At 39.2% G+C, this 288,358-nt stretch overlaps 7 protein-coding genes across 28 annotated transcripts; 5 read left to right on the forward strand and 2 right to left on the reverse strand.

The window, feature by feature from the left end:
- Nucleotides 1-52,038: 52,038 nt before the first annotated feature.
- KIF20B (kinesin family member 20B) lies at nucleotides 52,039-92,465 on the reverse strand. Of its 3 annotated transcripts, none has more exons than XM_065843588.2 (34): nucleotides 92,349-92,465; nucleotides 89,849-90,005; nucleotides 89,238-89,324; nucleotides 88,996-89,112; nucleotides 88,653-88,791; nucleotides 87,032-87,216; nucleotides 84,919-84,967; nucleotides 84,058-84,252; nucleotides 82,495-82,606; nucleotides 81,964-82,035; nucleotides 81,329-81,475; nucleotides 79,374-79,536; nucleotides 78,087-78,335; nucleotides 77,172-77,311; nucleotides 76,430-76,580; nucleotides 75,241-75,508; nucleotides 74,899-74,960; nucleotides 74,603-74,722; nucleotides 72,908-73,070; nucleotides 69,309-70,521; nucleotides 67,833-67,971; nucleotides 66,541-66,663; nucleotides 66,003-66,063; nucleotides 65,275-65,400; nucleotides 64,875-65,011; nucleotides 63,665-63,820; nucleotides 62,455-62,619; nucleotides 61,694-61,858; nucleotides 59,683-59,805; nucleotides 58,053-58,256; nucleotides 56,163-56,240; nucleotides 55,275-55,422; nucleotides 53,576-53,718; nucleotides 52,039-52,290 (listed from the first exon to the last, which is right to left on the reverse strand). In XM_065843588.2, the coding sequence occupies exons 2-34, from the start codon at nucleotides 90,002-90,004 to the stop codon at nucleotides 52,213-52,215; spliced, it is 5,634 nt and encodes a 1,877-aa protein (XP_065699660.1). In that variant the 5' UTR covers nucleotide 90,005; nucleotides 92,349-92,465; the 3' UTR covers nucleotides 52,039-52,212. The 3 variants fall into 3 exon arrangements, with proteins under 3 accessions (XP_065699660.1, XP_071668028.1, XP_071668029.1); XM_071811927.1 differs by lacking the exon at nucleotides 92,349-92,465 and adding an exon at nucleotides 91,730-91,968; XM_071811928.1 differs by lacking the exons at nucleotides 88,996-89,112; nucleotides 92,349-92,465 and adding an exon at nucleotides 91,730-91,968.
- A 119-nt stretch (nucleotides 92,466-92,584) lies between these two features.
- PANK1 (pantothenate kinase 1) lies at nucleotides 92,585-141,062 on the forward strand. Of its 5 annotated transcripts, none has more exons than XM_065843843.2 (10): nucleotides 92,585-92,836; nucleotides 97,574-101,119; nucleotides 101,590-101,684; nucleotides 101,940-102,059; nucleotides 121,286-121,638; nucleotides 130,111-130,364; nucleotides 132,610-132,786; nucleotides 133,192-133,315; nucleotides 138,795-138,920; nucleotides 139,542-141,062. In XM_065843843.2, exons 5-10 carry the CDS (start codon nucleotides 121,303-121,305, stop codon nucleotides 139,599-139,601), a joined length of 1,077 nt encoding a protein of 358 aa, XP_065699915.1. In that variant the 5' UTR covers nucleotides 92,585-92,836; nucleotides 97,574-101,119; nucleotides 101,590-101,684; nucleotides 101,940-102,059; nucleotides 121,286-121,302; the 3' UTR covers nucleotides 139,602-141,062. The 5 variants fall into 5 exon arrangements, with proteins under 5 accessions (XP_065699915.1, XP_065699917.1, XP_065699912.1 ...); XM_065843845.2 differs by having other exon boundaries at nucleotides 97,574-97,751; XM_065843840.2 differs by lacking the exons at nucleotides 92,585-92,836; nucleotides 97,574-101,119; nucleotides 101,590-101,684; nucleotides 101,940-102,059 and adding an exon at nucleotides 112,256-112,641.
- Nucleotides 141,063-149,480: 8,418 nt separating this feature from the next.
- SLC16A12 (solute carrier family 16 member 12) lies at nucleotides 149,481-187,264 on the forward strand. Of its 15 annotated transcripts, XM_071811933.1 has the most exons (10): nucleotides 153,910-153,999; nucleotides 174,426-174,631; nucleotides 174,713-175,131; nucleotides 175,287-175,387; nucleotides 175,759-175,844; nucleotides 176,705-176,808; nucleotides 178,066-178,209; nucleotides 180,591-181,182; nucleotides 182,287-182,546; nucleotides 183,723-187,128. In XM_071811933.1, exons 5-10 carry the CDS (start codon nucleotides 175,810-175,812, stop codon nucleotides 183,983-183,985), a joined length of 1,398 nt encoding a protein of 465 aa, XP_071668034.1. In that variant the 5' UTR covers nucleotides 153,910-153,999; nucleotides 174,426-174,631; nucleotides 174,713-175,131; nucleotides 175,287-175,387; nucleotides 175,759-175,809; the 3' UTR covers nucleotides 183,986-187,128. The 15 variants fall into 15 exon arrangements, with proteins under 15 accessions (XP_065700011.1, XP_071668030.1, XP_071668034.1 ...); XM_071811932.1 differs by having other exon boundaries at nucleotides 175,033-175,387; XM_065843939.2 differs by lacking the exons at nucleotides 153,910-153,999; nucleotides 174,713-175,131; nucleotides 175,287-175,387; nucleotides 175,759-175,844 and adding exons at nucleotides 149,481-149,578; nucleotides 150,842-150,990.
- A 1,899-nt stretch (nucleotides 187,265-189,163) lies between these two features.
- On the reverse strand, nucleotides 189,164-193,669 carry LOC136104592 (interferon-induced protein with tetratricopeptide repeats 5-like). Its single transcript, XM_065843687.2, has 2 exons — nucleotides 193,625-193,669; nucleotides 189,164-191,151 (listed from the first exon to the last, which is right to left on the reverse strand). Exons 1-2 carry the CDS (start codon nucleotides 193,627-193,629, stop codon nucleotides 189,714-189,716), a joined length of 1,443 nt encoding a protein of 480 aa, XP_065699759.1. The 5' UTR covers nucleotides 193,630-193,669; the 3' UTR covers nucleotides 189,164-189,713.
- Nucleotides 193,670-198,348: 4,679 nt separating this feature from the next.
- Nucleotides 198,349-211,678, forward strand: LOC136104290 (putative lysosomal acid lipase/cholesteryl ester hydrolase). Its single transcript, XM_065843108.2, has 9 exons — nucleotides 198,349-198,838; nucleotides 199,998-200,118; nucleotides 203,626-203,824; nucleotides 204,199-204,308; nucleotides 204,907-205,043; nucleotides 206,417-206,563; nucleotides 207,731-207,802; nucleotides 208,878-208,949; nucleotides 209,537-211,678. The coding sequence occupies exons 1-9, from the start codon at nucleotides 198,734-198,736 to the stop codon at nucleotides 209,768-209,770; spliced, it is 1,197 nt and encodes a 398-aa protein (XP_065699180.1). The 5' UTR covers nucleotides 198,349-198,733; the 3' UTR covers nucleotides 209,771-211,678.
- A 3,582-nt stretch (nucleotides 211,679-215,260) lies between these two features.
- LOC136104467 (putative lysosomal acid lipase/cholesteryl ester hydrolase) lies at nucleotides 215,261-227,890 on the forward strand. Of its 2 annotated transcripts, XM_065843459.2 has the most exons (9): nucleotides 215,262-215,503; nucleotides 216,660-216,780; nucleotides 219,866-220,064; nucleotides 220,439-220,548; nucleotides 221,151-221,287; nucleotides 222,296-222,442; nucleotides 223,696-223,767; nucleotides 224,513-224,584; nucleotides 225,345-227,890. In XM_065843459.2, the coding sequence occupies exons 1-9, from the start codon at nucleotides 215,399-215,401 to the stop codon at nucleotides 225,576-225,578; spliced, it is 1,197 nt and encodes a 398-aa protein (XP_065699531.1). In that variant the 5' UTR covers nucleotides 215,262-215,398; the 3' UTR covers nucleotides 225,579-227,890. The 2 variants fall into 2 exon arrangements, with proteins under 2 accessions (XP_071668039.1, XP_065699531.1); XM_071811938.1 differs by lacking the exons at nucleotides 223,696-223,767; nucleotides 224,513-224,584 and having other exon boundaries at nucleotides 215,261-215,503.
- Nucleotides 227,891-229,852: 1,962 nt separating this feature from the next.
- Nucleotides 229,853-234,373, forward strand: CH25H (cholesterol 25-hydroxylase). The gene is made up of 2 exons (XM_065843887.2): nucleotides 229,853-229,935; nucleotides 232,783-234,373. Exon 2 carries the CDS (start codon nucleotides 232,989-232,991, stop codon nucleotides 233,811-233,813), a length of 825 nt encoding a protein of 274 aa, XP_065699959.1. The 5' UTR covers nucleotides 229,853-229,935; nucleotides 232,783-232,988; the 3' UTR covers nucleotides 233,814-234,373.
- Nucleotides 234,374-288,358: the final 53,985 nt, after the last annotated feature.

Raw genomic sequence — 288,358 nt, forward strand, 5'->3', positions numbered from 1 at the left:
TTTGGTATCCAATGTTCAGCCCCCAGGGTATGTTTCCAGTGGAATATTTTGCCTCAAGTAGCAATTTTTATTAAACCAATAATTTCTAGCAAAATATGACTAATAGCTAGCTCCTCTACAGTTATTAAGGATGAAGTTCATTATATGCTTTTAAATATTCCTTAAATTCAATGACGACAGCTAGAATCAACCAGAAATTTAAAATTCCACTTCAATTTGAGGTTAAAATTTTTCTCTAGAATCTGGGCACATCACCTTTCATTTGAAAAGTAAAAACCCTAACAACTTCATTTTGAAGGATCTGGATGAAACTGTCTTATGCAAATACTAAGGTTAATACTGATGTAAAATATGAGAATGTCATTTCAGGTGTGTCAGACCGCAAAAAAGTTTTCTATGCATTTAACAGCATGTATCAAAGTGGGAAAAAAAAAATAATCTTATCTTCGCCATTCATTGTACAGGAAAAGACAGAGATAGGGAACAGATTTCACCAAAATTGATCAGTACAGTTTGACAAAACTAAAGCAAATAAAATGAAACGGGAATGTTTCTATCATATTTGTAGAAAAAGTATGAAAAAATTAAGTTGATGATTTCTACTTTCTTATAATTTACACAAAAATAAAGTTTTAGTTCAAAAAGTTTAAGTAAAAATTATTTTACTATCTTAGATTCACTTATAGGTTTTACAGCATTGTTCCAAGTCACAAACATGACCTGATCTGTGTGTGATGAAGCTCCAAGGTGGATACTACCACCTAACATCTCCCAACACGGTCATGTTTGCTGTCTTGAAACTACAAACCTCCCCACTAGGAATGAAGGGCCATTACAAACCTCCCCATGTTTCAGTAGATGTGTGGAGCACATTGTCTTGACTTCAGTTACTAAATGCAGAGCAGGATGTCTATTCAACACAGCACTGCATCAAAAGTAAACAAGGCTCTGCTCTGTCTCTCCATTTACAGCATGACTGAACCCAACCCTGGTAGCAAATAATCTATTGAGAAAATAATAAGTAACTGAATATATTAGTAATTGTCATATCCTTAAATTCTCAGTAACATTTCATTACTGTTTCACCATTCCATCTGGAAGGCTACTGAGCAAGGAACAGTGGATTGCTGTTATGGTGGGTACCTTCCACGCTAGGTAGACGGGCACTGCATTCTTGGAAAAGAAGGAGGAGGAAAATCTTGCTGGCAAACATTTCGACTATCTATTATACAGTTTATTTACAGTTTGTAAACATGGCTAGCAATGCTGCTAGCAACTTTGATTATGACTTAAAAATACATATAAACAGACTCATTAATGTGCCCAGATGAAAATATATAAACCATGACCAATATAACAGATAATAATTTCATTAAAAGTATCCAAACACCCACACGAGCACAGCCAACTTGTACACTGAGATAAAAGGGAAAGTGGGTGATGACATAAAATGAAAAGAATTGGTGCAGCTGTGAATTATGTCAATGGATTATCGAGTATGGAAGGTTTTTGTTTTGGGTTGGGTTTTTGTTGTTGGTTGGTTGGTTTTTTGTTTGTTTATTTTTAAGTAAAGTTGTGCATCAAGTCTTTCAAAAGCCAGCACATGGTTGTTTTCTCAACACGCATATTTTTTTTTCCCAGTTAAATTTTTGTCCCTGGTATCAAAACATGAATAGCTAGAGCAATATGCTGAAAACTATTATTACAGAAGAACTCAAATGGAAAGCTAGGCTTTGTATAATGTGTTACACCCCTATGAAAGCCTACCGGGAAAATATCAGAAAATATCAAACAATCTAAAATACAGCTACTAAAAAGCAACTAAAGACCGGGATAAACTTCAGCCAATATTTTCATGATTTTGCTATGCTACAACTTCAATTATTTACTTAAATTAAACTGCTTACTCAGAATATTGAATTTGTACTTCCATTTACTGAATCTTGGAAGCATTTGAAGTAGATATTAACTTTGCATTAAGCCAATGCATTCAGTAGAAATATCACTGGCACAGCAGAGATAATTTTTCTCTTTAGCTTTGCCAAGACTTCTTTTATCTGTACAGAAAGGAAAAGATATATTCATGTCAATGAATATCTGCCTGAGATTTACATCTTAGTTTTGTGGCTCTAACCAAAGCAAACAAGCAAAACCCAAAGTTAAATCAGCCACACTTTTATGTACTCTATAGAAGTATTAATGTGCAGATGTATATATACGCATATATAGATATATATAAATTTTTTTTGGTCATCCAAAAAGTGCAAGTAGTTCCTTACATTCATTATCAGATAATTAATTCTATGCATAGCTGCAAGTCCAAGTAGTGTCCAGTTAGCCTACCATGTTCCACCTGTTAATTGAGCTTAATCAATTTGTTAATATATATTCAATTACCTTCACTTTCAAGATGTAGTTCTGTCATTCTTGCTTGTATGGAACATTAGACAGCTTTTTGAAACTACTCTCATACATTCACACCTGCTTTCTAAAGTGAAGATATAAAAAAACCAAAACCAACCAGTATTAATTGGGATGCTCTGTTCTAGATCAGTACTCATTTAATCATTAATTTAATAGGTTTATATCATTGTAAATTTACTGGTGGGCTATCTGCATCTTTTAAAAGCCACACAACTGGCACACGATCCAACAGAGCTCCTGTCAACAAATAAGGGAGTGCAAATCCCCCACATCAATATTTCACTTTACTAGATCTTGGTAAATTCTCCTATGCAAAGACCTTAACAGATAGGGACAACAGTTTTTCAGGTACCAGTTTTGCTGCCCCCCATGAAACAAGGCAAGCACAGGTCGATAGGCACAGAGAACACAACACGTTACACTGGCAACCTGCACATGCAGTCTCTTGGCAGAAGAGCAAACAAGACTCTCTTGTTAGTGTTTTTCCAGTTGCTTTCTAAAACATGACTTTCTAGTCATTCCTCCCAGAATGCTAAGAAAACACCACACCACCACAAACACACACACAACACAAACCCAGACACACCAAATATCAAAAAGCAAAATGCACAAAACACCTAAAGCACACGAAATCAACAAGAGAGAAAAAAGAAAAACCCACCCCATTCTGAGCTTTCCTCTCCTTCCCCCTACAGGTAGGCAGAGAAGTTCTGTACTTTGTCCTTAAGCTTCTGTGTTCTTTGATTTTGTGCCACTGCTAACAGTGTATGAACATATGAGCTGGATAACACATCAGACACAGGTACTTGATCTAGCTGAAAATAATATTACCAGTGGACACACTTTTCTTTTATAGAGAAACTGATGTTGGAGAGATAATATACTGAACATCTGTGGGATATTTAATCCACTCATCCTGTTATTCTAAAGGGAGTTTTATCCATGATTTATGATTTCTTTTTCAAACAAGCCTTATAAATATGCATAATAAAGCAAAGAATTCAAAGTCTTTCTAGCAGCAAAAGTACAATTAGAAATAGATTTATCATTCAGAGATTCCAAAAGACTTTCATAAGTAGTTTTTTTTTTTCAAATTTCAGAGCTTTCATAGCTGTGCAGAGAAAAGTCTAGCCTCAAAACAAATTCCCAAGACTTCAGAAGTTCTCAATAGATGGATAAATTAGATGCTGAAAAAAATTTTTGAAATATTTTCGATAAGACATGATTCTTTCAGCATTTATTGAGATTAAAAAAAAAAAAAAATCAAACAAAAAACCTAAAAACAACAAAGAAAACAACAACCCCACACCTGAGAATTTAGAGATGCGGAGGACTGTGGACTATTGTAGGTCTAAGCTGCATCAAACTTTATCTCCAGAAAAAACTAAATTATTTAACTGATACAGAGGACACCAAAATCTCCCATCAGAGCATGTCAGTAATGAAATCAGATCAACAAACTATCTGAAGCAGGTATTAGCACTTAGTATATTATAGCTTGTTTAAATAGAGATATAATGAAAAGTAAAATTTGCTGATGTAATAAAATGTCTTTAATATTGGTCAGCCTAAAGTCTTTGAACGCATAGAGCACCTCATTGCATCAAGTTGTATCTACATAATCTTTAAGGACATCTGTCGAAGGAAAAAAAAAAAAAAAAAAGTGAGGTAGGAAAAAAGAAAATCACCAACCAAATCACCACAACAAGAAACCAAATACACACACATAGAAAAACAAAGAAGCCGAAACCAAACCAAACTACCCAACCTTCACAAAACACAACTGCCTCTCCTGCCCATCCCAACTGGATTTGAAAATCTGTTATAATGAGTACAGAAGTGAACGTGAAAACATCATTAAAATGTTTAAGAAAAATAAAGCAAATCATTATATTGTTCCACTACACATGAACACAAATGAGATCATTTATCTGCAAATATATGAGCAAATGCTTGTGAATTGTTTGCCCTCTATTTGTATGAGACAGGAAAGAGAGGGGAAAACCCATGGTATGATTTAGGTAACCATCTTATGGCTGGCAAATTATGAATAACAAACACTTCAAGCAATAAACAGTGACTTGTTGCTGAGCAATTTGGAACACAAACCGAATATGAAATAAGAGAAAGCAAATAACAGACTTGGGTACAGGAACAGATTAGCCCCATGCAAGTCTGCAAAGTCAATCTTCTTTCTACCTTTCCTTGGCAAAGCTTTAATAGAAGTATCTTGTTTGAATTCAAGATCTGGATCGGCGATGGAAGAGCAGTAAGTGATCAGAGGTGCTAACCCCATGATCCATGAGAAAAAATTGCACAAACAATGCCTATGAAATCAGGGAAAGACAAAACTAGATGCAAGGATAAGTTTTCTCCTCTACAAAATATTGCTACAATGAAAGGGGAAATAAAATGTTGTACAATTGCAGATAACTTCTATTACAAACATAAAAGAAACAGTTGTATACGGCAGCAAGAAAAGCTTATGTTACGTATAAGCAGAAGTTTTTAGCTCTAGTTAAATATACAGAAAGAAGTTACCTAGGAGTTTTGTCTAGCTGGAACAAGTGATTTAGACCTAGCTGATCATGCGCTGGGGTGAAGCAAACTAGCCAGTTTTGGCATCTATTTTACGATTTGCATGCAAAACCTGTAAGAATATTTAAAATACATAAAAGTAATTATTCAAGTCAATCTATTCACTGGAATTCACAAACACAATTTTATTTACATCAGATAAACAAATAACTACAACTGCACAGCTCCACTGACTTGGTATTGAGCATTATTAGTGTATGTGATTGTTCTCTGGTTATTAGTATTGGACTGCTCTAACCATCTCCAACTGTTGGTGACTGCATGTCAAGACAGAGGAGTATACGAACTCTAATTGAACACTCCCTCAAAAATCAGTTTTACAGACATTGCAGGTGTGACAGCAGGATGACAGGGAATCAATGGAGGTTTGAGTGCAGCCAGATCTTGTATTTAATTCTGCATCAAGAGCATTGCTTTGTGCAATTAAAATACTACATGCTGCTTGGGGGAATTTAAAATAAATAAATAAATAAATAAAACCTGAGCCAACAAATAGTCATTTTAAGGCAACCACAGAATTATACTCTTATTCAAACAGATACTTTAAAACATTTCTGCAGGAACATTTTTGAATCTGGATACTGTGGTTTCCGAGTACAATTGTTACAGCTGCTCAGGCAGACATTAGTTAAGTATAGTATTAATGTTTCTTGTATTTGGGTGAACCTGTGGGACATCTGTTTGCTGCTCCTGCTACAAGTGCTAGATGTAAGGGGTTACTGGCATAAATTCATCACTATATGTGAATATTTTAAATTCTGTTAAAATAGGACAACATCATCAAGAACTGTTGGCTTTCTACTCAAAAATGTGGTCTCAACTGTTCTCCTCCAGAAATATATGGAGTTTTAAGGATTAGCTCACCATAAAATAGATTTAAGCTTTTATTTTTAAATTATCATGATTATCGCTTTTCTATTCCACAGCCCAACATTTATAAAAAAAATATTTGAAGCACTGATACAGGGAAAACAGCATTCCAGCTTATTTGTAGAACTGAGTCCAAGGCTCAGACTGTTTCGATTCTGGTCTAATGTGACTGATTAGATTGCTTATTCACACCAACTAATAAAATCAGAGAAAGGTAACATCAGAATAATCAGATAAGCAGAAATATAAGGTAATCAAGCCCCAGAAACTTCAGTTCAAAGTGCTAAAACCTTTCCTAAGCAGATTGTCTGTTAATGTGATATTTTATGCAAACTTTAAACTAGCATACCTGTTGATAATTAACACCTACTTCTAAGATGTGTGTTCTATTGCCTGAAGCGTTGTTTGCTTCCATCTATTACAAGTTTAATACTTCTTACCTATCACTTATCTGAAAACTGTAGTGCCACAGTCCTAATTGACTTTTGGTCTCTGGACAAGTTCAACATCAATTCCTGCAACCTTTCCTCATTTTCTAGAAGTGCTGGTTCTTAACATCAGTCTGTTCTGGTCCCCTCTGTTTGATTTTTATATTATCTACCCCTGTGGGACACAGACAACACCTAAAGCCCTAAGAGAAAGATAAATAACTCGGATGTCTTCTAAACAGTACTTTATCTTCTCTACAGCCTTTCGCTTTTCAACAGCACAACACCGTAGATTCCTATTCCACTCATTATACACTGTAAACCTCAGTTCCCCTGAACAAATACACCATCAACCAGCCAGTTATTTCTGTCTCCATAGGTGTTCAGCCCGTTACTCCTGCTTACAGTTTCGGGGAGGGGAAGCAGAATAGGCTGAGCAGAAGAGTTGGTGCAATATACCAAATTTTAACTGCACATATAGAGATTGTTTGTCAAAATAAATCATTCTGAAAGTTTATCCAACAGAAATTCAAGATTTGCTCACTGTCTGAACCTACTGAATAGTTTTTGCCTTATCATACCAGAAATTACATCTGAGTGAACAGAAATGAAATTTTCATCCCCAAACATTTCTGGAACTATGATCACATAAAAAGGTTGTACATCAGTAAGTCATTTTACACTTGCAAGCTACTAATCAAAGCAGATTTTAAGGTATTAGTCTTTTTGAAAAATGATTATTTGGTGAGTCAGTCAAAACAAGAATTTCACAGTGGTTGCATAGCAAGTTATAAAGCTCTCTTGCCAGCTGCAGTTAGACATTACTAAACAACGGATAGCAATGCAGCAATTTCTCAAGTCTCAATCCCTATTATTCCTTTTCCTTTCCTACAGTACCAGCAGTTCAGTGGTGCTGATATATCCTTTTGCACAACTACAGCTTGAACTGTCAAGAAACTCATATAGGTACAAATATATATACATTTTTGAAGCCAGTTTGATTTCACAGTACAGATGCTAGACACAGCAGTACAAAACACAATAGCACAACAGAAGAGGTGATGTGAAGACCTAGGAAGGAGAGAGAGGCAGTAACAAAGGGCATAATTCCTGCCAAACCCTGTGTAACATCATACCACATCAACAGAGAGACATTGGCATCAGAGGTGTTTCCACCAATGCCTTACAGCTCAGCATCTCACCAGCAGTGGTAGCAGCACTGCTTGTCAGGCTGGACTATGAACTATGAATGCAAACCTGAAACAACCTGTGTTAGAAATATCCTTCTCCATAGTGTTAGAAATATTCATCAATTCCGTAGAAGGGAGAAGGAGGGATATATAGGGATTCATGTTTAAACCAAAGATCATTCCAGTTACATCATTTTCATTGCAGCTCTGTGGCTATAATGGCACAACTGAAGGTTGGTAGCCTGTGGCTCCAGAACAGAAAGCAGCTGTCAAGAGAAGGAACATCTGGAAGGCCTGCATCTGCCCCAGGCACTCTGTGGGGCTGCACCCCAGTGCTGGCATGCACCATCTTCAGAACTGCAGAGCTCAGCAGTGTGTCCACATGAGCTGGCATGACAACCTTACAGTGTCAGTTTGAATGACTTTTAAAGCCAAATTATAGAAGATAGCTTTTAGGTCTCATTTCATGCAATACCAGAAGTCTCAACTTCAATTGAAAAGTACAAGACATAATAAAAACCAGACATTAGCCTAACTTGAAAACAATACACCTTTGCCCTGGACACCATCACCACATCAGTCATGCCTTAATGTCAGCTCAGCCTGAATATTCCTTCACAAGTTACAGTTGTAAATGATAACTTCTGATGTTCCTTTCTAATATCTTGACTGAACTCAAGCTCGCTGTAGTGTACTTGGCTTAGTGTCCCCATGTCATTACATTTAGAGACATATTTACACTACTGTCTTACTGCTTTCCACTGACACATTCCTAGCATTATCATCTCTTAAACTTTAGCTTTCAATCATTAATCCAGGATAAGCAGTAATTTCACCTAAGACAATAATCTATGGTTTAAATTTGGCCTTTTTAGGCTGATTGTAGAGGGACAAGTGAGGAAGGAGATCAGTTATACAGTCAAGTATCGGACAGAGAATATTCTGAGTGCATTTTCAGCAACACTGATTCACTGATTAGGTGGAAAAATTGACTAGAAGGAACTAAAGCCTAAAGGAAAAAAAAAAAGAAATAACCACAACAATCAATTGCAAATAAGCACTTATTATATCTGCAATTGTTTCCTAAACATCAACCTCTGTTAGTCTTCAAAATACCATAGAACAGTTATCGTTTATAGTTTGGCAATACTCAGTCCTAATGAGGATTAAGAAGTCATTATTCAAGACATTATACAAGCACAAACAAAATTACTCTGACCTGTGGCAGAGTGCAAAAAAAGGATCCAAGACACAAAGACAGGAGCCTGGAAAACTTTTCACAGTGATCTGAAAAGGTCCAGATTGTTCACTGCCTCTCCTAACCTCTCAGTAAGAACAGTGTAGAAAAGGAAGAATAGAGTGTGATAAAGCCCAAGGAAATTAAAAACAAGCACAAGAAAAGCAAAATGCATGGATTCTATAGGTTACAACGTATTAGATGCAGTCCCTGGATTGTTTCTCTTAGCACAGTTCTGCTTAGACAGTTTGTAAATATAGTTTTCCAGGAACCACAGCTTCATTTTAAAGGATCTATAGTATGAGACACTCAAAGTACGCTTCTATAGACTGAAAAAACAGGTGCGTTTTTTGAGAAATATACAATACACTTCAGACACACAAACTGCAAGAACATTAAAGTTAAGAAAAAAGAGGAAGCAGGTATGTTGCCTTATAACTGAATGTGTAGTTATAAACATAAATGTACATTTTTCTTGCAAAAGTCTGTTGTCAATATGATTTCAGAAACAGACTAAGGTGTAATACAGTTATTTATATTAATCCTTCAGGAAGAGAACTCTGAAATCTAGGGAGTCCCTGACTACAGAAGGATTTTACCTGTGAAAGAAAATACAATTGCATGTGCTCTGCCAAGAGGCTGGGCAACTGTCATGAGTATTTAGACTTTTCTGAATGAAACCTATATTGTTTCCTTCTCCAGAACTGACAGACTTGGAAGAAACCACTTATCAAAGAACACACAGGGAAGCTTACAGGTCGATTCAGAAGTGAACAAGATCTCCAAAAATTCAGAGGACCAGCTTCTCTCTAAAGTGCTTCTTAGAAAGCAGCATGCCCTCTCAGCTCTGATGGCATATAGCACTTACAGACTTACAGCATTTGGTACAGTCAAACTCCAGGTAAGTTTTGTCAACCAGTGTTCTTAAAAGATATGCCCTGGAAAGAAAGATGTTCTTTATTTCTTATCTGACAGCACATAGCATCCTACTTTCCTGTAAGTCTGATGAAAAATAGAGAGCCTGTAAGAACATATCTGTGCTTCATACGATTTCTTGACACTTTTAAATGAACATGCAGTTTAATGGAAAATCACTGGTTGAAGGGGAGAAAAAACACACAAACAAACAACAAACAAGCAAAAAAACACAAACAAAAAACAAAAACAAAAAAAAAAACCAAACCGAAAACACACAAAAAAAACCCCACCACACCAAAAACACACACACACAAAAAAAAAACCACACAACAAACCACCACAGAAAAACAAAACAAAGCAAAACCTCCCCACACCTCTAGCTGCTTCAAGAGAAAAAAGTTTCACTCCCCACATGCCCTGGAAGAAGTTTTCTTGAGCTTTAAGTATGCCCTTTTATAGTTGTTGCAACTTTTAGCATTTGAAATAGGGAGTGCAGGTAGCATTCGCTGGCACTCCACAGTTTTTATAACCATCTGATGGAAGTCACAACTCACTAAGCTTGCCATCTACTTGCTTTCTACTATGATTAAACTCCTGAGCATTTGAGGTGGAACTGGATGTTTTCCAAGGAGAAAATGTAAAATATGATCGTATCTGTGCTGTTTGTATGGTGCTGTTCTGGTCAGCATGGGATCCAGTAGAAAACAAAGTTGGAGATTGACTGGATCTCTGAACTAGACCTCAACATATGTTCTTTAGTAGTGCATATTATTAGATTTAAGAGGATATTCTGTTTCCTGTATACTGTGCCTACCAGGGCTGTATCTGTTTGTCAGCTACAAGGGCAATTATTGGGGTCAATGCTATTTGCAGAACATCATTTTCCCCTGTCTCCTGGAGTGTCTATATATGTTTATTTCAATAAGAGTCATCTAAGATGAAAGTAAACAGCATTTTCTGTTTTATGTAGTGAAAACAGAGCAATTATAAGAATGAAACTGTCATAAATCAAAGGGTTCAGTAGCAAAGCAGCAGCTAGGGAAATATGCATATGCACACACACAAATATTCAATTCCAAATACAAAAAGGTGATTCTTTAGTAAGTGAGGAAAATGCTGAGCTATATACTGAACTGGCTAGCAGGAGTTGATCTGAAGTGGGGTTTTTCTCAAATTGGAGAGGCTGAAAATATTGAAATAAAAGTGTTGGGGTGAAATTACGTTTTGCTTAATTATACTGACACACTATTGCACAAAAAAAAAAAAAAAATACTTGCAGATAAGTCTTAAAGCGTGGATTGTAAGGACATAAGAGAGAAACATTCTAAAGAGATCCTTTTTCTAACCAAAGGAAACAATTACCTTTATTTCTTCCTATGTTATGAGCATCTATCAGGACAGATCTCAACAAGCAAGCATCCCAAACAAATTCAATCAAGCTTACTAGAGCAAAGAAACACTGCATAGTACAAATGTATTGCATTGACCAGCATAGGGATCTTCTTTTTTCTTGTTTGTCAATCAACTGCAGAAACTACATTAACCAAAAATGCTACCCAAGCCTGACAGATGTCACCCATAGAAAAAAAGGACATATCAAGAGATGCCTTTAGCCTTTGTTTAGTCAAACAATCCTTCCGAGATAAGGATCAGTGAGACAGGCTTTGGCAATTTATCCCTTGCATACTCATATTGCGCTAGAAGCTGTGCTGAAAATTAGGTAAAAGCTGCAGAACCCCTCTGCGCATAGTTTTAGCTTTGCACTGATAATAGTTATTGACTCCTCAGGCTACGCAGCATCTGACAGAGAAATGCTTACCATTGCCTCGCTGCCTTATGTATTCAATACATGCTTCATAAGGCAACATCTGTTCTGCCCCATAGATACGCCATACATGCATTTATATTCAGGTTTTACGATATGTAGCCTAGTTTGAAAATGCAATTAATTTACCACTTAATGCACAAGTATGTCTTAACATTTCAATTCTCCCTTTAATGCAACCCTAAATACCTTTTCTTTAGGGAGAAGGACAGGGAGGGGAAAACAAAAAAATACATGAATCAATGCAAATTTATCTGTTTCTTGAGCCAAAAAGTATTATAAAGTCATTTTAAGCAAATAGTCTATCAAATATTTCAGTAATTGTTGACTTTTATTTCTGCAATATAAACTAGTCAGGAAATCCTCTACTTTCACACCAAAGCCTGCATATTTCTAGATACTTGCCCAGATACTTCTATAGAAAAATCCCTATTTTTTCCTATACAGTTTTTCCTGGATATATCTAAGGTTATAGTCTGACTGAAAGACCACTAGAAGGAAGAGGAGAGTAATGACAAAAGGAAGAAATATTTTCACATACCGAACACGTTCGAAGTCTAAACTAATCAGTGTTTCCCCAGTAGTGGGAGACTTTGGCTTGCCTTTATTAGGTTACCCTGAACACGCCAAGTTCACACTCCACCCTTTGTGTCAAAATAATAATTGATAAGAAGTATCCTCTTCACGCACACCACATCATTATTGATTCTTGAACATCCACTGAGTTGCTTTACAGCTTGCCATTTTTTATGCTTCTGCAGGCAGTGGCAAGTTCAGATAATGGAGAATATGCTGAGGTATACACCTCCTGGCACTGAGCAGCTACTGTTTAAAAATAGGCCATAAACCAAAAATAAGCGTAATGTTCAGAATAAACATTGTTTCATGCTATGCTTATTCTGCCATTTCAACCTGAAAACAGTTTCCAAAATAATTTCTAAAACCAATATGAGCAACTAAAATGATGTGAAACTGTCCAATAAGTTGAAGGTCAATTGTGTTCATCACCTATCCCCCAACACCTTACCATCCACCTACTCAGTTTATATTGCACACTGAATAGCAACTATTTTGGAAGGTACTGCAGTGAGGAAAAATGCTGACAGCAAATACAAACTAAGGAAGTTGAAGAGCTCTAGGAGGAAGAGAATCTTATTACTTCAGAGAGCAGGCAGCTTTCTGCTCTCCATTTTGTTGCAAGTGCACACAGACACACATGCAAAGAAATGAGGAAGAGAGACATGCTTGGCCAACAAGTTCTAGTTAAGCCAGAGACGGAGTTATCATCCAAAGGACTGGACACCCAAGCAACATCTGAAGAACATTTTCAACTGTCATAGTAAAACATTATTTTGATATGGACTTCACAAACATCGTTCCATCACTATACTCTGGCATACAGCTCAATTCACTACAGGGTTTACATGTTATACTGGGGCTAGACAAATTCTTCAAAATGGGCAGAAGAAAGGAAATCAGTAGAATATTTGATGATTGGAACGGCTCGTGCTGAATTTTGCTTTCATAATTTGAGTTTTTAAAAAAGATATTCTTCTGAACTAACTCATTCCTTCACCTTTTGTAGCTTTCCTCAACTGCCAAGCATCTTGCCTTAGAATTTGTGTACTGAGAAGTCTGTGTTAAGTGTGTTAAGTGAATCAGTGTTAAGAACAACAGTGTTTTCAACAGTTGACCAAAATATATTGAAAAGATAACTTTTATAATCAGTCTTCCTGATCTTCTAGATATTTCTTAAGCTAGATAAAAAATAGCAATAAATTTAAAAGTCGATAGGTTCTATAGAGGTATGTAAATTATCCTTAGGGAAATTTTCTTTCAATGAACAACAAAATATATACTTTTTTTCTGCCCATCAGCAATATTACCAAACTATAGAAATATAAGAACATAAAATGCCCCTTTCTTCTACACAATTCTAGCATATCAAAATGTTGTTTCCAGTGCATTATATAGCTATTTCATTTTCTTCTTTCTTCCATGCAGGGAGAAAGGAGCACTGGAGGAATCTTCCTGCATGTCTTGGCCAGGAGACCTGACAGCCCCAGGAGCACTAGTCACATTGAGTTCCCTCTATATTTCTCCAGTTGCCAAATCACACATGGAACAAGACTAACCACACAGAGAACTCTCTTCATCCAGTCAAAACAAATGAGATTTATCCTAGGGCTCAGAAAAAAAGTCACTTTACACTGTTGATTTCACCAACAATTATTTGATCTTTAATGCTTCCAGCTCAGGACTGTCAGCATTGTTGGCAGTGCTTCAGTCAGCTTCTCCCAAGACATACATGGTCTTCACACAAAACAACTGTTTGTGGGAACAAGACCTTTTCTTGGATTAGGAACCCAAAAGATAAACAGCTTTTTAAAACATACACATAATGATGTGGGATAAAAGTGGAAAACAGTCTCAGCCAGACCTGGGGCTCCCTCAAGAGCACTAAAAGCTTAGATCAGAAGGATTTTAGTGCCTGGATCCCGAGAAAAATAGTTCTTTGGGCTCCAGTTTTCACAACTCCCAGTCAGCTTGCCAGACAGGCTGTTAAGGAATCAGCCAGCCCAGGTTTTCCCTCCTGGTGCTAAAAGACTACTGAGCAGAGGGGAAAATGAGCTGACAGCAAACCAGACCTACCAACACAATTTCCACAGAATGTGTACATTTTAAATAATAATCACTAACATTTTTGTGAATAAGAGAACATTGGTAAAAAGCATTTCACCTCACCAAACTGAATAACAAAGCTCAACATAATATTTTTTAAATATCAAGGTCAGTTGCAATAACGTTATGAAATGCAAGATCAGCTTCACATTTGTTTAAGCTCCTGCAGGCTCGACTCCTCCCACTTTCCCCACTAGCTCAGCCAGTAGTCAAATCCCATGAAGAAACCTTTCACCGTTGCTTCCATCATTAACAAACAAAAAACCAAGGAACATCCCAAACCTCACACCAGAGCCCTCCTTTATCGTGAGAGTATTATAGTATAATAACTGATGCAATGCATGACTCTATCCACCTTGTAGATCAAAATTGGAGAACCTGAATTTTTCAGGATACTGATGTCTACCTAGTTTTCTAAACAACTAGAAAAACAGTGTGATCTACAAGTCATTAGCTATTAGCATTTTTGTCCAGATTAAAAGTTTAGTTTGTTTTTAATCTTGATTTTATAATGGGATTGTTTGACAAAGAATTTATTCTGATGTTGTAAATAGTTTTATCCACTAAGATCCATAGGATTCATTTAATACCTTGAAATTCTGATTAATAGAAGACCCTGCTGCCTTTTTTTTTTTCCCTGTGTAACAGTCACCACAGATGCATGTTCCCTGCACACTAACTTTGTTCCTTTTAAGAAGTTTGGAAGATATGAAACATAGCAAAATTCTACCATATTTTTAATATTCTTAAAAACAATGTCTTCAACTAAAAATAAAATAATATAGGATGCCTACTGGAACCTGCTCTTGGAATTCTTAAATGCCAGGGTATGACATTTAAAATTGCACTTCTTAAATAATTTTCTTTTTATAATTGTTAACATAAACCTAGAATTCTGCATCATTAAATAGTGTGCCTCAAGCATAGCTTTATTTTAGAAGAACCATTCATATTTACATTTCTGATTATGTTTGTGCAGCCATCATAATTCTTTATAAGCAGAGAGGTTACATTTATTAGAAAATCAACATTGCAGGTGGTTCCTAATTTGTCCAATGTCACACTATCATAAGTCTTTAAATATTGTAGGAATACAGGAATGGACTACTGAGGTCATAAAATTGAGATGGTGTCAGTATTTGTTCAAGGGAGACTAATACTTATTTCAAAAGAACAGAAGATCTGTTCCGTGTGGTCATATGCTGTTCCTTAAATTCTTTCATCAGCTGCAAATATTGACCCAATTGGGAAACCAAGCCACAAATACTTTGACAGTTTTTGAGGTATCTATCATAAAGATGGACACCAATGCAAATTTTTCTAGTATGGAGACAGTGCAAGCAAACAGGCTAAAATAAGACATCTGAATTAAATTGTTGCCTACAGTCTTTCTTCATTTTCCCATTAAAGGACTGGTTCCAACAAGTCAGTGTGAGGAATTCACGCACTTCAAAACTGAACAGCGGCAAAGATGTATTCCTTAAAAGTTACATGAAATAAAATTTTAGGAATAAAACAAGGCACTTAATATCAGCTACCTGAAAGCAAAACAAGAAAAGTATCACTTTTCCCTAGTTGTTTATATGATTCATTACAAGAGTCACTTCCAAAATCTTATTATGTATTCTGGACTCCAAGGACAACTCATCCATGCCTTGGAAGAACAAGCCTGCAAAGTTAGTAACTACACAATACTTGGAAGATAAAATACCCCTTATCAATATACTAGTTGGGGGTTTTTGTTCATTTTGTTGTTGTTGGTTCTCCCCCCTCCCAAACTGGAACAATTTCATTGCCAAGTCCTGTCTTCTTATAGTCATTTTCATACATGACTTTTAGACTACAGTCCTGTATATACCTGTAGGCACACAACTGGTCCTGTTACTATCTATCCAGCCATGTCTCATTTCCACATACAGAAAAACAAGCAAGTACAGATGTGAGCAAGGCTTATACTTGACTATTGGGACCCATCTCCATGATCACATTCACCACTGTTCGTCACATTCATCATTAAAGTAGCAAGTATGCTACATTAACTTAGCATACATCAGCATTAGTTCAGAGCTTTCATTGCCTTGATGGAAATTGAAGTTATTGCCTGTCTTCTTTCTACTTCAGTAAATATGAAGGCATCTCCTGGCCTTTCCCTGGTGAGAAGGAAGATATAAATGCATTCCGCTTTTCAAGTACTACACACTATATGGTAGGAAGAATGTACCTTAAAATTCATCCAAAAGAACCAGGAGTAGTTTGGCTTAGACACTTCCATTTACACTGAAGAGATGTTGCCATCTGAGGTTTTGGCCAATATTCTCTTTACTGATCTCCATTAGTCACTGTTGTCTTTGACAGATAATTATTATTCTCAACACTTATTTCATTTAAGCATAAAATATCAAAACAGGTACAAGTTATGTCATCAACCAAGATATTTTCCCCAGTACCTCTTAATTTCTTTTTGCGTACACACAATAGTCACTGTAACAAAAAAACTTAAAATGCACGCCATTTTAAGGTAGACCCTACCTGCAGTAACCTCACTAAACTTTACCCAGTGGTGACAAGCTATTAATACCTAATAACTTGTAAACTGCCTCAGAGAAATGTGGGGTTTGTGTGTGCTTGGTTTCATTGTTGCTGTTGTTTTGTATTTTTTGTGGGTTTTTTGTAGTTGTTGTGGTGGTGGTTTTTTTGCTTGTTTGTCTTGCAAGCAGCTCAACAGGAGAGTCAGAAATCTATAGATATTCATATAGATGTGTGTGTTATATGCATAGCAGTACAGTATTTTATAGCTATCTTCTTAGTAATGCATCAGTTCATAATATGTCAAGAATTTCAAAAGAGCTAAAGAGATTGAAAAAGTATTAAGAAGTTCCTTGGATAACCTAAGCTAGTCATAGAGTTACAGGTCATGTTTGCAGTCTTGAGTCACTCTATCAGTGCCTCAGAACTAATAGGTTAAAGGGGTTGTACAGGTGTCTCAGATGCAATTGTGCTTCACATTCACCTAACATTTTCGTTATTTCAGTGGACATTCAGATGGCTGCGTTTAAAAATAACACTTAAACAAGTCATGAAATAGTTGGAGAATGAGTGACAGTCTTTGCATCTGTTCATAGTGCATTATTTCTTACATTGATGGGTAGGAAATAAAAAGAAAAAACTTTTGAAACACACATTTTTAAGGATTCCAGTGAAGCCATTCTTTGTGGATTAAAGCATTTGTCTTTTCCTGAGAGAGATTTTAGTGATGTATTATTCAACTTCTATAGATCTAGTAGCAACAGTAAATCCAACATTATGCATTGTTAGCACAGTAATTACACTTTCCACTTCATAAACCAGCATGTCGTCATCTCAAGATCTGTGCCATCTGGAGGGCCAGCTGACAGCAGAGTCACCTGGGACCCAGCAGGAAGCTGAGCTCCAATTGCATGTCTCACTCACATTGCATTATACAAGCAAATAACAAATTTTGTCAAGCCATTCATAGTCCCTTGTATTGAAAACAAATTTTGTCAGTTAAAATGTAACTATAAATGCTCATTCATTTGAAACAAGAAATGAATTATTCATACTTTGAACATTCCTTTTTCTGGACTCTCTTTGTCTCTTCTCATCTAAAATGATTAGAAGTAGTCTCAACTCCCAAGCAAAGGAAGGCCTTGTATGCTGTTATTTTTTTGGTAATCATGTTGGAAAATAAGATTTTTGAAAGGTACCTGCATAACTTAGGAACAGAAGCCACTTCTGAAGATGAAACAGGGGCACATAGACTAGATTATATATTCTGGATTACTATACTCCTTGTTAAAAACAAATCTGGGAAACTATATTACAACAAAAATGTTACACCCTGCCCTGAATCCCTCCCCATCTTTGTAATCTTCATCTCAATAACCAAAAATTAACAAACCCTTCAGACAAGTTTTGAACCCTGCTGTAAGACAGTTTGTCATTTCTGTATTTTTAATAACTATATGAAAAGTTATCATAACTACTTCCTAGTAGGATAAATTAGTAGCTAAAAATACAAAATAAGATTCAGAATTTTTCAACTGATACCTCTGTGGAACACATGTCCTCTGCAGCACCAGCTGTTATGCATGTTCTGGTAAAACAACTAGATTTCTCTGTGTATTCTTCTTGTTTTTGTCCTCCTGTCAAGTTCTGCATAAGCCTATAAGAAAGATTTCATTGCAAATATCTGGACTGAATAAGTATTGTCTGTACTTATATTTGTGCACAATGAATCTTTACCGATATCAATCGGTTAGAAAAGTCTGGGGCAGAACTACTCTTACCTTTTCAAGCTTTACTGAAGACCGACTAATTATCTCCAGCATCCCAATAAATTCTGACCTCCTCCAAAAGCTTGGAGAACATCTCAGCTCAGACTGTGCAGCTTAATTAAATATCAGGAACTATCACTACAAGTTAAATACTTGTGAAAGCAAGATTTCTGAACCAGGCAGATCAGAACTGCATTACAGAGGGAGCTCTTTGCTGGGACAGGAATAGAGCAATGTTAAACAGTAATGAGGCATACCACCCAGAAGAAACCAAGCTATGGTAATAACAGTTTTGTCTGTATACCTGCAGTTTCATTAGGAGTTTTGTGAGCACAGCAATACTGACCACGATTTACTGTTTCCTCCAGGGGGGCAAACTTGAAGAGGAGGATGTCATTGATTACCCAGTGTCATTCACATCAGACACAAACAATTCTCTTAGCCAAAGAGACAACTTCTTCTGTAGAACTCACTGCAGAAGTTTCAGGTAAGGCAGTCTGCTGACATCTTGCCCTCACCTCTGATTGTCAGTGAGATGTCTTCAGCACGGTCTCTTTTCCAGCTCTTGAGCAGCCCAAGCTCCAAGACTGAAGACTAATTACCTATTTTCCCATACACAACTATTCTGCACCACAGAGCTTGCACTGTTTTCAAGGAAATTTTTTTCAACCTTTACAAAACTGTGTGAATAAGGTTCCTGCATAATGACTTTATTTCTTAGCATATGGATTTTGCTCCATGGCATGCTACTGCAATTCAAATTCCTTTGAAAAAAAAAGAATGAACAAAAAAAAAACACCACAACTGTGGTGAAAAACAAGTGCTCCTTCTCATGAGCAGTCCCATAGTCCCATTTTAGGGTCTGCCTTCTGTCATATACATGTATCATGACTTCCACATTGCTGAAACCAAGTTGATGACTGCAGTACACTCTGTCCAACATGTGCATTACAGACAGCCCTCAGAGACTGCCATAGGGAACTACATGGTCCTCTGCTCTGAGCCCACAGTGTTATGCCAAGAGCTTATTTTAACATTAAGATGTTTTCAGTTAGGCAGCTATCATCCCAGAAATCATTCTACTCAATAACTCTCTTGAATACCAGATGCACCTCCTGGATGCACCTGCTGAATCTTTTTAACTTGAAGTTTTTCCACGATGGAAAAAAAAAATGTTCAGTCTATTACGTTTTATTGAATTTAGGAAGAAAAAAAAAAGGACCACTGTAAGAAACAGATAGGATAAATGGATAAATGGTGGGGGTTTTTGCTTTTATGATTAAGGATTCTACAGAAGTATAAAATGAATTTTCCAAGAAGAGAGGGTGGGGCAGGGGAAAGACAATCATGCTACCACGTACACATCATCTTATTGCAGAGTAACACTCAGTGAATTAACATGTCACAAAAAGACTCAACTATAAGCTGAGTGCTCAGAAAACGTTAAGTTCTAGGTATGATAGAAAATAAACATGGGAAAAAAATTTAGAGACCTCAGCCTTCCAATAGATCCACTAATATTGACATTTCCTGTAACATTTACTCTACCAGCTCAGGGCTTACGTTCGCAATAAATAGCTTTCATATTCCTGATCTTTCTTTGGCATCATATTTTAGACAAGCAAGATTACTCAGTTATTAAAAACAGAGAAGACTGCAGTCTTGGGAAGAAGACAATAATTATATTAAACATTTGGTCAATAACGAAGTCAAGAATAAGGCATATAGCAAGGCCAGTGCCAAAGAAACATGAAATACCATTGCAGTTCTTTAAAAATGCCTTAGAAGATATTGATGCCCAATCTCAATCTGTATGACTGCAAAATTCAAATTGATTATAGACCCTAGATTGTCTGGGTACAGACGTAGCAAGCATATAAATGTTAGATTTGGTGACAGTGACAACTGTGGTGGATAAAGTTTACTGAGGAGATTTAGCAGGAAGAGGTGCTCTGGCTAAACCAGGAAGCAGTTAGATTTTTTTTTCATAGGTTACCTTTTACATTGCAAATAAAGTCTTTTTAATGAAGTGTACCACAGGAAAAAACACATTACAGCCAGCTCCACAAATTCCGTTAATTAAGGTAGTCAGTGCTTTACATTAATAGTTTCTTTTCAGACAAAAAAAACCTGTTTGGATAATGGATGAAAACAGCCTTAAATTACACTGAAGATTTTTTATAGAGCTGTGATTTGCCATGGTAATTAAATTTTACAAGGAAAACCCGCTACGTTTTACAACAACTAGATGGCACTGTCAAAATAAATGGTTATGTTCATGCTCATTTGTATCTGCTCATTAGACCAATTTTTCTATTTAAGCAATTAGTTATATTTAGAATAATAATTGCCAATCTTCATGAGTAGAATTTAAAATAGGGATTTTTGTAAAAGGGGATCCTTTGCTAAAACAAAGACTAAAGCAAATTTATTGTAATTTCAAGTATTGACATAGAAATTCTGGCCTGACAGAACTCAATGGCAAAATTCCCAGGGCACTTGGGCAGAGCCAGAGTTTGACTCACAATGCCAGCATTCATTAGTGGGCTTATACAAGTTTCCCCAAACTTTGGCTTCTTTTAGTCCCTCTCCCCACCACACTAACACACAGCAATTATTTGAACATTCAAAGCAAGAAAACCATTGACATTTTCCAGAACATAGTGGAGTTTGGTCATGTTCTCTCTCCAGTATAATTAGGCAAGAATTCCGGGTACTTTACTGGCAGTGCTGTTCAGTATTTTGGAAATTGCCTGTTAGTAAGAAAGGAGACAACATAATGAATGAGCCACCAGAGAGTCAATTTTCAAAAGCCTTCAAGTAGTAATCTGTACAATGGAATGGAATAAAGAAAAGCTGACACTTCTGAAAGGGTTGAAATTAGCTAATGCTAGAGGTATATCTGAAGAACAAATGCATTGACTCTATTTTTCACGTTTTGCTTCCATTTTATACACATATGCAGTTATGTATAGTTTAAATTATAGCCTAGTGAGTAATACAGCAGATATAAAGAACAGCATTTGATGCCTATATGCAGGACTTCGGAGAGCATTAGCAGTAGCTACTGCCCCTTGAAGACAGGCTGACGGGGTTAACCGTGCATCATCTTAAGCAGGGAAGTTTTATTCTTAATTAACTTTCAACTTCTGTGCTCCAAAGTGCAAAATACACAGGAGGTAACTAGTTTCATGCATTACAGTCACAAACACACTGCCCACTAAAAAAGTTAAACCCTAGAAAGTTAAATAACAGCCTAATGGTCTTGATCCAGTCCTTGTTGCTTGATAAACCCAAGCTCTTGCTACCAGCCTGCTGCTGAGATGCACAAGCCAGGTCCCCAGACCAAAACATAAATTCATGGGCTTTGCTGACAGCCCTGACTTCCAGGTACAGGGAAAAAAGCCCTCATAGAGTCACAGAGAGATGCTCATCTCACACAGTCACAAACCTCGTAAGGAAAACTTTGGGATAAACTGCACCTAATTCAATGAGATAAAGCAAAGAGGAAAAAAATATATAAGGGATTATACTGATATTGCTACATTTATATGATAAACTTATTTGCTCCACAGACAAATAAGTAGTGATCAATTTTGAGGGGACAATCCTTGCTCACCACACTTTTGCACTGATCACTGCCAGCATCAAGTTTCCCAGAAACATGGAGTTGCTCTTTCTAAGGAGGTCACTAGTAGCAGTGCTATCGCCAGAGACCTGAAAGTCCCTGGATTGAGGCACTCATGCATATTGACAGAAGGAAGAGTTCAGTTCCTTCCTCTGCTTGACTAGATTTAGTCCCACACCATCCGTATCCTGGAAATGCCCTGACCTCAGTGACGCAGCAAGGTGTCCTGGCAAGTCTCCTTTCAGTAATAATGCTTTGCCTCTGTGCTTGCTTGCCTTCCCCAAACATACACAGTGTAGTCTAATGAGAAATTTTTTCTTTATGCAAGCCAAGGTCTGCATAGAATATAAACAAATAAATAATAAAATCACTGGAGCAGAGAGTAAAACCCTGTCTCCTATCTCAAGAGTGCATCCTTGCCAGCAGGCTGAAAAGCTATTCTTCTCTTGTTCTATCTCATCAGCTATCTAATTATTTTATACGAGATAGGACAGCTCTAACAGGAGGTTAAGGCATCCTCCTGGGTGGCAGAAGAACATAATTTCGAGTCTCCCACTTGCCACGTAGGTGCCTTCACTACTGGATTATTACACAAAAGAGCAGCCTGTTCCTCCAGCACTATGAATATAGATCTTAGTTGTCTTTTCCTGCAAATACAGACATAAGTTGTTCCACATGTCTTAAAACCTGTGGTTTTTTTTATTTTTAATATTTTTTTTTCTTCTTAAACACCTGCTCAGGACACAAAACCAGATTAATTTGATTCAAATCTGGCTGAGTCTCTGCCTTTCTTTTTCTTCAACTCTACAACAGATACAGGGGTGGTGAGGATGAAGAAGATGAAGTAATTTCCATAGCCCCCCTCACAGGACCTAAACAGATTTCTCTAATGAAAAAAAAACCCAGTTGGGTCTGCTGAGGTCTCACAAGAGAGTTGTGAGCCAAGGACTCTGAGTACAGTGAATACAATTTTATGGGAAAGAACAGGCACAGGCCTGTGAGCTAAAATTTGTATCCACATAGAGGCTACACAAAGGCTCAAAGAAAAGGCTTGCCCTCTACCAGACAGATCACGTCACACCGCTTTGGTTCACTAATCCTTTTACAAACCACACACACTTTCCAATGCAAACACAGTGAATGTTTTAGGGGAACTCTACTAAAAGTATCCAAAAACCAAATACTTCAAGATATTATGCAGATTGCAAATTATTTGCATTTTGATTGACTAATCAGCTTCCTGAACAGAGCTCTCTATATACTATGATTACTGTCTTGATTGGAATTCAGCTTTTCTAACCTCCTCTATTTTAGTAAATCTACTCATTTATCTTGAATAACAAAGATTCTGGAGCTTTTTCTGTTGTCGTGATTGCCAAGTTGTTTTTTCCTTTAGACTAAGTAAAACAAAAAAAAAAAGAAAGAAAGAAAAGAAGAAAAAAAAAAAAAATATGTGTCCAAGATCAGTAAAAGCTTTTATTTGATCGTGCTTAAAATGAAACATGGCCATATTTAGGCTGGCAACTCCTGTGACACATTCACAGTTTGGAAAGCATCTGAAAGGTTTTATTTAAGAAGATAATTTTCACTTCATGCTTGCTTCAGCTCACAACCCAATTCTGAAGTCCTCAGACTCAGCTCTTGCAATAAGGTAGAGAGTAGTAACCTAGCACTGTTGTTTTCAAGTGACCTTGTGTCCTAGATAAGCAATGGCTTTGAAGGAGCAACAGGCAGAGTGACAAGTGTTTAAAGTAAAATGGAAATAAAGTGAGAGCTCCTACTAGCATCAGGAGATCCAGAAACAGTCTGCACTAAAGAGCTTCACAGCTCTGGTAAATGTGCTCTTGTTGATTTATCGCAATGTTTCCTGCTTTTTATGACGATATTGTTCGTCTCCCTAAGAAAACTGCCGATGATGCCAGAGTGAATGCTAGCTAAGCAGAGCACACCACCAAGCATACACTGGATCTGCTGGAGTACCACTGGGGAAGCAGTGGGGAGAATGGTACCAGCCACAACAGGTAAGAACTCATTTTCCTGGTGGGAGAGAGACAACATTTATGGTTTAACTTGCATTTATGCAAAGCATTAAGTTGACATGTAAACACCCTTTCACCCAAATTACGAATAAATAAGTAAATAAATAAATTCACAGTTTGACTGGGCCACTGTCATCAACTCCCATGGATCTTCAAACTTCCATTGTGCTAACGGGGCCATTACCCGCACCCACTGAACAGAACTTCATACCAGTAGTTGCATCCTCTTCCACAGCCTATATTTTGCTATTAAAAAAAAAAGAGAAGTTCTTTTAGTGAGTCATGGAAGTAGCACCTGCAGCACCACTTTTCTAAACAGTGGAGATACTGAGCACCTCTGAAAGATGTTTTGTATTACGTAAATTTAGTTGCCAGTTTTTATTGGAAGCAAAGCTTTTGCCTACATATTCTAAATGAAGTCACAGGGAAGGACTGGTGTAGGAAAAGACCTAACTACTATCAAATTGGTCCTTTTGGGAGTATCTCACAAAAAAAAAAAACAAACAAACAAACAAACAAAAAACCACCACACACACACACACGAAACCACCCCAAAACAAACACACACAACACAACACAAAAAAAAAAACCACACCACAAGCAAGTAAGCTCAAGAAGCGTGGAAAAGCCAGAAAAACCAAAGACAACAGCTACAACACACTTCTACATCACAGCAGTGCCAAATACCTCAGTGATGACAAGTAGGAGAAAAAAGGGAAGAAAAAAAAACACAGAAAAAAAATCTAAAAGCAAAATATTTAAATGAAAATGAGAGTTTTCTCTCCTTTTCTCTTTTAATACTGAGAAACACATCTGGCTTTCCTCCCACAGCATCACTGTCAGGATAGAAAGACAGCAGTTGAAAAACACCATGTTCTAGGAGACAATTCAGCAGGGGAAAATATATGCTGCATGCAAGGAAAAGCCAATTATGTAAAAACTGAGAAAAATAACAAAAGGTTCCATTCTCAGCAATTTGAAATAATGCACGTGACACTGAACAAATTAGTCCCAAAAGTAAAATATGAGCATTTTTGGTTGTAAGAGAGATTTTAAAAACCCTCTAAACCATCTGCTGTCATTACATGATCTCTAAAGTTGGAGAAAATCCTCCCTTCCAGAATAACTTTCCTACATGGTAGTTAAAACACAGATGTTTTCTTTAATTTTTTACAGCATACCTGGATTCTGACAGGGATGAAGTTGTCACTGAACTGTTTGTGGGTTGTTTGTTTTTAGTTCCACTATTAAGATTTAAGGTTTTTTTCAGCCAAAAGGTTATGAAACTTTCATCAATTTTACCTGGCAGGTTTCCTCAAGAACACGGAAAATTAAGTACAAAAAGCCTTTTTGGATGACACCAATAACAAAGCAGCTGAGAAGACAAACAGAACACTAATTGTCAAAGTGTAACTTCAGTGAACAAAATGACAGACTTGTGTTTATTAACACCTGTCTACACTTGTAATTTTATCAGAATAGTTATCCTAAAATAACTGTTTTGGTTGAAACAAAAGTAACTATTCCAGAATAATTACTGAGAAAGTTTCTTTGGTATATTTCCAAGTACAAGCAAGATCTCAACCCTTGAAACCAGTTTTGTATGACAGAAGATGTACAATATTTATTGATTTTCTTTCTAATTCAATGAACGTGTTTGCACATCACCCAATACAAGATCACCATTCAATCCTAACCTTTACTCATCTACCGATATAGTAAGAAGTGCGACTTTCTTTAAAGGCTTACTAAGATGTACAAGTTGAAAATATGAAATGGTAATTTTAACAGTAGAAAAAAGGTTGAAGAAAGTTTAGTAAGAGTTCAAAAATATTTATTTCACAATTGAGCTACCAAGAGAACATAGGCATTTGATATATCTAGTCTGCCATCAGATAAGCTACAACTAAAATAGTCTGATAAAACAGTTACAGATACTTATGGAAAAAAAAAATGCTCCAATGGCAGTAGGTGCTTCTCCCACATGGAGCGCTGTAGCATCATTGAAACAAAAAAAAAAAAAAGGAAGGATATTTTTTATTTTTCTTAGAATTTTTCAGTGTTCTACCAAGCATCAACAAGGTCTGCCTTAAAGGTGCTTTTGTGTCTTTGTAAAACAACTGTAATAAAATGGGTGCAGAATAATGCTTCGGTTTATGTCTTGGTGAAAAAAAGTAAAAAAAAGTGCCACAGTAATCCCTTTCAAAAGCAATAGTTTCAGACAGGCCCCCAGCAGAAGCACTAACACCTCAGTCACATTTGAAGTTATGTTTTCCTACCAGCTTTGAATATTCCCTAAATATGAAGTATTAAACAAAAGAAGTTGTGCCAATGTAGTCACCTCTGAAAAGAGAGACTTATCAATAATGACTCAGTATGCAAACAATACCACAGTGCCAACATTACACTAAATGATCCCAAAACAAGAAAGTGAAACACCCGTTGACAACCCCTTTGGGTGTATTTTACAGTCCAAAAAATGATGCCCACTTTCTATAGAAAAAAATTAGTAGGACTGCCAATAAAACAAGATGCCTTGGAAGACACCAAAATTAGAAATTCTGCCACACTAAAAATGAAATATAGTCAGTGGTATGTACTCTACTTAGTACAGGGTCAAAATATTGCTGGCAGTGAGACAGAAACAACACACCTTCTGTGCTATAACCTCTGTATCATAACAATTTATGGTATCACCTCCAAACAGAAAACAAGACATGGACCAAGTACCTAGAGGTTCCACAGTGAAATAATCTAACCCCTGAAAAGACAAGGAAGGAGTCAAAATTAGAACAAACCTGGGTTTCAATTGTCTAGTCTGAAAAACTTAACTGGTATCACATTAAAGAGTCAAGCCTAAAAGCAGGTTGAATTGGCCCTGGGGGAAAGTCACCTGCATGAGGAGACTTTATCTCCATCAAAACTTGACTGAAACTTGTATGCCTGTTCCCATGGAGATGTCTGCATGATGATCTGGCATTCAGTGATTCATGGCAGAAACAATAAAAGGAGTAAGGCAAAAATTCATCAACAAATCTCAGAATATCAATACATGATTAAGACTTTCAAAATTATTTGAGTAGAAATACAAGCATGTTCAATAGACTTACAGAACCAGCAGATCTGCTGTCTTTTGTCTTCACTGTGGTCTTGACCTACTTTTAATATAAATACGCACATTTGAGTTTCAGTTTAATGGCAGTAGGCAGGCAGGTTATTTCAGGCTTCAAGGCCAGGCTGAATTTGTCTGGGGTGCTGGTGAAGGCCAGCTGGCTGCCTTCCTTGTATATCGTTGTGCTTCCCTTCACAGCTCCCCCTTTACAGAGGGGAATAAAAAAAAAAAAAAAAACCACAACACAAAAGCATATTAATTGTCTAATCAACTAGTCAACTATGCCCCTCTGCAGTGAATTATACAAAAAAAAAAAAAAAAAAAAAAAATCAAGATCAGTGCTTCTAGGACAGAACAACACTATCACTCAGCAAATGGTGTCCTGAATAACCGAGGCCACTACTGTTAAAAATAGAAAGTAACACAGGTAAAGTGTATGCACACTCTTGAGCATCACTTCTCTTATTTTGCTTGCCCATTTGTTTTATTCATGCTTAAGGTTGCCCTTGCTCTTAGCAGATTTTCTTCATGTTGAAAGTACATGGAAGATGTGTGAAGCACAGTGCAGTTGGTGTAGAAGAACAGGAAAAAAAACAAAACAAAAACACAACAAAAACTTCCACCACTGAAAGCACAAATAATCTGCAGTTATGCCAGGCCAAAAGTCAAAACTAAAAAGCAGTTATCCATTGGGAGATCTTATTTTTGTAGTTTTGATTAAAACTTTTGTATACCACTACACAAACTTAAGCAAAAAAATATATTCTCAGAAAAAAAGTGTTATTAGAATACTAGAAAGCTTATAAGAAGGCATTTCTCTGATAAAGTATAACTAAATAATTTTATAATTAAGAGGCAAGTGAAATTATTTTGGAAGAGTTCAGGATATTCTTTTTAAAAGGAAAGGGTGTGACTGAAGCCAGCAGAGTAAAAATAAAGATCGTAAACATATTTTTCCTGTCTCACATCACCTTAACTACATTATCTCTGCAGTTTTCTTTAAAGTATTCTTCTATTCAAGTGAAACTACATTTTTTGCTACCTCTTCACTCTTAGTTTTCTATTCTAAATGTGGCTAGGCATCAGCCACAACTGGGAATATATTGTGCCTGCGCATCACAGACAGAACAGCAGATAATTTAAGTGCCCCCATTGCAAGCATAGGAGAGAAACAGGATATGAAGAAAAAAACAGTAACAAATGCAATGAAAAATGAAACATGGAAAAACAGAGTTTGCTGTAGGCAAGATGTGGCTAAGAAGATATGATAGTCGTGGGAAGTGAATGCAACTGGGTGGAAATGGAAAGAAAGAGAAACATGAAGTGAAGCCAAGGTGAAATGTTCAATTCTTGACAATTATTCAGCTCCCAAACACATTGGCTATAAAACTGCAAATAGTGAGTATAAAGCCTGTTTGCATATAGAAGCTGAATCTCATTTGATCCAGAGTTCCTACTAACCTCATGACATTACACATCTGTGGGACACTACCTCTGTTCAACTGTCACTGAGAGAATCTACTAACAAGTCATATTCACAGTATCTTGATTGCTTTATAAGTTTCATTTTCAAAGATTCCTAGTTTGAACAAATTAAAAACCAATCCAGCAATTATTTTTGCTAGAGATTTCACAAATTTTTCCCACATAAAGGCTGTTTCCTTATTAGAAATGAACTGCCAGTTTTTCACTATTACAGCTATAGAACTATTCTAAACAGGTTATAGCTTATAGTCCTCAAAAAAGAAGAAGAATGTTTTGCACCTAAATTCTGAAATGAGAATATTGTTTTACTGTCTTTGATGGGGGAGAAAAAAAATAAATAAATGTTATTAGAAAACAAACATGCACGTAAGAGCTACAGAATGGAAACTGTGATTCTAGTCTTATCCATGCAAATTTTAAAGCTTGAATGAGAATGGCACAAAATTATTCTTGCAATCAACCTGCTATTCTACAGTTCCCTGTGAAAGAACTGGAATAATCCAACTAGTTTCACGTCTGTGAGCAAGACCTGCTTGACTGCATTAGCCTTTCCTCAGAAGTAACACACTTATCAGACAAGTCAGGAGAAAGTCATTTTTGATGATATAAAACCTGTTCTGCCTATTTGGTACTGAAATTATTCTTTATATTTGATGCTTCCTATTTTAATGGGATACTACCTACACGAAGTTGCTATCCGCCTTTTCAAAAAAAGGAAGTTTTATAACTTAATTGGAGTTAATTGCTCTTCACATGAATTCACAGAACTGAGCAAGCAGCAAAGGCAAGATCATTCTCATGCAGAACACACTGAAGCTGAAATACAATTCAAGTAAGCAGAATAGAAAAAAACATCATGTAACAAACTATTTTTTGAACCAAAGAAACAATTTGAAAGATAAGATTCAAAAAAGCCAACTCCAAATTCTGTCTCTCTTGCTTTTAAATAAACTACACACTCTGAGGATTACCTTACTATCATGCACAAACTCTACTCAAGCCTTTCGAGTTTATTATGTTATTATTCGGTTCGGTATCGGGTTGTGTCATTTGATTGATTTGGGTTTTGTTGCTGTTGTTGTTTTTAATATACGCCATTACGTATGCTTAAGATGCCAAAGGTATACATCCATGTCGAAATTCTCTAAGACTACAGTTAAAGTCAATTTCTTCACAATCAAAAGTGTAAGGAATAAATGGTGTTCCAAACATCTCAGCTGTATCTGACTTAATTGAAAAAGCCACTCGGTAATAGCCCTACATAACAGAGTTGGTGGTTATCAATTAATTTCACAGTGAGACACAGTGAAAAAAGTGCATTTGAACCAGAAAAAGAAGAATAATTTTCCAGCAAACTACTTGGAAGAGTGCATATCTGGACCAAACATCCAGGCATAAGAGCAAGTTATATTTGCTGATATTATAGTCGTATCTCTTTAGAGAAAATCCCAACAGAGCAGAAAACAATTTAGAATAAATTCATCTTATTTAGGCAACATAGGTTAACTTTAATTAGTAATTAATCCCTCAAGATCCTTCCTTCTTCTGCTCCATGAATAGATAATCCATCATCATTTATAATTCTTCACTTGAATAAATTAGAACCTTATTACAAACCAGAGTGAAACATTATGTTAGATTTTTTTCAGGTACTTCATAACTGAAAACGTTGATTCTGAAGTTAAAACCATTCATTCTCTTTTTAATTTCTGAAATATTTTTCAAGTTACTCCTAATAATCTTACATAAGTTTAACGACAGCCATTTTACACTTTGTCATACTCTTGCCTTGCCACAGACCAATTACTCGGAAATTGTTTAAAACTTGAAAAACATCTAAAAATTATAAGTTAAACTATGTAATATTATGGTTGATTACATATGAACCCTATGTTTATTGTTTTTAAACAGCATTACTACTGAATACATTTATTTTAAATGCTATGGTGTTTGAGCCAAAGCTGTTCCTTAAAATCATTTTGCCTTGATGGTAGCCTGTTCTAACTTTTCCATATTTTCACTTTGTGAACTACAAGGCATAATAGACATGCCAGCCCTTTTCCTCAAACAGGGAAAGAGCAAAGGCCACATCCAACCCCATTTAAGTCAGTCTTTTCCTTAAAATCAGTATGTACTATTATAGAGGTGGGGGTTTTTTGGAGGGGGGAAGAAATGCACACACAAAAAGCAACTAACAAAAGAAACAAACAAAAACACCAAAAAAGGTACTGTGGTCTTCACGTACAAAGGCGGAAGATGTACCACTGCACAGAACTAAGCTTTCTGGGCATCAGTGAGTCAAGCTTGAGAAAATAGCCTGTAGGCTATAATCCACTTTTTTTTTTTTTCAATTCTTTATATAGATTTGACTCATTTTCCCAATATGTTTCCAAAGCAGTTTTTTCTGCATGGTTGGAAGGGATACAATTGCTGAACCATTTGTTCAGCTCAGCTGTGCAAATCTATTGTATTTCACTGGTTATTTTCAGCAACAGAAGTATTCTGTGTTTGTCTTCAAAACTCTAGATAGGAAACAGAGAAATGTTCAGCAAGGATATTTGTCAAGACAATGACAAGCATAACATGATCTTTTTCTACCTCCCAGCACTTGAGCATTAAACTCTCACCTGATGTCACAGATAGTGAAAATTCTAAGTGCATTTGCCATTCCCTTCCAAAATAACAACTTCATTTGCTAAAACATTCTGAGCCATCAAGTTTAACTAATCAGAGGGTACATCCTGATGCTTTCCAAACAATCGTAGTAATCTGACACTTTAAGATATGAGGTGTCAAAGGTGTCATTATATTTCAGCATCAGTTGTTAAAAAAAAAAAAAAAAAACCAAACACAACAAATCAACAGTAAAAGGCAAAAGAGTCAGAAACTTTTCTGTGTCAATATAGCTATTAAGAGCAAGCTGAAATTGTAACTATTTTGGAAACTGTTTCAGGAGAGAATTGGTTACAGCTTTGTATAAAGCTGCAAGTTTTTCTCTCAGTCTTGGGATCCCCCGCTTTCCAATAGCCATAGGTTCAGTTGCAAAATACAATAAGAAGCAGCTCAGAGAGATGCCTTTACTGCTGCCGTCAACAGCAGCACATACTTGCGTTTACTGACTCAGCAGGACTCAAATCAGCTGAAGCCCAACTTATAGAAGATTCGCTATAGATGTTACCCTCTACTGAGAGCAGGCCCTGTTTTCTATATCCCATGGAACTGAGATGGCATTACCCTCTCTTTCTTGAAGGATTGAGGGAAAACAAATCAAACAAATTAAAAATTCAACAAAACCCCACAAACAGGTAGAAAGATGGCTTTTAAGAACACAGAGGAAAGTAGAAGTCCATTGTAGGAAACCTACAACAGCAGCCACAAGCCCCCATTAATAGTTTCTTCAGATTCAAAGACCTTTGGTCTCTTTTTATATCAATCACAGAGAGTGAATGCAGAAAGATTTTTAAGGCAAGCCTTAAAGTTTCAGGTTTTGATACTCTTACTAGGTTCTTCAGGAAACTCTCTAGTTATTGGGCTACTAAATAACACAGTCAACCAAAACCAGGAGAAAATACAGAGAAAGATTAGAGCAGAAATAATTTTAATTTCACTGCCTCCTGAAAAGATGCATTTCCTGGTCTACTTTAAACAAAAAAACTGAGAAGGTTAAATTATGAAGTTTGTCACATTCTTCTGAGTTTTCAACTATTGTTTCCAAGGAAACATAACTTACCTAGATGGTTAGTTCTATCTCTAGCTCAGAGCTACCAGAGCACAGCAAGAGAGAGCCAGTAATGGCAAAAATAATAGCAGCTTGTTTTGTCTCATGTAGTGCAAGAGCTTCACCAAGAGCCAGATGAAAGAGAGCAGGAGAATGTAGGTGAAAGAGCAGGTGGCTGAACCAAACAACAGAGAAGGCAAAGGAAATTATTTAATCTGAAAAGTGTGGTTGGCACAGAGATGAAACAATTAAGACAGATCATTGCAATTCAGATAGAGAATAAAGCAGACAGGTAAAAACCAGAGGAGGTATGAAAAGCTGGCTGTGGGACAGATGAGAAGTGACCACAATCAGAGTACGTTTTTGATTATTTATAAATCATTATAGTAACACAGTCACTAGACTGCACAACAACTTGACCATTCCAATGAGACAGAGATGTTGAGGGTTAAATAAATAAATAAAGGCAACAACTAGACACTAGACCAGCAGTGTCAAAATCATGTTCAGTGGGGGCCACATCAGTCTCGCAGTTGCCTTCAAAGGGCTGATGTGAGAACCAGCTTGCTCTGGACTTGTCTACATCAGAAAAGTTTCCATAATAAATTCCTTTTATCTCAAAGTGACTACTTAAGCAAGTTTTACCACTAGTACTTTACTCATCTTTGAAAGCATTCTTCTGCCAAGTCATTTTCCAGTGGGCTATGGTCTATTTTTTCTTGAAGTAACAGAATCATATAGAAGAGTTAACTCTGAGCACAAGGATTTAAGATTTAAAATAATGAGATGTGTAGGAGGGAGCTGAAAAAAAGGTAGTCTGGATCAGCAATATGACAAATGTCTTAGAAGATCTTGCTGCAATTGATGCTTTATAACTTATTTTTAATAAGTACCAGACAACAACTTATTTTAATGCTCCCTTTTATAGGCATGTACTAAAATGGAAGTTTTTGTGTTGTGGTGTTTTAATGACTTATTTGTTGAGTCACAGGGCCGCTTTTAAAAAGTACTTTATAATAAGCTAAAAGAAACTAAAATAATATTCACATATTATGGTAATCATTATGCAAGTTGGCCCTTTGTGCTATTATCTGTTAAATATAAAATTAAGCAGAGCTGGTGAAAATTTTGGGTAAGATTAGGAATGGAAAACATCGACAAAGTGGCAAAATGCTGACATTTCTGCATGCTCAGTATCATTCTGGTGTCAACAGCGTCATATCGCCTTAATCTCTTGAAAGTACATTAGCAGCATGAGAGAACGTTCAAGTGGGTCACTGTGGCAGACAGAATTACTCTGAGGTAAGGGAGATTTGATGAGAATATTTTTGGTTTTTTGGTTTTTTTTTTTTTTTTTTTTTTTTTTTGTTCCTTTCTTCCTCAGGAAAGTTGAAAACAAAATATCTGTGTTTCTTGCTGACTGACTTGGCTGAAGGAGATGCATTTATTCAACAGGACTAAAACCCAGAGTTGTGATACAAAGTCACTTAATTGGCACATGAGACAAGCTAATATGTTATACAATTATACAGAGCACTCGCCACAAGAAGAGAAGATGGATATCACTGCAGACTCTCTCTGATATGGGATGTCTAGAGACCAAAGGTTTGTGAGACTACACCTTGTGCTTGCTACTGGCAGGCAAAGCAGCATTGCATCATATAAAAAGGGGTCTCAGGTTTAAGAATGCCTGAAAATATCAGGGCATGATCCTGAGGAAAGGAACATATAAGAAAATGAGTTATGGACACCAATAGGTGCCATGAAGTCACTGTGTTACCTAGCTGTACAGTCCCAGTCCTTCAGCTCTTCCAACTCTTACCATCTCATTACTTTCTCCTGATGTGCAGGAGACTTTTAGCACAAGTCCCTAAGGATACAGGGGTGGATATACTTTTGGCATGAAAGAAAAAGGAAGCATCTTATTTCCTCATTCATTTTAATAAGACCAAAACTCCACTTAGTTTACAATTAAAAAAAACAAAAAAGCTCCATACTTCTCCAATAAGACCCAGTTGAAGTTCTGTAATAATTAAGTTCAACATTAGAGAAGTCATTTCATAAGCTACGCCTGTGCAAAACTACTATTATAACCATGTTCCCAGTTCTACTGGGACTTTGTTTTTTTTACTTTAACGGTTTTCATGAAACACCCCAAATTATGATTTTTTTTTTTCATAGTCAGTTAAATAGATATATACTGAATACTAGGTGGTAACCTTAATTTTGCTTGATAATGTTACATTATATTAATGTAAATGAGGTACAATTCAGCAGTGTTACTTACACAGAATTCTTCGGGCATTTTAACACTGTTTAGGATGAAGAATGCAGAAGGAAATACTGATATTTTTGCCTAACCCACACACCAGGAACACACAGAGCTAATAAAACTCTTCTCTGCCATTTTTGAGAGTTTAATTTTAGGGGATAGATGTTTAATGAGAAAATTTTCAGGGGCATTACAGAGCAAACACACCTCAAAACATAGCAGCCCTAGTCTCTTGGCAGAAAGACATGGTGCTGCTTCAGGGTGGGGAAGAACCACATTAGTGAATTTTTGACCATCTTGTAGCTATTGAAATCTCAACATATTTCCTAGAGATACATGACTGCAACTGATGATAAAATTCTTCCTCCTTCTTCCCCCCACCCCCACATATTATCTATAACATAAATGGATGTAATAGAGGTGATGGGAAGCTCTTTAGGCAGTGACAAAGCAGAGTTTTAAACAGGAAATTTACCTACAGGATATAATCAAAGGAATCACGCAGACAAGTTACTACACTTCAATCAGCAGTATCCAGGGAACATGCATTATAAAAACATACACTACCAACATTTCATGCATAAATATAAAAACTTCTGCCAAGTGATTTATATATTCAAATTATGAAACTTGAGCACTCGATGGGTGATAAAAATATGTATATATACACTCTATATTAGCAGGCTGTCCTACTCTTTGCATTTAACTGGTTACAGTGCTATAAAACACAGCAGCAATTTACTTTCACCTCAGTGAAACTCCTCCCTGAACATGCTCACTTTTAATGTGAGTTTTTGCTCATGAGATAAAGTTCAGTGGAAATACATCAGGTAAGCAAAACCTTAACAGAAGCAACAGAGCTTTTCCCCCTTGTCCCAGGTCCAGCAGCCAGTTGCACCCACACAGACTAAAGCACCAAGCCATTCCTAGGAGCATCAACTTCTCTTGCCTCACACTCTTACAAGTTCTTCAACAGGCTCATGCACATGTGCCAGCTTACCTCATGTGTCAGAGGACCAGGAAATACTGGCAATGCACAACCAACAGAAACAAGGTTATCATCTGTGTCCCCAGTGACTGCACATTAAAAGGTTTTCTTCATTCAGAAAGTTTCAGATGGCTGCATTTCAAATCTTTGCTGCCTGGCTATTACCAACTGCTCAGCCACCTTCTAGCTCCCTGTACCTCACACAGCTGATAAACTTCATAGCTTTTTCTGCAGCTATAGTGCAAATGGTGGTTGAGATAAAAAATGAGTGCTCTTATGTAGCACTGATTTGTAGACAGAAAGAGTCAAGAGGAGTTAGTGATATGGATCTGAGCAACTTAACTGCAAGAGCAAATGAAATCACTATAATTCCATTTCCTAAATTTAATTCTCTTATTAACAATCCCCAGCAAAACTATATGTATATAAAGTGCATACATTAGTATGTGGTAACCAGAAAATTAAAATGATGGTGTGTCTACTTCCACCCCACCAGCACATTCAAAGACATTTTTCTTTAGCCCATCAGTCACATTAGCGCTCATCATGCAAACTTGGATGCTTATCTGTACAGGCATCCAGGTGAAGAGGAGCAGACATAAGCAGAGAGTGATCAGGCTAACTATAACATAAAGAACCCAAAACACATAAATGTTAGTTTTAAGAGTCAATTAGAAGTATAAATAAATACATAGCAACAGTAAGGTCAAGTATAATTCAGAATCAGAGCTGTGAATACTGCAGTTACCTAGGCAACATCCGCTTCTTTTTCTATTTAGATTTTTGTCCATGTAAAGTGACAGCAAAAGTAACTGAGGATTTTCAGAAATTATTCAAGTCTCTTTAATGGAAGTCATTATATATGTGTGTGTGTGTGCACATAAAGTATTGTCTTAAGGGGCAAGTGTCTGATTTTTATACACAAAAATACCACAAAATATTGTTTCATAAAAAAAAAAAAATAACAAAACCTTTAAGGCACCTGAAGTTAACGCCTAGGTCAAAATAGTCACCAAAATTATTTCAATACAGTGAACAGCAGGTGAATTATTTATGTCTTCGATAACTAAAGCCAGTTCATGAGTTATTTTTATTCAACTCAGCATTTTAGATTTCTTTGAAAACGAAGAAAACTCAAACCAAGAAATAAGATTACTGAATCATGAAAATCTGTTAAGAACATCCAAGAGCATGTCAGATTGTCAAGACCTATTCAGCTTCAAAATCCAGTGGGACCCTCACTGAAATAGTTCAGAATTAATGGAACAGTCAAATCAACCATCTGTTGTAAGTTGGTTAATAGAGTACTGTAGGCAGAGAAATTATATGATTGAATTTGGTTTCCTTCAACAGTAATATTTACTACTGTTAAAATATTTTAGTTTAAAAAGAAAGTGCTCAAGGCAAATTTGTATCCAGGAAGGTGGATTACTGCATTAATTGAAATTCACTAATCTGCTCTTGCTGCAAAGTGAAAAGAACAGTTATCAGATTGGAGCAAAGAACAAAATGACATTTCTGAGACATTAATCTTTACAAGATGTTAAATTACTTGTAAAAATCTCAAGAAAACAGACAAGATTAGTCAGACTATCATTGTCTCGAGAAATGAGAGTGACTGAGCTAATTGGATTGTGTGACATACTGGGGATATAATTCTTCAGTAAGTTTGGTAAATTAGGCAGCAAGGTTCAGTAAGGACAGCTGCCTTGTCATAGATAAGCAATAAAAGTAAAAAACAGTAGGTTTTTTTCTGTCACCTGTTAATTTTGCCCATTTCATTTCCAACCTGGTCTTGAGCAATAGCTTGTGATCCTGAAGAGCATATGAACATGACAGTGTGTAAGTTTTTGGTTCAAGGTGAGAGAAAGGGTTTGACTGCATAAATTTATAGTAAAAGCAAGTCCCCAATGATGTGGAAATAGAAGTAGCTAATTCCATATATCTATATTGGCTCATAGCTATGCTGGTGATATCAACTCATTTATATAATCACTGTACATATCCTAAATCCAGGATAATTAATTTCATTGTTTGGCTATACGTCTAAACCTTAACTATTCATAATTTTCAAATTACAGACTTAAAACCTTCAATCAGTCACTATGAACTTGGGGGTTTTTTTGTTGTGTTTTGTTTGGTTGGTTCTTGTTTTTTTTTATCTCTCTGAAAAGATACTGTGTCTGTTGTTATTCGGGTGCAAATTATGGTTCTGAAATCAGCTTGTAATAATTTTCCAGTAGTCCTGTTCCATGGTTGTTGACCAATGACTTTTTTTTTAATAGTAAGAGTTTCAGAAGTCTTTCCTCACCAGGTCTACTAGTTTTCTTGAGAGGTTTCATTAAACATTTCCCTCTCATAACAGCATCAACTGTTAAAATATCACTAGCCACAAGAGTAACATTTCTGCCTGGGAAGAAACTAGTGGTTTTAACATCTGTTTTCATAGCATATGAGGGGGAAAGGAGATTTGAGGAGAGGCCAAGGTAGGGAGGCTCTATCCCTCCACATGTATTTCAGGAAAGAGGTGCTGCAGCTCTTGGCTATACTTCTTTCTATACCACTCAATATCTGACAGGTTTTGCTTTAGCCATCTGCTGAAAGTACCATCCAGAGGTGTCATGATGGAAACACAGCCAATGAAGTTCAAAGTTTGAATAGAAACACTGGATTATGTATTGGCATGGCTTACGCTTGTAGAAACTAGATCTGCCAAAAGCAATCACGGTTTATTGAACGTAGCTGACTTACAGGTATAGCTGTCCTTCCTTCCTTCCTCCGAGCTGCCTGAAGTTTTAATCCCAGCTCTTAGCTAATAGTACTTCTGCAATGAAGTTCTTATAACACTTTACAAGACGAGTGGCAGATGAATGGTACCCTTCATACAAACCTCACGTTTCAACTGAAAACTTGGTATTTCAGACTGTCACATTTCAATGAAAATTGTTCCTTCCCACTTTGGTTGCTTGCAGTAAGAGTCAAAGAAATTACAAAATTAAATAAGTTTAACACAAATCTTAACAGAAAACCACACTCCAAGCTGCCTGTGGATCCTCCAGTTCCCCAGATCATGAAACTGTCTCAAGCACATTTCTCCCAGAGCATTTGTTTCAAATGTGACCCTATATTTTGTTGTTCTAAGCCAGTATTTATACAAGCAAACACATGAAGTCATTTGTCTGCTCAGATTCACCACAAAAGGCTTCAGCTAACCTCAAGGTCACCTTTGATGTAGGCAGCCCATCACTCGACCTTCACCTGCGTGACCACAGGACAGCCTGCCAGCCCCTATCCTCTCCTTCTAGCTTCTGCATTTGAGCCCTTAGGAGCATGAGCAGACCAGCAGTATGAGAGATTAAAGTAGAAACCTACACAGCATGCCAAAAAACTAATAGGCACTACACCCACAACAAACTCACCGTCACACAAAGAAAATGACCTTGCAGCTCTGCACATCAATCTGGTTATGGGTGAGCCTCATAATTTTACAACAGAGCTTTATCATGTTAGATGACAGTTTTGATTGTTTGTGTTTCAAGAATGACATTTGAAACATTTGGTAATAGAAATTTTGAGCAATACAGAATTAATCCTTTAGGTTACATAGTGTTCTGAATAGAAACACCTGCAAAGTTATCTGTGAGGGAAAAGGAACAACTTGAGAGTGAGACTACAAAAACATAACATTTTTCACATTAAAACACAAATGCCTAAGTTTTATTTAGGGTAACCACATAAAAGTTTTTCATGTGCAATTATGTGAGAAAAACAAAGAGTTCTGTTGAATATGTGGTTAAATTCATATCCTTTTATGTCTTAACAACACTATAACATTTACCTGCACATTTATTTAAAAATCTGCTTACTGAAATACAGACAAAACCAACACATTGCAGCTGTGAAAGCCCAAAGATTAATACTAACTTAACCAAATTCTTAGTCAAGTATTCACTTCCTTAGCAATAAATATGCAACCCAACACACCAGGAAAAGCACTAGGTCTTTTCACCTGTTGCAGAAATAACTGTTCTTTAAAACCACTCACTTTAGTTCTTAAGTAAGCAGAGAGCTCTTCGAAATGAAACAAAGTTTTACAAAACACAGGCTAAATAAAGATCAGAGAACTTGAAAAACATCTGGTATTTTTATCTTTCTCTATCCTACAAGCTAAAGTCTACATCAGAACCCACTTCAATAACATCCCAGACAAACAGCAGAAACACTTCAGAGGTAAGTGAAGTTATTAACCTCTTGAGAAAAACAAGATTTAATAAAAGATGCAAAGAAAACAAGCAACTAATTCTTACCTAATAGAGAACTGGAGCTACAGTGGTTCATTCCATGACTTCAGCAGACAGAGCCCCAAACTTGTGCTCAGTAGTGCAGACCTACACCAGCACCCACTCTTTAAAGTTTTTCTCTTCCACCCATCATAACACAGAGCAGACACCACAACATATTATACCACAACACATCCTTTCTCTCCAGTCCCGGAAAAATCTATCTAGTTCATTGCTTCAGCTGCAATTAATATCTCTCAGATCAAACTTCATTACCAACACCTGAGCAACTTCTCAGGCATCACGTTATCTCTGCAGAGACACCTGTGAACTCTCACACTTTCAGTGAGTTTACCTCAGTAAATAATGCTGTTAAGAGTCCATTATTAGAAGCTGAGCCTAGCTCACTTCCTATGTGCTCAAACACCTTATACTTGACTCCAGAAATTTGTGAGGAAAGCTTTTGTCTAGAGGTGAGAGATGTGACTTTTTTCCTTTAATACAGTTTTTCATTTTCAAACATGTAAGCAGAAAGACTCTGAAGTCACATCTTAATCTCTAAATAAACTGCACTTTAAGGCAGTTGAGCTGTTTATTTTGCAAAAGCTAAAATGTTTTATTCCTGGTTTGATCCAGAATTTTATTGAATAGATCAAACAAAAATGATTTTTGAAACAGATTTAAAAATTAAAATTAAAAAAAATATTTTAAAAGTATTTATTCCCCAAAAGATCAGTTGAGCAAATCACCACAGTCAACAGTTTTCCAGCCCCCCGGCTGGGTCCATGTGTGCAGGTTTTGTCAGTTCCACTCAGTTCAGAAGGAAAGCCCGTGCAGGTCCCAGCACAACACAGCTCACATCGCTAAGTTTCTTTAAATATTTTGAGAAGATGTTTTCTCTCAAGAGCAAGAAGCCCATAGGTCTCAGCTTGTAATGTTACGTCCTTATCTCATCTTAATTGTTTCAGTGCATAACCCAAAGCTAACATGCTTGCATGTGGATTGCAAATGCATAGACTGCATGGCAGAGAAGATGCATTTAAAACAGGGAAATAAGATTTCTGGGGCAATTCATATCACCTAGTTTCTCTACTCGAACTTTGGCAAAGTTCAGCTTTAGAGCTGAGGTCTGGGATTACTTATGTTAATAATAACAGGTTTATTGCTACAGTTAACCCTTACTAATAAGTACTGTGTCACATCTTGCCACTAGTGAATTGCCAGAAGCAATGGTAAAAAATGTCAGTTCATGATGCTGATTCAAAACAGTGGTTCTACTGAAAAAAGCTAAAAGTAAAACTAAAACTAGAAAATCATTACATTTGTATTCCTCTGTGTCTTTCAAGCTGTGGGACATGTGAAGAAGAATCTATCTTCAGCAGAGATATGGTACTTGCTTTGTCTAGTGTTTCATGTAACACAAACCTCCTAAAAGTACAATTTCACACTTCCCTGTGAGCAAACAAACAATATTTATGTAATTCAAGCACCTCTAACCAATCACCTATTCTTACTAATTGTCAAAGTGCTGTACACCACTGTTTCATCTTAAAGATTTGGCAAAGTTACCAGCATCGCTGATGCCAGAAGTTGGTAAATCCTTTTTTTTTTTCTGACATGAGATTTAACAGTACTATCTTATTTGTGACTGCGGCTTGTCTGAAAATCTCTAAAGTAATCTGCATATCCCATACTCAGTTTAGTCATCAGCTATGAAACAATTTCTCCTGATAACAATTAATTTTGCACTTACCAAATCTCATAATCTACATTGCCCTGGAGATGTGGTCAAATAGACAAAGCTGATAACTCACATGTAGCTCTATCTGTCCCCCTTCCAAGTGCTGCCCCATACACTCATGGTACGATAACAAAGATTAGCCTTTCCAGCTCTACAACTTGTAGTATTCTGACAGGTTTAAAAGATACACCTCACATTTTCTTTTAAAGCATGAAGTTCCCAAACAAACCCTCAGAAGAATTTCAACTCCTACTTTACAGAAAATCCAGGCCTGAATTGACGGGCAGGGATTGTAACATGCACAGTTGTTTCATAAACTTTGTACATGCATAAGAAGAAACTTTCATTTTCTTGGGTCCTCTTTAACTGAAAACTCAGCAATGATTCACACCTATTAGACGTTCAGAACTTGGTCCTGAAGAGACTGGCTCACCGGATTTCTGTGGTGTGTGAATTAGTTTTTATTCCTTAGTGCAAAAGCAAGATTTATTTTAATACCTACATTTTTATTAAAAACAAACAATATCCTGTAAATTCTGAGTAATTGTTTCGAATTGAAGGTTTTCCACTCTCAGTCTTCAGCAGAAGGCTGATACTTAAAATCAAAAAGTGTTTCATCTGTGTCTAATTGCCATTAGATTACATCTTGTCCACATAAGCTACTCAATGAAAAAGACTGATAGGTAGCTACTCAGAAAAGTGAGCCCTAAACATGGCACATCAGTAGCTCTAAGAACGGAAAAAATTTAGCGTGGGACTAGAGAACAGAGTCTTACCTTCAGCTGTGGTAACATCACATCTTGCTTTTCCAAATTAAATAATCTTCAAATGTTCTCACGAACTTGCTCAAGCATTTAATTCATTATGGCAAGATGAGTAGATCAGACCTACCTTTTCTATTTTAGATGTGTTATTCACATTTTACCGTACCTTTCCTTGAATTAAAAGTCATTTCAATGTAAATGAATAACAAGAATCCACTTCCCAACCATAGATCTGATAGATTTATGAAGTGGCCACAACAGGGCATAAAAGCTCTGAATTTTCACGCAAGACAAGGATTACAAATAGACAAAATGTAACTTAGTAGACTGCAATCTGTAATCCTTTTCGTAACTTTTCATAGAGATAATCGACCGTTTTTTTTCCCTTAATTTTCTGTTGTTTAGTTTACTGAAACACTCAAAAGACAAAAACCCCATGAAAAGCATTTGAAGTCAGCAAGATCAAAACATATTTGAAGTGTTTATGACTAGATATTTTCTGAAGGTTTTGTTGTTTAAAAGGAGAAAACGAATTTCACAGAGATACGCAATGTAGGACATTTTCTGAAGATTGTGTCCTGCAAAGATTGACTGTAGCTACTGTTGAAGTTAAAAATTAGCTTTATCCTTGCTAGAGGCATGCTATTCTTTTGTGCTTTTGTTGTACCCCTCTAACAGAGATCACACCTGAATAGCCTGCAGACATTGCTGATCTCTATTACAGGAAAACTATCTCATTGACTGTAGAAAGTCTTTTTGCTGATGGGCAACAGATAATACCACCTCCTCAGATGGTTAGCCTCAAGCTTCTACCTTTCCTACTTTCATGGATAAATCCACAGCTGTCAGGTAATGGCTTTGACAGAATACAGATCAGACTGGGGAGAAGGAGGAGTTCAGCCTTCTACCACGCTGGTTTTTGTTCTCACTGGTCACTGATGGAGTTCCATGTTGTTTCTCTGCTCCTGTTACAGCTGACACCATAACTGTGAGAAAAAGGAAGTTCACTTTAAATTGCTGAGACAGACTTGTAGAACTTTTTTTTGGTCAAAAAGCATCTGGTGTTCACTAAAGGCAGGAGGCTAGAAATATGGCAATTGTGTTTAATTCATTTATTTTTCATCACTTCCTTGTTTGCAGTGCTACAAAGAAGCACTGCAGAGACTAAGTACCTGTTAGTGAAAAACTATTTCAGACACTTGAGGTAGTTTAACCTTTATGCTTCTGCTAATCTTGAGGCTATACTCTTAGTAGCAGCTGCTATCAGCTTCTGCAAACTTCTTGTTTAAACGAAATCAACTTGTCAGCATTTGCTTGTCAATGAATCTCTAGTAATGCCAGCAAGTAATTCAGTGCTTTAGGAGGTTTTGTTTGACCGGTGTGTCTGAAATTGTAGGTTTTTTTGCTCTTTTGGCAGACTCTAGGCTACAAATTTCTTACTTTTCATTCAGAACTTGGAGGTTATATCTCCTAAAGTATTTGCTTCTGAATACAGTTCCTCATGAAGCCACAAGGCTAAATTCTGCTTGCAGGAAAATTTCCATGGCAGCCAACACAATAACATCTGATTGCATTTAAGGACAGGTTTTGGCACACTATAGTTAACACAGCAGTCAGTCAGGGCAGGTTGGATAATATAACAGCTAATACATATTGTTTATCACACAGGCAATTTGTTCCAATGCAATTTACAAATTAAATCACTTTCCAAGCTGTGGTAGGACACTCTAACAAAAAAGTATGTAAGTTCCCAAATAATGATGTAGCTTCCTCTTTCTCCATTAGTCCTTAGTGTGAGTATCTTTGAATCACAGCATTGGAAAGCAAAGCCGCGAGGTATGAAAAAAATTAATCATCTAAAATTTAAAAATTGGTGGACTCTCATATCAGTATTCTCTGCAATATTATTTTATCCAAGTACCTAATGTTCTGCAGTGTCTCAGTTCTGAATGTATTTTGGGGGTTTTGTCCATCACCACATCTGTCATGAGCTCTTTGAAATCACCTGAAATTAGTCTTACTACTACATGGATTCATGTTTCAAGTGTCTCCAGCTAATGCAAGAAAAACTGATAACAATCAAGAGACAAATACACCGCCCACAGTTTTAATCCACTGTTGTCTATATAGTAATAATTGAATTCATTTTCAGTCATTTGAACGTTGACATTAAAAAACTGTTTAGTGACTCATTGCATCTCAAACCCAGTTTTTTATTTAAACAATAAGACTTTGTTAACTAATAGAATATTACAAATCCTGGAAAAACAACTTTTAAAAATATGTCACAAGTCCTATTGTGCTTTTCTCTAGCGATAAGATCTCTGTCAGCAAAGTTAAAAACAAAGCCAAAATTGATATTTTGATTCCCCATGTGGGCTGGAAGAAAAATAGTGAAGTCAATTAACATTACATATAAAGGGAACTGAGAGTCATCAGCTCATTCTAACTGTAGCAAACAGGACCCTCGAGCATTGTTTTACTGTAGGTGATATTCTGTTGAACTATAAAACCAAAATACTGATGAAGAGCATAAATCTTTGTAAGAGAATAGGATGAACTGTGGAATAAGCACTGCCTCTAGTTCGAAAGTTGTGGCATGTTAGGAGAAAAGCAAGGGAAGGGAGAGAAGGAAGGGTTGAGGAAACATCTACCAAGACATTTGTTTTATCTCAAGATAGTACGTCTTCTATACTTTATAGGCACCTTCTCCTCTTCTACAAGAGCAGAACAGCCTCAACACTGTGAAGTTAGTTAGCCTCTCTGTAGTAATTAAAGCTGCTAGCCAAAAAACCTTAGCCCTGGCTGGGAGTTGTGTGTGGTGAGACACCTACTCCTTCAGCCACAGAACAGATATAGAGAGGGGAGGCTCTGAGAACGTAGTTATTCAGACCAGCATAAGGGTACAGGGGCACCACTGCAGCTCTGAGCAGGCAGCAGATACCGCTTAGCAGCACAAGTTCATCTGTATAGCTATAGCTGATTCAAACATTGGCTGACCCCTCTGGTGGTCCAAAACCACTCCTGCCATCTCATGACCAAAATGTTCTGCTGGCAAAAATTCAGGTACTGACCATGCTGTAGCTATTTGAGTTTACGGAAACTGAAGTCCCATGCTCAGGAAAGAGTATAGGTAAAAAGCTGAGATTCAAGGCTAATTCTGGACGTTCTTCCCTATGGCTTAAAAGAGAAATGCCTGAATGTCTTTACCTGGGGTTTGCATACACCAAAATTATGTTCTCCAAGTCAATGTCACCACTGAGTAGCCCACAGAGTTTATAGTGTACTTACTTGAGGAGCTCATAGCATTCCTTTGCCTAAAGCTTTGTCTCTCCATCTCCACAAGTCATGCGGACTCCTCCACTTCCTTTTTTACTACCCTCCTCCCTGCTCCTCTAAGTTCCTTGTTTGATTTATGGATTCATGTTTGATTTGGTTCTGCCATGATAATGTTTTGGTCTCTTCACCATGGAGAGACAGGTCTGTTGCTTCCTCTGCCTTTGTTATGTAGTTTACAGAGGAAGGCAGAAAAGTAGGTCAGGCCGCCTTCAGCTTTGGATACTTGGGATCAACTTTCCCACCTTTGAAAGGAGGAATTCTTTGTCCATTCCCATAGAGGCACCCTCCCCACACTGTGAGCTGCAAACTGCTCCAGGGGAGCGGGATGTTCCTGTTCATTTTGCCTAAAAGGAATACGTTATACTTAAGTACCCACATGAAGCTCACAGTTAATAACATCAAATCAGTGCTAGCGAGATTTCTTTCTGTCAAAAGAAGAATAAGTGACTTCTTCAAATATGCATGAGCACAGAGATGTCTCTGTAAAACTACTTTCCTCAGGAATTTGGTCATTGCCTTAACTTGAACATCTACCTACACTCAAAGAATAACACTGCTGAAAGCCACTTTTCAAAGACATCCCTATAACAGCAGCAGTATTCTCCTTCTGGGTGGACAAAAGGCACAGGGTTTTTTCATCTTTTCTCCAAATGCCTCTTACTCATCAGCATCTTGAACTCTAAATACAAAAATACAGATAAATCATGTCCAAATTGGCATGGCTCTTAAAACCAGAGTTCCTCATGGGAGAAAGGGACAATGTCAGCCTCTGCAGCAGCGTTTTGGCTGTCACTAAAAACCAGCCATTACCACAGGTGATTGTTAAACTTTCTTCCCAAAAGGAAACACTTGGATCTGTGATGGCAACATCTACTTCAGAAGAGAAGGTTGTGAGCTCATCTGTGCGAAGCAGTGCTCCAAACAACTCTTGCATTTTGAAGTCAAATCCCAGTTCCACTGAAGTCATTAACACAGTATAAAAAATTCATTGAAAACATGAAAAGTAACACCATGTTTAACGCTGAGAGGCTGATGTAGCTGGTAGTAAACACAGGTAATTTCATACCCCTGGGCAATAGGAGCTTCAGAGACTTTGTGGAAGCGACAAAACTGTGAGTGTATCTGTTTGTTAGCTGACTGCTACATGGTGCTCATGGCCCAGCTTTGGATGACAGCACTGTAGCATCCTGGGGGGTTGCAGGGAGTCAGTACTGTCTACTTTTCTGGGAACATCTACTAGTAACAGAGTACTATTGAAAAGAAGCTGTGTAGTAATAACATCTCACTTGCCTTCATCACCTTACAAAGGCTCAGATGGAAGAAGCTGACAACATGCGGTCTTAAAAAATTGTCAATAGCTTGGTAAAACACCCTGTTAAGTCACAGTGATAAAAGTGCTATGTCACATGTTTCCATTGAAAAAAAAAATTGAAAAGTGAAGCAACTTATTTTCCCTGCCTGTTGTGCATTATGAAAATGCACACATATAAGCCTGAGACTCACCAAACAATGGAAACTAGCAATTAGTCTGTTAAGATAAAAATGCTATTTTTTTTTAAAAAATAGTGCTTCTGTGATGTAATTGTGTATTATGAAATGTTTGATATGGACAAAATCTCTGTTAACATCTCTTATTCCAAGTTGTTTGCTCTTAGCCCTACAATGTCATTGCCTCTAATATCACATAGACAATAACTTGCAGATTTCTGAAATGGAAATATTTGCTCAGGCAATTTACAGATTGCAGTTAATCAGAGTCAGCTTCAATGGCCTCACCAATCATTTCAAGCTATAGTCTTTAATTTTGCAACCCAGTCCTGAGGCATCCTGCTCTCTGCTGGAAGCCTTTGCCCAGGTCTTATTAATACTGGAAGGAGATAGCAGGTTTTATCCGAGTTAATTCCTTTTTTCTAGGTCCTTTTGTCTCACATGTCAATATTAGTGTGGGGTTGGTTGTGTGTTTGTTTTTTTTCTCCCAATCCTATCCAAAACACAAACCAAAACAAGTATTATGGGATAGATGTTATACAGGCATTTCCCTGTGGAGTAAGACATTGCATGCATCCCTTTAAAGTAAAATAAAACTTTTTAAACCAGTTTCTGCCAAAGTTCAAGCAGTGTTATCTTGTAACTGTTTTTCAGTTTAACTCTAAAAAACTTTGTTCCCAGATAAGAGTTTCACAACCCATCTTTCAGTAGCAATTTGAAAGCACATGGAGTTTTCAGTGCACAGCAGGAAGAGTACAACTGGCATTTTTATGTTATAAGCGAATGCTTACTTCTCAGATTTCTTATTCTCATAGATCAATCAAAAAAGAAAATGTTATAACATGAATATATAGTCCAACTTTATCCTTCAGTACAAAGATCAATAAATATTAAAACCAGCAACTTTGGAAACAAACTCTACCATAACAAATATGATCTCGTACTTTTTATTAAACCTTGAAGGACCTCTAGAGTTCTGCCTAATGAATTTTCAATGGAAGTGTCCTTATTTTCATTAAAAGATGTAAGTACATCAACTCCTGCAAAATGTTAGTGTGTAGCAATGGATGAACAGGTTACAGTAGACATCAGTGCATGTAAAACCAACAGTTCACCTCAAAATCCCAACCTGACAAGCAAAATCCCACATGAGAGGGCTCTATGCTGGTTTGCTTGTGTGCATGGTGTCATTTTAGCAGGAAAAACTTATCAGGAGGACCAGGACTTTGCCAGGAGAATACAGTTCAGCAACGGACCGTTCTGAATTTTTTAATGAAGCTTGACTAAATGGGATAAAAGTGGGTTAGCTGAAAACCAAGTAAACCTTTCTTGCTGCCCCGCATCTCCCAGCCACAGCTCTTGATGTGAAGACTCGCGATCTCAGCAGCGTCTCGGCGCCATCTCCTGGGCGTTGTGCTGTCCTATACCAGACACTCAGGAACAGGCTTTGCAGAGACCCGAGTAAGCATGTTCCAGTAAGGTTTTTATTTTTGTTCTCTCAGCGCTAATAAAGTTTCAAGAACGTTCGAGTACTTACATTATCTACAGAAAGCTGTCCTACCCCTGAAAAATCATCTCCAAAATATTCTTCTCACTTTTCTTGCTTTCTTTACTCCAGAAACATCCTCACTCGATAAACAGTCTGTCTAATCAAATGCTACCACTGTTCCTTTTCTTTTGTTGAAGAGGAAAGCTTGACTTAGATGAAGTAGTGTCCTCATATTTTCCTTCCAGAAGCCTTCATTATGTCTGTAATTGGGATGCCATGAGGATGGCAAGAGAAAAAAAAGCATTCACCACAAATGACCTGAAGTTGAGCAAAGTGAAGCTTAACCATTGGAAAAGTTGGGGCAGCTTTATAACAAGTATAGCATAGGGTCTTTTCTAAGAATTATCCCTCACAGCATGACATGTTCAAAAGGACCTATTCAAAGACAATGGTGTTGCTGTAAAAGGCACTTTATAGAATTCAGGTGTTAAATCAGAAATAGAACCATTTCATACTACAAAAGTTTCCTTCCATGTGTGGGAAAACAAAATGCCAAATAAGTGAGCCAAGTCTTAAAAGCCTTTTACAAAAATAATAAGGATCTAAGCTTATTCTCTCAGGAAAAGGAAATTTCATCTTAAATATCAGAAGTTTTCAATACATAGAGATTGATACTGAACTAGGTTGTCCTATTTCAGATAGTTTCAGAAAGTAGATTTACTCAAATGGGTGGTATGGGGAGAGGTGTGCAGGGCTGGCACAACAATAGAACTTACTATTGCTAGCCCAGGAGACGTTGCAGGACTTGAGTTCTCTTAAGGTATCAGCACTGTGCAACCCTATTTCATATATGGAAGCTCTTATTCCCTAGTGATACATGTACCACACAACATTGTTTGGGTACAATATTCCTACAGCCAAGAAGGTTCTGAAGACCAAAAGGAAAATTTAAGTATTATCAAATGTGCTTTCCATGTCAAAATACAGACCAAATTTCCCTTAAGTGCCTCTTACCTTAGTCTTTGCTAGGTAAATAATGAGCTCTTCTCCATTAACAGACAAAAACTATTCTTTGCTCTGCAAGCTGATGAACCTCACAATAAGGTAAGAATAAAATAAAGAGGCATATTCATGCTCATATTTTAATTAGCTACAATACTCATCAGAAAGGTCTGAAGACAAAAGGGAAATCATGTCCTAAACCAGCTTTTTGCTTTATTCTGCAGAAGAGCTGAAAGGAGGACAATACTGAGCTAGCCTTCAGTCTTGACCAGCAAAAAGTATTTCCCATTACTTCCAGAGAACCGAAAGTGAAGCATGATAGCATCAAAAAACCTGCTTTCTTGGATTATTTTTTTTCCCCCTGTCATATCACACCCATGTTCTTCCTGCTCAGGAAATAACTGATAATCCTGACATAGTCAAAGAGGGTACACAAAGTATGACCCATTTTCTAGGCTACAAACATATAGCTTCAAACTCTCAGACCTGCAGGAAGTACAGAAATCACAATCCCTTTACAAAGCAGAAGAAGCATGCTTCATTTCTGTATGTATTAAAAACCTGTAACCACGGAATTTGATAACCAAGCCTACACCTATGAATGTAGTTAATTTAGTATAATGCTTGCAATTGCAAAGGCTACCCCTACAGGGGAAGGATAGTGAAATAGTCAAAATTTTGTGCATATGTAAAGCCACTCTAATCCTCAGAGTGTAATAAAAATACCCATTCAAATGACATCCAGAAAAAACAGGTTTTCATATCGCCTCCAAATAGCTCAGCTCAAAATTTTAGTGAATACAAGAACTTAGAAAAATTGGCAATATGGATAGAAGTATGGTAGTATTCCTGAGTGTCATTAACGGCTTGACCAAGTTGAGAGATTCTACTTCCTAGTTAGTGTCACTTGTTAGTTACCCACAAACCCAGAAAGAAGCATAAATTATTTGAAATGATGAAATTTTCTATTCAATAGGGAGAAGAAGAAACAATCCGCAATTTCAGAGATGTCAAATGGCGAAGATATTTCTATTATTTTCCAAACATTTGAATAAATAAAGAAACCATACATAAAACAATCAATTAATTCAGCATCCTTCCAATCCTGCATTTACCTTGCGAATGTTTTTTAGTTGGATAAGAAGTATCAGGCCATTTGATGATTTAATGATAAGCAATCAAGGTGCCATTCAAGGCAACAGAATGGCATATCAATTTCACTGCAGGCAAGTGCAAGGTTATACACAACAGAAGGAAGGATCCAGCTAAACAGGCACATCCTATTAGCTTCTAAAATTAGTGGAAACTACTCAAAAACAAGTTAGGGTCAACATGAACAGCTGACTGAGAACATCTGCTAAAAATGTGAAAATACAGACAAGATGTCAAGAGAAAGACAAAGACATTTCAAGTGCTGTTCCATTGTTTCAGACTGTTAAATGACTTCAACTTGTATATTAACTGTCTCCAGCTATGAGACTTCTGTAAAAAGAGCAACTTGTACCTACATGAAGTAAGAATCTTCACTGCTCTTTTCTTCTCTAGCCCTGAAAGAGATCAATCTAGATACCTGGATCAGAGATAGCAGAAAACAGAAGATCTGGGGAATGGCAAAGGGGCTCAAAGTACAAAATCCTTCCTGTGAAGAGATATTAAGACATATCGCATTTGTTTTTATTTAGAATTATCTGACCATCACCTGAATTTTACATTTTGCTGTTAGAATGAAAAGAGGAAAGAAAGAATATGGCAATACCAACCATGAGCTTATGAAGAGGAAATCTAAGTTCTCATTTGCAGAGGCAGAAGATGAAGACAAAAAGCTGAAGCAATGGAAGAGCTGAGTGATTTGTGAATCAAGCTTACTGCCACTTCCAAGTTAGAAAGAACAAAACATCAATCTTTCTTCACTCAGGACAAGATACGGAAGACTATAGGCATACAACTCCACAGTCAGGAAACTAGAGAAAACAGTATAAGAATCTAATCTTAACAAATCAGGATCTACAGAACTGAATCCTGCATTATCCTTAGGAAGAGACATTTCATACTCAGACAATTTAATGGAGAACAGTAGAGAAAACCATATCAGAGTTTGTTGCCACTAAACCAACTCTAATCGTTGTCCACATCTAAGCTATAGTCACATAAAAAATTAAGGAAAACCTACTAAAAAAACCACAAACCACACTAAACAAACAAAACACAAAAAGATTCAGGCACAAGTTTTCTTGAACAGTATTTCAGCTTTAATGGAGTCAGAACTGGAAGCCATTAGAACAATTCTGTACATCTATATACAGACTTTAGAGCCTAAGTATTACTTCCTATATACAATGAACCAAAATAACACAATGGAAATATGCCCTAACTAGGAAATAGAACCATGCTTTTGCAAGGTTATTTAGCTGGTTTGGGTCGTAGCCGTCGCTTGATGATCAAATGATCACTTTCCTTCTCTTTTTGTTCTACAAGGACCTGTAAAAGACAATATTTAAAGAGTTACTCAGCATTTCTCCAGACACAAATGAGATGTACTTCTAGACCCACATAACAAACAACTTTTTTTTTTTTTTAACCCCTAGAAGCTGTCTTCAGAATAAAATTTGCTTATTATCTTTTATTCTGAGGTTTCCAGTATAGAGAGACCATTTTAGTATGTCATAAGCAGCAACAAATACTGGGAACATGCAACATCCTATTTTTGCTGAAACAAATATCGAAGTCCAAAGAAAAATGTGATCTGAAAGCATCTATCACTTCTAAACTCTAACACTTATTTGATGAAGCAGGAAATGTTCAGAAAACACATTCTTATCTTAAATTTCTTTAGCTTTCTCTGACTATCCTGGGATTCAGTCTTTCACTTTTCCTTTCACTTCCAAGCTTCTTAACTTTTTCCTGCATTTTCCTTCCTGCAGACAACATTTTGGTTTCTGACACATCCATTCATACAACATACAGAAAATCCAGCAGGATATTTCAGTATGGGCAAACATTCACCATAATGACAGGAAGAAAGGGCTGAATAGAAGAGATGTACATCTGATAAAGCCAAAGTACGCTCAACATTATAGTTCTTGTCAAAACCATAAAGTTGGATTTTGGAGACAATGCATCAAGCTGTGGCCTATAAGACTTTTTATAGGCTTAGACAGGGCAACACAATTTAAGCACATTCAGCAGACTATCTACACTGAGCTTTGAAAAGTATGGACGTATCCAGAGACTAAAGTAACCCAAATATTAGTTGGGCATAAATGGAATCAGAAATTACTTTAGGTGCAGACTTGCCCTGCAAAGTTAATTGTACATGTAGACCTTTAGTGTTTCAATCATGCTGTTCCAAATTTATGGATCCCGTAATGGTGTCTATTTCTATTCTCCCTACACTGAAGTGAACACCAACCACTGGAAAAAACAATTTAAGACTCAACTGCTATAGTATAGGAAAAAGTAATCATTCACATACCATAACTAAGATATCTACGAATCCAAACTTAGATACTTCCACAACTACTGTATCACCTATACAGTAATTCAGTAGTCAAACACATAGAAGAGGGGTGAGAAAAAGCAGAAAATTAAGTAAAACAGCAGGAAGAAGGAGGAATGGTTAGGTAGAATCAAGAAATAAGTCAGTACTTTAAACCTCTTTTGCAACGTGATTAGATCTTCAGGTTTATTCTGTCCCCTTAATAGTTTAAGTCAAGAGTACAGAAATACATTACAGTGGACAGAATGGTAACCTATAATCACTTACTGAAGCAGCAGGGATATCTAGAGGGTAAGAAATGTCATTTGAATACAGCTTTCTCTTAGCTCGTTTTGGCTTGAGCTCATTTTTTTTGATGCCTTCTGGTTCTGGAGATTTGGGAGAGGTTATTGTCTCAATCAGCTTCTTTGCTAGAAGAAAAAATTTATTGAAAGTCAATACCTTACTGGTCTCAAAATTAATGAATAAAGCAAGCTTTATTAAAAAGTTTAAAAATGAAAGAGATGTAGTCTGCAGATATAGTCTAAAGTTTAAATATAAAAATTCATAAGTGCTACTTGACTACCACAGTTTTTTATACCTGTAAAGTTTTCCATAGCTTCAGATGCAAAAGCTTACAGGACACATTTAAATAGCACATTAAAAATCAGTTAGGATTCAGATTTCACTGGAAGTTAAACACCTAAACAGGAGTTGAACAACAGACCTACATTCTTTGTGCTAACAGAAGCACAGGGTAGAGTAAGTTTTCTTTATATACTTGTAAACTTTTATGAAACTAGTACTAGCTTGATAAAGAGATTATGATCTAGAAGGACAGAAGAAATCCTGAACAATGCTATGCCACACAAAAGAGGAAAAAAAAAAATACAGGACATGATAATAAAGATTACAAACTAGAACTCATTTGCTCAAATTAAGTATGTTCAGGGTGAAATTTTGTGCAGTTTGACTTTGGCTTCTATTGATAATGATATGTTGTGTTTATGGAACCAACCTGACAAACCTGGAAAATTTTAAAAATCTCACTATCATCATCTAAACTGTCTTAACAGCAGTTAAGTAACATGTACTCTGTAGCAAGTCAAATTTTCAAGCCGGTAGGGACCTTCATTTTAACTGCCCACATTGAATAATAACTGGCCTGGTTTTAACCAAACACATAATTATGTCTGTTCAAATTTAACACTGGTGATTCCTTGTGCACTCTGCTAGTTTTAATCTTTCTTTTAAAAACACTAACTCAGAGATCATGTCTTACTGTAGGAAAGAATAAAAATATGTTTTCAGTAGACAGCCCTAGCAGTTATCCTTCCCAAGACTATGCTTAAACTTAATGAAATCCATTAATAGCTCCATAATCCATAAATATTGAAGTCATCCAAATATTTCACAAGACATGGTCTTTCAGATTCTGGAGAACTGATATTCCCCTCCCACATACATGAAAAAGGTCAATAGTGTTTCCACAGAAACAAAGTGGGGCAAGGGGAAAGAGGGATTGCTTATAGAACAAGGTAAAATTTGGAGCTTAGATTCAGCTTTGATTTTTTTTTTTTTTAAAGCAGCAGGGCAAGCTTCTGAAATTGTCTTTAACTATTTTACTGTAAGCAAGAACAAAGTGACTCAGACATTATGAGCTTAACAGTTATAATTGCTTTTATGATAAATTTATATGCCCATATTATATGCTGCGTCTTTTCATTCCGCCCAGTTTACCTTTTGCACTTATCCAAAACTTTAGAACCAAGCGGTCCTTGCAATCAAGACAGTCTTTTCTACTCTGCAAGATTCAATATAGCAGGCCCTGGTTCAGACTCCATTATTTCATAAACAAAAGAACAACTCAATGCAGCAGACATGTCCTTCAATGACATATACACTTATCAATTAAAGTGGAAAAAAAAAAAAGCCATTCCACAATAACCAGAGAACATGAAATAAGCCTTATTTATTCTGTACAAACCTTTAGAGTGAATAACAGTAGGAGAACTTTGAAAGAAATCTCCAATTTTTTGTAGTCTTCCATCTCTCTTTTTAGATGACTTTTTACCTGAAGAAGATTCTTGCTTTCTTAAGGGCCTTTCTTTTCCCAATGACTGTGTAGTAGACATCTGTGCAGAAATACAAGATCATTGTTTAAGTTCAAAATTGACTTCAGGTTTAATTCCATTTTATTTGATTTCAATATTATTTTCAAGCTGACATTTTGAGTTTTGTTACTGACAACTCTGTTCATTATACAAATGATACTACCACAATAAGCAATGTAGACAAACTCCTTTCATACCCTGAAGTAAAAAAGTTTCACAGAATACATGTAAGGGCATGAGTAATATAGGAAACAAAAAGTTTCTTTTAAAAAAAAAAAATAGATTCAAAATTATACAGTATTTCATTAGACAAATGGTTCTAGTTATAAGTAAAACAGAGGAAACTGATGGGGAAAATAAATCTACTACCCACCCTTTGAACCTGACCAGGTTACTACTAAGGCCTAAAATAATATTTTTATAATTGTCATGCATGCAGTTGACATGAACCTTAGTTTTACTTGGAAGGTATTGTCTCTAACATCACATATACTAACAGTATGTTCAAACTAGTCTTCATAACTATGCAACATGCAACATCCCTTTGAATCATTGTACACTGCAGCTAGTACACATTCTTGGCAAATACAAAATCACCCTCTTTGGTTAGCTCATAGTTTAATAGAAAGAAAACCTAAGTGTTTAAGAACCTTATTCAAATACATAGATAATATTTTGCTACATAAGAATGTTTGCTCCTTTCACAAGTCCACCTTTCTAGAAGAGGCCAAACTAACTTCAAAAATAGAACAAAATCAAACCATTTTCTTGTTGCTTGTAGAAGGCGAATCAGTCATAGCAGGTTTTGCATTTTTCTTGTTCTCAATCATCACAAAATCCTAAGAAAATAAATATGGCAAATTTTAACTAGGATTCTTCTGGAAAAAACAACAGTTATTTATATTACAAAACAAAACAAAAACAACAACAACAACAAATTTGTTTTCATGTTAAAAAATTGAGATGAATACTACAAGGTTACTTGAGCACCACAGGATTCCCCTCAGTCCTCAGTTTTAGTGCCATCAATGCACTTTTCAGCTTTAGGAAATTTTAAAAATAAATTGTATCTTCAGGAGACTTGTTACAATTGAAGATATCAAATCATTTTATAATCTATTTCTGTCTGGCATATGTAACATGAAAACAATATTTAAGAGTAACATACAGGTGAATAAAACTACAATAAGATACTCAAATTTAGTTTCATGTTATTGCAAAGTTACTTAGCTAGATGTTATCCTACAGGGTTATGAACGTGGACTGCTACATTATAAAAGGATTTACATGGATTGGTAAAAAAGTCTTTTCTAGAAACATGGATAACTACTTCAGATGAAATATATTCATCTGTAGACAAGGTTCAGTATTTTTTCAATGCTTTCAGAAGGGTGTTTACTTTTAGACCTATTTTTCCAGCAGCCTGAGAGAACACTACTCTAGAGGAAAACTGGTTCAAAACACGAGAAGTTTAAATCAACTCTGGACATAATTTCATTATGAAGTGTTGAATTCCAAACAAATAAACAGTTTTTAACAGTTACTTTTGCAATCTAACTTCAACAAAATGAGTTTACTGAAATACTGATTAACACTAATCACTGAAGTGATTATTTCCATTAACTATTTTACTAAGACATTAAAAAAATATATATCACTTGGGAATGCTTGAATAAGAAATGCTATAAAAAAAAAAAAAAACAAACGGATAGCTCACGCTCTGAGACAAGCTTGCTAGATCACTTACACCTAGCCAAATCACCTCCCTCATCTTCACCTGCCAGATTCTAAAGTTCTTCGAAGTATAAGGCTCCTAAACCCCACAAGGAGGATGTAAGGTATATAAGACCACATTGTGGTGGTGCCTTAAGGTACTACGACCTTTGTAAGTGTCTGAGAGACAACTGTGTTGGTGCTAATGCTGATACAAGGGAGAGGAACATGTAGTTCAGGTAGGAGCAGTGAAGATTTTTACCACCTTGGACTGCTGTGGCACCTTAGTCTCCCATGTAAACACCACAGCACATTAAAAAGGCTGGAGCATATAACCTAGCAGAGCATTTAACCTAGCAGAGCCAAAGGAATTAAAGTGGAATTAAGGTCTACAGAAAACAGGATGATCCGAGTACTGTGCGGTTAGTTCTGTACAGTCCCTCTAAGTAGAAAAAGTTCAAAGAAAACACAGGCTGGAGAAATAAAGTCAAAGGAAGTGGTCTTGAAACTCTGAAATGCACTAAACCCAGGGGTTTAACTCGTAATTGCCTGTCAGAAGAGATTATAATTTATACCAATGATTACCTATACAAAAAAAGACTCAGTTCTATAAAACTGGTCTGTAATCCCACAGATTGGAGCTGGAGACAAGAGCAAATGGTACCAGCACGGAGAGAAAAATATATAGAAGGTAAATAGAAAGTGCAAATCTGAGACAAGGGGCCAGAGTCTGAATAAATTGAAGTCAATGACCTCATTCACCACAGAAGAGAGATCCATCACTTCTGGAGGAGGGGACAAATTAGCTTATATACACCCTAGACATATCCTTAGGATCTTGGTGAGAATCAGAAGATAAATGTATTATTATAGCAAATTATCAGGATAATACATTGAAAAATTGCACAACGTATTTCTTCAGTTGGTCTAGGTCATACCTCATCCATCTCTTCACTCTTCCTTTTCTTTCTTGGCTTGAGCATTTTAACAGTAACTGGTAAGGTGCTGCCCTGGTGCTTCACCTCCATCTTATTGGGTTGCAGAGGTGTGAACTGGATTTCCATCTCTGGTTTTGGGAACCGACTAGTTTTCCCATTCTCTGTGGACACTTCAGAAGAGTCAAGGACAATTTCCAAATGGTCCTGCAAACATATGGAAATTTTAAGAAAATAAGTTTTAAAATAACTATGAATTAAAAAAAACCCACCTAGAATACATATCCCTCCCCAGTGGATTTCAAAGTAAGCATTCCATTTTCCAGCTGCTAGCTTTCACAACACTTAATAGAATTGAAGAATTCTACTTCAACTATAGTAGAGTTTAACTCTAAATTTTAACAAAAAAGGTTTAGAAAATAAAAGTTAACATTTCTATCTACGATCACAGAAGTTCTCCTTGCTGAATTCAGCCTCATACTTCACTTCCAAATCATTTCTCTCAAGGGCAGAGACAGCTAGTCACAATTTTCACAGCTAGAATCTGCACGATTTCCTTCATTTTATCTCTGCTGCTCCTCAGGAACTAGGAAGCAATAGGAGCTTTTGAAAGAAAAGGATAATCTTTATCTTTAGGGAGCTTTCCCTTCCTCTTCTACACTAGAGAAGTTAATTGTGTAGAGTAACAAGGTCCAACGGGCAATCAACAAGCCAAATTCAACCTATGAGAGACTTCTACATCACTATTTGTTCTCTGGAAGAAGAACAGACATTCAGGCACCACAACTGCCTGCAAGCTGAAGGCCTTCTCTTGTACCTGCTTACAGCCAAAATTCAAGAACTGCAGAGTGAGGGTGAGATTGAAAGGTCAGGTTACATAACTCTCCTTCCCGAGCAGCACTTACCTTCCACCATCCACTCAACTCAGCTATTCTTAAAAATAAAAAAAAAACAAAAACAAAAACAAACACACACACAAACACACACACACAAAAAAAGAAAAACAACAAACAAAAAAAAACAGCAAGAAAGACCTGTGGTCTCCCTGGCTCTTGCATCTCTGTGGCAGCAGTTCCACTGCTGGCTAGCACACAAAAATGAATTCAGCAGCTATTTGAACAAAACATTGGAGATGGGCTGCTGGGGTTGGTGATGGTGAGAAGTGACAGGTGGCTGCTACTCCTGCTGCTGGTACGGTCCCAAACACACCAGCTGCTTCTTATGCTGGTTCACCCTGAAGTATACCTTTCTCCTCTCTAAAAGGGAAGTGATCAACGCTCATGGAAAGGCAAAAGGTAGCCACCTTCTTCAACAGGCTCTGCTGGGATTTTTGGAAGGAATACCAGCACCACTGCCTTTCTAAGAACAGAGTTGGCTAATAAACACATTTATAACTGCTATTTCATGAAAGAGTTAGCAAGCTAAAAGTTACATAGGAATGGTTAGTATCATTAGCTAACAAAGCTACAGACAGGAATCATGCAGTAGAAGAAAGCAGCCTCAAAAATTGAGGGATTTGCAGAATAAAAGTTTAGAATTCTTTAGGCAACAGGACACATTTTCTTCTCTATTCTGTATTTAGCAAAATCAATACAATTGCATAGAATTTTCAAATTTAAAGTTTCATACCAACCTCACTTAAAGAAGAGACACCGCTAGAACATTGAAGTAATGAGCAATTCTCTTTAACTTCATCCTCTCTCACTGAAATTGTTTGTCCAACTATAGGATTAGTCTTGCTTCTTTTTTCCATAACCTGTAAATATTTAGAATGACTAGAGATTACGATGGACTGTAAACCTGAGAATTTTGAGTTTTCTAAATTTACAATATAAAAGCTGAAGCACAGACAGCTAATGAACACCTGGGCTGAAAGACAACACATGTTTAAGTCAGTAATATCTATTGACAGTGTAATCATAAGATGTGATCTATTGTTTCTCACATCCAACTATTATAGTTCAATGTTCTGTCTCCAAGTGTGGCAAAGGTAAATGCTATTTAGGGATAACACATGTGATCCTGACCACCTTGTCATCTGTTCCCTCCATACTCTCCCAGCACTCTTGGTTGTTGCATTGGAAGTATCAGAGAGTACACTTGTGCCTAATTCTCAAAGTATCCATTTACAAATACATTTCTGGATTTCTGCTACAGATTTTTCTAATCACCGATGACAGTGCCTGTTTTTACCACCTCCAGAAAATAACTAGCTGCTTCCTATTGGAGTATGTTATTTTAACTGTTTTAAAATTAACTCTCCTATTAGTTTCATCAAGTGCTGCCCAGTTCTTGCAGGATTTTAGGAAGGACAGTTCTGCCTTCTGTTTACCCACCACAAGCATGATTTTGTAAGACTCAGCCCATAGTCCTCTGGTGGCCTTAATATCTCCTAGTCAGAGTGCTGGCTTCTTCGCCTCTCCCTCGCATGGCAGGAGACACATATCAACCTTAATCACATTAGTTTTTCTTCTTTATCTTCAATATGTCTTTCCCGAGAACTAATTTGATTTCCCCCAAAACTTCACCCTATTCACTTCAACACTACCCTAACAGTTTCTCACATGATAATCCTATTAGCAGCCACTCCTTACTCATAAAAAGTATTTTGCTACTGGCTTGAAGTAAGTACTTCAGCACCAGCTTTTCACAATGATTCTCTATAACTGATTTTAGAGCAAAAATAACTAAATTTATGGTGCTCTCTCAGCTGCTATTACAAAGCTGTATAGAGCAGTAACCCTTCTGAGAGGTATTCTACTCTCCCTCACACATCCCAAGACTTATCTGTACAACATTACTTGAACCGATGAAGCAGCAAGAAAATAGCCTGTCTTATTTGGCAGCAGGCAGGAAAGAGATTAAGAGGTGCATTTTGTCAAACAGTCCAGTACTGCAACAAGAAAGGAGAATCGCATCTTCTAGCAGCCAAGGGAGGGACTGCTAGGCAATATATGTTCAGTTCTACTCATTAGTAATGAGCAATTAAGCCACATAGCATTAATTCAGTTTAGCGGGAGAACTCTCTCATTAAATACTGTACATGCAGCACACAAGGGTTCAGTCAGAATCAAGAGTCTCAGTACAGTTGCAAGTCTTAAGTTTTGTTGAGGAAATATGCGAAGTTGATCTTTTCTTTATGTAAACTGCAAAGATTGTTTTGCTTTTGTTAAAGTGGGATGCAAAACACCTTTTTTCCTGTGAACCTCCATATGAGCTGGCAGCTCTAATTACAGAATCATCTCTATTACCACACTATAGGTGATATAATGAAAGTTGTTTGAGCCAAAATCCCCTTAACACTGATAAAACCAAACTGAGACGACACTATAAATAGTATATCTTCAGATCTCTAGAACCTGGATTAGTTAACTAGTTTTTCCCTCAGGTATAAAAGTTCTATAATGTAGATGGAGGTGGTATTCTCTTAACTCAAGTACTTGTTTATTTCCCTGAGAACAAGCGTGTGAGAGGGAGAGGGAAAGAATGAACAAGAACTCAGAATGGAAGATAAAGTATGAAGAACCACAAAAAGTAACTTCTGAGAGATTCCCAATGTTGCTGAAATATATACTAAAACAACAAAACCAAGTTATTAACAACATATAATTAGTACATACTTTATAGAAACATAACAAACATACCTCTTTGTTTACAGACTGATCTATTTGATCTTGTCCTTTTTCAGGTAAAGGTACTTTTGCCAAAGATTGAAGACTTTCATGGCTAATGCATTGTTTCAATTCCTTTATAACATCATCTTTCTCGGACAGCTGTTTTTTTAGTTCTTCTATATCAGTTTCCTTATCCTAATAAACATAGCAAAAATAGCCACAAATTGCAGGATTGAGAGAAGAAATTAACAAATAACACAAACATCATTATGGTTACTTAGTAACATCAGTTTTGGAATTGCAGGTTAAAACAGTCAGCTATCTAACAAAGTCAATTTCACGTAAGAGTGGCCACTGTTTAAAAGTCAGGTCATATAATAGCTACATTTTTATTTTACTTATGTAGAGTTATAAGTTCATCTCCTATTTGTTCATTAAGTCCTTTGTGCTGTGGAAAAGGCAGCAAATGTGACAGTTGTTTCAGATTCCTAGTTCAAGTTTGCAAACAAAGGATCAAATAGATTTGAGTGTTTATTTGAACTACAAATATTTTGAAACCTTAGTTACTGTTACATATTCAGTTTCAAGACAATATAAAGCTTAAAAAAGCTGCAAATGGTTTCAATATGATTGAGTTTATGAACAAAAAATAAAGCTAAAATGCAGAGCAAGGGTAGTGTTTTGCAGAACTAGTGGATACACCCCTCTCAAAACAAAACAAACCAAACAACAACAAAAAACCCAACAACAAACCACACAGGAATGAGAGAGAGAATTCCTGAATCCTCTACCTTTAGTGCAGCCTGCTTCAGTTCTGCTATTTCTTTATCTTTTTCTGTAGTTTTAGAAGCCAAAGTCCTGAGCTGTACTTCCAAAGCTTCTACTAACTTATCTCTTTCGTCACGCCACTTTTGAAGATTGCTGTCCTTTTCTACCAGCTGTGCAGCAAGTCTTTCCTAAATGGGGAAAAACAGGTTAGAAACAAACCCCACTTCTACACACAACCTGAATTGTTCTGATAGTTTAGTTTAGTGTAGTTAGTATTTTACGGCGTAAATAAACTCAAGAGCATATGTGGATCTTAAAAAGCACACACAGAACTAGTTTCACTATAAATATGCAAAAGTAAACAGCAAATCATGCTTCACTTCACAAGTCCGTATCTATATTTATAATCTTTATGAAGAGAATTTTTTGTAAAAACTACCACTCCTGTTTGCTCACTTTGTGATTTTATTACTAACAAGTCTCAGGCAAATAAAGTCACAGACAAAGTGAAAGTAGTCCTAAGCTCCTAACACCTTCTGTACTGATTGCAGGTCCAGAAAGTCATTGCTAATTACTTCTAGCTGCAAATATAGTTTTAGATTGCACAGATTCGTACAATCACTTAATATGCTTAAGAAATTACAACCTTGACACAGTCCAGTGAACAGGCAAGGTATCCACCTTGTTATTAACTGTTGGTCACTCTACTTTCAAAGTGACACAGGAGCAAAACCACTAGAATTCAGACCAAGTATTTCTACTCTATATCTGCAAACTAATTTCTTTTTTGGTCAACTTCTGCTTGTTTTTTCTGTTCTTCTAAAGCAGCATAGTCTTCCTGCCCCACCTTCACCTCAGAAAAGCCAAGCAACAAATCTTGTTTTTCAAAGTATGTTTTCTTAGCTTCATTAAGTGGCAATTTCAGTGTTGGTTACTTATTGGTGTTTTACACACAAGATGAAGCTTGAAGAATTCATACTGAGGTGGTGGTGATTGGAAAGGAAAACACATGTCAGCTTCCATTACGTACTAAGCTTTTTCATTTTGTGACCTTCCTATTCTTCCTTTTTCATATTGAGAAGATCTCATCTAAGCTTTGCTAATGTGATAAGGTGAGGTGACTTTGACAAAGGCCAGCTACCCTCAAGTGCCTACACTTATCACTTGACATGAGATTTGCTCTGTACTGAAGACTTAAACTAGAGGCCTCTTCTGAGGCCTCTAGTCACTTACAATTTCTGCTTGTTGCTCTACATGACGTTCTCTGTCCTCTGCAAATTTTCTCATTTCTCTGTTGCGATGGCTCTCAGCTTCCCTTACTTGATTTATGAGTCCCATTTTTTCTTCCAGCCACTTCTTTCTATCAGTTAGATACTTTGCCTCATTTTCCTATTTTATTTAACCAGAAATAATAACATTAATAGAGATTAAACAAAAAAAGCCTTAAAATCCAAATTACTATTAAATTGATCCATTTCAGGTAACAGAAATACTAGCACAGTTTTACTCCAGCATATTCCCAAGTATTACATCCTCATTTGTTCTTCTCTATTAAAAAGAAAAAAAACAACAACACTGCCACCACCACAAAACAGACAAAAAAACACAACAAAAAAAACCCCACACAAACAAATTTCAGCACTTTCTATTCAGTCTGGCACATCTTCATGGAACAGATTTTTTTATCCTCTAAAAATGATCTGGGTAAGTCAAAACACTATACAAGTTACACCAAAAGTAATGGTAAAGAGACACTTTTAACTTACAAATTCCCAATATTTTGCGGTGCCTTACAAGACCTGTTAGAAAACTTACTTATACTTCAAGACTTAAAGACAAAGAATGCAGTACAAATTGAATGGTAGGCAGAGATACTGTGTACCTAAGAACATCACTTCAATCCACAGCAACTTTGCCTCCTTTTCTATCACAAACTTGTCAGACATTCTCCCACATAAAACAGGAGGCACCTGAAAAGTTGCTTGGAAGAAAAGCTGGCTTTCTAATCCAAGAGGTAGAGGTAAATCCTCAGCCTAAGAGGAAGGGTTTCTACATCATGCGGTCAGCACAGGATCCTCAAAGAGTTTGATTTAGTCACCCAAGCAACTGTCAGATAAGAGGTGCAGAATGAATATCAGGAGTTGGATTGGTTAAGACAACTGTAACAGGAGCTCAGCTACAGAAGCACCATCAGTGGTAACATAATGTCAGGAAGGGTGTGCTCTATTATGGGGCACCAGTGATGCTGCATATTACAAAGACACTGCATCCAGGCTTTGCTGCACTGATTTACTGGAGCTTTCACAGGAGCTTTCCTTTACCAGTGTAACAACTTGCCATATCATGCTCTACCTCTTGAAGATAGTGACACACACAAAATTTAGACTCCTAAATGAAAGCTATGGCTTTAAGACTAAGTATTAACTATGTCACCATATTTTACCTTCAGTTCTTTTTGCAGCTTTATTAATTCTTCATTTTCTTTTATGTTTTTCTCCTCATTTCTGCTCATCTTTTGCTGGCAGTCACTATCAGTTTGGTTATTCAGCTCTCTATATTTCTGCTTCCATGCTTCCAGTTCTAGTCAGTACACAAAATGAGGTTACATAATGTATAGTTTCAAATGCATGTTTGACCACATTCACATCCTTCTACTAAAGTTACTTGGAACTATCAGTTATGACCACAAAGAGACAACAGGAACTTTTAACTGTTTCAAGTTCATGATGTACTATGTAAAATTAATGCCTAAATAAGTCAACAAATAAAAACAAATTTAAAGCAGTTATGACAATACATTCAATACAATTTGCTTCCCTGATCCCTTTCCATGGAAAGATTACCTAAAACTAATCTGTTGGTCTCTTCTAATTTGGCTTCAAGCACTTGATCTTGTTGAATCTGAGTCTGCTCTTGCTCTTCTAATGTCATCCGCATGTCTTCAATGACTTTTTCCTTCGCACACAGATCTGAAGATTTCAAAACAAATTTACAGATGAGCCCCCTCCTAGATCCCACCATTTTCTCCCAAAGAGCCTTCATTACAAGCCATTTCCCCCATTCCCAGAGATCAAAAGCTCTGTTAGAAACTGAACATCTCTACTAGACTATCCAAGTCCAAATTCTTAAGTGATTGTTGTCACTTGATTTAGGTGAGCATTTCAGTGTTAACAGACAAACTATGGCTTCTATTATATGAGAAACTAACCACTGTTCAACCACTAAGTGTTTATCAAACTTGTCAAAACTGTTATTATGCTAGTTCATGTTTCAGTGCTTGATTTTGTTAAAATCGCCAACTACAATGGCAGATAAATACCAGGAACTGATAAGTTCGTACTGATACAGCAAATTCACACTTCCTCTGGGGCTTATGTTTCTGAGACTGTTACTTTACTTCAAAATATACCTGCCAATAATGATACAATAAAAATTAGTTCCTGACTGTAAGACTTTAATATCCAGTTTTTAAAATATCAATGTACAAGACTACAAATTCATTAACAACATGACAACTCATTATGTTGCTATTCCACATCAAACAAATGGAACGATAATGGCTTTTTCTGACCTTTACGTGTTTTCTCATACTGTTTGGAGATTTCTTCCAGCTTCTCATTATTCAATTGCTCCTAAATATCACATTGAAAAGAAATTAAAGAAAACGTGTTGAAAGAAACAAATATATGTGCAAGAAGTGCAAGAAGCTTTTCATTCTGAGCTTTAATAAGTAATGAATAAACTATTTGAGACAAACAGTACAGAATAAATAAGCTTTTCACATAGTATAAAGAAACATTCAAGTTGACTAAAAAAATGGTTAGAGGAAGACATTACTACTAACATATCTAAGTGTCACTGATCAGAATCAGGGTATCCTCAGGTGTTAATTATGTATTTATTAAGCAGATTATTTAAAACAATTTGATAGCGTCCTGCAGTGAGAAGTTCTTCAAATATCTTTCATTCATCCATTAAAACTAATTTCAGCTAGCTACTCTTATTTTTACCCCAATTTCTGGAAATTTGTCTCCTATTTGAAAAACTTGTCTTATTAATGGATTAATTAAACAAATTTAGAGTGAGTAAAATTTTAAATAATAGAATACCTGTTTAAGTTGCAGGATTGTGCGCTGTTTGATCTCTAATTCTTCACTAAATTTGTTTTTAATTTTCTGAAGTTCACTAACTTTATTCCTCAGGGATTTCTCCTCAGATCGCATTGTACATACCTGTAACAATGCACAAACACAGCAAGCAAAACTGACATTTAGCTATAAGCCTTCTACTATCTCCGTAAGTTATCTAAATAAACAGATACTTTGAGAGCCAAATTTTTGCAAGCATCTTAGCTAAATTTCAGGGGCTGCAAAAAGTGCACTATACTGTACATCCTTCCTAGGGAAGGATTTTCGCTATAGAATAGTCTTACATTTGGCAGAGGGGAAAAAAATGAAAAATGTAATAATTAAATTAATATATATATTTTTTAAAACCACACAAAAACACCCACAAACACCAAAACAAAACAACACAACAACAACTAACAGCAACAGCATGAAACATGCACACGCTATCAGGAAATAACCTAATCAAACTACAAGTTAGTTGTCCTTTAAGAAAAAAAAAATGTCTTCTGACATGTGATCCCATCCGCTCCTTGCTACTTCTCAAACAAGATTATACACTGAATATTGAGTAGGAAAAGATCCTCAAATGTTAGGCTGCGCGGGAAGACGAATACTTTTCTAAATCTTACACTTCAAGCCCAAACTCTTGCTTGGATTTTGGATTCAGTTCTCGCAACACCCCATGAAATTCTGAGAAATCTTACTGCTTGATAACTAAGCTACTAACAAATAACATTAGTAAAAGTTATTGCATCTTTTCATTTCTTCTCCCCAAACTTAACAGAAAACGTGGCTTAGATTTAGAAATTATTTTAAAAGCTAGATTTAGCCTCTAGAACTTTGTGCTTTCCTTTCCTGATTAATCCATCTCTTCCAACCAGAGATCAGCGTTATAAGTATGAAGTCTGAGGCTTTGGATTCAGCACAAATAAAAACATATAGCACTGTATTGTTATGAAGATTCCTAAGCCCTTCTCCATAACTAGATTAGTCCTAAGTTTCACAAGTCTTTTTCAAGTGTATTAATAAAATTTACTTCCCTCCTTCAATATCTGTACTAATCCATGTTTTGACATCCAGTCTTATTTTTAGTTTACATTTTCATTGGCAGTGTAACTTAAGATTCACCGTTACTCGAAATGTATCATTCAAAAGAGCTTTATTATTAATCGCTTTTAATATTCATAGCTTGAGATTGGTGAAAATAGGTTTTAACAAGAGAACCACAAGCATAAACTTGTAGAAGAAACATTTAGCCTATAGTTACCAACCTCTTTTTCTACTTGCTGAATTTGTTTCTTGGCATCAGAAAATTTCTCATTCAAATCTGTATATTCTTCCTCTTTCCTCTGCAAATCTTTTTTCAAACTCTGTACAAGGGCAGAGCTCTCAGAAAGATCTTTACGTAGCCTTGTGTTAGAAATTAAGAGACATAAATAACATTAGTATTACATATCTCAAAGCATCAGCTTTTACACATTAACTCAGGCTTGACTGCTGGTTTTACTCATGAATTGAACTTCAGATCTATCAGATCAATTACAAGCTTCAGAATTGTACTTTTGGATTTCAGCTTCATATTATATGATCCTGAAGTAACAAACTGCTTAGATTCACTTTGGAACACTGGAATATTTTTTTAAAGCACATTAGTGCAACTATTTGTATTATTAGATGTCCTTACAGGGTAACAAAAGGAACAAGGTTAATATCAAGCAAGTTTAAACTCAATATCTATATCCCAGACCCTGTAAAGATCAAAATAAATAAAAACCAAAATAAAATAGAAGAAAACAATAACATGGCACCAAGTACTGCTGTTACAAGTGCTACAAAGTAATTAAGAAGTTTGATAGGTTTACTTTTAAATGGTCATGTTTATTTTAAAAGTTTACAGTAAGACATCTTGGATTTTTACTTTAAAACAAAGAGAAGGTTTTTTAGAGTCTCTAATTGACAACACAAAACAAGGCCTCACAAAAGGTAAAGCTTTCAAAGCTTTACAAGCACAGGGTCAGCAATCCCCAGACCTTCATGCTAAATGGTACTTTATATGCTGCTACCCACTGACATGGCACTAAAGAAACTCTTATCAGAAGAAGGGCTACATAACAAATTAAAGCTATGTTTACATTATTGTAATTCCCTTACCATATAGCAAACATAATCTCTCAGACATATTTATTCTCTTACTTTTTAGAAGTTTAAAAAAAATAGACGGGGCTGGGGGAAGTTCTACCCTCCTAGACCCTTTATTCCTTCAAGTTCTTACAGTAGACTCTGTTCACCTAAAATAGCCATTACCAAAACTGGCTGTCTACTGTTTCCTCCCTGGGGCTCTTTTTTTCCTTTTTACCATTCAGTCCTTTTCAAAGAAAACATTGCCTATTTTTATGCAAGTTACAGGATAGAACATTAAACTATGCCATTTCCTTCAGAAAGGGTACACAATATAAAATTATTAGAAATCCCCAAATAATTCTTCATTTCCTTGCATGCTCCTGTTTCCACTTACAATAATTGCTAATGATATAGATCTATATTTTTGAAGGAAAATACAAACAAGTGAGAAAAACATAGCCAAGAGAATATTCAAATATGAAACTAGTGTATTAAAACTTAGATAAGCAGTTTTACTAATGAAATAGAAAAACATGCAAATATGTTATGTCAAAATAAACTTATGTGCCCAAAAAGTAATTTTGAGTCTGTTCTCAATGGGCTATAACAACTCATTATTTACTTACAGTTTTATGGATTGTATTTGCTCATCCTCCTTTTTCTCCTTTTCCTTAAGAGAGTGTTTCATGTTCTCCAAGCTGTTCATTAACTGCACAACTTCCTCCTTCAGATTTGCTTCTTGATCATTTAATTCTTTCAGCTTTTTGTCTGAATTAGCATTTTTCTCTTGCAGAGATACTATACTACCTTCTAGATTTAAAATAATAGATTCTTTTTCTTTAATTACTACTTCTAACTTTGTTATGTTGTCATCTGTAGCTCTGAAAGTCTCCAAGAGGCATTCAAGTTTTCTTATTTTTCCCTTATATCTGGTAACTTCCTCCTCAAACTCTGCAATTATTCTGTGATCTTCTGCAGCCTGTTTTTCAAAATCCTGGGTTTTCTTCTGGATTTGCTCTTGTAACTGATTCAGAAGTTCTTTTTCCTTTACAGACTGACGATCTTGATTTGCAATCTCATTTAATTTTATTTTTAGTTGGTTGTTATAGTTCTTAGTGTCACCAAGTTCCTTCTTTAAGTCTTCAACTTGTTGAAGTAGTTCTCGAATCTGCTGACCTTTTTGTAAAGAATCCTTAATAATATTTTTGCATTCTTCCCACATGCTTTCAACACTACAATGAAAGGAGCTTTCCCGTCTCAGATCTGCTGTAGAAGCCGTTTGAGATTGCACACATGCAGGACTCACTTGAGCTCTGTCTGGTTCATCTTTTTGAGAGTTTAAGGAATCCTTTAGATTAACTAAATCAATATCCATAGCATAAGACTCTAAGTGACATGTATACAACTCATCTACTTTGGACTGCATTGTTTTAATTTGTGACGCTTTATCAATTATATTTTGTTTAGCACCTTCTGCTTCATTATTTAGCTGAATAATCTTTTCTTCTTGCTCCCTGTTTATAGTTTTCTGTTCATCCAATTTAGAAACAATCTCCTGGTAGTCAGTTTGACACTGCTGAAGTTCTTGACTTAAGTCAGAGGCCCTTTCTTCAGAAGCAGAGAGCTTGAGATGCAGGTTTGATATTTGCTCACTGAACTCTTCATTTTTGTTTTTTTCTCTTCTGTATTGTTCTTCAAGTTCAGCTAGCTGACCTTCCAAGGTTTCAACTCTTTCCTTCAGTGTTAGTATTTCTGCATAGTTCTCAGAAGTATTTGTTTTCACATATTCAGTTCTCTTTTGGTCTAGAAAGTCATCTTCCCAACTCTCCTTCGTATCTCCTAAAAAAACCCACATCCATACAGCTCAGTTTTATCCAAACCAATAGTACAAGTCACTAGTAATACCAAATAGCAATTGCTATATGGAAAACGGTCACTATCTGAAAGCCACACCCTCATATCTTACAGCATTTTGAAATCTTGTAGTTAAAGCCCTCTGAGCAGTTTAACATGCAGTAAGTGCCTCTTGTGCTTCTAGGCATACTTTGTAGCAAGAGGCATTCAGGAGCATTAAAGAACACTTTACCATGGCTCTATCCCAGCCTTCTACTCTGTACCATTAGTAGAAAAATCTAGCTAGTTCTATTAATACGTAGAAATACCTATGAGCTAGATAACATCCACAGTTATATCTAGTTTCCACCTTCACTGGTTAAATACTATCTTTAATACAGCCAGCAATTTCCATTCTACATTTAGAAGAGTAACAGTATCATATACTTTTCCAAGAAGTTATGTTCATACTCAATATTCCCTTTGGTTAAAAATGAAGCTAAAAATCCAGCACAAGTTCTTCCCCCTAGTGTTTGGGACCTTCCTCTCTTCTTTTTTCAATTGCTTTCTAAACTAAAACATGAGCAAATAGCCTGTTCTTCACAACAGAAAAAAAAATCCTCAGTGCTGACATTAATTGCAACTGTAATTTCATCTTTGAGAAGAGCTATCACTTTTCTATTTTTGTTTTGTTTAAACAAGCTTCAGTCATGAGATTATAAACAAACCTACTACTATCTAGCATATCAAGGAGTCCACATCAACTTCATTTTCCATCCCCTTCCTGTAACTTTTATATAGGTGGCACCATCAAACAGTCATGCTAGGACTCAATATTCATCCCAACCAAAGATGGTAGAGACAAATGAGCAATGTGTCTGGTGCAGAGACAGAAGCTTCTCTTATGACAGGGTTCCAATAATATTTATTTGAACAAGTTGTACAAACATCAGAAATGCCCTACAGGATCACACACACCATTGCTAGACCCACCTAATATCTGACAACTTTTTGCTATTGTTGGTAGGCCCAGCCACTTCCTACAGATCTTTCCTGACATAAAACAATTGGGAATGTTAGAGGGATGCCAGAAAATACAACCCTGCTTAACTCTTCTAGTGTTTATGTATCAACTTGTTGGCTGTTAGCTTATCCAACCACTCCTGGAATATGAGAATTATCTGCCTCTCCCACCTTCCAGTGCAGCAAATATTAGAAGTTCACTATCTTCTCTATGAAGTGCTTTGTTCTATAAACTGAAACTCATCTTCTATTGGATTGAGTGTTCCTTAGTTCTTTCAGTGCATAATGTGATGACAGTACAGCATTCAGTTTATTCACCACCTGTGTCCTAGTTTTCTGTGATCATGTAAATTTGACAAGTCTCCTTTTAACATGGTTTATTCTTCTTCATGGAGATAAATAATTTCTGCTCCCGTTTTTTAAATCTTATTCCTTTTTTCTACCCCACCCTCATCCAAACAATGCCTGGAAGGTATTCTCATTTGCACCTGTTCTGGAGAAGGCAGGCAAGAAAGTAAGCGACACAAAGGGAAGACTTTCATTCTCCTTTCATATATGCTTTCCATAGTTCTATGAGAAACTGAAGCCTAGCTGTGTGATGAAGTAAAGTCAGTCCCATATAGCTCAATCTCAGTGATAAATGGACTCTAATGAAATGGATAACATAAGTAGTTGTGTCCTTTTAAGTTTCACCCTTATCCTTGAAGGTCTTCAAATGCAGTTTGTTTATTCACCTCATTCTAAGACTGGTAAGCTCACAGACAAAGCAAGGAAAACAAAGACTGGAAGTGCAAATGTGAGAGCCACACAAATATGTCATCTTTGGACTTCAAATAATTTTACTTCCATTTAAATGGAAAGCTTTTCTCCTATGCCAGCACTGTCCCCTTGACCAGAGCTGGTGTGTTCACAGCGTGCATACAGAAGGAAAGTCCAAGTTGTGCAGCACATACTGTATAATTGAACAATCAGCAAGTTATTAATGCTCTTGACACTTGCTTAGATAACTTTTTAAAACCGGACCAGGAGACACTGCTTTCCCAGAAGTCCAGCAACAGCAAGTTTAGTACAAAAAGAACAGTTAAGACATTGCTTAGGAACTACAGCTGAGTCTGCAAGTACATTAACAGGTGAGAAAAAGCAGCAGAAAGAGACTAAAAACTTTTATTTTAAGCATTTAGGAGTGAACAGTATAGGACCTTCTGCAAGACAGATGGTATTTACATAAGTTACTTCCGTTTACAGTTTAACATAGCGGATTTTCTCCCCATACCATAATGTTTACGCTTGACAGCTTTTTGCTTTTGTTCTGGTATAGTAATCAAGTTTTTTTTGAAGACCCCGTGTTGAGGGATGGTAGAAAATGTACCTTTCTTTGTAGGTGGTTCTTCCACGGTAGTCTTATTTTCAAAGCAACGTTTTCTTCCCACTTCCAGTACAGTTTCATCACAATCCTTGAACTGGCTCTTTTCAGTCACTTTGTTGTAGTTCTTCTCTGCCAATTGTCTTTTAATGGTAGTTACAGTGTTGTCCTGTGTTAAAATAAGATGAATTACTTTGAAGTTCTACAAAGCGAGCACTTAAAAAGCTTAGTAATCTCCTATATGCAAATACTTCTACAAAATTATCTGGGTAATACATATAGGGGTTGTCAGAGGAACAATTCGGTTACAGATCAGTTACTTAAACCAAAAGCAGGTGTATCTTCAGATACTAATAAGCACAATGCTTTGCACTGTACAGAAAACAGAACAAAAGTAGGAAACTAAAAAAAATGCAAGACTTCATGTAAGAGGAGTTTGTTTACCAGCTGAAGACAGTTTCCAGTGTCAAAAGAGTTTATCAAATTCCCAATTTGTTCAGAGGGCAAGTGGTCAGCACTGCAAGTTTGTCACTTTCTTATCATTGGTAGAGTTGGGAGTTTTAAGCACCTTCAGCAAAGCCACATATCATTTTTATTATGACAGGCCTAATGTAATTTGAAAGCCTAGTCAGTTCTGGCATACATACTTTAGGCTATATATTTCACTGAGAACAAAGTTTCTTTACTTGCAGAATGACACAACTGGCAAGCCATGCTGGTTGCCAAGGACCAATTTCTCATCTTTCAGTAAATCATTAGTAAAAAAATAATCTATAGAGCAGATTTGAGGCTTTTGGTCATGTTTTAAGCTTCATGACACACAATCTCACAGAAACACAGGACAGAGTTGGAGCCTTGCCCTTGGAAGAAGCAGTAATAGGAAGCAGTCATCACAACTTATCACTCTCAGAGCTTTTCAATAGTATGAACGCTAAGTTGCTCTGGGTGTCAAAACCTTACATTTACAGTGGAAGAGAGAAATGGATCAGAGTGCTGACTAAGTTTCTTTTAAAATGTTATCGGAACTACTTCATGTTACTGGACATCAGGCTCAACAAAACCCCCTACCTACTTTTTTTCTTTTTTTTAACCCACAGACATTTAGCCAGGCCAGTCTTCTGGCATTCAGCAGCTAGCAGCAGACTAGTAAGTTGCAAGCTTTGTTAATCACATCCTCACTTAGTTCAAACTCTACTTAAATATATTCATATTATTGCTTTTCCTTTTAAAGCGTTTGTGCATGGTGGTGGTGGGTGGAACACCCTTATTTTTGTTGCCAATTTATGCAATCACTGTCCTTCTCGTATTAACTTTTAACTTCAATTAAATCTGACTCTTTACTGCAGCAAAACCTCCTTTCCTCCTCTTACATTCAGGCAAAAATAAAGAGACAGTGACAATCCCTCTATTCCCACTGCTTAAACTCTCCCAATTTGAGGTTTGTTTGTTTTCTTTAGAATGGCTCTGCAGATTCATCTACAAACCACAACTAATAAATCAAGATCACTGGTTCCAAAAGTCTCATTTTTCACAACCCCCCCAATTTTACTGTAACTTTAGTTTCAGTGCCAACTTCATGTGCTACCATTTCAAGCACAGAGCAGTTACTTACAGAAACTTTCAACTTCCCAAATAGTTAAGTCTGTTATAAGCATATATTTAGAGTTTTGTATAAAGAAACTTGAGATTTTTAAGACTTACGTAGTCTTTTATTGTTTCTTCTAAATGGGATATCAAATCTTGTAATCTTGTAATAACATCCTCTTTTTGCTCCACAATGTTCATTAGTTCTTGAATCCTTTTATTTTGTGTATTCATTTTCTTAAAAAAAAAAAAGTTCAGTCAGTGTTAAGCCATATCATGCACTTAGAAGCAAGACCAGTTAAGCTGCACTTGATATAAAAATTGCTATAAGTATACTATAGTATCATTTTAAGTTACTCGATTTTTGTATTAAAGAGAGTAATTCTGCACAAGTTTTTCCTTGACAAAGTTACCTCAGTTGCTTCTTTGAGCTGCTCAGCAGACTCATCCAATTTAATCATCTGCATTTCAAAGTCTGTAATAGGTAAAGAAACTTGTGTCAAATAAACAGCTATTACATACTTCACTCACTAATCCATTTTTCCAGATCTACTGGTATCTCATAGAATCATTTCAGTTGGAAGAGACCCTCAAGATCATAGAGTCCAAACCTAACCTAACTCCAGCACTAAACAATGCCCCATAGCTTTTGAATAAAGAGATTTTTCTTCATGTTGACTTCTACTTATTTCTATTTTACAGCAGTCAGTCATTTCTTTTTTCTGCCTTTCACATCACGCTTACACCCAGCTTACCTTTGGTTTTCTGAGTCAGTTGTTCTTCAGTTTTGAATAGTTCATTGGTTTTCTTTGTCAGCTCTTCTTTGGTCTTAGTTAGTTCAGTGGTAGTTTTTCCCAGTTGTTTTTCAAGCCAACCTATAGCCTTCTGCGGTTCATCTAGAGACACTATGTATCTCTGTGCTTCCTCTGCCTGCTTTTTGATATCAGTGACATCATTGTGCAGAGAATCAATAATGCCTTCAAGATCAACGTAGGTGCCTGGCCCTATGCTATGTTCTTCATCCTGAAAGATAATTTATATCCATTTAGAAATAGCAAATTACACAATAGTCATTATTTCTACAGAAAAATTGGAAGACCATTATGAATTCAAACAAATAAGTACAGTTAATTCTGGCTTCAAAGTTATCTCGTGGGTTCATATGCAATTTGATCATCAATTTGTCTACCTTCACACACAAGTCTCCAGTATCAATAACTATTTTATTTTTATAGCACTTAATAACCCACCACATTCCCTTTTATATTACTTCAAAAGCATTACCACCAAGTTTAATATAAAAGTTAATATTTTTTTATCCAATTAGAACACAGAATGAACATGGCAAGTGAACAGTTTTAGGAAGAATACATCTGAAATTTTCCTGTATCTGTAAAAGTTTGAAGTGAAGTAAGTTTGTGGTCAAATTAAGTTGTAAACAAAACAATGACTTTATCTTTCATCTTTGTTTTCAAAAAAAAAAGTTTCTACACTTACAACAGCTGGCCTCAATTTAAAAGTCTAGATATGGCTTAAGTGTATACACAATCCTCATTGCTTCAATTGTAGCTTCAATAGCCTTAAGAAAGAAAGAGTCTCTGGGACCAGTACAGTCCATATACAAGGCCTAAGAAGTCAGCTTCAAATACTTTAAATAGACATTTAATGCAATAGTGTTTATACCATAACGGTAGCTTTTCCCTCAGTTTCTTTGAATATAGTAATTTTTACTTCGTGTTGTAGAAGCGCAGAAAACCCCAAAGATTACTAGATGTATACTGGAGGTTCAGCAACTACTCCTATTAAATGTGATAAACACATCTTGCTGTGGATACAGTTACACAGCTTGCAATTCCTTGAAGCCATCATTCTAATCCTTGAGACATATCATCACCCTAACAGGTAGTTAATAAAAGAAATGTTATCGGGGGCAGATAAAAATACCAGAGATCCAGCTTGTTCACTGCAAGGCTGATCCTTTAATTGATCATCTTCATCTGTATTTTCAGTATAACCATTTACAAGTTCCTTGAAGATTTCCAGACGCCTATCAGAATTTTCTTCAAGGAGTTCTCGCTCTTGAGAAAGGTACTCTCTATAGTAGGAAAAATAAGTCAGCAACAAGCTAGCCAGCATGAACTGCTAAGAAGTTATTAGTACACTTGCCTACAAACATACTTTTTTTAAAAAAATTATTTCGGCACAATAGAACAATACACAAAACAGTGTTGCTACACCAAAACAAAAGTATATTTCCCCCCCACTCACTCCTCTGAAGAATGAGGGGAACACAAGCATATATGCAGATTACGGACAGCATTTAACTACAAGCATTTTTTCCTAAGCTTCTGGAGCCAGAACACCTATTTGGAATATCACTGCATTAACTAAAGAATGTGCAAGTGTACTCTTTCTGTAGACATCCTACCAAAGCTCTTCTCTTAGGCAGAGCTCTACAGGAACAAACACTGTTTACAGGTTACACCCGTATCTACCCCCAAAAAACCAAGGCCTTTCCTATACAGTATTTTTCCCGAAATCATAGTCCAAACAAACTGATCTATTAAAAAAGGCAATAAGTCTAGCAGAAGAATGTGGCTTCTTACAGCCAAGAGACAGGTTTAAGAAATAATTTACTTTCATTTTTTTAAACCAGTAACTTTAAAACCACTTAAAGCTAACTTACTCAAAATCTTTTTCCCGCTTAGCAAAATAGCGGGTAAATTCTTCAGTCACTTCTTCACGAATTTTTAGTTCCAGCAGTATCTTATTCTTCTTTTCAGTAATAAGTTTGTTTTTCAGCTCTTCTAGGAGACTTAGCAGCGCCTAGAATTACCATTAGTATTAAGTTTTTCATAAAGAAATCATTTCCCAGAAGTGAGATTTTTTTCGCGTTCCTCAAACACTACAATTATATTTTATTCTTCCAGCTTGCAAAAGTTCTTCCAATTCTTTTATTAGCTTATTCAAAAACAGGAGGATTCATGAGTAGATTGAAATTTCTGTTTGGTACCAACACAGCAACTTATAAGTTTGCACAGAGCAGGCATTTGCAAAGAACATTAAGTTTATTACAAGAATTCTTGAAGTTGCCTTAAAAAAAAAAACAGGCTTAAGTTCCACAGGATTTGGCTGTTTTTTTCCCCAGATATTCATTTCTGGGACACTATCAATGAAACTTCCACAAAACAGTCTCTAGTCCTCTGTTACCTCTTCCTTGACTTTCCTAGAAGTAACTAAAATTGCTGTTCCTTGAACTGTTTTCAGAGTTTTCTTGTGCATGGAATACAAAGGAACAGCCTCCTGTATTGCTAAAAAACAAGTAATACTCACTGTGCATTGACCATAGGTCACCAAAAGGAGAGAAAGACGAATCTGCAATTATTACTGTTCTGTATGTATTTGGACACTTATTTCAGAGTTTTCCCATAATAGGCACTTAGTCATAAGTAATCCCACTTTCAGTTCTTAACACTGGATTTAGGTAGAATGAGGGTGATCAGAAGAAAAAGAAGATAGTTGAGAGGTGAGAGAAACTAGGAAAATACCTTGCTTCAAGACTCCATGCTACACTAATTCTTAAAGTAGTCCTGGCACATACCATATAGTCTTGTTTTCCAATAAGAACTTTCTCTTCATCTGTCTGCTCTGCTTCTTCTGTTGACATATTATGTTGTTCCTCCATCTCATCATCAGCTTCAATCACATCTTCTAGGCTTCTGTCCCACAAGACAGTAGCTGTTTTCCTTGGGACCTGCATTTTAGTGTCACTAAGTAATGATGATTCTCTTGCTGATTTCTGTCCAAATGACCGATCTTGAGGAAGAATAGACGTGTCCATAACTAAAACCTACTCAGAAAATAAAGAACATCAGTATTTTTTTATACCTCTACTGGTACTTCCAAGAGATACCTGTTGCACTTTCCTGTAGCCCTCCTGAGTGTAGTATTGCCACAGCCACCTATCCTCTCTGTTCAGAGTCACTATTTAGACAAATTTCCAGCTAGAGTACAAAAGATTCACTTTATAGTCTAGCCCTTCTTTTGATCCCAGGAACACCAGCTTCCACTAGCTTGACAACCTACAAGAGAGCCACCACATCATGTACCAACAAATTTCTGTATTTCTTATACTTGGAGTTTCCAGTTGGGTTACATGAGTGTCATCCTACAAATTCATTCTTGAACAGCTGAATCACCCTTATACTCTACTACTTCTGGTATTGTACTTAACCTGATGAGATGAGTCGACACTCTAAAGGGTCTCCTGTCATTTGAACATATCTAACTGTCAACAGAAGTTTCCCATGGCTTCCATTAAGGTTAGAGCACTGATCCTCAATACTTTCATCTTCCAGCCTCACCAGGGTTATATCACTGTACTCCTACTCATTCTGCTTCACCTCCACATTCCCAGTGAAGCCTCTATGGACACAGAGATGACCTTTCAAACTCTTTGGTGCCCAACCTATTTCTGTCAATATTTCAGGTGAGCAATATTCCAAATTAAAATAGCAGTAGTTTACAGACAGCTAGAATTGCTCCTGGGTGTCAGCATGTTACAAGCACAGAGGAAAAATCTGCCTAGATCTTGAGAAATTTCTTCCAAATACAGCAAGTGCCTTTTTAAGCTAGACATTTTATAGGAACCATGGATTTTCAGTAGGAGATGCTCCCACTCCCACAGCCCAAAGAAAAAAAGTCAGTCTACTAAAGCCTTTTTAAAAGCTTTACAACAAAATAAAGCCTGACTAGGAATAACTAGCAAATATTACTGCAATGAGACAGAAAAATTCAGTAACTAAATTCATATTCTTAGAAGTGAGAGAACCTGCTCCTCAAATGCAATTCAGAAGTACTAATCAACAACAAACTACAACACACTTACCTTCTGTGCAATTGCCGAGAACTTTAGCACATTGAGTGTTTCATCATATGCTGAAGCACATTGGCTTATGTTTACTATCATGTATACCTTCCCCTTTCCGGTGAAGAATCCTTGAAGAAAATGAGTTAACTTACTTTCCCGAAAGGATATGTGCTGCTGCAACCTTTAAAGACAAAAGAACAGATGACCAGAAGTTTGATAGTTTCTGGTTAGTGTAAAACCAATCCAGCCTGAAGAGTTAAAAATATTTAAAAAAGCAGTAGTCTTTAAATCAATTAAAATTGTTTTGGACTAGACACAGCTGTTTGTGAAGAGATTGCATGGCTGTAGTGACTGCTGCTGCTTTATCATTATGTCTGATGAGAGCATTTAGACCAAAAGCCCGTTCAAAATTTAGCCTAGGGTAGGTCACATAGCCTTATGCTACACCAAACTATATCCCATCTCTGTCTTCCTTTCCATAGTCATGAAAAGGATGTATCTAGTTCTAGGCATGCATTATCCAACCTTACCAGAGATCTCTCACTCAGTACATCCTGCCTCTGAGAATGGACAAAAGCAAGTGCCTAAGCAAGAAAATGAGTTTAAACCAAACACACAGAGATAACTTTCACAACTGTTTCCCTAATCTCCCAGCATTTTGGCATTTCCTGAATCAGAAGTTGTGCCCTTGAATTTAAAAGCTGGTGATTTAGGTTTTGATGCTCATAGGAAATTTTACGAGAATTCATAAAACATGACTAAACACGCACCTGCCACTGAATAGGTCACTTGCATTTCAGGCACATGATGGCTATTCAGTTATATGGAAATGCTACAGAACTCAGCAAGATTCCTACCAGAATACATACACAGCTCATAAGTAGCCTTGCTGCAAGACTGATAAACAAGAATAATTTTAAGAAAGTTACTGCTTCCTATTCAACTTGCAAGGGACATCTATTAATGCTTCAGGAGATCATGCCTCAGAACATTTCTTCTATATTGTTAAAATTCCAAGTTATTAGGATCAGAAAAAGACATTGTGAATACATTAACAGCCCTGTAAGCAGCTGTTAGTTTTAATGTGCTCTTTCTATCTGGAAAGAACAGGAAGATAAAAAGACAGTAATTAAAAAAAAAAAAAAATAGGATTAATCAGGAACACAAGCTAGCAAAGCTTCATCATCTTAAGTTGTGACAGACCTTGAATAGGCTGTCAGGATCAGTGTTACACAGTAAGTGAATTTGACAAAGCACATCTGGGCATATCAATCAGCAGACAGTTCATTTAAATTCTGGGACGGAAATAGATCTTCAAATGAGAACCTGTGGGGAAAGCAGTTCCTGGACAGCTACATCCAGCTGTGGCTATATATTGTACTGGTTTTAGACAGCTAGTTTTTCTTATTATTTCACTCTTGTTTAGGTACTTGAACTAGGGCAACAGCGGGAAGGTTTGATTTTCCATATGGTTAGCTAGATCAGGAGGAGAGTGTTAAAGTTGCAACAAGATTTAGAAAAAACAGGTAAATCTTATCAAAGAGCACACAGTTATGATAGCACAGCAATAGCCTGCTGATGAAAAATGTTACATTAGAATGAAAACTTAGTTAGTTCACAAAGGTGTAATAAAAGGCTGAAAACTTGACCCTTACTATGACACTAGTAAGATGGGGTTTTGAAGTTATTCCAAAGTTTGTTTGAAAAACTAAGTACAGAAGAAGAAAGTTCATTTGCTAGTATCTATGACAGTATATTTAAAGGGCACTAGAATTTGATCAATTTAAAGAGTAAAACAGAAAACTGAATATAACTTTGGTATAACAAGACTTTACAGTATAGAATTTACAAGTCTATACATCTTTTCTACCAAAAACTTAGTACTAGCATTGTGTATATTAAACAATAACTTTTAAACACTGTAGGCAATACCTAAAAACTACAACCAGTTTGCAGTTCATAAAAGAACTTACTTGGCCTGTTGACAGCTCTTGAGTGCATTAATACACTTGCGGAGAATCAGAAGAGAGGTGTTTATATTTCCACTCTCTTTCAATCTGTCACCTTCATTGCGGGTCTTGGTATATCTTTCCGAACCAGCAAGGTCACACATCGACAGTCTGAAAGCAGGTAAGGAAAACTCTATTTATTTACCTTAGAATATGCACAAGTTATTCACTCTTTAAAATGATCACTTTTCTTAGAGGAAGCATTTCTTGGTCTTCATCTGCATGAACCCTTTCACCCTTTTCAATGTTATCTCCCCTATCAAATTTCACACTACTTCCTGCCAAATCCTTCCCCACACGCTTCCTAATTTTCCTCCCCGTTCTCTTCCTTCTGAGGGCTTAAATGAGTTCACAATTATAGCAGGCTAGCAGAACTGTGTGCTAAGCAGAGGGGACAAGGTACAGAACAGTGTTGTAACCTGATGCCTCAAGTTAGATGGCCAAGTATTGTATGAGTGTAGAACATGGAGAAACCACCACATGCACGTGAGGCTCTACCAGGGAGCACCGGGTTACGTAGTGCAGTACTAGTACACCAACATGGAAGATAATTGACAACTTAATCACAAAAGAATAGAGTGATTCTGCTCTGAACTTACTCATTGACTCGGGTCACTCGTTGTACTCCTGAATCTTCAATTTTCAGTATCTTAACTGTGAATATGCTGTGACTAAAAGGAGAGATTTAAAATCAGCAAAGTAGTAAAGTAGACCAATATTTTCAAAATATGTTTGGCCTCCACAACATCTTCTCAAAACATTGTTGAACCTATCAACATATCTAAGCATACATTCTATCAGAAACAAGCTTTTAAAGGTATATTTATGTAGCACTACTTTTGCTTTTTTTCCTCAGACATTTAAATGGAATAAAGATAAGTGGATTTGCTTGAAGCAGAGTATTTGATAAAATGCTGTTAGTTTTTGTATATGTTCATTTTATTGAAAGATTTAATACTTACGGCTCAAAACATTGGGACACATTACTGCTACAAAATGCCAAAACTGAAACCTAGTTATCCAGACCTTGTTAAGGCCTTTTATCCCCCTAAAAGCCACAAGACAGATTTTAGTTCCTTATTCCTCACACACACCATTCTATGCCCAACGTTACTCAAATGGTTTCTCACCTTCTGCTGGAGGATGTATTCAGTTTTGTGCTTGCAGTACTCTGGTGTTTCAATCCCAGTTCTAGAAGTTTAAAAGCTTCTTTAGAATCACAAATCTGAACCCACTGCAGATCTTTAGGAAGAAAAAACATGATAATCTTTTAAATATCATTATCAAAAAAGAAAGGAATTATTAGGGGATAATGTATGCACATCAAAAATAATACATTCACTTGAGACACACGAATGTTTTACTAAGCCTACTTCAGACAGAAGTTAAGATCAAGATTCTTCCTTCCCTGGGAAAGGAAGGGCAAGTATACTGCATCATTTCATTCTATTAGCACACAAAAATACATTCCATCCAAATTAAGTGAGAAACCTTAGACTAAACACTGAAAAGCCAAAAGGTAGTGTCTATTTTAAGTACAAAAGCCCTACATTCATAGTCATCGAGGCAGAATTCTCCCTGGACAGCTTCTCTGTTTTAGGCTACAACCTTGAGGGAGGGGGAAACTATGGACATATTTCAGGGCCATTAGCTGAAAAAGATCAGTGAAGAAAGATTTTTGTCTGCAATATGACAACTATATGTCATCTTGGTATGTACTAGAGTAAATACCTACAATCCTGCTAATAGAACTTACAGGATAAACACTATGGTCTCTTGAACTAGAGGTCACCAAAATTGTACTAGCAAAAATACTAGCTGTGACCAGCTAAATCATTAACTGCTATGCCTCAATAACATCAGGCACAGCCTTACATTTCCAAGATTTATAAAAAAAAATTATGTTGAAGCACAGTTCAAAGCAGACTATTTCATACTTCACACATTTTCTAGTGTTTGAAGAAATTAAGGAGCTGGGTTTATCATCCAGTTCAGGTTTTTGAATCTATAGCCTGGCATATGGAAGATAAAAGCAGCAGGACAAACACCAGCAAAAAAAAAAAGCCTTTAATCTAGAATTAGTGTCTTGATTGTACAAAGAATCTGTAACAAAGCAAACAGGTTTCAAATCCTATTTTTTCTATGACCAGAAACAAACACTGAACCATTATTTTGAGCTCTGTTAACTCCCCACCCTTCCCAACCCAAAACAAACTACATCACAGGTTTGATCTAACAAGAGTACTGTAAAATATAATTTGTAGTCAGACTGAACTTCCTCACATATTCTCAAAAGTCTGTTTCTCTACTTAAAATACTTAAAAAAAACCCCACAACTGTTGAGCCAATTCTAACTATAGTCAAGAATTTCTGAAGTATCTTTTTTAAGAAAATGGAAAAAAATTACTAACAAATTTATCAATTGTTTTCAATATTTCTCCAATTCAAAGAAATATCAAGGCAGTGGAGTACATACAGGTTTTTAAGAGTTATAGTCAAGAATAAAGAGAAAACACTATTAAAAGTACAGATACTTCTATGTACATAGATTATTGCCTTTCGTACTTAATGCACACATTTCTAGTGCCACAGTGAATGCCAGTAGGAGTTTTCTAATCTAGGAAGAGCCATTATTAGAGAAAGACTGAATTTTCAAGTTAGATGTTTGGCAATCCGCAATGTATTCTAATCACCTTTTAAATAAGAACATCCCTTAACATCTTGAGCAAGGCGTAGTGTTTTTCTCTTCTTGTAATTTGATGTAGGAATCAGAAGATCATAAAAACATTCATTGTAAATCTCAAAAAATGAAATCCAAACAGAAAACTTAACATAGTTTTTCACAGATGTGCTAGGTTGTTCCAGGTCATTTAAGAGTTCTTCCACACCTGCCAAGTACAAAATATTAGAAGTTAATGTAGGCCTAGTAAAGTGAATTTAATTTAAAAAATTAACAACCAAAAACTGATATCAGAATAGCCTTCTGAAAAACACACTAAACAAAAAAAAAAAAAACCACTGACATTTCACCCCCCTTAAGTATCTGGGAGTCATGTGCTTAACCTACATATTCACAAGAGACACCTACTCTACCACTTCCTTTTCCACTTGCAAATTCTATCAAACATGTACAGCTTGGATTATTCAAGTCTCTTTTCAATATCTTCAGAAAACAGAATTAAACTGACAAGTACGTTTCATTCTAACTTTTTAAAGCAAACCTATTACTTAGGTAATTTTTAAATGGTAGAATTAGGTTTATCTGATTCCATAAAGGTACTCCAAAAGCCTGTCAGGATATCACTAGGACCCATAGCATAAGCAGTACTACTTTTCCTTGCTACAGTTCCATCTCATTTAATGCCTGTTCAGGGATTCTTCTAACCACTTTATCCTTGTGTTTTCTGCCCAGATAACTTGTTCAGCATCCAATTCACAAGCACATAAAAATGCCAAGTAGTCATTTTATTATTAACATAGGCCGGAAGTCAGTTATTGACCTTAAGAAAGCATCTTTGCCAGCTTTGATTGCTATTGTTTAATGTAAAACATACCCTTATAATCAACTGGTTCATTGTTGTCAAAGCTATTTTGATGGTCTACCTACAAAAGAGAAGAGAGAATAAGATATTTTGTTGACAGTACTCCACCAGTACAGCACCAGTTACTTTTCTAACAGTTCTGTTGTCCTACTAGATAGAAATACAACATAGTTGCAATATGCCAGTACAAAGATCCTGGCTACACATCATGACTAGTTCAATGCACCTGTACACTTCTGTTAGAAGGGCTGTTCTTACCTTGACATTCATTCCTGACACTTTTATTACATCAAGCCCTATCACAGTATATAGCATTTCAGCTTGCTGAACCAGAAAAAAAGCAAGCCACAGAGTGGTGGGAGCCCATACAGAAACAGGGTGATTTAACAGGATTATTTGCAGGAGTCCAGTAACCATTTACACATTACTCTTAACCTATTGAATCCAGAGAGACCAGATTTTTTTTTTTTTTTTTATTACTGGTATCTGGTAAACCAGGATTCAATATCTTACAGTTTACTAGGTGAAGCCTCAGAAACAGAGGTAAACATCGACTTAAAAAATGAAGTGAGTAATTAACTGCTTCATGATACAGGTGTGGAAACCTTTCATAGTCAAAATAAAGCCTCAGTTTTCAAAAGAGAAGGAAAAGTATCTCCTGCTGAGCTCTTAAAAAGTAAAAAAAAAAGGGGGGGGCAACATAAACCCCTACAGCTAAAGCTTATGAGATTTCATAGACATACACTCCGTTCTCAGTGTCAGGGCTTTTTAAAAATTTTATTTTAGGCACAGAACTGCAAAAAATGCAACTCATTACCAAAACCAGTATACTGAAGAGAAGAAACATGTATTACAAAAAAAAAAAAACACAACACAAAAGCCCCAAAAAAGATGTAGTTTGAGTTGGGCTTCATAAAAACCCCAAAAAAGATGCAGTTTGAGTTGGGCTTTTTTTTTTTTTTTTTTTGTTTTAAATATTTTGTCACAAGTATCTCTCACATAAAGCTGGGATTCCATGAAGTGATTCCTGAAATTTAAATATTCACGTAATCAAATCTTCTACATTTAAGCTTTACACATGTGAAACACCTACCCAAATCTGTCTCTGTTGAAGTAGATGCAAACTCTGCTACCAAATTTATGAGCTGAATTATTTTTGTTATAGCCAGAGTTTTTGAAACTAGAGAGGACATATATGTGTATTCAAACACAAATGTGACAGAGTTTTCTGAAGTCCATAAAGACTGCTAGAGCTAGATTTAACATATCCCTGTGCTTTTGAACTGAAGTCTTAAAGAATTTTGCTGCCACCTGCTTTCCATACTGGAAAAGTCCAGTTAACTATTAATAACTCATGGATTAAAAAATGAAGAAATAAATCAAGTTAACAAATATATTTCATCCCACAACAGCCAGAACACCATTATAACCTAGCATAGCACTAGGGAGATGCTTAATTCTTTTCGTTAAAGATAAAAAAAGCACAGTAATCTCTTTTTAGTTCCAATTCCTAGCCTATGTTTAGTTCTTTTTATATTATTCACTTCAGAATTTAAGGTACATTTACATGAAATATAATTTCCCTAAAACTGTAATTGGACTAAACAGCATTAGAATTCCAGGCAACTCATGAAATTTAAGTGTATTTCTAGACTACCCAACAGGAATCTGTTAAAAAAATAAAGACCATTCACCTCCTTTGAGCATATTTTCCAAACTGGAATAGGGGAACAACCTCAAAATCATTAATTTCTTCCAAGTATTCTGAGAGACAGTAAATCATTTAAAAGAACAGACCTACTAGCATCCCCACAGATGAAGAGGCTATTTGCATTCAGTCTTTATTAAGCACTAGTAACCAAAGATGAGAAAATGTCAGGTGCCCAAGCTAGAGAAAAAAGAAAAGCTTAGAGTTTACATCCTATCAAACACTCAGCCACAGGAGAAAAGGGTTCATCAGCTCTGTTCCTCACTTTACTGCTAATTTGAATAGCTGGCTGACAGCAAATAGACACGGTCACACTTAAATACAGACGGTATCTTCCCACTGAAAAAATACACAGGGTAATATTGAGCAATCTAAATATCCCTGTATCCATCAGTATAAAAAGAAGCGCTCCTATACCTCTTTTGTTAGGCGAAGTATTGAATTTTTAATAGCAGTTTCTTCTCTCACTTGGTCTTTAGTCAGCTTTATATAATCTCTACACCGATGGGGTTTGAGATCCATTGCTGTATATAGCTTTCCTTGAATACTTTTGAACAACATATCCATAGTCCTTGGCAGAATACCAACATCATCTTCTGTCCCTGAAAGCAACATACCAAAGAAAGACTAATTATTACTGTGAGCAAGTTATACAAATAGATAAGCAATTTAATCTCAGGGCATACACGAGAGATTTGGAGGCCTTTTTACAGCATGAAACAGTGGGTTTTTTTGTATTCTTACAGTCACAGGAGTGTTAAGAGTGTTTTGAGAGGTATTTGGCTTTCAGCAACAGCTCATGTTCTTAGAGAGTAAGGGGCATATAATAATTAAAAAAATAAACACCATCACAAAACACAAGAAAATCCTGCTGGGGTATTCTGCATAAGCTTAGCCTGAAGGAAAACAACCCAAACAAACCACAGTCAAGAGACATTTAATATAGATTTGCAGTTTTTCAGTCGCATTTCTTAGGCTGCCTTCACTCCTCCTCTCAATTAAGTAACCTTGAAACACAACTAACAACTGATCTCCCAGCCATAGTCCTGTAGTAGTTCCACAAACTACACAAAAAGTTCTAGGAGTCTTGTGAGAACTTGCTCCTTTCCCAGACCCTTCTCTCAGCACATACTATTTATGCACCTGAAAGGCAAAAGGAAGACAAAAGCCTCAGTGCACACTTGATCTTTCTGAATCCAAATGCAGTTTTAAAAAGGGTCCACTTCACTTTGATTTCTAATACGGAGAGAAGAAGGGGAGCAAGGAGAGGGATAGAAACTACTGTCCTGCCTCAGACTCTCACACCGTCATCTTCCAGCCTCTGATAATTTCTCGTACTCCTGAGAGAGATGGGCTTTTACCAGTTACAGCACCAGCTGTGTTGCCTAAGAACCTATGTAAAATCTAGCTGGCACTCACACCAAGCTAGTAACCAAGTAACACAGCAAATTCAAGTACTGCCACATTACATTTGTGTGTCCTTATCTCTTCTTGAACCATTTTTTGTTTATCATAATGCCACTTTAATTCAACTTAACTTGAACAAAGTAACAAGTGCCAGCAAAGAATGAGCCCTCCTAAAAAACTGCTTCATTCTTCACTTTTCAAATCCTGAAATACAGATTATATACTTTCCTAACTCCCTCTCCTCACTGACTTTCTAGATATTTGGAGGAAAAAACAATAGTCACAGACACCACATTGAAATTATTACAGCCCTACAAAGGAATATCACTATATATTTATGTGAATTCTGGCAGTGACTCTGACAGTTTAGTGACATTTGTTATGGAAGGAGACTTTCAAGGGCTATTCATTAATATCCAAGAGAAGCCAAGGTATATATAGGACCTACAGTTTAGATAAAGAGAAGTGTTACAATACAGAGTGTTTCAAAAAGATGGACCAAATTTGAAATCCAATTCAATTTGACATTAGGTCCGTCTCTTTGAAACACCCTGTATTTCTGCTAGAAGTAATCCTCACTTCAAAAAAAAAAAATGAAGCTAATTCAAGGAGAATGCACTTCTACTTATACCTTTGAATGTGTAGGTTTTCCCAGCATTTGTGACGCCATATGTAAAAATAAGACGATTACATCCATCTAAGAAATCTTGCACTGGTTGCTTCATGGTCCCTTCAAAGAATTCTTCTTGAGTTGTTTCAGGTCCAAACACCTAAGCATTACCAAGAAACACCTGTCACCTTTATTTTGTTTACACAATCATTAGAAACTTTAAAATCTTTTTTTAAACTCTACATTTACATAATCTTAAAGACTATTGACAGTTTAAAATATATTATTTAATACAAAGAAAAGTAGGAGTTAAACAACTTTTTTCCAGGAATAAACTAAAAACTTTTAAGGACAATTCATTTACATGTGAAAAAGTGAACTTCTGCATCATCTGTCCAGCAGTTTTTTCACTTAGTCGACTCAAAGAGTTTTTGGGAGGCTTCAGTATGATGCTCTTTGAGTCTTCAATTGAAACACAGTCCTATTAAAAGGAAGCACAAGCAATTTAGGCATTGAAAGAGTACAAAGATCTCAGCTTACAAGAAAAAACACACCACCACATCACCACCCCAATCCACTTAAGTTATTTTAAACTAAATGTCACACCTGAAATTCATTTTCTCTTTCCAATGGTGTAAATGGCCTAATACGCAGGCAAACTTGTATGTGTTCCTTAGACTCCAAAGTGCTCCCCTTAAATTAAAAAAAAAAAAAAAAAGAAAAAAAAAAGAAGCAAGTCAGAAATTTGGCTCAACTCCTTGTTTGCTAACTAGTGTGTTAAGGCAGTTTCATTTTCATCAGGCTAATTTGAACAGACTGATGACGTGGGTAGAAAAAAAAATTTACTACACCAGTTCTGACAAGTGCTTACACCATTTGCTGTGATAACTTAGAATTAATGATCTTGCAACACGTATGTGTATATATATTTATACACACACTCTACATTCACGCCAACTAGAGATCAAGAATAAAACCCACAAAAACATTCTATAACTAGCAATTAGCCCCATCCACAAAAGACTGATGCACCCAATAAGGTATCAAAGCAGTGCCACACAACTTAGTCTAATCCTTTGTATCTCCTCCAAATTAAAAACATATTAGAGGTGCTTTTCATTTTCTCTGTAAAATTCTGACTATTCTTATTGACGAAGGACTAAGCTTATTTAAAATATATATCTCCCCAAAGAATGCTAACAGTAAAGCTTTCATACCTGGGTCATGTCTGAGCTTGAAGAAGCCAAAGAAAATTCAGCAGAGAGATCTGCTTTAATATCTTCCACATTTGATGGTCCTGTTCTTTGAGGCAGCTCAGCACTAGTAATATAGGATGGTCTGAAAAGTTTCTCATTACCACAAGTCAGTTCCATCCTGTAAGATAAAGCAAAACTATTTTTTTGCTCTTCGACCACATAATGTAGAGCTTCTGAAGTCCCTTAGAAGACAAGTCAAATTGAGACTAATAGCTATAACTTCTTTAAGGAGCAAGCTTTCTTCAGCCTCTTCATAATTTATATAACAAGTGTCTGATAGTTCGGGAGAAGGTCTGCAGAGGGGTTTGCATCATGATTAAACAAAAACAGCTCTTCTTCTCTCAGTGAAAACCAACAGTTTACCAGGGAAAAGCCTTACACATACACTACAACCTTGCTAAAAATCATGTCTGACAAGGAAGATATGAACAAACAAACAAAAAAATCCACACAACACAATCATATTGTTCCACATCCACTTCTCCATCATCCCATTATAGTGTTGATTTAGAATAAAAGCTCATTGCAAGAGTAACCCAGGTTTTACAGTTATCTCTGCAGGACCTGATAAATAGTTGGTATTATAAACATTACACAATGTAGCTTAATAAAAGACAGTTGAGAAACATTCCATAGACTAATAGATACATTAGGCTATTAAGGGGACAGTAGAAAATTAGAAGACCTCATGCCAGAGCACAAATTAAAATGTTGCTTTTGAGTAATTTTTTCAGTCACTTTACAGATCAGCAATTCATTTATTAATTTCTAATTAAATGATTTTAATGAAAATAAGTTGATTCAGTGTTGATAGTAGGCAGGTAAACTTTAAAATAACCTTTAAAAATGCATTGCATTAAAAAACAACAACAACAACAAATCAGTATATTTTGTCTGCACTTGACCCTCCTATTGTTTTTCCTGTGATATCGCAGAAGCGATTTGACAGCTTTTGTTACAGATTAAAATAACTCATTGGGCAATTACTCAGACTACGGCAGCAACTGTTCTAGGAATAAGACACCTACCACATGACCTTCTACAGTTTTGAAGCTTTGGACACAGCAAATCAGTGGTCTTCTAATACTACATTCCCATGTCTATGCTACAGCAATGCCTATGCATTGGCTCTCTAAATACTAACGGCAAACACACAGTGTTCATTAAAACAATAGACAAACCAGGGTTGATTCAAAGCCCCTTTGCCCAAGGGGAGCATTGCCTGTTATGCTGGGGGAACAAAAATGTTTTGACTGCTTAAAACCGGAAATATGCCCGCATATGTCAAAACACTTAACAGCTCAGTCTTCCTGTCTAGCCTGTAAGAGCCAGATACAGTACTTCATGAAGCTAGACAAATCTCAGTGATACATAAGCTAAGCAGCAATGCTTACTTTGTTTCTTCTAATCTACAGGTTTTATTTTTGTAAGGCAACTGTATGAAAGCCAGGAAATACTTGGCCTGAAATACTCTCACAGTGAACAAACACTGACCTGTGAATAAGCTACTACTGGAAGGAAACATAATTGTGTTGTCACAATCTAGAAGTCTTATTCATCAGCTACACTCTTATAAGACCTTGACAAGAAACATATTTGTTAGATAACTGACATCTTAGTTGATCTAAATATAAGATTATTTCAAAGTGTGATTTGTGAAGATTATGCTCTCATTCTGTGTGTTTTTACATAAGAGGCAAAAGACAAACATTAAGTTATATATGCAAAGATAGAACAAAAATTTTTCATATGAACTCAGGTCTCAAACTGTAAAGCACAATCCCTGCCAGCACACAGAACCCAAGAAACACAGACTGCGGTATCATGAAACACCATAATTACCTTAGATATTCTGGTATAAACAGGTATATTGCCTGGCTGTAGCCACTGAAAGGTACTTGTATACTGCAATATGTTGTTGTAGTTCTGCTTATCGTGACAACAGAGGTTAGAGCTACAGACACCCCAAGAGAAGGGGATCCAGAGTGGCACAGGCAGCAAAGCATGGCCACAGCACACACAGGCGTAGCTGTGGCAGGCAGTACAAGGGCTCCAAACTACACAGTAAGCACGGCAGGTTAAACAAAACATTAAGCATCAGCCCTTACATTTAAAAAAGAGAAAGAAAAAAAAAAAAAAAAAGAACTTTTTTCCCTCTGAAAATATTAACCTTTCACTTCAAGGCTTTGCACGATTGTCGCGTTCTTACAGGACGCTGCCGCATTGCTTTATCAGCATCACGGCCCCGTACCGGGCTTTCCCCACGACTCTCACGCACCGAGGCTTCACAGACCTCCCATGACTTTTCACCCACCGTAACACCGGTACGCACGACCGCGGCTGGGGGAAGTGAGAGGAAGCGGCCTCAGCTCCGCCCTCCACAAAAGCCATCTAGGCTACTTCCCAGCTCCCACCGCCTCCTTCTCTCCTCAAGCGAAAGCTCCGCAATTCCCGGGTTTACCTGAGAGCCCACGCCGGGCAGGCACGACCGCCGAGCCCCGCCGACTACAGGCAGCTCCGCTCACCTCAGAGGGCAACGGCCACCGGTACAGCGCAACCGGCACGGCCGCGGCTTCTTTTCAAATCTGACCAATGGCAGTACGCGGCGCCGCGCGGCCTTCTGGGAGGGCGGACATTACGGCGGCGAAAGGTTCGATGGGAACTGTAGTCTTGCTGGGGCGGTGAGGGCGGGCGGGGCTGAGCGGCAGGGCTGGCGACTGCCGGGCGGCGGCTGGGCTTTGCCATGACGGTGGGTTGGGAGGGGCTGTTTACTGAGACTTCGCACCTGGAGTCATCAGGGCTTGTCCCCTCAGCGGCAGCAGGACTTGAACTGCCACAGGAAGGCGCCCTGGCCCCTCCGGGCCTGCCCCGCCACCAGCCCTCACCTGCCCACCTCGCCGTCTGCAGCGCCCGGGCTTGGCCTCCCTCTGGTCGGGCAGGAGGATACATGTAAGTTCAAGCTTGTCGCTACTTCGGGTGATTACAGTGGTGCTATTACCACAGGCGTTTTGCAGGCCGAGAGGCAAGCAGAGGCTTTGCAGCCTGTATATACACACGATGATCACTGTTTGCAGGCAGTGAAAGGCCAGGCAGCCGGCTCTAGGTGCAGATGTGCTGTATTGGAGCAGGCATCAGCAGAACTGGGAAACTCCGGTTTGAAGTTCAGGCTGTGCCTGTTCCTCACCCTGGGTTGCAGTACTGACAGAGTGACAGCTGTGGAAAACACTTAGTAAGATGTCTTTGTTTAAAACCTTCCCCCGTTGAAAATTATTGTTTGGTACCAGATTTAACTTCTTAAACAGCAATTAGAGAAATCCTTTGCTTTGTTTTCAAAACAGTTGACATAATGCTAAACAGACCATCCTTTTGTAGAATGTCAGGGTATGGAAATGTGCAGGTTTTGGTAACAAAAATCGTGGTAAGTTTCTCTTTAGACTCAGACAGGAATTCTTTGAACTTTAATAAGGAACATCTGCCTGTTTTAAATTGATTTTTTTTTAAAAGAAAGTGACTTGAAAGTAGTCAGTAACTACCAAAACCAAACGTTTGTCTTTCATTTGAAGAAAATAATGCCAGCTAGTGCAAGCAATTCTGTAAAAGAATTAATTCTACACAGTTCCTGTATCAGCTGCTTTGATGAGCTTGTCTTTAAGATTAAATCCCATCTTTCCTAAAACAGAGGCTATGTCATATCAGTAGATGTGTACTTGATTTCAGTTTGGATGCAGGCCATGTTGCACAAGTTGGTCTCTTTTAACAGTAGAAAATGGTGGAACATTGAATTTGAAATTGTTTGCCAAATAAAACTTGAAAAGCTCTTGTAGACATTCTTTAAGACTTAAAGTATCTTAGTTTCTATCCTGAACAGAACAGTGGATTCAAACTACTGAACTAACCTAATGCCAAACCACCTTTTTCATACCAGGAGGAGACTGAGAATGATTCTCAAAAAAAAGGGAAAAATCAGCACCTGAGAGCAAACCTGAAAGTTGTTCTCTTCCATTTATTGGAAAACTGAAGATCTCAGAATATTTTGCAAAGTATATTCCTAAAAAGGTTGGAGGCTCTTTCCTGTAGAAATTGTTTTTGCTAATTTGTGGCATAACAAAGCACATGGTACAGGCAATAATTTGGTTTTGTTTGAATATTAGAATGCTGAAACGGCTTTTATAATACTGCACATGCTGCAAAATTTAAACTAGTATCTCAAAAGACTGCCATCAGCATACTCAAAGAACAAACTAAACCACAACCTAACATGTGCTCCTAGCTTCACACAAACCATGATAAAGAAAACATTAGATCAGCATAACCAACCCCGCCTGTTTTGGAGTGTGAGATTATGAAACTCCATCTATGTAAATAACCTTTATGGCTTTCCATCAATATATTCTCCTTGAAGTGGTTTGTGCAAGGACAGCCAGTTGCAACAAAAATATCTGCTGCCCAAACTGTTCTCATTAGCCACTGAAATGTTTATTTTCAAATTCCCTATAACTTGCGGCACAAGGATGCCACTCCTCAAGAGGAAAAGATTTTTTAATAAATTATTTCTTATGCCTGTCCCCATCACCCTTAGAAACTTACACTCCTTTTATTTGGGACAGGATTCAAAAGCTGTGGATAGACTACTTGACTGTGTGATGAGATGATGCCCTATGAGACAGCACACCTTGGCTAACTTTTACATTGCTGTCAGAAGTAATTAGAAACACAGTCAACACTGTTGGGACTTGGCCCAGCATCATTCAGCACATCTGGGCAGCAGCCAAACCAGAACTGCCTTCAGCTTCTTTGTACTGGATTCACCTTCCCCGGGGAATTAACGAAGTGCTACAGTTTCCTCACAGCTTCCCTGGTTCTGCTGTTCTTCCCTGTGCTCTGACAGCGCTGCCTTCCCATTCTGGTTGGAGGCAGGGTCCTTCTGCAGGGTTCTCTTGGAGCTGACTGGCAGGAGAGCTCTGTTCCTTGTCACAGAGGTGTCTTGAAGGAAAGCAGTGTACAGTGTTACCTGCTTGGCAGTCTGCCACATCAGCCCCTTTTCACCCATATATTTCAGGATGGTGCTTGTCAGTTATCTTGTAATTTGCACAGAACCTGTGGATGCGTTTCACACTTCCTTTGTTTTGAACCTATTCGGTGGTACCCTCACTTTCCCACTCCCATCAGTTGCCTTCAGGTGACGTTATTTCTAACGCATATGCAGCTGATTTTATGAACTCATGAGTTGCAGGCCATTCATTTGCTTATTTTTCTTTAGTAATATAGGTATGTTTTCCTTTATCATGTCTTTTAAGCAATGACCTGCATCTTCAATCTCACATTTCCTGGTTTGTTTAATATCATTTTTCTGTGGCAGGCTTTTGGTTTTTTTAATCTCTGTGCTTGTTTCCTGCTCATCACTCTTAAAATATCTCCTTTTGTTGTCTGTCAAAGTTGGTGTTGTGTTCTCTGAAACAGCAAGACTAGCTTTAAGGTCACAAACTTAAGAGAAAAATGGCTTGAGTTTGTCACTCTAATTTTTGTGCTTTAGCGTGCGTACAGTCAAGCTTCCTCTTGGACCAAGCAGCATAGAGATGGTCACCTGAAAGCAAACAATTGTTCACGTTGCCATCCTGTGTACGTTGACTGGCACAGAGTTTCTCCCTCCAGACAGACCCAAACACACTCAAGTTACCGCAGACAAGGTGACACGGCCCAGAGCGTGAGGCTTGCGGTAATGGCCGGTCTTGGTGCCTCAGCCCCGTTACAAAGGCCCCCGGCCCCGCTCGCTCCGCAGTGCTGGCGGAAGCCGCCCCAGCAGGTGCAAGTAAAGCCTCAGCTCGCACTCCGCCGTGCGAGCACGGGGCGCTCCCTGCCTCGGGACGCTTCGCTCCGGGGGCAGGGGACAGCGTCGAGGACCGGGGGGATCTGGGCGGCACCAGCCCAGAGCGGGCGGGGCCCGGCCCGGCCGGATCGAGCCTTGCTGCGGTGCGGGACCGGGCGCCGAAGCCGACCCCGGCGGAGTTTGCAGCCACCGTCATGGAGGCAGGCGTGAAGGGCGGCTGGCAGAGCTGTCGGGGCCCTTTCCCCGGCGGGATCAGGGACCTTCTGCCAACCCCCGACCTGCAAAAGCTGCGGCTGTTTTGCGGCTAATTTGGTTAACTGAATCATTGCAAGATTTCGGGTGGGGTGGGAGGAGACCGTCACTGGAAGGAGCTGGTGGATGGTTGTGAGGCAGCTCCCTTGAGGTGCTCTGGGAGCATAAAATAGAGTCTGGGAAATGAATCAGAGACCCCCTGGCAAAGAGGAAGCTTGAGCAGCACATGCCAGTGTGGGACAGCCAGCCAGGAGCCTGGGGGTGCCTGATGGGCATCTGGAGGCAATTCATAGTGCCTGGTACTGTGTCTTGCTGTTCAGCCTCTGTCTGCTTGGCAGAGCCAGGGATGACTGCTTCAGCAAGTGAGGTGTTGGGGTTGCCCATGCTCTTTAGCCATTTACTGACGAGAAAAGAAACAGGACGCTCACAGCTGGAGACCTGGATTTTGTTAAGAAGGATTGTTTAGGTACTGCCCTGTGTGTGCTTCCAACAGATGCAGTGAGGCCACCTGGTCCCATGCCAGTGTTTTATGCAATTAAAATGTTCTACATGTGCTCAGCATATTGTTTTAAAATCTTTATAGCTTCATTTGAAAACCTGTGCATGGCAAACATAGTATTACTCCTTGAGCAGGAGATGTATTGTCTTACATAGGAGAAGATTTGAAGTATATTTACGGAGGTATGTTTTGTTCAGTTTGCATAACTCAAGACTTAGTCTTTGGAAAGAGTGCAACTGAAACAAAAAAGCTATTGCTGTTTCTTCCTGCTTCTCCCTCAACCCTCTGGTTATTCCATCTGTCCTTCTTTGAGTTATTGCGTAATTTTCTGATGAGTTAAAGAGATCACTTCAGCTGTAACCAACCCTTTAATCTTGTAATTAAACAAAAAGTTTCAAAATCTGTTATTCTCTGTACTATGGTAATACAAATAGTTTTGAAGGTCACATCTAGCATTTTGAAATCAGAACCTTCTGCCTCTCATCACCAGGCTTAGAACGTACCTGAAGACATAACTGTGTGTCTTGGACTGTTGTGCTTGCCAAATGTATGAGTGTACGTAGGTTCTCAGGTTATTTTAATTTGAACAGCTCTTTAATAAGAATGTGTGACAAAGTGCTTCACAGTGATAGTGTTCTATACTGGCTCTAGCGATTAAAGCAAATGAATGACTTGGATATTCTGCATTTAATTTTTTCAGTAGTAGTGTACTGTATATTTTCTCCACCCACCAACCCATATTTAGATCTTTTGTTATTATGAACAGGAAACTTTTCAAAGCAGGATCATTATAGCCATCTGTTAGGGCAGTTGTACTCATGTTTTCATAATATAGTGGGATTCTTAACCTCACAGGGCCTCTTTAACATCATCACAGAATAAATGATGATGAAATACGTTTCTTGAATGTTTCTATGGTATACCATACTCATTTGAACTGCCAGTTTGGAGTAAAATTTATCAGGCTGTCAAGATGAATAATAATTGAGAAATGTTTTTTGCGTGTATGTATATTTATATGTATTGTGCTACCAAAGGAAACTGAAGCTTTACTAACTGGAGGGGAAAAAAAATAAATCTACTTTTTTTTTTCTTCTGTGTTTTCCAGTGTATTTCTGTAACACCAGCAACAGATGCTACAAGACCACGAGTGATGGCTAAGTATTTTTCTTCTTTATTATCAAAAGGGGCTGAAGCATTTAGACATGAGTCAGCTGATCAGGCCAAACAACACAATATCATAGTAGTCAAAATAACAGCAAAAGCAGCCTCCATTGGAGAAAATGGTAAGAACTGTTTTCACATTGTGGCACAAGAATTTGTCCTTCAAATATATCAGCTGTTTTGCCTGACTGATGAACAGTGATGTAGCAAATAGTGTCGTTAGTTATCAGGTGTTTAAGATAGGTGTTGTGAATAGTGAAACTCTTGATTAAAAAGTACACAATCAAAGGTTTCTGGGTTTTTTTTGTGAAAACATATTTATGTGAGAAAAGATGACTTAAATTGTGTGCTGTCTTATAATTTTTAAGAACAAGTCTGCATAGATGACTTTTCCATCTAACTGGTTACAAATGTAGTTTCTGGGGCATTTGTGAGGTGCCACAGAGAAGTAACTCTATCCCAACCAGACCCAGTATGCTGTCTCACTTTGGGCTGTGATCATTCTGAATCATGTAAACTAGGCATTTTTGAGCTACTGGTAATCTCATAATTCAAAACTTAGCAGAGAATCCACAAGCAGGAAGACTGATTACTGAAATGGACTAGGTGTGTAATATTCTTCCTTCCTAGTCAACATTATACTGGTGTCTCGGGATGTACTGTTAGAAATGGCTCTACAACTGGAATAATTAATGGAATCCTGTACTCAGAGAAGTCAGTATGAATTTTGCCACAGTTTTCACATAGGCAGAATCTTGCATCTCCATTTTCCTAGGAATTTCAAGTCTGTATGTCCTTTGTTTAGAAAAATGGAATAGTGTTGTTGATACAGAAGGACAGATACAGTCCAGGAACACTGGCTACTTCAGAAAATGTTGTTTATACATGCTGCTTATATTTCATGAAGGGTATTTGAACTGTGTATCCAAACTTTATTTGGTTCTCTGAAATGCTCCTGCTTTTTTTGTTGCTTTTGGGGTTTTTTTGGTTTATTTTGTTTTTGTTTCTTTGTTTTTTTATTTTTAAACCTGTGCCTAAGTTCTGCCAATATTTGCATAACGCCTTTTTAGCTCCCAGTCCAGGACTAAGCCTGTTGCCACTTTTTGCCATATATTATGTTAATTATTTTCTTTGCAGAGAGTGTGTTAGCTTGTAATTTCCAGGTTAAGGGTTGGGGATTAATTCCAAATCTTATTAGTAAAACTTTATTTCTTTCTGTGTGTTGTTGATTCTTTTTCAATCATCCACAGAGATGTATAAATACCAACATGGGTAACCATAATTTAAAGGTAAAATCACAAGATTTACTTTTCTAAAATGAAACATATGTTTGAGTTTTATTTCAGTTGAGGTTTTGGGAATTCTATTTCATTTCAGGCTGCTTTAGAAAATTCTTTGTGGTGTAAGAAATTCAAGCTTTAATCCTTAGGCTTACCTTTTTGAGAATACTATTTCTTCTTTTTCAGCCTTACATAGAATACAGGCTGTAAATAGCTGTCTAATGGTCCCAGAGCCCTCAGAACAGCCCCAGGAAATTTTACCAAAACCATGCTGTTTATAGTTACATTGTCAACTGTTGCTCTGTTATCTTACTGGAAATGTAACAAGATAAATAAATTGGAACATGAAGCCAATACATATCTAGAGCAATGCAATTTTGAAATAGGGAAGCTGGCCAAGATACCAAGGCATTTCTAAATATATATCAGATACACAGCTGATAGCTGAAAACTGAAAGATTTACACTAACAGGGTGTGTATGTGTACATATATAAATACGTTCTATGTAGAAGCCAGAGGACTGGACGCTTCTCTGCCTCAAAAATATACGATGCCTCAAAAAGATGAGGTTCAAGAGCAAAAACCTTACTGTTCATGTAACATGGGCTAAATCCCAGGAGCAGGATATGTTACAGTGTAGTCATTGCAGTATTTCAGTGTAGTATTAATCATCTTTCTGGCTCTGACACACAGGACAGAGCTGCTTTTATTCTTGGCAGGTGTCAACTGTCTGTCTTGACCTCAGAAACTAGTGCTGTTCTCTGATATTATGTTCCATTGCTCCGAGTGTCGTCCTGGCTTCAGGCACTCAGGGCTTCTCATTGAACTCGTGTGAAGGTGTGATTGGAGGGAGATAGTCACACCACTGACCTTCAGATGTTTTAACTTGGACTTCCTTTAGAGCCTGTGGAGAGAAATGCTCAGAGTATTTTCAGACCTAAGTTAAATTCTTGTTCTGGAAGTGCAGTAATGCTACATGGTACAACGAAGCAATATGACCATAGCCTGAATTGCCCTCTGGAGGAACCCTGCTTTCTTCACTAGCCTCTTAGTTTAGTTATAAAAATTAATGTCTGCTATTCGGTGACACAGTTATCCTACAGTATGATAAAGGGGCAAGGAATGAACATTTAGAAAACAAATTTCTTAATCAGTGACTTATCTTTAAAGGACTTGAAAATAATGGCTCTTTGACAATAGGAAATGACCCAGGACTTTTCCTGGTTTTGGTCTGAACTCGTCGTTTGTTTTGATTTTTTTTTTACATTTATGATTTATTAGTATTTCAGTCTGGGCATTGCCCATACTGTAGGATAAACAGGAGGCAGGGAGCTTAATACATGCTAGACATCTGCCTTGCAAAGGATGAAGTCATACTCCTGAAAAGAAGAGCCTGTATTTGTACCATGCAAACAAACTACAGTGCTCGTTGCAGTCCTTGAAGAGAAAGTCTTCTTACCTGAAAGGGGACCAGCAGATGAAAGATGATTAAACCTTATAGAGTCTCAGGTGCTTCTGAAGGGGGAATTAATGAGCAGCTAATTTTTTTTAAACACATTCTTATACCGTTGTTTTCAGCCAAATCAGCAAGTAGATCTATGCAGCCAAACAGGCGCTGGGACAGCAAAAGAGCAGGCAAAAACGCTGGTGGGACAAAAGGGCAGGGCTGCTTCTCTTCTGTTAGGTAGTCTTAGATTGCCTAAATTGCTTATGAAGTTGCACCTTTGGCAGTTCTTCAGCAAGGAGTCAAATATGCAGGTGGCTGGCTGGATTGCAGCCTTTGGGCTAATTCAGACTTGTGGAGTTAGTGTGTTTCCAAACACAGCTCAACATATAGTTCTTGATTTGGTGCTGCCCTACCTGATGTTGTCACAACATGCTGCAGCCAAGGATAAGCAGAGTTTTGAAATGGGCCAGGCTTCCTAACTGAAAGCTTGCTCGCAGCTGAAATCTGAAGAAACTGAAAGGTTTCCACTGAAATGATGAGTGGTACCAAGCACTGGCTGATCTGATGCTCTGTAGTCGGAATAAAACCCGTTTTGAAAAACGGAGATGTAAACAGCAAAATTCCATTGTTAGTAATTCAGTTTTGTGCATCTGATTTTCCCTTTGTTGTTTCAACAGATTATAGGATCTGACTGCAGTTCCCGTCAGCTGCTTTCGTGTAGTGTTGCCAAGTGCTGTCATGCTACCACACTTCATCATACATGTGGGTGCACTGAGGAATGCACACACATTTATAAAGCACCGTAAGATCTTTCTGGGTGAATGGCATTATAAAATGAAGATATTTGTTCCAAAATTTATCTAAACATTCTATATAAAGCAGATGTCAGCATTGTGAAAAGAACCAAAACATGTAACAATTTAGGGGTAAGGGAGGAATCCTTTTATTTTAAGGATAATATTAGTATAAAGTTTGAAGTGAGTCATTCTCTAACTCATTTCTAACTGGGTGACTCATGCTCTTGGCAAATTATTTTCCAAGATAAGTGGCTGGGAAATAGATGGTATCATTTTATTATTGTTTTAACCAGATGGCTATTGCTGTTACAAATAAACATGAGGCTTGATTTCAGGTATAAAAAAAATGTCACTATACCCTGCAAATTATGCCGTGGTGCTGCTCGAGGATGTGTTACACATGCCAGATTTTTCTGTCTGACGAGTTCTTTTCAGTTTTAGGTGGATGGTGTAGCTAGCTCCTGGTTGTCTAAAGCAGCCATGGCCACCAAGAATCTCAGCAGTGAACTTGACAAGGAGAATCTAATATGGTATGTATTTCTTTCCATGCAGGAACTGCGATTTATTAAAGCTTCATCACAAGAACATTCCTATGAATATACTTTTCACCTCAGAATTCTTAATAAATTGATAGATAAATATTATTGAGAACATTGGTACGTGGATGATGGGAAGATCCATGCCATCTTTGCTTGGAGTGGATGTGGTACCATGTTGTTAGCTATAACCCTCTCTGTTTTGTTTCTTTTTCTCTCCCTGCCCTCCCCCCTCATCCTTGGCTGCAGGTTAGTAAGGTGGTATCACAATATAGGTCTGATCTGATGAAACCACAACTAATGCTGACACCTGCCTATGATGGGAAGAGAACACAGACCACGAACTTGGGCTTCCTGGCCTCTTATTAGGCAAGTCTGTTACTCATCTTCCTCTTCCCCCTCCAGTTCCCTTTGTTCCTGTCCTTCCTCTGTATCATTAACTCATATCAGAGTTCAGTGTCACTGGGAACCGAGTCTCCTTTGGCTATTCATACATTCTTCCCTGAAGAAGTCAGATGTTATCTCCATGTTGGACATTCATCACACAATTAAAATATGGAATACAGTTTTATTGTAATAGTTCTGAATGATTTTCGGCTGAAGTAATGAAAAGTCTGATGCATTTTAGTGAGGCGTTCATGTTTCTCAAATATGATTCTTAAACTGGGAGTTTAAGTTTCTAACAACATTAGAAATTGTGTTCATTGCAGATACCTATACATCCTTATTCTTAAAAAGTAAGCTATTTGCTAATATAGCTGAAATTATTCCTGTACTGAGACAGAAGAATGCATTGAGTAGTAGTTTATATTCTCTTTATTTTGTTCAGTTGTAAATATAATAGACAACAGACCAAAGAACTATTGACGTAGGGAATAACATGAATTATGTCAAACAAGGATTTCAAACAGTGTGTTTTGAGGTCAGTAACCTGTGTGCTAAGAACTTTGATCACGCTGGTAACAGCTGAATGACATAACTTACGTGCATGTACATGCAAAGATAAGTAGGTAGCTTTTCGCTGAATTTTACAAGTAGAACAGCAAAATGTCAGTGCAGTGAAAATGTATGTTTCCAATAGGCTCAAGGAGCTTTAACAAAGGAAGCTAATGCTGATGAGTTAATTTGCCGAAACTACCAGGGCCCTGCTCTATGAAATGGAAGACAGCATGTTCTGTCTGATGAAATGTAAGTTTGACTGCTAATCAGCCAACTCAAAGAATTGCTAGACTAATAGCCAATTTTGCTGAGAATACAACTTCTGGGGAACAGAAGCTGTTTCTTGAGTCTATGATTGGCTGAGAAAAATGGGAGTTCCTTTTAAGAAAATGAACATATTCTGATGTTTTTCTAACGGAAGTCTCTTTCATTTCAATTTCAGCCCTGACCCTGCCTAAGCAAATAAGTTAAAAATAGGAAAAATGCTCTGGAATACTAGAACTAAGTGCTCCAGTTGGGGAGCATCAGTATTTTAATTTCCGTTTTGGGTCAAAGCAAATATAGGTTTTAGTTTGGAGGTGAGACCCATCTGCAAGTCCTTTTTCAGCTCTCTCACTGCTTTTTGCTTTAACATTCTAGTTTTTGTTTCTTTAAATGGGAGGTGAGAAGAGCAGTTGTTCACAGTTCATGGAGCGTCTGAAGATCTGTCAGTATAGAACACTACATAAGTGCAAAGTATTTCAATGCAGAACTATGTTAATGTCTTTGTTTTTTGTTATGCCAGTCTGTGCTGAAATTAATCTGCTTATAATCAAATTTAAACTTGGTTGGTGAATGCGGGTGGAGAATTACGGTGCTTTTTTTGTTTGAACAACAGACTTTCTAGTTCACTGAAACTAGGGCTCCAGCCTGATTTCTCTCTGTAGGAAAGAGATCTCTTTTTTTGCTTCCTTCTTCTTTTTTTATGTTTTCATTGATTAGGTAGTCCTTGCTAATCAATCTGCTCTAAAAAAGACTTGATTTATGTATGCATTGTTCTGTTTATATGTTCTGGGACGATCTAAGGTCTGAAAACTGGCAGTGATAAGGTCATAAATCAGGCAAGTTTTCTTTGTTTAGGATTTTAGGTCAGGTATATCAAATCCATCTTATACCGGATCTCAGTTGTGCCTGTGAATGGAGACTAGAGAATATCATGTAGTTTGTGGGATTCTCTAATTTGCAATCCTTGATCACTGATGTCTCATACCCACTGCAGCAGTGTTTTCCTCATACCCTCATCTGATGGGGTAGCTGGCTTGTGTGCTTGTTATCTTTACTTTTTTTTTCCTTTCTTTTTCTTTCCTTCTACTAGGAAATGGAATGAAGGTAAGGTACATGTCTCCTTTGGTAGTTCAACTAAATTCTAGAGGTGGAGGAAACATAGGTCAATGGGTGTTTGCTACTTATGAGCAGTCAGGCAGAAAGTACGAGATTGATGTCTTGGCCCTATCAGTTCTGTTTTCAGTGGATATACACAGGTTTTGAAAAAACAAAAATAATAAATAAACCTTTGTCTCCTGTTTCACAGGAGATACACAGTGCTTTAATTGTCTCTTCCCATGTGTGAAACGCTAGCACCGAAAGTAACTCTGTAGCTTCTTTATCTGACTTCCATGTCAAAATTAAGGATCAAGACAACAAATTTGGTTAGTAGCGTTCATGAGATCAAGTATTCTGATTTATTATTCTGGGTTAAAAAGAGCAATAAATGTGTATAATTAGGGCTTTACATGTGAGTATCAAAATAATGCTTTGGTCCCAAGATGTTCAGTTATAAATAACGAGATAATACAAAACTCCTGTGCTATGTGGTACTTGGTATATTATTTCTTAGACCCTTTTAGGTTAATCATTGATTCAAATAACTTGTTTTAATGACCTAAATTGTCTCTTTGAATCTTAAATTCCCATTAGACCAAATGTGTGTTTGCATTAGTAAAGTTTTATTACACGAAGACAAATATTTTGGTGACACTAAGATTCCTGAAGTGAAATACAAGTTGCCTCCTACACAGGGGAGAATCTGGAAGTTCTTGGTTTGTTTTTGGTTTTTTCACAATGTATCTAATAAGAAGACAGATATCTATGATTATAGTTCTGTGTTTTTCTTTTTGTGTATACATAGTTTGTATTGACCTTGTGAAAACCTGAAAGCTCTAAATTTGCCCCTTGAACAAAATGAAATTCACTGTAATATTTACTCTGAAACGCCTCCAGTCCCAGAAATATCAGAGGATGTAACTATGACAAACCAACCCAAAGTTAGCATAATGTTTGTTTGTTTCCCTTCTTTATTACTAAGTAGTTGGAGCTTCTAGGAACAAATTTGTCATTTATAGCACAGCTCCTTCGTACACAAGTCTCTTATTCTTTGCAAACATTGATTAAAAAAGATATTTTTAAAAATATTAGCATTTGAGTTTTATTGCCTATGTTTTCAGCTTAATCTCACAAGGACATATGAAATGTTTTTTCAGCATCAAAAACCTAAATAAACCAAGCAAACCTAAACAAATCTTTGGTTTATCTATCTGTAAGCAGAGTCATATTGTTCAAGTACTAAAGTTTTACCTCCAGATAAGTTGTGGTGTTTGGACTTAGCCCTGTGCCTAAATGCTCATTCAGACATACACATCCCTGCTACTGAAGGTGGCTGAGGAGAAATACCAAAGGTGTGGTGTGTTTCTGTTTTACACTAATTTGCATCTGCGATTTAGTTTGGAAGATGGAAAATAAAAGCTCTGTGTCCTTCTACCCTCTGATGGACACCGTGTGTTCCCTCCTGGGTTAGAAGAGTAAGCCAGTTTTGTCTGCATTGGAGGTATGTGTGTCTAGCCAGAACAGTTCAGATACATGCCTTTATTTCCTCTCCCATATACAGGCATAGAAAGTCTAGTTCTCTGTTGTTACCTGATTCGTCATCATTACTATCCATGGGTATTTCATGTCAACATTTAAGTTCTAGGAATACAGACTAATGCAAGTGAAAAATCTCCGTGCAGCTGAGTATTGATAGGAGAATCAGTTTCTCCTCATCTTCAGATGCATCAGTGCTGAATGAGGAAGAGAGAGTCTTCTGTAACTGTCAGCCATTCTGCTGTTGTCTTCTGAAGTGCTTGTTTTAAAACCGTCACTTCCCTCCTGATGGCATTAGGAAGGACCGTAAAAGCTGAGCTGAAGAGAAAGACATTCAGCCACACAAAACCAGTGTGCACACATACATGAGGATACTTGTCTGTCAGGAGCAAAGGCCGTCGTTTTTGCTGCCAAATGCTTTGCCACTTGTTGCAATCATTTTTTTTATGATGATGAACAGTATTTCTCAATCAGTGGGTTGTGAACTTGCATGTTTTCCAATTACATTTTGTGTATTTAAGTTCAATAGTTAAAGATAAGTACTTGGCTGTGTGTACTGCTGTTTAGGTATGAGATAGAGTGGATAGGGGCTAAGGAGGGTGTATTTGAAATTAGTTTTTTAGCTTTTTTACATACCTAATAGTTTGAATCCATTACCTGGCTTTTCCTTTTTTACAAACTCTGCAGAATAGAAACTGTGGCATGGAAAAAAGATGATTCACCTCCAACATGTACTTTATCTTCACTGGCTTTTATTCCTAAGCAATAATCAAGAACTAGATTTTAAATGTTTACAAATTTGGGGAGTTTTATTTGAAATGTCTAAACTAAGGCACTGAGGATTTATATTTCCTATAGAAGAGAAGCACCAACAGCTCTGCCAGGGATCAGTTAAGCCTCTGGAGAGTAAGTGCACCTGCAGATGAAGTTGTAATTGTCTAGTTGGACACAGAGAAACAGAGGTATTGGCAGGGAAGGCTTTGGAAGGAAAAGGTTCTCACTGTTTTGTGACTGCTGCTTACCTTTTTTTCAGTTGGGATGAAAGATGGGAACTGCAATCTCTAACCGCATCCCAGAAGTACCAGAGGATAACTGTAGAAACTGCTTAGGCCCCTGCAGAGTCTGGCCACTGGGATGGGCAGGCTGGTCAGACCAGACTACACCTCTGTACTCTTCTGACTGTTATTCCCTAGTCTTGGCTGTTGTTGTTAGATGCGTAAGTCGTGTCCTAGTCCAGACAACTTTTTCCAGGTAGCATTCATACTGCCTTGCCTGGACACGCAGCTTGTCGCTTGGGCCGGGACATCTATCTATACCCTATTTCAATTAAGTGAAAAAACATTATTCCTGAGGGCTGCTCAGACTGCCAAATCCAAGTTCCTGCTTAGCCAGAGTGCCTTTCTTCATCTTTCCCTTGATTATACTGAAGGGGAGATGAGCTTCAACTCTGTGCGGGGGAACAGGGCTTTTCTTCATTAAATCAACAGGTTTTGTTTAAATGTCACAGAAGGCATAACTGAAAGGAGCCTGCACTAGGAGGTGGGTGGGGAGGGAAGGAACTGATGGTCTCAATATGATCTTTCTTGGCCTTAATCTGGCAAAGATATAGGCATACGACTAAATTTATGCCCTTCCCTTCTTCTGTCATCTGCAATCAATTTCCCCTTTTCAGATGCATTAGTGTTTGGGGAAAGCAGAATTCTCCTGCTAGCTAGCTGTTGCCATAGTAAGGCTTAGCTTTCCTGTGACTGCGCTGATAATACTATAGCCCTTTGGGTCGCTTTTTAAATACACTGTCATTGCATTTTCCAGACAAGAATTCTTCCTAGTTTTAGAGCTGTTTCATCCCATCTGATTTACACATCTATCATTTGTCATTACATAGTTATGTTTGACCGTTGGTCTTCTAGACCTGCAATTTAAAATAAGGGAAAAAGAGCATTAAAATATATTTGAAACATGTGTCTACCAAAGGCCCTGCATATGCCAAAAAAAAAAAAGTAGTTTTTTTCCCCTAGTTCTAAAAAGAAATTAGGAAGAAATACTGGGCTCCTACACTCGGCACTTTCCTTTTGATATGTGGGATATGTGAATATACCTAAAACGAATCAGCAGTATCTGTTTTTTGCAAGGAATGTTCTTAATATTTTATGTGATTTGATTAAGCTGTACTCTATGTGCTTTATTTTCAAAGGGGAAAAATGGAACAAGAACTATTATGACTTCGGTAATATTACTACTGTTCGATAATAGAAACAGGATAAACACAGAAGTAACCTGAATGGCAATAAGAACAGGAATAGCAGAGTCCCAGCAAACCGCTGAGCATAAATCTGCAGGCAGCTATGCCAGAACTCTGTTTCATTACACTCTTTGCGTTGCATAATGCAGTTTGTGTAAATTGAGAAGATGTGTACATGTACCTCATAACCACTTCTCTCCAAAATATGACTAAAGGTTTGTAGCTAGCTGGCTTTGAATTAGAATTATACCGCTGGTGCTCTGTAAGATTTTTTTTTTTTTTTGTAATTAATGTACTTGTGGACTGCACCTGTTTGGTGCTTATTTTAGCTTAGCCTCAGACCAGGGATATGGGAGCCATACAGAATGAGTGAGGAGCAGCTAATCCTCATAGATTTCTAAAAATTTCAGGCCATGTTGCCTGATGATAACACACCTGAAAGGACGTTTTGTTTTGGTTTACTTCCATTGGTTTTGAAACTGTAAGGACTGGAGCACAACACTTCTGATCCTGTGGCAGAGTATCTTAACCACAAGGTAGTTGCTAGTTTGCTGAAGCTGACTCCTAGAGTTAGAGAATTGCAGCCTGGCTCTCTGTGTTTATAGACAAACAGAGGTGATAGAAGGCTGGATGTCTGAAGTACAGGCAGGTGTGAAATAATCCATGAAGTGTTTGCCTTGCAAATGTGAGTCAGTATAGCAGACTTGCTCACTGTTCTGAGTCCATTCGTATCCTGCATTCTTCAGCATACCATGTGTTTGTAGTCCTTTTTGCACCAGATTTCTGGTTTACAGTGATATATATGGGAAAATTTATAAAAATAAACAAGTAGTTTTCACCTACTCCTATTCAGAAAGGAAGACAGAAACACTGACTGAGTAAATGGTAATACTGAAAGAACTGGAAGCATCCCTGATTTTTGTTTGTTGATATTGCACCTCTGCATGGATTGCTGTCTTGCAGGTTAGACTGAAAACTGAACTGGTTCACAAGGGTCCTTTAGCAGGTTAGGATAAAAAGAAGAGGAAAAACTTTACTTTGGTTGCCCCAAAGTTTTAGAAACTTAACCCCTAATACATGCCCTGACTTCATGGATGGATGTTTTATGTTTCACCTAGTTATTGATTTGCAGCAACTTAAATGTATACAAAATATACAGAAACTAATATAAAGGGATGTAGAGTAGGCAGTAACGTACAGAATGTATATATGTTGTATGAAGGCAACAGAGTGCAGTATGTCTTAACAATACCTGCTTTCAGCCAGTTGTGCTGTGATGCATTGTCTCAGAAATAGTATAGACAAAAAAAAGCAGACAGCAAGTCTTGAGCAAGTTGCTCAGTTGTGAGAGTAGCAAGACAGTTCTACTTTTTGTCCTGTTTTGAGGAGATGACATTATCACTTGTCATATTTCTTCTGGATTGTGTTTTCTAAGATACTCAAGATTTTCAAATATTAAGTGTAACGCGAGACCTTCGTGTCACAAATTTAGTGCCTGCGCAGAGTATTAGAAGAGCTCAGACTGTCTATATCAGGCAATGATTTAAAGAAATGTGGTGCTGTGGTTCTACCTTTGGCTCACAGATAATGCAGAATAGGATGAACAGGGCACATCAGTTTCATCTATATTAATACAAAAGGTTCAGGTCTTTTTCCCCTGAATGCCAAATGAGTTGCACTGTAGTTTGCTCATGTCCAAAATAAGCAGTGTGTTATACACCTGAAGACATGAGATTCCTTCATTTTAAACCCTTACAGATGATCACATAATAAATTAAACATACTTTAATTTTATTCCCTTTGTCTTAGTTTACATTGCAAAAGAGTTGAGGAATTCTGAAATCAAAACTGAAGAGGGTATATAAACTTTTTAAGAGCTCATTCCAAAATTAAACAAGTATAAGCAAAAATACATGAAAAAGGTGGTATTTTGCAGTGGAGAAATCAGTTCATGTGATACTCATCAGTACAAGAGTCTGAAATTGTTTTGATAAAGCAGCACATGGGTTTGAAACTTAATGTTTTCACAACAAAGCAAAAAGTTTGAAAGTGTTTTCATCCATTCTGGTTAGAGAGCTTACAAGATCAGGGAAACTTGCACAATTAGAATTGAATTTGTCTCTTTACATAAAATCTGTCAATTGATTTGGACAGTCTTTAACATTTTTACATTCTTATGTTTTCTCCAGCATTATTTGAGGTTTTATATATGCCATTGGTCTACGCTTCCCCTGTTCTTGTCAGTGATTTGGATTATATCCTAACAGTATTTTCCTGACCTACTACTTAGTTTCAGCACAGTCTAGTCCACTTCTATCCTGGACATAATTGTGCAATATTTACAGCAAAATATTAGGGTTAAGTTTAATTAGAAATAAAAGATTGGAAAAAAACTTACAAGAAGTAAGGCCATGCCTTCCCCATGTTCAAAGTTAGGATCAACTTTACCTAGACTGTTCCTCACAGGTATTTAACTTCTCCTAAAAGCTTTCAGCGACAGTTGAGTCTGGTGGAGCAATCTAATGCTTGTCTAACTTCATTCTAGGAAACATCTGCCTCAAGTCCAAAGTGAATTTCCCTTACTGCAGTTATTGCTTATGAATTCTTTCTTGCTTCTTAGCACCTGTGATGTATTTCCTTTGCTGTTACCTGTTACAGAATTAAATATCCCTTCAAATCTTTAATTTCCTACCCTAAAACTTGATGGCTTCATTTAATCCTTTGTTATTTATTCCTGAAGCTTAGTGCCTACAGTTGATTACAGTATTTGAAACAGGTACTGTATTCCATTGCAGAGTCAGGGGACAGATTGCTATCCTACCACAAGGAAATATAAGTATGCAGTTAAAGGTGGTCTTGCTTTTGTTGCAGTGAGGTAAAAGGCTGACACCTTTCAGCTGAGTAAGTGTCTCTGCCCACGTCTCTGCTCCCCATTACTGTGCAATTGCAGAGAAAAACAGGTTTGCAGGAATGATCCCCTGTTCTGCATCAGGCTGATTGTGTGCAGTCAGTTTCTCTGTTGGGGAGGGGGACAACCATTACCAGCTGGGGACAGTAGCAGCAAGATTCCTCATGCCCTGAGAGGTCTGAATTAACAAGGACAATTCATAAAGTGTAACCAGCCAGCTGCCTGGAACTGCCACCAAGTTGGATGAAGGTCCCTGCCAGTGCAGGCAGCAGCCTTCTGGCTTTTAGTGTAAACATAATTCAGTAAGTAAGTAAGTTCTCAAAGACTTTCAGAGTTTTGGAAGCAGTACAGCTCCTTCTAGCAGTAAATGTACATAGCCTGCCGTCTTTCCTACCCTCTTCAGGGCAATTGCTTTTGGGCTGGCAATTACAGCGGTTGCTTATGCATATATGGGGAAAAGTTGGAGTGTGTTAATTATCTTCAGAACACTGGTTGCTGGTTTTTAGGAAGAAAATTTTACTTGTTTTTTGTCTCCAATAGTCTTTTTTCATTTCCCTGACTTCACATGCATGTTTTTCTGTAGCTTGCTCCCAGTTACCTAATGCTCTGGTCCCAGGCAAGAAGCGGAGAGAATGTCTTCTTACCTTCCTGTGAAGCAATTTCTGAAGACAGTATACCTTTCTCAAGGCAGTTTGAATAGCTCTTCATTCTTTGTAGGGGTTTTACAGTGGAGGGCCTGTGTCCTGTACTAATTTTAGGCATAAGGAGGAGCCATTATCTGACCTCTTTTTACTTTAAGGACAATCATCCATGTAGTGACTGGCAGTTTGTATAAATAAATGAACTTTTTATTCAGAGTGAAATTCAATTAGTGTTTCTTTTAGAGTATACACATGACACCACAGCACACTTCACCCAGTTTTATGTCCACTTGATATTTAATACATTTAATTCAGAAAATGTGTTCTTACACTTTGATGTCTCAGTGGTCAGGGAGTAAATCACAGTCACAAGATTATCAGTGCTGCAGAGGGAAAGCCAAGATACTAAAAAGGCATGAGGTCAAACACATTCAAGGTCACACCAGTCCCTCTGAGCTCTTGAGGAAGCACGTGACAATATAGACAAAAACTTAAATGTTGATGCTGATGCACGACTAACTTTGTGTGAGGTAGAAGGCAGACCTGGGATCACACGCACAGAGGCCTGGGAGACACAGATACCCGAGTCACGGGAGCGTGCGTGTGGGCACGCCGAAGCGAAAAGGACACCGCAGCGGGTCACAGGGGCAGGCCTGCCTGGTGCTCACCAGCGCGCAGCGTCACGGGAGCGAAGTCACCTTGAAATTGTACCGACCGCCAGCTTCCAGTGTGACCTGCCAGCCAGCACTCTGCAAGTGGGGGCCGCCCCAAGCCCCCCGCGCCGGCGCGCTCCCCAAGTTCCCCGCGAAACCCCGCAGGTGCCGGGCGCGGCGGCCGGGAACGCGCACGTTAGCCGGTGCGGGGGGAAATCGCCGCGTCCCCGGCGGAGGGCGGTGGCCGCCCCTCTGCAGCGCGCTGCGAGCAGGACGCCTGCGCCGTCGCCGGCGGGGGGGGCGGGCGCCGCATCCCCAGCGTACGGAGCTGCAGGCACGGGCGCCGGCATGAGCAGAAGCTCCGCAGCGCTCAGCCGGACCTGAGCCGGGAGACAAAGGGGAGAGGCTGCCGCCATGGGAGAGCAGCTCCGCGCCCAGCCCGCCGCCCCGTCCGGGCCACCACCGCCCGCCGCCGCCTCCTGCTCGCTGCTCGGCGGGCTGCTGCAGAACGGCTTCCACCCCTCGAGCCAGCCGCTGAGCAACGGCGGCTGCGGGGAGGCGCCGCACCCGCTGCTGCTCCTCCCGGAGCTGCCGCCGCTCAGCCACGGTTCCCCGGCCAAGAAATGCAGGCTGCGCCGGAGGATGGACTCGGGCCGGCGGCACAGGCCACGTAAGTGACGAACGCCGTGACACTGCGGGGCGGCCCGGCCCGCGCCGCTCCGTGCGGCGCTGCCGCAGCCCGGCGGGCCTCTGCATCCGCCCGGTGTCGGGCGGCCGCGGGTCCTGCGCCTCCTTCTCTATAGAGGGCCGCCCGGCTCCCGCGCCGCGGGCGTCCGCCCCCCGCCGGCAGGCCGGGCGGAGCGAGGGTCCCCGGTGCCGGCCAATGCGGCGGCGGCGCCCGGGCACGGCCCCGCTGCCGCGTGGGCCGGGCCCGCCCTGCGCCAATGGGGCGGCGGCGGGCGGGGAGCGGCGGCCCGGCACAAACGCGGGCGGACGGCGGGCGATAGCTTTGCGCCGCGCCGTGCACCGCGTCGGGCGGCGCCCAGGGTCCTGCTGGCCTCCGCAGCCTCCCCGACGCGCCCATGAAACTCATAGTGCCCGAGCAGCGCCGTAAGTAACGCCCGGGCGGAGGTGGACCGGAGTGCTGTTGTGCGTTGGATGTCTGGGTTCTCCTGTCTTAGCACATGTTCTTTGCCCTTTCCCCAGCATGGTTAGAATTAAGAAAAAAGTAGACCTGAGTGCACATGATTCTAACTGGAGGAAAGAAAAAAGAAAAGTATCTTGCAAACAAAATAAATTTGTAATATGCTTCTTATGAGCATCACCAGTGACTTTTGCTTAGCTGTTTTGGGAGGTGTTAGTGAAGTGGCTGCATACTTTATGTTTTAAATTTGAGTCTATGATATCCATATTTGTAATATACTTAACTGTATAAGATTTGTTGATTAGTACTATGTTTTACTTACTTGTTCATAACTACCTTCTTAGGTGAGATACACAGCAATTGAGTAATTCTATGGTAAATTCTACAAGTAAAACAATCCAATGGAAAAAGTACTGTTTCTTTGCACTTTCACTTCACTAGCCCTTCAAATAAAGCTAACAAATGTTTGCTTCTTTGTTAAAAGTTCAGTATGTTCCAAAAGGGTAACTGGGAATAGTCAGGATCACAGCCACCCACTGCCAAAAGTTAAAGATGTTTCTACTCAGTAGGAAGTAGTGTGCATTCAGCTACTCTGGTTTGTTTTTTCCTTTCTTTTGAAATGCATACTTGAACAACTTTTCTGTATAAGCAGAGCAAAATAGAAACAGCCTTGAAGAAATACAGCTTTTACATGGCTACTTATTAGCTGGTGCCTGCTCTGGATTTTTACATGTTTTTGCTGAGCTACATATACTATTTTCCCTTAGGGTGTTCTTTGCGTTGATTTGTCACATAGTGCTTACAGTGTCTGTTGATAGTTAACTTAGTTTTCTACCAAGTTTAACAAATTGATGAGCAAATCATTCTCTGTCACAAACTAGTTTTGCAGTCTTTGTGCAGCCTCACATTTTCATTCAGGAACAAAAACAGCAGAACTTGGACTAGCTTCCATTTTGATTTGGTGTAACTAAGAAGAGTCTGCACTTGCATATAAAACTTTTTGTAATAGAAAAAACTGTTTGGAAACAAATAATAAGACCTTTAGGGATGTATGTAATCACTTGAATAAGAAAACATGAAGAATTTGGAATTTCCTTCCATCTGGAGGGGAGAAAGAGCCCATCAGAGTCAAGAGTGTAGGTGACTGGCTATATTGCCCAAGGTGTATGACAACCGAGTCTTCATTGTGGGCTTTTACTGAAATGAGGCTTTCATGAAAACAGCAGACTTTCATGAGGAAAGTGCTTTGTAGGACTATTTTTGTGGGCAATTCCTTTGCTGAATAAAACACATGAATTCTTGTTGATCTTAGACTTTTTAATTTATGTGGTTTATTTTGTACAAGAATAAATTTGCAATTTAGTATTAATCTTGCAGGAAAATATGGTGGTACATTGTCACTAGCTTAAAAAAATTATTAAATGTTATACTCAAATTCTCCTGGTACTGCATAGCTTTCCATGGTATCCATCTCTAGTGAATACTACACAGTCCCGTTTTACTGGTTTTTGTATTTAATCCTGGCCTTTGCAGATGTTTGTTCTGTGCTTAAGGACACATTGCAAAATGAAATGCAGTTGCCGCATGGCCTGTAAGACTTCAGTATTGATTGTGGGATTTGCTTTGCGTGGTAGAAAAGATGAGTTAATTGGTATTTCCTAATATTTCATTAACTGAAACCTATCTGCAGCAGTTGCTCCTTTAAATCATTATAATTTATGTTTTCTTGATTCTTTTTACTTTTTGGCAAAGTGAGGTAGACTTCTATATTCACAGGTCTCCTCTGAGAAGCGAAGATTCCATGTGAAAAGTGTGCTTTGATTAGCCTGCACTGGGAGGATCTGAGGACTAACATCTGTTTGACTCACCTCTTACTTCTGCTGAGAACCCTGTCTTTGCTTTGTTTTTTTCCTTGGTTGAACAAGATGAGTTGCCAGGGAAATTAGGCTTGTGTCAGTTTGCTGGTTCCACTCGTCGGTGCAGACCCCTCAGTACAAGGGTTTGCATTACCTTTCTGTAACACAGCACTGTGTAATGAATACAGAAAAGTATCTGTTATGATGCCTTGCGCTGTGAAGCACTCCAGAAGAAAATAAAATACTGAAATGGTGTGAATTCTGCAAATTTCTAAAGCCTGCTGGAGTGTCGTGTTGTTCATTTGAAATGTGATCTTTGAACAGAAGAAGAAGAAGAGCAGTGAAGTGCCTTCATTAATCCCTGTGAAACAGCACTGTAGCCAAGTAAGGACAAAGATTTCGGCATGGCAGTTAACTAGACTCCTGCTTCACAACATTGTTCTGCATCAGATGTAGGGAAGAAGCCAGCTGAACTTCTTAATTCTGTTGCATTTCTTAAATTAGGATAAAGCTCTGGAATTTCTTTTCCAGTCAGCATCATACCTCTCGCCCCAAGTCAGTTGGTAGTTGTTAAGGGTCAAAGAATGTGTGTTTTGAGGCAGTGTGACTGTTTACAACTTAGATGCGTTATAATTGCTGTGGTTAATTTCTAAACACTTCAAGTTGTATCTTCACAGTAAATTACTCTTTTAGCCAATATTTAGGTTGTTACACCTGTGACCTTTGGCTGCAGCAGGGTTATGCAGTACTGCTTAAGGCCAGGTGGAAACTGTGGAAAACCTAGAGGTTACTTTTGCCTGCAGTGATGTTAAACATGGAATGCTGTGATTATGTAGTATATTTTAGTGAAGAGTACTGGAGTGAAAATGATTTGGTCTTGCTATTGTTTGGCACAGTGAATAAGTAAAATGTTATTGGTAACTGAAATTTTGTCCAAGACATTGGAATATCTCAGAGTTTCATGATCTTAAGAATTTATTCAGGTGACAGGCTGTGTAAAGTTTTTCTCCAGATGCTTTTTAATGTAGGTGGCAGTGAGAGTTGCCAAAGGAACAGGACTTGTCATAACAAACTCAAGTAGTTGCTCTGTTGTTGTCCAGCATCCTGCAAGTTAAAACTGCGTACCTGCCTTACCAACAATGTAACATGTTTCTAACAGAAATGGGAAACTTAGCAGATCACTTTAATCAGGCTGGGTGCTGTTGGATTCTAGAATGAGATTCTCGATTGCTAATCAATACTTCTTGTAGCTTTTTTAGTTTGGCTTTTGTTTGCTGGGGTTTTTTAATGAAGCTCTACAGGTTAGGTAATGGCCAGTTTCTGGTATTATGGCTACGTATGTGTGGATGGTCACAACCATTTAACAAAGCTCTGTGCCTTTGTTTTTGAAGTGTTGTGGTGTGGGTTGTATTTTTGTTTGGAGTTTTGTTTCTCTGTTTTTCTGGTGGGGATTTAGACAGTCAGTAAGCCCTTGCTGCTGAAAATGAACTGGAAGGCTTCACCTGGTGTATGTACATGGTTTATTTAGCTCTAGTTTTGTAGGGTTTGAAGAAACTTCCATTACTAAACAGATATAATTAATTTTTAAGCTTTATATTCTATTTTTGTTTGAAGGAAAACAAATTCTTCCATTTTACATGTTTGGATTGCTCAAACTAATGATGTAAAATAGGAAGACATGATTGACAAATATTTGTAAGCTATTGTGAACTGCTTTTTTAATAGAAAGCAGCTTTCAGAAGCTGTGAGAATACTGTCCCATCTTATGTGTGACTCTTTTGATTTTCTTTTTTTTTTTTTTTTTTTTTGCTGTTCTTATTTTGGCTCTCTCTTCCCTCTATCCCCAATTAAAACAGGAAGTTATTAGGTCATCAAAGCATCAAGCAATGCAAATTAAATGCAAATGAAAAATTTAAATGAAGTAATAGGATTTCATCATATAAAAGCAGCTCAACCTAAGATGGTTCATCTGAGATATTTATGACTAAGAAATCAGAGTATAGATACTACCATTCAAATTATTGATAAAAAAATGAGATACTGTACCTCTGTTCAAGAACATCCAGGTCTTGTAAGAGAGATGTATAAGCTGAAACAGTTTTGACAAAAGAAGAAACTGTGATAAATTGGTCATGGATAAATCTAGGGTCCAAGTAGAGAGAAGAAAGTTTTAACCAGCAGCATTCAGTCACAGTCTGTAAGAGCTGAGGAGTAAAAAGATTTGGCTAATGTTATGTGGGTTATTTAAACACATGAAAAGGTTTACCCTCGGTTATGATCTTTAACGGGGGAAATGTTACTTAGTGACCTAGGAGTTCCCTTTCATTCTTGCTTCCCCTGATCTTCTCCATATTGTGATTTCGTATTTACGCTCCACACCCCCTCCTTATATTATATGTGAAGCATAGGATTTTTAAAAATCTGATTGTGATATGCATTATAGGAATAACCTTATTGGTTCATACTCTTCAAAGTTGGAGCAGAAACTAGGTGAAGTGTGTCATGGAATTTCTCATGAGTGAACCTTTCCCCTAGATAACACAGCTGTTGATGTGCATCAGATTACCTAATTATGCAATGCTATAGATACCTTCTGTTTGCATTGTCACATGCTTCTTCAGCTAAATTTTGGAGTAATGGAGATTTTTATCTCAAGATAACAACCCAGTAAGTAGTTGGTGCAGTTTAACATAAAGAGAATTAATTTTCTTAAGAAGATAAGTAGATTCTTTTTATTAATGCTAGGCTTTTAAGAATCCATGATTCATCTTGATGCTTTCTGTTTCAGTTCTATGAGACTTGGAACTAGATTTTATAGTGTTGTTATTTTTTACGATTTAGTGCAGTGCAGCAATACAGTAGAATAGTTTTATTTTCTCAAAATTAGTAGATAGCCGATTTCTTTCATACCTACTGGATCAATGCAATAACAGTCCTATCAGACAATTTTATTTGAGGTCTCTCTTTTACGCTGTGAAGGCATTTCTGCGACATATCCACTGTCTTCATTTTTCATAGTAAATCACACAGTTTTGAGTAACTGTTATCAGGCTAAGTTGTGGATATGATTGATTTTACTTTCTTCTCCTTGCTTTCCTGGCTTTTAATGGCTCAAGAAACTGGACATTTATTCATGTTATCATTGAAGTTCTGGAATTCCAGTTTGAAATGGGAAAAAACCCCACAATTTTCCTCCCATCTTTCCTCAATTCTGTGGAGGCTGTATCTACACAAATGCCTCTCTTTGTACCCCCTGGCTGTAGCAGTGAGGGTGCTAACAATTTTGGTGGCCTCTGCGTGATCTCACTGCCTGTGTTCAGGGAGGCAGCAAACCCCCAGAGCACCTTGCACTCTGCACACTTGCTCCCTTAGCACTGCGGTCAGTGGTGGCAGGAAAGCTCGAGTGTGTAAGTTCCAATTAGGTGACTTCTAAAGATACTGAGAGGAATTGATGGCACTTCAATGGTGCGTTTTGCTTTGGAACATATTGATAGTAACAAAAGATAGGCTTAATACATTTTTTAAATAGTCACTGGAAAACAGAAGAATTTCTGCTGTCACTTCGGTTGTACAGAAGTTATACAAATTTCAGCGGGACTTGTCAGGAACCTTGAGACTTGTTTTTTGTCCTAATTGGTCAACCAGTCAAAATCGTTGTCACCTTTATTCCAAATGATTCCAACAGATCGCTGGTGTTAGCAGCTGTGAAGAAAACTAAGCTACTGTTCTGCATAACTTAGGTGTCGGTTGTTGTGGACTGAGCATTTGCTCTTCATCTGTGCTGAAGAAAACTGCTGCTGTTCTAAGAGCAAAGTTCTTTTCTTTCTACAGCTTTCTCTTTGGCTCACAACAAAATGGAAGGAGCTTAGATTCACAGAGAGAGTAACAACAACAAACAACAAAAAGTGTCTTGGCATTTCTGCTTGCTTTTTAAATGTGAACAGTATGTGTACCTATCCTTAGAACTATATATACTTGAAATAACTTTATAGTTGTTTTCTACACTACTTATTCTTTGTTAATGATTTAGTTATGGCTGCTCAAAATGTTAACATATGAAAATAAATGTCTTGGCAGTCACTTGTGAATAACTTTCAGCTGTTAGTAATTAACACTTTTATTGCTGGCCTTGTGTTTTGATAGGGGGATGGAATGCTTCTTTCCCTTCTTAAAGATTAAATCTACACTATAACTTTAAAGCAACCATTAGTGTAGGTAGATTGCAGCACATTTTTATGCCCTTCATGTAGAATATTGTAAGTTGGCTTACAGTGAGCTACAGCGTGGTTCTGTATCACACAGTCCAACCCTGCTGCTTTTAAAATTAAGCCTCCTGGTTGCGTAGTTAAAATGCTTCCAGGGAGGAGACTTACTGTTCCAGTGGGACAGGTAATTAAAATCCTCAGTAGCTTGAATAAAGCTTTGTGTAAATCACTAATGGGATTGTTGTCCTGAGCTCCACTGATCGTAGTGTTGTACAGAGTTGAGCAGGTCACTTTCACTTAAATATTTACCATGTGCTTCCAGAATTGTTTGGGTTACAGGTTAGTGTATGGTAACATATTTTTCCTCTTCAAAATAAAGCATATTTTTAAAACACTTGTTTTGAATTCTTCACATTTCAGGGAGCTCTGATGCATCTGCATAGGATATATTTTCCGAAAACTCAAATTAGACTTCATTTCAGTGTCTTTTTTGTCTTGCAGCTTGTAGGGCATGGAAACAGAAATTGGACTTTGAAACAAATAACAGTAGGCGGTCTCAGAAAAACTGAACTGTAAGCAAGCTACTTTATGGGAGTTTATGCATTATGCCTGCCTTGTCCTTAGGGAAAGTGGGGAGACACTGATGATTCAATTGCTTGGCATACAGCAATGGAGCAAAATAACCGTTTTAAACATCTGACATTTAAGGATTGGTTTGGAGGGAGAGAGTGTCTTAACAGTTGTGAAATTTAGACTTTCAAGTTATTCAGCCAGACAAGAGACCTTTGTGGTAAGAAGTAAAAGATTCTGCGCTCCTTTCAGCCTGAAGTTGAGAAACTTAATACTGATCTGTGATTACATGAGGAAGAACAATGTGATCAGTACCTCCTATGCTGCTTAAAATCTTTGCCTCAAGTTGTTGACATTTAGGTTAAGTGGCAGGAAAATCAGTAATGCATATGTTGTCCGTGGTTTGGAGTTTTTATTGACACGAAGTTGGGACACCCTAGTCGGTAGAACCACATTTTTAGCAAGTCTACCTGATTGCCCCTGAAAGCAGAGAGGTGACCGCATGAGTGCTATTTTAGAAATGTTTCTTAGATGTTAGCCACATACTTGGTACTTTAAATTTCTCTAAGAAACATTACTAACTACCTCCTTCTGCAGTACCTGTGGAGAGATTTTGTATTTTCACTTATTGCTTCATGAAGTTACCCGGCTTATTAAAGTGTATGCACGTATATATAAGCAAAGTAGGCAGACCAAACAGGTTCAGTTAGCATCTCCTGTCTATGTGTTCTCCATTGTAATTTTCTCTTGCTGTTAACAGATCAAAGGCTTTGTGTAGACCTAGGCTGGCTGTGGCAAATCTATATATGCTGAGAAGCAAATAGTGGCATTTCTTCTATAGTGGTATGATAGGCTAACCCATATAGCAGCAAATATGCTCAAAGGAAAGGGCTGTCAGTGCTAAATATTGAACTTAAAACAGCTCATTGTCTTTCTGCTAATATATGCAAGTGGTGTAGTTCCAACATTACTGCTGGTTCTGGTGGGCTGAAGTCTGGAGACTCCCAGCATAACGGGAGAGTTATCTGTTGCTGCTCTTCACACAGATCCTTGTGACTCTGGAAATTCCAGCTGGCCTTAGAAAGGCAATTGTAGGTGTTACACAGTGGGAATGTGACTTGAGAAATCTCGATTGGGTTTTTTGTTCCTTCTCCCTCCCAAGCCTGTTTTGAGAACTAGTGGCAGGAGTCAGACTGTGTGAAGTGCAGTAGATGTGCTCTGTCAAGAGGTCCTGTCTGAAAGAGTAAAATGTTTTCCTGGGGAAAAATATTTTCATTTTTTTGAAAACCTGCTTCTCCAGAGAAGAGTATTTTGAGATTTTTTTCTTTATTCTTTTTCTTAACTGGGGTTTCATGAAGTCTTAACTTAGGTGTTTAATACATATGAATTGGACACGGAAGTGACCACTACCTTTTAGGAGCAGATACTGCTACTGTGACTGCAGTGAATTGTGATTCAGCAAATGTTTTAAGTGATATGGCTAACCTTAATATTCATATTGACTTTCTCTTTCTTTTTGCCCAACCCCCTCATCCTTAGCATTTCCATGGTTTGGAATGGATATCGGTGGAACATTGGTTAAACTGGTCTACTTCGAACCTAAGGACATTACTGCAGAAGAGGAACAAGAAGAGGTGGAAAACCTGAAAAGCATTAGAAAATACTTGACCTCCAACACAGCCTATGGTAAAACTGGCATTCGCGATGTCCATCTTGAACTGAAAAACTTGACTATGTGTGGACGCAAAGGAAACCTGCACTTCATCCGCTTTCCCAGCTGTGCCATGCACAGGTTCATACAGATGGGTAGTGAAAAGAACTTCTCAAGTTTGCACACTACACTCTGTGCCACAGGAGGTGGAGCGTACAAGTTTGAGGAGGACTTTAGAACGGTACGTGAACAGTTCGTGTAAGTTCAGTGTGAAGTACTTTGGGAAAGCATCATGGGAGTCCTACTAAAACTTAAAGTGAAAACATTTTTCTTTTGTCCATCCTGACTGGTTAAGACTAGAAGAATCAATTCACTTTTGTTCGTTTGTGGAATAGCTGAGAACATAGAGAGGGCAGGGGAGGGTTTTCCAGTTGCTGGGATACTCTACTGAAGTGTTAGGGTAAATGGTTTTATTTAGAGTACAGCTGTGATGATCAGATGCCTCATAATCAACTGAGGGTGTATTATGACAGCCTAGAAGCCTGAGACTGGACTTGTAAACTGGATACCTATTGGAAAACCATAAAAAAAACCATATAGATTGGAGATCAGATTCAGGTTCATTTTCCCCATATTAATCTTCAAGCAGACTTAAAAGCCTGAAAGACTGAGTGTGGAGCAGGGGGACAAACAGTGTGTGGAAGCATGACAATAGTACCTAGCTTTTGATTTGAATTCTGGGAGTACATCATGTGAAGAAAGGCAGTTTGTGAGGTGACTAGGTCCCAGATCTCATAGAATTTTGAAATAACCTCTTCAGGGAGCTCCAGAAGCTGACATGAATCTGAAGTGTTTGGATGCTGGTGTTTGTATAGACTTGAGCAATAGTCCTAGTTCCCAAATGAGTGCACTGCAAAAAATGTGGTGACAGAAGCATAGAGAGCCATTGTACAAACTGCATTAGAGAGAAATAGTCATTCAGGAGGCAGTTGCCTGTTGTGTGTCTCTACTGGGGCATACTCCATTTATTTTCTGTAAAGGAATGACCAGCTTGCCTGTACCAGAGAAGTGTCACAAAGATTAATTAATTTACTTGGCAGGCATGTCTGACACTTCTATCACTAGCTTTTGGCCTGATCTGGGGAGTGAGGGGTGGCTGCTGGGTATGACAGGTTACATCAGTTGCTTTTCTGTTTCTGCTTCAGTCCAGGGAGCTATCGTACTGATCTACCAACTGCCGTTGACTGCAGTCCTGTGTGTTTCATTTTTAACTCAAAGCATCCATTCCTGCAGTACAACAGGGTTTTTTTCTTTCTCAGTACATCTCACCTACCAGATGATCAAGATCCTAAGGAGTAAAGAGAATGTAGTAAGAGATCAACATGAATTCCAGCTGTTACACTGTTGTGCAATCATTTTCAGTAAATGTTGGACATGGAAGCAGACAGTCTAATGAAGGACTATTAAGTTTCTGAATTGCTGTAGTAGTCCCCTACTAGTGCCAGATTTCTTGTCCTTTAGGCTGATTGCAAGTCCCTTACATATTAAGGTCTACTGATGGTTGAGTCCTCAAAAGTTTTAGTTTGTGTCACGCTGTGTAAGGATGTTGGCATCACAGTAGGGGATGAGTTCTAATGCTAGTCAATGTGGCCTTAGTTCAGGATTTCAAGCATTCTTCCATATGTCCAGGGGATGATTCAAGTCACATTCTTGAGTGACAACGGGAGGTTGCTTTGAGACTTTCTGGAGAGGGTGACTATCCCTTTGGAATGGTCAGTCTTCTCAAATGCATCTCTCTTGCATCATGTAATAGTGGCTAGAGTTGCTTACTTAGTAAGAAAGTTCATGTCCCTTGCTCCCACAGCTGTAAAATTGAACTGGAAGTTGCTTGGATATCACAGCTAGTCATTTCTACATAGCTTTGTCTTTATCTGGTGTAAATATGCTATTTACAGTGAGGAACCAGTCTCTGTCATATCAGCTGCAATAGAATTGATGTAGCACTGGAAGCCATGGTTGAAGTTGAGGCTATTGTGCTGGCTATTGTACAAAAATATGAGGCCGAATAGCAAATTACTAGTGGACTTAGGCATTGAAATCCCACACATCTGCAGTGTTAGTTAACATTCTGTGTTAATGCAACACTTGTAGGTAGTTTAAGAACGACACTATAAAGGCTGGCTGGGGTGTTTCACAGCACGAAGCAATCAGTGAAGTGCACTCACACCTACATGAGTGCTTTGGACACGTCTTCTTACAGCTATTCAGGTCCACACCTTCCTTTATAGCAGGTGTTTCTTGGCTCAAACTGTAATATCTGTAGAGTATTGCAGAAGCAAAATACTATCCATTACATGAAGGTTTGCTTGCTTAATCTCTCTTGAAGTACTGAGTGTCTTGTTTACTGGCACTTAAATTGTCACACTTCATTAGACATTGTTAACAGCAGCTGGCTATCTCTGTGTGTTCTGCTGTCTGTAAATTGACATTAGGCAACAGCTTCGGGTTTGTTCTCTCAAAGCATTGAAATGTCTGTTTCAAATATTTGATCACTCTAATGTACCTGTAGAAGTAGAGAACATGTGCCAAATGTAGTATGCTGCTGTTGCAGACTTCAATGTGGTATAATGCCTAATATGGAGGAGGCTTTAAAGGTTACTGTTTTGGTTACTTAGAAGCAATGTGGAAAAACTAAAGTATCTTTGTGAATGTTGTTAATTTCATCAAAAGATCTGGCTAAATGCTAGGAAACACATGAAACTGAGAGTGGATAACATGTTTTTGTTCTGGCCCTTTATTTCCCTGTTGTACCTGCTTTTAAGTTATTTGTCTGTCTTGGTATTTTAGATGCTTATGGCATTTTCAGGATTGCATACATTTAGGACAAAAGATGCAACATATTGCAAAACAACCTTCAAATCTTAAAGAAGGAATCCTTCTAAAATTACAGCAGCTTTTTCTACTTAAAATAGACAAGCAAACACCTTATTACTTTCCTGTTCCACTGTCTAATTCTGAATCCCTAAATGAACTGAATAGATTTGAGCTAGACATCTCTGTTGCTTTTGCATGTTAAAAAATAAATAAAACTGGGAATCATCTTCTTTTAAGCCTACCCTCTGTGCCATAGAAAGACAACTAAATCTACAAAGCTAGCAAAGTTTAGCTGTCTGACCTCCCTCTCCTGTGATCCACAGCATTAGGTGGGAGGAGACCTGGAGGAGTCTCCATGGACTGCTTGGTGACTGCCAGTAAAAGCGATCAGTTGCCTGGCAAATCATTTGATTCAGTCTTGAGATCTGAATGCTTCCCCTGGAAGTAGGAAAACTGACTCTATTCATTAAACTAGACCACAGAGATAATTTTGGCAACCATATGGTTACACTTAATGCTCATTGAAGAACATCAGTAAGTAATTCACTAAAATGACTGTTTCCAGCTTAGAATGTTTTATCTTGTTTTTGTTTTGTTTTTATTTTTATTTCCTTTCTGAATGACTGGTCTTTTTGGCTGGATGACTTTATTTTCAGGTAACAGTGGTGTTAAAGCACAGATAAATCTGTTGCCTAGTTCTGATAATCCTCGCTCCTTTTCCCCAGCTATGTACTATTACCTTGGATGTTCTGTAAATGCTCAAGTAATATCACTTCTGTAAAATTAAGGAGTACATAAACTTGTTTTCCCATGTGCCTGTAATATAAATCTCTTTATACTCTCTGACTCCTTCATGATAGTGCACACATGTTAATTGCACAAAAAGTATGCAGTTAATGTAATGATGAATGAATCCCTAGGCTGTCACTCAGTTTTGTAAAGCAACTCCATGTGAAGGATGCATAGGGGATGAGGGAAGAAAGGACTATTCAGACCTTTGCCTAAAACCTTCTCTATTGCAAAATTCCTGTTGATTGCAATGGCTCAAAGGTGGGATATTTGTATTCCTTTCCTGAACAGACACCTACAGAACCTGTCTGGTCTTGATAGAAATTATACTGCTGGCTTCAGTGGAAGCAGGGCCTGGGCCAAAAAAAACCCAATCAGTCGATAAGGAATATTTGAAGCAGGGGAAGAAAGAGTAAGTTTGGCTGTTAGAGAGTGATTTCCTTGTGCTATTTATTAGCTGATTCTAAGGCTTGACTTTGTAGTATGGACTGAGTGCCTGTGGATGACTTGTAGGCTGTATTTATCGTAAAACAGAGAAACTCACTGTCCTTGTGTTGTAGGATGAATACACTGTGTCATTCTTAGTTAGTGTAAGACACTAAAATCTTGTACCTCTTTTGCTTATAGTGGGTACACCTGGGCTGGAGCTGAAAGTGGGATTCAGAGAACAGGAGAAATAACAGTGATACTTTTTGTTACCACCACTGCAAGAAGTGAGGAAACTCTTCAGAGGGAATGGGGAGAAGCAATGTGCATCTTTTTCCCTGTCAAGAGAGGGAAGGGATCCTTACAGCTAGCTGGGTGAAGAGGGCAGATCCTCTGCAGAGGATCCCAGACTAGTGCTTTTTTTTGCCCAAAGTTGGTGCAGAGTCAATCTTCTGCCTCAGTGAAGTGGGGCTTACTCTTAATTTGTATTAGACTTTGTCTTCTTTGAATGTGAATGGATATTTCCCAGCCTCAGGGTGTGGAGTGAGCTAGGGCGAGTACCTCATCTGAGCTCAGAAAAAGGCAGAGTTGGGGTTGAGGTAAAGACAATGAGAATATAAACATCACTGTGCTCACCAGGACTCGGTAACAGCGTGAAAATTCAAACTGGGTGAAATCTTTCATGAGCTGGAGATTCACTGAAAAGACATGAGCGTACCAGTGTTGATCCATTAGGCTTCAACTTTACTGCATGTTGTGTCATGGCTGCCCTCAGCTTGCTTCTAGATAGCTGGGCTGTTTAATGTTTTTCTTGCTGAGGTGGAAATATTTACTCATCCATAAAGAAATAAATGTGACCCAAGCCTTCAACTTCTGTGCTTCTATACTTCAAAACTTAAGCAAGTTGGTACCACTTTTTTTTTTCTTTTTATACTGCCTGGTATTTAAATGCAGCTAAAAATTTTCCGACATAATGCGTATTATTTAAAAAGCAAACAAACAAAAGCCTAAACTTGAACAGGCGTCACTGTTTTCCAGTATGTTTTGCAAGTGTACAGCAAGAGTGGCTTTCGTTCTCCTTGGAGTGACATCTGTACACAGCGACTACAGACATTTTATATATCCTTGAAATCAGCTGGGTTTCAGGAGTTTGTTTGCTAAAGTGTGAATTGTTATGGGGAAGTGTTCACTGCTTTCTTGCTGTGTTGCACCTGCTTGTAAACATGATTCAGGTCCCTCCTTTTGATAGTCCTGAAGAGTCCCTTGAAGTCCAAAGTCTGTTTGTTTTTTTCCTTCCCATAGTATTTAAAAATCAGTCTAAAATAAAGAAGAATTTTTACAGTCCAACTATAATGCAGAAAAATTATTTTTAAAGTGTACATATGGTTTCCTTGTAACAATCATAAATTTTCCCTCCAGGGTCCTGTATACTACTTTGTTCTATAGTTCTTCCTGTCACAGCACAACTTTCTGACATAAAACTTTTCTAGAGAGGTGCTGTGGTGAATATTTACAGGAGTGCAGCGCAGTATAAGTTGATCATTATGCTGTCTGCCCTCGTGTTCGGGATTCTAAAGGGCTGGAAAATATCTGCAAATGCATTTTATAAAAAGTTGTAGGAAAAAGATCAGTTAAAATGTGCTTTTATACACAATTCCCATTTTTGTTTTGCATTTTTGTGCATAAACTTCAGTTCCTGCAAGGAAAAATGGTTTGAACAGCTGAAATGTGAGGACAAGTAGAGTGCGGTAGGTCAGGTGATGGCACCAGGAAAGAACGTTTGCCTGCTCATACTTTAGTTATGATGTTTACAGGCACATCTGTTTTGTCATGAAGTTTTGCTGCTTGAGTCACTGAGTGAAGAAATGAACAGAGAAGAGGCAGTTCTATATCCAGGGAAAAGGACTGGGAATTATGACCCTGGCTCTGTCATGGCTTCCTGTCCAAGATGAGGTTACTACATTTATTGCAACTTGTGCCCTAATTTGTGTTCAGAAACAAGAAGAGTGGTGTCTCCCTGTGGTGTCTGGAGCTTCAGAGGTCTTGTGGCTGCAGAGCTGGCAGATCGATGTGGAATACTGATGCCAGTCTTGCTCCTTCCAAAAATGAAAACCAGACTGCTGCAACAACGCAGGGAAATATTTTTTTCAGTCTGGTATGAATATCATACATGAAAGAAAGCAGTAATAGGACTTTTCTGCTTATAGTATATCAGCTGTTAAATATAGCACAGAGCTATAAAAAGCAGAGCAAATTCTAGTATGTCTTTTATACATGGATGGCTGGACCTAATTAAACTTCTATACATAGTGCTTGAGAAAAAACCTTTGATTAGTTTCTTTTGTTCAATCCTCACAAAATTGGTAGGCTGACTAGAGAATTTGTAGAAACAAGGATTTTTGTGTGTGCCTTAGCCCTGATGCAAGTGTTTTACTCTTAGATTTGTATTGCTTGCTCATATCTTGCACGTTTTCTCCCGATGATTACCTATTTATAGGAATGTAACATGGATGACACAAAAGTAGCTTGTGGCTGGTTATTTGGCTTGTGGAAGCAAAGAGGTTTTGACAATAGGGGCCGTAAATCTGCTAATGACTTGTCTTTGTGTAGCGGGCTTCTGGTTCATAGCACGTTTGTGCATGTTGTGTCTGTGATAGATTGTGTTTGGTCACACAGCATCTGGCTCATATAGTAAAATGAGGAAACTGAGGCTGTACAGCACATAACCTGGAGAAAGATCATGGTTAGTGTAGAATCCTATTTTGACTAGCTATGTGCGACATTAGTTGGGTTTTAACAAAAGAAATTCTCTAACGAGTTATGACTTAGTGGGCTCCATATGATGTCCATTGTGAGGAAAAGTGCATGAAGTGTTTATGTTAATGTCTTATATATCTCTTGATTGGAGCTTTTCCTCTGTAATAGCAAGAAATTGAAGAAATCCAAGATACTTGTAAAGTAGCATTGTGATTTTTGTAGAGTTTCTTTAAAATCCTTTTCTCTCAATTTGTGTTTATTTTTTATTTGCTGGCTAGATGGTTCAAGTCTTTTATGCAGCATTTCTGTAACTGTAATTTGTGTGGGATTGCACAAGTTACAGGAGGAAATACTGAAACAAGAAGTAGTTATCTCCACCTGTCCTTTTTGTCCTATGAATAACTGGTTCTATATTGAGGTCTTGGAGACTGCTGGTTTGTGGGGGTTTTTGTCTTACTTATTTTATTTGGTTCCAGGAATTGAGGACTAGCAAGTATAACAAAAGGGCAGACCCAAAGAGTAGAATGGGTTTCAGTTAAGGCACATTAGAGCTATGTACAAGTAGAGAAAAAAGTTAAGGGGGGAGATCTAAATAGCTCGAAAGAATGTAACCTCTTGGCCATGCCCGTTCCACAGAAATATCTTTCCTCTTTATAGTGACTTAATATAGCTTCCAGAATTAAAAATAGGAGATAGTTAGCATTGTAAATCTTCTCCATTAGGTGTTATAAAAACATCCTGCAGTATGCAAATGTTTGAGAATCAGCTCTGTGCTGTGTAACTCCCTTTTATTCTTAATACTTTGTTGCTTTTTCTGCTAGAAAGTGGAGTTAGATAAGACCTGTTTGCAGATGTGAGGATGCAAATGACCTCAGGGTTTGGACAGGCAACTTTACTATTTTTTTCCTCTCTCTCCTTATCACAAGTCTAAGCTCAATGTCACCTGGAAAGGAGACTTTCTACAGATTGTCACTGTGTCGTATTTCAAGAAAAGGATGCAATTTCTGATTCTAGTAAACAGACATGTCTACTTGCCATAGCATTCTGTTTAACCTGTGAGATCTCAGGGGGAATGTCCTCTTTAAGCTCCTATAATTTTCTGCCTTCTGTTACAGTTAAATTTTTATGAACATTTTGCTGGGGGTATGGACCTGACAATATTTTTGTTTGGGTTTTTTATATTATTTTTCACCAAACATTGGGAATATGCTCTTTTTCGTGGGGCATTTTGAAGTGTTCATCATAATTTAAAGAAATAAGTCTCTCAGGTAACTGGTGACAAATACTAAAAAAGCACAAATCTTTTAAGCATAATCCACTGCATATTTAATGCATGTTAACATAAGCATGTGCCCTTTTTAAGGCTTTAACCTGTCTTCTTATTTAAGTTCCTTGATCTTAATGCTGCTACTTAATATTTCATTAAATTGCTGGGAAATGTAGTTGGATGATGAGTTAAAGCACAGTGCATCCTGAGGAATGCTGCTGCGCGGGCACATGTCAGATACTGTCCGAAATCTGTAGAACACAGCTCCTCTTGGGCTGGGGATGAGGGGAAATAAATTTATTGCTTCAGAATACTGAGCAGGGGGAAATGTTTCCTGCTTGCAGAGCAGGCATTATTTCAAAAGTGAAGGTATTGAACAACCTTACTGCACAGCACATCATTGTTTTCAGAGGTACCTGTTGTCAGGCAGATAGCAAACTTTTTACTTTGGACTTCATTCTTCAACAGATCTTTGTACTGTTCAGGTAGCATGATGTGTTACTATTAAAGTGATCAAAGTGCTTCAGCTGAGCCTTTTATCCTTCTTAGTGTTGTATTATACTAGAAAACATTTTTTATTAATTTCTTGTTCTCTTCCAGATTGCTGATCTACAACTTCATAAACTGGATGAATTGGACTGTTTGATCCAGGGCCTTCTTTATGTTGATTCGGTTGGTTTCAATGGCCAACCAGAGTGCTATTATTTTGAAAATCCTACAAATCCTGAACAGTGCCAGAAAAAACCTTACTGCCTTGATAATCCATATCCTATGCTGCTAGTTAACATAGGCTCAGGGGTCAGCATCCTAGCTGTGTATTCCAAGGACAACTATAAGAGAGTCACAGGATCCAGGTAAATTTAATTATATGTTCTTTTAATTCTACTTTATTTACTCCTTAATAATTGAACAGATACAACCAGACAATGTGACTTGTAGGTGCACCCCCAAATTGTGCTTGTCTTCCCATTTCTTTTAAAAGCCCATCAGTAGCAAGGCTGGAAATATACAAGGATTTCTACAGAGGGAGGGTCTACATCAGGGAAATAATCAATCCATTTAGCTTTAGAGCTGCCTTAGTTTCTTTTTGGCATTCTTACCTACTTCCTATTTCTTGCTGTGAAATAGCAAAATAAAGCTGTTCCAGTAAATCAGTCTTTTCTCTGCTGCTTTTACAGCCAGAGCTGTAAAATAAAAATGTTTGGGCTGAACAAAAACCTTTGGTTAATACTTAAAATGTATCCAGAATATAGGAAAACTCTGTAGAATTACCTGCTACTACTGGATTTTGGCAGAGGAATCTCACTAGATCTCTTTTCCTTACTGGTTGCGCTAGTCTTTGGACGATGCTGGTAAATTAAGGAATGCCAGTGTGTAAAGACTAGAATCTCATTGTCTGTATTCTTACTTTGTCCTCAGTATGATTTCAGCCTGGGTCATCTACTGATCTCTGAAATGGTTTGTAGGGTACAGCAGAGTTGGAATGGTCTCTGGCCTATGTTCAGTAAGAAATTTAGTTGTGACTGTTCAGGAGTTCGTTAGTGTAGATGCAGAATTTTGTTCCCAAGGCTAAAAACCTGCCTGAGGTATGTTTAAGTTTTACATAGAGATGTGGCGACAGCGCTTACTTATAGGAAACCACTCTATTTACAAATACGTCCATTCAGACTAGTAGAAATACCAATAAATTTATTCCACGTTTTCCTCAAATGTGCAAACTAAATTGATAGATTTCCTTTTTAGTAATCTCTTAATCTTAAAACAAAACAACAACAAAAAACTACTGAAACAGAACCTCCCCCCCAAAAAAAACCCCTTCCAATATACCAACTGAAGAAGCTTTTTGGATTTTCTTAGTCCCTTTAAAAACTACATTCTGTTCTTCACTGCATGGTACATGTTAATAAAGTTTCTTCTGCATACTGCACATGACTGCATGTGTGTCTTCTGTTGCCTTATCTAGGGCATATCTTTGCCACAATGATAGCCATGAGCCATTTTACTGTATGCAATACACATGAATGCAAGTTGAATGGAAGCGGTATTGGTTTTCTTGCAATTCTGGTTGTTTTTCAAGCATAGCCCTTTTGATATTTGTAGATGTGCTTCTGAAACTTTTTACTACGAAAGGAAAAACATGACTGCAGTGGGTTGTTGACTTGTTTCAGATGATGAAACCAATACTGTCTTGTGACTGGTGTGCAGAGCTTCCTGCTCTTCAGATGCTGAATATATTACAGTGCTACAGTGTTCTGAAAAACTTGCCTAGTAATCCAAGAGCGCTGACTGAACAGTGTTCCTATCTGACTCCTGTGCTTTTTTGTGAAGTGCAAGTGTGGTGTCTCACTGATCCTCTTATTTACAGTGGCTCCAGTTGGTGTGACTGCAATCAGTGCAAATAAGCTAACTTTCTCAAGGGTTAAGAAAGAATGAGGAAGGATGTAGAGGTTAGTAAGCTGAAGTTCATGTCTGTTGAGACTGAAGAGTCCAAAGTAGAATTTTAATGAAATGTGTTAGCAACTTCTTATGCACAGTTAAATACTTCCTGATAAATTTATATAGTCAGTGAATATTGTACTTGAGCCTGTGGAGGATATTAAAATGACTGCTCCTTGCTCAGAGTTCTTTGGAGCACTGAACAGAAACCAACCAGTCTGCCTTCTGCCGCTGGCTAGGGGGACAAGATCTGTCTTGGCTGCCTGCCCCTGCATAGATGTTTAGCTTTGATCACTGTTTATTCTTTCATCACTGACTTAAGTGATCTGCTGGCTAATTATTCTTGCACGAGGGAAACTTTTCTAGAGTGTTACAAATAGCAAACTTACGTCTGTGTTATTGGATTGGACCTTATTCTCAGCTACCCCTTTCTTTAGCATCATTTCTCCTTTTTAAATATTAAGGACTTAAGACCAGTTCAGCTAAAACCACACTGGATGACATTTGTGTTAAACAGAAACTGAATGTAGAGTGTGTGTCTTCATTTCTCTGAGTTGCAAGATACAGTTGGTAGCTATGCAGACCATGTTGCAAATGGGAGTGTGAAGAGCTGTGGTAAAAGCTGGTTCAAGCTGCTGGTCTGAAGGAACTGTGCTTTTCTAGTCTTGGAGGAGGAACATTCCTGGGCCTGTGCTGTCTGCTGACTGGCTGCGAGACATTTGAAGAAGCACTAGAAATGGCTGCCAAAGGAGACAGCACCAATGTGGATAAGCTGGTGAAAGATATTTATGGAGGAGACTATGAACGGTTTGGCCTTCAAGGGTCTGCTGTAGCCTCAAGGTATGTGTTAACTGAGCTGTTTTTAAGGAGTTCTTTGGGAAACTTACTGTGCATGCTGAACTGAGTGCATAATCCCTAGACTATGCACTCTGTCCATGTGGAAATGTCACTCTGAATGTATCACATGGTTCACCTTAGATCTGTCACCTACTTCTTGTCCTTTGTTTTATAAACTGATATAAGCAATGCTTGATGTAGTCTGCTTCCATTTGTATTACAGTTATTTTAGAAGTGTCTTGAAGTGTCATTGTTCTGCCTTCCCAATGAGATCACTTTTCACATTTCAAATCTGTCTCAAATTAATGGATGTCAAATCTAAGCAAAGTTTATTAAATGATAAAATTTCTAAGGGCATTTAGCACTCCTGAATAACTCATATTAAAAGGAATAATCTTCCTCACACAGCTTTGGTCATATGATGAGTAAAGAAAAGAGAGATTCCATCAGTAAAGAGGACTTGGCCAGAGCTACTTTGGTTACCATCACCAACAACATAGGTTCTATTGCTCGCATGTGTGCGTTGAATGAGGTAAGATAGCATATTTACTGTGACCTTTAGAAACAACATAGTAAGATTATCAGAATACAAAAATGTGAACTGGCCTTGGTAAATATGCACATTTAATATGGTGTCCTGACTCTTGTGATTTGTGTTGTATGTATGCTTTGATGCAAAGTGTAAGGTGCCTTGAGCTTCAAAGGTAGGGAAGGGAGGAAAAAGTTGACTGTAACTGTAAGTTAACTGTAAACATCTCCTTGAACCACAGATGCCTGAAGCTGTTAATTTGCTCTCAAGCCATAATGCATAGATATTAGCACCTTTGTAATCCGAATTAATACTCTCAATTGCCTTGTAGTTATTAGCAGATCTTACTATACCATGACAGATATTTTTTTTAAATAGTACTTTACTAGGCTTGTTCCCATAGCATGATGGGTTTGAATTGTGTATGGTGTTAAATGTTTTGATAGATATAAGATCCATTTTATTGGGTCAGATAATAAAAACATAGTTCATTATCTTGCCTGAAGCTCCTGCCAAATGCTTGTTACATTCTTTTCTTTAGGCACGATAACTCTGAATGGATTGTTCTGAGCTGCAAGCAGCATCCTTTACTTTTAGGTGATAACTAATCTCTTTTATCTGCTCTCAATTAATGTATCTAATCTTTTAATACATAGATGATTTCAGCTCTGCAGTATTCAGTGGCTAGAAGAAAGTGCTGGTTTTTTATTTTAATCAAGAATACATGCACACAGCCCAGAAAAAAGACCCCAACAAACCCAAGAAACTCACCAAACTGCCATCAGATTACTTTATTTGGTCCTGTCTAGCTTTTTGCTTTATGAAAAATTGCAAATAATTCATCGCTAGTGCTTTTGATGGACTTTGTGGGTTTTTTTGTGGTTTTGTTTGTTTTTAATAAGCTTTTGCCACGCATCCCTCTTGGCCTTTCCAAGCCAGAAAGTCCTAATACTTAATCCCTTTTGCTATGGAAGACACTCTGTCTCTTTCCCACTGTTTAATTTTTGAAATCTTTTTATGGTTCTAATTTTGAGATTGAATTATCACATCTTCATGAAGTATTCAGAGTGTGCTTGCACAATTCATTTATGTGATGCCATATTGATAAATTTCACATTGAGTTCCTTTACTAACAGTTCGTAATATTTTATTTTTGTGAGCATGGAGCTCATATTTTTAAGAAACTATCCACAGTCTTTCTTGAGTGGTGGTGGCTAATTTGGAGCCTGTCATTGTGTCTGAATGCTGAAGTCTGTGTCTTGTTCCCTTTCCATTTATGTCATTTCACTCATTTAACTTCATCTGCCATTTTATTCCTCAGCCACTGGGTGTAAGTCTCTTCAGCATTGCTATGCTGTTCATTTTTTACTCTGACTCTTCTGGATAACTTTGTATGCCAATAAATGCTGTGTTTGTTGCTATAATATCCCTCTCTAGAAGACTTTTAAGATACATTGAACAGTACAAGTCCTATTGTGTGCACCTATCAAATGCCACCGATAACCTCCCTTCACCATGAGAAGTGGCTACAGACTTTATTTGTTTGGGCAATTTGACTCTTCCAGTCAGGACAATTCTCTTTCAGTGTTCTCTTTGCTTTCAGCTTCTTTACAGTGTTGCCTTGTGGCATGGAGTTCAAGCAGCATTGTACAGGGCTATCAAAGCATGGAGAGTGGCAACAGGGAACCGCAGGTCACGCAATCAGGGGAGGAAGTTGGGCTACTAATGAAACTAACACTTCTGAGACATTGTGAAAGAGTTCCGAACATATTTGTTTCGTGGGCAGGCTTACTTAAAAACTGGGTGTGATCCATATAATTTTTTTGGAGGAATGTGGATTTATGTGTAAGGTATTCATCATTTCACAGGCAATGTCAAAGTAGGCTTTCTCCAATACTTGAACTAAATAATTTTGTAGCTTTAGAGAATGACAACTTCATTTAGTAGCTTTATATACTATTAAAAATACAAGACTTCATAATTGCAAGTAAGCTAATCTCCAGATAGCTTGCTCTTGGAGGGGTAGGGGGGTGGAAGTAATACTATTGTTCTGCTAAATAATCTAGATGCTTAAATTGCCTTTGGGAGATATGGCTCTGACTCTTGCCAAGCTTGATGAATGAAATGCCTAAATAAGAGCTTAAAATCAGTTGAATAGGGTGTATTCTTCCTTGCAGTTTGTGTATTAGATTAGTGTTATGGTGAAGCTCACTTTTAGGTTTTTTGACAAAATCTATTTATGCCCTGAAGCATGAGTTTTGATAAGTAATGTGGTGTTTTGGTTTGGTTTTTTTCAATGATTGCAGCTTTAATATTGTGTTGAAAATGACTTGCATATGTGCAGGAAAAAAATGAGGCTGGGGAATAAATGAAATATTCTGTCTGCAGAACTTCAAAGCAAAGTTTGCTTGTACAAAGTTGGCAATGGGGTAGAAAAATTCCATAGTCTGGAACCATTTGACTACACATCATTTGAAACAGTCTGTCCTAGGCATAGTAGAACTACATAAAGGAAACCAATCTCCCTGGTTTATATTTTTCTTGCTAGCAGAATGTGTAAGCTGCATCTTAACGGGGCTTCTTGGAAAAGTAAGTGTAGGGTTTTTATTGCATCTTTGATATAGATTCCCCTATTCAGTTATATTGGCGAATACTTGTATATACTGTAATGAAGCTCCGCTATAGCTTTCTGCTACAGGGTAGATGAACAATTTAGCAAGACCCCACAGACTGAAAGAGAGTGTGTGTCTTTTGTAGGATGTTGTAATTTGGTTAGTTTAAGTAAGCATTTCATCACCATCCCTGCCTCAGTTTAAGACTTCTGTCTTCAGCAGTGAACAATTTAAAAGTAAATTGGCAAGACTCCCTTAAGAAATAAAAGTAGCATTTCTTCATTTTTGATTCCCGAAAAAATGCTAAAGCTGTTATTAGTTCAAAAGTCTAGGAAGCTTTACATCTTTAAAATAACTTTTAACCTTGTCAAGTCAAGGAATGTTGGAAAACAAAAAATTATATGAAATTTGTATGTTGATATACAGTCTGCTATTCTAGTATATATGACTAATATTTTTAGATTTAAAGTTCATTTTTATACTCTGTTACTTTATTTTTATACTATGCTTGCTTGAATTTATGGGAACAGTAGCTTTGTGTGTATATTCAGAAAAAAAATTCATGAAAATGTAATTCAAATGTAGATTCTAATCAATTTGAAGGTATTGCATTACATTGAAATTAGCTACATGTTTGTCCCTCCTCTGTCAGAAACTACTTCAGAGACAAAACTGTCTTGTCAGAGGATGCAGAGTGCTTTTGACCATGTTTAATAGCAGCCTTTTGAAATCTGAGAAGTTCTTATTTTCACCCATATAAGTTCCTAGGAATGAGTATGAATGCATGGTGATGTGACTGTGGATTCTAAGGGGATAAATAACTATGAACCTGAAATATTTCACACAGGATCACAGAATGTTAGGGATTGGAAGAGACCTCAAAAGATCCTCTGGTCCAATCTCCCTGCTGGAGCAGGACCACCCAGATGAGGTTACACAGGAAGGCATCCAGGCAGGTCTAGAATGTCTCCAGGGAAGGAGACTCCACAACCTCCCTGGGCAGCCTGTTCCAGTGTTCTGTCACCATCACTGAGAAGAAGTTCCTTCTCAAATTTAAGTGGAGCCTCTTGTGTTCCAGTTTGTACCCATTGCCCCTTGTCCTGTCATTGGTTGTCACCGAGAAGAGCCTGGCTCCATCCTCCTGACACTCAGCCTTTAGATATCTGTAAACATTAATGAGATCACCCCTCAGTCTCCTCTTCTCCAAGCTAAAGAGACCCAGCTCCCTCAGCCTTTCCTTGTAAGGGAGATGCTCCACTCCCTTAATCATCTTTGTTGCCCTGTGCTGGACCCTCTCCAGCAGTTCCCTCTCCTTCTTGAACTGAGGGGCCTGGAACTGGACACAATATTCCAGGTATGGTCTCACCAGGGCAGAGTAGAGGGGAAGGAGAACTTCTCTGACCTACTAACCACCCCCCTTCTAATACACCCCAGGATGCCACTGGCCTTCCTGGCCACAAGGGCACAGTGCTGGCTCATGGTCATCCTGCTGTCCACCAGGACCCCCAGGTCCCTTTTCCCTACACTGCTCTCTAATATGTAATTTCCCAACCTATACTGGAACCTGGGGTTGTTCCTACCCAGATGCAGGACTCTACACTTTTCCCTGTTATATTTCATTAAATTTTTTCCTGCCCAACTCTCCAGCCTGTCTAGGTCTCACTGGATGGCGGCACAGTCTTCTGTGTTGATCTGTTTGGTTTGAGGACAGGCAGACATGTTAGTCATTGGAGGCAGATCAAATGAGTTACTCCATCTGGGTATCAGCACTCTCCAACGTGGAGGATCCAAGTGAGGATGTTCTTTGGGGTCTGTCACATTCACAGGACTGGACACAACAAAACTGCAGCCTGGAGCAGAGTAATTGCTGCAGAACCATGTGTTCGGCTTTATAGAGTTGTGTGAATGTAGAGAGGTAACAGTTGGTAATTCCAGCCTCTGTACAGATTTTGGTGGTGATTTTCAGCAGAGGACTCTTGACAATACATTTCCAGGGCTGCTTCAAGACTTCTGTAAAAGCTTATGTCTCCAGGATTTGGTCTCCTACTGAATCTTCTAGACCAATTCTAGTGTATGGTGCATATCATGTGGTACACCAATTAAAAATATGAGTACGTTTTTGTGCATAACAGACAAAACTGAGCTTGGTCAGGTAGTTATGGGTATTGCTTAAGCACTAGAACTGTTGCTTACGTGTTCTGATGTGCTTACAAGTTAGCGTAGTGTGTGACTGCCTCACTGGCGGTGTAGTGCTGATTGTTCAAAGATCTTAAGCTTCTCTATGAAAACTGAATTCAAGTGAGCTTTGTAACAAAGGAATGCAATACACGTTGTGTATCTTCGAGGCCACGTTTTGCTTACTTTTTGAAAATGGAACCACAGTTCTGATAATAGATAACGAAAGGTGCTTCTTCCCATCTTTAACGTAATCCTTCTCAGATACCCTTCAGAGGTTCTCCATCTGGATTTAATAATCATAGTGGTCTCTGGGAAGTCACTTCATTTAACAAACAGGGGGAAAAGATGTCTTCGGTGTAGGCATGTAATATACTATTGGAAGAGAAAAAAAAAAAGGCACAAAACAAAAAACTACTCATAATCCATGTTGTGAAGGTCCTGGGCTTTTAAGCAAATATTCACCATCTGTGATATCAGGTTCTCACCTTCCTTGGAATAAAACTTGTTTTTCCTTAGAACATCTCTTCTTAGCAGTCGGTAACTGCAATTTTTCTTTTTAATTTCTGTCTGGATAATTTAAACGTAACCCAGAACTCCCATTTAATTTTATAGTGGAGGCAGAAGTACATGTTGAATGAGGCAAATAATATAGCTGAATGTAATTTTTGCTGGTCTGCTTTTCAATTTTACAGAACATTGACAAAGTGGTATTTGTTGGCAACTTTCTCAGAATTAATATGATTTCTATGAAGGTGCTAGCATATGCTATGGATTATTGGTCCAAGGGACAACTGAAAGCTCTGTTTTTGGAACATGAGGTAAGGAAATACATGTTGAACCTTTATGAATAAGTGCAAAAACCTTGTGATTCTTGGTGAATTTAAAAGAGAGAATTTCAATGCCATTGCTTTGAAGTGAATGCAGAAACAAATATCTGCATAAATATAATTCAATTACAATTTCATTTGAAAATACCCCTTGTTAACTCCCTGGTTTGATCACTAATCTTGTATTTATTGCTAAATGTTGCGCATCTCTATTTGCTTTCTGACCCTAACGCCACCAGTGTTCATTTGTGTGATCTGGTATATAAACTTCAAGTAGATGTAATTTTTGTAAGCGTAGTTTTGAAGTAACTGTCAGATGGATGTGTTCACAATGGGAACTGCCCTACCTCTATAGAGCATCATTATTAAGGTTCTGTAATTTCTTCGTTTTTGACAATTTTGGAGAACTGCATAAGATTTCTCCCAGTATAAGGCCCTTTCTTGGACCTAAATAAGATCATATTAAGTCATAATTCAAATACAGCAAATAATTGGCACAGTGGGCTGATATTACAAGAAAGGCCTTTAAATTGCCCTAACAGATGCTCATGCTTGCGTCTTATTTTGTAATTTGACTGGTTTTGTTTTGCTTTGCTTTTGCCTTGTTTGAAGGGTTATTTTGGAGCTGTTGGGGCTCTTCTAGAGTTGCTTAAAATGACAGATGATCAGTGACGAAGCTGTCTGAAGAGATTCCTACTGCAGATGCTGCTGGATAAGAGTGAAAGCCACTACAAGGATGGAAATGAAGCCATTATGGTAGTTCTACCTGCTGGATTTGTAAATAACTTAAAATCCCTTTATCTGATCTTTAACTTCTGGGTTTTTGAGCTTATATTTCAGAATTCATACTGGGAATAATGAGATTTTTTTTTTTTCTGTACACTGTATTTTTTAGGGGAAAAATGTGCAAAGTGGCCAAACATACAGATTTTATGGATTTATTTTTCAAAGTGGATACTGTTTGATGTAGGACCTGTGACATGAGACATCTGCTTTTCTTCTGGGGTTTACTGATTAGTGTGGTAATTTTAACTTCATTTAGTAATCACTCTAGGAGATTTTTTAATCTTATTTTCATGACGTTTCATGATTTGTTCTTGGTTTCAAATGAAACTACAAAGCTGATGCATTTTACTGTGAAAACTAGTCATCAGTTTATATTTTTTTTTGCCTTTCCTTTCTTCATTAGATGAGACACTTTTTATGTTTAACTTTCCCCTGTTCCCCCAAAATGGAAATTTACAAGCTTTCTGTGACTGCATGTGTTGTTTAGCAACACTGTGAGAAAACTTGGCAGGGGGTTTAAGATTGTAACTTTTCAGTAGTCATGACTTGCAACAAGAACAGAATGCTCGAATTCTACTCTATATTAAAATTTTTAAACAAGATGTGAACTAAAATTTTAAATATTGTCTTGGCACTAAAATGAATTTCTGTTCAAATTCTCTGATCTATATGAAGAGTTCTGTAGCACAGATGTTATTTATAGGGTACATACTTGGCGTTAGTTGACAAAGGGAGGTTTGTTTGCATTTATTTGAAGACTTTTCTGCAGTCTGCAATTTTAACTTGATCTTAATAAAAAACAGCTGATAACTGCATTATTTCAAAGCCCAGTTTCTAAAATTAGAAAAATACTGACTGATGTATTTTCTGGTTTTAAGCTAACGTTAGCTTTCCCTTCAGGACACTAAGATTTGAATGTTTATTCCAATACAGTATTTTCTGTTTTTTTTTTTTTTTTTGATTTGTGGATCTCTCTAGATTTTTTTTTTTCCAGTTGAACTGAGACCCTTTAGAAATCTGTGTACTTAGGTTGCTGCATAACGTGTATGAACTTGTTTTTCTTACACCATGAGGGCTCACAAATCAAAGGCTGAAAATCAGTCCATAAATTATTTTGTCTTGTAAAACTGTATGTGATGTCACATAATGTAAAAGGCTTATCAGAGGGACAGTATCCAATTCAGACACATGTATTATCCAGTATATTTTTGGAAGGGTATTGATTTTGCTTTTTTAACAGCCAATAATTTCTGTATCTCCCAAATGTTGAAATAAATTAATGTTAACTCAAGTGTTAACTTGTCTAATGGAAATAAAGACCACTACTGTTTTGATGGTTTTAATGTATCTGTGAAATTCATTTATTGAAATAAGCGATTTGAAGTACATAACACTGTTTTGTGACACATGCAACTAGTTATTTCCATGATAAATCTTTGGGTTTTGATGGTTTTTTAACCTTTGTTACATTGCTTTGGTCTTTGATGCTTTTGCCTGCTAGAAGTTGACTTTTTCGTAGACTGTAATCTACAACATGAGATAAATAGCATGTTGTAGTTGATATTTCATGTAATATTGAACTTGAGATAGGTGGGGATAGTTCTACTCAATGCCTGTAACTTTTCATTAGCAAAATGAAACTTTCATTAAGCTTATCTGCCAAGTTTTACCTGCAACTGAAGATTAGTTTGTATGGGGTTTCTGTTTGGTTTTGTTTCTTTCTGTTTTAAAGAAGACATCAGAATTTAAGAGGTGACTGCACTTCTTATGATAAACCATAGAGGGAAGCATAACATTGACAATATAAATATGCTTTGCTAAAACTGTGGAACTCAGGCCAATTTGTGGGGTTGGTTTGTTTGTTTCAGAGAAAGATTCTTATATTTTTCTCCCTGGTCAATTTTTGAAGGAAATTTTATATGGGAATATATATCAATTAGGTGTTCTTGCATTCTTAGCATTTATGGTTATGTGAGGGAAAAATATAGTGTTAAGTAAACAAATAAGAAATACCACTTATTTTAAGATTAAAATCCTCCAGTCCTCAAAAACAGACAAAATTGAAACCCTAGCAAGTCATTCAGGAAAATACATACGGACCATGCAAGATGCACAGATTGAGTCTTTGTGGTTGAAGGAGGAAAGCCCAGTTCTGGTAGCCCTAACATTAGCTGTAAGATTCAAGGGACTGTCAGTGAAGTTGATCACAGCAGTTCTAGGAGAAGGACAAAATAAAACTTTAATTTCAAAATGCTGATTTGAAATTTAAAATGCTTCATAGGTAAGTTGTCGTAGTTAAGACTAGAAAAAATACTTTGAAGTACATACTGCACAAATTAATACATTTGGTTGGGAAAAATATTTGCAAACTAAAATTAATAGGATGGAGAGTTGTGAGAAGTCACTAAGCCAGAGAAATTAGAGGAGACTGGTGTAAGAGGAAAGTGACATTGTAAGCTAAATTCCTTCTGCACCGAGGAACAAAAGCCTGCTGCAAAAGTCTTTGTTGCCTTGAAATCTACAGTTGACTCTTTTTTTTCTTTTTCTATTTCTCCACCAGGACCATCATATTAATCTGCTAGTACTGCAATTTGCTGCTTTACCTTTAGGCTTTGCCTGCCTTTGCTAATCCTAACTTTTATTTTCCTTCCATGTACCTCCGCAATTAAGGTAATAGATAAATGACAGCGTGATTGTTTTCTAGCACTGTCCCAGTATTTTTGCTATAGGGGAGAGCACTTTGGGCCTGTTTTAAGAGCGTCACTGTTTTCTTGGATTTTTTTTCTGGTGGTTTTGTATCCAGTCAATGTCTACAGTCATCTGGTGGAAGCATTTTTTGTCCCACTTCCTCCTTCAGAGGTACCTAAGGAGTCTGAAAACAGTTGAAGAGTCTTACTGGACTACATAGATGAACCTTTGCTGTATATAGCTGGTACAAACTGGAAATTTGAGCAAGCAAGCTCTGTTGCCCTGTTATGGAGGAGTTGTACTAAGAACCTAGAAATAGCCATATCCTTGAATCTTTTTGTTTTGAGAACAGTGAAGGAGGAGACTTCCCTAAGGAAGATCAGTGAGTCTGCAGATTTCATATGTATTCAAAGTACTTGTTCTGGTATAAATTGGTGAGATCTCTTAACAAGCTAGGCTGTGTTAATCTACCTTCTCTTTCTGAAACGTATTAAGGTAAATTGGAGCAGAACAAGTGGGATTCCTTGCTTGCAATTGTGATGGCTTGTACCAATTTCTGCTTCTTTTGGACTCAAACATTTGTTCATGTTGAAACACATGCTACTCTCCCCACAACAAGAAACCACATATTTTAATATTTTTTTCGAAAAGTCTAATCACATCCCATAGGAAGACAAGTCTATGTTTTAAAGTAAAGTTTGTGGACTAAATTATTGCAGAAAAGTTGCTAATGCTGACTGAAGAGTGAGACACAGCTAAGATGGAGTATTTACTCAATTTGATTTGATAGAGGAGACTATGTAACAAGGTGGATGGATGATGGCAGGGCGGTGGATGTGGTCTACCTTGACTTCAGTAAAGCCTTTGACACAGTCTCCCACAGCATCCTCACAGCTAAGTTGAGGAGGTGTGGTCTAGAGTAGTGAGGTGGGTTGCAAACTGGCTTAAGGAGAGAAGCCAGAGAGTGGTGGTCAATGGTGCAGAGTCCAGTTGGAGGCGAGTATCTGGTGGAGTGCCTCAGGGGTCAGTACTGGGGCCAATATTATTCAATATATTCATTAACGATTTGGACGAGGGAACTGAGTGTACTATTGGCAAGTTTGCTGATGACACTAAGCTGGGAGGAGTGGCTGACACGCCAGAAGGCTGTGCTGCCATCCAGCGGGACCTGGACAGGCTGGAGAGTTGGGCGGGGGATAACCTGATGGAATTTAACAAGGGAAAGTGTAGAGTCCTGCATCTGGGCAGGAACAACCCCAGGTTCCAGTATAGGTTGGGAAATTACATATTAGAGAGCAATGTAGGGGAAAGGGACCTGGGGGTCCTGGTGGACAGCAGGATGACCATGAGCCAGCACTGTGCCCTTGTGGCCAAGGAAGCCGATGGCATCCTGGGCTGTATTAGAAGGGAGCTGGTTAGTAGATCGAGAGAGGTCCTCCTTCCCCTCTACTCTGCCCTGGTGAGACCACATCTGGTATATTGTGTCCAGTTCTGGGCTCTTCAGTTCAAGAAGGAGAGGGAACTGCTGGAGAGGGTCCAGCGTAGGGCAACAAAGATGATTAAGGGAGTGGAGCATCTCCCTTATGAGGAAAGGCTGAGGGAGCTGGGGCTCTTTAGTTTGGAGAAAAGGAGACTGAGGGGTGACCTTATTAATGTTTATAAATATATAAAGGGTGAGTACCACGAGGACGGAACCAGGCTCTTCTCAGTGGCAAACAATGATAGGACAAGGGGTGATGGGATCAAGCAGGAACACAAGAGGTTCCACTAAATTTGAGAAGGAACTTCTTCTCAGTGAGGGTAACAGAGCACTGGAACAGGCTACCCAGGGGGGTTGTGGAGTCTCCTTCCCTGGAGACATTCAAAGCCCGCCTGCACACATTCCTGTGCGACCTCTCCTAGGCGTTCCTGCTCCAGCAGGGGGATTGGACTAGATGATCTTTTGAGGTCCCTTCCAATCCCAAACATACTGTGATACTAGCATGGGGTGTATGAGGGCAGTACAAGAATCTGACTTCCAGGACAAGTGGGATGTTTGCAGTTCAAAGCTGTCCTGGTGTTTCACTGTTATCAGCGCTTATGTTCCTGTTAGACTGTCACAAGATACTTGCAAGTGATTTTTGGCAGAACACAGCAGAATTTTAGAAAAGGGAAAACCATATGGGGTTGAACTGGTGACAAAATAAACATACATGATTGTTTCCAGTTGGATTATTTCTTCTACTGGGATCTGGTTTTAAAGTACAAGGTGTTTATGAATTTGGGATTAAATGGAATATAGGCTATTAAAAAGACCACAGTTTGTTTTGTGTCTAGATGCCCCTCAGTACCTGGGAGGTAGAAGACACCAAATCTGTAGGATGTCCTGGAAAATAAATTCTTTTTGAATCTAAAAGGTGAATCTAGTTTCTGATTCTTTTAAGTATTACTGGTGCTGATTAGAACTTACTAGTTGCATGATTATTATTAGTGTGTTAAGAGATGCGGAAACTGTGCAATAAGAGTCTGTTCTTCAAACCTCCCACTACTGCCTTCTCTCTCCCCCCAAAAAAAATCCCAGCAAAAAAGAAACAAAATAAAAATTGTGGTTCTAACTGTAAAAGTTAGGAGAACCTGTCAACTGCCTTGGCAATTGAGATTCATCTCAAGCGAGGGGAGGTACTGGCACTTGGAGAGATGGAGGAGAAATGAGTAAGAAATGCTGAGGCTCACAAGAGGGAAAGTTATTGAACCTGGGAAAGGAACAGGGCTTCTGGGAGTGACATGGACAAAGTGGGAAGGGGCCTGCAGGGCAAGCAATTAGCTGGCTCTTTGTTAATGCAGCCAGAGATGGGTGGCAGAGGTGGGGGGTCAGGTTGTTCTGCAGAATGGTAGGCAGCCTGTTGTCCTCATTCAGAGGTGTGAAGGAAGGTTGCAGCCAGGTGCTTGTGAGCTGAAGCAGTTTGTGGTTATTGGGTCAAGCATCCCTGTGTAAAGTACCCACTGACATGTGCTGAAGCATTTGGTCTCTAGATGCAGGTGTGCTTTCTAGTGCAAGCAGTAGCCTGGTCTCAAGCATGGCTTGTCTTGGTACATGAGACACACAGTATGGAATGTACTTTTTTTACGTTAAAACCAATTCTATCATATTGGCAGAAACACAGCTCTTCTCTGCTGGCCTTCAGCGACCTGCTGCTGTGTGCAGCTGTGCGAAGCAGCTGGCTGCAGCGAGGGGTCAGCAGCCTCCCCCAGTAAACCCCACGCTGCTTAGGATGGGCAGGGTGGTTCAACCGGCAGAGAACCCAGAGCAGAGTGCTTGGGTTCTGTGTGTTTTATTTATAAACACTGTAGCTACAACTATGAAGCATCAAGTTAAAGGTATGCTTTAAGGCAACAAAGGAGGACAAACAGTCTGAAATGGCATAATGTTGTACTGAAAACAGCAATGTGTCACTACCTGTTCTTAAGTGTGGGGTTTATTTTGTTGTGATGACCAGGGCGCTTGCAGCTTCACAGGTGCCTTTCCAAGTTGACCACTTACACTGTTTTCCAGCTTTTTGGATGGATGACTCCATGTATTTCTCTGCAAACTTCAAGGTTTGAGTGAATCTGAACTTTGTGTCTAGTACAAAGCAGAAGTTATGCTTTAAAAAATGCTTCTATATACCAAAGCAGCCTGGGCAATGCCTGTGCAGGATTGAGTTTACCTGTTACTGACATCTCCATTAATACCTGTCAGTGGGGATATGGCCTCAACTAACCATGTTACCACTTTCTCATGTAATATGTTAGAATTATTTCTTCCAAGTGGTATATATAAAAATGTGTATTCTTATCTGAGAGGATCTTTCCCCTGTAGAGGAATGCATAGTGTCTGCTGTATTGAAAACACTGAGGAACAATGCTTAGAGCAAAACAGAGCCTCATCAAGAACAGTCGCTGGTTTGATAATGCAGAAGATTGTTGCAACAGAGACAGCAGTGCTTCAAGCAACAAGATGGTATGGCCACTGGTATATTGTGACTTGGCTGGGGGGGGGGGTGAGGGGTGGTGTTGTTTGGGGTTTTGTTTTGTATTCATATGTGCTAGCCAATTGAACCAAAATGAAATAGCTGCTCTCAGCTTGTAGGAATTCCCAATGCAAATGCTAAGCTGGGTGGAAGTGGGAATATATGTGTACCAGTAAGGATGAAGAAATCACTGCCTCAGGCCCATAGGAAAAATGTGCTGATCAAAATGTTCTTTCCTACAGCTTTAACAGTTGCATCAGTTAGGAGACTGCAATAGAAGTATTCTTGTGTAAATCAGTAAATCATTACCAACTGGCAGATGTAATACTGTGTCGAGATAGTCGTATTTTTACCTACTCTGTTGAATCTGCCCCCTCTCTCCTCCTGCTGGCATTAACCCCATCGAAATCCTGATGGTCAGCATACCATTAGCCAAGCATGCAACTCAGGCAGCACGGTAAATGTGGTGTATGAACACATTTTTTGTGAAATACAGTGGCATAATGTGGGCAAGATAATTCAAGCTGTGAGAAGCTGCTCCCCTGAGAAGGTTGTTTAGGTTTCACCTGGAGATTGAAATAAAAAATTATTATTGGAATTTATTTGAACAGTGAGAGCACTGTCTTGTATTTGAAAGTTTTTACTCTTTATCTTTTTAATAAGAACTGTAAAATAATGTATATTCAAAAAACCTATATGGTCAAATGAGTTTTTCATTTTCAAAGCTGGCTGGCTAAATGAATCAAAAAATGCTGAATGTACTTAAAAGAAATTGAGTTCCTTTTAGCAGAATTGTTTTGTTTTTTGAGCAACCTCACCCCTCATGTTATTTGAATAAGGAAACAAATACATGCTGTTCTTAGGACATAAGCATGGAGCATGCTGTTACCCAGCAAGCATTCAGAGTATTGCAGTTGGCCACAAAAGGCCGTGCACACAAAAAATCAAGAAATATTTACAAAATAAGCCAAAACCACTCCCAAGTTTCACAATGTTTTAGTAATTTCTTTTTTACCTTAAAATAGAATTTTTCTCTTGAAATATAGGAAGCTTGAAGTCTTCCCAGCGGATTTACCTGTGCAGTTCACTTTTTATTCATGGGAAGAACCATCAAGGTTGTGTTAGCTTTTATCAGGAAGTCGTCTTCTTTTCTATTTCTGATATTTTTCTCCACTATTAGGAGCTGGATTTTTAACCTGCCATACAATGTTTTTTGTTCTCTTACATGAAAGGAATGTAAAATCTTCTGTATCAGATTTCCATTAACATCCGCTTTACAGCGTTATGGTAAATTTTTTAAGTTTCATTTTATATATGTTACTATAAAGCTCTCGGATGCCAACCCTGGGATTATTAAATGCCTTTATCTCAGTACAGGAGCAAAAGAGCTGTTACTAATATCACTCTGTGGAGTCCACTCACTGTGGATATGAAGACACTGTAGAAGTCTGTCTTTCTTATGTATGGAGATCGTTAGGCTTGGTGATTGATATCTCTTAATTCATAAGAGTAAGAGAAGAACTGGCTATCCGTTTTCTAACCTATTTGCCTTGCAGACCTTTTGGAGGAAAGAAGGCGTTTCCTCTGACGTTTCCTCTTCCCTTGCCGTGTTAGGAAGCTGATAGTGTATGACTGGCAACTCAGTGATGGGAACTTCTGGCCACAAAATAAAAAGCACTGAATACACAAACATCAGAGAACTGTTTTTAAAAAACAAACAAGCAAAACTCCTTAATTAGTAAAATATTACGCAGGTTTCAATAAGAAACCTATCAATGAGGAAAGCAGTTTCTATCACCAGTCATAAAACTAACAGCAATAGTCTTACAGTATTTAAACGGTAGATAATACTGTTTCATGTTTCTTTACTGTTTTAAATTCCATGTCTCAAGCAGGTAAGGCTAGACTTCAAAGCTGTATGCACACAGGTATTCATCACCGAAGAGCAGAGAAGGATGCCTGTCCCCAGGTTTACCTGACAGCACTCTTTTGTGCATGCGCACACTTGCAGAAGATGTCAGTCCCTTCTGCTGTGCAGGTCAGTGCCGAGTCCCCAGACCTCATACAGCATCTGGTTGGTTTTGCAGCAGGAAAACCTGGTGAGAAATTGGGTGGGCTGGTTTGTGCTGACCTGCTAGCCCTTGAAGGGATTATGCCTCAAACCTCTCCCACCAAACGGTACCAACAACACAAAGAAGGGTCAGGCACTGATGCTGTTTTTCCCACCAAATGACATCACCAGCCCAGTTTTGGCCCCTGCACCTCCTGCAGCTGGTGTGGTTCCCATGTTGTGGAGCACAGCCACAGCCAGCCCATACCCACACCCCCCTGCCCACCTTGGGCACGCCATGGCTCCCTGGGGATGCCCATCTCACAAAGCTGCTTCTCATTTGAAAGCGCTCCTGAATTCCCACACTGACAATGCCTCTCTGAGAGCTGATGGGGCACCTTGCTCTGTGACCAGAGGGAAACGAACCATCTTGCTATCGGAACGGCGGCAGCTTGTCCAACTTTCCAGCCATGAGGCTGATACTGAAATGCAAGGCTGGTACTGAGATTCAAAGCTGTGGAGAGTTGACATCATAATGTTTATCAATATATCTTGCTACGCAGAGCAGTTAATTTCTGATGTACTTTTAGCTGGCTCTGGCTTAGGTCTCTGTCCACACATGTTCAACTCAGGAGAAAAAAAAAAAAAACACACCTTGCACACTCACAGAGTAGAACAAAAACAACCAACCAACAAAAAAAAAACCTGCTGCAAGGTTGTGTGTTGCATAAGTGTCCCTGGAACTAATCTGGTACGTCTCCAAATAAAACAGAAATCTTTGATGCTTGTAACTTTCTCTCTGGGTGGAATGACAATAGTTTCTGTGTTTAACTCCATAAATGTTTGCTGTAGATATTATCAGTGGGCATATTTAATGTAAAGGAATATAGTAAAATTTAAAGCAAAGAAACTCTTCCTTCAGCCTGTGAACACAACAAACACAATTAGGTAGTAAAAACTGAATTGGAAGTAGTCCTAGCTGTTAAGCTGTGTATTTTACAGGTTAACTGGAGGCAGTGGGGGGAAACAAAACCAACCACCCAACCATTTGGAGGCATGGCGTACTCTGGGATGGGTGAGGAGGTCTCCCTGAAAGCCCTAGCAGTCAGCAAGTGCCAGCTGGAGCTTTGTCTGAGGTACAGCTAATTCTTGCCAAGTGACTGCTTTTCTGCGCTGTGGAGGTCTGGAGAATTGGTGGTGGCTCGCTATCTTCTTTTATTCGGCATCATGTGCTACTGGTTTGAGGAGCAGGATAAAGAAAACCTGTTCTGCCTTCAGGCTTTGAACCCCTGTTCAGCCTTCTTTAGTTTGTACTTTTTCCCCAGGAGATTGTATGGGTGAGGGTGTTGATGAGCAGGGTAAGCTGCGAACACCAGCTCTACAGAAGAGCAGAGCAAGCCATACTCATCATCCAGCAGGGAGAAGAAAAACAATGCCATGAAAAGTTGTAGACCCATGGAAATGGTTAGGTCTCCTCAAACTAGAGCAACATTAAAGGCCATATTAGGTGGCAGATTCCTGTATGGATTGAAATTAGCCCAAGCTTCTGGTCCACAGTCAAGTGCATATAGAAGAGAGACTGGAATGGCTGTGCAAAGGCTTACTTCCAACTACAACTAATTCAAATTTATTATTCCCATGCTGTGAAAAATTCCAACATGTAATGAAGTTTTTCTTCTGATGCAAGATTAAATTTAGACATCTTGAAATTTCCTTTTTCCCACAAAAATAACAATAATAAAAAAGCCTGCTAGCGGGAAGCCTAGCAGGCTGCCAAGAGAAAGGCATTTGATGGATAAGATTTTTTTTTTTTTTAAAAGCTCCTGACTTCGTATAGCCAAAAGTCTGTGAGAACCATCTTTCCATAGGACACCTGTTTTGATGAATCTGTGTTTTCAAGTGAAATTGTTGCACTAGAAAATGCTGGCTAGCTGGAGTGCTCATATTTGTGAAATACGTGCTTCAAAACGTGTCCAAAAAGCTTACTGCATGTGCTTGGACCAAGGATTTAAATAACAGACCAGAAGGAATATCTCAGATAAACAGAAGCGAGGAAAGAAGTTTGAAATGTGAAAGCTTGCAATCATGAAAGGGACATGAATCATCCTCTTGTTAAGTAAAATTAAGTACTGATCTGCCTGTACTTAGTTTATATCAAGAAAGAGGGGTATTTCTGCCAAAATTTCCAAATATTCTGGATCCTGATATACTCATTTAGGCAAAGTAAGTTGCAAGATGTAACTTTGTCTAATTCTGGGTGACATTAGAAACAAGGCTGTTAAATGCATCCGGTCTGATGCTGTATGATGGTCTTACATTCCAGCAATTGTTAATGTGTGTGCAAGAAGTGAGGAGGTCGTGGAATAATGATTACATGCTCTCTTTTTTTTCTAACCCAGGTCCCACATATGCCTTATACAGCCGTGTATTTTAAGGAATTCATCACAGTCTCCTGATGTTCTGCTGAAGCTTCGTGTATCCTACCGACACACAAAAAACACGACAAAGCTTCACTTCACCTTTCAAAAGAAGCCTCCATTCCTAAGCGGTAAGTGAGTACTTTACCTTCTCAGCTTGGAGATGGCAAGATTTGGACTGTAGCTGCAGAGGTGGAACTGAGGGAACCACAGAGACTACAGTTTGTCCAGCCTGTGATGTCTTTGGCTTAATTTTCAGAGTTGTCAAGGGAGCTGTGTGCCCTTGACTACAGGATGCCAAAGTTTGTATATCCAAATGTTAGTGACCCCATCTGAAATGTTATTCTGAGTTTATTTCCAGTACTGTTGGCTGACTCTACCAGGGAGATGGAAGAAGAGGGCAGAGGAAAGGGGGGGTAGTGGAGTTTTCAGTTTCCAATAGATAATTGTATAGAGAGGTTCAATCAAACAACATATTTTAAGAACATACATGCATAGGAAGGCTGTTCATCAACTGGACCGTGTCATCTAACCATCCTCCAAACTGTAAATCATGGATCTTATCTGCTAAATTCTGTAGTGTTAGAGTTTCTGATTATTTTTGTGGTTTGAAAACTGTAAAAGAGTGTAAAGTATTATTCTTGTTTGAATAGGGACCAAACCAAAACAACTCTATTCTGGTTGTGTTGTCTTTGCCTGGCCAGGCACTCCAGGTAAGGGAATGTACTCCTTTGATATCATGATTACAGCAGTTCTAAAGGAGCAACCTGCATAGTCTTGCAACCCTGGAGGGATTAAGATTGTTGTAGGTGAGTTATATTGTGTTGCTTGTCGAAGTACTAGATGGAGCAGTGCAATGGATCAGTTATCTGGTGTCAGCAGCTGCAACTTGCATGAGAAAAATCTGTTCTAGCAGTGACAGGAGAAAGCCTGTCATGAATGTGTAAAACATGAATGTAACCCAAACCCTTGTTTTTCTATTATTGTTAGTATGGCTCCAAAAAGTCAAATGAAGCCATGCATGTTGTGTTGCTGATATCTAGGCTGTGATACTTCAGCGCTGAAAATGAATTTATATAAAATTTGAATAGTGCAAAAGTGTGTTTTAAAGTTGTCACAGTGCCAGTGGCTAGGCCAGCAGAGTACAAGTGGTGTTACTGCCTCTCTGTGTATTTTTGGTACATACTATATGTGAGGTGGTTGTGGTGCTCTGACCACGTCCATTCCACACCACAGAGAGGAAAGCACTACCTCTTGTTGACCTAGATATCAAAATGTCAGCAACCAACATAGATAACCACTGTTGTTCCCATTGCTGATGAGGAGTTTTCATAGAGATGCTGCCAGCCAGATTAGCAGAGGAAGTTGGCTGTGATGCTGAGATCTCCAGTCTCTTGGGTGGTAGCTTAATGCACCTGTCATCTTGTGAGAGCTGACCATGATCTTGCACTGTTATGCAGTTCAAATGAAGCCTCTTGCAATTATGTTAGCAGTGTATTTTGGCAAGGACAGTCTTTGAATATGAAGCACAATTTATTCCAGATAAAGTTGAAGATATCTCCAAAATATTACAGAACTGTAAAAAATATGAAAAAAAAGTTAAAATCTCATCAAGAAAGCAAGAGCTGCACTTTTTTCTTGTTTGAGAACAAGTTTTTGTTAATCATACAGTTGATGGGGTAACACCTGGCCCCTTTTCACTACAGCTGCTGTGAGCTACCCTGCCACAGGAAAGGGAGTACTTGTGCTACGGAAGATGTGCATAGGTGGTGTGGGTTGCCCAGGACGCAGCTTCAACCCACAGTGAGCAGGAAGGGGAAGCACTTGCAGACCAGCATCTCCAAGACACCTCGTGCCACTGTCCTGTAGACTTGCTCTGTCACTTGGAAAGGGGAGCCTTTCCCAATTAATAATCCACCTTGAAGCTGTTATGTTTACCCAAATTGTGTGTACTTCCTTACATTAAAGGATTTTGAACTTACCCTGGAAGAACAGTGTGGCATGTGCACCCCAGCTGCTCTCTGCTCTGGCTCTGCTTGTGCTCTCCTGGGAGCTTTGCACTTGTTCTTTATAGCAGCGCTGAAAGACAGCAAGGTGCTGGGTGAAAGACAGGAACCAGGCAGCCGTTGTCTGGCAAGTGTTTGGGAAGGGTAAGAAAAGGTCCTGTTTCATCTTTCTTCTCATGGAAAGTGTCACAGGATGTTTAATGTCCCTTCTGAGCAAAGACCTGCTGTTTTCCAGATCTTGTCTGAAAACCCATGCAGTATTCAGCAGGCCACTTAGTTTATCTTCCTTGGATAAACAAAAGACTGCTGGAATTTGAAACTTGTTCCAAGAGTCTAGGGTCCAAAGCCTGCTGAAATCTGTGCAAGTCCTTCCTGTGCTCTGGGATTTTGAATTGAGTTTGAAAATCTGAAAACTAGCAAGCAGCAGCAGCATGACTCCTAATGTTGTAAAGGGCATGCAGAGCTGGTGTGTGTGACAGAAGGCCATCCATATGCACAAGTTTTGGTGTTATTTCCACTCTTGAGCATTGCCTGACTTTGGAATATTTTAAGAATACCTCTGTAATGCTTGAGAGCACTGATCCAGAAACCCAAGTACAGGCTTTGCCTTGATGTGGAAAACAAAACAAAACACCTCTTAATGCGATCAAAGCACCCGTGGCACTGTTGAGGCTCCCTTTTCATCTTGGTGAAGGTACCACGCAAGGAGGGATGGTCCCTTTGATGACAACTGACCGAGCCGGAGCCTCGGTAAGGGGAAGCGCCCCGAGGAGCGCAGCGGGTCCCGCAGCTGGCAGCGCCGGGGGCAGCGAGGGAAGGGAACCGGCTGCCACCCTCCCAGCCAGCGGCTTTTCCCTTGGCAGCCGACGCCGTGGGCGACCAAGGCGGCCGTGGAAGCTCCCATGGGCTCAGAGCTCCTTACGGAGCGGAGGTGAAACCGCGGTGCCTCCTGGCCTCGTGCGTCGCGGAGCCAGCGGTGCAAAGCCCTGCTCGCCGCGGAAAGCCCAGCCCGGCCCCCGCCCGGGGGCCTCGGGAGTCACCACCCCCGCGGGGGCAGCGCACACCGACCGGGGGCGGCCCCGCTCCTCCCGCCGCCACGGGGGCTCCGGGCCGGGCGGGGGCTGCAGCCTGCAGGTAAGGGCTGCGCGGGGGCCGCGGGGCTCGAAGCCAGGATTGCAAGGAGAGAAGGGGCAAGGCCGCGGGGGCTGTGCTGGGTTTGGGGGGAGAGGGGGTGGTCCGTGCCGCGTTGGCAGCGGGGACATCGCCGGGGGTGCGGAGCGGGGCGGCAGCACGGTGTGCTTCGGAGGCGCTTTGCAGCGCTCCGGAGAGGCTTCAGCTGGGTCGCTTTCGTGCCCTGACTGCACTGTGGAACCTAGACCTGCAGAAACGTTAAAAAAAAAATTAACCCCACTCTTAAATTAAGAATCTGTATAGTTGCATACATACATAGAAACTGTTGGTTACATAAAATGTTAGTCAGACAGTTAAAGAATAAACAGCGTTTCAAGTTCCTAGATGGTATGAGGAAAACTTAATTCTCATTTTTTCGTGTTGCATAAGCAGAAAAAAAATGTACCTGTTCAGAAAGGTGGAGGAGCCACCTGTAAGAGGTGGCAGAGCGAGACTTTGCTGCCTGCATGTGTATATGAGTATACGGACCCTTCTGCCTGTTGCCTGCAGTCGCTTGCACAGGCTGCAGCTGTCTGTGTGTGTGTGTGTGTAGGTGGCTCCCAAAAGAGAAAAGTGATGTGCACATTGCTCAGTGATAGACTGCAAGACCTGGTATGTGATCTTCCACGGCAACAGTTAGCTGTGAATGTGGCTCATCTCGATGATTCCTATCCTGAACAACCTTGATACTTCTGGAATATTAACATAATTTGTTTCTAGAAGAATAATTAGCCCCTTTGCAAGACTTAACCAGGTGTGCAATAATATACTTAGGCTAGGTGGTATTGTAGGCATGTGTCTTACTAGAAATTTTGTGTTCACAGGAAGGCTTACTGAGTCTGGGAAACTGTTCAATGAAAAAAAAGCCAAAAGATACAACGCCTATTATCCTTATTTTGAACTTTCTGATAATTTACCACTCATTTATTGAAGTGTTCTTTTTAAATATCTCCAGAGGTAAGTTGTTAAATAGGTATTTGGGATGAATTTGGAGTTGCATGATGGCCTTTTGACTGGATTGATTTCATTAATTTAACAAGCTGGTCGGGGTAGCTGAGTCTGTTTGTTGTTGTAAGTCCACTCCTGCAGGGGCAATGAGGAAACATTTCCGTTAGCCCTGGGAAATTCAACGATAATGTGAAACTTAATGAGGTGAAACAGGATTGCATTTTGCCCAGAGTTATCCTATTATGCCTCAGTTAAGGCCGTATTATTAATCAGCTAAAACCATTAGCTCTTATTGTCTTTTCACGGGTTTTTTTAGCTATATATTTAATGTGCTTTTATTTTATATTTATTAACTTGCATTATATTTAATTTTTACTTTTCCAGCTTTTGCAATAGTGCAACAGAAGCTGCATTTTAATAGAAGGTTTCTCAGGGTTTCCCTTAGGGATTTCTAGGTTAATGCCTTTAAAACTTAATTATTAACTTTTGTTTAAAACTCAAGTTGGAAAGTGACAATGAAAGACAATATAGCACAGTGTGTAGCTTTATTTCACAGAGCTTTATCAGAATTGATTTTCCTGATAAAGGGGGGAAACCTCAGAAAGCTTCTTTCCCCCCAGCTTTCATGTTCACTTCACCCTCAAGTTGTATTACCTATCAAGTGGCTCGCTACAGTAGATCCCCCAGCTGATTAGATTTGCTGGGTTGGTTGTTGCCCACAACTCTAAGGAAGGGGACTAGGAGACCCCAGGGATCTGTATTCCCAGGCCAAGATCCTGCAGACTGGGCGCAGGGGGGGGAGATTTTTCAGATGTTTTGATGCAAGCACAATAGCTTCCTCAGGGAGAAATTTGGCATGTTTCCTTAGAGAACTTTGCTTGCGTAAGCAGCCCCCTGCTACCCTCTGAGCTGTACTAGTACAATCGCTTGTGGGGCTGGTGGTGAACCACATCGGGGAACTACGGGGGTTCAGAAGCGTCTTTTCTTCTTTGGTTATCAGTTACTTTTAACTCTGACTTGTCCGACTGTGTGGTGGCTGTGTCAGGGCTGAGAAGGTGGTCTGAGAGGAGGTAATGTGTAGCAGGGAGCAGGAGGTAAGGGCTGTTTCTGTCAGCATTGCTGCTCCAGGAAGAAGTAATTGCTTATCAAACTGGTCAGTAGCAGATGATGTGGACATGGCAGTTGCTTGGAAAATGTTGGTGAATGCTCAGATATCTTAATGCAGTTGTGTGCATATGCCATTGGCTGTATACACAAAGAAATGATTCTGTATTTCTGTTATAATTCTGAGTTTTCACCTAATCATTTAACTTTTGTATTATACAGCTATATGTTTGTGTAACTTCAGAATGCATTTCTTGTACTATTTTCTCTTGCAGTATGAGTGTTTCAAAAGCCCATTTTTTCTGGAAAATAGACCTAGACATCTTAAGTATATGAGTTTTATTAATCAGATTATATTCAGCTGGATATGTGGATAACTAAAATTCTAAAAAGGAAGATTAAACCACCCCTTAGAGGGCACCTCTAATCCATGAGAGCATAACTGTCACCTGCATGCAATTTACTCTTTTATGTGTACATATATATGTTAAATATGCTTTGAATGTAGTGTAGACCTGCTGTTTAATTCTGAATGGTAGAAGTGATCAGGCAAATAGCAGTTTTAATTGGTATGGTGAGACTGAAAAGTCAGTGGACCATAAGCTTTCTATAATCTGCTGTAATTTATTTCAGTCTGGAGAGCATTGATGCTTTTGTGCATTGTTTCAGGAGTTGTTCTTACTTCAGACACATGATCCTATTGCAGCCACTTTCAGTATGTCAACTTCTGTGTAGTATGTGTGCATATTTAAAGAATGATGGTTCACAGAACTTAAAGAACTAATTACTTGCTGTTACAGGCTTTATTCAACAGGAAAAAAAAAAAAAAAAGGTTTTTTTCCTTCTAACCTAAAAGAAGAAACTGTATTACAGTTAAGAAAAATATGTTTGCCTTACTGTTTGTCTTACGGTGGTTAACAACAACTGCAGTCTAGTTTAGAGTCACATGTAGATGTGAAAAAGCAGATTTAAAAAAAAAAAAAAAAAAAAAGGAAATCTTCATCTTATCCATTCCTTCAAAGAGGAAAGTGGTTTCTTGCCAGCAGCTTTATGAAAGCCAGATACATATTTCATATACTATATTGTTGCCTGTATTAATTGACATATATTGATGTGTCTGTGAGCAGTAAAACCGCAAGCTCCAGCTTGCCTGCAAGCAGTAGGCTTCCAGCCTGTGATATGGAGAAATTTGGAAAGGTAGAATCCTTTAAAACCAAAACTGAAGACATCCAGGCTAATAATTCGATTTTTCTTCACTGAAAAGGAAGATGTTTTCTATTTGTCTTATTGAACTGCAAAGAGAGTTTTGTTTTCTTCTCTGGAAGCTGTCTGCACTTGCCATGATGTGATAAGTGGAAGTTATCTCCAGTATATGCTATTGGCTTTTGCCAATAGGACTATATACCACTTCAGCTGCTCTGGAGGGAAACTGTTTTTCTGGATTGCCTCCTTGTCTCTCTTAGGCTTTGTCGGATGCTGGATATAACTACATGCAGGGCAAGCTGTGATCTTCTGAGTGCAAAATCTCTGAGTTAAGGTCCCTCGTCCTTCTGCTTTTGGAAGAAGCATTCTCCCTTTTCAGTACTGGAGGGCAGGGTGGTGCTGATGCTCAGCTGCTCAGATGACACCTGCCTGACACTGTCCTAGACCCCGTGGTAGTACAGATCAGGATCCTGCAGAATGCAAGCATAGCCAGGAGGCACAAACAGTATCTTCCCTTTCACTGCAAAGGCAAATATCTATCACTTCTGTCTCTGTAGCATTCTAAGCTGTGCGGGCCCCTGAGGCAACAGATCATTTCTTCAGAAGCAAGATAACTTATTCAGTGGTAAGATTAGCCAGCAATTTGTGGCAGACTTCTTCCCCAGAGCCTGTGGCAGCTGGGAACTGTGGAACTGGCTTGAGGGAATGAGAAAATATATTTTATTAGTGAGTTGGTATGAACTTAGTCCTCATTAGCAAAACTCTCAGTTACTTTGCATACAATACAAATGCCACCGAATAGTTGTTTCTCAGATGCAGTTCAGCGTTAGATAATTGCAGGTCATTCACAAAGCAGGATATTCTTGCTGCTTTTCCTTGGGACTTAAATGATGCAACACTTCATGTTATTTGTGTTACATGTTACATTTATTAGTTTCTGCTTGCCTCCTTTGATGGGATAATGAAATAAGAAGGCAGTAAATGAAGTGGTCTTTAGTGTTTGCTTTCAGACAATGTTACCTGTTTTCACTGAAGGATTGTTGTCTCTTTTTTTCCTTTTCTGATGTTTTACTGTAAGATGGTTTCCTGGGCTTTGATGTGAATACTGCCTCAGAGTGTAATGTAAATAACAGAGAAGAACGAAGTAACTGTCTTTTTTTTTTTTTTTAATATGCGTTGTATATCTCATCCATATTGTGGATATACCTCCACACTTGTATGTACCAGGAAACAGGTTTGCAAGTTGATGCAAAGCAAAAGTTGGGTAATGCTATTAAAGTGAACAGAGTTAAAACAATGTAAAAGTAAAACACTTGAGGTAAACTGGGCTCTTTTTCACTATTAAACATTGTTTTCTTTAACTATTCTGATTGTCACAAGAACCTATTCAGTTTCTGGGGAATATTGTCCTTGAATGATTTTTCAATGGTAAGTACACTATTTGCTGCCAGAGGATCGTCATAACAATGCCAGAAATAATGGTATGTGTGGCCCTAGGCTATATGTGCATATTTAGTTATAATGTACATTGTTGTTCTTTTAACTCACTGGTAGGTTATTTATGGAGAACTAATTTGTCACTCTTTTCAACTTGTCAAGTTTTTTGTTTGATCTGGGAGGGACTGGGAATTATAAATTTTCCTTCTGCTAGATGAGAGTTGGCCTGTGCTTGTCAAGAGAAACATCTCTTCTGATCTTGACACTTGGTGATATCGTCGAAATGATATATATATCTTGCCAAGAGATGTGGCCAAACTTCTGGGATTCCTCAGCTGTCTCAGTTTGCTGGTGTCCTTGCCTACGTACACCATTTACACTCAATTTCTTCTCAGGTAACAGTGTACCTAATGTTTGGAAGATTCTCTTGAATTCATTTTAAGCATTAGTTAATAGAGCAGATGGAACATGTCTTAGACTGTTCATTGTACATACATCTTAAACTTGGTTGGCTTTGAGAGCTTCTTGGAGACCACACAAAACTTCTTAGTTTAGTCCATTGAGACAGGCAAATATCTCCTCCTTCAGTCCATTTTAGGGCTTATCTCGTCAAGTCGTTGTGTTTAATAATATCAAACTCCTTTGACAGAGGAACGTTTGGAACTTGTTCAGGCAATCTTCTGGTTGCTGCACAGCTGTGAAGCTATTAGTGGAGAGCTGTGTGCTGCTTGTCTGTGGTCACTGCCCCAGCTGCTCTCTGCTCCATCTTCACTTACTGATCCTGCAAGGGACTATGTGATCCCACATGAAATCAGATGCATTACTCATGATTTCCCCAATGTACCAGCGTATTTGGATTCGTAATTTCTCGGCGTGGTGTTTGTTCCTCTCCTTTGGAGGCCCCTGTAATCAGTCCTTCAAGCTCATCACCTTTATTTCCCTGTAAAAGTCACTAAAAGAACAGGGAAAGGAAGAGCCGAAATGAGAAGAGTCAAAATCCAAATGGTTCTGCTTGCAAGACGTGCTATCTTGACCTTTCTGTTGCTGAAAAGCTGCATCCAGGCTCTCAGCTATTGAGGTTGACACTTCCTGGGCCAGGGATGTCACATTCTGCCTTGCCCATACAAGCACGGCTCAGCATCAATGTTCAGTAAATATCTATAGCTGGTTTTCAGTCATTTTGCAGCACTGACCTTGGTGGTAGCATAGGGGCTGCCTTTTTCATAATATGGGTTAATTTTTGAGTTTGTAACCTGATGTTTTGAGTTGACACTTAAGGAACTCGTTTGGTGTTGTGTTCCCACTTGAATGTGGAGATGTTGTTACACTTGTCATTAGAAGCAGCTTTTCAAACCAACACTACCTGTTTTGGATAAAGGCAATGGGCATTTGGGAAACTTCTTCATAAAGTGCCCTCTGCTTCTTGATTCCCTTTTTCTGTTTGCTAAACTTCTGTAATAGTGTTTCTTTATTTAATTAGTCTGAATGGTCCTTGGGGCATGATAACAGCAATAGCAAGCAAAAGTGCCGTTTCCATTGAAATGGAAATCAGCTGAGCAAGAAAAGTTAGCTGAGAGGAGCAGCACTTCCCCTCTTGAAGGGACTGAATTAATACAAAGACCAGGTAATTTCTCCACTTCAGCAATATTAGTACTGTGCTTCAGTAGCATCTGGGCCTTTTCGTATAAAAGCTGTTTTCATTATTAAGTATGGAATTAATGCTGTTTCCTCATCTAAAACAGTTTAGACTATTTCTCTGTGTATCTGATATTTTGTATTAAAAGTGACCCAAATATTTAATTTGGGAAATGCAGCTGCCATAATCTACAACTTGATGACAGCAGAGAAATTGGCATTGGATGAAAAATGTACTGAGTGCTGCGTCACGGTTGTATAAAAAGCCCTCAAACTCTCAGCAAAAATATACAGTTTGTGCCATTATGTATTGAAGGACCTGGCTTCCACCCTAAATATGTGAAAATCTCAGCAGTCAAAACAGGATGTAATTGCAGAACAATAAAAATGGTCAAATTTCATTTTCATTTTTGCAAATTGACATGTGGCTACAATGCAAATTAGCAGGGAAAAAACAAAACAAAACCTTTGTAGCAGAGACATCCCTGTGCCATCCCAAACAGAGCTGACCTCCTGCAGAAGCAAGCACTGTTATTTCTGTACCCAGTTCTTTAGCTCAGTCGTGCACAGCACAGATCCCAAGCTTTTGACAGTTATCATATTGATTTGCCTAGGGATCCAGATGCAGAGTGTGTAGGGCAGGAGAGCAAGGCAGTGCAGGACAGAACAGGATATTTAGGATGAACTGTAATTCATCCCCTGCACGATACAGCGTTCTCTACTCTGCATGAAGCCAGTGTTTCATCTCTTTCTCGTTTGTGGTCAGAGCTCTTTCTATCAGCGTCCATTTAATTTAGCCTGATGGAGTAGCAAGTTGGAAAAAATAAACAGAATTATCCCACACAGTTAGTTTATTCTTAATGAAGTTAATGGAGTATAATCTCCGGGGAGTTGCAACCCACATGATGTAATTCTGCCTTTTGTTTATGATGCATGCTATGTAGAAACAGCCTACATGTGACTGATGGTAAAATGACACTTGTCAGAATTTCCAAGTTCAGCTTGTTTGCCAGAAAGGGTGAGACAAAAAATACTTCAAATGAGAGCTCCTGAATGGGCAACATGGGCTTGTTGGCAGAGATGTTTTGCAGTGGATTCCTTTAGTGGATTACTTTTATCCAAACGAGAAAGTAAAATTTGGGAGATAGTTGTGAAAACCTCGTACATGAAGCTAGTCCTTGGACTAACTCCTTGAAAATTAGAAAAGTTAGTTTTATCACTCCTAGAGAATATAACAAGCATGTAAATGATGTCAATATATCAATGCCTCCTGACAGGGAAGGACTGTGCATTTGGCTCTGAAGCACTAAATAAAAACTGGGTGGTGAAAAAGTGGAAAGAAAAAAACGCATAAACACAACAGAGGATGTGAAAGTGGCGACAGGCAGGATAACGTGTGAAACAAGTGAGTGTGTTCCAGGGTGACTGTGAAGGAGGAAAAGGAAATCAGCTAGCACTTGAGGACTGATTAAAAGTTGGATAGGATTTGTTTGTAGTAATTTAAAATTTAACAAATGCAGTCTGCCCTAATGCAAAATGCCTGCTGAAAAATAAAAAAGATCTAACAATGCAGCATTTGGAGCATGCAACAAAGCTTCCTGCGGGAATGCTGACAGAAGGACATTGCTAGCAAAATCTTGCAGGTGTTTTTCAGGCTACCAACATACACAGGTGTTACTTAACTGGAAAAGGAGACTTAGCTCAGTGAGAGATGTCTTAGCTGAGAAACCTATGGATGAACCAACAGTTCTCTGTAACAAGTCTTCTTTGGGATACTCCAGGTTACTCTTTCAAATAATTCAGAAGATGCAACTTAAATAATGCTGTCATAGTAGTTATAGTTTACTCCTTATGTGGGTTGAATTTCCATTGTAAATAGATGTTCTTCAAAAAGATCACTAGAACCTGTTCTCTTTTGTGGAAAAGACTTAATATCACCTAGAGAAGATTTTAAAGAATATAATCCCCTGTGTATCAAGATATAAACATTGGTTTTGGATGTGATTTTTGTTGTCTGATCATTCTTGAGTTATTTTTGCTGCTTTTGTCATCCATGTAATAAACTGTTTAAAGTGAAAGTGATCCCCCTAAAAGGATTATTGATAATGGGATCTAGTTAAGGGACAATTACAAGGTTGGCTGGAGTAACAGGATAAGAGGATAACTGTTGAGCCCTCTTTTTAAGTCTCTTGTTTTTTGTTTCCCAGGTTGACAAGTGGTGAGACTTTGGCAAAATGATACTCATATGACTGCCCAATCTGAACAGCTAGCAAATGCATTTATTCACAATGGCTCCTTGACCAGTGACATCAATAAGGAAGCTGAGATAGAGTAGCTAGGATTACTTTTTTTTTTTCTTTTTTATATCTTTCTCCTAACTCCTATTGGAGAATGCTACCAGGTTGAAAGCCTATACTTATTTCTACAATATGTTCCTGCATTTCTTAGCCAGGTGTTTGGTGTTATAAATTTGCTAATACAGTGGTACAAGATGCTGCAACAAATGGGCTGTAGTTGGTCTGTGGTATGAAGCAACAGAGCCTGCGTAGCTTGCTTTTGAAGTGTTTCCATTTGAGATCTTGCTGATAGGAGTGTTTGGGTGTTTTACAGGAGATTCGGCAGGCTGGGTCTGGTTTGGGGGCTGGGGTTATAAATTGCTGTAATTAGGACTGTTTAATAGGAAGAAGAGAGAGAGCATTTTTATCAATTCTTTCATGATCAATTCTTAGATAAATTTCTAGGGTCTTTTTTGTCTTAGATAGGATCAGTCTCTTTCTCTCTTTTCCCCCTTCTGAAATCCTTTGAAATGTCACCCTTTATGGGCTCTCTTATCATTGCTGTCTAACATTTAACAGGATGACTACCTAATGTCTTGTCTTGCTGCTCCATATGGGCTCTCTTTCTTTTACAGCAGTCTGCCTTCTCAGTGTAGCTGTTGAAGAGAAAAGACAAACATGATACAATCTAGGGAAAGTGGTTTCCTGTTTTTCTATGTACTGTCGCATCACTTAACATAATTCAAACTTCTCTTCTGTAAAACTTCTGTCCTCCCTACTTACAGGTTAGTTTTCCTGACAGAGACACCCTTGAGTTCTTTGCTGCAGAGTCCTTGGTCAAACGCTTTTTGTGAGTTAAGCTAATCCCATGCTTCTTGTGGTCAGCTATTTTTTTAAGCATTTTCTCCAATTATGTCTCCATTTCTTAAATGTGAACATAGGCATGTTTGAACACTTGGTTAAATATTCTGCTTACTGAAAATTCTGTGTCTATGGAGCCAAGAGAATACAAGGTGAGGAGCTGTATAGGAACACCAGAGAAAATGAAAATTAAATTTTAAAGAATTAAAATAGCCAGAAATCTGGAGAGGTAAACCATATTTAATGGGACAGGCAGATTTTTTTCATGTCTCACTTAAAAACCCGAAAACATTCTCTATGGAGAGAAATATTCTTTAGCATAAATTGAGAAACTGTATTTCTGGGCTGCAATACTAATTAGAACATCTGCACGCTTAAGTAGCATGGAAGTTCCTGTGGATCATTGCTGAAAATGGTGTAACCAAGCAGCTGCAGCAATATTCACTCAGCAGAGGGAACTTGAGACACTTTTCTCAAACCTGTGAAGATTCCCTAAAAGCTAAAATAAGCTATTAAGTATCTAGTTGAAATATGGATGGCTTGGTGAGACTGAACGGAATACAACATGAAGAATGTGCTTATCTGCCCAAGACATATCGGTTGTTTGTTAACTTTCAGTGTGTGATTTCACTAAGACAAACTGTTACTTGTGAATAGATGCATGTTTTCACAATGTGAATGCTGTCAAATACCCTCTTCCTGGTCAGAGACTTTTTTTTTTTTCCTTTTGTCGCATGCTAAGGATTTTTCCTCTTGACCTCCATCTGTTTCCTTGTCTTTCATTTTAGTATCTGAAGTTTCCTTCCCAGCTTAGTAGCTTCCCTTTGTTATTTTCTGAAGTTTGTGCACAGTGACACACCTATAAGCTTTCTTGTGCAGAGATGTGTTCATTGGTATATACCTATGGCTATATTATTTTACATAATACATAGAATATACTATAGTATCCTTTTTTTAAATAGAGTAAATGTGACCTGTGCAATGACTTCTCAGAAATATCTAATCCTGTGAAGCAGGGGTGTCAAATACATTTTCATCGGGGAGTAGTTACTAGTAATTACTCCTACATTTATACAGTCCTAAAATTACCTTTGGCCCTTTGAAGGCAACCGTGAGGCTGATGTGGCCCCCAGTGAAAATGAGTTTGACACCCCTGCTGTAAAGCAACATCCATCAGTACTTGCTTGTTGGAAGCCTGTTTCAGGACATAGCAGGCATCTTGGGTTTTGTCTTAAACTGTTGTCTTTCCAGTATTTAGAGACTTTGCTTCTGTTCCTGATGGGGATTATATTAATGCAGCATTGTATATACAATAATTATATATTATTGTTATTAAAGGGAAAATTAATAGTCACTTTGAAATGATAGTAGGTCTGTCTTAATTTTAGAGTTCAACATTTCAGCTGAAAACCTGTCAAGAAAAATAATGGTCACGGTGACAATTTGCTATCATATGGTGCATATTGTCCACTAGAAGAGCACATATGGCATTAAGTATCTTAATAGCTTTGTTTCAGAGTATAAGCTTGTGTGAACAAAACAAAATAGCCTGCCTTGCCTTTTCATGCCTGATTAGTTTTTGCAAACAAATGTTGCATATTGAAAGAGAAGATGATGAATTGATGCTAACAGCAGCCCTAGAACATCAGATAAATAGAGGCAATCTTCTGGATAGCTTGTTCTGTAGGTACCAAATTTGTTTTGTAAAATAGTCATCTCCTTTCCATTTAGAAAGCACTTGTGTAAGGCTCAGATCTTGAAAACAGTGACAAGTGTTTTTCCTTCTGAATTGTTGAACACTTCAAAACAGGGGAAAAATATGCCTTTGTTTAAGTGCAGTTCCTCATTTTACTAAAACACAGCCAGGAACCTCAAGGACATTACAAACCAAATTAGTTTTGCATAACTTGAATAAGGCCTTTCCAGAAATGGAAGAGCTGAAAAGATGAGAACTGTGAAAGAGCTCAAAGTACAAGTACATTTTCTGTAAGTACATCACTGAGATTTCTAGGTGAGGGCATGTGAATTTCCCATGGTCCTGCCCCCTGCTTCTTTGGCTTCCCTCTACCGAGGGTGTCTGAGTGCGGGGCATCTGCTCTCCCAGGACACTGCCGGACAGTTTCCAGCACCTCCCCAGGCTGTGACCCCACACTGGGGTTGTGGTGGAGCTGGTGCCCATCTGCATTGATTTCTTGTTAGAGACGAGGCACAAAAGCTGTCAGCAACAAGAGCTTTTGGGTGTCCTTTGGCACTTCTAGGTGTGTGCAGGAAGATGTCTCCTCAGCCTTCACTTATTTGGTTTTATCCAGGCACAGCTGCACTGTTGGTGCCTGAGCGCTCCTGGGGTGCTGGTAACATCCTAATTTTCTCTGGAGGGATTAGATGAGCATTTACTTGGTATCTCCTTTGCCAAGTCATCTCCAGCTAGCCTAAGAGAGGTTCATTTTTGGATTGCCCTTGCCAAAGTAGAATCTGAGGTGAAGAATCTGTAAAAGAAGGGGAGAGTAGTGATTTCCAGACTGACTGTGTAATGGTCTAAGAAAAAATGTACTATTACCACACGTTCTATGGCAGCTTTGCAGTGGTGTTCTTTCTCAGGGCAAATTTTCCTGAAGAAGGAAAAATTAATATACCAGATGCAGGAAAAGTGTCAGCTGGAGACTTCTTTGAATAAAAACCTTTTTCAGCATTTCAAAATAATTATGGTTGCATGTCAATATTTCTTTTAGGATATAATGAAATATTAATAAGTGCCTCATAATTCAGAAAATCGAGGGAACTGTGGCTGTTTAGCCTTGAGAAAAGGAGGCTGAGGGGAGACCTTATCGCTGTCTACAGCTACCTGAAAGCAGGTTGTAGCATGGAGGGTGCTGGTCTCTTCTCCCAAGCAGCAAGCGGTAGAGCAAGAGCAAATGGCCTCAAGTGGAGGGTTGGGGAAGGTTTAGATTGGATACTAGGAAAAAATTATTTATGGAAAGGGTTGTCAGGCATTGGAACAGGCTGCCCAGGGAAGTGGTTTAGTCACCATCCCTGGAGGTGTTTAAAAGGTGTTTAGACGAGGTTCTTAGGGACATGGTTTAGTGCTAGAGTTAGGTTAGGTTATGGTCAGACTTGATGATCCTGAGGCTCTCTTCCAACTGAAATGATTCTATGATACTGAAATTTAACTGTAAACAAGAACTGCTTAACAAAATGCTTAATCATCATGAATAATATGTCATAAATCTAAAAAATGGCAGATAATCACAATAAATCAATAAACATATAAGTAGTTCTGTAAACAAACAACAAACCTTCCACAACTGTTGCCTAATTACCATGTGTTAAAAATAATTATTAGAAATAAATATTAGAAATATTAGGAACATGTAGAAATATTTTTGAATGTAGGGATACTAGAGAAACAACAAGCATCAGACAATTCTGACATTATCTTATGCTCTCAATATATATCAATATGCCATCAACAACCCCCCAACATCAAAAATTCCAAAACATTGTCTTAGAAATCTTGTTGTATAATTGCAGTTACTGGTCAGCAGAGACCGTTTGTTTCCTCCCTGCAAGGCTTCTTGATACTTTTTGTAACAACTTTTGACTATTTTCCCTTATTAGCAGGAAGGGGAAAGAAAGATGTTAAAATGGAGAGAGTGATGGTACTATGCCCTGCCCCCAGCAGCATAGCTGTTGGCTATCAGTCATTAGCAGCATTCTCCTGTCAGGGAGAAATACGTGTTTGATGGAACACACATGACCAGAACCTTGCTAAGGGTACACACACTGATGGGCTCAGCTTAAATGTCAGTAACAGCCGTGTGCTCAAGGAAAGTACTTGAGCCCTTTCATCACAGTGAAAAGTGAAATGGTGAGCACTGTGCTTACTAGTTTAAAAACCTTTCAGAATGTTGATCAAAAAAATTTATTCCCAGGTGGTGTTAAGTAGGCTAAAGTCAAGTTTCTGTGCAAAGGGGTTTTCCTACAAATATATTTATTTGTATTTTTTTAACCTCTACAGTTATCTTGGATTATTTAAGGACTAACCTAGCCAGAAACTATGTTAGAGGGTCAAAAGGTTTCTGTTAAAATGTGCTTGACCTCTTGCTGTAGAGCCCTTCTGTCAGGCTGCTGTTCTTCTGTTAGCCTTATACAACGGTTTCCAGAGAAAAGAGGAGTTCATAATGCATTTTTCATCTGAGTGCTACCAACTCAGCAGACGGTAACTATTTCTGCTAGGGCTCTAACCATGCCATTAGGTTTAGCAATTTCTGGCAAATTTGACAAATTAAGGATCCAGTGTTGCAGAGCGATTGTTGCAGGAGCCAGCACAGCTCCTCCTTTCCCAGCAACATGCTTCTCAATGGGGGAGAAACTAATGGACGTTGTGCTGTTCTACAACCTTTACTTTTTACCCTCTTTTTCATGCTCTTCACTGAGTATTTTTGCTTTTGGTTAAAGGGAGTTTTCTCAACTCCTGCTCCTCTTTTGTGCCACCCCACTGACCTGTGCCCCCCTCAGGCATCTCCCTTTGCTACCAGCTGTTTAACATCGCTTTGGTTTCCATGTTGCTTCTCCTGTTCCCACGTCTATGCTCCCTTCAACAGCCATCTCCCTCTCTCTTACACACAAACCGAAGCAAATGAAGAACATTTGCTGCTCAGCATAGCTATGGGTGTTAATAAGCTGGGCTCTGACAGGATTCATCTTCTCTGTCTTGACACCTTTTGGATGGTGAGCAAGTTTTATTAGATATATGTATGATGTCTAGTACCATGACAACTGCTCTCAGTTTAGAAGTCCCAAAGTACTACTAAAATACAAATACATTTTTAATGTTTCTCTTATCTTGTATCATAGGAAAACCGCTCCTTAAAAATGCAAGAGTTTAAAGATTTGCAGAGTAAGCTATTCAGATTCACACAGGTGTATTATACATAAAAAACTGGGAAAAGTGTCTACAACCTGTCTTATGTTAGTGCTGTGACAGCAGCTAAAAGTCAGGTTGTTTTTTGTTTGTTTTAAAAATATTATTATTACTATTATTATTACTACTATTTACTTTGGTTCTGGTACAATTCCCTACATTAACTTTCAGTTAAATGGTTTTTGTTTTTAGCAATTTGTAACAGTGCTGGAGAGGCACTGAACTTATGGAGATCTGAGAAGCTAAACGTGTATCCTGCTTATACGGCTATACCTCGGGCTCACTGGCTTGCACAAGGAAAATTTCAGTGGAACAACCTGCCAGTCTTCTTAAGAAAGCATACACTTTGGTTTTATTTAGAAGCTGGACAAAGACATCTTTAACCAGAGAAGAAATTCTTATCTCATGTACATCTCTGTATTACCGATAGGGTAAAAATAAGTGTTGGGTTCTGTGCTTGCTTATGCTGGTATACGTATTTGGGCCAACTCCTTTGGGATAAACTGTAAAAAATCCTTTCATACAGTTCTGAAAAAATTGTAAAGACATCTGTTTTAATTTTGTGTAGCCAGGACAATGTGAAGAAGCAGAAAGCAGTGGGGTGAGACCCCCTGTATGGTCTAGGGGCTGTGTGCTCCCATGGCAGGACAGCTGTGATACTAACCTGACCTTGTGCCTGTTCTTCTGGCTGAAGCCATATCCTTCTACAAATGGAGTATTTTCAAAAAGCACTCAAACTGTCTGGCAGGTGAGGAAACATTTCTAGAGATGCCCGGGTACATCACCACAGTAAATGGAGCAGCTGAACAAGGTAGGAAGAAAGCAACCTCCTGGTCCGTGGGCAGGCTGGTGGGACTGTACTTGCCATTCCTCTGTTTTTTGCCACGCAAATGCTTCTCATCTTCACACTGTTGTGATACCATTATTGAATCAATTTGTTTGAAGAAGAAAATCTTAATGGTGGCAGAAGGGATGGCAGCAAGTGCTCTGCTGGTTGTGTGCTGTGTTTTTAAAGGTGAGTGGCTCCCATTGCTGTGCTGGCCAGTTGCTAGGCTGCCGTGGATTTCTGTGCTCCTTTCCCCAGCAAAAGGGACCTCGTGATGAGGTACAAGGTTGTAGTAGTGCCTTTTTAGTAACCTCATCCACTTCTTTCTGCTGACCAAGCAGACTGAGTAGGGGAGATGCTTTCAGGAGCAGTTGTTTTCTTTTCGGGATTCTCAGAAACATGTGCTGAAGCAATTAATAGATTATTTATCCTGCCAAATAAAACCTAATGTATTAACTTGAGGAAGAGTCACTGTTTAGTGAACCGTCAGGGCACACTGGGTAACTGAGGCTTTCTTAGGGATCAGCAGAATTTGTTGCCATGTTCACCTCGTTTATATCATCTTTGAACTCATGGCAAAACACATTTACTTAATGCTTCAGTAAAAATTATCTAGCAGAGCTCTTTCATGAGCTTTTCTTTTAACCCAGCTTTCCTTCAGCTGCCTCAACCAGCAGGAACTTTTATTCACATCTGAGATGTTATAGTAGCAACCAGCACTGCCAGTGGGGATCAGGCATTACAGCACTAAAGGGGGAGCAGATATGCAATAAGTCTTATTCTGTACCAGAAAGGTTAAGAAAAATATGCAACATGAGAGCAAACCAAGGCAGAACTGGGAAGGGGAGAACATGGCTGCTCAGACAAAGTACATGTTTTCCCCCTGTTCAACTTCATTTGCAGAGTCCACAATCTGTACTATCCATGATCCGGATAATTAGCATACAGCACCAGGGTGTAAATAAATGAAGTTTTCTCACTTCAGAATAAAATTGTCAGGATGCCATAATAACTGTTTATTAAACAGGTGCAGCAACAAGAAAGGTAATGATTTAATTTACCTCTTAGTTCAGTGGCTATGACAGGCATAGTACTCTCTGAAGCGAGTGTGAAGTCAAGGAGATGACATTTGTAGTGATCCTACTATGGAGAGGTTGGGCAGCCTATTTCTCTGTTGGTCAGGCATTTTTTATAATGTAGTTGGTTTTAGTTGCTTGTAACCTCCTTAAATATTTACTGTTCATGTGTATGTTGGGAGGCAGTGTTCTGTGAAAATAACAGCAAGTGATCATGTAACCAAAATACCTAATCTATGTTTGCTGAGCCTGATATGTCATCAAATTCTTCCCAAGTATGTTGACATACAGCCAAAGTGCTAACTAGGGTCTTAGACCAAATCTGAAGCTTGCCTGCAAGGTTGGACCAGGGATCAAGGCTGAGGTCCTAGGACCCAGCTATTGCTGTACATGCATTAAAATTAGTTAGGGCTCTGTATGTGGAAATTGTTGACGCCTCTGAAAGATTTTGTGTATATTTCTGCTTATTGAAGGCTTATCGTTATCCCTCCTTGCATTCCTGTAACTGCCTCCTCCACCCTGAATAATCAGAACTTGAAGAAGAAGTTGAACTTCATCACTTCAGAAGGGGCAGTGAAAAATACTCCTCAGATCCAAAGAAAGAACCCTTGCCTTGCCAAGACACTGCAAAAATGCTGTAGGGGTACATCTGAATTGTTCAGGATATCTCTGTAACATATCATGCTTATGCAAACTCAACCAAACAACATTACTTATGATTGGCAGGAAATCCTTGAGCAAAATAATTTGAACTTTATCCATGCCCCGTTAATTCAGGTGACTGTCATGGGTTCTTATGGGCTATCGAGGCATTTGAACACAACATATTATACTTGCAATAATAAAATAAATCCACTTTTGAGGCCCTTTGTGTTAGAGGCAAAGTGTGGTGCCCACATGGTGCAAAGCACTGGCATTTGCTCTGCTTGGTGACATTAATTTGACAGGATTATATAATTTTATTGCCAAATGGGGGTAGAATTTTTTTGTGCCATTCTGGCTTTCTGCTAGATTTGATGTCAGCTTTTTTTTTTCTGGCTAGGTTAGACACAGATATCCACAAAAGCATTGCATTTTGATTTCTATCTAATTAGACAGGAATGTGGTAGTGGTTTGCATTAAATTGTACTGCTTGATGATCTGATCATTCACTGATTGAGCAAGAAGAATCATGTAACCACTGTCTTAGCCATCAGAAAACTGGTTGAGCCAATATTTGCACATATTAAATATGACAATTGTTTAATTAATATTAGTTAAAAATAAAAAATCAATCATTAGTTCATGTCAGCTTACTCAAAATGTAACATAAATCCTGCAAAACTGTCTGTTGTCTGGCTGGATTCAACACATGAGATGTATGGTGTGCTCACAAATAAGCAGCACAAGTCCATGGATGGGCCTCCTGTATCACGTGCCCATCCTCTATCTCTTAACTGCAGGCATTTTCAGCCTCCCTCATAGATTTTGTGAATAATGCTATATTTGCCTACATACTTTTTTTTTTTCCTCAATTTGTCTGTGTTTGCATCAGAGAATTTGTTTCAGAACATAGTGGAAAGGGAAGGAGGGTGCAGGTACACATGGCACTGCTGTGTATTTGCCCTGAAGCAAATAGGTAAGGTCAAAAACTGAACTTTACCCTTCAAGCAAAATGTCACAAGGCTTGTGAAGAGGCCAGTAATGTCCTTGGGATCATGTGGGTACCTGCAGAAGCTGCTCAGAAAGCTCTGCCAGCTGCACCGGCATTTTTTGCTGTGTATTAGAAAGTTGTGTCAGAAAAGGCAAACTGTCCTGGTCTCCATTCCAGAGTTTTCATTGATCTTTTATGTACGCAAGCCCTGGCAATTGAATACCTCACAGATGAGGTTTGAAATTCTAAATCCATTTGCATCTCATGTGCTTTGTGTGTTTTTTCTAATCAGCTGTAGGAATGAGCATATAAAGACTGCACCCAGGTACAACCCTTTAAACTCACTTAGGAGCCTTTATGCATGAGATACCAGGCTTGGTCGCTGCTTATCTTGTAACCCCAGACACGAATTCCTGCTTGATACTTGTGAGTTTTTGTGCAGTCCCAACTGTAGCTATGTCAGATGTCCCATTTGACACGTGGCCTATTTATACAGAGTGAAGCATTTCCGTAATCAGGCAGAGTGGAGCACTGTGTATTTCTCCACAGAGCCATGGAATTGACAAGAAAAGCAGGTCATGAGAGATTTTATTTTTATCATATTTGAGCTCTCTTCTAGTTCATTAGTGTGGGTTATATTGTAATAGTACTTCATGCTGCAGTGAAGATCCCCATTGTACTAGACACTGTATAAACACATAGAATAACTCAGACTTTGCAAAGACCCTATAATACAATTTAACTTCTAATTTGACAGATGTTCATGACAATGGAGGAGAAGAGAGCAATAAAGACAGTATTAATACATGTTCTATTACTTATTGTGGGTATTGCTTTGGGCTCTGAATCATTAGAAAGCTTTATAAGTGTATTTACTTATAGATAAATATTAGGAAAGCCTATTATACAAGGAGAGAAAATAGGACAGTAATTTTTATTTCTAAATAGTATAGAGCATTTCTGGCCTAAAGTAAAATGTGTGATAGCTAACAGGTTGACTAGCACAGAAACACCAATAAGTGGTAATTGAGGAACATATGGAGACCTGGAACTGATATTTAATGTTAGCTTTTTTAGCTTGTAAAATTAGATGGTGGTATAATAAAGTTTTGGCATCTTTTGTGGATATTTTTATTCACTGGTGTTTTTCAAGGATACTCTTTCAAACATGTTTGCCTTAAATCCCTGCTCAAAAGCATTGACAGGCACATGTTTTGTGGTTCTCTTTGCTATTCACTTCCCGTGGTGGTTCAGGTGCTTCACACAACAGCACAGCCACTGGCTTTTGGAATGCAGCCATGTAGCTGCTTTCTTGAGTTGTGCTTTTGAGTAGCTCTGCAATTACTTACTTCTTACATGCTGTAGCAGGTAATGTTTCCTGGGAAGTCTGTGGTTCTTGACAGTGGGATGTTGCATATTCAGCATATTAGGTGACAAAGAAGTTTTTTGAGGTTTCTCTCCAAACAAAACTGAAAGTCATCCCAGAGAGTTTGCTTATGTCTTATGAATCTTTGATTCACCCAGAGGCTAGCTGCCTGCTGGTGATGGCAAAAGCATGGTCTGAGAGCCAGCACCGCATGTCCCTGTCCTGAGCGAAGCGGGGTGTCTCAGGTCCCTCGGACTAGCCCTGCTGTGCAGTCACTGGCGCAGAAGGGACTAAAGGCTGTTGGTCCCATGCTGCTGGTGACGCCCACACCATCAGCAAAACTACTCCAAGACACAAGATTCAGTCACTCAGTGTCATTTGGTCTCCTGCAGTGCCCTGCAGCACTCAGTGTGCATTTAGAACAACACGTCATGGGCTGGATGCAGGCACTCCTTTGATTTGAGTGGATTGAAGAGGGGGACAGGCTGGTTCTAACCTTCAATGAATTGTCCATGCTCAGAATATGAAGTCACCATGTTCCACCTGATTACAGACTTCATCTAAGTTTTGACTTGTGAGAACAATGAGGTAATTTCATCATCAGATCTGCTCTGATTTCACAGTGAATATTCCCTTTTCATACAGAGGTGAAAACCATGTTCCCTCAGACGAAAATTTTACACTAAATTGTGTACACGGAAGAGTTGCTACTTTGAGTCAAGACTGCAGCTGAAAATATAATTCCGATCAGGGACTGGTGTTAGCGAGGGGAGACCACTGAATGTAAATGAGCTTCAGTGACTAGCACCAGTAAAGTGTGTGACTTACATGTATGTACTGTGACATTTGTGGGGGAAAAGGGTATCATGTGCTAAGATGTAATTGCCAGCCAAATTACCCTGAAATAAATGATACCAGACATGGGGCCAAATTCTGATGGCATTCTGGCTTCCAACAAATTGTCATTGGCTGCATTTGAAACAAACCCTCACTTTTATGCAATAAAGCTGAAGCAGTATGTCCTAGCCCAGCCATGCAGGTTACAGCACATGTGATGTCCACTGATTCCTTCTCTGCCTGTTTTTTTTCTCTCTCTCTCTTCAGATGGCTGGTGACCCATGTACCAGACAGCCCAGGCTCTGCGAGCCAGACAGATTTGGCCTCTGCCACTGAGGCGAGAAGGAGGGAGGAATCGCCCCAGCCCGCACCATGGCCTTGCCCCGGCACGCCGAGCCCCCTGATGGAGGCTGGGGGTGGATGATTGTTGCTGGCTGCTTTCTTGTCACTATCTGTACCAGGGCTGTGACGAGGTAAAGGGGCTGCTTCTTGTCTTTCGGACCTGTTTGCAGTGTTACTTCACTTTTTAAATTTTTTTTTTTTTTTTTCCTTAGGAAGAGGATTTGGGATCTCCCCTGATATCCCACAGTTGCAGAGATTATTCTGGCTAACTACAACCCTCTCTGTTGCTAAATTTTTAAAGGCTTCCTGAAATCTCTAAGGCTGGAGGGGGGACGGCTGAGGGATTATGAGCCCTCTGTTTATAGTCTCGTGTCCTTTGACAGCTGCTCTGTCTCTCAACACCCTCTCCTTGATTCTTCACAGAATCAAAGCCTCAGACAAGCAGTGTTACATCAGGCTACGGTGGTTTAGTCAGGGAGAAAAGAATCATGTAGAGTTTCCTCACGTCTGCCATGTCCCTTTGGCCCCACAGCTGTGCACATTTTTGCCAGTCCCAGTGGATTTGCTTTGCTCCCAAGTCTACCTGAGAAACCTGTAAATACCACCCCTGCTCCTACTGCAAGCATTTCAGGTACCATTCTTACTGAGGTCTATTCTATGCCCTAGAGAGGAGGCCCCTCTCGTATCTGAAATATGCAGAAAGTATTTTCTCAAAAATAGAACAGGAACAGACTGCTGCCTTGCATAAACATAATGTATGCATCTGGAGTGAAATGATTTCCACAGCTGCTGTTGGGTGACTTTGATGTCAACTGGAAGCAGAGGAGCCTGGTGTGTGCAAACATGGACATTTGAACTATATTAAGCAGAGAAATAAAATCACCCTGGTAAGTGAGGAACAGTGAGACAGTGTCTTGTTGAACAGTTAGTATAGTGTAAGTACAGTGTGTTCTACCTAAATTTTATATTTCTTTTAAAATAAAGCTGCCAGATTTGAGGGATCTGAAATCTAGGCTCTTTGAGTCAAGAGCATTAAAAGAGGCATAGAAACATTGATATGGTGTTAGTCTATGCATGCAAATGTACCAATTCCATAATAACAGTAGAGATTTTCTAGTGGATTTAATTCCTTTTTCATGTGTGAAATGTGTTATCTCAAAGAAATCATCTAATGGCTGGCACATATCTAGAGTATATACAAGAATGAAGTGTGTACAAGAAAATAAGCTGAAGAAAGTGGTTGTTCATTAATTTGCAGGAGGAAAAAAGAAAAGGGATCTCTTGCTGATCCAGAAACCAGAATGAAACTATGCAGCCTTTTAATCCATTCCCCTGCAGAGACAGGTAGAACAGTAACACTCGTTAAGCAAAGCAAAATAACCTCTCATAGAAACATTTTAATAAACTGTTGGAAGTTTGATGGGCTCCTGCTGTGTTTTGATTCTTTGTTCATGAGGAGTTGCTTTTCACTTGCTTTGCACTTGTGCACCTATGAACACATAACTATAGTTGGGGTTGGCACTATAGGTAATACGCTGGCCCTGCCCTGCCAGTTTGTGCAGATGTGAATGCCACCATTATCAAACAACCACATCAGTGAAGAACTGGGGAGTTGTGGCTTTGTGTACCAGGAAAGTCACACCGTGATGTGGACTATAAGTTGCTGGTGAAAATTACAACTTCTATTTCATTTCAGTTAAAAATAATATTAATTATAAAAATCTAGCAGCAGATACCACAGTAAGAAATGTGGTATTATAATGTTCATAATCTCTCTGGAGTAGTTATGAGTCTGAATTAGGTTCTGCATCAGGCTAATCTCCTAATCCCCCTGTTGGGATAATAGTTGGACACCAATTTGTGATTTATTCATTGCCAGTGCAAAGCAAGGATTCTTCTCTGGTTGAATCACCCTAGCCTAGGTTCTTTACAGAGCATACTGCTGGAATTATTCAACTTGCAAACATCATTTCATGTCTTGTCCCTTGTGCATTAAGGTAACCCTCAATTTCCAATATCCCTTAGAAACTGCCTAAAAATTTCTACATCTCATTGGGATTTAGTCAAGCCACAGATTAGATTTTCCTGGGAGCTGGAGAGGACCTTGAAGTGGATACTCCTTGTACCTGAGGAGTGAGACTGGTGTTTTCTGTGAGGCAAATATCCCGTGTTCAACAGAATGGTGCTCATGTTTTCTTTCCTAGGTGCATCTCCATTTTTTTTGTGGAGTTCCAGGCATACTTTGGGCAGGATTATGCCAGAACAGCTTGGATCCACTCCATTGTCGACTGTGCTACGATGCTCTGTGGTGTGTATTATCCTTTGAAGATGAACATGGCTGCTTTTTCTTGAGCTCCATCTGGTTTTACCATGTTCACAAGTTGCTGGAGTTAGCTGGGAAAGATAGGTACCGTGAATTCTCTGGGGTATGGTATATCCAAGCTGCTTCCCTCAGCATAGTTGTGCAGGAAGGGAGTATCTTCATACTATTGCAAAGAAACAGAACTTTGATTTGTCAAATGGTTTAAGTTTTCAGAAATGTAATTTAGTTGAGGTCTAGTTGGACAAGTTGTGTTTGAGAGCTACTAACTGAGCACTTGTTTCTTTTGCTTTTTGATTGGAATCATATATGAGACTTACCACAGGATGTACATCTTGCCTTTGGATCAAGTCACAGTTATCCTCTTTTTACCAAACTTGTATGTATACAAATAGTCTTTTTCTTTAAAAGAAAATTCAGTGTTGCTAAAAAATGGCATGCATTGATGCAGTACTTGTACAGAATTTCTCATGAGTTTACTTTAAAACTGTACCGTGAGGTGAAAATCCATGCCCTAATCCTTTGGAAGAGGGTTAATCCATGAGAATTGCTATGAGGACACAGGGATGCAGCTGGAATGAGACATTGCAATTCTCCTATGTCAGCCAGCTTATATCTTAGGGGAAAAAGAAAAATAAGGATAACCTTGCCCTGGCATTGCAGGTAACAGAGAGGGAGAGAACTGGTGATGACATCCCATGGTGGAGGCAGGGTGATCTGGGAGCCATCAACATTGGAGAAGTACAGGAGACGTAGCAGTCCCAGAGATGGTCCAAAAGATGCGAGACTTCTCCTGTTTGTGTCTGATGCAGAACCCATAAGGCCAGGGAGGAGTGAGGAAGGATGCCTGAAGTTACTGAGGGCTGAAGTGCAAGTTCGAGGTGGCGGAAGGTCTCAGTGTTGTAAGCATGGAGTAATGAACAGTGTGAGCTGTCACTGTGGCCTCTCTTGACCCCCAAAACTGCAGAGTAGCTGTGTTCCCTAATGACTTTGATCTACTAAAATGGCTGCTGAGAAAGGTACTGTAAATTTCAGTTTTATCCTGACTTTCAGGAAAACAATTTTTAAAAGTTTTTTGGAGCTTACACCATTGTGATAGAAGAGGGATGTTGGAAGACCGCTCTGTGTAGCTGTGATCACTGTTTTCTCCTGCTTGCCTACTGCTTTCTTTTCCTTCATGACCATTGCAATTAACTGTGTGTGAGGACCTGCCATTAACTACCAGCTTTATTTATTTCTTTGAAGCACCGCTTGGGAGTTTAATCAGTAATCATGTATCCTGCCAAGTTGGCATCATGCTAGGAGGGCTGCTTGCATCTGCTGGACTAATTTTGAGTTCATTCGCCACCAGCCTGGAACATCTCTACTTATCATTAGGAGTCCTTACAGGTAGGAGGCATTCAGCCCCTTTGTTCCTGCCAGGAAAGCAACATGGGAATGTTAAAAATTATGGTACTTCCTCTCAAGAGGGATGATCTCTTCTCCACGTCATATTGCCAGCACACCATTACATATAGATACTCAGACCTGTTTCTGTCATTGTAAAAGAGAGGCTTTGGCTGGCCCTTTGAGGGCTCCAGCGCTCAGCGAGTCTCATACAGCCCAAATGCCACATGCTGCAAAAGCAACTCTTTAACTTCTGTTAGAGAGAGGGCTATCGTTAGAGTTCAGAAATTATGGGAGGTCAGGAAGGACTGCTGTTGCTGGTGATACACAAGAAGGTTTCCTTTTTTTGACTCTGATTTGGGAGGAGTTTTTTTAGAGTAGGAGTTCTAGACTGCCCCAAAATATTTGTGTGTCAAAACAAAAAGTCTAAATCAAAACATAAGAGTAAGTGGGCAGAGGAGTGCTGGATGAAAAGCTGGTACCTCAACTGTGCACCTTATTTTTGCATGCATTCCATTCCATCTGAAAAGCAAACAAATTGTTGATTGGTAGTTTTGAGGTAGCAGCTCCTACATCTGAATTCAGGTATGGTAGTAACAAATATCTTTTCTCTGTCCTATCTCCTTGTGTTTGGTGTGCACAGAGAAACTCGAGAGGTGCCCATGGTTACACTGACATTCCTCCCTTATTAAAACTGACGTGGTAGCCACGGTGATATAAGCCCTTGCACTTGGTCCCCTGTTGTTTAGTAACAAGTTGGTGGAATTACTGCAGTTCACATGCTGCCAACAGCTTATTTGTTTAAAAAAAAAAAGTAAATCCTTATTGTAGTGCGTGTCGCTCCTGTATTACAATGTTAATCTTTGACAAACGTGTTCATAACAGATAAAAAGGCTTCTTGTAACTTGTGGGACTGTGTCACATACCACGCTAATGCCACCGAGGCTTCCTTAGCAAGAACCGCTGTGAATACTGAAGTGGAAAAGCGGTTGCACTTTGTACATGGAGTTGTAAAGAGCCAATTCTACAAGCAGTGAACTTCTAGTCTGTGGGGACTGATTAATGGAAAGGTGAACTGTTGGTAAAGGCTGGAGGTGGGAGCATAACTGGTGAAGGTCTATAACCATAAAAGCTGCAGGACTTGAAACTGTGAAGAGTGAAGCAGAGGTGAGGTGAGAAAGGAGGCAATAAGTAACAGAATTCCTTCTAAGAGATATGAAAATGTCTTCAGCCCCAAACTTTTCATCTCCACTTTTCACAGGACATTTATTGCCTTTTTTGGAACCTGTTTCTTACTGCCAACTCACTGAAAAATAAATGGGATGTGCACCAAACAGAGGATCGTTTTCACAGCTCTCGAGTGATGATATCTAGCTCAGGGCTGTTCCTCTGGCTCTGCTGCCCACACAGGTCCAACCCCAGCTCTCTGCCCTGCTCCTTCCTCCGCCTCCTTGAGAGGTGCCAGAACAGGCACCCACCATCCCACATCCCTCTAATCCGCTTATCCCGTCCCAGCAGGCTCTGTGCTCGCCTGGCACAGTGCGGCCTTTGAAGAGGATGTGGCAAGCTGGTTACGGCACCGTGTGATTATCTCCTATTGGCAAGTTCTGCCAAAGGCACTGGGGACTGTTTTAACCTCGATGCAGAACACACTTCAAAACCCTAGTCAGGAATTAATTTCTGCAGCTGATTCAGAAATATATGTTTTACTGTTAGGGCAAGCATTTGGTGATTAAAATCTGCTCTCTGGTTCTGCAGCAGAGATCACAATCTTTTGGACATAGCTTTATTTTCTAAGGATTTTCCCCTGCTCTTTACCTGTAGGCATGGATTTTAAATGGTCAGGATGCCAAGCAGCTGTTGTGTGGAGTTTGTTTAGCTGACTAAAAAAGGTTTATTGTAGAATATTAGTAACAGAGACAGACTCTTTGTAATGTGTTTCAGAGACCTGAAAATTAATGTTCAGGGTTGCAACAGACTGGAACGCAAAGTGGTGCCTCATCAGGACAATGTGTCCAGTGCCAGCATCTGTGCAGACCCTGGGGCAAGACCTCATCTTGCATTCAGGAGAACTGACACACCATTTCTCTGGTGTTTATTGATCGTCCTTGTTCTTTTTATTAAGTGAAGCCCATCACTTCTTTCTGAGCCTTGTTATCATGGATTAATGATGACCTGTTAGATTTGTCAAGTCAGTGATCCTGACCATGGAAGAATGGAGTCATCCTGCTTTCTCTTCACACTGTGACTGGGCTGCGTGATACAGCATCAGAAAAAGCTTCCTATTCATTTGTGCTAATGAAAGTGGGTTTTGTGGTTTAATTTAGTTTGTTCCATGTGTTGTGCTTAGTATTAAGCCATCTGCACTGTGCTTTCTCTTCTAGGACTTGGGTTTGCACTCTGTTATTCTCCAGCCATCGCGATGGTGGGCAAATATTTCAACAAAAGAAAAGCGCTGGCGTATGGAATAGCCATGTCAGGAAGTGGAATTGGTACCTTCATCCTGGCCCCCGTGGTCCAGCTCTTAATCGAGCAGTTCTCCTGGCGTGGAGCTTTACTCATCTTGGGAGGTTTTGTTTTAAACCTCTGCGTCTGTGGTGCCTTGATGCGACCTATTGCTCTTAAGGAAGACCATAAAACCACTCCTGAGTTTCTCGAACAGGATTATGTCCCCAGAGCACAGAAAGGAGACTTAAAACAAGTGTCTATCTGTTCACCTTTAATCAAAGCATGGTCTCGTGAATGTTTATGCTACTGTTCCTGGAAGGAATATGACTTTTTACTGATGCCAGGTTTTATGGTGCTGGCAGTGTCCATTTTATTTATGGCATATGGCTGTAGCCCTCTCTTTGTCTACCTAGTGCCTTATGCTCTGAGTGTTGGAGTGAGTCATCACCAGGCTGCCTTCCTCATGTCCATACTTGGTGTCATAGACATCATTGGTAATGTCACCTTTGGATGGCTAACAGACAGAAGGTAATGGCTTACTGCTAAGCAAGCATAAACTTTAACTGCTGGGAGGCTGCGTGCAAATGAGGTGTAACACATGAAAGTTAACATTATGGAGTTCTTCTGTAGCATGTGTAACTTTAAAAACCAACCAACAAACAAAACAAAAACCCCACAAAGTCTAACTTTCAGAAATGGTTACTATTTAATGTATGTCTCTCCTGAGTTTGTTCAATTCTGCTGGTTTGTTTGTGGGTTTTTTTGTTTTGTTTTACCTGAAGAAATTGTTCATGCAAAGCTTTTGCATTTGACAGTGGTAATATAACTCCCTGTCTGAGCTATGTTGAGCGTGATCCTCTGTACATATTTCCTAGAGGATCTCACTCTACTTCCTCTGCCTTTCCATCTCTTTTGTGCTGCTGAGGAGGCACGGAAGTCATGGAAAAGGATCAGGAGTCTTGCCCAACACTGTCAGGCATATAGCCAGAAAGACTGACCTAAAATTCTTATACATTTTCCAATATGCAAGAACTCACCATCCTTTGCTAACTCAGCTCACTCCAAACATTTGTGTACAGCATCTGTAACATCAGTAGAGACTGGCTAAATTAAGACGGACACATTATTTGTGCTTATTCAGTTTGTGGGAAAAATCAATTATTGGTTTTGTGGGGCAGGGAGAAAGGGAGTTTGCCATCTTGCTTAGCTCACACTGACTCCAGTGTTTAAGGGCTGATGTGAGGGATGACAACTAAGAGAGGCATAATACTGGGAGCACCTTGCTGGGCTGGGATGTAAAGCCCGATGGAATATTGCTTTGAACATTGAAACTTCAGAGGGCTGCAAAATCCTGGCAGCAGAGTGGGTCCCCTCACTAGGGACAGCCCAAAGAATCTGGCAGGCAGCATGGGCTGCTGCTTGCGAGATGTTTCTGCAGCTGTAGGTGGGCAGCTTTCCTTATCTGGGCTTGTCAGTGTTGAGCTTTTTATCTTGAAGACTGAGTAAGAAAATTGACTTAATTTTGAACTATATGAGAGAGAGAGAGAGACTGAAGTGCTACATGCCAGGGCATAGAAACTGAGGTACTGTGAACAATGATAATATTCTTCTTTTCTGTTTTGAAATTTTCAGGTGTCTGAAGAAGCATCGGCACTTTTGCTACCTCTTTGCTGTGGGGATGGATGGCCTCTGCTGTCTTTTCCTGCCAATTCTTCAAAACTTCCCCTTGCTTGTGCCTTTTTCATTTACTTTTGGCTACTTTGATGGAGCCTACGTAACACTGATCCCTGTTGTGACAGCAGACGTAGTGGGAACTTCTTCCTTATCATCAGCACTGGGTGTCGTGTATTTTCTCCATGCCATACCATATCTAGTGAGCCCACCTGTTGCAGGTCAGTTCATAAAATGACTTTCTTATAATCTTATCACTACTTTAGATTTACCTATTGCTGTGATGTAGAAGGAGAGGAAGGACAGTAGATGCATACTGACTGTGGAGGTAGCTGCTGGGCAGGGATATAACACACCTAGACCTTCATAAGACTCTAGATCCCACTTAAGCCCTGTGTTGATGGAATGATTTCTACTTATAGAGCAAGCTGAAATTTAAAAAATAAACCAGAATGGAAATGGGTTTCTAAGAGCTGTTATATCACCAGTTCATGTAGTACAGAAATTGCAAGTGGTTGGAACAACAGATTTCACTGTGAATTTACACAGTTTTGAAAATGTAACCTAGAGAGTGTTTCATTCCAAGAGTTTGTTTTTGGGGGTTGTGTGTGTGTTTGGCTGGTTGAGTTGGGTTTTGTTTGGTTGGTTTTTTTTGTGTGGAGGGCTTTTCATCTCCAGAGTGCTTTGAACAGGTAGGCATGTCAGCTTTACTACTGTTTGGTCACAAGCTCATCACTGTAATATCTAACCACCATTCTCCCTATTGGTTTCATTACAGTGAAGGAAGAATGAGAGCTCTACTCCTGTTATTCTTTAGAAAGAACCTGACATGATTTTAAAAACTGTGAAAGGACAGAGATCTTTTTTCAAACAGACATGTATATAAATATCTTGCATATTTTGTCTACCTTCACATCAATTCCTAATTAATCTCTGCTTCTGAGTGTTTTAATTTAATTTTCCATAGCAAAAATTATTACAAAATGGAATTATTTTAAGTGATGCATGAGCCTATGGCATAGCTCACTAGATGTTTCTTTATGAAGATCTCATGCACACAATATTTAACCCTATGGTTCTCTAAGCATGTCTAAAGACTGACAGCTAAATCCATGCAGTTGAAAGATGTTTATTTAGTATTGTGGTGAAGGCTGCTGTGCCTTTTCTCATGTGTTTGACCTATAACCAAAAGCCCATAAAAACCTTATCTGCCTGCTGAAGACAAATCTCTCCCTGCCCCAGGAGATAAAATTATAGTGACGGTGATGTAAACCTGTATTGTTTGATTTTATTTTTATGTGATAAATCCATAAGTTTATAAAACTGTTGATCACATGATTAGTAAATTATTAGAATTCTGCTGGGCCTTTAAAAACCCATGGTTTTTTTTCCTACAGGCTGGCTTGTGGACACAACTGGCAGCTATACTGCATCATTCCTCCTGTGTGGATTTTCTATGATATTTAGTTCAACGTTATTGTGTTTTGCAAGGCTAGCAAAGAAAATCAAAAGAAGGCATTTGCAGTCACTCACTAATGATACTGGCACCAAACAGCACATCTGGACAAATGGAGCAATAGCTTATTCTGTCACAGCAGAATTAGACCAAAAGGATGTTGAATTTTTGGCTGTGGATACAAACAGCTACAGCAACAGATGACAAGTGCTTTCAAGATTTAATACTACACAGCTGTGACTGAGATGGAGGTGGCTCTATAGGGTTATGCTGTTAAAGATATTCCTCTTGTGAAATAAGGCATCTCTCAGTTAGATTTTTCTGTCATGGTTTAGTTGACTAAAATCTATATACAGCAACAGTAATACTAAGTTAATGCAGTAACAGAAGAAAGCTAAACTGAAAATAGTTTTTAGAGACAGATGTTCACAGATTTATTTGAAATGCAGTATGTCATCTCCACATGTAATCTCAGAGATGATAGTTGACTATAAATCAAAAGAAAACTACAAAGTAGTCAGTGAGCAAAACAGAACAATAAAGTTAAAATTATTTCAAAAATTAATATTAATGAAATAAGCTTTTTGGTGTTCTGGTCTATTGTGTTTCAATGGACTAATCACGCACAACACTAAAAAAACCTCCACATCTATCAGTCCACGATTTGCAAATAACTGTTTCAAGTGCCAAAGCCTTTTTTTTTTTTTTTTTTTTTTTTAGAAAATGTGGCAGAAAACTGTGATCTATGATGAAAGTACCTCTGGAGCAGCTTTAAGTTTTACAGTGTGTCTGAATTTTGTACATATGTTGCAATTTCATTTCAAATATGCTTTTAGACCTACCTTTCCTCAAACCCCCTAGAGCAACATTTTGAGATTGTTGCTGCTTTTTTTCCTGGATATCTTTGAAGCTTGAATTTCTAAACGTTGACCTTCTAGGTACAATCCTCCAGCAGATCCTTGTCTCAGAGGGTAGAGGAGGTCCTGTGGCTGCTCTACTGTCTGAAGAGGAGTAAATTTGTGCCATTAGACTAGGCACATGGATAGGCAAACTTGCTTTAGTTACATTAAATTGGAAGAAGTCCAAAGGCAGCCCAAGAGACCAGAGGAGATGCTTGTGTTTTTCCAAAAATGAGGAACATACTCCAGCTGGCTGCTTCATAGGAGCTAGGGACCGAATTCAGTTCATGTGGTAAATTACTGATGTCATGAACGAATAAATAATGGAATGTTTCTACCTTTCCAGAGTGAAATCGTTGTCAGCAAGAGCAGAAGTTCACATTGCACAATGCAAATAATTTCTGTGTTTTGATACTGTATGAAGCTGCATTCTGTTCATTACCAAATTGATCAGTGTCCAAATAATTTTCACCAATGCTGAACTACTAGTTTTGTTAATCATCTGCAGTGAATTCAATGGTTTCTCATGGTGTCCTATTCCACTCTGTGCCTCAGAAGGGAAAGCAACACAGGCTGACATTCACAAATTTGATTTAGATCGAGAGTAAAACCATAAGGGTACAATCTATTTTTCCGTATATATCAATAGTATGTGTATCAAGTAGTTCTATTATTCATGCATATTTCAAATCTAACATATTAAAGTAATTTTTCTTCAGTTGTCTGTGCTCAAACAAAGCATTTCTCGCTGTCATGCTTCAGAAGCATGGTCGCAATCACTAGCATGATCTACATGGACAGATCACAGAACAACAGATGAGAATGCAAAAATTGCTTCAAACTAATAACATAAACATTTTTCAGCTCTGTGTGGCAACTGAGTCCTGGGCCCTAATTCTGTTTAACATGCATTCATAAAAAATTAATTATGAGTATTTCTTAATGAGTTAGGAAAAATATGCACATTTGGGGGAAATAAAAGGTTGCTTTATTAATTAGTAGTGTTGAAGAAGTTTTAGATCTTACTGCAAAAGTTTCATATCAAAAAGTAGGGAATCATGTGGTCTATAAAGAAGATAAGCTGTTTCAACAAGCTATAAATTACTGCTGTCATTTTACTTTACAAACATTGAATTACCATTTTTTTTTATCACATCATGACATGTCAGCAGTTGTTCATGGTAGAACTGCGTATGTTAAAAGCCCGTTGGAATAATACCATATGTATTTTTATCCTAGTAAATAATACCATGTAATACATTGTTAATTTTTTTTTTTTAATTTCAATATATTCTTTCATAGGCTTTTCTGTTTTGTGATTAACTTAAAATTAAGGCATTATTTATTGTTTTAAATATCTAATTCAGCAGAAAACATTCAAATGGTTTTAACCACAGATGTTTTGTGGAAAATGGTACAAGTATTTCTGGATTTTTTGACACTGTTTCTGCTCTGACTCGTCAATAGACGTAAGTTTATGTGCCAGAATGATGCTTTCTGTGCATAAAACACACTGTGAAATACCAGTGCTGACATGAATCTCTGCATTAAGAAACAAAGACAGAAGGAAGCATAACAAGAAATAACCTGTGAGTGGAAGAAATGGGAATACAATCCAGGTTTGTGAAGCCTCATGCCCAACTTCTGCCTGCTGGCCTACACAACCCAAACTGAACAGCTCATTTTCATCCTGCCACGTGAAATGTTTCAGGTGGCACATTATAGAATTCTCTGGATTATACTATTTAAAAAATATATATCTATTGTATCTGCAATTTTTTTTTTAAGATTATAATATTCATGCTGTTCTCCATAGGGGCTATTTCCTGGCATGGCATGGTGCAGCTGTAGGCAGAGATACCTGGGCTAGCTGTGGACAATTTCCCCAGCTCCCACCTTATGGTCCCACCAGCCCTGGTAAGCACTGATGGATACAGGAATGAATGGACCACTGCATCACTGAGCCTGGCTGGCTTCCCAGGACAGTGTGGTCTGACTTGGCTAGGGTAACATATGTCTGAGACACAAACAGAAGGATCCTGCCTCAGATGAATCCTGCCTGGGATAATGCTCTGTTCTGTGCAGTGAATGGGAATTCAGTCGAAGTGAAGCTGCTTACAGCTGCTGAAGTTATCCTACATATTTCTATTCTGTGAGGTTTGAAATGGGGAAATCATCATTCTTTTTAAGTTGCTTAGGTTTTAGTGATAATTTTTATCAGATCAGCCTTGGAACATTTAATAAATTATACCTTGAAAATTTGTGTGAAAGCAGCATTGAAAAACTCAAGTACCTTCTGTTGAAAAATAACCCTGTTTTTGGAAAGGAAAGATTGAGCCTTAAACATTTTTTGCCAGCTTGGATGATCATTTATCTCCTGAAAAAAAAAAAAAAAAGTTTGTCTGTGCTGCTATATGGTGAATATATTTTATATTGCCATGAGAATTCCCTGTTTGTTTTCTCAACTGTTACAAATCTATGTGAGAAGGAAAAGCTTCTTTAAGTTAAGCTGTAACAGTACTTCATGTACAGCATAACAAAGTCCTTAGTCAGGATCACCTCAATAAATAATACCTTCTTCTGAGTCACTGTTCTGTGGTATTCCAGCTGAGTTTCCTTAATAATTTAGAAGGTGCTTTTGATCCATAAATGAATAGTTCCTGAAGGGTTATCTTCACTCTTTTTTCTCCCTGCATCCCTAGTGTAGGCTCCACTGATGTGTTCATACTTGGGTGTCAATTGAGAGGTGCTTAGCTTCTGTGTGGTTCTGGTTTTACCCATTGGAACTGGACACTGCAAAATCTGGGTTTTGTTTTCTCTGCTTCCTGAGGCTCACGCTCAGCCCCTTCCCTACGTTGACAGGCCAGGCAATACAGCAGCACCACCGTGTGGGAAATAACATTTCTACTAATTCACAAGACACTAGGCAAGAAATAGAAGTCAATGTATGCACAGAGCACCCCTGGGACTACTGCGGTCCAGCACAGTCCTCCAGAGTCCAAAGAAAGTAAGGCACATGAACTGGATTTCTTGTGTCACTGCACCTCACCATCAATTTCCTTACTGTGGAGAACATTGAACCACTTTGAGCTAAAAGTTCAGGCTCATCTTTTTCCCAAAATACTTAATTGCTGCTTCTTATTTCTGCAAGGTTCATTTTTCAGGAGAGAGGCAGGAGAGACCCTGGTGGCAGTGTGTGGAGGGGAGCATGGATGTGCCACCACGGCTCTGGGAACTCACACCACCTCTTCCTCATTCCTCCCTGCTGCCTGCTGTGCCTTCGGGAGGGTTTGGATGGAAACAATGCTGATTTTAGAAGCCTCAAGACTGAGAAAGGCAGTGAGGTCACTTAATGTACCCTTTTGTTCACATAGCTGAGCACACCACCATAGGTAGTCACCAGTTCCTCACTTCAACCCTGCTATTGTTCCTACCAGCTTTCAGGAGCAGCATGTCGGTCCTGCTCACACTCCTTCCTCTTCTCCGCCCTCCCTGCTCTGTTCCTAGGTAGGACCACCTTTGTTTGTAAGAGATAAGCTGGCAGGTGGCTGGAAAACAAGGATGGTTTGTGCCTCAGCCCTTAGGAAGATGTGATTGTAGTACATGCACTGTTAAACTCCTGATCACTTTCTCTTGTATTACGGAACATCCTTTCAGCGAGAGCTGAGAGGGGAGAGGTTTCTTGATGTTTCACTATCTGGCATCATATTTTGCACTCCTTCAGGCTGTAACAGTGTCTGTACAAGGGACTGCTGTTGCAGGGGCAGGAATGCTCCAGGATGGCTGGAAACAAAAGTGCACATCCTTCCTGATGGGCTCTGTCACCAGTTTGCTTCATCCTACACTGCTGACTAAGGCTTAGAAATGTTTTGGAAGTACAGCATTAGTTTTCCCTGAGAACCATGTTCTATTATACCAAGGTACAATATAATGGAATTAAGCTGCCCTGTTGTAAAGAATACTCTTTTTCAGTTTCATATCTGAAGACAATAATATCCTCCACCGGTTCACTCTGTCCTTTCAGACCTTTCTTTCATTCACATAGGCTCTGTGGACACCCTCCCCTTTGCTCTAGGTGCGCTCTGCCTTCCGTGTCCAGTTCTGCACATTTCTTGTTTTTTCTATCCCTGGCTTGTTTCACAAGCATGGCTGCAGATAGCCAGCTCATTGGTGTCTCAAAGACTGCCTTTCCTTTCACTCCAGATGTTTGCTGTAGCAGCTCCTGTGCGTGCCGTTTTGGGTAAACTAGGTGGATGTTGTTTTGCACACAATTTAATCCTTTGGTGCAACAGCTTTGGTGAAGCCAGCTGTGCTGAGAGTTCAGGAAAATAAATGCAGCTATCTTCTGACCTTTTCATATCCTGCCAAAACTTTAACCCTGTTACTTTTTCAAATGGCTATTTCCTTTTCTTTCATCTACTAATATGAGGATTGGACAGGAGAGAGAGATCAGAAGCAACAGTTGATGGATGCAATGCTCTTTAATAGTTCACAACAACAATGCACATTTTGTAAGCTTTCCAATGAACTAGCCAAACAGTAGTTATTTTTCATAGATAAACAACATATGGAGTAGTAAACTGAACACGTCTCCAACAAATGTTTCTTTTAAATGCCACTTTAAAAAGACATCTTTTAAAAAGAAAAAAACCCACAAAACAGAAAATCCATTTGTGTATAAGCATGCCTTTCTAGTAGACAGGTGAAGTACTACAATATCATTCTCTCATCTTTTTCTCAGTAGAAGGTAGGATCTGACGTCCAGCTGTTTTGTGTTCTACGGATCATCACTTAAACACAACCTGTATACCACTGTTAGCATTGAAGACTAAGATAGCTTAGCTATTATTTAGTCTTTCCAAGCATGTTCTCTGTTGGTGAATAAACAAACAAATGAACAGTCATCATCTGCAGCTTCTACGTTATCACCAGAAAGCGATGCTACCAGATGTTTCATCTGGTTATAACTTGAGAGCCTGTTGAAATGCCCTTGGGTTTGGGGTTTATTTTGGTGTGAAGGATTTTTGGGAGCTTTAGCTTGAGAGGGAAAGTTGTAGTTCACATAATGCACTCAGATACTCTTCATTGTCAGGATGCAATTCAACAGCTTTCTCATAGCACTCAATTGCTTCACGTTTCTCACCATTTAGATTATGAATGAGTCCAAGTGTAGCAAAATCTGTTGCATCTCCTAAACCTCCCTGAATTCTCCATCCCAACAATTCATTCAGTGCCTGAATGCATTTACTTCTTGCATAAGAATCTTCTTCAATTTTTAGCCCTTCTCTGTAATACATAATGGCTTCAGATTTTGATTTCATATGAAAACGTTTAAAATTGCCATAATGGTAGTACCATAGTTGTTTATCATCATTGAATAGAATACTTATCTGAATTGCTTTCTGAAAAGCCTCTTCTGCTTCTTCATACCTCTTTCCTTCTGCATACATATTTGCTAGGTCAACATAGGCAGGAAAAAATTTTGACTTTTTATCAGTTGCTGCTTTAAAATGAAAAATGGCAAGTTGGCTGAGTTCCTCCACTTGCTCTTGAGGTGGGTGTCTTGTAGTCCTTTTCAGTTGAAACAGCTTTATTCTGTAGCAGATTCCTATTTGGTGATGCAAAAAGGAAGATTTTGGTGTCACTCTTAGGGCCTTTTTCAAAATCTCTAGTGCCTTATCCACGTCTCCTTTCCTTCTGTAAAATTTAGCAGCATATCGCAGGAAATGAGGAAAATCAGGGGTTTTCTGCATTGCTTCTTGAATGTATTTCTCCCCTTCATCAACTTGCTTTACATCCTGAAGTCTTAATGCAAGTAATGCCGCAATGAAAGTATCCTTTGGATTCAGTTCCACTGCACGCTTCAGGAGCTCAAGGGACAGGCTTTCATCTTCACACTGTCTGTAAAGAAAACTTTCCAAACGATATATTGCTATTGCATAACCGGCATTAAAATCAGGGTTATTTGGTTCATTCTTCAGAGCATTTTCAAAGCAATTCTTTGCTCTTTCATAGTATTTTCTCCCGAACTTTAAAAATGCCCATCCTTGTTCAGCACAGATGTCTGGAAGCTGAATCTTCTGTTGAGCTGTACTTGAAAGCTCTTTGCAGCTGTTTTCTACTTTGCTCACATAAGTTTGTGCTTCTTCATATCTCTTCATGTGGTAACAGATCCAGGCATAGTTCCCCCAAGTAACAAGACTTTTCCTGGCAATTTCATCTGGATGATTTTTTTTAATTTCTTCTTCAGCTATTTGGAGATTTTTCAGGGCTTCCTCATTTGAATTCTTTAGGTGGCATACATAGGATAGTAGATTATAATTTCTTATGTTGGATTTTACGAAAAACTCAACCTGATTTTCTATTGTTTCCTCCAGTTCATCAAGATCCACATCCTGCTTCAGCAAATTCCAGGTAAAATGACATTCTAGATGCAGCAGGGAGCTCTTCAAGGAATTATTGGAAATGGTACTAGAAGAAATAAAAGAAAAACTTACTTATACTCTATTTGCTTTCTGCTACCCTTGTTTTTAAACCAGGCATGATGTATTTCAAAAGCAGGCAATACCTCACCCGGTCCCACTAGTCACCTATACTGCAAACAAGCCAGAGCTGCCAGAAACCATAGGTCTAAAGAGTTTAATAGTTATTTTAGTAATTATGCTTGCCAGTGTATGAGAACACCTCTTATGTAACAACAGAGCTGGTGGTCTGGACATCAAAGAGGAGGGCTAGCTTCTGTGGTAAAGCTGGCACACCTCTGGGCCTCAGGAATATACTTCCTATACTGGGAACAATTGCTGAAGCCTACCCAAAAGAGGTAATCAAATAAAAAACTTTCCTCATAATAAAGCGATATAGTGCCTTTCCCATGTTTCTGTATATTTTATGGTTTGGATTATAAATTTTGTTTTTAATTTCTTGCATTTGTAAATTCTTGTTTGTTAGATCACAGTGCCGTTTTAATCTTACGGATACTGATGTCCCCAGTTGCTGGCACTTGGATGTATAGGACCTGAAGTGTGCAGCCCTACTCACTTGCTGGTACAGACTGCACTCTCACTCACTAACCCTACGGGCACCCAGAAAACAGCTCTGGGTATCTAGTAGTTGGTCAGGGTTCCTCTCACTGCCCAGCTGCCTCACACCAAACGCACACATTCTCACACATATTGACTAGACCCTGTTTACATACAACTGGTCCTTAATACCTTTTTATCCTTCTCTATTTTTCAACAGTGGTTCCTTCCCAAATCACCCACATCCCTCATTTCCCTGCCTTTGATCTTCTCCCCAAACATTCCATAATAAGTTTCAATCCCCAAATGCTTTCCCCTGCACCCTGTACACCCATTTTCTTAGGCAGTTCAGACCGTAAGGCACTCATGTAAGGCAGGCTTGGCAGGGCTAGGTGGGGGCTTAGGTCCCTGTCTGGGGCATTGGGGAGCTGCCACCCACCCTTGTGCCTCTGTGTTCCTCCATGTGTGTGGGGATGGATGGGCTGGTGGCTCTTGGGACAGCTCTCGGAGCAGCCATGGCAGGGTATTATTTGGGTTCCCCCTCCTGCTTGTGCCTCTGTGTGGGTGTGCAGACCAGCTTTTATCACACAATCTATCAAGGATAAACCTTTACAGTGCAGAGAACGCTTCAGTCCATATTGTGCTCTACCTTCACAAAAGAATGGTACATGCCTTTATAACTGGGGCTTCTTAATCAAATCCTTCATTGTTAGAAAGATTTCTCTGCTCTCTCTCCTGTAAGACCTAGAGGGTCCAACAGCCTGCGTGGTACAATGTCTGCTTCCCCCCAACTGCTCAATCATGTGAAAGAGGAGACGTCTTTGGGGTTAAAAAAAGGAGTGGAAACACTGGAAAAGTACGAGGAGGCAAACCAAGGAGGAATCGGGAAGCAATTTTTACAGGTTCTGGGACAGTGGGAAGGACACTGGAAAGCATCTCTGAATATACATTTCCACCCAAACCAACTGACACAGGTACTGGAGGGAGGTTAAACAAAAAAGGTATTTATTAATGTGCTTGATGCATGTTTGCCTTACAGACTTCTTTGCCTTTCTCAAATAATCTAACTGATGTGCTTGATTGGTATTAACTACAGTTCCTAATCAGAAAGCTGTATGTGAGGTAAACCCACTATTCTGGAATGAAGGAGAAGTGAAAGTAAGTTCCTATTATTATCATGACTATCTTGTTAGAAACCTTTGCCTACAGGTGAATACCACAGAACAGATACTGGCTCCCAAATCAACAGGAATATCTTGAAGTATTTAAGCAATCCTATTCGATTCAAAATGAAACGTGTGTTTTTATTGCCTTGTCTGAGACCCATGAAAATGTCCATGGACGAAAGCAACAGTGAGGAGTAAGTAATGAAAAGACATTTCTGGAAAATGAATATTCATGAATATCACAAAACCAGGTTTGTTATGCAGATTAAATATAGTTAGCTTAGTTCCACAGATAATTGGTAAATACAATTTCCAAAGTTGTCATAAACATATTTGTTTGTTGTATGCGTGCGTGTGCATGCATGTGTGATTGTTTTCAGAAAAGGTTACACCCCATCTTGTGCTCCATGCTGCAGCCCAAAACCTACACTATCCTGTTTGCTGGTCCTCACATTTACAGAGATCAGAAAATAAATTCTCAGATGCATCAGTGCCAGCTACACATTTGGCTGCATGAACACAGTTTTTCTGACTGTCAGCTCTGTTCACAGAGACTGTCCCTTGTTGGAGATACAATAACATTACCATATTCAATAGCATCCTTATTTTATTTTGCTTCTTCCAGTAAATATTCTGCAAAGTGTTTTCTGCTGTTTGGATCAATAAAGCCCCTCACTGCTTATATTTATGTAAATAATAAGCATTATCTTCTGCAGCATAGCAAAAAAGCATATTTCAGAGACTGGGTCGTGTGCTTACCTCATGGTTTTCCTTCTCTGCTCGCTTGTCTTAAGGTAGCTTGAAAGACAGAAGTCTGCTACTCAGTGTTCTTGTGACTTCCCTTTTATATACTCCAACCCTCATATGGTCTGTGACCAATTTAATGAGAAGTAGAAAGTGAAACTTCAGTATGTGTCTGAAACTGCAAAAGAAGCTGGAACAACTGCCAGTAGGGGAATCGAAACTCTTTGAGTCACTGAGCTGCTTTTTTCAGCCTTGCTCTGTGCCATGCACTACACTGTGTTGTGGAGAGTGCACAACAGCTCCTAGCGGCTGCCAGCATTTACTGTGTTCAAATTCAGAGGTATCCATGATAAGGAGAATGTTTCAGGCTACTGTAGGCTGACCTGGCTATCATGCCTAGGCTAGGGAAGGGTCGTTTACCCCTCCTGTCTCTGCTGATGCATCCTTGCACTATTTTGCACCATGCTTTGGGCTCCCGGTGTATTGGTGTCATGTCATACACATAACATACAATATCTCATCACCCCTGCCTGCACTCCTGCAGGTCCTGCTGTCTCCACATTGCAAGGTCTCTGCTATTGTACCAGGCTGGTACTTCTCTGGTCTATGTAACTGTGTAAGAGTACCAAATATTTAGTCCCACCTACAACAACTGTTTGTTGCTGTTCTCTACATAAAACTGCAGTTTTACTGTGCAAAGATAAAAGTAAAACAAATTAGATACATATGATCAGTTCAATAAACTGTTGTCACAGATCTCCCAAGCAAAACAAAGCTGCAGGCAGGCCAGAACAAGCTCAGGTGCAGCAGGCCTGGCAAGGTTCTGTCCCGAGGCCATACAAACTCAGTGCAAAGCTTATGGCCTGCTGTCAGCAACAGCAATGCCGTGTTACAGGGCCACAGGTTAACATAGAGATGGGGCACGGGCTGGGTACTGGAGCACCTACAGATATCAACAACTCACTGATGCTTAGTTAAAAAAAAAAAAAAGAAAAAAGAAATTAATACCTGTCTTGGTAAAATTGATTATAGGGGTAAAAAAGAGATCGGAGTAAATTTGGATGTAACCTGCAGCTGCAGACCAGTGAAGAAAAAGGTGCAAAAGCACATTAGCAAATATTTAATATATCCTGTATATATGTATATGTAATATATTAAATATTTGATAACTTGCTTTTAGGCCTTTCTTTTTATGACCCAAAGTGGATCCTGGGGAGAGGAAGGAGAAACCAGCACCATTAGCACCATGTTTCTCCCAAGATAGGAAGTTGACGGCTGATGACAGTTGGCATTTTTCCCTCCAACAGCCTGAACCTACTGATCTGAATGTCCAGAAAAGCAGGAATAGAAACTAAGAAATGTCCATGCATATGTGTGTGTGTGTATCAATTTTAACCACAATATTACTATTATTGTGACTTTTTCTGTAAATAGGTATTTTAACTGCGTTATTATTCTTTTTCTTTTTGTAATAATTAGATCTAGACTTGATAATTCTTGCATTAAACTAAGATTGTCATTTTACATTATATACAACAAAAAAATTGGTTTTACCTATCAATATAAGATCTGCTTCCACTTTATCCATAAATAAGATCTTTAAACAACATCACAGAACCTCTCTCCATTCTTGAATCCATTCCATTTTAAAATGTGAAAGCATCTTGCTAAGAAATACGTTTAATTAGATACTGTCTAATGTCTTTTCCTAATTAATATGTGCAGAATTTGAGGTGGCCCACCATATTTTGTAGGAATAAGTAAATAAAAATGCATATAAAGGTGCTTCAAGAGGCTTCTCATTGTTCCTGGTATATGACAGTGGCAGCTCCCCTCACTTTGTGAGGTTTTTAGAAGATGTCATCCCTTGGTCCTAACAAGACAGAAAGTCATTTATATCAAACGTTATTATCACCTCAGAACCGCTGCTGTTGCCATCATGCATCTCTGTAACTACAGACAAGAATTAACAGTATGCCACATTTTTATTTAAAAATCTGTATGATTTCTTACTGCCAATTTGTATGTTTTCAATAATTTTAGATTCTAGCTTACGAAAGCTTAATTTCTGTGGTATGAACAGTCCGTATCCCCACCCTCACAAGCGTGTGGGAAGTATCTACACGGGACATGAATGAACCCCTGGATCTGGTGGTAAGCTGCGCTCATCCTCTGGGCGTGGTCAGGTCGCGGCTCTGCCTGGTGGCTCCAGCCCGGTGGCTCAGGCTGTCCAGGGGGAGCCGGGGCAGCCCACAAGCCACTAGGGAAGCGCTCCTTGGGGAAGGAGCCTGGCGGCTTGGGGGGTTACAGCCTGCATGGAGTGAATTCTGAGAGGCAGTAACTCTTCAGAACAAAGCTGTCCTTTGCCTTTCGCTCCTTTCTCTTCTATTCCTCCTTCCTCCTTATTTCAAAAACAAAGCAAAACAGTCTTACATATGAGAACTTCCAGTTTCTACAAGAAGAGCCTTAGTAACATACACACCTCTTGTGACTCATTTAAGTGATTTTTTGTGTTTGTGTGTGTTTTTTTTTTTTTTTTTCTGGAGCCGGTATGTCAGAGCTCAAGATAAAGGTTAGTATGGCTGCTACTCTGTAACCCTCTAACAATCAGGTATTTGATAAATGGTGAAAAGAGGCAGTAAATTGGGAAAGAAAAAGGATTAGGGTATCTGCACAGATTAATGTATTTTATGGAAAATAAAGGTTGCAAGTAGTTGTAGAAAAATGCATTTAAAAGATTTATGCAAGGCCAAAATCAAATGTGGACACTAATGATTTACGATGCTACTAAATATCTATGAGTTTCTTGTCTCTGTTTCTGTCCCAAGTGGTTGTTTTCCTGTTGCTTGGTACCTAGATTAGTGCATATGGGAAAATGCGGGAATTTCCCTCCTGGAATGCAAAAAATTTGGCCAAGTATACATATTTTTACAAATTTAGTTGCATCTATATGCTTTGGTTTGACACAAATGTTTATTGAATAAGTGTAGAAAAATGGTTAAAATAGGGTAAGTGAAAAGTTATGCAATGCTTTTTCACAGCCATCTTTGTAACTCTCTTGGCACAGCACAGGAAAATTCAGAAATACTTCTACAGCGATGCTGCTTCCACTTTGGCCTTACTAGAATCAGAGAGAGCTGCATTTCACAGCAGCAAAGGCAAGAGCTTCCTGGAAAACACTTGTGCAGAAATGGGCTGGAAACAACAACTGCTTTCATATTTAATACAAAGACTTTGTTTACTTGAGCATTCTGTACAGATACAAGAATAGGGAATGGCTTCAAAAATATATACACATTTTAGGGAGAAAACTCATCTCTGTACATTTCCTTGGTGCTGAAATGGATACCTGCTGAGAAATAATTCTCGTTTAGTATCATTAGCTAAGCCAAACAATTGCCTGAAAACCAGTTTTCATTATTAAAATATTGTAAATGAACTATACTAAATGATAGGATCACTTTAAATATCCTATTTTATGCTGGCTTCAATTTAGCCTAGTTTAGCATATAATTACTATGTTTGACAGCAACATTTGTGGCACTTTATAACTTGGGTTTTCCCCTAGAGGGGGAAGAGTACCCTGTAATTAATTTGATTGCAAACTGAAGTGAATCACTAAGCAATATTTTTGCTGTCCAGGATTTTTTAAACAAAATGACCCTCAGAAATGGGATCCAGGAATGCAAAGGGTTCCATAGTGTCACTTGTATTAAGTGATATATTCATGTATCAAAACAAGTGGATTCTATGAAAACTTCAATGATTTTCAGTTAAAATCTTAATGCTTTCTAAATAAACATTTCTGTTCTTTACATGCTCCTACTCTACCACTGTGTATTTTATATCAGGTTTTTGTATTACTCTGACGATATTGCTATGGATGTAGTAACATTAATATTGCAGGATTGAATTTGTTCCAAGTTTTTGCAAGCCTGGTCACGCGTCTCCTGACCACAGACACACTTCTCTGGGAAATTACAGGTATGCAAACAGTGCCAATGAGTTGCCTCAGAGCAGAAAGCTGACGGTAACCCTGCTGGAACTGTGTTCCCGCATGTAACTTAAACCCACCTGTGTTAGATTTTATATATTTAGAATATGCTCAAAGATGATCTATTCGAGAGTAACAGCGATTGCTGGCAATGCATTATAGTCCGTACAGAGGGCCGGCTCTTCCCGAGGTGCAGGTGCTCGGGAAATGGGGGAGGAACCCCCGGGGCTGCTGCCGCTGCCGGGAGAGGCCGCGGGGGGCGGTGGGTCACCCTGTGCTCGCTGCTGCTTTCCCCCTCGGGCCGCTGCGGCGGATCAGAGCAGAAAATAAAATACACCCTCGCAGGGCAGCACGGTGGGGATTCCGCAGACCCCACATGACCGCACGGAGAAGACGAGGAGGGCTGGGCAGTTAACAGTCATGGACGCAATTATCGGGGCTGAGAGGTTTCTGCAAATGGAGCTCGGGGGGCACAGGTGCTATCTGAGAAACCCAGAACCGCGCTGGCTTCGGCTGCCCAAGGCCGCGCACCCCGGGCCCGCCGCCAGGCGAGAGTAACCGGCTGCAGAGAGAGCAAACCGCGGCCGGGGGTGACGGGGCTCGGCAGGCACCGCCCCGCGGCGGCCTCCCGCCCCGCGGGGCCCGACGTGTTGGGCCGAGCCCGCCGCCGCTGATAGGCTCCGCCGCATGGCCTGAGAAGCTCCGCCGGCCGAGCGCCCGCCTCCCGCCGCACCACGCTCAGCTGCGCTGGAAGCACCGGGCAGGCGAGGCAGCAGCTCTCCGCGGAGGGCGGGCCCTCTGGCGTCACCCGAAGAGGGAGGTGCGATGGGGTGCGGGACGCACCCGTGGGTCTAGCCCGGCAGCGCCGAGTGGTGGTGCCGACAGCGCTCGCTGAGCCGCTCGGGGCTCGAAAACGCCTCCGGCCCGCGGCTTGCCTCCCTGCCGCGACAGCACCGCGCTCGTCCCCCTTCCTCGCCCTGTCACCCGGGCGGCCACCCCTGTCACGCGGTCCCGTGCCGGTCGCCGCGCTCGGCGGAGGCGGCACATAAGCCCCGCGGGACCCGCTCACTGCAGCCCCAGCGCCGGGTTCTGCTTCGCCGCGGCCTCCGGCTCCTTCCCGCAGGGCCAGCATGCGGGGCCTGGTGGTCGCCGCTTTCCTGCTGCAGAGCATCGCCGGTTCAGGCGCTCTCGCCACCGACAGGAGAAATGTGGACCCCGAAACGAACATGAACATCGTGAGTGGCAGGCGGGGCGCGTCGGTGAGGGAGAAGCGCCCGGGGCTGTCGCCGGCTGTGACCGCGGGGCTGTCACGGACCGAGGAGCGGAGCGGGGTCTGGGCGGCGGGCGGTCCCGTTACGGCTCTACGGGCCCAAGCCCGGCGCCTCCCGGCCTCCGCAGCCGCGGTGGGAGCGCGGAGGCTTCGGGCAGCGCTCAACGCTCAGCCTGCGGCTGCTGCTCACACCCTCTGCTCGCACGTCGCCTTGCTCTCCACCTGCCAGGTCCTTCTCGGTCCCATGTAACCTGTGGCTGATCTTTCTCTCACACATTTCGTGAAACAGATCTGTGGCTTTTGCTAGAATCAGGACATTTTCATAAGAGCTATTGGAGTGTGTGTTTATGCAGCATACCTGTCCTGCTGGCACGATTCCCCTGTGTCCTCATCTGTAGCTGCTTTTCTTCCTGTGTGGCATTTACTCTCTTAACTTTCTTCTGCTGCTGCTGCAATAACCAACTCCAGAAAAGATTTGTTGTTAATAACCAGTATTAGCAACCTGAGTATTTTAAAGCTGCTGTGTTTGTGGCTCATTTCAGCACGTTGCCTAAACGTGATTGTGCCCTCTGTGTGACATTAAGCATAAAGTGCAGATATAAATCTGAAATGTTTTTTATAGAAGCCTTTCACTTCAGGAGACATTAACTCTTCCCTGCCTCTCGTATTCACCATTGTGGTGCCAGCAGCTTTTTGCTGTGCTCACCTGTGTGTTACTGGAACGTACTGCTTTCCTTGGGAACAGACAGTTTCAATTTTTTGTCTGCTAAATCCATGTCTTGGTGATTTCCCTGTTATCATATTCTCCTTTGCAACACTTCAGTCTCCTTTCTCACTGTAAGCAGCATGTGAATAACTAATACGACAGTGGGTGCGGACAGGTGAGGGAGTCCCTCCCAGATTCTGGGATAAGGTTTGTGCTCTGGCAAGTTCCTGACTCCATACTGGGCTAAGTCTGATAAGAAAACCTGTCTGCATCGAGTAGGCAGCTGGTCTGACATGTTCCTAGTACATCTTTAATTTCACATCACAGTCTTTGGAAGGAACCCAGAGAACTTTTCACATGTTAATGAACTGAGGAGGCTGGCAGTTGGACTCCAAGGCGGTTTCTTTTCCTTCTTCAGAGTCAAATTATTACCTTCTGGGGATACCCTAGTGAAGAGTATGAAGTGACAACAGAAGATGGTTATATCCTTTCCATTAACAGAATTCCGTATGGAAGAAAAGGCCGTGAGAGCAGCAAAGGTAAGATTTACATCTGCTTGGAAAAATAGGAAGTCACAAAAAAGCTCTGTCTGATTTCTAAAAATTTGCTTTTCTATGAAACCAGAAAAAATATTATATGACTTACGCAATTTGAATGTTTTATTGGTGAATGTTATGGGCAAAACAGATCAGGCACATGTGTAGAGTGACTTGAGTAAAGGAAGGGTAAAGGAGGTAGAAAGCTGTATTTTCCTGGTATTGCCTTTCTGTGACATTAGTACATTGTTCTTTGACTTTTTTGAGGGACTGAGGGAGCTGGATTTTGTAGGCAGTGGGGAATAAGGGTTGAGATTTGTTGAGGTTTTTTAGGTAATGAAGTCTCTTTAGAAGAGATTGATTGTCATATCATGGGGTTATTTCGAACCCCATTTGAAAAAATGCTTTTTCATATCAAATAAGTTTGTTAAAAATGCCTGAGCTTTTTCAGAATTAGGTATAGTTCACATGCCTCTTTTAGTGAAATATAACTGAACCACGAGAGTTCCCACTTACACATTCACAAAAGAATTACTGCCTGAATTTTGCGTAAAATGATAATTTTTTTCTAAATTTTAACCTCACTGAAGCTTCTTTGCAGTGAGGTACAAGTCAGACTGATATGGCACACAATTGGGGTGTCATGTTTTTCACATCTACTTGAATAGATAAAACAGTGTAATAATATAAAACATGGTATAAAAGCATGGATGAGATGCAGGGAGTGTACAGGTGAGGAGAATAGGGGGAACATAAGCTGAAGAGTAAGGGAGCAATATGGGCAGAGGTTTTGACAAGGACTGAATAATGGAATGTTTTTAAAATGAGAGAAATATATGTGGAAGAGGAGGACCCCGTAGCTTCTCACTAGGTGCATGTATAAAGGTCAGTGCATGGAGGAGACCAGTCCAACCTGGCAGGTGTATTTGTACTTCAAAAATTCCGAGAAGCTCACAGGAAAAAGACAGGCTGCCTTTGTACCTGTTGATTTTATTTTTTTTTTGTCAGATCCTTCACTGATGACATAGACAAACAGAAGTTTCCTGATCTGTGGGAATTCTCCACGTTTCCCTGGCCACACCCTCGACTCCAAGTTCATGTTTTGCAAATTGCTTCATTTTTAAAAACAAGCATTACTGAGCAGGCTTAGGGAAGTATGGTCTTGTAGAAGAACTGAAGATTTCAAAGTTCATGTTGATCTTAAGTTTTGGTATCTTTTCTGAGATACCAATAGACTTGGTATCTTTTCTGAGAAAGATACCAATGATGTACTACTGCTGACTTAGCAGATATATGCCATAATTCTTCTTTTGCAATACCTACATGATGTGAATGAGATTCCTTGGAATTACGTATCACATGGTGTTTTGGAACAAACCTACAATTCTTCAACTAAGAAAAAAATGGGAGGGGGTTGGAGGGAAAGGAAAATGTCCAGAGAACGTAAAGCAAAACATTTTTTTTATTATAGTGTTAACTAAAAGCCTAAACCATCTGCATAGCATGGGTAAGAATGGCATGGAAATTAATTTCTCTTCACCTTCTTGGGGGTGCAGTGAAGAAAACAGAATGTTCTATAGCAGAAAGGGTGGTTTAAGGACCTACCTTTCTTGTTCCCCATCTGGAGTTTCTAGGATCAGAGGTGATAAAAGTTATTGTGGTCCCAGTCAGTTTGTCATATGATTTTGCATTTCATGTGCAGATCTGTATTTAGTATTTAGTCTTGGTTTTGACACACACTCGGAGAAAGATAGATTTTTGGTTTTTATAGACAGGTGAGATGAGATCAACAAAAGTTAAAGGAAGGAAGGAAACAATAGCCAAGAAAAAGAAGCTGAAAGAATGGGCTTAATGAGCATACAAAGAACACAGATACTGATCATCAATACCGTCTGAAAATACAGAAGATGTTGCAGAGGAGAGAATAATGATCAAAACTTCCCCAGTTCTAATGCATTATGTGACTTGGAAATATATTTATTTGCAAAACTTAAGATAGGTATTTCAGAAAACTTCCTAATTATAAGACAATTTAAAACCTCCAGTAAGAGACATTCCTCAGAGAGAATGTTCTAGTTCTGAGAAATTGTTTGCTAAATATTTTTGGGTGAAATGACCTTAGTTCACTTGTCCCTGTCTCAGAGCAACTTTATTTACTTCATCACTTCCCAGATTTCCTTCAATTAACGTTTCTGGTGATAAGCAAAACAAACCCACAACAGCATGTAAAACTGCAAAAATCTAAATAATTTTAGGAAACTTGATTAATGTGGAAGGGTTTTGTTGTGAAAATATGCTCAATCACTATTGATATAAGGCGCTTAATCCTTTTAAATTTCCTTAGATATCATAAATATGTTGCTGTGAAGGGTTATATAGGTAAGTGACATTTAAAGAAAAATGTAAAGAGGCAAGATTAATTTTCTGTCTTTGAACGAGGCCATGTTATCAGATTTCAGTTATTGGAGCAGAAAAACAAAACAAAGCAGCAACCCAAAAAAAAAACCCACAAACCAAAACAAAAAACCCCAAACAAAACAAAAAAACCACAAACAAACAAAAACAGACCAAAACACCTGTGCTCCTGTGAGATCCAGAGATGGGTCTCTGGCTTTTCTGAAGGTCATATTCCTCCTAAAGGATTATATGTTAATTTACTTTCCTTGTGTAGAAGCAGGAACCTTCAATTTTTTTAATCTGTATTCCACATAAAGGTGTCATTTCCCTTTTCAGGATAGAGAAGTCAGGAGAGAGGCTTCCTAAATTCCACCTGGGTTTTGACTGCGGTTCTTTTAACTACTTAAGTCATGGGGAGAAAGTCCTTTGAAACAGATTCCCTTGTTGGCTACTCTTATTGCTCTTCAGGTTCTGCCAGAGCTTTGGTAATGGAAGGGAATTGCATACAGATAATATCTAAACTGATCCTAGAGACAACAATAAACTATTAACCTAAATGGAAGGGAGTTGCACGGAGATAATATCAGTACCAGTTGCGAGATTTTCACAGTTCAGCACCCTAATTTGGCATTGTCTTAAGTAAAAAACAAATATATCAGTAGCAGATATGTGGGAATGCCTTCCCCAGGTTTAGGGGCAGGGCAAAGGTCAGAATTAGTTTAGCTGTCCCTGTGTTTGGATCACTTTGAGTATTTGTGAGCTTGAAACAGTAGTAATGGCTACCTGTATTTTGTACCTCCTGCTTTTCTCCTGTTTGCTTATTGCACACTTGCTGTCTGTTTTTTAACTTTAAGGAGTCTTTCAGTCTAGTTAGGAGACTAACAAGTTGGTAGTTTAAAATTCTCAATGATAAAAAGTAGCTTTTTGTGCAAAGATGTGATTTCATGTCACTATGAATGTTACACGTATTGGTAAACTTAGACTTGATTAAGTCAAGTAGATTAAATATTCAGAGTGCAAATCTAAAGCATACTTCCAGTAAGCCAATTGAATTATTCTTAGGCATTCAATTCCAGATGAACCAAAAGCTATGATAAATACTCTGTTTTTCAGGTCCAAGGCCTGCTGTGTTTCTACAGCATGGTTTGCTTGCAGATGCCAGCAATTGGATCACAAATTTGGATTACAACAGCCTTGGCTTTATGCTGGCAGATGCTGGCTATGATGTGTGGCTGGGCAACAGCAGAGGGAACACTTGGTCCAGGAAACATACACACTTCACAGTGAAGCAAGAAGAATTCTGGGTTTTCAGGTATCCTTGACTTGCTGTTTGTGAGCAGACTCGTTGTCCTCTCTTTGCCCATCATGTCAGTTCAATCACGTTGTGAATGTACAAGATATTTCTTTCTGTCTGCATGTGCTGTCATGTATGTAGGGGCAATGAAGGAGAGCTTTGTGGTCACTATTGAGTCCTGAGACAGCGTCCATATGTGGTCAGTAGAACAGTAGTTGCTTTCACTGGTGCTTGCTGGGAAGACTCCATCAGCAGAGAGTTCTGCTTCATCCAAAGGAAGCTTTTCTTTATATCCAGAAAACTGATCTGCAGTGCAGTAAAGCTCTGTGCAGCTGTTCCATGCTGCTGTTCCACTTCACTTACAGAACTGACTTTTTATCTTTGCTTTGTAGCTTTGATGAAATGGCTAAGTATGACATTCCAGCCTCCGTGGACTTTATTTTGAAGAAGACGGGTCAGCAACAAGTATTTTACGTTGGCCATTCACAGGGCACCACAATGGGTATGTGAACAGGCGCATTTGTTAGAATATGTTGTGTTTGAAATTATATCCGGTTCCACATGCATGATTTAATGAGGAAATATTTTTGAAATCTACTGCTTCTGGTTGTTAGCTGCTTCCTGGAATATTCATCAACATTAAAAAGGAAAGACGTAACTTTTCTGTGTTTACGGTGAATGGGAAGCAGTTGAAACAACAAATTGAAGTCACAGGCAGCCACCAGTAGAGCTTCTGTTAAAACAAAAGGATGAACTATGCTATAGCTGATAAAGATTCCCACTTCCTGAATATTTTATTATATGTAAGGCCTGGCTCAGATGCTTTTAGAGCTGCAGTTAGAAAGAGCTGGAGGAATATTGGGTTACTTAGGACAAACTTGTTTTTCAGAAGAAAACAAATCCTTCTGATTTGTCTCATTTAGTTTCTGTTCTATGGTAACTAGATTCATTTAAAATGTCTAAAGTGATCCAGTCAAACTATTAATGTGAAAATACTTGTGCACACTTAACATCCTAGATTTTATAGAATCACTGACAGGTAGCCTTCTCATCTTACTTGTGTCAGTGAGGTTTGTTAACGATTCTCATCTTATTTACAGCTTTCATTGCTTTTTCAACTTTGCCACAGCTGGCTAAGAAAATCAAAATGTTCTTTGCCTTGGCACCAGTAGCTACAGTCAAGTTTGCCACTAGCCCTCTGGCAAAATTGGGAGTGTTTCCTGACCTGCTACTCAAGGTTTGTATTTGACTGTAGGTGTTTTAAGCCAGATGAGGCATCCCGCATATCTAGTTGAAAACAGCATAGCAAGGTATGTTAAGAGCTGGTGTTAGAATAACATTTATGACAAGAAGAGGGCCAAGTTTTCGTGATAATGCTATGGAAGTAAGCAGTGACTTCTCTGGCTTGACTGTTGTCTGATGAGACAATTTGAAGGGGTGCTATATGTTTTCCGTGTACATGTTTCTAGAATTTATGCTACAGAAATCACATGATTAATTAAGTAGATGTTCTGTTTTAGAAGTCATATGATAGCTTTAAACAGTACTTTTGAACATTAACAGATTTGTTTCACCATTAACCATTTAGTATTAGAAGAGGATCCTTCAGAGGGTGATTAAGAGCAGCGGCTTTATTTGGATGCTGTGAATCATCCTCTGGAGGAGTTTACCTTTCCCCCTTAACATCGAAGGGAATGTATGCAGACTGGCAGGCTGCACAAAGTGCCTGAAGTCAGATATTGTGAACACCCTGCTATGTGTAGTTTTTAACCATCACTTCTCTTTCTACTACCCATGGAGATTCCCACGCAGAGCAGTTTGCAGTTCTCTAACGTGCCTTGTGCAGATTTAAAGTGTGTCCATGCATTATTAATTTTCTGCTCCAGAAGCAGATACATTAAAGTGATACTAACAATAGCGGTCTACTATTCCTGGTGTAAATAACTTTGTCTAAGGAGGACAGTCACTGGCCAGGGCCCTGTGTAGATGTTCATGTTATGCTAAGGAACTTGATTCTCATCATGACTTGCAAAAAAGCTGGAGTGCAAGGAGTAAAGGACAGCCACAAACCCATGGGTCAGTCATGTCTTTAAAGAGCTGTGTCACTTCTTAAGGAAGAGCTGGGTGGGCCATTTTCAAATCCTTGGGTGTTTTAAAAATACTCATCAAGAGGAAGTGGCCACCACAGCTTGTGCAACTTGTTTTTTCCTACATAGTTTGAAGAGAGGAAGTTCCAAGCACAAAGCAGTTTTACATTAGCAGATGCAGCTTAAAATATTTTAGCCTTAAACAAATCTGATCACAAGAATCTGAGTTATACTCTTGTAAAATGCTGAATTTGAGTTTAGGCTTGCAATTCTTTAAGGTGGTCGCAGTTCCCACGTACTTTTTGTGGGGGTAATGAACTGCATCATTTGTAGCAGAAGCACAAACCATGACCTTCCCATTGAACTGGAAACAAGGTTCATAAGGAGATAAATCACTTTCATAGGACACACCTACTGCCAGTGCAAACTGAAATAATTACTTCAACAACGTTGTAGCATAAAAACTAACCCCCGGTCATTCTATGCAATTACATGTTTGTTCTGTGTGTTTCTTATTTTGTAGGAAATGTTTGGGAATAAACAATTCCTCCCTCAGAATTATTTGGTGAAATGGTTTGCTACCCATGTTTGCACCCACAGAATACTTGATGATCTTTGCGGCAACTTATTCTTTCTTCTGTGTGGTTTTAACGAGAGAAACTTGAATATGGTATGGTTTGCTAACTTGTAATAGCTGAGTTATTGTGAATTCTAACACAGTATTGGCTGTGTATCCCTGTACTGAGTGTCCTTTACATGTAATTAGAAAAAAACTAATGCCTTCTTCATCATGCTGAGTTTGAATAAATGTCTTTCGTTGGTATAGATGTAGTTGCCCGTCTTAGATGGACAGAATTAACCTGTTAAACTGTTACTGGAAAGCTAAAATACATTGTTGTGGATCTGTTGAGGAAATGGGTAAGAGAAGTGAATATGACAGTGCAAATGTTTAGATCCTTTTGCTAGGAAGTGAGGAATAACGATACAGTTTTCAGGCTTTTTCAAGAGAACTGAAGTGTTGTGTCCTCTTGGTGGATGTGTGCAACCGTTTTCTGTGGGACCAGTTTGTAGCCCTGCTGATGACTTTATCTGTGGTTCTAGTTGCAAAGGACTTGTTGTTAGGACTTGTTTTGTTATCTAAAAGCTAGTTAACAGCAACTGGCATGACACTGCCTTTTTCATAATGCATCTTAGAATGTTTCTAACTCCCTGAAATCAGTAAAAGCTGGTATCAGTTTACCCACAGTTGGGTGAAGGCTGAGGATTTTTAGATGGGAGTGAGATAGAATTAGCATGACGTATTTTTTCACCATTCTGCATGCAAAAATGTACATTTTCTTGTGTTTTATATCAAGGTGAAAGTGCAGAGTTTTGTTTGTTGATCAGCACATATGGTTTTAATGGCAAATAATTGTTTGTTTGTTTGTTTGTTTTCTGCCAGGATTTACGTTTCCCTGGCTGTCTTGTACTTCTGGATTCAGTGTGTGAAGTTCTGAATCACCTTGGACTGACAGCTGCTAGTTTAGATGTAGAGTAATGCAAGGTTTCCCTGGAGGTCCATCTAAATATTAATGTGCTCACAATTCTTACAATACTAGCACTTATTAAAATGCTTAAGGGTATATAATTATCGGGTTTAAAGTTCAGCTTTAGAGTTCTGCAGGTAATTTTAAATAATCCGCCAAACATTTGAACCTCTTACCTCATCTGTACATATGCCTCCGGTTAACTTTTGTTTATAGCAGTTTTAATAGGAATGGAAAATTTTCTGTTAATTGTTCAAGAAGCAAAATGATTGCACTGTGAGGGGTACAGCATATGAATTCTCTTGTTGCAGAGCCGAGTAGATGTATATTCAACACACTGCCCTGCGGGGACGTCTGTGCAAAACATGATCCACTGGAGCCAGGTAGTTTCCAGAATCTAAAATGCCCGTTGTGTCTAGTTTGTTTGTAGAATAATGATGTGCCTGATATTTAAATGGAATGAAATGCCAAGATATATATAGTGTAGCCCAAGTGAAATTCTGAACTGACAGCTGTTAGAACAGCAACTGTTTACTGCAGCTGCTTTGATAATATAATGCTGACTTATGGTGGCTCATCACTCTCCCCTGTTTTTTTTAAGAAAGGCTAACTGTGAGTGCTTTAAGCCAACAAACCGCACAACAGATTATGTTAACTTAGAGATGTTGTGGTAAGAATATGCTCCCCTTTCAGTTTTGATTACAAGCTGTATTCTTAGCCAGTGAAAAGCAGCAGACTTTCTGTTCCATTCTATTCTATTCTGTTTGGTTTCATTTTCTGTTTTATTAATGTATTTCAAATTTCACCTCAGTCCATAATTTCATGCTTGGGATGCTCTTGTGCCTGAAGCTTGCTTGGCAGGCTGATAAATACGAGAAGACATTTGCCATGGACGCAGTGGTCAGTGCTGCTTGTGATCTTGTAACTGGACTTGGTCACCCACTCAGCAGCGATGTGTTGTGCTGTACAGAGCTGCTCATGTGTTGGCTCAGAAAAAAAATTGTGATTTTTTTTTTTTTTTTCTTTCCAGATGGCTATTACATAAACTTCTGTTTCTGAAAAATATTAGATGGTAAATCATATAGAGTGAACTTTCTAAGAGAGCTCCCTGGTGTGTTCATATACATTTAGAGAGCAGGGTAGATATTTCAGAAGTAAGCACGGAGCTCCCACATCCTGGCTTTGGGTACACTAATCCGTTTTCCTTAATCTTTCCTACTGTTGCTATGAAAGAGTGTGAAATCATAAGGGACAAAGTCTAATGGTATGGAATGTTAACATTTCCACTCCTGTGACACTGGGCAAAGCAGTGACACTTGTCCTTGTTAATACTTGGCATTTCACTGTTTCTTGTGTCAGTTGCCATTTTAAGTTCTCCAGATGAACTCTACTTTTTTATTGCAGCATTAGAAAGGTTACAGTTATTCTTTGTATGTGTGAATATTTGTTTATTTCTAGGCTGTGAAGACTGGGGAACTCCAAGCTTATGACTGGGGAAGCAAGGCTGCGAATATGGCTCACTACAACCAGGTAGACATCTTTTATGGATGTGTTACAGTTCTTAAGTGTCAGAAAAAAAGTCCTTTTGCACTTCCCTGGATGCTTTGACCAAACCAACCAAACAAATAAGAAGAAAACAAAAAAAACCCCAAACCAGACAAAGAGCACCGAAAAAACCCCAAACAGGACTACACTGCCCTGAGTTAATCCTAAGTTGGTATGTAGCCCCCACTTAGATATGAAATTGTGCTGGCACAGCATTTCTTGAGGGTGGTCCTGCCCGCTTGGGTCATGAGGTCCCACTGCACTTCTCACTGTGAAGGCATAGACTGTCAATCCATGGGATGAATTCCCTGAGACTTCTGCTATGGTAATGTCTTGTAAACTCCTCAAGCCACATCCTTCCTGCTAGGTATGCTGTAATATCGCAGACTCTTGGAGTTACAGTTTCTGTTGAGTCAGGACTCCAACTCCATCTCTGGCTGCCCAAGAGAGGAAGAAAAAATGTGAACCTGACACATTCTTCTTGCATTTGGCCGTATGTTACATTGTGGTGCAGTATCACAATGAAGACTTGTTCTTTCTAATGCCTTTGTTTTCCCTTTGCCTCTCCTCAGTCTACTCCCCCTTTCTACAAAATAAAGGACATGACTGTGCCGACCGCGGTGTGGACTGGTGGACATGACTGGCTGGCAGACACAAAGGACGCTGCGATGCTGCTCGCTCAGATCACAGACTTGGTTTACCACAAAAACATTCCTGAATGGGAACATTTGGATTTCATCTGGGGCCTTGATGCACCTTACCGCTTGTATAATGAAATAATTAACATGATGGGGAAGTATCTCTGAACTGGCATGGTATTTCACAGTATTAATTCACCTGGAAATCATATGCTTTTCTGGCAATAATCTTACATTGCTTATTTATGATGCATTTTAAAAATGCCGTCAATGACTACTGAATTGGACTCATGTGGTTTGTTGTTTTTTTTTCAGTATTATTTCTCTCTCCCGCAGAAATCCTCATTGTATCTTGCTGATTTGCACACAGTGGCATGGTACTCGAAAAACAGCAGTGTGACTTTGTGCAAAAGGAGTATATCATGTGCATATAAATTTAGTGATGTGTCTGAAAGACACGTTAGTCCACTGAGCACCTGAGGTGCCTGATTATTAAAACAGTAAGTATTTCACTGTGGATACAACAGTGCCATTTCTCAGTACGTTGCCATTTCTGACGACCTTTCAGAAGTACTCCCCATACTGCAGTGACCCATTGGGTGCTGGTACCTTAAAAAGCACTTGGTGACTCTTTCTGCGTTATTATTTTAGCCATCGCACACAAACTAGCTACATTGGGTGACTTTCTTTCTCAATATTGCCTGGAAGAACCGCCATGAAGCCAGAGAAGATCACCACTGTCAGCTGAAATCTCCTGTTTTGAGAGATTCATTGCTGCATTTTTCTTGATTTAATGGTGTTCCTGAAGCCTTTGATGTTTCACCTACCGGCTATGGATAAGGATCGTTATTTGTCCTTGCAGATTCCTGGAAGTAGAGAAATGGTAAAAAGAAATACCAATAGATAATGGCTTTCAAGCAGAATGATGTAACATACTTGTGTTTTGTTCCTCTTGCACTGACCACCAGAAAACAAACTCTGCCAGTATACTATTTTTAACAGCATTAATTCTATAGCTTGAGTGATTTAATTTGTGTGGACTTTTCCCCTTAATCACCTGCCACTTTGAAAATCTGTTTACTTTTTAGGTGCTTATGTGGTGCTTGCCACAGTTGTTTTCAGGAACTGTACAACACTTTGGTGAAGCCTGGCAGTATTAACCGCAGTTTGTATTTGTCTCAATTGCTACTTCAAAATGGGGCTAAGCCCTCATTTGATGACGGGAGAGGATTTACATCTCCTTCAGGGGTCTGACTTTGGAGCTGTAATTGTCTGTAATACAGGTGCCTTGCTCTTTCCATCAACTATGCAGAGGAGTTTGACTTCTCTGAATTGCACAAAGTTCTGTGCCAAATCTAGTTGTATGGATAGTTTCCAGAGTCAGTTGCCTCAGTCCAGCTCACAATTTCTGTGCCATGGTTGGAATCAACCTGGATTTCTCTCAGTAGTCCCAACAGGATAAAAAGACTTTTCTACATGGCATAGAAAAATGTGCATTTTAAACTGAGGCAAACATTTTTGTAAAAAAAAAACAAAACAAAAAAGAAACAACAAACCAAAGAAACAAAACCAAAACAAAACAAACAAAAAACAAAGCAAAAAAACCCCAAACAAAAACCTAAACAACAAAAAACCCCCCTCCAAACCAAAACACCCCAAAACACTATGCCCCCCAAAAAAAAACCCCACCAACCAACCAAAAACCAACAAAAACACAAAAAAAGACCCCACAAAAACAAATTAAAAAATTGCAGAAAGCTAAGTAAGCCATAAATGAGGGTTTAGTTGTTTGGCCTTTTTCTTGCCCCTAATTCAGACTCAGGGAATCCTCAGGCTTTTTTAAGAAAAAAGTGGCTCATGATATTTCTGTTGCAATTCCTAGTAGGACCTCTGAGTTTGCTTTTGCTTTTTATTTGTAGCAGCTGTATTTGCTTCACCTAGCTGTGCTAAAAGCAAGATTCTGTAGAAAGTGGCTGACTTAGTAGTTGTGAGGGTATGTGATCCAGCAAGAGCTTTGTGTGTCACGTTTATTGAGCTAGAGCAATTTCAATAAACATGAGACCTGCTTGGAGTGCAGAGTGATGTGTTGTGTTTCACTTACTGTTTCCTAAATGCATGTGAATCTTTGGGACAGAATCCAGAAAGCTGAATCTACTTTTCACAACAATTGATGCAGAGAACAAGTATAATATACAAGTAAAATTGCTAAGTAAGCTTCCATTTTACTTTTGTCCTGAATTAGGCTTTCCATAAGCCTAAAAGGTCATTTGTCTTGTTTTGGATGACTTCTCTGAGACTTTTAAGTAAGGTACCAATTGTAAATATCTACTCAGAAGATGGAGTAATTTTCTAAGCCTCCAGGTGAGGCTCCTTTCAAACCACTGACATCGTGGAAAGCTTCTTGTATCACATTCTTAAAGCTTGGATAATTGGATTGCTTAGTGGACAGTCTGGTAATCTCATAAATAGCATCTAACCCTATACTAAGGCAGGGTCCTTATCTTTGCTGTGGTACATTTGACCCAACTTTTGACCTTTGGCATCTTCAATAATAAATATGCTCAGGCTTTACCTTTCTGTATATTCTGAATACAGCAGATGTGCACTCAAGATAGCAGGGTGTATTAAATCCTGTGTTTTCCCAACTTTGTTAGCTGATGAACATGCTGTGTGCCTGGAAAATTGCCTCATTAGACAACAGTAAAGCCAGAGAAGCCACTGCTTTCTTCCATAGCATTGTCATGAAATCTTGGCCCTCTTCGCGTCAAACATGTAAATCTAACCACATTACTTGCTATGCTGTTTTCAGCCGGAAAGGGAAAAACCTCATTTGGCTTAAAACCATTACAGTCAAATACAAACTTTGAGTAGCAGGTCAGGAAACACTCCCAATTTTGCCAGAGGGCTAGTGGCAAACTTGACTGTAGCTACTGGTGCCAAGGCAAAGAACATTTTGATTTTCTTAGCCAGCTGTGGCAAAGTTGAAAAAGCAATGAAAGCTGTAGATAAGATGAGAATCGTTAATGAACCTCACTGACAGAAGTTAGATGAGAGGGTTACCTGGCAGTGATTCTACAAAATCTAAGATGTTGAGTGGGCACAAGTATTTTTACATTAATAGTTTATTGTTGTCTCTAGAATCAGTTTAAATATTATCTGTATGCAATTCCCTTCCATTACCAAAGCTCTGGCAGAACCTGAAGACCAATAAGAGTAGCCAACCAGGGAATCTGTTTCAAAGGACTTTCTCCCCTTGACTTAAGTAGTTAAAAGAACCACAATCATAAACCAGGTGGAATTTAGGAAGCCTCTCTCCTAACATCTCCATCTGAAAAGGGAAATAACACCTCTATGTGTTCAAAAAGGCCAACAGCATCCTGTATTGTATGAGGAATAGTGTGGCCAGCAGGACTAGGGAAGTGATTGTGCCACTGTACTTGGCACTGGTGAGGCCCCACCTTGAATCCTGTGTTTGGTTTTGGGCCCTTGATCATAAGAAGGACACTGAGGTACTAGAGAGAGTGCCGAGGAGGCGATGAAGCTGGTGAAGCGTCTGAAGCACAAGTCTGATGAGGAGCAGCTGAGGGAACTGGAGCTGTTTAGACTGGAGAAATGGAGGCTGAGGGGAGACCTTATTGCTGTCTACAACTACCTGAAAGGAGGTTATAGCGTGGAGGGTGTTGGCCTCTTCTCCCAACTAGCAAGTGATAGGACAAGAGAAAATGGCCTGAAGTTGCACCAGGGGAGGTTTAGAGTGGATATTAGGAAAAAATTCTTCACAAAAAGAGTTGTCAGGCATCGGAACAGGCTGCCCAGGGAAGTGGTGGAGTCACCATCCCTGGAGGTGTTTAAAAAGTATTTAGATGAGGTTTAGGTTATGGTTGGACTTGATGATCCTGAGGGCCTCTTCCAACTGAAATGATTCTATGATTCTATCTGGAATACAGATTTAAAAAATGAAAGGTTCCTGCTTCTACACAAAGAAAATAAATCAACATATAATCCTATAGGAGGAATATGACCTTCAGAAAAGCCAGATACCCGTCTCTGAATCTCACAGTAGCACAGGTGTTTTGGTTTCCTGATTTTTTTTTCTGCTTTAATACCTGAAATCTGATAACATGGTAACTTTAGCCTCAATGCCAGAGTTGACACATCATTCTACTGCAATACTAATTCATGCAGTACTTCCTCCATTAATAATGTAAACTTGGATCTTTCAGCAGAACAGTCATATCACAACTGTTCCAGTCACCTACACCCTCTGTTCCAGGTCATGTCCATAAATGTTTACTGTGAGTTCCACAATCCAAATTACCAATATCCCTCCCTCCTGCCATTGCTGTGATGAGGAAGCTTTTCAGTGCCTGCTTTTCCCATTTTGTGGTGCACTGTCCCTGCAACCAGAGCAAATCTCCAGCAGTGCCAGACTGGCGCTGGAGACAGGGCAGCTCAACACAACTGTTAACTCTGCTGCAGTAATACCCCATTGCCTTATGAACAGTGTGAAGCATTTTCAAGCCTAATATCAAATTTGTTTTCAGTAATGTTCACTTTGATACCTTCTTGCCCTTTACTAAATTCAGATCCGCCAACTTCTGATGTTTTTGAAGAACAGGCTCTTGTCAAACTGCTATTTGCATGTTTCATAACATAGCAAGGGGAAAACTGTTTAACTGCTTTAATGCTTTCATTCTGTTCTCCTACTAGCCTCCAATTTCTGACAGTTCCTTTTTCACTTTACAAAGCAGTCACCAGATCTGCACATGAAACACACAATCATATGACAAACTGACTGGGACCACAATAACTTTGTATCACCTCTGATCCTAGAAACTCCAGATGGGGAACAGGAAAGGTAGGTCCTTAAACCACCCTTTCTGCTATAGAACATTTTGTTCTCTTCACTGCACCCCCAAGAAGGTGAAGAGAAATTAATTTCCATGCCATTCTTACCCATGCTATGCAGTTGGTTTAGGTTTGTAGTTAATTCTATAACAAGACAAAAAAAATCGATGTTTTGCTTTGACGTCTCAGAGAATGCTTCCCTTTCAAGTTATTTCTAACCCAAATGCTAGAAGAGATTTCTACTCTGGAAGTATGATACTGCAATCTGTCCCAGTCTCTGAAGTGACAAAGGGCAAAATATTTTATTGTCACACAGAGCAATTTAGAGAGAAGTATGTGGAGATTAAAGAGGTTGAAGTAAGCAATCTGTGTAAGCTATGTAAGTCTATGCCTTACAGTGAGAAGTGCAATGGGATCTCATGATTCAGGCAGGCAGTAACACTCTCAAGAAACACTGTGCCAGCACAACTTGGTATGCAAGCATGGGCTCCATACCGACTTAGGACTAAGAGAAGTGCCCAAGGACTTTTTTTTTTTTTTTTTTGTGACACTTAAGATTTGTAACACATCCATAAAAGTTGTCTACGTAGTTGTAGTGAGCCATATTTGCAGCCTCCCTTCCCCAGTCATAAGCTTGGAGTTCTCTAGTCTTTGTAGTCGAGAAATAAATATTTACACATTCAAAGAAGAACCGCAACCCTTCTATTGCAGGAATAAAAAACTATAATTCATCCGGGGAACTGGCAAAGGCAATTTACTGCAATGTAATCTTAATCGCCGCCCCCTTCCTCGCCCTGTCACCCGGGCGGCCACCCCTGTCACGCGGTCCCGTGCCGGTCGCCGCGCTCGGCGGAGGCGGCACATAAGCCCCGGCGGGGCCCGCTCGCTGCAGCCCCAGCGCCGGGTTCTGCTTCGCCGCGGCCTCCGGCTCCTTCCCGCAGGGCCAGCATGCGGGGCCTTGTGATCGCCGCTTTCCTGCTGCAGAGCATCGCCGGTTCAGGCGCTCTCGCCACCGACAGGAGAAATGTGGACCCCGAAACGAACATGAACATCGTGAGTGGCAGGCGGGGTGCGTCGGTGAGGGAGAAGCGCCCGGGGCTGTCACCGGCTGTGACCGCGGGGCTGTCACGGACCGAGGAGCGGAGCGGGGTCTGGGCGGCGGGCGGCCCCGTTACGGCTCTACGGGCCCAAGCCCGGCGCCTCCCGGCCTCCGCAGCCGCGGTGGGAGCGCGGAGGCTTCGGGCAGCGCTCAACGCTCAGCCTGCGGCTGCTGCTCACACCCTCTGCTCGCACGTCGCCTTGCTCTCCACCTGCCAGGTCCTTCTCGGTCCCATGTAACCTGTGGCTGATCTTTCTCTCACACATTTCGTGAAACAGATCTGTGGCTTTTGCTAGAATCAGGACATTTTCATAAGAGCTATTGGAGTGTGTGTTTATGCAGCATACCTGTCCTGCTGGCACGATTCCCCTGTGTCCTCATCTGTAGCTGCTTTTCTTCCTGTGTGGCATTTACTCTCTTAACTTTCTTCTGCTGCTGCTGCAATAACCAACTCCAGAAAAGATTTGTTGTTAATAACCAGTATTAGCAACCTGAGTATTTTAAAGCTGCTGTGTTTGTGGCTCATTTCAGCACGTTGCCTAAACGTGATTGTGCCCTCTGTGTGACATTAAGCATAAAGTGCAGATATAAATCTGAAATGTTTTTTATAGAAGCCTTTCACTTCAGGAGACATTAACTCTTCCCTGCCTCTCGTATTCACCATTGTGGTGCCAGCGGCTTTTTGCTGTGCTCACCTGTGTGTTACTGGAACGTACTGCTTTCCTTGGGAACAGACAGTTTCAATTTTTTGTCTGCTAAATCCATGTCTTGGTGATTTCCCTGTTATCATATTCTCCTTTGCAACACTTCAGTCTCCTTTCTCACTGTAAGCAGCATATAACTAATAAGACTAACAAGGTGGGGACAGGTGGGACAGTCCTCTGAAATTTGGGGATAAGGTTTGTGCTCTGGCAAGTTCCTGACTCCATACTGGGCTAAGTCTGATAAGAAAACCTGTCTGCATCGAGTAGGCAGCTGGTCTGACATGTTCCTAATACATCTTTAATTTCACATCACAGTCTTTGGAAGGAACCCAGAGAACTTTTCACATGTTAATGAACTGAGGAGGCTGGCAGTTGGACTCCAAGGCGGTTTCTTTTCCTTCTTCAGAGTCAAATTATTACCTTCCGGGGATACCCTAGTGAAGAGTATGAAGTGACAACAGAAGATGGTTATATCCTTTCCATTAACAGAATTCCGTATGGAAGAAAAGGCCGTGAGAGCAGCAAAGGTAAGTTTTACATCTGCTTGGAAAAATAGGAAGTCACGAAAAAGCTCTGTCTGATTTCTAAACCTTTGCTTCTCTAAGAATCCAGAAAAAAAGATTAAAGACTATATGACTTACGCAGTAGAATGTTTTATCAGTGAATGCTATGGCCAAAAAAGCTTAGGCACATGTGTAGAGTGACTTGAGTAAAGGAAGGGAAAGGGAGTTAGAAAGCTCTATTTTCCTGGCATTGCCTGTCTGTGACATTAGTACAAGCCTTTCGTTGTTCTTTGACTTTTTTGAGAGACTGAGGGAGCTGGATTTTGTAGGCAGTGGGGAATAAGGGTTGAGGTTTGTTGAGGTTTTTTAGGTAATGAAGTCTCTTTAGAAGAGATTGATTGTCATATCATGGGGTTATTTTGAACCCCATTTGAAAAAATGCTTTTTTATATCAAATAAGTTTGTTAAAAATGCCTGAGCTTTTTCAGAATTAGGTACGGTTCACATGCCTCTTTTAGTGAAATATAACTGAACCACGAGAGTTCCCACTCACATGTTCACAAAATAATTACTGCCTGATTTTTGCATAAAATGATAATTTTTTTTTCCAAATTTTAACCTCACTGAAGCTTCTTTGCAGTGAGGTACCAGTCAGACCAATACGGCACACTATTGGGGTGTCATGTTTTTCATGTTTGCTTAAATAGGTAAAATGATGTAATAACATAACATCCCTTCGGAATGAGTATAATACATTTAAAATACGTTGCAAATTAAGACATGTAGCAAGTAGTTGACAAAAGTCAGCCCAGACTAAGTGGTTTCATGAATATGATTTGATGGGGGACTGTTAAAGGCTGTAAGAATCACTGTGAAAGTTGGTATAAAAGCATGGATGAGATGCAGGGAGTGTACAGGCGAGTATGGTAGGGGGAATGTAAGCTGAAACTTAACGGAGTGATATGGGCAGAGGTTTTGGCAAAGACTGAATAATAGAATGTTTATAAAATGAGTCAAATGTGTGTAGAAGAGGAGGACACGTAGCCTTTGACTTGCTATGCTCATACGCTGCCTATGGAACTAACAGTGTATTTGTACAGCAATGGCTGATTTTGGTATCAGTCTTGCCACCCTGTATCAAAGATCCTGCAGTCTCTTGCATACAACAGCTGCCTGTTTGCATAGAAAATGCACATCTTCTAAGGACTGCCTCAGAACCCTTTGGACTGAAAAAAACTGGGATGAGAGGTAAAAGCATGGAGTTTGCAAAAAGAAATTGATGGTTATTCTATAGCCCTGGGAGTGAACAAGACCTGTGGAAAATACATCTCCTCTGTCAAAGGCCGAGCAACAGTCTTCCTGACATTCCTTGTAGGTTTGATAGGAGTTAGGATGGCTGCCCTGTCCACTGTGTTTCAGTAGGTGTGTGTGTAAAGGTTAGTGCATGGAGGAGGCCAGTCCAACCTGGCAGGTGGCTTTGAACTTTGGAATTTCAGAGAAGTCCACAGGAAAAAGGCAGGCTGCCTTCATCGATGCAGAATTCTTCATCAATGAAACAGACAAACAGAAGTTTACTGATCTGTGGGAATTCTCCACGTTCCCCTTCCCACACCCTCGAAGTGTGGTCTTCTAGAAGAAGATTTCAAAGTTCATGTTGATAGTAAATTTTTATAGACTTGGTATATTTTCTGAGAAAGATTGATGTGTTATGGCTGACTTAGCAGATATATACCATGATTCTTCTTTTGCAATATCTACATAATGTGAATGGGATCCCTTGGAATTATGTATCATATGATGTTTTGGAACAAACCTACAATTTTTCAGCTAAAAAAAAGGGGAAAGGAAAATGTCCAGAGAACGTAAAAGCATAACATTTTTTTTTTTAAATTATATTGTTAACTAAAAACCTTAACCAACTGCATAGCATGGGTAAGAATGGCATGGAAATTAATTTCTCTTCACCTTCTTGGGGATGCAGTGAAGAGAACAAAATGTTCTATAGCAGAAAGGGTGGTTTAAGGACCTACCTTTCCTGTTCCCCATCTGGAGTTTTTAGGATCAGAGGTGATACAAAGTTATTGTGGTCCCGGTCAGTTTGTCATATGGTTGTGCGTTTCATATGCAGATCTGGTGGCTGCTTTGTAAAGTGAAAAAGGAACTGTCAGAAATTGGAGGCTAGTAGGAGAACAGAATGAAAGCATTAAAGCAGTTAAACAGTTTTCCCCTTGCTATGTTATGAAACATGCAAGTAGCAGTTTGACAAGAGCCTGTTCTTCAAAAACATCAGAAGTTGGCGGATCTGAATTTAGTAAAGGGCAAGAAGGTATCAAAGTGAACATTACTGAAAACAAATTTGATATTAGGCTTGAAAATGCTTCACACTGTTCATAAGGCAATGGGGTATTACTGCAGCAGAGTTAACAGTTGTGTTGAGCTGCCCTGTCTCCAGCGCCAGTCTGGCACTGCTGGAGATTTGCTCTGGTTGCAGGGACAGTGCGCCACAAAACGGGAAAAGCAGGCACTGAAAAGCTTCCTCATCACAGCAATGGCAGGAGGGAGGGATATTGGTAATTTGGATTGTGGAACTCACAGTAAACATTTATGGACATGACCTGGAACAGAGGGTGTAGGCGACTGGAACAGTTGTGATATGACTGTTCTGCTGAAAGATCCAAGTTTACATTATTAATGGAGGAAGTACTGCATGAATTAGTATTGCAGTAGAATGATGTGTCAATTCTGGCATTGAGGCTAAAGTTACCATGTTATCAGATTTCAGGTATTAAAGCAGAAAAAAAAATCAAGAAACCAAAACACCTGTGCTACTGTGAGATTCAGAGACGGGCATCTGGCTTTTCTGAAGGTCATATTCCTCCTATAGGATTATATGTTAATTTATTTCTTTGTGTAGAAGCAGGAATCTTCCATTTTTTAAAATCCGTATTCCACCTAAAGGTGTCATTTCCCTTTTCAAGACAGAGAACTCAGGAGAGAGGCTTCTTAAATTCCACCTGGATTTTGACTGTTGTTCTTTTAACTACTGAAGTATTCTTAGGCATTCAATTCCAGATGAACCGGAAACTATGATAAATACTCTGTTTTTCAGATCCAAGGCCTGCTGTGTTTCTACAGCATGGTTTGCTTGCAGATGCCAGCAATTGGATCGCAAACTTTGAATACAACAGCCTTGGCTTTATGCTGGCAGATGCTGGCTATGATGTGTGGCTGGGCAACAGCAGAGGGAACACTTGGTCCAGGAAACATACACACTTCACAGTGAAGCAAGAAGAATTCTGGGGTTTCAGGTATCCTTGACTTGCTGTTTGTGAGCAGACTCATTGTCCTTTCTTTGCCCATCATGTCAGTTCAATCATGTTGTGAATGTACAAGATATTTCTTTCTGTCTGCATGTGCTGTCATGTATGTAGGGGCAATGAAGGAGAGCTTTGTGGTCACTATTGAGTCCTGAGACAGCGTCCATATGTGGTCAGTAGAACAGTAGTTGCTTTCACTGGTGCTTGCTGGGAAGACTCCATCAGCAGAGAGTTCTGCTTCATCCAAAGGAAGCTTTTCTTTATATCCAGAAAACTGATCTGCAGTGCAGTAAAGCTCTGTGCAGCTGTTCCATGCTGCTGTTCCACTTCACTTACAGAACTGACTTTTTATCTTTGCTTTGTAGCTTTGATGAAATGGCTAAGTATGACATTCCAGCCTCCGTGGACTTTATTTTGAAGAAGACGGGTCAGCAACAAGTATTTTACGTTGGCCATTCACAGGGCACCACAATGGGTATGTGAACAGGCGCATTTGTTAGAATATGTTGTGTTTGAAATTATATCCGGTTCCACATGCATGATTTAATGAGGAAATATTTTTGAAATCTACTGCTTCTGGTTGTTAGCTGCTTCCTGGAATATTCATCAACATTAAAAAGGAAAGACGTAACTTTTCTGTGTTTACGGTGAATGGGAAGCAGTTGAAACAACAAATTGAAGTCACAGGCAGCCACCAGTAGAGCTTCTGTTAAAACAAATGATGAACTATGCTATAGCTGATAAAGATTCCCACTTCCTGAATATTTTATTATATGTAAGGCCTGGCTCAGATGCTTTTAGAGCTGCTGTTAGAAAGAGCTGGAGGAGTATTGGGTCACTTAGGACAAACTTGTTTTTCAGAAGAAAACAAATCCTTCTGATTTGCCTCATTTGACTTCTATAGAAATTAGATTCATCTAAAATATGTAAATGGATAAAAAATACAGCAATCAATCTATTAATGTGAAAATACTTGTGCACACTTAACATCCTAGATTTTATAGAATCACTGCCAGGTAACCCTCTCATCTTACTTGTGTCTCTGAGGTTTGTTAACGATTCTCATCTTATTTACAGCTTTCATTGCTTTTTCAACTTTGCCACAGCTGGCTAAGAAAATCAAAATGTTCTTTGCCTTGGCACCAGTAGCTACAGTCAAGTTTGCCACTAGCCCTCTGGCAAAATTGAGAGTGTTTCCAGACCTGGCATTCAAGGTTTGTATTTGACTGTAGAGGTTTTAAGCCAGATGAGATGTCCCCATGTTTCTAGCTGAAAACAGCATAGCAAGGAATGTTAAGAGCTGTGGTGAGATTAATGTTTTAGAAGAGAACAGCCAGTTTTTTCATGATAATACTATGAAGTAAGCAGTGACTTCTCTGGCTTTACTGTTGTCTAAATAGACAGTTTTCCAGGCATCAGTTTAAACTAATATTTTATAATTACAACTTAATGAGTGGAATAATATTATGTTTTCCATGTACATGTTTCTAGAATTCATGCTACAGAAATCACATGATTAATTAAATAGTTCTGTTTTAGAAGAATTTGAACTTTCATGAACATTAACAGATTTGTTTCACGATTAACCATTTAGTATTAGAAGAGGATCCTTCAGAGGGTGATTAAGAGCAGCGGCTTTATTTGGATGCCGTGAATCATCCTCTGGAGGAGTTTACTTTTCCCCCTTAACATCGAAGGGAATGTATGCAGACTGGCAGGCTGCACAAAGTGCCTGATGGTAGATACTGTGAACCATCTTTAACCACTTTAATCAGTCTTTAACCATTCTTTCCATCATGCAGAGCACTGTGCTCTGTGAGGTAAAACCTTCTCTAACGTACCTTGTGTAGATTTAATGTGTGTCCATGCATTATTAATTATTTGCTCCAGAGGCAGATATATTAAAGTGATACAAACAGATGTGATCTCCTGTTCCTTGTGTAAATAACTTTGTCTGAAGAGGACATCATCTTTAAGATGGTCGCAGTTCCCACGTACTTTTTGTGGGGGTAATGAACTGCATCATTTGTAGCAGAAGCACAAACCATGACCTTCCCATTGAACTGGAAACAAGGTTCATAAAGAGATAAATCACTTTCATAGGACACACCTACTGCCAGTGCAAATTGAAATAATGACCTCAACAATGCTGCAGTATAGAAAATAAACTGAGGTCATTCTATGCAATCACATGTTTGTTCTGTGTGTTTCTTATTTTGTAGAAAATATTTGGAAATAAACAATTCCTCCCTCAGAACTTTGTGCTCCACTGGCTTGCTACCCATGTTTGCACCCACAGAATACTTGATGATCTTTGCGGCAACTTATTCTTTCTTCTGTGTGGTTTTAACGAGAGAAACTTGAATATGGTATGGTTTGCTAACTTGTAATAGCTGAGTTATTGTGAATTCTAACACAGTATTGGCTGTGTATCCCTGTACTGAGTGTCCTTTACATGTAATTAGAAAAAAACTAATGCCTTCTTCATCATGCTGAGTTTGAATAAATGTCTTTCGTTGGTATAGATGTAGTTGCCCGTCTTAGATGGACAGAATTAACCTGTTAAACTGTTACTGGAAAGCTAAAATACATTGTTGTGGATCTGCTGGGGAAATGGGTAAGAGAAGTGAATATGACAGTGCAAATGTTTAGATCCTTTTGCTAGGAAGTGAGGAATAACGATACAATTTTCAGGCTTTTTCAAGAGAACTGAAGTGTTGTGTCCTCTTGGTGGATGTGTGCAACCGTTTTCTGTGGGACCAGTTTGTAGCCCTGCTGATGACTTTATCTGTGGTTCTAGTTGCAAAGGACTTGCTGTTAGGACTTGTTTTGTTATCTAAAAGCTAGTTAACAGCAACTGGCATGACACTGCCTTTTTCATAATGCATCTTAAAGTGTTTCTAACTCCCTGAAATCAGTAGAAGCTGGTATCAGTTTACCCACAGCTGGATGAAGGCTGAGGATTTTTAGATGGGAGTGAGATAGAATTAGCATGACGTATTTTTTCACCATTCTGCATGCAAAAATGTACATTTTCTTGTGTTTTATATCAAGGTGAAAGTGCAGGGTTTTGTATGTTTTCTTGTCTAGCACATACAGATATCATGTGTTTAATGTTGGTCTTTGGTTGGTTGGTTTTTGCTTGTTGTTTGTTTGTTTGTTTTTGTTTGGTTGGTTTGGTTTGGTATTCTGCCAGGATTTAAGATTCCCTGGCTGTCTTGTACTTCTGGATTCAGTGTGTGAAGTTCTGAATCTCCTTGGACTGACAGCTACTAGTTTAGATGTAGAGTAATGCAAGGTTTCTCTGGAGGCCCATCAGTATTTAGACAACGTGCTCACAATTCTTACTATACTAGTACTTATTAAAAGATACTCTGTATATATATATGCTTAAGGTATATCATTATCGGATTTAAAGTTCAGCTTTAAAGTTCTGCAGTTAATTGTAGGTAATCCCCCAAACATTTGAACCTCTTACCTCATCTGTATATATGCCTCTAGTTCACTTTCGTTTATAGCAGTTTTAATAGGAATGGAAAATTTTCTGTTAATTGTTCAAGAAGCAATAATGATTGCACTGTTGCACTGTGAGGGGTACAGCATATGAATTCTCTTGTTGCAGAGCCGAGTAGATGTATATTCAACACACTGTCCTGCGGGGACGTCTGTGCAAAACATGATCCACTGGAGCCAGGTAGAGCTTCCAGCATCTAAAATGTCCATTGTCTCTAGTTTGTTTGTAAAATAATGATGTGCCTGATATTTAAATGGAATGAAATGCCAAAATATATACAGCATAGCCCAAGTGAAATTCCTGAATTGTGAAAAGCAGTGGACTTTCTGTTCTGTTATATTCTGTTTGGCTTCATTTTCTATATTATTAGTGTATTTCAGATTTCAACTCAGTGCACAATTTCATGCTTGTGATGCTCTTGTGCCTGAAGCTTGCTTAGCAGGCTGATAAATACAAGAAGACATTTGCCATGGAAGCAGTGGTCAGTGCTACTTGTGATCTTGTAACTGGACTTGGTCACCCACTCAGCAGCGATGTGTTGTGCTGTACAGAGCTGCTCATGTGTTGGCTCAGAAAAAAAATTGTGATTTTTTTTTTCCAGATGGCTATTACATAAACTTCTGTTTCTGAAAAATATTAGATGGTAAACCCTATAGAGTGGACTTTCTAAGAGAGCTCCCTGATGTGTTCATATACATTTAGAGAGCAGGGTAGATATTTCAGAAGTAAGCACGGAGCTCCCACATCCTGGCTTTGGGTACACTAATGTGTTTTCCTCAATCTTTCCTACTGTTGCTATGAAAGAGTGTGAAATCTGTTTCCTCTGTCATTTGCCTTTTTAAGTTCTCCAGATGAACACTACTTTTTTATTCCAGCATTAGAAAGGTTGCAGTTCTTCTTTGTATGTGTGAATATTTATTTCTAGGCTTTGAAGACTGGAGAATTCCAAGCTTATGACTGGGGAAGCGAGGCTGCAAATATGGCTCACTACAACCAGGTAGACATCTTTTATGGATGTGTTACAGTTCTTAAGTGTCAGAAAAAAGTCCTTGGGCACCTCTCTGGATGCTTTGAGCAAACCAACCAATCAACCAAACAAGAAGAAAACAAAAAAACCCAAACTAGACAAACAACACCAGAAAACCCCAAACAGGACTACACTGCCCTGAGTTTGTCCTAAGTTGGTATGTAGCCCCCACTTTGATATGAAGTTGTGCTGGCACAACATTTCTTCAGAGTGGTCCTGCCTGCTTGGGTCATGAGGTCCCACTGCACTTCTCACTGTAAGGCATAGACTGTCAATTCTTGTGTATTGCTTACTTCAGCCTGTTTAATCTCAACACAAGTTTTTTTCCAAATTGCTGCATGTGATAGTAAAAAATATTTTGCCCCTTGTCACTTTAGTGACTGGGACAGATTGCAGCATCATACTTCCAGAGTAGCAATCACTGTTAGCATTCGGGTTAGACACAACATGAATGGGATGCATTCTCTGAGACTTCTGCTATGGTAATGTCTTGTAAACTCCTCAAGCCACATCTTTCCTGCTAGGTATGCTGTAATATTGCAGACTGTTGGAGTTACAGTTTCTGTTGAGTCAGGACTCCAATTCCATCTCTGGCTGCCCAAGAGAGGAAGAAAAAAATGTGAACCTGACACATTCTTCTTGCGTTTGGCCGTATGTTACATTGTGGTGCAGTATCACAATGAAGACTTGTTCTTTCTAATGCCTTTGTTTTCCCTTTCCCTCTCCTCAGTCTACTCCCCCTTTCTACAAAATAAAGGACATGACTGTGCCGACCGCGGTGTGGACTGGTGGACATGACTGGCTGGCAGACACAAAGGACGCTGCGATGCTGCTCACTCAGATCACAGACTTGGTTTACCACAAAAACATTCCTGAATGGGAACATTTGGATTTCATCTACGGCATTGATGCACCTTACCGCTTGTATAATGAAATAATTAACATGATGGGGAAGTATCTCTGAACTGGCATGGTATTTCACAGTATTAATTCACCTGGAATTCATATGCTTTTCTGGCAATAATCTTACATTGCTTATTTATGATGCATTTTAAAAATGCCATCAATGACTACTGAATTGGACTCATATGTGGTTTGGTTTTTTTTCAGTATTATTTCTCTCTCCCGCAGAAATCCTCATTGTATCTCGCTGATTTGCACACAGTGGCATGGTACTCGAAAAACAGCAGTGTGACTTTGTGCAAAAGGAGTATATCATGTGCATATAGATTTAGTGATGTGTCTGAAAGACACATTAGTCCACTGAGCACCTGAGGTGCTTGATTATTAAAACCGTAAGTATTTCACTGTGGATACAACAGTGCCATTTCTCAGTACGTTGCCATTTCTGACGACCTTTCAGAAGTACTCCCCATACTGCAGTGACCCATTGGGTGCTGGTACCTTAAAAAGCACTTGGTGACTCTTTCTGCGTTATTATTTTAGCCATCGCACACAAACTAGCTACATTGGGTGACTTTCTTTCTCAATATTGCCTGGAAGAACCGCCATGAAGCCAGAGAAGATCACCACTGTCAGCTGAAATCTCCTGTTTTGAGAGAATCATTGCTGCATTTTTCTTGATTTAATGGTGTTCCTGAAGCCTTTCATGTTTCACCTACCGGCTATGGATAAGGATCATTATTTGTCCTTGCAGATTCCTGGAAGTAGAGAAATGGTTAAAAGAAATACCAATAGATAATGGCTTTCAAGCAGAATGATGTAACATACTTGTGTTTTGTTTTCCTTGCACTGACCGCTATAAAATAAACTCCACCAGTATACTACTGGTGAGGGAAGAGCCAAAGTGTTAATTCTATAGCTTGAGTGACTTAATTAATGTGGATTTTTCCCCTGAATCATCACTTGAGAAGAGCAAGAAGGCTGGTGTAATAAGAACGAGGAGTGATGCATGATCTGTTTTTCAAAGCAGATCTTAATTAGTGCTTGTTCTACAGACTTCATTTTCTTATGGGTGTTTATATATGATGTTGAAGGTTGGTTGAATATCAGCTTGGATAATACACAGGTGTCTTAGTGTAACAGAGTGCATCAGACACCTGCTAACTTAGTCTCAGCCTTTAGTGATGTGATCAAACTGTGCTGGAAAGCCAGGAGAAAGTAGTCCCCATTCAGCTGATGGATTGCAAGACTCACAGACCTGTGTGCATCTGAAGTGAATGCATGATCCAGGGCTTTGTCTTAGAGATGTACAACACAGTTGGGGTTATGAGGGCTTACAGAGACATAAAGGCACATGATTTTGTGCACATGTTGTGCCTGGAACTTGAAAAGGGTTTCTTTATAGTCATCCACAAGTATATTCACACTGTTCAGCTCATGCAGAATGCCTAAGGATGGTACAGTGTATGTGTAACTGCTCATTGGTATGTATTGAATGATATACTAGCTCAGTGCAGAGCATTTTTTCACTGTTTAGTGATTCTGAAACTAGTGATAACACTGACAAAAATTTACACATCAATTCAACCAACATACAAGTGCCTCAGCACAGGAAGTGCTGGTAAAACAGAGCTACTACTCCCTTGGACCCTGTAAAAGAAACAGTTTTGTCAGATCAGTAGCAAAATAAACCAGTTTTCTGTAAATTACTCTTTATGGTGAATGTGCTGTGCAAATTAAAAAAAAAAAAAAGGAAATATGGTACTTTAATATTAAGAAAAGTTATAAATGGTTTTAGTCTGTAAGATATATGAGAGAGACCTCGGAGGTTGAATAGGTTTCCTGCTCTATAATAAAATGTGGTTCTTGGTGGAAGATTTTCCTACAATTGTAGAATTTATAATGTCTTTTCCATTTCTTTGATGTCTTATAAAATACAGATTCCTGCTGTAGCATTGCCCATCATGAGAATGCTAACAGTGGCCTCTTCAGTAGCTTGCTTTCAAATAACTTTATAGGAACAAAATCACTGAAATCATCAATGAAATAAAAAATCATGAATGTTGGATGGACAGTAGCCACACCTGTAATTGTCTAAGTCTTATTTTCTGAGGATACTGAGCTGAAAAGTGTCTGTATTGCATTCTGACTCCTCCAGAAATGATGTATGTGTGTAGTTGTAGAAGATGCAAATAAATTTCTCACTACTGAATTGCAATTTCTGAATGAAAGAATTTTACGGTCTTTTCCTGATGGTTATTGTCTTGAATACTGATCCTTATAAAGTGAAGCTTGAGAATTAAAAATTTAATTTGCTGTCGGCTTTCCATCTGCAGCCATTGTTATGAATTCATTAAAAAGACTTTTGATTAAGTGCTTTTTTTTTTTTTTTTTTCCTCTGTGCTGGCTAGAGAGGTTTTCAGTGCAGCTTGGCTGTGGAGGTGGGGTGATGGTATGAAAACATTTTGATTAAGAAAATATATTAGTTCTGTTAAGAGAAGTTTTTTGTGTTCAGGCTAAAGTTTTTCATGAAAACTGAAGAGGAATGCATGTTCTTCATCCTCAAGTACTCAGCATACCATGGGCTCAGGGTTGAAGCCGCTTACCTGGGATGTGGGTGTTGCATTAAGATAATTAATTTAGCAGAAATTAAGCCCTGTGCAAGGTGGCTAGGTCAAATAACCTAAAGTCAGCACTGTAAGTCTAATTGTGCTCAATGGCCAGTCTGATGCACAGATACATGAATAGTATAATATACACTATATGTCAGGGCACATTAACATTATTTCATACAGTTAATTTCATGAATAGTGCAGGCCAGTCGTGATCCTTGAATCTTTGCGCTGCATAGATTCATGAATAGTATAATATACGTGCTGCACAGATACACAAATAGCATAATATATACTATAGGTCTGGGCGCATTCAATGAGAAATTCTCACTACTAGATCCACAAACAATGAGGTTTATTAAAGCAACAGGTGCAAGTTCTTTTAGATGCCATTGATAAATACACTGTCTGCAAAAACGCACTTCAGTTGCAAAAGTGCACTTCAGTTGAAACAAGATGTTATTTGCAAGAAATAAGCATTGGTACCATATATATAAAAATTCTGAGATAACTATGTAGTGCTATTAATGTGACTACAAAACACAAGCTCGAAGTCTAAGCGTTATGGGGAAAATCTGGTATAACTAAATGCACAAATCTTATGCAAGAGCGTCCTCCTGAGGGCAGGGAAGATGGGTTCAGCCCGTTGACTGGTCCCAAAAGTCCTCGTATGTTCTTCCGTTTACTTCTCAGTGATGATCACTCCCCGCCACCCTTCCTCTATTGTTATGGAATTTTATACTATTTTGTACATTTAGGTGGAGCTTGAGTGACTCTAGTCATGCATGACTTTGTTATGCATTCGTTTAGAAATTCTCACTTTCATTTTTAAGGCAAAAACCTCACTACACATGCTTACAGGTAGGCTGGAGGCAGGTATCCTTTGAGATGGAGGTGCGTTTTTGTATTAAAATGAGATTATCATGAGCAAAGTTCATCCATCAGACAAATATCTGTCTCAGTAACTGCAATTTTGGATGGAAATGACCATTTATTCTTTGTAATTGTCAGCACCTGTACTTTATCTTTGAAACTGGCAGCAGCTGTACAAGCTGGTTATTGTACCTGCACCTTGTTTTTCTTGTTGTAACAGGGCCTGGTCATGACATCATATCTATCTATCTATCTATCTATCTATCTATCTATCTATCTATCTATCTATCTATCTAATCATCTGCCTCCCCCACCCCATATCTTTACATTTATACTACACTGAGTTTCCTCAGGCACTACCAATTAAGAATGCAGGCCAGGTGTGTGGGGTGAAATCGTACAGAGCAGATTTCCTCCTCTCTGCACAGCTGCCTTATAAGCTGAAGACGGGGTATAGCTTAATTCTCAATAAGTGTGTTCTTTATAATTAGTTTCAATAATTTTCCCTCTCAGTAATTATTCCACACGGGAGTAAAATCTCATGTCCTTTCTTTGAATTCAGACCCTGAGTTTCAAACTCAGTACACCTAAACACAAGGTTACACCTGCAAGGCCTGTGGCAGATCTGTGTCTACCAAGTCTTTGTCCCGCTGCAAAACGGTGTGTATTTTGTCACCCCTGAAAACTATAACAAAGCCTAGGAGATGCTCCCGGTAGCTGTGGCGCTGTCAGGAAGCCAGCGCTGGCTCCCAACGCCATTCTTGCAGCGGAGGCCGAGGCGGCCGCAGCGGGCAGCAGCAGCTGGCGGGGTCTCTCCGCTGGGGGGCGCTGTTGCCCGCGGAGAGGCCGCTGGCGCCGGTGCGGGGGGAGCGCGGACTCGGCGGGACCCGCACCCCGCGGAGCGGCCGCCAGCACCGGGAACGGCCGGGACAGGTGAGTGGGGGTGAGGACCTCGGGTCCACGGTGTTTTTTTCCAGCATGGTAACAATTTATCTTAAAGTGAGAGGAGGGACTGGCTCTGCCTGCCTTTGCTCTGGTCACTATGATGTTTCACTGCTACTGTCCTGAACTGGTGGCCAGCCCTCTTCCCCAGCACCCTTTCTCCGGCAGAAGGCTCAGCATATACTGGGATGTTGCCCTATCGCTGGTACAACAGTAATCCTACCATACAGAGGGGGAGAAGAGGAGGAGGGAAAAAGAAATTTTGCTGCTGTGACATCAGTTTCAGTATGTTGATCCTGGTTTTTCCTCCAACTAAACTTTTCCCCATTTTCCTACCCCCTCAGTGTTTTGCTATTTACCTTATAGCTTGTACCTAACAGTGCAGCCTCGGGTAGGTGCTTGCATTTTGTGCTCATGTGGAATCTATTTAAGACCCTTTGCAGGGCCTCATTCCAAACTATGTGCCCTTCAACCTGAACTCTGTAGCAGGAGTCTCGATTTTTTGAGAGACCCGTTTAGAGTCTTGTAACACATTGGAAAGTTTGGCAGCAATGTAAGCTGAGCAAAAGAGCTGAGGTTGTATTACTGAATTAAGCACAGAAAGGATTTGCATGTACTTTGTCTTTTCTTCACATTTTACCTTGTGCTGGCAAAGAAACCTAAGTTAGCGGAGCGGAAATATGTGATAAGTGCTTTTTGGTGGCTAAGCCAAACAGCTGGAACTCAGTGTCTGGAGATTAAGGGTTTGCCCTCTCTTATGCATGAGGATTCCTTTTTCTGAGCATACCCTCTTGCTGAGCAGGGTGCAGTCCCCAGCTGGGGTGAGCCTTGCTGGCAGAGCCCACCCTCCAGAGCCCCAGCAGATGGGCTGTGCTGGTGACCCGGGCAGCACCCGGCTCTGAGGTAAGTTCTGCTTGCCTTGCACCTTACTTGGGCTTTATGTTGCAGGATATACTGGTAACAAGACTGCAGAATTCTGCTATTTATACTTAAGGGATTTGAGAATCTTTTTCAATGATCTAATCTACAGGCAAAATGCCTATTCTTTAAATTTTAGCTTATAGGCAGCAGTGGTTCTAAAACTTCTAGAGACTTCATATGGCTAGTAGGGATTAGTCAGAGAAGTGTCCTTAGGGCAGCTGAGGAATTTCTGTCAATCTTCCTTTAGCCAGATTTGGAATACATTATAGAATAAATTCAGTCACTGCATAATTCTAACAAAATAGAGAATCACATATCACCTCTGGGAGGTAACTACATAATTCAACAGAAATAATCTCTCACAAGAATACTTTCAGACTCAAATGGTGATTGAGTTACAAATGCATTTTTCATGTCCTTTTTGTGAAATGGAGGTCAGGATAAAATACAATCTGAAGACTGAAATGAAGCTCTTGCATATAGATGCTCATCCATTAAATTAGTGTATCTCACTGGCTTTTAGTTTCACTACATTCGATGATTTGAATTAATTGAGTTAAACAGAACAGTCTCACAGATGCAGAAAATATTAATCTATTTCTAAAATTGCTATGCAACAGGTAGAGTCTGAAGGTCATCCCATACTTGTCTCTAACAAATAACTTCTGATTGCCTGAGTAGCAGCACAGATAATGTTACTGCTTCAGTAAACTCCTTGAAGTCTGAGAAGAGGGCAGCATTTGCACTTCCTTAAGACCAGAATCTCTTGAAGGGAAAATAGTTGAGATTGGAAGCAAGCTTAGGTATTAGGAGAAGTCCATGTGCAGTTCAGAAAATAATTTTTAAATATTGAGAAGCAAGGAAATTCTGTCTCCCATTTACCCCCATCAGATTTCTTTTCTGAATAGCAAAGAACTAAAACCGTCTGAACAGGCTAATAAAGTCATCCAGGAAGTTGAGCTCATTTCCAATATTAGAATAAATGCTGTACCTACAAAAGAGGTGAGTTCATAGGAAGTTGATGGCAAGCTCTGTTTTCCCTAAATGTTCAAAACTTTGTCTTTTTCTAAAAGCAGAAAGAAGTGATGTCTTGGTGGTTAAATCGAAATCTCCATCATTTACCCCTAAAATGCTTCTATCAAATTAGAAGTGTTAGGACTCAAACTTGCTAGCTTCTGTCTGCTCTGCTCTTGCCTGTCGTCAAAGGAAGATCTTTTAGAGGACATCGGTCTAACCAGTGGATCTTAATTACATAAATTAGTTCGATACCTGGGTAAAGGATTATTTCCACATCATGTTGCTCAAAGAACTGTTGAGATGCGTAGTGAATATTGCAATAATGCAACAATATTTGTCACTAATTATCTGCCTGGAAGCATAGTAAGATTTTACTTTATATTCTTCCCAGCAACCAGGGGATATTATATCCCTCAAAAGTTGTTGGCTCAGTTTTGTATCTAGTCAAGTCAGGTGGATTTTGCCATGTCAAGTAGATACAGGAGCATTAAGAAGAACATGACCTCAAAAGCAGGCACAGATAAGTCACAGCCACCACATTCAGACTGGAAGCATAAGGTTTTTACTCAGCCTGTTGTATACTGACGCTATAATTAAGAAAATGTGTGTTTGCACACATCCACTACCCACCAAATATCTGCAGGTGAGACCTAGGGTTTATGTACACATACATCTTTGGTAGCAGTCACATTAAAGAATCAATGGTAGGTTGTATTTCCTTATTTGTAAAGGCAAAAGGATAACAAAGGACAACACAGTTTAAAATTAGTAAGAGACAGCAGTTTTTCCAGTGTGCACACAAAGTAGAGTGAAAAATGTTCCTGCTTGCTTTTTTTTTTTTTCTTTCTGAATTCCAGTGGTAGAGTTCTGCATTTCTGCTCATTTTTCCTATTTTGCAAGTCTCTTGTAGAGCTCCAGTGACTGCCCTGGCCAGCTAATTCTGTTCTGAGATTGTAACGCGTTACACCACTCCTGTAAAACAGGACAGGGAACTTCCTCTTTAAAGCTACATATGACTAAGCAAGGAGGATTTCTGATGGGCGGAGTTTTCCCTTGAGCAAGATAAAGGCTTGCGGGATTTACAGACCTCTCAGACTGCCATCAGCATGAACTGCAGCTCGCCAGACAGAGTGCTGCTCAGCTGCGCGATGGATGGACAGCGGGACAGGTTGTTCCTGCAGCCTCTATGGGACTTTGTCACAGCAAAGGAGCCATTGATCAAGTCACCATTTTTTCCAGTGCTGTTTTCTTTTACAGCGTACATGGCTTTCTGTCTTCCATATGTTGCGCTGGACTTTTTAAGCACTAGACTACCAAACTTGAGCAAATACAAAATCCAGCCACAGAACTATCCGACTCTTGGAATGATGGTACCTTGCATTATTCAAAGTGCATATCACCATGTCGTTTTGATCTTCCCAGTGACATTTCTCCACTGGTACTGGAGACCAATGAATCTACCAGTGATAGCTCCAGAACTGCCTGAGGTCCTGCTGGAAGTAGGTGTTTGCCTGTTTCTGTTTGATTTTGAGTACTTCCTGTGGCATTTGCTTCATCACAAGGTGCCTTGGCTCTACAAGACCTTCCACAAGGTCCATCACAAGCATGTGTCAACATTTGCTCTTACTACACAGTATTCCAGTGTATGGGAATTGCTCTCACTGGGTTTTTTTGCTGCTATCAACCCAGTGCTCCTCGATTGCCATCCTTTGACAGAAATGATTTTCTTCCTTGTAAACATTTGGTTGTCAGTGGAGGACCATTCAGGATACGACCTTCCGTGGTCAACTCACCGACTTGTGCCTTTTGGTTTGTATGGAGGAGCACCACATCATGATCTCCATCATCTGAAATTCAAATCGAACTATGCTCCTTACTTCACCCACTGGGATAAAGTCTTTGGGACATTCACAGAGACACATTCTAATTAGAGATATTTACCTGTGGATAAACTCTTATTTTTTTATAGACTAAACTGGGACATTAATTTTGCAAAGACATGGTGAAGATTGTATATTTGAAGCTGCCTATAAAAGCAATAGCTATTTATAACAAATCCTCTTAATATATGTGTATTTTTATGTATACTTGGAACTGCCTTTGTTAAATGACTGCAAATGGGAGGGTAAATATCTGTTGCTTAAATTTGTTTGAGTCAAAGGTGTAAGGGAAGCAGTAAGAGACATCCTCTCTTCTTTCCTTCTTCCCAGCTTTTATAAAGCATGTATTACTGTATGATGTTTTATACATACGCCAGAACAATTATCTTACTGCTGTAGGATGATTTATGATGTAAACAGAAAAGATACACACCATGGGTTTTGTGGAGTTTAATCTGCCAGAGCATATTATTGCTCAGTGGTGTTGTAAAATGTTGCTGCCAAACAAAGCTAGTTGGCTAACTGTGCAATAATTTTGATATTTATATTTTAAACCTTGATGTACTGTCTGCTTTTAATAGAAAACAAACATGGCCATTCTTTTAAAATTATATTCTGTTTCATTTTATTAATTCTTCTGTTTATATTAGGAACAGGTGTGATTCCTTTTGCATCAGTGCAGTTTGAGTTTCAGACTTTTCTTATTAAAATACTGTCATGTTATTTCAGAAGTGAGCCATTTACTTTTTCTCCAGAATCATGTGTTATTTTTAAATAGTTTTCCATTTTGTAGAAACAGAATATTGAAGAATGCAGTTTAAAGAGCCACAATGAAATGTTATTATTACATTTGTGAGAAGCTTGAATAATTTTCACTGAATTTATGGTGTGAGAGCAGAACATTAAGCAGCCCCATAATAAAAGGGAGTGTTGGTCCTTCCCAACCACATCAATTAGTTATTACTTGCATGCAAAGACCTGGCAAGGAAATTTCAAACAGATTTCAGAGGAACAGAATGAAAGCTTTCAGGACCCTAAACCGTAGAACAAAATGCCTACATGTTGCTAGAAGAACAATTACATATAAAACATTGCCTTGTAGTTTCACAGAAGTCACATTGAAAAAAAAAAAGCATAAAGAGACAAACAAGTCTTCCATGTCTCATTCAGCAGAGATCCATATGGACTTCTGATGTCCACTATGTAACATTTTAATGCTTAGAATCTTCTATCCAGTATTACTAATAAAATTCTCAGGATAGTGATGTGAACAGAGTGCAAATAATGTAGAGAGTGTGTAATGAACACTTATGAATCATCATCAAAATATGTCTGTCATTATGTTATGGGTTGCAGGACCTTACAGAGGCTGTTTGTCCGAGAGAAGAGAGAACCCTTCATATTTCCAACAGCGTGAACTTATAAAGGGAACAGACTTTTGGATAGTGCAACTTTTTGATAATAGGAAATAATTTGCATAAACATCTTCATAAACAGTATGAAATGCTGCAATCTTAATGCTGAACTACTCCCTCTGCTCTCTGGATATCACAGTAGAGCAACCCTTCTTTTCAGTGGCAACAACATGACACGTCCTGAGAGCAAACACTGAGGCTTAAAAGAATACAAAACTATAATTTTTGCCTTGCATCTATTCAGCTGAAAGAAATAATTCCCAATCTTTCTGATTATTGTAATCATCAGTATTTTGAGGTGTGCTACAAAGAGAAGGAAGTTTGGCTGTGTGTGTGTGTTTTTTTTTTTCTTTCTCTTTTTTTTTTTTTTTTTTTTTCCTGCCAAATGTGGGAGGCAAAATACAGGCTCTGATTTCTTTGAGCTGTTTAGTCATTTTGAGGTATCCCAAAGTTACCCTCTCAGTTCTAGAAATCCCACTTGATTCAGCTTGGCAAATACTGAGTATCTGACAGGGGTGACCTCTTGTTTCAATGAGTTATACCTTATAACTACATATTGTAACTATACACTATAACAGTCTGTTTCATTTACCATTGGCTCTCTAAGTAAGCAAAGTTACAGCTAACTGATACTTGGATATATTGGTATAGGAAGCTTATGAACAAATCCCACAAGAAAGGTTGTAGCTGAACCCCTGGGGATTTTTCTGCTTTTTTGTGTGAAGCTGAAGTGTCGATACAACAAATACTTTACTACTGGAGAAAGAGTCCTGGTCACATGCAGGCAAAACTATGCTTGCTCTTGTCAAGTGAGATAGTCTTATTTGGTATTAAAGGTGCAGTGTAACAGCAGTGAGGATGATCAAAGTGACCCTGGAAGGAGGCAATGTACTCCATGATGATCCTGCCTACTCTTCTCTCCCTCACATCCCTCACAAGTTTGTACAACTTTAGACACACACCAAGAATCCATTTCCTCAGATATGGAATTTCCTCCAGGTTGTATCTGTACTGGACCTCTTGCCAATCAGACTTGGATTCCCAGTTTAAAGGTTCATTATTGCATGAACTTGGAATACCAAAAAAAACCCCAAACAAACAAAAGTTGTCAAATGAAAATTCAACTAGTACAAGTCTTGAGTGGCTTATTTGAATTCCATGCTAGAAGTATCTGTACTTCATTGTCATGACACAATCCTAGCATACCTTGTCCCTGTTTGTCCAGTGCTTTGAAGGTAACTTGGGCTCTAAACCATGAGGGATTGAAACCATTTACATATTGTGTGTACTTGGAAGCTCTTTCCATAATAGCATACTATAATATAATTTTAGATGTAGGTATGAGAAAAACTCACCAGCAGAAGCCCAGACAGACATGTAACTTCAGGCCTTTGCAATTCAATGAAAAGCAAAACATAGACAAAAACACATACTGAAGATAAAGCAAATAAAAGTTGTTGGGTTTTTTTTCCTGTTTTCATTGAAAGTTCAGCATATACTGTACCACTGAGCGTGAGAGCACAGCAAGTTCTGTGTATTGATGGTGCTGAGATTTTAAAACAGGATTTTACAGATGTCACTTCCCATATTTGCATTTCCCCATGGTCTTCACCACAAGTGTTTACCAGACAAATGAAATGGCATAACGCTCTATTGTAGGGGTTTATGTCAGAAAATCAAAACCAACTTTCTTTCTTCTGTTCCAAAATTCTCCTGGCTTCCTTCCTCATCATAATGTGACGTGGTATACCACACAGACTTCCTATTTAATCTACCAAAAGCTGATCTGTTGTAATTTGTGAGTAAAGAGAGGATGTTTGCAGAGATCCTTGAAGTTATAAAATGAGATTTTTTTATGCTGTTATTGTTCACTTTATATGTCTAAAAATCCCAATTTAATAAAGGTCAAAGAAATAAGATTTGATGCATGTTTCTTTGTAACTGCATCTTAGTTTTAGAAACATGATGAAATATTGAACTCTTTGTTTGGTCTTAAAAATTGCAGGAGTTCCCGACTTCCCACTGGCAATTTAATACTGTGCCTCTCTTGAAACTTAGGGTGAGTCTTTTGAATGATAGTTGTTTTGTTAGTTTTGAGGTAACAGTATACAACACGGCAAAGGGACAGGTTTTTGCCTAGTGAGTGCATTATCAGTGCTGCTGGAAATTGTGCTTGCTCCTCAGGTGCTTTCAAGAGAGCCTATGAAGTTTAGAGCCACTATTCATTTCTGGAAAAGGTTTTCTCCTTATTCATGTTGATCAAATGCAAATACTTAAATGGGGAAGCACAAGACAGTCTACAGTCTACAGCTATGCTTTTGTATTATTTGAAAAAATAATATATGTCATTAATGGATTTAGTGACTCAGTATAGTGTATTATCTGGATTAAATAAAAAACTAGCATCTCTTTGGGCTATCAGACTGTGCTACCCCTACACTAGTTTTGAAGCAATTTGTAATGACAACGCTTAATTGTCATCCCTTGCCCCTCAACGTTATTGGAAGGACTGAATAACTTTAATTTGGCTTTATTTTAGTGGTCTCAGCAGTAACTTCAGCAGTTTTACTTATTCTTGCTTTCATGCAGAAGTAGGAAGCTTTCACTATTAACTGCCTACATCCATGCAACCATTTTGGAACCAGTTACAGTTCTGTATCTGGAAAAATCAGTCATCTTGGACTCTCTCAAAATAAAAAAACAAACAAACAAACAACCTGGATTTATTCCCAGATTACCTTTGTTGAGAGACTAATTAGTACGAGCCTACTACCACATTTACATGTAAACTGCATCTAAGACCCATCTTTTTGTGCTGGGCTTGGCTGATGTGCCAGTTTGCTCAAATATTTAGGCTGGTCCTGCATTGCTCAGTTCAATCCAACCTAAAAGGTCTTTATAGCACAGTCTGGGGTTGTGTTTGCAATATGTTTTCCTCATAAAAACAACTGCCAAACAACTGTTTTCCAAAATCTAAATGTGTTTCTAATTTATGGAAATCTGAAGTTGCTTAGGACACAGAAAAAAATCCTTACCCCCCCCAAACCAACCAACACAAGCATTCCAGACTTTAAAGGGATCAGAATTAATGCAGAGGAGCCTTTAGCTGTAGAAAAAGATGATGATCTTTTTTAATCCTTTTCAGACTTTCTTCTTTTTAAAGATAAGCTTTGTAAAGCTTACTAACCACCTTGTCCCCAAATTGCAATGATTGCCATGATTAAGGCTGTAGGTATGGACAGGGGGAGGAGAAAGGGAAACTGATGTGTCTGCAAGTATGCTCAGTTTTGAGACAACAGGTTTTACATGTAGAAAACCAAAAAATGAACATACCAAGCTGGATGTAGGCCAGACAGGCAGAAACATGACTACTCTGGTTTTAGTCTGTTGAGAGACATTTCAATACTACAGACACGTGATTTGGAGGGATATGGAAAGATGTGTTACCTGTACTTCCAGGGACAATTTAGATGGCAGGTACTTTTACTTGTCTTCAGAACTAAGCAGCAAACAATTCAGGCGATTAAGTAGTCTGAAGTTTAGGATAAGCTATAAAAAAACTGTTTTGAAGGTGAGCAAGATGTACCCTCTTTATCAAAATTATATGAAGAAGCACTGCTAGAAACTATATTGATGTAAGGCTGTTTACACACTTCTCTAAGTGTTGAGAGCAGCTGTGGAGGAGCTTCGAAGCACCCCTAAGAAACAACACATTCGCATAATTACAAAGCCCCTTTAAAAGATTTATTTACAAAACTTCTGGAACTAGTCTAAATAGCTGACACAATGAAATTTATCAAACTAACCAGAAAATTAACATGGGAAATACATGGGTGCTAAGGGCTGGAATGATTTAATACTGTGTAAGCATGGTCCTCTGATGCTTGCAGCTTACAAAACCTGAAAGCTCAGAGGTGGCCTAATCAGCTGAGCAAATAAATGCCTACCAGCTGTCTTCCTTTTTTTTTTTTTTTTTTTTTTTTTAAATCCTAGCTATGTTCTCCACTGATATTCTGTTTTCCTGGTAACCCCAAAATACTTTCCTTGAACAGCTGTTGACAGCTCACCCTCTTCCTTAAGAAAATTGGCTGAGTACTGCCAGCTGCTTTGCCAGGTTTGCAGTGTTTTTTCACTTAGGCAATCAAATGATCATTCCCTTGTTCCTGGATCAGCTGAGAACCTGGAATACATTGCATGCACATGTCCTCCTGCAAACAGAGGCTCATCCCTCACAACCTGTCCTGGAATACCATGTCTGAGGAGGTAAGCACTTGCCTCTACCCCTTTTTGTCTTCTACTCAGGTCTGGTGGGTCCATGATGTTGGGTTAGCAGGACCATGCTGATGCAGAGCTGCAGGATGCAGTGTTTGAGGCCATTGAAGTTTCTCACCAGCAACAATTTTAGCATGACCAGGCCCAACCCAGAGCTGGAGCCTTGAGCGAGTAATGGCTTGGTAGCTCTGCTACTAATGTGGTGAGGAAAGCAAAAGAATATTTAATTACTTCTTCTGTGGGGTTGATTGTTTCCAGCTAGTATTTTTCCTCTGTTCCCACAGCCACAGTTCATCCTGGATTCAGCCGTGTCTGATGTTTCTTGCGACTTGCCTGTGGGGAATTGCTTTTCTAGTTTATGACATCTCTGTTTTGTGTTACATAGCATGCGCGTTTCCTAAGCCAGAAAGCTGAAGCAAAATAACTAGCTTGCAACTGGCTGGCAGACAATTAGTTTATGCAGCAACCCTCTTTTACAAGTACCATGACTGATAGTTTACTGTAATATTCTGTCTGCTTTCTAGCAAATCCCAATGCTGTGTTTATAACCAAAACCCTCCTCCCATGACTGTTCAACCTAGGTCCAAACTCTACGGCTCTGTGTCCTTTTCTTTCTGGAAATTAATTGCGTAGTTGAGTCCATATGCTATATGCATTTTTTTCCTTTCTTTTTGTGACTCAGAGTTGTATCTGTTTAGTTGAACCATTTTTTAGAAGAAGGAATTTAATTTCCCTCCACACTTGGCATGGCTAGCAGAAGAGCACTGTTTTTCTCTGAAAGCTATGGACAGATAACAAAAGAGTATGTAATATGTGGAAAGGCACATGCCCTCAGTTCTATCAGCACAAGTTGATTCTCTGTTTTATTTCCTTTGCCTATTGAGCTTCAGCTCACTGCTTCCATGCTCTTCTCTCAGACATTTCAATTATAGGATAATAGGATAAATTAGTGCTCATATAGCACCAGTATAATTTCTAGAATTTAACTGTCCTGATAGAGCCTAGTAATTTGCAGTTAGCACTATTACAAATGCTATTATTAATATAATTTTGAAACCCTGACTGAATTCTGCATGCCAGGAGCTCTACAAACACAGAGTAGAAAGCAATCTCCCAGGAGGCTATAGGCATAACATGGACCTTCTGCATTCAGAAATTATTATACTTATAGCACCTGCTTCTTGCTGCCAAACTTTCTTTTGAGACCTAAGCATTCCCTGAGCAAAATGAAGAATAAAAACCATAAATGTACACGTTCTTCATCCACTGTGAGCTGATGTATTTTTCCCACTAGGTTTGAGAGTAAGAAATAAGAACCGAACTTATAACTGTAGGAGGGTTTTAACTAAAATAAAATATGATGATAACAGTGGAAAGAAAATATTCAGTCCTTTACTCACAAGTGTTTTAGTAGAAAAGCTCAATTGTATGCTTTACCTTGCTATGCCAAACAGTTTTCTTGGTACCTACACATTTCTGGTGGCTACAGTGAAGTTGTGAAGTAATAATGAAGATATATATATATATATATACATACACACATATATATATATATATATATGTAACACGTATTTTGTGAAAGCTGTATTCACTTCCTTGGTAGAAGTATTTAATCAAAACTTTCTCAATAAAACATCTAAGTCTGACTTGGCAGTAATTGGTCTTTTCAGATACCTGAAAGTCTTGATGGGTGTGTTTTATCTACAAAGCACTAATACACAAACAAAACAAGTAATGGGGCTTTATTTATTTCCTAGTGATGTTATTACAAATCTTGATTGTTTAATGTAGATGTAGCACCAGCTAAGCTTCTAGCTGGCTGTGGCAAGGAGGAGGATTTAGAAGCTCATTTTGTTTGTTGCAGTACACCTTACCGAAGGTGTAAAATCCAGTCCTGTTGAAGGGTTTTCTAAGAATTTGGTAGTTACAGCTGTGTACTTACGCTATTTCTGCCTTTTAATGCAAAAATTCCTGACAGTAGCATAGAAAAAATGTATTCTAGAATCCAAAGCAAGGTTTGGACATGAGTCACACAAAGGTAACTGGTGTTTATTCTAACTACCTTTACCAGTGGCTTCCAGGGAAGAACTGTATTTGCTTTCTTCCTGCCTGGGTGGGAATTCCAGGATCAGATTATTAGTAATGGACACATGGCAGTTCTGGTGATTGTCCAGCAATATGTGATGTAGCTCATGATAGTGCATATATATCCATTATCTCTCTCTCTCTAAATATCTATATATGATTGTAATACATATATATGTAAATAAAACCCCATTGCCTGTTTTGTTTTGGTATTTGCATATACAATACATATAAACAAAATTGTGGTATTTAAGGTATGGTGTAAGAAAGCTGGAGATGACAGCAAACCAGAGTTGTGGTTGGTGGTTCGATAGAGGCAAACTTCTCCACAAAGGGCCCTAGGGAAGCACTGTTGGTAGATGTGGACACATATGCTCAGTCTTGGGAGCAATCTGAGGGTTTTCCCCCCAAGTCAAGACATGTGAGAACAAGACAGCTGAAACTTTTGTGGTAGTGATAGTGTCATTTTTTGCTCATTTTCAGAAGAAAACAACAGTTACACAATTGCAATGTCTGTCAGGGTATTCCAGTAACTTGTGGACTTGTTACACAACTCAGTAGAATTGGACAGAGCAGGAGAGGTCCCAAAGATACTAAGTGATCCTACATTTTATGAAAAACACTAGCTGAGTAGAGGCCAGGGATATTGACATAATTTTCTTGACCAGATTAGAAGGAAACAGGGAGGAACCAACCCCGGTTCGCTCTGTGAGAAAGCAGTCCGCTGGCCCCTGCATGAATCTGCAGCTCTGAATTAGTTGCAGCCTGCACTATCTGCTCCTTAGCTAAAAGCCGAATGGGATAAATGCAGGATGTTGCAGTGTGTGTGGGGGGCAGGTGAGCCTTGGGGATATGGGAGAGGACTGAGGATTTTGTGGGACAGTACAGCTACGTTCAGGTTTTCTGGATATACTGCTGCATTAGGGAGGACCTAGCAGAGGTTCTGTGTTTTTTGAGGTTGTAGTGTGTAACTCATAGCAACATTAATTTACAGGAAACAAGAATTTAAAACTTGCATGTAGTTTCTTTGATGTGAAGTGTCACTCTCTTTTTTTTCATTGGAAAGGGTCAAGATAAATATGACAAAATCAGGGAGTCAACTTGTGATTCAGACTGAAAAGTTTTGCGTAGAAGAGCTAATGATGGGCTCAGCAGTGTCAGGCTTCTTCACAAGAAGTGGAACTTCAGAGCTGTGGCCCCTCCTTGCAGAAAGGGAGAGCAGCTCTTGCAAGAGATGGTCCTGTAGGAGAGGGAATGGTGGCAGACTGAACACATGGACAAGCAAGTGGTGGGAAGCACGGAGTGAATTCTAGGATGTTTGTCTATGGCAGACATTCTGTGCATACTGAACACCTATTCGTATTTATTTCTGGAAGTATTTTGGGTGTGTTATAGTACCAGGAGTCTTTTATGACAGGAATCTTCTTACCTTTAACTTTCATTGCAACAAGAGGACTGGCAGTTGGTAAAACTATACCGCTGTGTCTCTTATTTTGGCTTGCACTTCACAGAAACCTGTTTGAATTAGCTAACTCAGATAATGTAATGCCTGATAGGTACAGTGGCCTTGAATGTTTTAATATATTTGCTATTAATCTTCAAAAAGTCTGATGTTTTCAGAGTAGGAATACACTGCCTAAAAAGAAGCTCAACCAGTGAGGCTTAATTATGAATATGGAGCTGATTTAAGAAAAGAGGAGGAAAAAAAAATAGGGAAACAGTATGCCTAGAGATGCTTAACCTCTCAAAACACACAAACGGCAGAACGAGACAGAAACACGACCATAAAGATCAGTAGTGTTTTGAGTGGCTAAAAACAGCAGGAGATTTTCGGTTTACCTGGCATTCACTGAGAAAAGTAGCTTCAACCTTGACTAAGTAATATCTCTCTTAAAACCAAGTTCCAAAGTCTCTAGAAGTTAATGAAGGAAGAATTTCTCTGAACTTGAGAGCCCACGTTATTTTAGGACTGATAATTGTAGTGAAGTTTTGCTATAGAATGGCAGAAGTTGAAAGTGAACAAACTTGTGGGTTGAGGTAAAGCTGGTTTAATATGTAGAGTAAAAGCAAAGCAAACCAGTGAATTAATTCATTACTTCCGATTGGCAGGCAAGTGTTCAGCCATCTCCAAGAAAGCCAGACTCCATCACATGTAGTGGTTACTTGGGAAGACGAACGCCATCACTCGGAACACCCTCTCCTTCCTTCTTCTTTTCCCAGTTTTTGCACCAAGCATGACATCACATGATATGTAATGTCCCTTCAGACAATTTGAGTCAGCCACCCTGGCTGTGTCCCTTCTCAACTTCTTGTGCACCTGCAGCCTTCTCCCTGGAAAGTCCTTGACTTGGTATAAATATTGCCTGGCAACAACCAAAACATCAGTGCATTATCAACATTCTTCTCATACTAAATCCAAAGAACAGCACTATACCAGCTACTAGGAAGAAAATTAACCATATTCCAGCTGAAACCAGGACAACTTATCTTTTAATTTATCTGGTTTAGATGAGTTTAAGACCCAAGATTGCATTACAGTAATGTAAAATAATATAAATTCTGGTAGTAGAGACATTAATTATCAAATGAACTAGCTTTTTCTGAGAAGAAAGGTAGTCCACATTAAATGGAGATGATATCACTATGAAGAATTTTCCCAGAAATTGAAAATTGCTTTTATGTCTTTAAAAACTGAATAGACTAGTCAGGAAGCTATGTGTACATTCAGGTCATCTGACTTTTTCTTCTTATATGTGACTGTCTGGTAGATCCAAACAGATTGGCCTGTCCCAGACTATGTACTCTGGCCTCCGGTCTCTCTGACTGTAGCAATCCATGCTGTATACTCTCTTCCACAGCTGATCTTCAAATATCTGTGAATCATGTCCCCTAGCAAAGACAGCCCTAGCCTCATCCAGCTTAGCTATCATCCTAGTTCTGCATTCCCAGCCTCCTTGGGCAGGGTAGTTCCAGCTCTTCCTCCATACACCCCTTCCTTGTGCTCCTATATAGCTTAATACATCCCTGCATCTATCGGAGAAAGAAGCAGCCATGGAGCATGTCTGAAAATTAAATGCTCCAGGGTTTTGTTTTGGTTTTGTTTTTTGTTTGGTGGTTTGGTTTTTTTTTTTTTTTCGTAATTCAGTTTTGGTCTAGCATTTTGCTGTCAACTTGAGCAAGTGACATCTGGCTAGAACTTTGTGCTACCAGTTCCAAAAGTGCTTCCTTTTTTGGAGATCTGTTGACACAAGCTGTCCTTACTTTGCTTGAGCAATACCCTGAATGTAGTGGCCCTCACCTGCAGATATTGCTTTGTTATCATGATCATCATAGTAGATATTGCATCACGTCATCCCGGCTGATCTAAGTTCTGGAATAGAAAGAATGGAAAAAAAAAAAACCAAACCACCACAAACACAAAAAGAACAACAGAACCAACCTGGGTGTGCATTAATTATTTCTCCCATGTAGAAGCTTGGTTTTGGTTCGCAGGATTCCAGGATGATGATTAAACGTCCCTTCCAAAAAACCAGGAAGTGCTGATAAAGACTTTAGCAATGTTTCCTGTAGGCTGAAACTAACATCTGAATCTGGAAGGGGGAAAAAATGCTTACTCAAAAGTACAAGGATCTGAAATGTTTTCTGGGGTTTTCTCAAGTTAGTGATACAAAAGGGGAATAACAGTCTTTAAGGACAGAAAGAGTGGAATTTTTCTTGTGGTAAAGGGGGAGTTTCTTGTCCACATGAAATCCTGTTAACCTCAGACCATATTGTGAAGGTAGTACAGTAAAATCCACAGAAATTACTAGTCTAAACACTGAGTAAGATTAACTATTTCTGCCTTTGCAGCAAGGAGAATTGCCCTTTGTTGAATACTGATATTTTTGTACTTATAGTTCTCACTCATCCTCTCCTGGGTGGGTTTTTTCCCCCCATCTTTTCCATGATGCCATACCACTCTGCAGTTCTAGTTTTGCCTCCAAAAGCTTTCTGTGTCTTGGTTAACTTTGTTACAGATCCTCCCTTCAAGGGAATGAAAATTGAGAGACCATCAATAATTGGAACTGATGCTAGTTCACAACTCTTGTAATTGCACACTGAGGACAATATGATAATGTGTGTCAACGTATTTAATCTATCAGGATTTGGGGAGTCTTATTTTTATCTACTGTGAGCCTTGTTTAGAAAAAAAAAAAAGTTTTGCCCATGACTATTTACTTTTTAAATGAGTGGATAGGTTATGACTTTAGGTTATGACTTTTTGGAACTCTTTTTTTTTCCTGGAAATTAGGATAATGTAAAGATTTTCTTGGAGATCTGAACAACTGAAGAAAACTACAAACTGCATTAAGGCTGTTAGGTGACTGGACTTCATTTAATTTAAAATGTTCATTCCTGATCTCTTAGGAAGTAATGAGCAACATTGATGCTAAACTTTGTTGAACATATTCTACATAGATGTAGATGTATGACTGCTATTGTCTCCATGTATTTGACTTTACAAGATGCAGGCTGGCCACAGGTAGAATGGAAAGGGTGGATTAAAATTTGAAGATGGTTGAGCATGGTCTAGAATTGTAATGAAGACTGTTTTGGTGTTTTTTTGTTGTGTGTGTTTGTTTGTTTTTCTCCTATGATTATGTAGGAAAACTAACCAGTCTGGATGAAAGACTGAGAAGAAAGAAACTTGGAAATGATCAGCTTCTAGTGATGGACTGGCTTTCTCTAGAGAGTGAAGCTGCAGCATGAGCACAAAATGTGCTTAGCATCCAGTTTGACCTCTTTTTATAAGGGCTGCAGAAATAGAGAGGTTGTTTCCCTGCTCCTTTCCCTTTCAGGTGAGCTGAGAGCTAGGAGAATGAGCCTACTAGGAGAGGGACTTTTTACAAGGGCATGTAATGATAGAACAAGGGATAATGGCTTTAAACTGAAAGAGCGTAAATTTATATTAGATATTAGGAAGAAAATCTTCACTATGAGGAAGGTGAGTCACTGGAACAGGTTTCTCAGAGAAGTTGTGGATGCCTCACCCCTGGAAGTGTTCAAGGCCAGGCTGGACAGGGCTTTGAGCAACCTGGTCTAGCGGAAGGTGTCCCTGCTCATGGTGGGGGGAGTTAGAACTAGATGATCTTTAAAGTCCCTTCCAACCCAAACCATTCTATGGTTCTGTGAATAAAACTGGACAATACTGGGACTATCAGCTTAATGACATGCAAATATTCTGCAACAAATTAGAATTAGTTAAATTACATTTAGATAAAACTAATTCTGAAATGAAAACATGGACATCATGACCTCATTGGGATGCAAAGCTCTGGCACTTGGTTTAAAAAGTACTTGCTTAAAATGGCTCTTTGGGGTTTTTGTCCTCTTTGTTTCATCTTATTTCATCCTGTAACATTTTCCTGTACCATCTCCACGTTGCTCCTTAATGGCCAGTTCCACAGACTCTTACTCCTCTGTCCTCAAACTCTCCTTCTTCTCCTTAACATCTGCTGTTTCTAATCTCAAATTCCCATGTCCTTCCAGAACCCACAGCATGGTGTAGCCATAACTCACAGTGGCTCTGCAGGACACAGCATGACAGCAAGTAGAGGGGCTGACAAAGGGGACAGGTTGGAGGCTGGAACACAGCACAGTGCTCTGCTGCCCCCACCTGCCTCTGCAGATGCCCCCTCTTCTTTGGGGGGCCACATGAGGGGGGGCACACAGATGTGCGGAGCTGTCCAGAAACAGCCATGTGCATCACAGAAAAATCGGAGCTTTCTGTGACTTTAATTGCCTCACTTGGAAAAACAGTCATTTGGAATCAAACCAAGTAGGGTATTTTTCTTTCAGTTTTTAGAAGGAAATTTACATTATCTGTTTCTTGATATTTTAAAGTTTTATATTAGTTCAAAAATCATTAACTTGATTTCAAAACAAAAATACAAGGATTCGATTTTGAAAAATGGAAATGAATCATAAAGATGTGTTACTATAAAATTTGATTTTTTAGCCCCAGCAAAAAGAATATAAATTTCCTAGATGTTTTTAGCAATCCAAATATATATCTTTTCAGCAATTTCCAGTTTAGTTTTATTCTGAAAAAAAAAAACCCAAAACCTCTATTTTCTGCATATTATTATGTATATTTTGTCTAATAACCTCATTAATGAAAAGCTCTTCCTAGCTGGGCTACTGACAGTGTGTATTATGGTTTATTTAATATTTTAATCCTATAAATTATTTGGATGAATGATTTGATGTCACGGAGAATGAAAAATGCAGTCTATTTTAAGGGTGCTGTGCACAGTTTGTGTGTTGAATTTACATAAACCAGATGTAGAAAATAATGATATTCCTACCACTGGGCTCTCATGTTACTTGAGACTTATATTGGGTTTGGTGATTATCTAGGAGCAAAGCCTAGTGAGAGTTAAAACCTGCATCCTACCATTCCTAAGAGTAGATGATCATTCTGCATTTTGCAGCTAAGTCATCCCTGCTGTGTTTATTTTACATACACTCTGAGGTTTGTGGGTTTTTGTGTTTTGTTTTGTTGTTGTTTTTTGGTTTTGTTTGGTTTTTTTTGTTGTTGTTTTTGTTTGTTTTGTTTTGATTTGTTTTTTACTTTAATTGCAGTGGCTTTTTTTATACCCAAGAATTATTTTGCCTCATAAAAAAGAAATTTCATTCATGCTTGCTTAATCTGCTCTCATTACACGTCTTGTGACTTGACAGGAGCCATATCCATAGGTACTAGATCCCATAGAAAATATCACATATAATTCGGAATTAAAACTAAACATTAGTTCTTTACTGAAGAGGCCATTAAATCTTGTAGGAGTTTGGTTTACAATGCTCTTTGGTTGAACTCTGTTCTTCTCTAATGAACAGTGTAATATCTATGTGTTGCATGAATGAGGGTAAAACTGATCAAAGAAACTCCCAGTAACATGCTGTGCAGAGCTGGATTGAAGAGATCTAGATCCTCGGCCTCTTGGAAGTGGGTTGAAGGGGAGGGTGGCCTGTATTTCAAAGAACTTAGAAGTCACATAGAATTCAGGAGCCTGGGACACTGCTTTTTGCAAAAAAGCATGGCCAGAATCAGAGCTGAGATTCCTAATGATGCTCCACAACTTTTGAAGACATGTTCAATGTGAGACTGAAGAAAGGCAGTGTGTACCAGCATTATTGTCATTATTTTCTTTTATTTTCCTTTCAAAGCGAACCTCTCCCTTAAAAGGCAAGCTTCTTTGAACAAGATTTAGGAGCCTTAGATGCTACCATTTTCCTTAGGGAAGAAGAAGACAAAATCCTAACAGATTATTTTGATCGGAAGCAAGGGAAACAATGAACTGGCAGTGGAACTGAGCAGGGTGCAGAAGGAAAGAAGGTTGGAATAACATGGCTATGGGATATGACTTATGGAGGAGGAGGAAGATGGCTTAAGGTGAGCTACTGGATCACCAGTGAGGCTGGGAGAGGAGGCTTGTAACAGCTGGTTACAACTGCTTACTGCTGAACTGCCCAAGATAACTTGCCATTATGACATGGACACCCACAAGAAGGCAATTGAAACTAGGCTGCAAGGGTGAGTAATTTTTTACTGCTCATAGTAGTATTTTCTCACTTAGAGGTTGGAGATGTGTTCCCTGTCGTCTCAGTTTAATTAGAAACATTCCTTTTATATCTTAAAAACTTAAAAGAGAATACTGAAGAATTGTCAAAGAAAGTAGACCAGCACCTTAGTTTCGCCCTCTTCACTAAAGATAGCTAAATTCCTTGCCACCATAAAACTCTGACAGAACACTTCTTGGAGAAAACTTCTGATGCTTTTAAATCTTCGTTTTATGAGAAATATGGCCTTTCATGGCTCCTTACTAATGTATTGTTACATAAATCACTGTAAGATAACAGAAGTCTAGCACAAGACTCAGGTCTGCTGGGTAACTTCCCAAAGGAAGCAGCAGAAGATTCCTGTAATGTTTCCAATGTGCTCTGCTTTCCAGGTAAGCTTAGAATATTAACAAAGAAAAACAAAATGTTACTGATAATGAGATGACTCATTGTCCAAACATTTGTTGATTCTGGCTAATAATAAACATAGCAGCAGAACCAGGAAATTAACTGACTTTGTGGGGTCGATCCTCTATCCTGCTCATACTCTGTGACATGAGATAAATTCCCAGACTTTCCTTGGGGAAAAAAATCCTACTGCTCTCACTCCCTAGCCAGATAATTTGCATCTTCACCCAAAATTTAATTATCAGCCCACTGTCTTTATACATTGATTTAAAAAATATATTTTATTTTTCAACAAATAGAACAGCAAATCCTAAGTGAATCAGTACATACCCATGAAAGTGGATTGGGACAACCGTCTTTATGGGCTTCTGAAAGTCGAGGTCAGTGTGTATTCAAATTCTGACTGATATAATTGCTTCTGGTGGCAGAAAGTCTAATAGAGCAAAGCTGGTTTTACTTGAATGTCAATTCAAATGCCTCCCATACCAAAGGTTTTGATGTACTCCCCCTCCCAGTTCCTTCACAAGCAGCATAGATAATCAAGAAGTCTGGGACACTGTATCTTCATTGAGCAAATGTCTCTTGGTCCTTTGTCCTTTTATTCTCACAGACAAATGAAGAGGCTGCTTGGCCTTCCAGCAGATAGTGAACTGCATTGGCTGAAGATTAAGAGAAAGCATAAGGGCAGAGGACATATGTGCATATATGGTGGAGGTATCTCCAGTCCCTTTGATTATGGCACTATGGGCATTCCAATAGCGTGTTCAGCCTGGCTTAAGCCACCTTTTGTTTCTGATACTACAGACATTTGGCTTCAGCTCAGGCCCTAAAAACCCATGAGCTGTCTGAGACAAGAACTCCCTGAGGTCTGTGGGTGCTGTTTGAAGCTAGCCCTGCTGTGAGCAGGAGGTTGGACCAGGTGATCTCCAGGAGTCCCTGTCAGCCTTCAGAATTATGTGGTTTCCTCTGTTTCCAGAGCAGCCTGAGGCAGCCAGTTTAGTGCTGGTCCATGCCAGGCACTGCTGTTCCCTAGGGGAGACAGGCAGCTTCCCAGTTTTTTTCCAGTTCTCTGCTGATTCCCAGTGTTGCTCGCCTTTACCACTGCTCAGCTTGCACAGCTGGAAGAGCAGCAAAGAACCCCAGCAGGACCCCCTCTCAAGTGCAGAGACTCTTATGTTGCCTTTTGCTGGCAGGTAAATGAACTTTTTATTTTAACCTTGGCAAAGTTGTTCACGGAGTTACAAAACTGGCTGACAGTGCTCTCCAAGAAGAGTTCTGAGCCCCTTCTCCCTGCTCTCGTTGCGATGTGATACAGTGGCACCACTCTTCTCCTTTTCGGTGATGTAGCTCTGCCAGTTACCATTCTGCAGCAACTGCTGCAGGATCGCTGACCCCGTGAGCTTGTTTGCAGCCTGTCAGCAGAGCGTGTGCATGACAGGGAACACCATCATCCCAATAGGAGAGTGCTTACTGGGGAGCTGTGAATCACTTTGCAGGGTCTGTCGGCATGCTTGTGCTTCTTCACTGTAAGTACTGGAGCTCCTGACACCCACTCAGCTGGGAAGAGGCCCTGACAGCACCTGGGACACATTAGTGCAGGGGTCTTCTCCAAGTTCCCAGCTGCCCAGCGAGCTTTGTCTGCTCCCATGCAATGGGTGGGAGCGGGGCTGTGAGAGCCAGATAGGGCTGAGTGCTGGGGACACTGGGAATGGCCTTTTCAGGGAACTGGGCTGGAAGGAGAACAGCTCACAAAAGTATGTGATATCTGCACTGTGCTGGAGAGGAATTCGGTGCTCACAGCCTGGATCAAGAAGCCTGTCTCTGCTTGTTGTTACTGTTCATTTATTATCATACTGCCTAGGAACTGGGCCTGTGGATGATGACTCCTGTTATGGCTGAAACTGTGTAAATATATGGTACCTACCACATCCTCCCTTCTCCTCTCACACCCCCTCCAATACAGTATCTGCACTGAGTGTAGAACATGGAGTAACAGGAAGGTCCAAGCAGTTGGAAGGAGATAGGGAGGCAATTTTTGTCACCACTCTCATCCATGTACCATACCAAAAGGCATTGTGTATCCTTGAGGAAGGATAGTAAAATGCTTTTGCATTTGTTTAGTGGGAGTTCCTTGCAAGTGTGAGTTTTTGCAAGAGGTGTCTTCCTGAAATGAACAGTGGTGATGAATAGGCTGACTGGTGCTGCGAAATAATCTTTCTGTACAGATGGATAATAGGCAGAAATGTCAAAGGCCCTGAAAGGGAAGATAAAGAGCTTTGATTTCATGTGGTACCGTCGGGATCAACAATGAAAGGATGTGATGGAGAAAACATGAGAAAACTTGAAAGTAGCTGTAAAATTCAGCTGGTTTGGAGCAGGGCAAAACTGTGCTTTGGTGACACCCAACAAAAGGATTTTGCAATACTTCATATGGTGAGAACATGGATACAATTTTTGGCTGGCTGGCTGGGGTAGGAAATGTCTTAGACAGAAGGAACTGTTGTGATTTAGCTGTGGGTTGATCCTGAAGACTCAAAGAGGAGCCAGTCTCCAAGTCTCTTCCCTTGGTTTTGGTTAGACAAAACTCATAGCTTCAAGTGAGGAGGCAGGAGAATAAGAGGAATTAGAAGCTTTATTGGTGATGCAAATATATTATTATTATTATTATTATTTTAAGAATACTTTGCAACACATCTGAACTTCATTATTCCTTTCACAATAGCCCCTTCATTATTTTTTGAGCTTAAACCAGCCATTTGGTGAGATACTTAGTGAGGGTTTCTTCTCTTTGTTGTCAAAAGCACAAGTCCATTAATTAATGTATTTGTTCTAGTTAGTTTTATTGAAGCCGCCAGTTTGTAGTGTGGCAGTAAACATTTTCTGTGACATCTAATGTATGACTGAGTTGGATTGTTTACACGGGGTTAGTTGGGGAAGTGGCTGCCAACTCTGAAAAGCACACAGTGGAAAAAGAGGGGTTTGATTTCAATTAAAAGTAAAGCATGTCTGGATAAAAGTAAACAGTTGTATTGCAGCTCTTATTTTACAGGAGTTTTTTATAGTTCTTTATTGAACAGTCTTACCTATGGTTACAGTGCGTTACAGTTCATTGGTATGGCAGTTTCTTAGAGGGTTTTATTAGGAGCCTGCCTTTTAACTCATTTCCCTTTTCCATTGTACATTAAATGCCTTTTCAGAAAAAAAAGAAAAAAAATTACGGACATTAGATTGCAACTTGTCAACAAACTTTTGGTATCTAAGTTGTCTGGTAAAATTATGAGACTAGATAACAACACTTAGAGATAGAAGGTAGGAAATGGCTATCAGGGTGTGCCTTGTACATAAAAAAAAAAAAGAACAAGGGATGGAAGGAAGGAAGGTAGACAAAAGATCAGATCTGCTGAAACTAGACTGTGGTTAAAATACTGACTCATAGGAATATAGTGAATGGCAATGACTTAATATATAGGAGGAGGCTAATTTTGTTACAAGTGTTTCATTTTTTTTCCACTGAGAAAAGTGAAAGGCAGGTAGAAGGGAGAAGCAGAGATCATGGAGTGTTAGACAAGAGTTTAGAAAAAACAGTGGAAATCATAAGACAGAGAGTTCTGAACATCAATGGAGCATCTGGTGCCTAGTAATGAACAAAGAGAAAATTAAATGTACTTTCGTGTATCCCTGAATCCTAAAAAAGGGGATGTGGTGTTTGCAGTGCAGAACTATCACTTGCAAGAGTAAAGATGGTGGTTTTTTAAGGATTAGTTCTATCACATTTTGTTTCCCTGAGTTTGATCTGGGCAAATATAATCAGGGTGAAAGTGATTAGAACACTAAAATGTATCTTAGATTATTTGTAGTTTGTCAGATATCAGTGAATCACAGAATGTGGTGAAAGCTAAGATGAATCAGTGCTGAATGATGCAATGACCCTCTCACTGTCTTCCTAACAAGGCTCAGTTTCCCTTTAGCAAGGGTTTGTCTTCATCAGACACACTGAGAAGCTGACAGCTTCTCACAAGTACACATACTATGACAGGAAACCTTGTCTGTTCTGCAGGAAACTTGGAGGGAAGTCTCTTGTCTCTCGCATTAAGCAGACTGTCTGCCTCAGATATTGGAATACTCAGCATCATCTCCACCACATACGTGAGAGGGCATTACATCTATCCTCGGTTTTCATTTAGAGTCAATTACTGTGATTTTATTAAACATTTAATTTTTTTTCAATGTTTTAGAATCTGAGTGTTCTATTTTAAGAATATTTGTTTTAGTAAAAGCACAGAAGTAGGTCTTGTAGCCCTGGAAGTTTGTTTTTTTTTTTCACTTTTTAAATGGATTTGCACATTTGTTTGTTTGTTTGCCAGATGGACTAGAAATTTCTAGAGCTGTGGCAGTTGGAAATGTAACCAGATGCCTGTACTGTTGGGATTTTTACACTGCAGTTTGCAAGTTCTCCCATATGAGAAAATCTCTTCTATGCCCTGTGAGAAAGTCTGGCAATAGAAGTCTGTCCTGGCTTTGTAGGCAGACCTATTCATGAGCTACCAGCACATGTGAGTTGTAATGGGATAAAGTCAAAACCATCTACTCACCCACAGGTGAGCTGAAACTAATTTTTTTCCCCTCATCTGGCACACAGATGCCAGTCAGGCAATTGGTTCCTCATAGCCCTGAATTCATCAGCCACAGGAGGTGGCTGCCATCTCTGGATGACATGTGGGTTAGTTCAGCCACAATGCAAGGAAGTGCGATGTCATGGGGGAACAAAATAAGGTAGCATATTTCCTCCTTTCCTGTGCTGGAGATGAGAGCTCATTAGGGCAATGACATGAGCACAATTTAGGCAGTCCCATGGGTGATTCCCCTTGCCTGTCATTTCTGAGTGGCTGGTTTAGTAGGGACAGATGGTTGCCCTCCCTGTAGCTGGGGGATCTGGTTTCATTTAACCTTCTGAGTCTGAACTTGATTTCACAGTTGGAATTCTTTTAGTGATCAGAATTAGACCCAGAGTGTATAATTTTTGCTTAGTGATGACGAAATAGTCTCATTAAGTGCAAAGCACATAACAAAGGTCGAATTTTGATCAGATCAGATTTTTGAGAGGGTTCAGTTCCCATGCAGAACAATGCACAGAAATACAAAGCTACAAAATTAAAAATAGATGGGAAGCAGCTTACAATGGTAAAGACTAACATTAAAGTATAAAAAAACAGAAGAACACGTTTAGATATATTTAGACATGTTTAACACTGTTCCATGAAAAATTCACACAAACCACAATATAGGTGATTTGCTGTAGAGACTGGCACGTACCCAACTAGAGACTTTGACTTTTGTTAGCTCAGCAAGTACAAGGGACCATGAAACTCTGCATTATCTGATTTTATTATAAGCATAAGGGGAGAAATTACAGAGCCAAACTATCAGTGTAGGGTTTGGGGTTTTTTTCAGTTTGACCTTAGAATAAGCTTGACTATAGAAAAAATACTCTGTCTGGTTGGTTTCCTCTGATGACAGTGTAGCCTCTTTTACAGTGAAAGGAGAAAATACCGTTTGAAGGAAAATATGAGCATAAACACATGAAACCCAGTGTGGGAACTCTGGCAGGTGTTGCACATAAAACTACATCTAAGCCATTTCTTCTTTTTTGGTTTTATCCTGCCTAGAGTACTTACTGACTGTGCTGCTTTTCTGTTATATTTCCTGCTATGGTTTTCAGCTGTAGGAGATATTTTTGACAAAAATTTCCCAGTAGAAAATTTGTGTAAAAAAATTTCTTGCCTACCCTTGCAGATAGAGTCTGCAGTACAAAACTGTGAAACATGGTTATTTCATGAGTGGAATTTCACAACCTAGTGCCCCTCTGTGGTAAGCACAACTCTGCATGGTTTGTGTTTGCACTTTGGCATCAGAACACCTTGGGAAGCACAGAGTATGATATGGGCTGCCTTGGCAATGTAAATGTTCTCTGCTTCCTTGTCCTGAGTTGTGGAAGGTATAAGCTGTAGTCCAGCTCAATCTTTTCCCTTGATTTTAGTGTTATTTTTTTAGTGTTAATAGGTTCTGGGTTTGTTGTTTAATAGGTTAGTTGTAGCGTTAATAGGCTCTGGGAGGGGGGAAGGTCATGATTGTCATTGAGGACAGTGTTGTGGTGAGATCTGTGGTCATCAGTGTGTGGAAGCAAACTTTCCAATCTCAGGCAAGCAGACAAAAAAACCTTAGTTCCGATGTACGCAGAGATGTAGACAGCTCTTGGAGAGTTCCAGGTAGCTCAGGGAACTCAAGATCAGTGAAAACGCAGTCATGTAAAAACGTAGCTGAAACTGCTTTTTCCCCTTTCCATTCTGTTTTTCCTGTTTTGACCTTATGCATGTGAAATGATTCTAGCTTTTGGAAACAAATTTATTTAAACAGAAATGCACCTATGCACCTTTTTTTTTTTTTTTTTTTTTTTTTTTTCCCAATAGTACAAATAGTTTTGTTTAGTTTTGGTTGTTTTGTGATTTGATGTGATATTTAGCTACTCTAGAATCCTAATTTGTGGTACAGTAAATAATTCTATTTTTTCACATATTCCTTTTCGACTTTATTATGTTGTATTCCTTCAGCATTATGTTAGTATTGAAGACATATCATAATACTTCTTAATACCAACATTTTTACAACTATGTCTGTCAATCGTACTGATTTTCTGTCTTGAAATTATTGTTTTAGAAAATTTTCCCTTAGTGTACGGACTAAGTTCTTCATGATTTCACTTACCTTTAGTGTTTTAGAAAAAATAAAATTAATGCAGAAATAACCCTTTCAGACTAAAGATTTTAGAATTTCCAGAAGAGATTAGCAATAATGTAGTTGCCAAAACCACGATGTCTTGCAAGTAAGGTCACAGCTGAAAAATGAAAACCAAATAAACCCTACTGCTCAAAGGCTGTTCTCATTTAAGTGAAAATTCTCCTACTCTCATATCAGATTTCAGATATATATAAAATAAAGGATATTACACTCTGCAACTAAAATAAAGCTGCCAAATACCCTTTATTTTGGAGAATATCACCCATTCCAGAACCAAAATTGCCACTATTCTGCACATATCTATATTTCCTTCAGCTTTATTATCAATAATTGCTCATTTGAAGAACTGTGAAACAAGGTTTTACTATACTCTCACAGAATAGTCCCTAGAGTAATTTACTGTGGTGGAGGAAGCAACTCTTTTATGATCACATGTGATCACAACCTGAGTCTTCCTTTTGCATCACATCCAGCTTCCACAGAAGACCGAGAGCTTTAAACTGAAAAACAAAACAATCAAAAAAGCCAAACCATTTGTCTCAACATAAAGGGTTTAACTATTTCTTAGCTCAAGCTCAATGAGTAGAGCCATATCTTGTGAACGATCTGTTCAGTTGACTTCATTCTTTTTCAGCTCAAAGACCTTCTGGTTTGCTTTTTATTTGTTATTATTATTACTACCAGTATTATTGCAATGCTAGGAAATTATAGGTACAGATGAGGACTCTGTTTTGACTGTAGCACAGAGAAAGAAGTTCCTGCCTCAAAAAGCTTGCAGTTTAAGTATAAACCAACATAAATGTCTAGAAGACTGATGTGCAGGGACAACAGGGCAGTAATGATCACCAAGAGAGACTTTGGTTATGAAACTATATGTTTTCAAGATTCTGTAAGTATCACAGCAAGGGAAAGTTCTTAAACAGGTACTTGAAAGACAACGGAAATTTTCATTTTGCAAATATTAACAGAGAGATCCTCAAAGTTTCAAGTGCAAAGTAGATGTGAACACAAAAGCAGAAGTTTAAAAATGTAAAGTGTAATTATTAGGCAACAAGTATCACTGACAGTGAACATTGAAATCTGATCTTGATATCATATGAGAGATGGCAAACACAGACAGTTCATGTGATGAAAAATTGTGAAGATCAATAGTCTATGTGTGATGCACTACAATGAAGGAAAGATGCAATGAGGACTGAGAACTTCAAACAGAGGAAAGAAATTAACTTTGAAATAGCATAGAGGCCACATATGGACAGGCCAAGGATGTTTTTCTTAAGGAGAAAGACATTACAGTGATGAGATGACTATCTGAAGAGTAAGTCTTAAATATTTAAAAGCTTGAGGAAGGATATATCTTGGTGGTGGTGTATGAAAAGAATTGGCAAGACTTAGGCATAGCCTTAATATGAGGACTTAAGGAGAAGCCAATGTCAGAAAGAGTATCATGAATGTTATAGTGATAGCAATGCATCTTATTCTTTGTGCCTGACTAAAAGGATGACGGATATTTGGAATGGAATTATGAGCCCTTTTTAGAGTCTGTTGGGCTTGAGATGTCATCTTAACATCTGTAAGAAGATGCTTGGCACATGGAAGAAAGTTTTTGTTGGGACAAAAATACTTAGTCTTGAGTGGTTTGTAAATCTTATTATTTACTAGAGATAAGGTATACATGGAGAAGTGGGGAGTATTGTATATAACAGATGATACTCAAGAAGGGTTCTCAGGTTGCTTACAGCCTGAGAGAAGCTTCTTTAGAGTGCCAGGATTGGAGAACAGGTAGGATGGCAAGGGAAGAAACTGCTTCCAGGTGGTGATTGCACAGAATATGTTCAATGAATGTAGAGGTGAAACGCAGAAGGAAGCCAGGGATGTGCTTGGACATGGTTCCTCTAGGAGATAACTCAGATCACCTGCAAGGCTCCTGCTCTGAATGAACCTTTCTAGGAATCTATGAAGGCAAACTTGTGAAGTTGCTCATCAGACTTCACAAATGCTTTCCAAAATTTCCTCTTGTATACTCAGGAGAATAGTGGCACTACATGATTTGAACTGTGTCTGAAAATAGAAGCACTGAAACATGGTTTGTTGAGAGCAGTTCATGTTATACTTGACACTTCTTGAACAGTTTGGCTTAGACTGACCCAATCCTGAACTCAAACGCAATGGAAAAAGTAGCCCTAAAACAACAGTGAAAGAGGAAAATGAAAATCCAAACTAACTTTCACAATTCGCTTCAGGAAGGATGGAGATGATGGAATTAGGAATGAACAACTAAATTTTAGAGAGGAAGGGAAGGAAGCCAAGCAGACTACAAATTAATTTAACCGTTATAAGAATGAGTAACAGAGTTTGTAGGAAGTTGTATTATTTTTTGCTAGACCAGACAACGTTGTTGGAAAATAACACACAACCCATTTTTTTCAGCAATATAGAATTGCCTAATAAAATATAATACCTCACATAAAGGCTTTTTCAGTCTCAAAGGGTGTTCAAAACCAAAATATGTGGTGTGGGGTTGATATTAAATAGAGCTTTTTCACTTCAATCATAGACATAAATATTGCTTCAGAGTAAGATTTAACTTTGATATTAAAACAATATGAAAACCTGGAACCCAAGCTTTTAATTTCATAGCTTTGGGACTCTTAACAGCTTTTTTTGACCTCCAAAAATCATTCTTGCCAACTGTATTCTTTGATTGAAACTATTTTGGTTAAATTGGTTACCGGTTTCAGTTGTCACAAAAATTATATATGGGGGCTTTAATTTTAGGTCTGCAACTATAGATAAGTCCAAGTGTTAGTATACCAAAACATAAGAAACACAGGCACCTTTTCAACTTTCTAGATCAGGCATAGGATAGATTTCATAGTCATATCTAATTTTTAAACTAAATTTATTTATAATTCTTAGGATATAATCTATAACAGTATTTAATGCATTCATAAAGCACAAACATTAATAATTATTATATTAATGCAAACATAGAGTAATATTACAGATTAATATTGTACTTTATTATATTTCATTAACATTTCAATTTATTTTAATTTAATTTTTAACATATTCAGAATTAACTTACTGGCAGCTAAATTTAGTGAGAGCAGAAAACATCAAAGGGATGTTTTACAGTTTAACTCCTAAAAAACATTGGGAGAGATTAATAAGACTGTTGTTGTTGTCTCAGCTATGACAGGTAAACAAACAAAAAGTAGTACAAAATACCCCAAAAAACAAAGACTCTCGGAAATTAAGTGTGGGGTTTTTTTTTGTTGTTTTTTTGTCCCCCTCCTCATTAATGACTGGACAGGAAGTTTCCTAGTGTGCATGTTCCTTCATTCAATCAATTTTCTTTCAAGTGCAGTACAAAAGCTTGGCTCAGCAAATATAATTGGAAAATGTAATCAGCAATGTCAACCTCAAAAGGAAGTGAAGTTATTGTCATACCAGTTCTGAATAGCATTTCTTTCTTCATCTTTCCATGAACAGAAGGACACTGTGCTTATATAATTCGACTAAAATTAACATTGACATCATCGTATGAGCTAGCTCCTTTCCTTTCCCATTTCTTGTCTCTCAAAGCACACCCTTCAAAGCTGGATCTGATGACATTACATATGTGTTCCTAGAAGACTCTGTCCAACTGATACTGACATAAGTTCCACCCCCCGCCCCCCCAAGTCTGTCTTGTTCACATGAGGATGAAGCCTGTGCTGCCTGTAAAGGTAGGCTTTGAACTTGTATCAGTGGGAATGGTTAACACCAAGTTCAACGGCCAGCTGGGATTCCTATGTTAGACCTAGACACAGTGTGATGTTTGGGATTAGGCTTAGTGTTTGAGACCGCTAGAGATGGTGATGAAGGTTTACTGGTGGAAACTACAGGAACAAAGAGCTGAGTAACTGCTTCGGAAAGTATTTTAATTAGATCTGGTAGTGATTGAAGTGCTTCATTTCTGGTTACAGACATGGGTAAATTAGGGTTGCAGTTAGGAAGATGGTCGAGGAAACCCAGGCCCAGAGAAGATATTTTACTGTTGGATATTGTCAGGTAGAGTGGGATCCTAAGCACCTGGGAACAAATACCTTATGCTTGTTTCTTGGACATGTTGAAATATCTGCACTGTGTGTACAAAGCTGAGTTCAAGGACAACATTTGAGAAAGTAGGTCTGGGAAAGTAAGATTTCTCATTTGATTCTGTAACATCTGTGAAGATAAAAGGAATACTACGATCTCTGAAAGCAAACAGCTCTCATTGCTTTCTCAAACTCAAATTCCAGTCCCAAAACTTAAGGTAGCTTTAGCACCATATGGTGCCTCAGTCAGCTGCAGAAAACAAAGTCTAGAAAGGGGGCTTGCTGTTTTGTCATGAAATGCCGATGCTAATGCAGCAAGAGAGAGCTTTTATGGCCAGTAAATGTTATGTTGAATTCAGGGTCTGCTGAAGAAGAGTTACGGTGGGGTTTTGACTTAGAAATAAGCTTCAAGCAAGCAGAGCCTGGAAAACTATATTAACTGTTTGAAAAGATAGTGTCTGAGAGATGGAAATGAGAGACGATGTTCTCTGCCATGTTGCAGGTACTGTGGAAACAGCTGTACCAGGCATAAGGGTAGGGTTTTGAAGGATCTGATAACCTGGCAGATTTGGTTGGAATGATAGCTGGTCATTACTTTTTAATTGCATTCACCTAAGGTGACTGTTTTTACTTGAGATTTCAATGTTTTTAGATCTGCAAGAATTTCTGCTGGGTGTGAGTGAACTATGGCTGATGTATAAATGCATACATGCATAGATGTATAAATGCATACATGCATAAATGTATAAATGCATACATGCATAAATGTATAAATGCATACATGAAGATCTACCACACTGCCTTAAGGAGCTCTGGAGTATTGAGTCACCTTACCTTATACAGCTGGGCTGAGTTTTCTTGATGTCCATAACTCCTTCTTCTGTGGATTTTTAAAGGAGGTGAGTTGTTTGGGTTTGGTGGTGGTTTGTTGTTTTTTGCAGTTTGTGTTTTGTTTGTTTGTTTGTTTTCCCCAGAAGGATATTTTAAGCTCTAGTTTTTTCTTACTATGAGGTTTATTTTCTACCAGCTTTGCCATTTCTTGGATTTCACAGTTTTACCAACAGTATCACACACAGTATCACAGTATGTTTGGGATTGGAAGGGACCTCAAAAGATCATCTAGTCCAATCCCCCTGCTGGAGCAGGAACGCCTAGGTGAGGTCGCACAGGAATGTGTCCAGGCGGGCTTTGAATGTCTCCAGGGAAGGAGACTCCACAACCTCCCTGGGTAGCCTGTTCCAGTGCTCTGTTACCCTCACACACAGAGTCTCCATATTTTAGTGGGATAGGAGTAGTAGGAATATTATTTTCACTTGTGGAAAGTGCAGGTAGCAGACTAATCCTGCGTGGGAGGGAAGGAAGAGGTTGTCAGTGTATGGGAGCTGACATTCCTTCCTTACAAAGGGTAGTTTCCCAACTTGTGCAAGTCATCACTGATAATGAGATTCATCAATGCCATCTCTATAGACAAGACTCTTGGAGGGACGCCTAATAGTTTTCTGATGTGGAAGTGGGGTTCCAAGGAGTCTTTCAGTCATTTAGGATTTTCAGGAATGATTTAAAGTAATTAGAAACCATGGGGTTCTCAGGATTTGCAGTACCCAAGGACACAGAAGTCAGGGTTTCTGAGAATTTCTTTATTAGAAATTAGTACAAAACTACTATTAGTAAACACAAATAAATATAAATGTAAATCTTAATATTGATATTTGCGTATTTATATTAATATTTGCTACAAGTCACTACAAAATTACTGCTGTGAAAGTGAGTATATGTATTACAAAAGTAAAGCAAATATCTATTTATTAAAAATTATTGCAGAATTCCAGCTAGTGAAGCAAGTACATACTTATGAACCTTTACCTGTATGCACACTTATAAATAAAGATGAGAACCAACCTGCCTAGATATAATATGGTAGAATCTATCAATAATTTCAAGTCCATTCTCACCATATGTAATTTGTTCATTTGAAAAATTAGGGCAGTGGTAAATTATATATGAGAGGGCACGAGTAAGGTAACAAATGTATTTGCAAAATATATATGTTCTCCAGATCATACAATAAAGCACAAAATAACTTCTGCGCAGATTGTAGAGAAGCCTCTCTCTATCATGGATTTCTTTCTGTTGGAGCATTTGTACCATCACTGCCCGAAGTCTGCCTTTGCTGATGTTAACAGGGAGTATGCTGAGCAGCAATGTCTCTTCTTTCTGCATTCCAGAAAATGCTGATTTCCTATAAACCTAACTTGTTACTAATACGTAAAAATTATTTTCATGTCATGTTCCTGTTAAAAGAATTGATGCTTGAAATTTTCAGAAAGCACAAACCTCTTTACTTAGACCTGCAATTTTAGTCCTTCCAAGTGAATGCTCCAACAAACAGTTTTATTGTTCTGATTATACCCTCTCTGCATGAGGCTTGGCTGTAATTCTGGGAAATTAGGGAATGTTTCTGCTGTGGAACCATAATAATAACTTGTGTTAGTATTTTTAGATCTGTTTTGAAAATGTAGGTATGAGTGATACTTGACTTTCAAATCTCATGCTAATCAGACCTTTATATGCTGGGAAACTCCCAGTTGACAGAGACAGCCAAAATCCTTTTAGCGGGTTAGGCCAATTTGAATATTCCTATGCATAGAAAGTTGGAGGCTTCCAAATTAATTTTTTTTAGCAGTAGCAATAAGAGGGTCAGAGTAAAAGGGAAGAAAGGCTGCGAGCAGGAAGGTGATGTTTGGGGTGAAATAAAAAGGAAGCTGAGAAAGGGAAAGGTTGTTGCAAGGGGGCTCTGAGAATGAGATAAAGAATTAATAGTAGAGTCAATTTTGCATGAAGACAATGTTATTTTTTATTTTTCCTCTCCTTTCATGCAATATCCCCTGTGCCTTGAGATCCCCCTGCTGCTATGAGCATCTGCAAAACTCTGTAATCCCTGCAGCAGCCTAGGGCCACCATATCAAGCAGCAGTGACCACCCTTGATTTCTCCTGTTCTTCACACCTATTTTAAGAGTTGTCTTAGAGGACTGACATGCTTGTTCAGCACCAGTCTGAGTGAAATGTATGGATTGAGATACATAGGAGATCAGATTATGTGGCCTAATGATCTCAGTGGCCCTTATGAAAATGGACATCTCAAGCGGTCAGTGATCAAAATGATTTAATGTTGGATTCAAACCCTAGATCCTTTCCCTTTCAGAGAATTGTACAGGATGATATTGATATGAATCATCTTCTTTCTGTGAGATTCACAGGAAAAAAGCTTAAAACCTTCTCTTTGTCTAGGACAAAAGAAAATAAGCAGAGGAAAGAAACATATTAGCTTTGGAAGAAATTGGATAGTCAGCTCCAGCTTTGATTCAGGCTTCAGATCTGGACTGCTGACAAGTTTCTGATAAAGCTGTTTTTGCACGTTGCTGGTCATGTTGAAACCAGTTCTTATCCAGAGAAACCCAGAATATAAATCTTTCCCTGTACAGCTACTTTCAATCCTTTATTTGACAGTGTCTTTGAATTACACAAGTCTCTTCCCTCAGCAGAGACAAAGTTATCATAAAAGTGTGTTCAGGTGAGTGCAGTGACAGCAGAACTGGAAGAAACTTCACTAAAGGTGAAGTAGGTGTGTTTTGAGAACATATCATCAGAACTGTGTTGTGAAGGCCATGTCCAAAAAGCTCTTTGGGCAATGCTCTGTTCCAGCTGGAGTCATGTGGTAAAATTTTCATTGACTTTAATGGAAGCTCCCTTTTCAGCTTCACCTCTCTGTAAAATACACATCAAATATTCACCAGAAAATAATTGGGTAAGTCAAGCACTGGGAGACCTGTCAGGTCAGAGCTTCTGAGCTATGCTGTGAACCATTAACCAGTTAATCTTTTTGGTCCATCTCTTGGCATCTCCTTTGGCTTCATGTTTCCATTCTGGAAGCCAAATGCGAGCAACATGTGAGAGACCAGGCACTGGTACAGGGTATTTTAAGGCCCTTTCAACATGGGCAATGGGAAGTACAGCAATTAGTATCCAGTACAGCAATCTGACTGTTCAAGTGCTCTTCTCTGTTCCCATGCAGGAGCAAGCACATTCATTCAAGCCAAACATGGAAAAAGTTTCACAGTGTCACTTGTCCCTAAGATAATGGAGTAGCACTTCTGCAGCTGGGTGCCAGTTTTACCTTGTCCTCTTGGTGGACATGGTGTCTGTTGACTTTCAACTAGCACATAACAATCATAAACCAAATGGCACTGGGACCTCACTTTGGCCTTTGGCTTGTGCCCAATGCGCAGTGTAAACTGGGTGGGTTGGAACGTGAGAGTTACTTCTGCTTCTGAGGGGAAAATGCATGAGTTCAGTGATGTGGCAGATCTTTCTGTTTTTCATGAACACGTTAAAGTAAGTCACATGAGCTCATTTGGAGGTATATTATGCTGGGATAAAAGGTAGTACAATACTATTGATTTATACTATGACTACATTTGGCACTATGTTGTACAGATCAGTTATTCTTTTTTTTTTTTAAATGTATATGCTTGACTTTGAGAACAGTATAACAGATGTTTTGAACACCCTACTGCCATAAAAGTTTTCTACTTTGGGAGCTATTCAAAAGGTTATTAAAACTGTGTGGTTTTATGAAATGAAGGATAAGCAATATTTTGTTAATATGTTCATTTCAAAGGAAAGGCAAAGTGTAGTGAGGGCAGCAAGTTTTTCCCCCTCTTGTTTCTGGAGTAACAATTTACTTCAGAATAATTGTTTGTGCAGAGAACAGTTTATAGAAAATCATGCCAGATGGTAAACTGCTCATTAGTTTTGCTGTAATGATTTCCTAGTGATGAATGTGTCACTACTACTGTTATCACTATTTTATTAGCAATTGTTTCCCAAAGACATTGCTTTCATATGCTTAATCCTAGTTAAATATTATTCATGTACATTTGCTTCCCACAGAATCTCCTCTTCCCTTAAACAAGGTTACCTCATGGACAAAATAATTCAGCAGACTGCATCAGTGGCCATCAGAATGGGTAAGTATGGGCAGTATGCCATACTTTCTCAGAAAAGTATAGTGCCAGTCCGTAACATTATCTGATTAACAAAATCACCTACAATGTTATCTAATTTTATTTGGTGATGCGAATCTTGTATTCATTTTCTTGTGATCTTTGTAGATGCATTTTGGAAGCTTATTTTCTTTAGGTTAGGTCCCTTGTGATACTGTTGTTGCAAGAGCAATTAATGTATTAAAGACTGATACATTATTTTTAAGTAGGGGATGATTTATGCTATTAATGGTTTCAGGCAAGCCAATAACAACAATTCTCAGTGGACAGACTTATGTAAATACAGGAAAAACTAAACTTTACTGCATTTTCCTATAAAGGCAATGTTTACTGACAAATATTATGCCTTTGTTTAAATGATAAAGTGTATGGATTTTAAATGAACATAATATTTTTGAGCAAGTCCTGCATAAAATGACCTATGTTGTGACTAAACATTTTAACTTTTAAAATACCATAGAAGTTTCTATTTCTATTATGAAGCTTTCCCCAGAGCACAGGAAATGCTTGGGGAAGTTGTAGCCAAGTCCACATAGGAACACCAACTGTGTATTTCAAAGCTGCTTTTTGAGAAATGTTGTTCTTTTGTGATGCAGTTCAATAACCCTTAGATTCCAACTCATTAGAACAGTTCCTTTGTTTTCAAACTTTCTCCTACTCATTCAAATGTATGCTTCTCCACTGCATACAGTAGAGATGACAAGGTTCAAGTTTGAAGTGCTCTTTTGAGTGTTTACACTCTCTCTAAAAGCAAGTTACAGGGTATATTCAGGAGTGAGAAGGGTGAGCCAGGGAGGTATTTTAAGAGAATGTTTGGTCTGCCTTGGTATCTGCTTGCAGGAGGGTCTAAGAATTGTCAGGTGTTCATTACAGTGTACTGAAAATCCATGGTGCCACTTATCGAGCAAGTTGCAAGTAAGGTTTTTTCCTATTGTGATACTCATTGGTACGACCAGAAAGGTAGTGTGTGTGGTCTCTGATGTGCCATCCAGTTCCCCTCTGACAGCAGTGGACAGCTCGTGGTGCTCCATGTCACCAGGGACAACCAAAATGTTAGTGTTCTTTTGTGAGAAATAGCAAAGTAAGTGGGATCTAATCACAGAAAATACTTGCAGAGTGATCAGCCTAATCTAAACAACATTTGGGGACAACTGTAAGCCAGTGCCAAATAAAATATCATTTGAGAAGTGAACACTACAAAGTCAGAGAAATTTGTGTGCATTTGCTTCGTTTGTAGTCTTCAAAGATTCAGCATGCTCGCAGCTGTTTCTTCCACCACTTATTTAATGTTACCAAGTCTGAGCTGAGACAGCAATTCAGCAAGTAAGTACTGAGAGTTAGGAAATGAGATAAATTTGGTTTCAGTTTTCACTGTAGAAAACCCAACACACTTTTTTAAAGATAAAATAATTCTGATAGTGAAGAAAAACAATGAAGTTTCCCTGGCATATGCTTATCCCTGATAGATTCTCTGTATTACTCACGTATTGTAATACGTATATTTATTTTCTTCATCAAATACAACTAAGCCAATACTTCTTGGGAAAATTAGTCTTCCAGTAAGAATACTTTTGTCTACTTATGGAAGGAAGATAGGCTTGAAAGATTACATTTTCCAGAACAAAACAAGGTAAAAAGCCCTTGATCTGTCCAAATGTTTCCTCTAGGGACATGCCCTTCACTTTTGTATCTCAACATGTTTGGTGAGTCATTAAACCATCTCTGTCAGTGTTCATGCCTTTGATAAACTATTAAAGGCTTCCTTTCTGGTGAGAGCTGAGTGACTGGAATGTACAGAGGAGAGTTATCTTTTGTAGTCAGGATAGGTGTTTTTTCTTGTAAGGTTATTAATGACATGTTTCCTTGTGTGAAGCATTAGCAATCCAGCACTTCCTTAGTTGGGTATTCACTATCTGTGCTTAGGACACCTACTTCCAGGAGCTCAAACCACTTCTCAAGTGTCAAATTTTGTGTCTAACATTAAGCCTTTGTCTTTTTCTATTCCTCTTTTCTCAAATTCTACAGCTAAAATGCATACGATCCTTACCAGTTTTACCCAAGAAACTAATACTATATTGGGGTTTTTCCTTAATTTTCTTGGACTCCTCTTCTACCTGGCTTTCAGAGCAGTTTCACAGAGAAACAGGATTTCTCCATTACTTAGGTGGTTCTTATGGGCATCTTCCTTCCACTGGGTAGTTCCAAAGGGTTAAAACCTTTCTGTCTATGTCTACATCCTACCTGAGCTGGCCAGGCCCAGAGCAGCCAAAAACTCTGGGTAATCTTGAGACTGGTGCTTTATTTCCATATTGCTCCTTTAAGTAGTTTGCACTAAGCCCCTTATTCAAAACATGCAAAACATGTATCTGTATGACAGGCAACACTGAGGCATTTCTAGGAAATTTTTAAGAATGATCCTAAACCCTCATCTTTTATTTAAGTCACATAACATCACTTTAACAGTAGATGAGATAAATGGTGGTTAAACAAGACCACTTTTTGTAATTATACAGAATCTTTTTGAGAAAATTGAATTGCCCTAAAGCTAGCCCCAAATCATGTAACATGAGCATAACTGTCACATTGAGCTAGGCTCTGGTAGTTCCTGTATGTGTGCAGCGTTTACTGTGAACCACTGCCTGGCAAAAAAAATGGAGTTTGTTATGAGATAACTTTGAGGTTGGAGCATCCACCTACCACTTCAAAATAACACTGATATTGCAGAAAATGCCAGTGTTGCTGTTTCAGAAAGGGAATCTTACTTTGATACATGATGGCAGTGAGAACACTGCACCAGGACAGTACCACTCTCCCACTGAGCTTTAATAAATTATAATACCTTCTAAATGGAAAGCAATCCTCCCATATTCCCTGTGTTCCATGGTATGGAAGGAGCCATAAGGCTGAAAGTCTCTGTAGAGTCTGTCTCACTGCAAGTACAAATTGACGAGTAACATGATTACGATGTTGGTAATGATTATGCTATGAATGTGGAAAGAAGGGATATTTTGTCAACCGGTAAGCACTGGCAAAGAGGGAGAGAACTCCCTTCAAATGTTCCAGTGTGTGTCTATCTGATTGGGCTCCTGGGAACAGCGACAGCAAAAAGCAGACATGGATGGCTGGAAGCAGGACTGGCCCATTCCTTTGCTCTTAAGAGGAAGCTGGACGATGGTAAGCCTAGCTGGATGCTTCATTGTACTGCACAGATATACTTTTGGTTTCAGCAATAGCAGGGATGTTCAGTGGTGAGAACATTTTGATTTTTGGATATAAAGAGAAAAATTATCATGGCTCTAAGTGGGGATTGGACTGTCTGAAACAGATTGTAACTCCCCTTTTTCTTCCAGGAAATACTGCCATTATTTTCCTTATGGTACATGTTTGTTTTCAGAATGTTTGTTTTTAAACATATGAAGTGGTAACACAATCAAACAGGGATGAAGTTTATTAGAAATAGAATTGTTTCTCAAAGGAGTCTAAAATAAAATAATGATTTTTTTGAATATTGAAGTTGGTTCTGCAATTTTGTTTATTTTATTTCATTTAATTTGAAGGATTACTTTTTTTTTTTTTTCTCTGAAACTATTGTGGATAAAATAAGTTGGCTGAGAACAGTGGTAAGATTAGCTGTAGTATGTTTCAATTCATAATTTTTTTCAAGAAACATGTACATCAATACTATGAGTTTTCCTCATATAACGGGTGCTCCCTCCTACACAAGGATCAACAGGAAGAGATAATTTAAATAAATAAAACCTAGGTGCTCTGAGCCTCATCCCAACCGTCACATCCTAACATAAAGAAAAGAATATCAGAGCATTCCTCTCAATTTATGAATTTCTTGAAGCTGAATAGGTGAATGGAAATTTTGCTAATGAGAATGGTTATCTACCCACACATCCCCCCAGCAATGCTGTGTCACTGGAAGACCTGCCTCTATTAGACTTGTTTCTACAAGCTGACGTCAGGTGATTGAAACTGAAGTAGGCCTGTGGAATTTCACTAAATGAAATATAATTGGTTTTCACTCCTACATGTATTTTGTTAGTATTCACAGGCATTCATATTTTCCATTCCACCAGTGAGGCGATTCAGAACTTATCCTTGGCCCCTGGGGGCCCTTTGCATAACTCCATGCAGCATGGTTATTTGGCAGACAAATTTTCCTTGTGCTGTATGAAAAACTGCAAGACTTTTCAAATAGCTTGCTGATGCCAAATCCTGCCTTCCTTGTTCTGTATTAGTGTCCAAAAGGTTTATTTCTTCACTAAATAGTACCATAAATATGTGTGGAAGCTGTAGTTCTAATACCATTTTGAAGGTTTTTACAGGTGGTTCTGTAAACACAAAGATATTGTAGGACATCTCCTCAAATTAATTGGTTGCTACTTAACCATTTCAGTTCATGTCATATATGCTGGCAGTGCTTCTTTTAGGAGTGCCTGTTTGAATAAAATATAAAAAGTACATGATAAACAGAGTGCTAATGCTGCAGCTGTTGACTTTGGTTGTATCTAGTGTGAGAGGACCAAGGCTGTATCACATGCAGTATGCATGGTAAAGCCAGTTGACATGACAGCTTGCAACAGCATTCCTCAAGAAAGGCTTTAATGGTGGATAACTACTGGAATAATCATATGAATCAGAGATATTCAGGACTGGACTGGGCAAGGCCCTGAGCAACTTGATCTGATTTTGAAGCTGGTCTTGCCTTGAGCAGAAGCTGGAGTAGATGACTTTCTGAGGTCCTCTCCAGCTTTGGTGACTCTAAACATATATTGACTGATCTTTTAACTGATTAACTTCATTGATTTCAAGAGAAAATGAAAATGGAAATATTTTGTTGTCTTAATAGTAGGAAGCTATAGAAGGTTGTCTGGATGACAAAAAAAAAAAAATCTATCATCAACATACTTAACTGTCATGACTGAAACATTTTTATAAGAAGCTGAAAGAGATCCTCTCCAGATCATTAAAATCACTTTTCAGAACAGGTATAATTAGGCAATAATTTTCTTGGTTAAGAAAGGCACGTTTTTTTTTTTTTTCCTAATCTGAATTAAAAACGAGTTTGGAAATATGATTTCATTTTTTTTTTCTTGCCAGGAGTATGTAAACAAGATAAAGTAGGTTTTTTTAATTTCCCTCTAAATGACTGGATGTCCCTCGATTGTTAAACCTACTTCTAGACTACAGTTTAGAAAAAATTTTTCACATTGTTGTAATGATTTTCATGCACTTTTGATGACGCTTTCTACTATTCCCTTTTGAACACTAACTATTTACTGCTTGCCTGTGAAGTCTCTGACCTTTCAGTAGAGCCCACATTGCTGCAGTGTATGCAGATCATAGTGTTACACTTAATTCTACAATAATTATTTTTCTGGTATCTCCTTGTATACTGCTGACGTCAGTGACTTCATCTGCAAAATTCCTCTGAGCTGAGTTGAATACACACTTGTATCCACTGCTCCGATCCTCTTTTTGTATTTTCTCTGCATCATTGAGAAGAAAAGGAGGAAAAAAGAACTGAAAACTAAGACTCATTAGCTTAGTTTAAATTCAAGTCATAATAAACTACGAAACTATTTCTAAGCAGATCAGTCTACTTCCCTTCTAAGACTTCATTTAGCTGGCCTTGTGAGCATGGAGGAAGGAGTAGGTTTCAGATGTCTTTTATTTTACTGACGCTTTTGATGCTGTTCAGATCAGCAAATCAGGGAAACATGGTGTAGATTAATCTATTACAGGATGGATAAAGTGGTAGACTCAGGTGCTTCATGAACATGTTCTGCATCCAGTAATATTTTTGGTAAATTGAAGCACAGTAGAATTCAAAATGATCTTGACAAATTGAAGAAAAGGTCTGATGAAAATAGGATGTGATTTTAAAACAAATCAAGCAGTCTGTCACAGCTTTTCATGGGGAACAAGTGGTTAAGTGCCAGAAAGAGGACTGAATGGGTGAAAACATGAAAATGCATCAACAGTGCTGCTACGCTGCAAATGACGAATCCTGGGTCACATAAACAAAGAGCTTAGCTTGCAGGATAAATCAAAGTTTTCCACTTGACATTAGCAAAATGTTAGCAGCAGCACTGTGTCTGGTTGGAGCAGTATGGCTTTAGAATGATGTAGACTGATTGGAGATAATGCAGAGAAGAGGAACAACATTAAGGAGTCTCAGGACACATGATCTATGAGGAAAGATGGGAAAAATAGGCACTATGGAGTTGCTTAATCAAAAAGGAAGATGAAGGGGAGACAATTCTGGTCTTCAAATGCATAAAAGGCTGTACCCATGTTAAGGAGGATAGAAAGACTGAGTTTCAACTGCAATAAGGGAAGATTTGGGTAGAGATTAGGGAAATGTAATGTATTAGGAAAATGTGTGAGGGTAGGGATCATGAAAGCCTGGAAGATGATACTCAGGAGGATTCTCCGTCATCATCATCAGAAACAGCAATTCAGAGACATCTATTAGGATCCATATGGATTCATGATTCTGCCCTAAAATAGGGAATGTTAACAGATATATATTAACAGTGTTCTCCTCTTGCTCAATTCTGTACAGTCCTGGGAAAAAAACAGAAGCTTGTGGCTGGTTGAGGCCAGCAGCACAGATCTGTTGTATGTTGAGTGGAGCACTTTTCTGCCCTGTCAGCAGCTCCCTCTTGATGTCTACTATAAACCTGGGCTTGAACTCCCACTCCCTGCTGTATTTGTGCATTTATTCTACTCCTTTTATTGTCTGGGCACTTTCAGTTCGGTTTCTGTTGAACTGCTTATTCTATGCCTCTATGTAAAAGGAAAACATGTACATGTGCAAGCTATAAATAGAGTTACTAGTAAATGAGAAAAGTTAATAGTTGTCTTTCAGATAAGGAAAGACCAAGTGGGCTGGAAGAAGGACAAATTGTGTTACGTGAGTGGTGATGTGATCTAGGCAAATAGATTTGATATACAATGGAAAGAACAACTGTCTCTTGTGAATTTAAGTTACTTTCTCTGTTGGCTGGATTTTGCAGGCTTCTTGTGCTATTTCTCTGCATTTATAATCTCTTATTCAGTTGCTGGAAGTGCACTGCTGGCTAAAGATACACAACTGTGTCCTGTTACGTAATGTGTGTTTACTTTTAAATGTGAACACGGACATAAATGGACAACAAGTCCTAAAATCTTGGTAAATTCCCTGGTCTTTTTCGTGACTGTTTCTGAAACCTCATCTTGTTACCCATGTAGTAAAGAAATGGGAATCGTTCAGCTGCTTTTTTTAAGTGACCTTTTTCTTTTTTTCTCGAAAACATCTCTCAGTTCCCAGCAGTGTCAAGAGTAGTCTGTTTGACCTTCCTATTATTTAAATACTGTAAACTGTCTCTGCTGAAAGCTGGAAATGTGTTCAGATTGCTTTTGAGAAAATTATTCGGGACTCTACGCTTTAATGTCAAAAAGGTCTGTGTAGTTGACCACTTATTGTCATAGCTACTGTGTGACATGAAGCCTTTACAGCTTGCACTGAGGCCAAACTTCAAGAGTTCTTCTCTGCAGACCACACACCAAAAGCAATTGTACTTTAGCAAGAATATATAGAGAGAATATATACATATCCGTGAAAACATGCATGACATACTATTAGCTAAGGACATTAAGAGCCTGGTCAGAAGTTACATCCAAAACCCTGTACACTTTGCTCACAGCTTTACATAGAATTCTCTTGCCAGGCTACGCAACACTGCAAAATGGACAGCTTTCCTTTTGGTATAAACCTGATAAAATAAAAGTCCTGAGCCAGTCCCTCATAAAAGTCATTGCAGTAAATTTGGTCCAAATAATTTAATGTCAATAATTTCTTAAGATTAGGAGGATTAAACTGAGACTAGTCAAAGCCAGTAGATTAAATCCCATAACAGACAAACAAAATGATAAATTTACATTAGGGATTGAGAGATTGTTTGCAATCCTAAAACTACCCTGCTGATACCTTCTTTCAAGGGGTCTCCTGTTCTAGTGCGTCAGACCGGGAATTGAGTATCAGCAGAGGGTGACCTTTGAATCTCTAATAAGCATGTTGCTTTTCTAATGAAAAATGTCCCACATTTGGGCCACTGACAAGTAGCTCAGCACTGCCTTTGTAAAATAGAAGATAAAAATTTCCTGAAGGTCTCTTTCAGCTGAGCATGCTTAGTCCTTTCTGACTCATAGGGCAAAGGGACTATGAGCTGGTTCCCCATGCTTGATTTGAATGCTGAGGAGTCAAGAGTCAGACCAGATGGTGGGGAGGAAAAAGACACAGGAGTGAGATGAAGAGACTTTAAGGTTGTGGTTGGTGGGAAGAAGAGAAATTGTGCCTTTCTTTTTCATTTTTTTAACCCTCCTGTCTCTGACACGTGTTGGTTTGTCTTTAGAGAGCCTGGGTGTTTTCCACCAGTCTGTGAAAAGTATGATGTGGCGTTCATTTCATTAAATACACTTGAAGTGTGGTACAGCATGTTTTAAAGATTGTGGGGAACAATCACCTCAAACTAACAATCATCTTCAACAGGTTCATCACATCTGGTCTCAGTCAGGAGCAATATACTTTAATTACATGTAAAAAACTAATAATCTGGATATCAAAGCAATAATTTTCTGAGTCTCTCACTAATTTCTGTAGAATCTACAGATTTCTGTCTCTCTTGGATGTGATGAACAAATGCTCTTTTATCTGCCTTTTATGTTTAGTCTGACTTGAGTTCAGCATTGGTTTAAGGTGTAAGTGTTGCACCTTTGCTAGCCTTGTGGATAACTGGTGGCCTGGGACACCCCAGAAAGCTCCCTGGTACGCAGCTCAGTGCTGGTGTGTGTGTTTGAGCAGCAAGGATTGCGAGAGCCCTTCCCACTGCTCACATGCAGATGGGCCTGGGTGACAATTTCTGACCTTTTAAGTTCTTGACTTAGCAATCCCAATATTTCTTTTAGATCCCTGTGTTACATTCTAGGTCATCTTGCTTTGCTTTGATAAGAATAGTTAGTTATAAATTATACCCTCTTTCTGCTCTCATTGCCTTTCCTTCTTGTTCTCCCCCATTACGTAATTTTGTAGCCTTATTCTTCTATTTTTTTGTAAAGTAATAAGTTTGGTCTGTCTCAGAAAGCTTAACTGAGACACACAGAGGAACTCAGGTACCTAGACTTTCACTGAAATAATTTGGACATTTGGTAGCTAAACAGTAATTTGGTGTTTATTTAAATATCTCTGTGGACTTAGCACTTGAATGCCAAAATGAAGCATAGTGGGTGGAATACATATTCACTATCTCTGCTCCCTACCTAGATCCTCTCATTGACCCAAAACTACATACAAACATAAAATATTAATTTTGGGGGCAACTACGACAAGTCATCATTCTCTACATTGCAAAATGGGACGATGGTTGAAGACAGATGAAGATGCTGTGGTAATGCTCCAGTAACAACCTTAGAAGATATACTGACCAATTAATTAAATACCATGGGTTAAGTCATCCATCTGCTTTGTTGTGCTGTATCAGAGAATTGAAACAATACAAATACCTTTCCAAAACTGGATGAGGTAGAAAAACAAACCCTTCTACTTGATCAAGAGAGGACATTGACCAGGAGCATCCTGTTTGTGCGGCTCCATGGCTTTGAGAGGTATGTGTGAAGGGCAGAAGTGTCACAGTAGAAGGACAGTGTCTGTTCTGATGCCTTTGGCGGCATCCCTGGCAAACTTGGGCATTTCCTTTTGGAATTCCTGCCTGTTAATGCAGGTTGAATCAGCAAAAAATACCCAGAATCTGATCTGCAACTCAGTTCCTGGAGGGATAAACATAGCACTCACTGAATGGTTGGTTGGCTTGCCAAAGTTTAGAAAGGGTAACTGGAAGAAGGTATGGCAGGATCTGCATGGCATGGGGAAGTCTGGAGATCAGTGAGGATGTGCTCTTACGAGCATTTACAATGTGTGAATGGCAGTTTTGCCAGCTGACAAGTTTTGAGACAGTTTAAGGTGTGGTTTTAGTGGGATCTGACTCCCTTTGGCTTGATAAGATCATATGAAAATGACGATTTTGTGCTGGCTTGAGTTAGGAATGTGTTGTAACAGATTTTATGGTGTATAGTCTGTTCCTTTGTGGGGACTTTGGGGCAGTGTTCTTGATGGTTCTGCCTTCTGTTTCTCAGGCCAGTTACTGTCTCAGGAAGCAGCTTTTCTAAGCAATGTCAAAGCTAGTCATTATTTGCATCTTGTCATAGTGAAAGTAATGTTTACCCTTTAACCTTCTACCAGGAACTACCAAGGAATGCTGCAGCATCCCTTTCAGCATGGATCCTGGCTTAGCTAAGCTTCTGCCAGCCTCTGCACAGAGCAAAATATGTTGCTGGCCATTGGCTTCCTTCATTGTCAGGCTGAATGCAACATGGAGAGACTGCAGAGCTACAGTGCTGGATTAAATCACAGATGGAGGCTTGCTGATGCTCAGACACAAGATATGTCTTGCAGCCTGCAGATCATGGATCCTGTTGTGTTAGAGTGTGCGCTGGAGGGTTTGGGCCCATGGAGCCGAGATAAATGCAGGTCTTGGAAAGGTGAAGAGGTGACAGCTCCAGGGGTCTTGTTATCACTGCATTACATCTCACACAGCCTTCAACATCATATTGCCTCATGTTGCTCCCATTTGATGTTTGTGTGCAAGACCTCAGGACACTTGTCATGTAGTTGTTATTCACGGGAGCCACAGAATGATACAATCCACATCATGGTCAGAGGATGGCTTCCAGTTGATCCTCTGTGCCTGGGCTCTGTGGCTGTAGAATAGCCACTAGCGTTCATCCAGCTTTGGCTGAGGATGTCAGCAGTCCTGAAGTGAGAAATAAAACCTGTCATTTTCTCCATGTTGACTCTTTATTCTATTAATTTACTAAAAGTGCTGCAGTTTTCTGCTTGGGCCACCTTTTGAGATGATGGGCACTTACTGAATGACCCTGAGCAGTGCTGACACTGTGGAGAGTATGTCCAGGAGAAAGTGAATGCTGCTGTTCTGGAACACAGATGGTTTTGTTGTAGCTTCAGTGGTACCATGATCCTTATTCTGAACCTCTTGTGTGAGCAGGATGGATTGAGAAAATGAGATCCAAGCCGTAGCAGCCAGATGCAATGGAGAAAGAAGGTTCCACAAGCATCTTTTTGCAGGCTAGCTTAATACAGCACCCATCCATGTCAGGACTTGCCCAAGACAGGGCAAGATGGGTCCAGACCATGTGGACAGGCAAAGTGTCCCCAGAGGGGTAACGAGGAAGGCTGCTGTCTGTTAATGAGGAAGACTAGCATGTATTGCACCCTTGTCATAAACTACTGCTCAGTAAGCTATTCCCAGGGTGGCGCGTGTGTTATGTCTGCATCTCTTCCCAAAAAGCATAATCCAGCTGGCAGTGAAAGCCAGTGGCATGAAACTGGAGGGGTGTGTGTGACAGGGAGGAAGGCTGCTAGGAAGTCATGGTGAGAGGTATAGCTCTGGGACCTGCTCCAGAGGTGGGGCAGAAATGAAATCTGGTATTAGAGGGTGTTGTGAGGTCAGGCTGGGAGTTGTCACAGAGGATGTGGCACCGCTTCAGAGGATGAGCAGGCAAAGAGGCTCAGACCAAAGCAGTCTAGGAGAAGGGAGCAGCAGTACTCTCTGTATGAGCTGTTTCCAGCTCTGAAGCTGGATAGTAATGAGAAACATAAATAGGTGGGAAGGACAAACCAGGCAGAAGCTTACGCTGCCCTTCAGTTATCTCCTGGAGTTACTGAGGAACTGAGGTTATCCTATCTTTTTTTTCTGAAGAATTTCTTCCTCCTAGTTCTCCCTGACAAGTCCTTCCCCCTTCTCCTAAGCAGACAAACTATCTTTGAATGCAGGAGCTGAGCCACCTGCATGACACTACCTCTTGCTGAGGCCACCAGCCACCCAGAGATGTCCTACCACAGTGTTAAGAGGTCTGCTGGTTTCCCGTGCAGGGCTCGTGGGATGAGATCCAGCAGAAGGATAAGCTTCTGCAGTGCAGAGGGAGAGGTTCTGGCTTGGTGCTGATGTTATGCTGTCACATAGCATGCTGGACACAAAACCAGGGGCTGGAGAGGGACTGGGCCAAGTAACTCAAAGTCACAGCCAAAGAAGAGATATGAGGTCAAGATCTGGGCATAAATGACTAGAAATGGGGTGAAAATTGAGATGAAAAATAGGGCACAAATCTGTGTTTAAAGAAGAGTGGAGGGCACCAGAGGGAAAGAAGGAAGAATTATGATGATCAGAGAGATGGAAGACATCTCCTGTGAGGACAGGCCAAAGGAGTTGGAGTTGTTCAGCTTGGAGAAGGCTTCAGGGAGACCTTGTTGCAGCCTTTCAGTACTTATAAGGGGCCTACAAGAAAGTTTGGGACAGACTTTTTAGCAGGGCCTGTATGTAACAATAAGATGTCTTCCTAGACATTAGGAAGAAATTTTTTACAGTGAGGATGGTAAAATACAGGAACAGGTTGCCCAGAGAGGTGGTAGATGTCCTGTCCCTGGAAACATTCAAGGCCAGGCTGGACAGGGCTCTGAGCAACCTGATCTAGTTGACGATGTCCCTGCTCATAGCAGGGGGGTTGGACTAGATGAGCTTTGAAGGTCCCTTCCAACCCAAACTATTCTATGAATGAGCTGACAGAAATACATGCAGGGTAGTCCCTAGACACATGGGCAGAACCTGCTTCCATAAATCCTGTGGCACAGTTGCAAACCAGAAAAACTTTTTGGAGATGCTGGGATGTTTCTAGAAAGCATCAAGAGTGTGTCTGATCTGCACATGACACGACTGATCTGGCGATAGGTGGCCACAGCTGGCTTTTGCATGCAGTTGAGCTGGAGCCTGAGGCTGTGGCTTTACCACAGGAAGTCCTGAATGTTGTATCAATGAGGACATTCTTGCTCCACCTCCAGACCCCAGGCACCAGTGGTGTGTTGCTTTTCTTTCAGGAGCACTAGTGCAAGTGTTTGCTCAGCTATCCTGTGAGCTGCCTCTGGAAGCTCATCTGACCTGGAAAAATAACTCTGGGGAAAAAAGAAAAAGTCATCTTTAGCGTTTGTTGTTGTTGTTGTTGTGTGTTTGTGTTTTGGTTTGGTTTGGTTTTTTTAAAGTCAAATCTGTTCCTTGACATGGTCTGGCATGGTGTCGGGGACCAGTGTTACCAGGTGTAAGTGGCTGACAGGCCTGAGCTACCAGGCACTATTGCTACCAAAGCCTTGGGTTGCAAAACCATAATATAAATTTACCCATAGATTCTGCAATGACCGTGATGTGGTGGTGGATAACCATGCTGCTTCTGTGTGTTTACTAAATCATCATAATAACCTTTCTTCTTCACATAGACTTCGTTACAGGCACAAAAGACCTGATTATATGTTTGATGAGTTTCTGAATGTCAGAGCAGAAAATGTGGAGGAAGACAGGAGCCTGACAAACAGCAAGAAGTTTTCTATGGAGTGCAATCCAAGATTTCTCATACAATGTATGACTGCTCCCTAATAGTGCCATGTTTAAAACAGAGATCTCTTGAACAATCTTCTGCTTGCATGGGAGACTTGTAATGCGTTGAAAACTTCATGATCTTCATTATATTAAGGTTCTGAGTAATCCCTGTGTTTACAGAGACCGCTATGTAAGTAAACACTTCTGGAAGTAGCTTTACTTTTTACCAATTAATTTTGTTATACTTTGGTAATTTTTGTCTAAACAGAATTATGTCAGTGACTAATACAGTTGTCTGCAACCTACTCACTCCCTTTTCCCAACAGCTTCCTACCCAGGCCTTGGCCACTTTCAAACAAATCTAATGGTGGCATAATAATCTTAAAGACAGCAAGTTTCTCCAGGTGTGAAAATGCTGTGGAGTTAATAACTGATTTTGGCTTCCTGTACTGATGACATAACCACTTTCCTCAGATGAATAACCAAAGGACTGAATGCTCCCGCAGGCATGACTGTCAAAATGTTGCACAAGCAACAGAGTTAATGGCATACTGGTCTTGTAAAATCATGGCTTGTGCCTGGATTCCCCAGTGTCTGATCTGAGTGCACTCACACTGTAGCCCTTTCTTCATTATAAAATCTCCCTTCTCATTGTCTGTTTTTCTGCAGCCTAGAGAATGTCTTTCATTTGGCTGGTATTTTATTGTTAGATTTGCTTAAAATGGGTCAGAGAGCATGAAGCCATTGGGAAAAGAAGGCAACAGCATGAAAGACAGGCGAATTGCCATACACCAGCAGAGTGATCACATAAACTGTAGTGTTGAACGTGGGAGTTTTACTGCACTGTGATGCGAGGAAAGGGAGATGGAGCGGAGGAAATGATGCAGGGAATTCTCTAGTCCATGCAAAGCCTGCTTTGCATTGCTTTTTTCACCAAAGAAGACAGTGGCATTTGTGAGCTGCCTACCTGTGGCAATGGCTAAGTAGTCCTTGCCATAAATGTCTTGGGTAGGTCACAGCTATGGACTGCAGGCAGCTGCCCCAGCCATGGGGGTGGCACAAGGTGTTCTGCCTTTCTGCTTCTCGGGAGGCCCCAAGTACTGAGGAACTCTCATCTGCAGGAGAGAAGGAACCCTTAAATTTTTGTTGCTATAAAGAGGAGGGAACATTGTTGTTGGAAGAGTCTGCTGAATTTTCCCTCTATCTCTTTCCAGGAATCAAGAAGCTAAAGGTCACTCCATGGAATTTCTCCATTCCCAGAAGCCCTTACCTTTGGAATGCAGCCACAGCATTGATCCCTTTGTGAGCATCATAAGCATGGTCATACTGAATGTCTGTTCTCTCTTATCTCTTGATGTTTTCCTTTGAGATTATAGAGCCTATTGCTGGTATTTGGCTGGATTTAATTCGGTTAGAGTAGAAGAAGCCAGACTTCATCCTTTTATATAACTCTAGCCTAGCCCCAAGGAAAACTCTGAATTCGAAGGGACTCTGCTAGCTTATCTTCATAACTGGTTCCAGTCCTCTGTGTTGCTTATTGTGTGTGAGATTAGTAAAAATGAAACACTGATTAAAAGTTTCCTGATGGTGGTAACTGAAAAGGTAATGTGATATGCAGAAATTCTTTCCAATTCCACAAATTATTTTGAGTAGTTTTTCTCAGTATCTGTTTGCTCCTCTGCCATGCGATCTTTAGTTCCTTGTCTTAAAAATGTGCATTTATGTGCCCAGCAGATCCATGGAGATCTCCATGGGCCATGAACAGTGCACAGAGCACCTGCCAAGACCACAGGCACATTCCCTTCGGAAAGACTGAGTAGAAATTAAGGAGACGTTTCACCAGTTGGTATCAGAACAATAGCTAATGCCTAGTTTTCTGTTGGCAAATAGGCAGCTATACCACCCTTACATAATGCTATTGATATTGTTGCCAGCCAAGTTAAGCATTAAGAACACCTTGGAAGAAAAATACTTGTGGGTCTTTTTATCATTTGAATGGTATGTCCAGAACGACTTGCTGAGACAATATTTCACCAAAAAAAAAAAAAAAAGCATGCAAGATTAAAAATTGAGGAGCCTGCCAACTATGGGCATCCTGTTACCTGTGCTAACATTTGCAGACTCTTAAATTATCCGGGCTGTGCAATAGCTTCAGGAAGTTCTAAAGGTAATGTTTAGGGCTGTGCCTCTCAGGTATGCAATACAGAACTTCAGGCTCAGTGAGCTGTGGGCTTTGTAAGCCTCATCCAAGTTCCTCTGGGAACTGGAAGACACTTGCATGTAATTCAGTAGAACTGGGTATTTATGTATGGTTCAGAATAAAACTTGGGCATTTCATTGTATTATCTGCTGTACAAATGGACTTCCCTACTCTATGGCTATGCTCCAAAGAGCCAGCGCTGAGAGAATCCTCACTGATGCAAATTCTGTCAGCAGGGGACATGAACAGGCTTTTGAATATTTTGTGAGAATTAGTAAAATTTAAGGCATTCTATTAAAACAATGATTCTTCATGTAAAAAATATTTTATTTTGCTTATAAGCAGTCAGGATAGATTTGATCTATTTCTGCTTCCAGAGAACCTACTGGAATTATGCCCATTGAATTCAGTGTACCACAAGATCAGACTTGCTTGGCTGTTTGTTTCAGAGTGTAGAATGCTTTTGTTTCTGATGAGACTTCCTGGTCAGGTGATTTTATTTGAAATGTAAAACACATTTTCCAGTCACATTTTAATTTGAATCTATTAATTTTCTATGGCAAAGTTACTAAGTAGCCCCTGCTACTTCCTGACCTTTGACCAAATGTTCTAATAGTTTCCCTATTAACAGTAAACAGATACAGAATTTCAGATGATACTAACTTTACAACACGTATTATGTTTGAGTTTTTGTTGTTTGGTTAGTTTATTTCCTCTTGCCCCGAGGGACTGTTCTTATTCTAGATAAGTTTTGTATGAGAGAAAAAATGGCACAGAAGATGAACTGCTACATTAATCAACACAGAAAAACTGTGACGTTAATGCACCAGCAAAAGTTTTTCTTAAGTCTCTGAGATACGAAAACGTCTCCACAACATGAAGGTCAAAGCCCCTGTGACTGCTCATTGCCACTTTTGTAGGGATCACTGGGTTTGATATTTTCATTGCAGTATTAAGAACTAGAATGTTCTCAACAGTGTCTGGACAGAAAATTTGCATTTAGATTTTGATGATTTAGATAGGTGCCAGACCACAGGTTTAAGCAATATGTGCAGCAAGTTTACTTATGCATCAGTGCAGATGTATTGAATTCAGCAGAGTTTCTCCAATTTAACCAGCTGGGAATTTAGATTCTCTGAATTTTGAAAATTTTACATTGGTTTTGGGTTTACTTGTGCTCTTGATTGCTGGGAAAGTCTTAGTGTTTTCACTGTGAGCTCAAACTACATATGAAAGCAAAATTTGCACATAAATAATTACCTTTGTAATCACTAAATATGTTCCTTGATGCCTACATAGTTTTGTTCTTCCATGTTCTATATGTACAGATGTAGGTCTGCTGCATCGCTGGCAGCCACAGCCCCTGTGGGTCAGCAAGGGGAAAAGCTGTGCTTTGACACATGCAGTGGCTGTCCTCCTCAGGGAGGTGTTGGTACCCCAGTTTCTGGTGGGAGGACAACTCCAGCCTGAAATCCAAGGAAAGCCACAGGAACTTGGTAGACATGGTGTCTCTGGTGCAGGGTTTTGTTGGCAGCTCCTTGCTGAGTCACCGAACCAGAGCCGTGTGGGTGCAGCAGTGCCAGTGCCAGGCACCTTCATGGTGAGGAGCTCAGTACAGCGCTTGCCATGCCAGGGGCTCTGGCAGCATCTCTGGATGCACGGCATATCCGGGGCAGGGAGCTGGCACACCCTGCAAGAAGGTGAAAGAAGTCGTCTTGCTTACCATGTGGTGGGAGTAAATAATGTAACTGTTCCTTGATGTTTGAATGGCCTTGTGCAAGGTCAGCTTAAAAACAAAACAAAGCAAAAAAACCCAAACAAACAGAAAAAAAAAAACAAACCACAAAAAAACCCACCACCAACAAAAAACAACCAAAACCAAATGAACCAAAAACAAACAACCAACTTCTGTAATGTTGACATGACACTCTGCTGCAGTGTGTTAATGTTCATATCTGCACCTGGTTTTAGGAGAGCTAAGACTAGGAAGGAAAGGGATGCAGCCTGTGTATGGTTTTATAGTGATGAGAAAAAGATCTGCACACCACTGCAATAAAACTTTTGCTTAGGATGAGAATTTAGAGTGGAGAAAACAGATGAACAGAGCAAATAAATGCCAAGCAAGCAACCAGACAAAACCAAACCACTTCCGTGCAAACACTCCTGGAAACTGCAACCAGTATATCATGACAAGTTTTGGAGGAAGAGGCAGCACAGGAGACCTTCCCACACCAATTCCATGCATGATGTCTCACTTCACTTTATTTTTGGCCACATCAAGTAAAATACTTGGGGGTCAAAGAACCTGTACCACCAGCGCTGTGGAACATGATGACAAATATAAAACCCTACTCTGGTGGAGAAGTGAGAAGTGGTGGAGTGGGAAGATGGAGGAACTTAGCTAGCTCTGGTTAGAGTAACCAGATGTTTGGTTTTGAAAGGACAGTGAGGGAAGACCTTTCTTACATCTTTTTAAGGAAGAATAAGATGTGCTGCTGGGTCAGATGAGCAGTGGAGGAGCTTGGGCTGAGATCCTCATTTTCTCCTGTCATGAAATAATGATGGAAGCAGGGTAAATGTTCCTGGCACTGCTGCTTAATGGGGGAACACTTCATCCTGTTGGCAAATGAAGAGCCACCCCACCACAGAGCTTTTTGTCAGGATAGCAGGGCGGTCTGCATACTCAAAAATTTTCCCAGACAAAGGGTATAGCTGATCCTTTTTCTTGCAGTGGTCTGTCCATTTCTACAGCATCTCTGTTAGCTACTGCCACAGAAACATGACACAATTAGTCATCTTCTTTTGCTGTTTACTCAATTCATTTTCTCCTCATTTCTCTTTCCAGAATGCTTGCTCTGTCCTTGTTTCAGCTGATACTGATATATCCTGCCTTTTGTTTCGTCACACTGATGTTAGCCTTTTTGTCCCCACTTAGTGCAGGCCTCTTAAGACCGCTTTACTGAGAAGGCAGGAAAAAAATAGTTATGATGCCGTGAAAACAATCTGTTGCTTCTTCTCCAGCAAACTCCCTCAGGACAACAGTGCAGGGAAGAAGCTCTTCTTTTTGTGGAGTGTGTTTTAGGAGATGCATTGGTGGCATATGAAATGGTATATTGGCCAGGCACAGTGACTCATTGCCTTTCCCTGGGTGGAGAGAGCAGAGAGGCACACTAGGCTGGCACAGTGGAAAAGCAAGCATCTAGAAATGCTCCATGAAGATGCTTGAAATCTGTTCTGTTTTCCTTGGTAAAGGGTGGATACTATGAGAGGAACCAAGTGCTGGAAGTAATGTGTTCTGAAAGGCAGGACTTCTGATCCCTTCTGCTAACCATGACAGAAAAGCTGTGGGCTTTTCTACCAAGCCCACAGCTTTTCTGTCCCAGTTACTGTCTTATAATATACCTGTGACAGAGGAGAGAAAAAGAAGAACCTCAGGAAGGGCTGAAAAAATTCCTCTTCTTCCAGGGGCAGTCTTGTAGGATCAGTGGAAAGTTTCTGTGCAGAACAGGATCCTTGGCATGGATGCACAGCTGCCAGGTGTGAAGCATATGCCCTTGAGACCAGGCAAAGCATCCAACATTCTTCCTCCTGTTCGCTTCAGTTATATCTCAGCAGGTTGTGTGAACAAAGTTGGGAACTGTTTCCTTGCCTGTCATCCTGAACTGCAGATGGTAATTTCAAAGACAGAAAAAGATGGGCATAATATCAGATAGGAGGGGCTGAGGAGCTCAAGGTGGCTAGGCTCAAGCTATTTCTGTTGCCAGAAAAATTATTTGGCTCAGTCCCGTTGTGGTCTCAGGTTACTCTTGAAGAAGGCATCAGCTGGCAGTAGTTTGCACCAATTATTCTGGCAGTGACAGCCTGTTCCTTGCTGGTGTCCTCCACAAGCATGTACATGCCTCACTGGGTGACTGCACCATGTCTGAACAGTAGTTCCAGTGCTTTCAAGGAGCATCATCTTGACTGTGTGTGCGTGCAACAGATCTAGTGTTCTGCAACAGCAGCAGACCCACTGGTCTTGCAGAAATAGGCTGTGCTGTTCCAAATGCAGCTAATGCATTTGTGTGATGAAGGAGAGTGGTGTACATGGCTTATGGGAGGGGGCTGAGGGAACCAGCTGGGCACTGCTGTGCTACACGGTGATATACAGGGACAGTGATCCCACTCCTCCAAGAGAGGTGTGGCAAGGAAACTGAGGACTAAGCAGCTGCACCTTAGGGAGGAGGCACACGGCTAGCAGAGGACTTTGTGGGCTTTAAGGTACAATTGAAGTGATGACCCCTAAGTAACATTGACTTTAAAAGCTTAGATGTTCTGGCGTATTTATAACCTCAACACTAGGGATCCTAGAGTCCATGACAGAAATTCAAGTACAACCCAAGAAAGGAGAGAGCCTGAGGTTTAAGAATAGGTAGATGAAGGGTAGGGAGAAAGATATGTGGCCATATATACTGCTTGGCTATTATTTTTGACACCTTCATTTAACAGTGAAGGAGGAAAATGAAATTTTGTAGCTGTAGTCTACATGGAGCCTCTGTCACATTGTTTATTGAAAAAAAGTTTTATCTTCCACTTGAAGATAAAACTTGCTGCAGCTGTTTAAACAGCCTAGCTTTCTGAAAGACAGTAAGATGTTTATGCTGTTTTTTTGAAACCTTATACAATGGTAAATATGAACATTGAAAATTGTCCAATTAATAAAAACAAAGCCCAAATATACATTTCTGTTTAAATTTATGTCCTGGAATTACTTCATATCATCTTCTTAAGTATCAAACTTGTATGTATTAAATTTATTTTTCCTTTCTCATTCTATATTAGGTAAACGGAAGTTCTCTTCCTGTGATTTACCATAGTGCAACACACTGTCGTTTGGGCTTTTCCTACACATCTCAAAACCAGAGTATTCTTCAGTTTTCTATTTTTATTCTTTCCACACACAGATGGAACTGAAAGTTTCTGCAGTCATTGCATAATGCTGTAGGCAGCCATTAGGTGCTACCCACTGCCTGGAAGATCTAGTTCGAGTCCTGTGGTAAGGAGACATTGTCCCATTACAGTTCCACTCTAACACAGGTAGAAATTAAAAGTAATTCTATTGAAATGAACGACTTATACCAGTCACCTAGATGTAAGGAAAATTTAGTCTATTAATTTCCAAGGGACTCCTACCTTTAATAAGTTTAGGCTTGATTTAGTGCCTGTTGTAAACAAGGAAACACTGTCTTTTACTATGTTTTGGTATCCAAAATTATCTACATCTAGCTGAGCTACATCAGCTAACAGCCTGACACCAGTCAGGCAAAGGCAGAAAAATGACAATCCGACATACAGGCGACCATAAGACCTGTTATGTTTTGTGCTTCAGTTGTATCCTTTACTTTCTTCCTTTAATTTGCAGTTATACATACATACCTTTTTAATACTTTACCCACTTACCTATGCCTTTCTTTTCATACAGCTTCCATATTCCCATGGATCACATACCAATACATGGAGCCTCCAGCATTACCTGCAATTTTCTGCCACATCTTGAAGTTGCCAGGCTCTGTTCCAGGAGATGCTTCACTAACCACCCACTTGTCTCTAAGTCCTCTCAGCAGGGTAACTACCCCTCTTCACCCTCTAGGCACTGCATGTGGAGCCTCCCTAAGACATACAAAAGTGTAGTGAGACTAGAGTGTGTAGGGCTGCCATGATTAGGATGCTGAAAAATCCACCTTATTGCAGAGTAAGCCTGATGGTATCTGTAGTTACGGTGCAGTTACAGTAGTGCTCTGGGTACTCATCCAGTGCACTGATGAACAGGGGCTTGAAATGCTGTCACCTGGATGAAAGGAGCTCCAGGCAATCCTCACACTCACCTTGGGGGAGGTGGTAGTGTAGATACATAGGAGACTTCCCCAGAGGAGGCTGAATTGCTGTTGCCTGCCTCTGATGTTAAGGCAAAGTTGAGAAATGTCCACCAATGAATTTGGCGTGCTGGACTGGGCTGGGGTTGTGTGGTGCCTGCACAATCGCCTCCTGGTTGTGTTTAGTCAGCACTTTCAATCTGCAAATGATAGCAGTGCATGGTCCCATGAAAATACATTTTGGGAATCTGTTGGGCCTCCTCTCTCCTGTATCAGTCTTCTTCTCAGCCTGGTTTCTGGCCAGGTTCTTTCCTGCTTCATCCTAGGTTCCTGCTTGCATCCTATACGTAATCAGCTGTGGTTTCTAGCTAGGTCCCTAGCATGTATTTACAGTTATTATTAGGACCATTTTCCTACAGTCTAACCTGTATCTGCTCCATGATAATGTAAGCTTGAGCATCCAGAGAGAAACCTGCTGACTGTCCCTGGCTGTCACCAGCGCTGCTAATGCCAGTGGAAGTTGGGAGGGCATTAGGTTGATGCTGTGAAGGTGTTTGGATGTGTGATGCATCATCATCTTTGTTGCCTTTGTTCTGGAGGTGCCCCCAGCTTTTTGCTTCCTGGTGTAACTAAAAGCAACAGATCTGTAAATGAAAAAAGAAAACAGAAAAAACAAACTTCTAGAATCACAGAATCATAGAATAGTTAAGGTTGGAAGGGACCTCTGGAGATCATCTAGTCCAACCCACCTGCTAAAGCAGGTTCACCTAGAACAGATTGCACAGGAATGTGTCCAGGCGGGTTTTGAATGTCTCCAGAGAAGGAGACTCCACAGCCTCTCTGGGCAGCCTGTTCCAGTGCTCTGGCACCCTCAGAGTAAAGAAGTTTCTCCTCATATTCAGATGGAACCTCCTGTGCTTCAGTCTGTGACTGTTGTGCCTCACCCTATTGCTGGGCACCACTGAAAGGAGTCTGGTCCCATTGTCTTGACATCCACCCTTGAGATATTTACAAACATTGATAAAATCCCCTCTCAGCCTTCTCTTCTCTAGGCTGAACAGACCCAGCTCTCTCAGTCTCTCCTCATAAGGAAGACGCTCCAGACATCCAGTCATCTTTGTAGTTCTCTGCTGGACTCCCTCCAGTAATCCCTTGTCCTTCTTAAACTGTGGAGCCCAGAAGTGGACACAGAAGCAGAAAGTGAATTTTGACATGTGTTGCTTATGTTCTGGACATCTGTACCACTATGGCCACATAAAGGGATTGTATATAAAAGATAAAATATGACCTAATATATGTCTGCAGTTACAGTGCATTTACAGTAGTGC

This window comes from Patagioenas fasciata, chromosome 8 (genome assembly GCF_037038585.1).
Source record: "Patagioenas fasciata isolate bPatFas1 chromosome 8, bPatFas1.hap1, whole genome shotgun sequence".
Taxonomy (NCBI): Eukaryota; Metazoa; Chordata; class Aves; order Columbiformes; family Columbidae; genus Patagioenas; species Patagioenas fasciata.

Bases quoted from the DNA above. Each gene is read 5' to 3' on its own strand.
- KIF20B (XM_071811927.1), bottom strand. From the start codon at position 91,893: ATGCTTTGCTGCCTGTGCCACTCTGGATCCCCTTCTCTTGGGGTGTCT. The intron at 88,792-88,995 runs GTAAATGAATTG...GGTAATGCTTAG, and splicing joins AGAAGTTCACTTTTTCACAT to GTGTTTGGACCTGAAACAAC. The intron at 84,968-87,031 runs GTATAGGAGCGC...TCTCTTTTGTAG, and splicing joins TACTTCGCCTAACAAAAGAG to GTAGACCATCAAAATAGCTT.
- PANK1 (XM_065843840.2), top strand. From the start codon at position 112,386: ATGGGAGAGCAGCTCCGCGCCCAGCCCGCCGCCCCGTCCGGGCCACCA. The intron at 121,639-130,110 runs GTACGTGAACAG...GTTCTCTTCCAG, and splicing joins TTGAGGAGGACTTTAGAACG to ATTGCTGATCTACAACTTCA. The intron at 138,921-139,541 runs GTAAGGAAATAC...CCTTGTTTGAAG, and splicing joins CTCTGTTTTTGGAACATGAG to GGTTATTTTGGAGCTGTTGG.
- SLC16A12 (XM_071811929.1), top strand. From the start codon at position 153,577: ATGGTCCCTTTGATGACAACTGACCGAGCCGGAGCCTCGGTAAGGGGA. The intron at 154,993-180,590 runs GTAAGTTGTTAA...TTTCTCTTCTAG, and splicing joins CTTTTTAAATATCTCCAGAG to GACTTGGGTTTGCACTCTGT. The intron at 181,183-182,286 runs GTAATGGCTTAC...TGAAATTTTCAG, and splicing joins GGATGGCTAACAGACAGAAG to GTGTCTGAAGAAGCATCGGC.
- LOC136104290 (XM_065843108.2), top strand. From the start codon at position 198,734: ATGCGGGGCCTGGTGGTCGCCGCTTTCCTGCTGCAGAGCATCGCCGGT. The intron at 205,044-206,416 runs GTTTGTATTTGA...CTTATTTTGTAG, and splicing joins TTCCTGACCTGCTACTCAAG to GAAATGTTTGGGAATAAACA. The intron at 208,950-209,536 runs GTAGACATCTTT...GCCTCTCCTCAG, and splicing joins ATATGGCTCACTACAACCAG to TCTACTCCCCCTTTCTACAA.
- LOC136104467 (XM_065843459.2), top strand. From the start codon at position 215,399: ATGCGGGGCCTTGTGATCGCCGCTTTCCTGCTGCAGAGCATCGCCGGT. The intron at 221,288-222,295 runs GTTTGTATTTGA...CTTATTTTGTAG, and splicing joins TTCCAGACCTGGCATTCAAG to AAAATATTTGGAAATAAACA. The intron at 222,443-223,695 runs GTATGGTTTGCT...CTCTTGTTGCAG, and splicing joins ACGAGAGAAACTTGAATATG to AGCCGAGTAGATGTATATTC.
- CH25H (XM_065843887.2), top strand. From the start codon at position 232,989: ATGAACTGCAGCTCGCCAGACAGAGTGCTGCTCAGCTGCGCGATGGAT.